At 43.2% G+C, this 241,517-nt stretch overlaps 6 protein-coding genes across 13 annotated transcripts; 1 reads left to right on the forward strand and 5 right to left on the reverse strand.

Moving 5' to 3' along the window:
* Positions 1-13,637: 13,637 nt before the first annotated feature.
* Positions 13,638-33,039, reverse strand: EOGT (EGF domain specific O-linked N-acetylglucosamine transferase). Its single transcript, XM_069865519.1, has 16 exons — positions 32,840-33,039; positions 31,037-31,266; positions 29,991-30,091; positions 29,319-29,427; positions 29,133-29,227; positions 27,955-28,059; positions 26,492-26,598; positions 24,703-24,806; positions 22,754-22,846; positions 21,919-21,990; positions 21,295-21,381; positions 20,120-20,188; positions 18,781-18,842; positions 17,166-17,285; positions 16,186-16,288; positions 13,638-15,827 (listed from the first exon to the last, which is right to left on the reverse strand). Exons 2-16 carry the CDS (start codon positions 31,244-31,246, stop codon positions 15,681-15,683), a joined length of 1,584 nt encoding a protein of 527 aa, XP_069721620.1. The 5' UTR covers positions 31,247-31,266; positions 32,840-33,039; the 3' UTR covers positions 13,638-15,680.
* A 1,687-nt stretch (positions 33,040-34,726) lies between these two features.
* On the reverse strand, positions 34,727-53,354 carry TMF1 (TATA element modulatory factor 1). Its single transcript, XM_069866326.1, has 17 exons — positions 53,161-53,354; positions 48,868-50,108; positions 47,025-47,128; positions 46,042-46,168; positions 45,316-45,421; positions 44,767-44,909; positions 44,062-44,228; positions 43,751-43,907; positions 43,206-43,298; positions 42,448-42,604; positions 41,526-41,718; positions 41,139-41,208; positions 40,963-41,055; positions 39,841-39,951; positions 39,039-39,185; positions 38,463-38,588; positions 34,727-37,658 (listed from the first exon to the last, which is right to left on the reverse strand). Exons 1-17 carry the CDS (start codon positions 53,300-53,302, stop codon positions 37,515-37,517), a joined length of 3,321 nt encoding a protein of 1,106 aa, XP_069722427.1. The 5' UTR covers positions 53,303-53,354; the 3' UTR covers positions 34,727-37,514.
* Positions 53,355-54,544: 1,190 nt separating this feature from the next.
* Positions 54,545-69,639, reverse strand: UBA3 (ubiquitin like modifier activating enzyme 3). Of its 3 annotated transcripts, none has more exons than XM_069865431.1 (18): positions 69,543-69,639; positions 69,366-69,407; positions 66,491-66,611; positions 65,446-65,526; positions 63,251-63,333; positions 62,622-62,702; positions 61,942-61,985; positions 61,585-61,649; positions 60,588-60,743; positions 60,363-60,465; positions 59,235-59,348; positions 57,723-57,776; positions 57,223-57,259; positions 57,064-57,145; positions 56,092-56,192; positions 55,914-55,977; positions 55,763-55,817; positions 54,545-55,300 (listed from the first exon to the last, which is right to left on the reverse strand). In XM_069865431.1, the coding sequence occupies exons 1-18, from the start codon at positions 69,611-69,613 to the stop codon at positions 55,212-55,214; spliced, it is 1,443 nt and encodes a 480-aa protein (XP_069721532.1). In that variant the 5' UTR covers positions 69,614-69,639; the 3' UTR covers positions 54,545-55,211. The 3 variants fall into 3 exon arrangements, with proteins under 3 accessions (XP_069721532.1, XP_069721535.1, XP_069721534.1); XM_069865434.1 differs by having other exon boundaries at positions 69,532-69,567; XM_069865433.1 differs by lacking the exon at positions 69,366-69,407 and having other exon boundaries at positions 69,543-69,578.
* A 1,795-nt stretch (positions 69,640-71,434) lies between these two features.
* On the forward strand, positions 71,435-81,400 carry ARL6IP5 (ARF like GTPase 6 interacting protein 5). Its single transcript, XM_069866292.1, has 3 exons — positions 71,435-71,646; positions 79,119-79,336; positions 79,658-81,400. Exons 1-3 carry the CDS (start codon positions 71,471-71,473, stop codon positions 79,828-79,830), a joined length of 567 nt encoding a protein of 188 aa, XP_069722393.1. The 5' UTR covers positions 71,435-71,470; the 3' UTR covers positions 79,831-81,400.
* Positions 81,401-83,371: 1,971 nt separating this feature from the next.
* LMOD3 (leiomodin 3) lies at positions 83,372-89,371 on the reverse strand. 2 transcript variants are annotated; one of them, XM_069866290.1, is made up of 3 exons: positions 88,887-89,371; positions 85,712-87,094; positions 83,372-83,889 (listed from the first exon to the last, which is right to left on the reverse strand). In XM_069866290.1, the coding sequence occupies exons 1-3, from the start codon at positions 89,175-89,177 to the stop codon at positions 83,863-83,865; spliced, it is 1,701 nt and encodes a 566-aa protein (XP_069722391.1). In that variant the 5' UTR covers positions 89,178-89,371; the 3' UTR covers positions 83,372-83,862. The 2 variants fall into 2 exon arrangements, with proteins under 2 accessions (XP_069722391.1, XP_069722392.1); XM_069866291.1 differs by having other exon boundaries at positions 85,712-87,117; positions 88,887-89,014.
* Positions 89,372-99,844: 10,473 nt separating this feature from the next.
* Positions 99,845-232,947, reverse strand: FRMD4B (FERM domain containing 4B). 5 transcript variants are annotated; one of them, XM_069866315.1, is made up of 23 exons: positions 185,719-186,061; positions 164,041-164,106; positions 163,239-163,333; positions 160,985-161,077; positions 156,151-156,235; positions 143,785-143,841; positions 142,791-142,813; positions 128,770-128,853; positions 127,508-127,573; positions 126,385-126,442; positions 125,374-125,460; positions 115,067-115,143; positions 114,837-114,975; positions 114,178-114,319; positions 113,228-113,361; positions 113,018-113,137; positions 111,587-111,815; positions 108,366-108,422; positions 106,883-107,006; positions 105,547-105,672; positions 103,594-104,399; positions 102,906-103,038; positions 99,845-101,543 (listed from the first exon to the last, which is right to left on the reverse strand). In XM_069866315.1, exons 1-23 carry the CDS (start codon positions 185,878-185,880, stop codon positions 101,423-101,425), a joined length of 3,084 nt encoding a protein of 1,027 aa, XP_069722416.1. In that variant the 5' UTR covers positions 185,881-186,061; the 3' UTR covers positions 99,845-101,422. The 5 variants fall into 5 exon arrangements, with proteins under 5 accessions (XP_069722416.1, XP_069722415.1, XP_069722417.1 ...); XM_069866314.1 differs by having other exon boundaries at positions 99,846-101,543; positions 106,883-107,030; positions 185,719-186,060; XM_069866316.1 differs by lacking the exon at positions 185,719-186,061 and adding an exon at positions 232,929-232,947 and having other exon boundaries at positions 99,847-101,543; positions 106,883-107,030.
* Positions 232,948-241,517: the final 8,570 nt, after the last annotated feature.

Below are 241,517 nucleotides of genomic sequence, written 5' to 3' on the forward strand. Positions count from 1 at the left end.
AAAACCCCGGCCTCATCTTGTTACCTGTTGCAGAGTGACAGATACCCTTGGCCCTGAAACGCTGCTCGGTAACGCTCAGCCCGCTCAGCTTGCAGGGAGGGTGCTGGACACTGCACTGGTGCTGTGCTCCCCTCCTTAGAATCATAGAATCACCAGGTTGGAAGAGACCCACCAGATCATCGAGTCCAACCATTCCCATCAAACACTAAACCATGGCCCTTGGCACCTTGTCCACCCATGCCTTAAACACCTCCAGGGAAGGTGACTCAACCACCTCCCTGGGCAGCCTGTTCCAGTGCCCAATGACCCTTTCTGTGAAAAATGTTTTCCTAATGTTCAGCCTAAATCTCCCCGGGTGGAGCTTGAGGCCATTCCCTCTTGTCCTGTCCCCTGTCACTTGGGAGAAGAGCCCAGCTCCCTCCTCTCCACAACCTCCTTTCAGGTAGTTGTAGAGAGCAATGAGGTCTCCCCTCAGCCTCCTCTTCTCCAGGCTAAGCAACCCCAGCAATCTCAGCCGTTCCTCCTTGCACCACTTACCCCAACACAAACCTGTGCTTCCAACTTTCTCAAGCACAAGCAAGTGGAAAGCTGCACGGAACTCCTGCTCTAAGTAGCCTGATGTAGTCAGTACTGATCCGCCCAAGCTGCATTTGTCAGAGACAATTACTGAGCGGCTGCATCCTAGGTGGGTATCATATGGCGATGCAGAAGGTGCCATCCCTGCAGCCGGCTGGACTCGTGCACTTGTCACCGTGGGCGGGAAGGGCCACATGCCTGCAAAGGGGATCTCCTACCCACGGTGCGATGGGATGAAATGCACAGACACTACAGCCGACGGCAGGTCTGGAGCTCACAAACTCATCCCAGCATCAGTTTCCTGACCAGAAGATCAGCAGCACCACAAAGGCTCAGCCCACATCACCCTGTAGCTTTCAGTACAGTGGCAGGTGAAGCATCTTCTGCCCCGACAGCCACTTTGGAAGGGACCTCCCACAGACTGAGGCCAGGGCTGGCTTGGATGCCTTCACACCCCAGTGACGTGGTTGCTTCTCACCCTGCAGCCTCCTCAGCTGGAGATGGTGAATGTGATCAAATACAATTTGGCAGCTGTAAAGCTCAATTACAAACTGCCTGGGAAGAGATTACCTCAAGAACATTTCTTTTAATTTGAAGAGAAGCAGAGACCTCCCCTCTTTGAGAGAGCTGGGGTTGTTTAGCCTGGAGAAGAGGAGGCTGAGGGGAGACCTCATTGCTCTCTACAACTACCTGAAAGGAGGTTGTGGAGAGGAGGGAGCTGGGCTCTTCTCCCAAGTGACAGGAGACAGGATGAGAGGGAATGGCCTCAAGCTCCACCAGGGGAGGTTTAGGCTGGACATTAGGAAAACATTTTTCACAGAAAGGGTCATTGGGCACTGGCAGAGGCTGCCCAGGGAGGTGGTTGAGTCACCTTCCCTGGAGGTGTTTAAGGCACGGGTGGACGAGGTGCTAAGGGGCATGGTTTAGTGTTTGATAGGAATGGTTGGACTTGATGATCTGGTGGGTCTCTTCCAACCTGGTTATTCTATGATTCTCTCCTCCTCATGAAATCTCTGCTTTATGCACACAGCCACCATCATTCTCCAATACCAGAATTTGAACCATTATATTCCTCCTTATATTCCTTTATGTGATTTAACTCCTTGCACATGGAAAAAAAATATTTTAACCATCCTTCCTTCTGTTTCTTCTCAAAGAAGAAGGAGTCAGAGTGAGGCACAAACCTGAAAAATTATACCAAGGTTTTGCCAACTTCTTTGGTATCTCCTCCAAAAGCTCTCCAGCCACCATGACTCCTTGGAGGACAACGATAGGCAGCATCTTCAGGCAATTTTGTATAGAACTTGTGCCATTGCTTGTCTGTCCAACAGGGTTTCATTCTGCATTTATAAAAATGTAGAAAGCAGAAGAGGCTGTTTGCCATTTATAATCTCCAAGGAGTAAGGGATGTGCTCATACATAGTTATTCCACCTGTTTTGTTCTCTCTCTCAGACAGCAAGATTAATGAAAAAAAAAAAAAAGGCAAGTAAGACTGCATTTGTAGACACTGACTGCATTATTACTGAACTCAGAACTTAACATTGAATGTCTAGGTCACTTAAAAGGTGCTGTGCATTTGGGAGAAAATGCATTTAGTTTATTTATGGGCAGGGACACCCTGGATTCACTATATTATATGCTTTCCCAAACAAAATACTCCAGTCAAAGTAGAATAAGTAAAGATATGGCGCAACTTGGGAGGAAGCTTGTTCTTCAACAAATTGCTGGTTATATGGCATATTAGATATCATTAATGGACTAAACTGTTACTGAAACTTGACCTGCTACTTCCACAAACAAGTCTTTTACCTCTACCACATTTATTTCCTACAAACTTTGATTTTCATTTAATGTCTATCTAAAAGGCTAAACACTCAGGCACTCCACTCAGTTGCAGTGACATTATCTTTTAATTAGCAGAGGTCACTTAATGCTTTTAGAAAAATCAACAGTTGATTTCTTTCCATGATCAACTGCAAGAGCATCACAGTTAGTGCAGACTGATTAAAACTTAAAAATTATTTAGCATAAAAGTATCTCAGGACAAATATGACAAAGCCAGTGCACGTAGATCATTTTCCTTGACAGCTTTGATTGCCATTCCATTAACATGTGACTGATTATCATTGTGTAGTATCATTTTATAGATAACACCCTAATTCATGCAGCACAGACAGGTCACAGGGAAGACTGTTCAAGGTCTGTGGGTAAAAGGCCTCTTCTCATATCGTGGGTCTCCCGATAGAACAGACAAAGCTGTGGGTGGAGTTAATCCCAGAGCTATGTTGAGCTGCATAAGCTTGACAGCCTTTAAGTGCCTCCAATACGTTGTCTCAGAAGAAGGGAAACAAAAGTTAGGGTTCATACATGACTGGTAAGCAGTAAATAAAGCTCACACTGAAGAGAGATACACAACTCACTGCTCAGCTTTGCAGCTGAATGCCCATATTAAAAATGTAACCAACTTCATAGTGTCTTGCAAATATAAAATAGTTTCCTCATACATAGGTGAATAAAGGATCCTTGCCTATCCAATGGGGAAAAAAAAAAAACAAACTATCAGGTGTTCTGGTTGCGGGATATTTTGCCAAGATGAATGAGTTTTTTGGGAATGGGGACTATGTTCAATTAAAGAGAATGGCAAGCCTTTTCACTCCAGTCACCTGCCCTTTTAAGAGACAGATTTTAAATGCTGAAGGCAAACAGACAGGGCTGCTGTCTCCAATTCCTAATAGTTTTGTTAATCCTTGTCCTTTTGACCCATGCACAAAGAAAATTATTGCATGAAACCAATAGTAAGAACTCATTTTTAATCCCTGTATTATATTCTATCTGCTACTGAGTTTGCAAAGTCAGTGAAATGAGAAGAGCTCTTACTATGCCTGCTACAAATTAAGAAAGGCTTCTTAGCATTGGGAGCTTTCTATTGCTGGACAAGGAGCATATGTCAAAAAACATATGGCAAACAACAAAACCAGGATGAACCAGACCAAAAAAAAAAATAGAGCAAGCATTTCTATTTAAAAAACAATTACATAAAGCTCCCTTGGAATGGCCATATCCATCCACAAACCAGCAGTTTTTATCTCCTGTGCCACATGTAGGTTATGAAAGGATTTAGTTTCCCAAGAAAAGAATTTGAGACATAAGGAATGCAGGACAATTTTAAATTAAACAGCAAACAGCATGACTATGGTAACATCTGCAATAGATTGGCTGCCCTAAACCCAGTACAAAAGATAACGGTCGTCTTATCTACGGTTTGGTAAATAATTCCTCCTACCTCAAGGGTCATTACATCTTCAGCTCTTTCTGTCATTTGTGATTCCACTGAGGGGCTGAAGAATAAAGTCTCTACAGGTGCTTATGGTGCAAGTGAGTAGCTATAAATAACATCTCCGTGTTCAGCTGCACAGGACAAGAAACCTCATTTGCATCCTGACGTTCCTTCATTAGACACCAACTTTCAGCCCTAAAGATCTCAGTATCATCCGACATCAAATCTGGCAGGCGGTCACTAAGCAGCAAAATAAACCATTAGGAAAAAGGTTTTCTGCTTTTCTCCATTCCAAAAGCTCCATAAGCATCTCCTGAAAGAAATGAGTAGTTGGGATTGGGGGGAAATCCTACAAAGGGGCATTCCCAAACCCATGAATCGTCCTCTCCAACCTCAAAGTTTGAATTCAGCAGGTGGGAGATAACACCAGCCAAGAGCAGATCGCTACTGCGGGGTGATGTTCACACATCTTGCCCCATGCTGCCACGGGGTGTTCGCTCCCTCTGAATTGCCCAGCCATGAGCTGTTGGGAGCAGCAGCCTAGGGCAGACTGATGCGTGAAAAAATAAACCACAGGTCTGCGGCTGGAGACTGTGTTTCTATTACAGGGGAAAAAATTTAGGGCTGGGGCCAGTGCAGTAGAGTTTGGTGCCATCAGCCTAAAAAAAGAGATCAAGCACGAGGCCATGACTCATTGGTTGGACTCGATGATCCAGCGGGTCCTTTCCAACCTAGTAATTCTATGATTCTATGACAGAATTGTATTGTATGGGTGCTGGTTTTTGAAGGCTACCAAAGAGAAGGTCACCTTAACTGAAGGGAAGGCAGGTAAAAAACAAGGAGATTCAGCGTACAAAGGTATAAATCTAAAAAAGCCGAGAAGGCAAGGGGGCACTTAGATCAGGCAGGCAGAGCCAGACACGTAAGCAATTCACAGAGATCTTATGGGACAAGGTTAGGACAGAAGTGACAGCTGGTCTGAAGAAATAACATTTTAAGATCCAAAACCCTGTCAGGAAAACCCAACTGTGTGGCTTGTAGAGAAGTTCAATAAAAATGGGCAGGCAGAAAAAGGATACAAGGTACATAAATACATGCTTATTCAATAAAGCAAGAAATAGAACAGCAAAATTGAGCAAACAAGGCTGCCTGGTGATGGAGACAGCCTGATTTATTTGCCTTGCTGAGACAGTAGCGTTCAAAACACAGCGGGGAAACTGTGTTGTCTCGGTAAGAATTATTCAGCAAAGGAGGGTTAGGTCACTGCTAGAGCACCAGAAAGAGCCTCTGGAAGCCAAGTTTCCAAAGCACAAAAAATCACACAGATGATGCATAATTGATGCAGAAGTACCAGGAGTGTTGTATGCTCGGGGGACAGAGAGGAAGATTATTTTTGAAAAAAAGAAAAGAAAAAAATCAACAAACAGTAATAAAGCAGTAGTGACTTCTAATTACCTGTATACAACCAATTATAGTCCATGGCACAGCAACAAGCTGTTCCTTAGCAACTCGGAGTCAGCTTTTGGAAGGGCTCGTTCCAGGGAGAGAGGCTCCCATCTCCAGAGGGCCAAAGTTTAGCAATGAAGTCTGCCTGGACCATTAGGTTTTCGGGGCTGCGGTACATTGTAGTGATGTAATTTACCTTCCATAGGAAAAGATCACACTGGAAAAAAGAAGATATATATTTGGGAAGATGGAGAGGAATCCAGCAGTCTTGTAAATGAGGATATTCAAATTGTGGGTTTGGCATTGGGGGTGCCAATGTTTCTGGCAGAAGAGGGGTGCAGCATCACCCAAGCCCAAGCACAGAGGAAAGTGAAGATTACCAGGGCATGATGGCTTCATCCAAAAACTCTGGAAGAAGAGAACAACTGAGCCACTAATGTGGAGACCCCTTTTCACTAAAACCAGGTATCCCTCTTTTTCAAGAATTGCTCAAGACAAATCCATTTCCCAGCCATGATTTTCTTTTCTTCGCACAAAGTAGTCGATCATTTTGAGAGGTCATTAGAAGTTACATACATCCAGGTGAGCAATGTATTTCTGTAGAGGAAAACTGCACCTTTCTGCAAGCTAATCTTCTAATTATTAAGGGAAACTCGCATATAAATCATACGAACTTTGAAAACATCAGAGCAAAGATACTGGCAAGAGTCTGTTGATGAGCTGAAGTATCCAGGAGAGAGCAAGTATTGCCTTGGCTCAAGAACTGGTTAAGAGACAGGCATAGCTGCTTAATTTTTAAGAGAATCAAAGACCTGCATGATCATTCAGGTTTAATGAATCAATGAGCTAGAAAAGCACACGAAGAATAAATGCCAAATACTAGAGAGAAGCTGGAAAAACCCCAAGGGTTCAGGAAATCTGCATGAACAGACATATAGAAGCACGCCCAGAAAAGGCTGCAGCCCTACTCGTTGGTAGACGCGAGTCTTTCATTTTATTAGAAACCGCTTCCAATAATAATTAACAGTGAAAAAGAACAAAATTAAATGGAGCTCCCTACAACAGCCCTGCCAGAACTTTTCTCAGTGAAGCCCTGGCTGGGAGAGTAGGTGCCAGGAGAAGTGTCACTGTGTAAAAGGACATCAGCTCCCACCTCAGATGCAATCTTAGTGCCACCAAAGTCCCAGGAGGAGCGAGTTGTGGAATTTGGTTCAGGCAGTAAGGCAGCTCCATCCTCCATCGTGGACCAATGGCAAAAATCCAAAGTTTAACCAAAACAATCCCACCAAAAAGCAAAAGTCCCAATCTGTTTAACTCCAAAAACAGTAACAATATATGGGACATAAACTGACACCCATCCTCAGGCAGAGAAACTTGAGCATCTCTTCATAGTAAAGAGAAATAAAAAAAAAAGATGAGCTGAAAAAAGAACTTTGATAACAGGAGTTTAAAAACTGATGGAAAAGGGGGACAAAGCTGCAAGGTATGTGCTGTACTTGCATCATCAGACAAAGTGCAGCAGGATTTCACCCACAGTGGGATTTGCACAAGGATCTACACAGGATCTGCAATTACATCCTTTTTATCTTCCTTCATTTAAATGTCTCAAGCACAACATTCGATAAGCAAGGAACTGTACTACTGCATTCAGGAGAAGCCTCTCTCACACAGCACTGCTCTGATGCAGCATTGCAATGCATATATTCTCATGAAAGACTTTATTAAACTGCTCTATTAAAAATAATCTGCTAACAGATGAGTATAAACTGTGTAAATACGATATTGGAGAGTTGTTAGAAAGTAAATGCGAGAACAAGTAGACATTTTATTAGGAGGAGACAAAACCCAGAAAGCCTTAGAACTAAGGAAAATTGTTTAGTATTTACCAGTAAGGCAAAAATTTTTAGCTGAATACTGAGTCAGTGGGATCTGGGATGTCCTCAGCCAAATCTCTTCCACTGAAAACAAGCTTCTGCCACGCAGACATGGTTTGTACTTACCCCGCATTGTCCAAGTCACAAGGGCATCCTCAATTGAAGCTGTTGCATAAAGCTAATATTAAATGCTTTCAAATTGGATCAATAAAACAGAGTTTACGGTAAATGACCAGGAAGCTGTCAATTTTGATTTTTAATCCCAGACTTTATCAGTTCCTGACTTGAAAGGAAAACATTATGATTATTAAGTAAGGATTGAATTATTACATACTATTCAGAAATGTTTTCTTTGAAGCATGCATTAAAAGGTCAAATATTCCCAGCTTATTTGGGTGGAATGTTAAGAACACTGAATATCCAGGGCAGTTTTGCATCCAAGAGCATTAGAAGGTGATTTGGAGTATCAGTGTTCCTCTCAATTAAATTAACCTTTTTTCAAAAAAATGAAGCGTTTTAGTATTCTGTATTGAACCACCTACCTAGGTCTGTTTTGTCAGGGAAAAGCCGTGCCTCAAACAATATGATGCCTTCCAGACTCACCATTCCTGGACACAAACCCTCCTTGCAGACGTTACACACAAACTGAGGGGGAATGGCACATTTGGCAGTGACTCAAACACCACACTCGGGGAGCAAATCGATTGCTTTCAAGAATTCAAATCAAAGCATATCTCAGACTTCAAAACACGCAGATATATTTTTCAGCTGCAATTGTTCCTGTTGACAGTTACTCACCTTTGTCATCAGTAACAAGACATGGAATACTTCGCACTCCAAGTGCACTTCTGTCAAAGGAATCCCCTGCATCTCACCAAGGCCAACTTTGCCACTGCTACAGGACAGGAGGCACCAGGACTCTAGTCCCAGCAGGAACAGGGTTTTCACACAGCTGTCTCAGTACCAAGAGTCACAGTGCCCCATTCCCCCACCCTAAAGTGCCACAGAACCACTTTATCACCCAGAAAAGCTCCTAAACTTCAAAGCAACACCCGTTCAAGCATCACTTCGGCATATACTCAAGTGCTTTGCTGGAGCTGTAGCACTAGAGCTCTGGCTGCCCAACACCTTTTGCTGTTAAGTCCTCTGTTCCCTACACAGCAGGCAAGTCTGTGAGGGTGTAGGAGGTGAAGGCAGAGGATCCAGAGCATCCCACCTTGCCCCTTGCCTCCTGGAAAGCTGCTGACACAGATACACAAATAAGCAATAACATTAAGCTAACAGAGAGGAGAGAGTTTTGTAAAGCAGAATGCAGGCTGCTTAAATAATGAATTAAGAGGCATCAAAGAATGTGTATGTAAAAGGCCAGAGAGGGAAGGGCTGATATTTTAGACTATGCTAGACCACAATGAATAAATTATAAGAAAGGCTGAATACTAAGTATAAGGATGTCTAGCAAAAGAAAAGTTCCTACATTCTGGGTCCCAAATGAAGATCGAGCTGAGGGCTCAGTCAGCCTATGAGGTTTTTTTCCATGGTCATCTGAACCAAGGCATCTTTATTTAACAGCATCTATTCTGCCTTCGAGCTTTTTACACCAGAGATAAGCCTGCTTATTTTTCTGATGCCGCTGAAGTTCTCCCAGTCATAACAAACTAAGAACACCCCGACAGTTTGACAAAGATGAAGTGATAGGTAGGAGGCATATTTCATTACGCTATCAAGGCTTTCGCGTGGTAATTGGTGAAGAAACAATTCAGAGCTGTCAGCTCAATACACACGCCTTTTCACTGATGGATGTGCCGAGTCCTTGATGGGGTAATGAATGATGTCCAACAGCCCTCACTGCCGTGCTTGCACCCTCTTACCCAGCACCCTCACAAAGCCCTAGCCAGCGCGACCATCCCTCCCCATCACAGACAACCTCTCAGCTGCCTCCTGCACATCCCAATGGCCCAGGGCAGGTTCCTGCTCCTCACAACTCGCCACAATGAGTATTTTAAATATCTGGAAGATGCTAAAAATGTCATACAGGGATAACCCCTGCTGCAGCCTCTACTAGAGCTCCACACAAACTACCTTGCATACTCAGGGTCTGTCTGTGCTTTTCACCTGAGACAGACCCATGGATGGCAGCGGAAAGACACCAACATGTAGCAGTCAGTTATCAACCTTCACTGCCCAAGGCAGCATCTCTCTTTTCACAGGGTCTGCTTCACCCTTGCACTACTGAAAGAAAAAGATAGTTTCTAGGTTACATCACATAATGCCCATTGATGGACTCCAAAAGAGCTCCAGTTCAAACACTGGACTTAATGATGGATGTATTGCTCTTGCATTGCAGAAAGGGAGATCGTCTGCCTTCTTTCAATACTTCCATCGTATTACAAAACACACCTGCTTTCCATCCCTCTTGCACAGCAATTCAAACAATTACTACCCTGTATAAACATTTAACGCTTATTTTTATCTTGCTCAGCTGTTGAAAGCTGTGGGTCAGACGGCAGGCAGAGAAACCAGCTCCACCAGCTTTAACCAACGAGCAGGGGCAACGCAAGACCCTGAAAAGCCTATGGCCCAGGTCAAGTTTTCAAAGCTGCAAAGACAAGTCAATAAAGACCATTTTCAATGGTCTTTCACCAACTGTGGGATAAGTGGAAAAAAGGGGTAAACTACAAAGCACAATTATTTTTCTTCATAAACAAGAGTTCTCATGGTAATTAGTTTTGAAACAGAAGAACAACTCCACCATTTTCCAGTTTTTTCATACTAATTTGAGTGCCAGTGGTCCACATTCTCAACAACCAGATGCATGTGCACACACACTCTCTCCAGTGAGCTAAATGGGAGAAGTAATTAGGTAGTGGGAGGTGTACAGTACACTGCAGGACTGGGTTTTATGTCACCTAGGTGAAAATCAAGACCTTGATGCAATTCCTGTTCAGCTGCAACTCCTAAAAAGTGACAGTTTGGTACAAAATATTTTTACAAATAAAAAAGAAACAGCATTTAGCTACAAAAGTTTAACTGAAAATTATTTTTCAACACTTAAATTGCTTAAAGAAAAACTGAAGTATTCTGTACAGCATCTCAGTAATCCTACGCTAAAATCTAAAATCTTCCCTGGATTAACTTTTTTCAGGTATTTCCTTGTGCAAACAGGAAAGAGGGAAAGCAAATCATAATCTACAGGAGCAGTAGCTTTATTGTGCTCCTCTGTGAGCTGACTCCCTGCACTCGAGACGAGATGTCCTTTATTGAAACAGCCAAGAAGCATTGGAAAGGGCTCTAGTGCCACCTTGTGCACTCTGCTAAAACAGGCAGCAAGGGTGCTCAGCCTTGCCAGGACATTGTGTCCATCCCAAGAGATGTTCCCAGCAGCAGAGCGCACTGGGATGGCCACGGCCACCTTGGTTGGTGCTGCAACCCAACAGAATTGCCCCAGTGCCTGCAGGTTACTCTGAGAAGCTGGGCAACCCCACAAAACTCATGGAGACATAATGCACAACTCTGTTACTGACCACCAGCACCCAGCCAGACACCACAGACTGCAAGTTCTGTGCTGATAATACTCAGCAACCAATACAAAAACCAAATTCTCAGTGATGGGATAGCTGATCATTAGACAACTGATTTCTCACCCTGTACTCAAAGGATTTATACATCTTGTGTACCACATTGTCTCAAATACTCTAAGGGCCAAAATCAGATATGATTTAAAAAAAAAACAGAAAAAGAAAAATCAATGTTAGAGGTTATGCATATTCAAACAAATTCAAGTATTTTTTGCTACCTGTCCTTCTTTTGGTTTGCCACGGAAAGATAGGAAGGGGAAGGAAAACCCAAGAAAATATAAATTGAAGAGATACAGTCTGCTCTTTATTTTGGAGTGTATTTCCTTACCCAAAAGACAATGGTAATAATAGAACTTATAATGTATTACATATTTACATCCATTTATTATATTTTATTTATATAAAAACATACTTTACCAATATATCTTATTATAAAAATAGTTCACTTTTCTAAGAGAGGACAGCAGCCTTTAACTAACTGCATCTGAGTATGTGCTATCAGCTCTTTCCAGCTGTGGCAAAACACCCTGCACCCACCCACCCACCACTCTCTCTGGTTCCTGTCCCTAGCACAGCCTGGCAGCCACCATCCACAGATTTTCAGCCCTGGCCCTTCTACCCTGAGGCCCACACAGCCAGGGGTGCTGCTCCTCTCCTCGCCTGGCTCACACTCAGGGGAATTCAGGTCCTTTTGCTTCTCAGTCCTGCACCTCCTTGTAGTTTATGATAAAGTTTTCACAACCCTCATTATTTATCCCAGTGGGGTTTCCACACATGCTTCTCGATTTCCAGTTGCCTTCACAAAGGTCTTTTGAGCCTCAGGCTTGGGAATTACTTTACTCCCTTACAGCCTTTACACTTATTTCTCCCTCCTCACCCCTTCCCTCTGCACATCTCCCTCCCCAACTCCACAGAACACCTTCATCAGCTGCACTATTTTACACACCTCTACCATACATTGCTCAATGCCACCAACGCAGGAGTTACTAAAAAACTTAGGACTGGGCTCACTAAGACTGGCTCAGTCCTCTTCTTCCAGCTCCAGCTTTTTCTAGACAGGTTCCCCCGACCATAACCAAGACCTGTTTCCCTGCTTCAATGTACTGCCACACCAGATGAGCAGCTCGCACAACCACCCCTTGCAGCAAGAAGTTACCTGCAAGAGAAACAAGGCTCTGGCAACTGCAGGTCTTTGCTGAGCTGGCTGACTTGGGCTGAAACACATCCTCACACAGGCTGAGCGGCGCCATCCACAGCCAGGAGCTGAGCTCCCACTCAGAGCAGGTCAGAGGCTTCAGCAGCTGCAGGCTCAGCATCCTCATGCCCGTGCTGTGCAGTGAGAACTGAAATGCAAGAAGGACGATGAGAATTCATGAAGGAATAATGAAGAGCCACCCTACTTTGGCTGCTTCAAGGCCAAAGCCAGGAGAACATTTGGTAGCAGTTCTTTTATTTCAGACAAAAAGTCCGATCCATGCAAAACGCGTGTTCAGCAGAGCAGAAGTTAGAGCTCAACTTCAAGGCAAATACTGCAAATTGAAACAATTACTCAATGTTGAAATCTAAGAAAATTATCCCCTCACATCTTACCCTTCTGAGCACAGAAAAAGCTCTCAAGGAGAATGTTTCCTTCAGCTTTTCTCCTGCTTAAAAAAAAGTAAAAGTTTCAGAGATATACTAAACCCTCTCATTATTGGTATAACCAGAAAGATTAACAGCAAAACCTAAACAGTTTCATCATTATTTAATTGCTTTTAAAAACATATTGCCTTAATATTTATAATCGCACTCTTATGATTAATAATTGTGATTGGGTATCTCCCCATCACAAACCATTTCTCACACTTACCCATCCTCCACAGAACTTCACGAATTAAAAAACTGAAAACACATCTTGAAGACTTCTAACATAAAAAGGAAAGACACTGTGTGCAACCATAAGTTATTCTTTATTTCAAATCCAGCTCCCTGTTTACATTGTACATAAAACACAGGCAATCCTATAAACATTCAGGAGTGACAATGTTCATTAAGTCCAAAAACTAAATTCACCAAGCTGATGCCAATATGCCAGTTAGCACTGACTTCAAGCAAGAACAAAAACAAAAAAATCAGAAGTGGCAAGGAACAAGATTTCTATAGTCTGGTAGGAAAATACAATCCAGAGCTATATCATGACTAAAGAACAAATGGCCCAAAAGTCTCATGGATTCCCTTAAATTACAATTTCAAGGCAGACCAAGATGGCCCAGACTTACTTTCTCTTTTCGCTCTGCTGCCAAGATATTATAACTTTGCAACTTTTTGTAAAGCAAATCAACCAAAATAGTATTTTCATCCCAGTAATATGAAGCCATAAAGGCTGAAGAATATGTTGGCTATCAACTGCAAATGCCGCACTCAAATTTGCTGAAACTGGTGAATGTTGGCAGGGTATTTTGCCCTTGGATTAGGTCCTCCACACATTCAGGCATATGTTCAACCATTTGTTTTAGTGAGTCCTAAGAGAGCTTGAAAGAGGAGCTCTTCATTAGCTGCTTCAAGCAGATTCAAGTACATGCCTGCACTCACACATAGGCTTCAACAGAATCATCTGCACTGCAGAAAGCTGAACATATACAACTATTTTCCACAAATCAATTGTAAAATACCAGGCAACAAAGCCATCAGTGTGAGGTGATAGCATTATCTTGGAATGATCCCAGATAAATAAACCTGACCACCAGTTTGGACCTCAGAACATCAGGTTGTCATGGAAGGAGAAAGCAGAGACATGTGACTTTATGCAATTAATAGTATTTAAAACATTTGCCTCTAAAAACTCGACAAACAATGACCAAAAATTTCACACTAGGGTTTATGAATTAAAAAGTTTTTTTATTAAATCAAAAAAAAAATCAAGCATCTGCATAGTACATAGTTAAATGTCATCTTTATTTCAAGTTGGTTTCATTCGAACTCAGACATTTTACTGACTTAAGTTCATACTTTTTTTTCCTTTAAATATCCCACAAGGTAAAACACACACACACACACAAATATACAGGAAATAGTATTTCTCAAGGGATATATTTTTTTCCCCTTACGTCAAGAAGTGCAATTTTGCTTCGATGGTTCTTTAAAGTAAAACAGTTTTATTCATCAGTAAAACAATACACAATGCTAGGAATTGCACCAGATACCTTAATATATCTTGTGTTACCAGCTATATCTATCTTTTCTTATGCACTGCTTGAGGCCACCAGAGATCTATACGAAAACGATGCTTACAGTAACTCATCTTTACCAGTATAGGCAGGGCAGTAAATGTACCTACACTCTGTGAAATTGCCTATGACTGTTGGAGAATGGAAGTCAATAACAGTTACAATTATACCAGTGAAATGTTTACATTTACTGTAACTGTCTTGCTTTTGCATACAAATGTATGCTTTGCTCCAAGCCACCGAGACCATATGATTACACTGCAAGTCTACATTCCCAAAGAAATCCATAATTTAACACAGAACTCTGGTTTTTATCTCACTGAACTCAATTCTTCCACACATCCTTCTGGCCCCACTTAAAACAAAAGAACCACTCCCTTTTTCTTTCCCCACTAGCACCAACATGCTAGCTCTGCAGGAAATTTCCTAAAGAACTCTGCTTTGCTTTATACTTCCATCTCTGTAAATAGTGAAGTAAGCTACTAGCTTTGGAAGGATTTTCAGGTTTTCTACATTGACTCTTCAATATTTTGAGAAAGTAAGAATATGAATAAATTAGGTGTTGAATGACTCTAAGAACAATATTCCCCATGACTTAATTTCCTTTCAGCTTCAGCTATACATCTTATTAGTTCTCTTAAGGAAAAAAAAAAAAAAAAAAAAGCAAAGTCCATTCTCCCATTCCCTTTAGCACCCAGAAAAGGACACGAGTTTTATTCCAATTTCCTCAGGTTTCCCACTGCAGAGTGTCACTTTATGTGGAAAAGTTGGAAACCTCCATTAACTGAAGTTTTGTAGAAGATTTACAGGCTTTGAGACAGAAGACTGACTAAACCTACTTGAGCAGGCCTGTTGTATTTTAGCATTTAAAACTACAGGGAGAAGACTCACATTTTACATTCAAATGCAAAAACATAAGACACTGCTCTCTAACTTGAAATTTTGAAATAAAAAAAAAACAACTCTGCAGCATATATTGAATCAAACAACAGAAATTAAAGATTGCTTAACCACTTCATTCTTACAACCACTGTTTCACAAAGAAAGATCTTCAGACCTAGAAACAACACAGGGACAAGCATAGCAATTACATGGATGGTGACGGAAAGGAACTGACAAGTTACCCTGGAACCACCGTATTGTGTGAATCAACTGCAAATGACACACTGTGCAGTGTCTTACTATAGAGAGCAATTCCTACTCATGTTTTTTACTTACAGGAACAGGAATAAAAGTATAAAAGCATTCAGTATAAAAGCATCCAGCTTCTTAAAAAGAGGAACCAAGGAACACTGACAAACCTAGTTCATTCCCAGAGACTATTCCGAGAACCAAACCTGTAACACTCCCCACCTTCTAGGATGTCCTCATGACAATAGTAGGCATAAATTATCACAAAATTTATATCTACCACAGAAAATCTTACATGAAATGGATGGACATATCTTTGTATAAAGACAAGTATTTCAGAATTTAGAATGCAAAAACACAGTGCAAAAACCAATACAAGTTCTGAAAAAGTCCTTTTTATGTATCAAAAACGCCCAGAATTAAAGAGCAGTATTATAAAGATAAAGTATGGTGCTAAAAAATGGCTTGACAAGTTAATAATGGGTTCTTTCCCTCATAGAGGTTTATGTATTTCACACCAGCACTTTGCTTTATGTTGTTACAGTATTTTTACGGAGCATTATTTAAAAATAATATTTCAGTCAGAAGTCTAATTCAGAATTCATCATGTTTTACCCTAAACGGCCACTTGGAATGCTGTGAGACATGATTTGCAGCCAGAAGCACCAAGTACATAAATTCTTCCACATCAAAGGAGTAGTTCGTAAATTTTGGATGTTCTCCCAGTGTTGGGTGGTGTCCCTAGAAGAACGAAATGAAGCCTTTTAGAAATAAATATATATATATCCTCCATTCAAAAAGCAAGGAAAAAACCTAAGTATCTGCAATTTAATTTATAATTTCTAATTCACCGATCTGCTCTGAGACAAAAGAGTCAAAGTAACTGCACAACAGCAATGCTATGGATGGCTTGGATTAACAGCCAATTCATTTCATTTCTCTTCCTCCTCAGCTACTAATATCAAACAATTTCTTAATCCCAACAGGGAAGTTAATTAAAATGATAATTCAAATACCTGAACATAGATCAGTAAAGCAAGCCAACCTTTAAATGCTTCAAGTTACAGCACCCCACCTTTCCAGTAGTGGCCATCATTACCTGATCTTGAGGGAACACTTTATTCCTTTTCCGCCACGTGATGTAGTGGATGCCCCTCAGCCTTGCCAAATCCAGATAACATCGTTCATCTTCACAATTGTATCTAGGGACAAGCAGAAAAATCATGTTTACCTACAGAGACCATGTTCATGTTTACTGGTGTGAAAAGGGAAAACAAAAACTCCAGTCCAAGATGTTTGTTGTCCATGGACAAACTCTACTCCACTGTAAACAACAAGGGCTACCAGCTGTTCTTAAGATGTGGCCTAGGAGACAGTTTGAGGCATATCTGCATGCCAGACATGTTCCTGCCCAGCTGCAGTAGCTCTTGGACATGTAAAAACCCTTGAATTCTGAACTCGTCTGGTGAGTTTGAGATCTCCTGAGAAGCGCGCTGCATTTTTGTTGAATTCTATAAAACTGGAGTGTCCATTTACAACCCTACTTTGTGACAAAGTACATTCAAAAGGAAGTTTCTAGAGAAATTTCGGTAAAACAGAAAGACACACAGCTGAGCTCAGCCAGCAAACTGGTGCTTGTGTCCTAAGCACAGAAAGGAATATATAAATAACCTTCTGGGGAAACTTTAACACCCTGGACATGCATCTGCAACCAATTGCCTGGATAACCAAAACACCATTAGATCTCAAACTCACCAGGCAGAATCTGACCAGTGACATTTTCTCTTCTTATACCATTTTCCCCAAGCGATTGTTGACCAGGCTGTGTTTTATTTATACCACAGAATCTTATGAAATCACAGGCTAAACTTGTACGATACAGTTGCACTGTTTTATAATGAAAGCTTCCTCACTTTCAATTCCCAGAAGAAGAGACTGCCAGAAACAAAGTCTAGATGAGGATGCAAGACAAACACTCACAGTCAAACGCTAGCAAGGGAGAGTGTCTCATTAACACTCAAGACCAGACATTAGTAGTTGTGCATGTAAGAGAGAGGAAAGAATGAAATACAGACTTACAGTTCAAAAACAACAGCCCAGTCCGGTAGGAAGAGTAAATGGGTAAGTCCAGCTCCATGCATCCCAATGAATATATCAGAGTTGTGCGTAATTCTCAATTGCTCTGAAAATTCAAGTTCCCTGCAGACAACACAACAAAATCAGTGATCTGGCATGTCTATCCATCTCAGCAAGAATTAGTTACATGTAGAAAGCACAAAATTAACTTAAGGGAATACTGAAAGAGAGAATTGATTTTTCAAGGAACAATACTATGAATCACAAATGCTGCAGCCAGCAATAACTCAGCATGGAATTAAAAGAAATGGAGATAAATTTCAAAACTCCACAAGAGTCTGTTCAAAGAAAATCTGATTTTTTTTTAACAACTTTAACTTTCTGTAAGTTTGGGGTTTTTTCACTTGCATTTCACAAAAAACTTGTATCACCTCCTTTTTTTTAAAAAAATAAAAAACAAACCACCATATAAGACCTAAAATGTATTTAAGGTAATGCAGAAGTATATAATTCCTGCCTAGAGATGTGGATTTCCAACCTAAACATAGGGATAAGGAATCAGGTAGGAATAAGGAGACCAGGCTTTCTTCAGCTACTGGAACTGTCACTCTCTCCTTTTATTTGGAGCTTACAGTCAAAGGAAGTATTGTCTTTAAATAACCAGGTGTTCCCTGAGCACACAAGGCAAGAGTGGACTAAAGCTACTTAATTGAAGACAGACAACTGGAAAGGGAAATTACAACAGGCTTCATTTGTGTACAAACAGTTCACTCACGAAAAAGGAAGAGAATGCCCTCTCTGACCACTTGGAAGAGAACAGTAAGAAACTTACTTAAGCCACAACAAAAAAGCTTAAACTGCTGTGAGGGCAGACACCGGGGAAACCCTTCTAACTGATGACAGGGATGCTGCAGGATAGCTGTGGAAACTTGTAATGCTGAATGGTACTACACACAGTTTGGCCACGCTTTCAGTGGGATGGTCTGTAAGGCCTCTGAAGGGCAGCTACCCGCTTTTCTGTCACTGGACTGCTCAAGTGCTTTCATTGACAGGGGAACTGGAAGCAACTCTTGACTTCCTCACACTGTCTCTGCTTTGGCTAAAACACTGATCTCAGTGCTGCTTCAGTTTCTCACTTTTCCTGCATGATCCTTGACAGCACTGGAGCAGGTGGGAACTGCTGCCATTTGGCCCAGGCATATACCACTTGGGAACTTGTTCTTTAAGCCATTTCTTACTGCAACAATACCTTACCACTTCGGGGCACCACAGACTGATGCCAAGCAGTGTCTTCAGGGGCCACCAGAGCAGCAAATAAGCTGAGCAAATAAGTTCATTACTAAACAAAGGGTCAAGTAAAATAAGACACTAGGCATCATACAAGAGAAATCCTTGTTGACCCACAGTTACTGCAGAGCATCAACAAATCCTAAAGGGTGATAGGAACACAGCTGTGTTGCAGAGAGAGGAGGAAACAAAGAAAAGCGATTTCAAAACTTGCTCATCATACAGTAGCTTTAACCTGAGCCTGCTGACTCCATTCACAGCTGTGCCTGTACACAGCTTTCACCAATGACAGGCAGCATAAGATCACACTAGTTTCTTTTAACTTACGTACTTGTATTTGTAGTCTACCACTTTGACCTCCAACGCCGATACTGTTTTCAAAGCATTCACAAGCTAAGGAGGAGAGTAAAAAGACAATGATTCAGTATTCTCCTTCACTTAAATCATCTCCTGTGCTCCAGACCATTTTACACACTCCCCCACCAGGGAATTACGATGAGACTAAACTTAGTGCCACTGCCATATAAAGGAGCAGTTCCCCTCCTTTTGTGCCTTCCCACCTAAGATACACATGTTGTTTCTGGGCAGAGCAACCCTTCGAAGAAACTCAGCTCTTCTGCACTCTCACAGAGACTATTGTATGCATGCTCCAGGACCCAATCCTAAAATTCTCAAATGTTTTGTTAGGAAGGGGGGGAAAATGCGGTTCGACTTCCAAAAGATATGCCAACACCTAAAGAAGCAAATCAGTTCCTAGAAGGATTTTCAAGAGCACCTTTCTAGATCAGACTCTTACTGACATAATTGAAATACAGTTAGAGTCTGGGCTTCTAACTTAAAAGGGCTTTTTCTAGGGCCTCAATCCATAGTCAGGAGCAGGCAGAGAAAGAGTCAAGTATTTTCTTTTACAGAAGTATAGTAAAGATAAGATTAACACTTCCCTTTCTGCCATGCATTCATTAGCAGAAAACACAATACATGTGGCAGGGTAGGTGCACAGCCTAGCAGATAAGGTACAAATCTAGCCATCTGCGCTCTGTCAATTCTGGTATTGAGCTACTGCATCAGACAATCCTCAGTTTCCCCACACACAAGGTGGGGATGATAATGCCAACTCGTTTCTGTTAGGCGCTAACAGCTAAGAATGAAGTCAGGTATGAAAACATTAGATATTATCATTTTACCCCAAGAGAAGCTACACTGTAAGTCTACTAAGTTGCACGATTTGAAAATGTGAAAACGAAAATTCATTAAGTTTTGAATGCACACACTAAGACACAATAGCTTATGCATTTTAATCTGCAGGCACAACAAAGGTTTTTGTTAGAGTCTTCAACACTGGAGATACTAAAATAAAAGAGATAAAATTAAATCATTTTGCTTTCAGCAGATCAGAAGCTCTGTGTCTGTTAAGAGGAAATACTTTTAGTATTACATCTGTAGCATTCCATTGGATATTTAAAAAGGGCAGCAAGGCTCAGTGTCTGGTGTACAGAAATAGAGACTGGCTACAAGACATATTAGAAGACATTTATATTAGCACTGAACGTATTTGTCCAAGATTTGCTAGCAGATAGATGCCTTGGCTGCACTACAAAAAATAAAAATCAATTCAGTGAGAAAAACTGAACTTCTGATAAATTTGTTTTAGAAGTAAAAAAGGACCACACCTCATTCTGGTTTAATATTTTCCGGTAATCTGTACTGCGTGCAAGTATCGTGACTCGAATTTTCCCATCCTAAAAAGAAAGAAGCAGCAGTGTGTTAGCTATGAGGTAGACCTTACAAAAATATCCCAAACACTTCCATGTTTACTTTTGGCAATTAGAGCAACTAAACATGTTCCCTTCCCATGAAACAGATGATGTAACCACCTTAAAATTCACATCACATTTTCCAACAGATTAAAAGTGTCAAAAACTTGGTGGAAGTCTGACTATTAACAAAAAATAAAACATTTTCTGAAAGATTTATTTTATTCAGTACAAAAAAGCCTTTGTATTATGCAGTTTTTGAAAGCAGCTTTCAGGATGGCTCGTGCACAAGATCCTTGGAAAAAAATATTTTACTTCTATAACAGCTCCTCCTTTTACGTCTTTAAATTAATTGGACTCACAAGGGTAAGTGTTCCAAGTGAAATAAAGAGATTTAACTGCATGACTCCCATTAGTGTCAGCAGGAGGATCATAACTAAATGCTTGTGCAGTGCTTTGAATGTGTGCCCCTCAGCAACAATACGCAGGCTACTCTAGCAAGTACTTCAGAGCCCAGAACTGCTGTATCCGTCCATGCAGCTGTTGCAACCATCTGCAAAAACTACAACAAGTGTGTACAACAGAGAAGCCCAAGGCCAGACAGATGGTACCAGGCCACAACTGGAAGGACCAGACTAAATCATTTCCTCCTCCGGTCTGAGCTCAACAGAACAGATGAGGATCAATAAAACCAAGCTCACTGCATCACGCTGTGGGATCCCCTCTGCAGGACTCAAAGGCAGCACCTAGTCAGCATCCTCCAGGAGAGACCATACCCCATGTTTCTTGTTTAACTGAGGAAGGACACAAAGGCCTTAAGCACAGAGAATGGAGACGGGGACAAGATCCTAGGGTTGGAAGGAGGATGTTTCTAAAGTCTCTCCTATGGAAATAAGACACGACGGCAGCTTTTACAATCATACACAAAGGTTTGCTGAAGGCCTTTATAAAACAGGCTGATTTACTGGAATAAAATCCTGAACATCACAGAAAAGGACAATATGCCCTTATTTCCCACTGGGTCCAGCTTGCTAATAATGTTTCTCCATATTATAGCTCCATATTACAACTTTATTATTCAATTATCATACCTTGGGTCCTTCTTGTGTGATATTCAGTCTGTGTAATACATGCTGAGAAAATGCTCTAAACAGCCCTGTACCATGACAGCCAGAGATCTGAAATTAAGAAAGCAGTTGTTAACACAAAAAGTTATTTTGCTCAGAAAACCTCTCTTTGTGACCAGCCTTTTGCTGTTCTTGTAGAACAAAAGCCCAGTATCATGCACCACACAAAACATGTCACTATTCACTGCAACACAAGTGGTACTTTCATTTAGAAAGAAATACAACTCTCTCTACAGAGTTACAGCCTCCATGCATGAGCTAAAGCTTCCGGGAAGTCTGTCAGTGTACAAGCTCTTGTGCTCTGCAAAAATACCAGCAACTCCACAGTGCCCTCCTACTAAGGAGGGATAACAGGCATCTCATGAGCTGTGACAATGAAGACTGCACACAACCAGTTACTATAAACCAGATAAAGCAACTTCAAAAGTCTAATCTTTAGGGAAGCCTATTTCATTTGGAGTTGCAAAGCCCTTCAATTAAATACATTTAATGACAACTCAGCTAGATATTTAAGAGATTCATTAGCTCAGATTTTACACTGTCACACATGCATCTAGTTCACACAGTGGATGGATAAAAAGAACTCACCAATGGAGTGTTATAGAACAAGCCATATCGCATTCGAGGCAGTAATGAGAAGACTGCTTCTTTAAAGCATACCTGCAAAGAAAGATCACAAGAAGTTACACTGCACTGCTACCTTCCACTGGCACATCTTGTGCTCATTCAGCAGGATCATTGCTTATAATGAGCTAGCAATTACATGCCCCTGTCAAGAACATCCTCACTTCCTTGACTGTGCAAATGAATAGAACAAAGACAATCCTGATCCCAAAAGAGTCTCTCACTCGGGACATGCAGATGCAAGTGTAGGATGAGGTTTAAAAAAAAAAAAAATCCAGCCCAAACCAGAACAAACATGAGCTAAATAGAAGAAAACCTGTTAAAGAATAGAGAGTCTAAAACAGCCTTTAAAGAATCAAAGAGACTTAAATGAGCTCTGAACAAATGGGAACATTTTTGGTCAGAGGAAAACTCTTTTGAATGATAACTAGCAGGTATATTAATAGTTGCAAGGGAAGACAAACACCTCAGGAGCGAACAGGATACTTAAAAAGACAGTATCATTTGAAAACCCTTTAATTCAATAGTAGGTCCTGCAGAAGTGAAACCAATACATGCATATCGCCTTTCCTATTACACAGAAGTTAGGGCCACCTATATAAAGCATAGACATGCCACAGAATTAGGTTACAGCTCTGTCTCTTTTTGCAAGGTAGAAATACTCATATTACACAAATTAAACATAACCACAAAGCATTAATGTATTCCTCTGAAACACCTATATACACAAGTAGTTTGAGAAGATGTCGTATTTCCTACCTAGTAACTACAAATTAAAATGAAATATAAAGTCCCATACCCTTTTAGAGTCAAAAGTTTTCAGGTGTATGATTTCATAGTCAGTAAATGCCTTCCATGTCTCACTGAACAGGTCACCATAGCCATATGAGCTCTAGGAGTAAAGGAAAAAAGCACAAGGACATAAAGCTTACATAAATACACGTAAAAACTCTCATCATGATTTAAACTTATATATATGAGTTTTAACATGCAGTTTATGTGTGCATGACCACCATGGGACTTAAGAGAGGCCAGCACAGGATGCAGACATTACAGAACACAGAATCCTCTGTTTACAATGGCACTCAAATTATCTGTCAGATTGCTAATTTATAGAACTGTTCTATTAAAAATTAACTATCTAGACAAGTTCTTCAGTAACAATCATAATTTCTGAGTTAGAAGGAAACCTAACCTTCCTCAGAGACAACAGAAAACAGGTTAAATTTCAAGTACCAGAAACATAGGGATGGTAAAAGGCATGAACCACAACTCCTGAGACTAAAAAACCACCTGGGAATTCAAGCACACCAGTAGCGTTTGAAGTAAAAAGTCACACCAAGCCTGTTTCACGTTTGCCTCTGTTTTGGGATGGTCCCTCGTATCACAAATGGGAGGCAATGATCTGGTTTGATGGAAAAAAACAGCCAGGAAACTGGTTTGCATAAATTTGGCAACCTACTACAAAGTTTCTCCACAGGGCAGTATAAAACTTCCCTTTTGGCAGCAATGCTGTCAAACCTTTTAAGAACCATCTACCTGCTACAACACTGGCCTAGCAGCAGGGGCTCTCACCCTTAAATTTGTAACATTTCCTACACATCTCATGGCTAAAAGTCACAACCTCTTGCTGTCTGAATGCAATTAAATGTGACCTCAGTAGCCCTCGTACAGATTCTCGCTTAAAGCTTCCTTTCAACTCTGAAGCTTGTTCAGGCTGCTTGGAAAGTTATGTGGAAATAACAAGAAATTTGAGAATAAGACTACAAATGACTGTAGAAGAGAACAGGAATCTAGTGAAATGTAAAAGAACCTAAAGCGCATCAGATATCCTTCAGCTAAAGAGACGCTTCCTTCCCCTTCTTCTGCCATTAATCTTTAATGAATTTTACAATCCATATTACTTTCTGGCCATCTGTATTACAAAACCAGCTCTTCCAGATTAGAAGTAGAGAACCGATCTTCAAAGCTGTAAGTGCCACTTTCCAACCCTCTCTCTCGCCTTAAAAGTGCCTTATAAACATTGTTTTTCTACATTTGTAGACACAGCCTGCAAATCAACACCCAGTGGATTTCCTACTCATTTTCTGCTTTGTTTAACCTACATTTAAGGGCATTACTGTTAAATAAGAACAGTGCACTGATTCTACAGCAACTAGAAAGTATGGCCAAATCTAATTACATCAAGAAAAAAAAAAAAGAGAATGGATAATAAACTCAAGTTCATCTTTTGATCAGCATAGACAGTTCAGCAGCAGCTAGTTGGTGCCATCGTCTGGCTGTACGATGGCACTGAACTCAAGCAGCCTGAGCAGCTGACTTATTTAAAATGACAACACTGTGATAGTACTTACTTTGAATGATACATTTGAAAGATTCGTTTTATTCATTTGATTAATTTGATTCATTTAATTCATTTAATTCAATGATGTGATGTAAGAAAAAGAGCAGCTTTTCAAAGTAATTTACAGTGCTGTGTGACACACCTGATCCTTCCAGAAAGTCATCAGAGCCGGGTTAACAAGTCCCTGTATAACTTCTGAAGAACTTGCTACTGGCAGGCATGCTTATTTCAGCTTTCAAGCTGTAAGGTAACTAGAAAAAAAGGGTCTCCTTTTTTCCAAACCTGATCAGTTCTACATACCTAAGCCCACAAGAAAGCGAGGAATGGGCTACTAAAAGCTTCAGAGTCTCTATAAAGCAGAAATACAACCCATTATAAATAAGGTAAAAGCACAGCAGACTTACAGTGTCCCACATGACTATGTTGACATCGGTACTGAAGGAATTATTAATATGCTGGGTAATATAAAGATTGACAAAATCACAGAAGTGATGGTACATATTAACACCTGAGAAAGAAAGAATTGTTAGTAAATACCACATCGCTCGCTCCACTTCATTGATTCATACTTTTTTTTCCTTATACACCCTTAAAAAAGCAAACATTTAAAAGGGAAGGAATCAAAGTACGAAATCTTTAGTAAAGCATGTTTTGCAAAGTTCAGAGAAATTAGAAGAGCAGCTAAAAGTCAGCATAAGAAAGAGGTAAGTTTCACAAGCTATTTCTCATTACAATCCACAGCAGCTTTCTGAAGTACATGAAAGCAACCACTGCTTCAACAATAGCTAGTTAGACATAAAGGCAACACTGAAAACAGGCCTTTGGCACTGATCTTAATTTTACTTTATTAAAGTTAAGGGAAGCTCTGTCTGCAGGACTACAAGACAGAACTTGTACTTGTACATGAGCCAAAGCCCAAGTAATTCCTCAGGTGTTTTTTCTCAGAGAATTCTTGTTCATTCTTGGTTTCTTAAGTTAATACCTTAGGACATGGTGCATAAAAAAAACTATCATGAACAATGGAGGCAACGCAGTCCTGTTTTCTTGCTAGTGAAGGCCAGACCCCAGTTTTAGGACCAAATGCACTCAGCCCCGAGTTGCCAGGATAGCAAAGAGCTGCTGGGCTCCCTATGCTGCTCAAGTAGCAACGTTCACCTGCCTCCCCTAAAACAAAAGGGGCTGGATAACATCATCTCCCACAGCCAGGCTACCCTGCTCAAAGAAATAAACTGATAGCACAGCAATTCTTCCACAGTAGCTGTTCAGGTGCTTGCCACAACCCTGCTTAAAATATAAGACACTGGCCTGCAGGGGAAGAGGGGCAATCCAGTTTACAGCAGCAGTACCTCACAGTCTCAGAACACAGCGGGTAACTATCCAGTTCAAACCACTGCTTACCCCACAGCAGCTTGTTTGGGTCTACAATCTGAACACCCTCTGCCATTCACATTCCTCTGCAATATGCCACATGATCAAAAGTGTTGGTGAACTTCAAAAAGTGTCAGATACTACTGGCTTGATTCCTAAAGATGCTTGGGTGCTGCTTCTCTCATAGATTTTAGTATAGCGTTGCACAGCATTCACCACAGCCCTCTGTAAAGAGATAGCTAATTTCTTCCTGTAGTGGCTTTTCACCTAATTTGGAAACTTTAGCTTTCCGGGGGGGGAAGGGAAGCATTTTAATCAACTAACAAAACTTATTCCCTTGACCTTTGTCTTTGAATACTACTTCCTCTACTTCCCCTTCCATATCATTCAACATGCGTAGAACCCTCAGTTACCAAACACATACTGCGAGGCACATATATCCATATCTTGTGTTTCATGGTACGAAAACCATCATTCAGAAACACAGTCAAAATCAAAGACACTGTACAGAACAGTCTTTGGCATGAAGTCAAAGACTCTGTCAAAACACAGTCAAGAGCCAGTGACTGTGCAAAAGAAGTGGCAGGAATGGTTTTCCAATTTATTTACTATCAGTGGCAAAGCGTGAGGATTTAAAGCTAAGTTTCCAAGTTCATCAATTGAACTACAGGAAAAAGGAATTAAGAAATCATTTCATTTTTCAAAAATAAAAATGTGTTACAAGTAAGACGGACAATCACACAGTCACAACATGATGGGCAAATTGAACATGGGGTCTTTTTACTGCAGTACTGCAAGACAAAAGAAATTGAAGATACCAATTACCTGCATCTAATTTCATGAAGTATGTTGGCTTTTCAATAACAATGTCACACTTCTTATCTTCTAGGGGCCTGAAGTCTAACGCAGTAAATGTCTGGAGTTCTGCAAACCTACAAAGGTTCAATCACACAGAACACGCTTTGTCATTAACATACTTAAACAAATGTATTTCATACATCTAAAATGTAATAATTCTTCATCCAGTCCATTTGATTTAACAGGACTGATGAAAACTGATAGAATCTGACAATTAAAATTATTTGAAATCGTAATGGAAGGTTCCTCAGGTTATGAGCTTCAGGAGGTTAAACACTGCCTTTGATCTCCACAGTGAACAGCACCTTTGATCTACAAATCAAGGCAGTAGAGAAGTAACAAAGAGCCCTAGGGACTAGATCTGTGGGTCTATCCAACTTGATCTGCATTGCCCAAGACATTTCAGCAAAATCTTCATGCTTTGGTCAGAATAATGCAATATTTATTATTCCTGGATCTAAATAAGGATGAGCAGTTGAAATGACAATAGCAGGCAGGCAAGAAAAAGCCTTCTCCTTCTCTGCAGCCATTCTTAACTGAAACTGACCACCAATGCAAAATGAGGAAAAAAGGAAAACACGAGAGAAGCATAAAAATTAATCCTTATATGGACCATAATCACAGAATCACTAGGTTGGAAAAGAGCTACAGGATCATCAAGTCCAACCATTCCTATCAATCACTAAACCATGTCCCTCAGCACCTCATCCACCTGTCTCTTAAATACCTCCAGGGATGGTGATTCAGTCACCTCCCTGCGCAGCTTGTTCCAGTGCCCAATGACCCTTTCTGTGAAAAATTGTTTTCTGATGTCCAGCCTGAAATCTCCCCTGGCAGAGCTCAAATTCCTTCAAGTTTCATCAGTTAAGCGGCAATGCAGCTTTAAAGTGCTAACACGCAACCTGTGATGCTCAACCAACTACCACAAAGCATCCTCTGCAGTTCCTACTCAGCCTGCAGACTGTTTTCCATTTCACATTCCAAACAGGTTCCCTGAGAACATCACAACATTAATATATACCCAGATCAGGTACTGCATTGGCCCCAACATCACCAGGGACTGTGTGAACTAAGGCACAAATGCAAATTTCAAGGCATTTCACAACAAAACAATTGTCTCCTTCAACATGCAGATCAGGCATAGAACTAGCACCTTGTACAGAAAACACCTGAACATTAGAACTTCAAATTACAAGATGTTTTCAGATCTTTTGCTGCTGTAAATTGGGGAGGACAAATTGCACATAGCATAGTTCAGAATATTCTGCATAGATGTAATTACCAACGGTACCTAATATGAACTCTCAAATTGACCACAGAAAGTAAGAACTATTTCCCCAGTATGAAATCCCCTACAGACAGCTGCTAATGCCAATGAAAAAGTAAAAAAGAACTATAATTTGGAAGCAACCTTGACAAGTGATTCTTACCAAGACTGCAGAGGGCTCTTGCGCTGACCTTCAGCCAAAAATGCTTTAACATCAAGGGTGCAATGACCTCCAATTTCTCCCTTCTGGAAAAAGTCTTCTTTGAATCTGATGCAAATTAGTAAAAGTCCGTCAGCTTTTGTGTAACGGTGCTACAAGTGCTCTGCAATCGTGACTGCATACTCAAGCCAGTGCCAGTTAGTCTCAATGCAGCAAGGTACCTCATAGGTATAGAAAACCAGAGTATTTTCTTCAGCATAAATCACTTTTCCTACAATTCCCAAATAAAGATAAGGTATCCTTCAAGCTATACACATCAATTTAGGATACAGCAACAATCCACCTAGAAATGTTACTAGGAATAATTTTTGCATAGTCAAATGAGTAATTTAATTAGATTTTGCTTCATGATTACTTACAGTAGCAGCATTATTTGGCTGGTTTTGTTTTTTAATAGCAAGTTCTCACTGAAATCTCAGATTTCACAACCAAGTTACTTATCCTAGAATTTTATACAACATGTGAAGAGTCAGGTGCAAGAATGGGCTTAATTAAAAACTGTCAACTAAAAGAGCAGCCTAAATTAGCTTTCAGGATAGGCTGAGATGATGACAAAATTCATTCTGAAGGGTATCAGCACCACAGTCATGAACCAGTTCTTTTCAAGTCATGTGCCCAAGACATTGACTTCAAAGATAAGGCAGAAGGAAAAATGAGCAACACTAGCATCAGTGGTATGGGTTCTTCACCCAGTTTTCTAACAGGCAGCATTTTAATTTGGGATGTGGGTGGTCCTTCAGTCTTATTGTATCTAAAAACGCAATTCCTGCTTTTGACAAAGTCAGAAAACCTACCATAGGAAAGACCTTCTTGGTGCCTCATACAAAAACAACTCTACTTTGCACATCACCTGATCAAGAAAGACTGAAAACACAGAAAACTATTCCCTCAGAGAGAGGATTTCAATCACCCATTATCATTCCATAGAATTAAGAGCTTAGGTTTTTAAATAACCTGTACTGCTGACAGCAACAGACAGTAATCAAGGGGTGTAGACCTCAACAGGACTTCAGCAATAAAAACAGCCCATGGCAACAAGCCCTCCAGCTTTCTCAGACAAATTCTGAAGTCCTTTTCCCTGCCATCCCTTAGCTTTACCATAACATATGCAAATCAGAGACCTGTCATGGTTTCTCTTTACAGTTCGTAAATCGATGTACAAGTTTGTTGCTTTGCAATGCTGAAGGTACCGAGAACAGGTCAGAGAGGAATCCCCCTGTTGAGAAAAGAGCAAGTAGAATTTCATCAATAACAAAAACTATGCTTAAAAACAAGTGGAAAGCATCCTATCTATATGAAATACCTACCGCTGCTGCAGGCTTACAATGTGTTTTCATTTCATTGAGCCTCTCTCGAATGTAACCAAAATCAGCTTGTTTCCAGAATATCTGTTGTGCTGTCTCAATGTCATTTGCCCTGATGCAGGAAGGAGAAAGAACAACCAAAAAAAAAAAAAAAATCAAGGTCCATTGCTTACTTCTAGCAATAACATCAACAGATAACATCTTTTCCTCAAAGCAGAACAGAAGGGCTAGCCAGTTACTTCATCGACATTTAAGATGCAAAACAGGAAGCAACTTATCAGCTGCACATAAAGGAAAACATCAATGACAATTTAAAGCTATTCTCCCGTAAAAGGGTACACATTTTTTAAACATTTTTTCCTCTGTTTTTAAAGCTAAGAAAGGAAATCCAGAGTTATTTTAGGAATCTGAATTCAAGGCTAAATCAGAATAATGAAAACATTGTGGCAGGAAGTATTTCAAGTAGTATTTTCCTCTTTAAAAACTTGGGGTTTTTTAAATCATGTTGAAAGACATATGTTATCTATCAATACACACATTTATACATGTATCTTCATAAGGAATCAACATTATTGTATATTTAGAGTTTGAAGGATAATTTTACAGCTACATGAAAATGAACATTATGCTCTTTTTCTAATAAACTGTACTTTATACATTGAAAATGAAACTTACCATCCAGTTTCAACATAATCACACACAGGGTAACTGAATCTGTAATCTGATTTGCAAGTTTTCTCATAACCCCAGCAGGATTTTAGTTTCTTCAAGTATTTCTGTAACACAGAATAACTGAATCAGATTATGCAACAGCAAACTGGGAAATGACTTAAGTTAGTTGTCAGCTTATAAACTATCTCCGCTAATAAGTTTTGTGTTAAAGGCTTTCAGTTTGATCTACTTTCAAATGAAGTTTCAGAAAGAACACTCAGATTCTTTATGCATAACAGAGGCTCCAAAGATGACACACGTGCACAGCAACATTATCCTTGTCTTTAACGTGTCTGTTTTGGGACAATCACTTTTCCTGACCATACGAGAATTTTCACCTCACTGACAGATATGGATAACAAAGCTAAAGCACAGTGATCAGAGCTCTAGACAGAGTATATCACTGCTCCCCAGGCAAATCTAGAAATACTGGTTGCGCTGCAGAAAGGCAGAAGAGGGGCAGCACAGCTCCCAGCCCCCAGCTCTCCCAAGCAGCTCCAGCCTGAGACACTAGAATTGCTCCAGAGCCAGAAGGAGCCCAGATCCTCAGGTTCACTGTCCATGTTTCAGGAGAATTAATTACATGCAACCACAGGGTAAGATCAATTCAGGACTTCTGTGATTTGCCTATACTCTCGGCACTTCCACAAAAGTCCTACAGCAGACTAAAAATCACAGGCCTGGAAATTACAAACTGTAATTAGTTCTAACAGCTTTCACACAGGTGAAAAGTTAATACAATTAAGATCATGATTTCCTTTCTGTAACAATTAAAAGGGGGTGCAGTGTAAAAATCTTGCAAAACAGTGTATTAAAAATGCAGTATTGCGACACCATCAGATTCAGGAAGAGTCCTGTACAACTACTTCAAAAGCAACAATTCCAATTCCCAGTGAAACTCACTCACTGGCAAGGAGACCAACTCACCATCTCCTTGAACTGCTATGACTCCAAGGATAAACCACCCCAACGTTACATTTGAACAAATAAACAAACAAAAGCAAACCTACTTTATATGGGCAACGGGAGTCCTGCTTACAGATGCCAGCAATATGCTCGTTGTTGTGCAGAAAGTAGGGAATATGCTCATCTGGCAAGTTGATAGCTTTGTAGCTATATAATGGCTCTTCTGGAATGTTTATTAATTCAGAAAGATTTTCAGCTTGGGAATTAGCCAGAATTTCTTGCAGTAACAATCCAAATGCAACCAACATGAACATGGCAACCTGCAAGTTCCGTACTTACGGAATAAAAGAAAAAAAGGTACTTAACATTTCTGCAGCACAGCACACTTCAAGCACTCTAGAAAATACTCAGCCAAAGTCAGTCATACACTCAAAGAATTTGTACTTCTATTCCTGGATTGGGTCCATCTTCCTATAAAAAGTAAACTTTTACTAAGAGACTAGACTGTGCAACATCAGGATTATCTGCGAATCATTAGTCATTGAGGGTTATTACACACTTCCAACTCACAGTCAGACTGAAATGGGTGTGTTTACTTGAGGAAAATCCCAAGAGGTCCCAAGAGCTCAAATGTGGAAACTAAGTATAGCACACGTAACATCCAGAGAGTGGGAAGAAAATTTAGAAGTACTGGGGAGAGGGGGCAGGATGAATTTTCATTTAAAAGTAAGAATAAAAACAACACCTTCTCCACCTCAAAAGAAACTAATCATTAGCTGAGGGAAAACTGCAGTCATAAATAGTCGAGTCTGCTTCAAGACGCTTGTTTTTAGCGGTTAACAACATGTTAAAGAAACTTTGAACACTGAGTTACAGGCTCTCCAGGCACACGCATCCTACGCTCTCTACAGCAGGATGGATTCCCTTCTGGCAACACAACCTCACCAACCACCCCTGCTTTGAGACATTAAGCTTCTGAACGGGCAGAGGGGGAAACAGTCTGTATCTAAAACATCTTTTTTTCGGCATTATCATTTGGATGGGGCTCTGAGCAGCCTGCTCCAGCGGGAGGTGTCCCTGCCCACGGCTGCGGGGTTGGAACTGGATGAGCTTTAAGGTCCCTTAGAGCCCAAACCATTCTATAATTTTTGGATCTTTTACGTCCCTTAGAGCTCAAACCATTCTCTATTTTTTTGATCTTTTAGGTCCCTTCCAGTCCAAACCATTCCATAATTTTTGGATCTTTTAGATCCCTTACAGCCCAAACCATTCTCTATAATTTTGATCTTTTAGGTCCCTTAGAGCCCAAACCATTCTATATTTTTTTGATCTTTTAGGTCCCTTAGAGCCCAAACCATTCTATATTTTTTTTGATCTTTTAGGTCCCTTAGAGCCCAAACCATTCTCTATGTTTTTGATCTTTTAGGTCCCTTCCAGCCCAAACCGTTCTATAATTTTTGGATCTTTTAGGTCCCTTAGAGCCCAAACCATTCTCTATTTTTTTGATCTTTTAGGTCCCTTCCAGCCCAAACCGTTCTAAGATTCTACAATCTTTAAGGTCCCTTCCAGCCCAAACCATTCTATAATTTTTGGATCTTTTAGGTCCCTTAGAGCCCAAACCATTCTCTATTTTTTTTATCTTTTAGGTCCCTTCCAGCCCAAACTATTCTATGATCTTTTAGGTCCCTTCTAGGCCAAACCATTCTACGATTTTTGGATCTTTTAGGTTCCTTCCAGCCCCAACTATTCTATGACTCTTTAAGGTCCCTTCCAGCCCAAACCGTTCTAAGATTCTACAATCTTTTAGGTCCCTTCCAGCCCAAACCATTCTAGGATTCTATGAAAACCCGCAGAGCTGCTTGCAGGCGAAGCCCTCGGCAGTATTCCTACCACCCAAGCAGTTTTACCTGTTCAGCTTGAGCAGAACCGCTTCGGATTTCCCAGGCGAGCAAACCCGCTGAGGAGGGAGCGGGCGAGCGCGGAGGGAGCGGAGTTAAACCCCTCCTGCCCTGGGAGGCTCGCTCACAACCCAGCCCCGCTTGGCAGAAAGCTTCGAGCGCGACGAGCCCAGCCTCGCAGCATCCCCGGGGCGGCGCCGACCCCTCCGGGCACGGGCTCCGCGGCGCCGTCCCGGCCGCGCGGCAGCGCCCCAGCCCATGGCCCCGGCGGAGCCGGCCCCGCCCCGCGGGAGGAGCCGCGGCACCTGCCCGGGGCGCCGCTTCCTCCGGGCGCCGGAAGCGCCGGGAGCCGCGGGGAAAGGGGGAGGAAGCGGCTTTTCCTGCCGCCGCCCCGCACCGGCAGCGAGGCTGCCTCACGGCTCGTGGGAGGCTGCCCCGAGTTAAAGGCGTTCCCCGCGGCCTAGCGCGGCGAGAGAGGCCGGGGGTGTTCAGCCTGGAGAAGAGAAGGCGCCGAGGAGACCTTAGAGCGACCTTCCAGTACCTGAAGGGGCTACAAGAAACCTGGGGAGGGGCTGTTGACAAAGGCTTGCGGTGGTAGGATCAGGGGAATGGGTATAAAATGAGGAGGGGCAGGCTTAGACTAGACATAAGGAGGAATTTCTTAACGATGAGGGTGGTGAGACACTAGAACAGGTTGCCCAGAGAAGCTGTGGCCGCCTCATCCCTGAGGGTGTTCAAGGCCAGGTTGGATGGGCTTTAGGCAGCCTGATCCAGTGGGACGTGTCCCTGCCCATGGCAGGGGGGTTGGAACTGGATGATCTTTAAGGTCCCACTATTCTATGATTCTGTGCCCTTGTAAAAAGGCCCTCCGCAGCTTTCCTGTAGCCCTCTCAGTACTGGAAGCTGCTCTGAAGTCCCTTTGGAGCTTCCAGGTGGGGTCTCGAGAGGAAAGGGGGAGAGTCCCCGTACTCACCCTGCTGTTCACTTGTGCTCCAGACAGGACTTGTGCCCCCAGACGGTTAAGCAGCCTGAGGAAGCATTAAGCATCACAGAATGATAAAATGCTTTGAGTTGGAAGGGACCTTAAAGCCTATCCAGTTCTAGCCCCCTGCCGTGGGCAGGAACCTCTCCCACTGGGTCTGGTTGCTCCAATCCCCATCCAACCTGTGCTTGACAAAAGCTGGGGACAGATACGTTTCCCACTTACAGGCATATATTTCTCTCAGAAATCTTACTACTTTGCAGGGTTGAATTTTAATGTTGTTATGAAACTTCACAACAGTCAAAACTCTTCCTAATTTGGAGCTGGCTCCAGCTCTCTGCTTGACCTTGCCTTTGAGATAGGCAGAAAACTCCAAACTGGCGATTACAGGAGACATCTATTCAGCACAGATCATACTTCACAGATGATGTTATCATCTTCAATGCATGAACAGTATCTGGAAAAAACACTGGTTGAACAGAAACATGCTATCAGAGGGACATTCTGCCTAAATTTCAAAAAACACAATTGCTTAGATGACTCTACTTTAGCTTGAATCAAAACATTCCACTTTTTGTTATAGGAACTACTTCTTGTATCAGGACAAGCACCACAGGCACCTGTGCTGGAGAACAGTGAATCCATCTTCTCCCCTGTGCTGCGGGTGCTGCAGTGGGAAGGGTCCGAAGACCCCGCAGGATAGCAGCATCTTCCCTAGAGGCAGGGAACCAGGCTGAGCTGTGCCTTTTCTCCCTTTCCATCACTGCAGGCAGCTTCCAAATATAGCCCTTGCACTGAAATACCCCTGACATCACATCTTAGCATCTGCAGCTCTGAATTTCCCTTTCAGAGCATGAGCTGCACACCCACCCACCACAAAACTTGAAGTCTTTTCCCAGAGAACCACAGCACACTCTCAGAACAAAATTTTATTCCACCCTGACCCCTTGCTTTTTACAGTTTATACACATTTTACACCAAAGGCTTCCATTTCACCAATAACCCACTTTGTTCCCCATTCAGCATCATTATAGCCCTTAGTAAAACTTATGTACATGAGTTGCAACAAACTGTAGCAGGACTAAAAAAAAAAAAATCAATGGAACTAATCTTCAGTGTTGTCTACGGATACTGAGCTCTGTATCAAAGATGATCAAACCAGAATACTTTGATATCTGTTACCTCCCAACTGCCCCATTGTGTTTGAAGGCTTTGATGATTAAGACACAGCAGGTCATCTAACTCCCATGTAACAGTAAAGGTTGCATTACATGGGAACGCAGACTCCAAAAATAGTCAATACAAGTATTCACATCTACTTCTGTGAAATTAAAAAAATCTAATACTCCAGCAAACGCTTTTCTATCTAAAACAGTTAATGCTGACTGCATGTTAGAACTTCTTGTTTACCAAAGTACCACCTGAACAGCCAGCACAGTCCAAGACATGCTCAAAACAGGACCTGTGTCAGCCCCTAAGGAGGATCTGCTCAAACATCACACAGGAAATGTCACCTTCAAACCCACTGCCAGCAACAAGTCCACATAAAAGTTCAAAGGACTTTTTTTTTTTTTTAATGCCGTATTTGTCTACCAAGATTGTGAAAAAATGGTGAGAATCAGCAATTTATTCATTTGCTGCAACAGAAAAAAGCTGAACATTATTTCTTCTTTCTGACCATCATGGAAAGCTGTTTTCTTTTTTAAGAAAAGGCTGAAGTTGTAATACTTGCACATTGTAATTCTAACACACAGAACAAGTGCTTTTATATGGAGTATGGTTTGTTTGGGGGTAGGACTATTGCATTTTTATTTTTCAGAAGTTAAGGGCAACAAATCATGCTTCAATATGAAGGCAAAATGCTAAATTCCCTTGGTTTCCAAAACTGAAACTAAGAGCATACTTCCTTCCCACCTCCACATGAAAAAGAAAAGGGAAAAAAAAAAGAATAAAATTCTTTCATTTTATTAAAGCAGTTAAGGTTTTTATGACAGATTAGGATTTAAGACAGATTTTAGTGTTCTTGCTCTTTGGCAGTCCTCAGAATAACTGTCTGCATTTGAACCTGAACTAGGCTTTTCCCAAATAGGCCCTTGCCTGGGTAACTCCAGTGGCTAACTGTTCTGCCAATTAGGAATAAATCCCTAACACACGCCGAAAAGTCATATTACAGAGAGGCTTTTCTCCAGAAGGAATTTCTCATCATTCACATCCTTTGTTTCTTTCATTTCAGAGAGCGCACAAGCGGTAACAGAGTTCTCTAACAAAAATGATAATGTGCACTGACATGAAAAAAAAACAACTTCTCCCAACAGAGGCAATGGTACAATAAAGCAAAGAATTTAAATTGCCAACTATTTCACAGAGTGCCTCTCAAAGCTACAGTTCTGAGATATAGCAAAATATTTGCTCTCTGGAATGCAGAGAGGAAGACACAAGCTGCTTCCCCCATTCTCAGCATTCCCAAGGGTCCAATTAAAATATTTCCTCTGACATTACCAAAAATGCAGCAAAATGTCAAGTCACACAGATGCTATTTGACCAATACCTTTCTTAAGGAATGCCATGAGAAAAACTTTGCAGCCACTGGAGACTTGGTTGAAAACTATTTTAAGTCAGAGTACAACTTTGCTACTTGTATACAAGGAAGAGGCAGCAGCAATTAATCTAAAATAAAAATTCTTTTTCTTCATTCTTCTGAACTGCTTTAGGTACTGCTACAAATCAGCACCCAACCCTAGAACCAATATTGAATAGTGTAGCGTTCTGGTGTTTAACCTTAACACTTTTAGAATTACAAGCAGAGCTGCTATCTCTGCTCATGAGACGACACAAGCAATGTAAAAGATGAAGCTGTGTCTCATCCCAGGGTTGTTTAGCCTGGAGGAAGCTGAGGGAAAACCTTATCGCTGTCTACAGCTCCCTGAAAGGAGGGTGTAGTGAAGTGGGTGTTGGTCTCTTCACCCAAGTGACAGGCAATAGGATGAGAGGGAACAGCCTCAAGCTGCACCAGGGGAGGCTCAGACTGGTCATTAGGAAAAACTTCTTCACTGAAAGGGTTATCAAGCACTGGAATGGCTGCCCAGGGAGGCGATTCTAGTAATTCTATGATCTGAGTCTCTGCTGAAGAGGACACAGTGTAAAACAGACTAATTCTCTCTTCCTAGGTAAATCAGATTATTAACCTAGTGTATTCAGATGTTATGAGTACAAATATGAAATTTTCCTGTCATAAAAATTTCCACCAGTTCTGCAAGCCACTGCTATTTTGTTATTAAAAATGAACTGATGAGATTTTAGAAAAACTCATATTAAGAACACTTTAAAAAGACTTTCGGGTCAGTTCCATGGGTATACGGAGTTGATGAATCAAGGCTACTTTAGTAAAACTCATGCCTTCCAGTGCTGTCTCATTAGGTAACCAGCATCATTTTTGCTACTGTTTACAGGCAAAATGGTCCACTGTTTAGCAAAAACTTAAATAAAGGGATGACCAAAAAAATTAAATATTGCACAAATAATTTAACTGCAGACAGTACAAGACACTTAAAGCACTGATTTTTGTCAGCATAGGAACTCTATTATAGTCACATCTTCTATAATACAGTTATTCTTTTTTACAAGACATTTAAATTCAGCATTTACATAAACAATTATCTTTACAATCTGTTATCATATAATGTTAAGAGTTCCCAGCATGAATTAATTTTGTCTTTGTTTTAAAAGTTCATCTATCTGAGTCTTGTACATGTTTTTCACATCTTCAAGATCCAGCCGGAGTTCTTCAGCTTCCTCTGCTTTCTCTCCATACATCTGAAGAATTGTATTGTATCTTTGATCCAAATCCTGCAAGAACATGCGTACTGTTATTTAACTGTGTTTCAACTTAAAACTGTTGATGACAGGATTGTGTTTTACACTACTAGGGGGAAAATAGCATGGTTTTATCAAAGTATAACTGCTTTACAATAAAGCACATAGTAAACTCTTCAAAAATACTTAATGCTTTGACTCTCTGCATGTGGCCACATTTATGCATTGGATATAAAAGGAAGGAAGTCCACAGACAAAGATCCTTGACTGCAAGGAATTAGTGCTGGCTTCAAGAGTTGAACTGCCACAAACATTAAAAAACAGTTAGCAAACTGCCCTAAGTTTTACTACAGGAATAACTACAGTATGTGGGATGTTTCATTAGGAAATTTAACATTTTTTGTTTACAAAAAAAATTATCATTTACAAAATTATTTCCAAACTATTTCCAATATTCCAATTTAAGTTCTTAAACAGAGAATTAAAATATTTCTGTTATCTGTATCACTACTGCACACTCATCCAACTCATGCATCAAACTCTCATAAATCCATACTGTTTATCAAAACACCCTTTACTAAAAAGACTACAAGTGTCTTAAGTGAGAGAAACAAAAATTAATTCTCTCCCTGATTCAGCATGCACAGTGCTAATAGCCAGATTTTCAAGTGACTACCTAGTCATAGAGTGGTCATTTTCAGATTCTCCTGCATAAGAAACCAGACTCTTCAGCCTTGATTAGGAATAGATTTGAATGTAGTTTAAATTGACAGTGGTATTCCGAAAACCCCCAAATACATAAATTTTACATCAGATTTATAACAGAAATACACTTACCTTTAACTGTGCACGTAATTTTGGTATTTCCTTCACTTTTTCTTCAAGTTCATCATTTTGATTTGTTAGTTTAACCAGTTCTTCTGCCATTATTGATCGGGTTTTCTCAAGGTTTCCAATTTCCAGCTAAAATAAACACTTTTAACAATTAGGAGGAGGAGAAAAGAATTTACCATATTTACAAAACACCTTAAAAATACTTTGGTACAGTATTTAAGGCTTTTTCTTAAGCCAGACTATGGAACGGCACACCTTGGAAACACTCTCCTCTCAAATCTGATTTGGTTTGTTTTTTTCTTTTTTTAAACAGACAAGTTTTCTGAATAGTCCTTGTCAAAACAAAATAAAACAAAAAAAAAACCAAAAAAAAGGAAGGAACAAATCCTCTCACTTGACCCTACACATGCCTTCAGTGGCTATTCTGGTTAACAGAATCATCAAGAAAGGGGAAGAGTGAATGTACTCTGCTGTGAGGAGAGGGACCAAGCTTTTTTAATCTAAACCCTACAATATAATATTGATTGCATTGGTATTTACACTTACAAATGCTGTGTATAGTAAAAGTAACTACAGTACCTGTAGATGCGAAATCTCTCCTTCTCTTAATTTGAGCTGTGATTGAAGGTTTTCAATTATACTTGAACCTGCTCCCATCCTTATAGCATCATAAAGAGTGCTCCCACCAGTAGGTATTGGCCCAAATGAGTGATCATGAGTATCATCCTACAAAACAGAAGGGCAGAGAAGCTTAAAATTAGACAAAACGTGCACACTTTGGAATATTCCCTCTCCTAAGTATTATGTCATTTAAGATTTAAAATTATACTGTTATTAGGCAAACATTTCAATGCTAAAGGTGGTTTCTAAAACAAAAGCTTGAGGTGAATAGCTACAATCCGAGATAGCTCCTTAATGACAAGTTCTCATGTCACCTATATAAAACTGCAATTGAAATTGGACATCGACAACTGTCCATAGGAAAGCAGGAGAAGCAGGATACTTCACACATACCACAACAGTCAACAATAATCCTGAGAGAGCCAGGCTGTGCCCTAAACCAGATTGTTAGTAAAAATAAACCAATGGATTTGACTTCTACTAGGGTTATTCAGTTCTTCTAGATGAAATTAGACATGTAAACTCTGCAACAATGCACACATTTATCACTCTGCAACAAAACCTGCAGTTTCATAGTGAAGTATCTGTGAAAGACAGCATAATAGGCACCTTGTAAGCAAGTTTTAGAAGTTTCTGCATAGGAATTACCCTGTCTGAGCCCAATATACTCTTGGAAGAGTATTTTTCTACATTAATAAAGCTTCTTGAAGAGGAAAAAAAACAGTTTGCATAAAAAGCCTATATAACTCATATATGATACCTGTGAGAGGAAAGAGGTCTGAAGACCCGCCATGTCAACTCCACTTATGGAACTAGAGCGTGACATATTTGGAGTACTTGAAACAGTTTCAACTGTAAATGACTTCCGATCCTTAAAAACAAACAAACAAAAAATTACCACAACCACCACCAAACAGATAAACATTTACAAGATGGTGAAAGACAGATTCTGTAATATCCTCTTCCACCAACAACTACAGAACATAATGTGACAGATAACCCCTACCCTTCCCCTATCCCTGAAACATATGAAAGGAACAATGAAGAATTACTGTGGTACTAACACTTCTAGCCTATGTTCGAGTCCTCAAGACTTTTCAGGCAATGAAGACAGAAAGCATAATTTACACTTAAAAGAATTTCTCTTTCAAGTAACCAAGGGAGATTCAGAGACAGTTTTGTATGCACAAATGCATCACAGGATGTACCTAAACCCCAAAATGTGTCTCTTCTTCCAATGCACATTAATACTTTTTTAATAAAAGCATCTGAATTCAGAGATTTCTCACATGCTAACACCTTACTGGTGTACCTTCCAAACAGACTAAAGTCTTTTTACAGGCAGCATCTGAAAGTATGTCAGTCTCTGAAGGATAAAGCACTTAGATTTTAGAACTGGATATGGTAGAAAAACAGTAACAGAAAGTTTTACTTGAACATCAACTGCTAATCAGCAGTAACAAAATTACTGGCTAGTAAGGACTACTCTGTGGCTTAAGCTGGAAAGCATGTGGTACATAACACATAGTCACATGAAACACGAAACAGGAATTCAGCAGGAGCAATGCTAGTAGTCTGAGCAAAGAAAACAGAAGAAAAGAATCCAAGAGCATTCAGAAGATCAAAACGATCAGTATCCATAGTTTCTCTCTTCTCATATTAAACACACTATTTCTCCAGACTCATTTCAGTGAGTATCACAAAAGCACTTAATTCACTGGAAATAAAACGCAGTCACAAAACAGAATAAGCCAAGTCCATAATGCCTAGGCTGACGGTACGTACTGTATTGCTCTAATTGCTTGCGACAGTTTCAGGTTCTAGTATCTACTAAAATAATAATAGTATCAATGGATTGAACAGAAATGTTAGGTTTCAGTACCTTCTCCTTTGATGCTTCTTGCATGAAAATTGCCTTCTTCCTTTCCTGTTCAACTTTCATCTTCTCCATTTCTAACTGAGTAGCCAGCAGTGCCTACATAAATAAATACAGGTTGTTAAAAACTCCTGCCAGCTCAGACTTCAGTGAAGACAACTTAAAGCTGCAGTTGGCAATACCTTTTCTTTCTTTGCGTCTTCCAAGGTTTTTGCATACTCATCCTTGAGCTCTTCTAGTTCAACCTCATACCTACATTGAGGAAAGAGGCAAGGAAAGTAAGTGTTCCATGTTTACTTTACATTCATGCACTTTAAAACAAACATACCTCCAAGGCTTTAAAAAATTATGAAAGTAGAACATTTCAATTGTTAGAATGAAAAAAAATATCCTTAACAAGCTGGGCAACCTTATCAATAGCCGTCATCACCTTGCACAGTCTTATCTACGCTCAAAACCATCTTCCAACTTGCAGAGATCTGCTACAGACGGTTATAAGAGAGACAGGGCTCACTCCATTTCACTACAATTTTTTTAAAGAGCGACTGTTGACCAAAAACACAACTCACCTACTGTTTTCATTTTCCACTTTCTTCAATCTGTTCTTCTCTACTTCAAGCTGAGCCTGAAGGCGTGTATTTTCTTGCCTTAAAAGACTATTCTGAGATTCAGTAGAAGACATCTGAACTTTATTAGAAAGAAGTTCTTCTGTAGCAGCCCGTTCTCTCTCAGCAGCTGCTGCTAGAAGAGTTTGTGACTCGCCTAATATTAAGTAAAGAAAAGCAAGGAATTCAAACTTTTTGATCAAACATCTATAATATTGGCCATTTAGTTATGCATCAAAATGCAACTTGAGATTTTTTTTTTTTATACACAACTGATTTTTTTATAAAAGTCCCTGTTTTGTATTGTAAAGGAAATGAAATATTTTTCATCATACAGTCAGAGGAACAATCAATGGAGAACAAGGAGACTTCGTACTCTTTCAGAATGCAATATGCAACTACAGACTGTCTTCAGAAAGGAAGCAACTCCTCTGGGTCCATCTCTGGGCATTTTTTCATTTAAAATAACAGATTACTACCGTATCAACAAATTCGCGTCTCACTACCTATACAGTTCCCCAAGTAAATTATTCCAACCTTTACAATTCGAAATCTAAGCACAAGGCCTGACAATTGAAAACGCTGGTGTACTTTCAGTGTCTCCATGTCCATACTACCTTCAGACGCTGTAAGGTCACGTATGCCTTAACAATGCTATCTTCCAATCTCACGTTACACTGTGTTTTAAAAAGAATCAGTGAATTACTTGTCCAAGAAGCTTGGCAGAATATCCCACATAGCATTTCCTCACAGGAAAGCATTTTATGATCCTCCCTCCTGACCCACAATCTATGCTTTGGGCAAGCATCAAGCTCTTCTCATCTACTTTTGGCTATCTTGCATCTTCACCAAGAGCCTCACAGCTCAGCAAAACAAAACATCTTACCAAGTCTGTCAGAAAGGTTCTTTTCCAATTTTTCCCAAGCAGAAGTCTGTGCTCCCAGGGTGGCTTGCAGATTTTCTATCTGCCGGAGAAGCGGACGTGTAGCAGACGTAACACTTTGACTTAGTTCTTGGTTCCTGCTCTCAGCTTCCTGTAGTCTCTGAAACCACAAATGTAATGTAATAAAGCTTTAAAAAAATCACATGATGGACTAAAAGATTAACACATAATTCAACTAGCTTCACATGCTAAAATCACTGTGAGCCTGAACTTAGGACAGTGTGAAATTTCAAGATAGAAGCCTAATGTTTTTAGATACATGACAGAGCAACAGACCAGGAACTTATATTTCAAGAGCCCTCCAGACGTCACCTGAAACATTTTGACAACAACAGCTCTATCTTCTGGACCTTGAGAACAAGAAAATTATTCCTCAGAAGCAACTAGAGTAGTTTAAAATGCACTTCTTAACAATTTTAGAGGTCTATCACAAGCTTGATGGCTGTACTTTGTCTTATGCTAAAATGACAGCATTCAATTTAAGAGGCATCATAAAAAGTATGACTTTATTTTCAATAAGTGATTTAAAAAAACCATTTCCTTTAATATTTTATTATTGTTCTACACAGGACAAATACCACAGGTAACCAGGAATATAAAGCCTCTTTTTCAGGCTACTAGTGCCATTCTAGCACTTAATTTTCAGATTTTAGGAGCCCTCCTCGCAGATACAAGTTGGCATCATCTATTTGCTGTAGTACCTGTTGTAGTTCACCTATTTCCTGGCGTAAATAGTCTTCTTTTCTTGCTGCCTGCTGTTCTGCACGTTGCAGTGCTAGCCTCAGGTCAGCCACCTAAACAAATTAAAAATTGTCACTAGTATCTTGCCAAAAGTTAGAGTTTCACCTATTCATTGATACAGAACTATGCCATTTTTAACCACTGCTGGACAGGGCACATCAGCTTACAAGTTAAAGGCTTGAGATTTGCATGCACACAAATATTTACAGTCATTTATCTATCATTAAAATTTTGCCCAACTATATTTCTTGAACTATGCATATGGTAAGAGCGCTACAACAAAGAGCCTTTCAAAATCACTTCATTTAGACAGGCAAAATTATAAGTATTTTTTTAATAAAATTACATTCTTAAAGCTTAGCACAAATACCATTAAAGCACAACTTCACAGGGAAGAAAACCACTGAGTATTTGCTAAATACACAAAAATGAGTTCTACCTCACATCATCGTGGTGCATTCAATTTTTCAATACAAAAGTTTCATTCACAGCATTTAAGAACCACCTGAATTGCCAAGGCTTCTTGTTGCTGCCGTGCCTCATCCTGGGCCTTCTCCAGAGCTAACCCAAGCTCTTCCTTTGCCTTCATTTCCCGACTTAGGGCTGCTTCTTGTGCCTCACTGTCCTTTGTAGCATTAGCTTTATGAAGATCTGCAAGTTCCCTGCGGAGGGAAAAAAAGCAAGGCATTTTATACAATTTCAACAGTGACTTCACAAATAACTTTATTATATATTAACATTTCACAGGCACTGCAGGAGAAACAGACACAGAAGCTGAATGAACAGTTAAAGACACATACACAAATATCTGCTTACTTATATGCACTGTCAAGTGCTGCCTGGACACTTCTGTTTTGTTCTTCAAGGTCTTCCACTTCCACCTGAAGTTTAGCAAGATCCTTTTCTTGTCGCTCTACAACACTGTTCAGTTGTTTAATGCTGTCTCGATGCTGCTTCTCAAGGTCCTCCTTGCCATCAAGCACCTATTGAAGTGCAAAAAAGAAGCACCAAACTAATCCCAGCACATGGGGTAGAGGAGCCATCTGAGGACAATGACAACTATGGCAACCAATTCAGAATGAAGTTATACAAACCAAGTGAACCAATCTAACACTCTGCCAAAAGAGAAAGTTTTTGGTCCCCCAAGTCCCCCAGAGGAGGAGGCTCTGCACCACAGTTTTGAATACTTCTTTGCACTGCGTCTGCCACCTCTAAGGTCTTGATTCGACCACTAACTTAAAATTTACAAAAGCCCAGATTTTGCTGGTACAAGCCTCCTGACTGAAATTCAGTGAAGTGAATTTGCTCAGCCACCTGATAACCAGCAGTCCAAACAAGCAGCTAGAGACACACCTGACTGCAATTTTAAACTGTGCTGAGAACATGACAAAAACTCACATCTCAGTGTTCCAATAATACAAAACACAGAAGTGTCCTAGAAAAGAAGTATCAGTCTATCTACAGCCACCCCAAAAATCTACTCTGTGGCCAATACAAAAAGCTTAGCCCCCCTCCCCTCACCTGTTTTAAATGCTGCAACTCCTCTTCCAATTCCTTAATCTTTTTGTTCTGTTTTGTGTTAATATTTTCTCTCTCTTTCTCCTTGGATCTTAATTTCTTAATTATGTTGGAATTATGCAGCTGCTGTTTGGAAAGCTTTTCTCCTGTGAAGAAAATGAACATAAAGCTAGCGCACACTGTTGTTACTATGAACTGTCTCTATTCACACACACCCCTGCTCTCCAGTCCTATGAAAATAATAATCAAATATATATTGAAATGCTTAACTTTTTTTTTCATGCAAGTTCTTAAGTTTTAAGTCTACCTTATCCTGAGGTGACCTTACTACACCAAGCTACAGTGAGATATGACAGGCAGTGAAAGGCTTTATAAGTAAAGCAAATGAACTATTGCTCGTTGCTATTAACTAAACGGTGTATATGTTCAGGAACACCTAACATGCCTCAAATCACGTATTTTTCCCCAAATAAAGAAGGGTCACATGTGAAAGGAGTACCTTCCAAACTGTTCTACGAATTTTTACTATTAAAAAAGCATTTAAATTCTCACCTTCCTCCATTAATCCTTTGATTTGCTCTTCTTTTTCTTTCAGTAATTCAGCAGTTTCATTTGTATTAAGTCGAGTAGCCAATTCTTCTTTAACAGTCTTAACTTCCTAAATAATAGCAAAAAAACCTTAGGATCATTTATTAAAATATATTTAGGGAAAAATACACAGTACATTATACTGGTCACCTTTTTCTTCTCCCTTACCTTTCAAAAATCTTTTCTTTGAAAACAAATTAGGTTTGGAAGGGAACTCTGGAGACATCTGAGCAAAACAGATCCCTTATTCAATCAACTTTTAAAAACCTCCAAGGACTGAGACTCCATAAATTCTCTGTACAATTTGTTCCAACTCCTTATTCCATCTCCAGATATCAGACAATTCCCATTTTTCACTACTCCCCGACAACCCCAGGCCACTCTTCTCTCTCACACCAATGCAAATGCACATATGGGTACAAATGACAGCAGACGTTAAAACCCTTTTTTCCCCATATCAGAACAACTTTTAAGTTAAATGAGTTCCCCAACTTTGTTCACAACACAGCTACAAGAACACGTGTCAACACAAGGAGATAGCAAGCACTGTGGGAGGCTAGACTCAGCTTGTTACTAACTCCACAATAGCACCTGTCAGTCTCATGCTTTTCCCTAGCTTAATTTTTATCAATCTACCCCAAGAAATTTATTTTTCTTCAAAACTTTAAACATTAATTTCACAAGAATTACCTTTTTAGCTGCATCTCTTTCTTTGCAGGCTAGCTGAAGCTTCTTTTCAGCATCTGCAATTCGCTGAGCAAACTCTTCTTTAAGAGATGAAAGGCTACTGCTCTCTTCTTTCATTCTAAACATCTCACTACATTTAAAAGTAACATTTCTGAACAGTTACATGGTTATGTGACATTCCAAGCAGTTTGCAACAGGTTGTCTTAAATGCTTTTAAAATGTGTTTGTTTGGTTTATTTTATGCTCATTAATCTGAAGCCAAAAAAACACACCCACATTAGAACCACTAATCAAAGATCTTTCTTAATGCAGTAGTTTACCCATTAAAACAATGAAATGCTTGATTCACCTTTCATGCGTTGCCCCTTAATCAAGTTCTTTCTAATTAACCACAGTCTGCATTATACACAGGACAAATTATTACAGGTATTTTCAAGTTACTATCAATTTAGTCATTAAGTAATACCTTCACATATCATGTGGTATTTCGTCAGTAAGCCGGTAAATCCAACTTTTCTTTTTTCTCCTTTTAATTTTAACTGAATTAAACAATGAATTCAGGTTTTTCCCTACAACCAACCCTTCTACCACAGTCACTGCCTACATTTTAGTCAACAAATTACTTAGTAAATCAGGTTCATCCATCTGCATCAGAAAAGTCAGATTCCCTTAACAGCTGAATCCAGTCTTCTAACAAAGATATTTATTAATAACCAAGTCTGACTCTACAGATCTGCGTGCATTCCTACTGCTTGCTTACTTCACTAGCCTCTTCACAAAAAAGATTCTGGCCCCAAGAAATAATATGTCTTTAAAAAAATACCATCAGAGCACATGCAATCATTATTTCCACCTTTCCCAAATGGTGCACATTCCTCACAATCTCTGTTCTAGCTATAAAGCAACTTGTTTTACGATACTGTCTACTGATTACATTACAGTAAAGTTATAGTTACACCCACTACTGTGTATATTTTCATACTTACTCTTTTAGGTTATCACAAGCTTCTTCTAGGCGCGCCTTTTCTTTACTAGTACTTAATAACTGCATTTCCCTCTTCTCCAGTTTCTCAGTTAATGAATCAATCATCTGGACAATGTTTTTACAGATAAAGATCAGATGAATGGGACAATTAAAAAACAAGAGGGGCAGGCTTCCCCTTTCCCCCCACCATTCCCTCCCAACACTACTTAAAGCTGAACTTTTCAACATTTTTACGAATTTGAAGTAGAAGTAAGTGAAGATTACCATGTCTCTGTCACTTTAATTTAGAACTAAGCAATATCTGAACACAAGACACCTGTTTTCTACAGGTACGCACATGCGGCTCAGCTAAGTTCCTCAACAAAATCATCAACAGCTACATTTAATTATAAATGAAGTTTTTAAACAGAGCCAATAGCCTATAAGAATATAGCTCATATTAAGCTTTAGGACTGCTGGTGCTCCTTATACCACTCTATAGAATCACAGGATAATTTACATTTAAAGGTCTCTTCTGTGAAACGTTAGCAAAAAGCAGCAAAACAGCATCAGGTGAGGGAAGCAAACTTCCAAGCAAGATCAAGGGCTCTTAGCTCACATCATCAATATAGTATCTTAATACTAGATTTTTGGAAAGCTAAATACAGAGAAATCACAGAAACATACAGGCAAATATACAAATATAAACAAATGAAACAGATTCCATAAACGTAGCTCAATATGGCCAGTGAAGACAAATTTGCTGTGGTCCATTATTTTCCACAATATACAATCATCTAAGTTAGGAAAAATTATAGATAACAGTACATGGCTATAAAGTTCCCTAAGGAATTTCTGCTGGCATTCCGCATAATTTAAACAAATCTTTTCCTTAAAACACATTGATTGGGGTTTTATGAACTTCCATAAGCAACTACTTTTCAAATATTACTATCAGCTACAGCGTCAATATTGTAAGCACACCTACAGGGCAAGGCCATGAGCAGAGCCCATCTACACCACATATTAGACTATGAGCAAAGCAAAATGCAAAGAAATGGAGAAAAACACAAGTCAAAGGAGCACAGAAATTAAAAACAAGAACAGAGGGACAGAAAGTGACAAAGGAAAGAGAAAAAAGATACACAATGCAGTGGCAGAACTGGACAGAACACACCACTACAAACCAAACACTTCAACATTCTTGGGTATCCTACTTCCCCACACTTCTAGTCATTTCATCTACTTAAACTAGCCATTCAGATTTCTTTTCTAAGCTTATCTTCTTCGTTAAAACCCCTTCTTTTTAAAAGTAAAGATTATTCCTGCTACAAATAGACACTAATTATCTAGAAAAAAGTACTTATTTACACTAATTACTACTATCCTCAAAGAATATGAATAACACTCCTGGAATGTAAACAAGTTTTGACAGTTTGTAACTCTGTGGGAAAAAAAGCTTGCAAAATATTATCTTAATTATTGCTGAAATACTAGTGGCTTGTGGTTCCATAACTCAAATCAAAATGCTTCAAGTAATCTCTTCCACCATCCACCGGAAATAAAAACACACTAAAGAATTAAAATAAAACCTCTGATCTATCAAGGCTTCCTGTTTGCTAGCACTACTCACAATTCACAACAACAATAACTAGATTAATTAGGTGAGGCCCAAAACTATTTGACCAGAAATTTCACCAGTATTTCTTCTACTGCAAAATACCAAGGACAGTTTTCTACAAGGCAAGGTAGTTCAGCATCAATTAATTCACTTAAATAAGGTGAAGCTAATACCTGTATAAGGAGATGATAGGAGTTTCAGTTGTAATTAAAGGGTGTGTTTGCAGAAAATGTTTTACAGTTACCTTTTTAAGCTCCTGCTTTTCAGTGTCCTCTTCTAACAACTTTTCAACAGCATCCTGCTGTGGCTCAGCCTCCTCTTTCAGAGCCTGTTCTTTAACAGTTTGCACAGTAGCAACCAAAATGTCTGGCTGCTCAGAATTAACAGGGGTTGCGCTTCTCCCACTCTCTTCCATCTCAGCTTCCTCAGCACGTAAAACAGGAGTGTCATTCAAGTTTTCGGATTCATTTTTTAGGGCATCAGCTGTTACTGGTTTTGGTGCGGACGGACTGACAGCAACAGATGCTGAGGCAGAAGCCCTGCCCGATAACTCATCATCTGAATTTATTTCGCTTACACTTCTACTATCTAAAGACTGTACACTGAATGAATCGATTCTTTCAAATGCATCAGAGGAGCAGCAGCTCTCAGTCATTTTCTGGAAGTCATCCAAACGATTATAATCTGTACAGGCAGATGTAGATAAAAGCTGAAATGATGTTTGCATTAGATGAAGACTGGATTTTGAATCTGCAGTTTCTTGTCTTGAACTTACTGAGCTCTCACTTATTACACTTTCATGGTCCAGAACTTCAATGTCACTAGTTGTGGATGTCCCCGAGGAGAAAGTGCTAACTGGAGGTGATGGTGTATTGCTTTGCCTGTCCTCAGTCTTTCGCTCCTTCGTTTCCAAACCTGTATCTTTTGTACCTGCATTATGAGGCTGGGAAGTGCTACCTGGTGCACCTTCTGTTCCATCCTCTCCTACGGTGGATTTTTCATTAAGAGCATCTTCAGTTACTTCCAAATTTAGAGCAGACACCTTTTTGTCAGTAACTTCATTTGTGCTTTCTTCATGCTTGGCATTAGATTTAAGCACAGAATCCTCTTCTACTTTCTCGTTGGGAATATCAATGTTTTTCAGGTCAACTAGACCAGACACAGAGGAATCCTTCACTTCTGCCTCTGTTGTCACTTGTACCTCCGGCTGACTGGGGTGCTGAGACTCCTTTAAAGTGCTTTTCACCTCCTCTTTGGGTCGCTGTGATTTGGCTGGAGGTTTGGATACCACTGGATTTTTCTGTATACTCTGAACATCTGTCGGAGAGAGAAAGGCACTGAAAAAGTTTTCAGATTCATCTACTACTGTCCTCCTCACTGGCTTAGTGATTGCTGTTGGCGATATTGGCTGATTCTGTGGTTCTGTATTTGAAGTTATGCCCCAGGAAGATGTATCCCATCCACCACTTATGAGAGAATTTGATCCTAGAACAATAAAAAAGGAGATAGGCCAAGAACATTTAAAACATATTATTTTTCAGTATTTGGTTTTTTTAGCTCAGGAAAATACATTTTCAATACCATAAAACTTAAAGTGAACATTATGCATTACCACAAACAGCATCATGGTCATTACTATTTTCTTACAAAGCTTGGGACCAATTTTTAGACAAAACAAAATAAGCCTAAGGGAAACACAAAGTACTTCTAAGCATTAAGGTGGACACAAGACACCTCTGGAAAATAGGAGTACCTGAACAGATCCAACTTACGCCTTCCCTGTTAAACAGTAACTTAAGCAAAGGCAGAAAGAAACCACATACAAATTACACCAGTAAATCCAAGAGTGAGAATTTCAGAAACAAGATGGAGAGAAGTGGCTGGGAAGGGGAAACAAGCCTACACAGCATTCTGAAAGTTATAAGGGTAAGTCTGAAGCCTACTTGGGCACAAAAACCCAAAACATTTCCTTTGGGACAGGAATAAGGCAAAGGGAACATGGTCTCCTGCTTCCTATAGTGAGAGTGTTGTTCCAAATCTTTGGGACAAGAGGAGGCTAAGCAAAATGATCTGAAATGCTGTAGTTCAAAAGCAGAGAATTATGAAGATTACAAAAGGAGAGAACAACTACAAAGTCTTAAAAAAGTTACCTGCCAGCAGCACACAGACAAACACTTCATCATTTCAGAAAACAGTGGAAAAAAAGCTTTAAATATTTGTAGAGTTTACCCTGTAAGAAGGGTTCTCACTCTTTTAGTTTGTGACAGGCTTCCTATTTTCTTCACCCACCAACTAACAGGATGAAGCTGACAGCACACACTGTCAGCAGCTCGGCTAAGACATTACTTTTCTTCTCCTCTGGAGAAATGCTGAATTAATTAGTTCTGAAGCTGCCCTGAAACAAAATCAACAGTTCCTATTATTGTGGCTTTTGCAGGTTTTTCCTTGTCAACAGCAAGGACAGTAAGAATTTCAGTATCAAATTTCAGTAGCATCCCAAGAAAGATAATCCAAAAATAATACTTGATTTTAGTTGTACCTACAAATGTAATCTGGGTACCGTAACTATTTCAGGCTACTTAAAAACAAGTTCACTTCGTACAGCATCTATTCAAAAATGCCAAGTTCTAATATTTAAAGCAGGCTACTACTTTCAGAAACTGTTGACAGATATTGGCCTCAGATCTCAAATTCGGACAATTACTGCTCTCACTGCCAAAATACTGCAAATGCCTTATTTATTACTACCTTGACCATGATTCAATATCTTCAGGAAAAGCCCAGTGAGTGAATTGTTAATATTTTGACTTCTTTTAAAAACAAACATGTTTCCCCTGAAAAACAGGTACAGGCTGATCTTTGCTGCTTTCCTTTTAAATTACATAAGTATTGTAAGTACCAAGACATAAATTAAAAACAGTCTGGACACAGCTGAAGTTTTAACAAAATAAGCACAACACACTCTTCTATAAACAACTCCTGTAATTTAAGATGACACTGGACTACATAAGTCACTGCTGAGACCTTGCTCCCACAAAGGGAGGAATTCATCCAGAACTGACCTTAAGCTTTGCTGAGTGACCCACCTAGAAAACACTGCCAATGCTTACAGCTTTCCATTTTCAGAAACTTAAGTCTGCTGGAGCTACACCTGGAAATAACCTCGTCCTACAAACACAACCATTTCTTCTAGATTGAGTTACAATAATGACTCTTCCCATCCTTCTTTTCATTAATTCTTATCTTTTAGGTATTATTTATGAGAAAGAATTTCTAGCAAGAGGGCTCCTTTTTAGTCTCTCGTTTCCAAACAGTGGCACAGGGCTGATCATTCTTTCAGGTTCTACATTAGCACACTGACCAGGGAGACACTTCCTCATAACCAAGCCATGACAGTTTTTCCAACAATGCATTCCTTTCAGCAGATGTTGGAATGGCATGAAATTAACACCACAAAGAATCATAGAATGGTTTGGCTTGGAAAGGAGCTATCTTAAAGATCATCCAGTTCCAACCTCCTTGCCATGGGCAGGGACACTTCCTACTAGACCAGGCTGCTCAAGGCCCATCCAACCTGGCCCTGATCACCTCCAGGGATGGGGCAGCCACAACTGGGCAACCTGTGCCAGTGCATCACCATCCTCATCGTGAAAATGTCTTCCTAATGTAATCTATGCTTCCCCTCCAGTTTAAAGTCATTCCCTCTCATCTTATCACTCCAGGCCGCTGTAAAAAGTCCCTCCCCAGCTTTCCTGTAGCCCCTTTCAGTACTGGAAGCTGCTCTGTGGTCTCCCAGAGCCTTCTCTTCTCGAGGGTGAACAACCCCAACTCTCCAAAAAGTGCAGTCTTCACTTAGTTTATGCAAACCAGACCTTCTGCTCCTACCCCACTCTTTCTGGTGCAAAGAGAAAACCCACGCACACCTCAAAGGACACGACTGAGCGATGAAGCTGATGAGGAGGCTGGAGAACAGGCCTTATGAGGAACAGCTGAGAGAGCTGGGGGTGTTTAGCCTGGAGAAGAGGAGGCTGAGGGGAGACCTCATTGCTCTCTAGAACTACCTGAAAGGACGTTGTAGAGAGGAGGGTGCTGGGCTCCTCTCCCAAGTGACAGGACGAGAGGGAATGGCCTCAAGCTCCGCCAGGGGAGGTTTAGGCTGAACATTAGAAAAACATTTTTCACAGAAAGGGTCATTGGGCACTGGAACAGGCTGCCCAGGGAGGGGGTTGATTCACCTTCCCTGGAGGTGTTTAAGGCACGGGTGGACGAGGTGCTGAGGGGCATGGTTTAGTGTTTGATAGGAATGGTTGGACTCGATGATCCGGTGGGTCTTTTCCAACCTGGTGATTCTATGATTCCTCCCTTTTCATAAGCTGAACGGGGTTTATCACCTATTAGTCTCTCAGCAAAGAAACAACGCCTCGAGAAAGAGAGAGGTGCAGCAGAGATGAGGGCGAAGGGGGGAAGGAGGGGGGCAAGGACGGGGGAGAAGGGGGGAAAGACGAGGGAGAGTGGAGCGGCTGGGGCCCCCCTTTACCGTCGCCGTAGTCGGGGATGACGGCGTCAGGCCAGGCGCTCTCCTCGGCCTGGATGTCCAGCACCCTGTCGATGGATTTCTGTGCCTGCGACAGCGCCTGCTTGGCGAAGCTGGAGAGCTGCGAGGCGTTGAACCAGCTCATGGCGGGCCGCAGGGCGCCCCCCGCTCGGCGGGGCCGCGGCTCGGGCAGCTCCCGGGGCGGGCCGGGGCCGCTCTGCGCATGCGCCGCGCGGCAGCCACGTCCGCAGGCGCCCGCGCAGCCGCACGGAGGGCCCCGCCGCTACCTGAAGGGGCTACAGGGAAGTGGGGGAGGGAGCGCTTACAGGGCGTGTAGTGATGGGATTAAGGGGGAACGGCTTTAAACTGGAGGGGGAGGATTTAGATTAGGCATTAGGAAGAAATTTTCACAATGAGGGGAGTGAGGCACTAGCACAGGTTGCCCAGGGAAGGTGTGGCTGCCCCGTCCCTGGAGCCGCCTGGTCGGGTGGGAGGTGTCTCTGCCCAGGGCAGGGGGGTTGGAACTGGCTGGGCTTTACGGTTCCTTCCAACCCCAACCGTTCTGATTCTGCGACGAAGTGTTGGGAGGAGACTCAAGGGAGACCTTATTGCTCTTTGCAGGTCTCTGAAAGGAAGTTGGAGCAAGACAGTTGTTGGTCTTTTCTCCCAGGTAACAAGGGACAGGACAAAAGGAAAGGACCTCCCGTTGTGTCGGGCTGGCTTAGTCTGGGTATTGGGAAACATTACTTCACTGGAAGGGTTTGTAGCACTGTAACAGGCTGCCCAGGGAAGTGGTGGAATCACCTTCCCTGGAGATGTTTAAAGGGACAGGTGGACAAGGTGCTGAGGGGCATGGTTTAGTCGTTTCCAACCTGGTGATTCTATGACTCTATCTTTGGGAAGACATAAAATATGCAGATGTAGTGCCTAAGGGTATGGTTCAGTGGTGGGCTTGGCAGCGTTAGGTTTACAGTTGGACTTGATGATCTTTAAGGTCTTTTCCAACCTCTACCATTCTATGATTCTGTGATCAACATCAAATAACAAAACAAGGATTGCAAACCTAAGCACCTAAGCTTCTTGGTCTTTCACACTTCCAAACATGCAGCTGTTCAAAATTATCTGGTTAAAAATGACAGTAACATGGCCCCCTTTACTACCTGAGTTCAAGTGCATAGCTGGAAGATGGGAAGTTAAAACACCATTCATGGTTTAAAAGATGGGAAATTTAAGCACAGTTGAGAGGCAACAAGCAAAACTGGAGTAGCTGTTAAGGTGACCAGCACTGCCCAATGAACAGCCTCTGACTAAAGCTGCCAAGTGATGCCCTAGATTTTCCAATCGAGGCAATAAACACTCCTGAAAGTCCACTGATAAGCCACAAAAGTAAGGTGTCTTTATGATATTTTATTAATAAATACCTTAACAGCACCAATGATACTTGAACATAATCCTGCAATACCGTGCAATGCCACTGTAGACATGTCCTTGTTTTCATGTACAGTGGACCATTTTCTCCTTTCTTCTTTGCTTACACACGCAGCAATCTCTTCCATACATTCCTATCAAATCCATCAAACTGATACCAAATAAGAGGAAAAGGCTCATTTTACCCTACTGCCCACTCTTAGTTTTAAGGTGACTCAGCAAGTGTACAGGAGTGCTACAATTTAAAAGGTAATCTCTGTGGTTCCTTTTAAAGGCTCTTCTCTTTGCATATCTGTGTGCGCACATGTTGAAAACAAAGACTTTTGGCCACCTTAAAGTTTCCATGTCTGAAAGTACTTTAACATTTTGACAACAAAAACTGGGGAAAAAATGTATTCCTCTACATCAGAGTTCTGTACATTAATAAGCATTTATACAAATATAATCCACCAAATATTGGCTTCTACATACAATTCTGAGATACAGTGATTCATTTGTATTACTTAACCTTCAACGCTAGTACTAACATGAACATTTCAGGCTGCTTTAACACCCACAGAGTACTATTGTTTCACAAGGTGGGTACAGATTTCTCTTGCTGTATACGCAGTTTACTTGTGAATAAATTAGGTGGTAAAGTGAAGCTTGAACAACATCGTCTGTGGTGTAGTAATATCAGCAACTGCAAGTTCCTGGCCATCCACAAGCCCCAGTTCTGAAACAGAAAGAGAAGTTTAAGTACAGCAAACCTATTGTAGTTTGTCTTTTTTTAAATTAAAAAAAAAGTTATGAATGCCATTCCCACAAACCATAAATACAATGAAATAAAGCTGCAAACAGCTTACTAGCTAAACTAATATTAATCTAATTAAACTAACAGACTGTGTCGAGAAATAAATAAAACACCGCTGAAGTGTGTTTAATCTACATCAGCAATCATTGCTTTCTTGCAATGTTTTCCTTCACCAGGTAACATCTGCCCACATTTCACATTTAAGCAATTCAAAGCTCATCCCTGAGCAGCCTGGGAAAGGTACACTGCACAGAAAAGGATAATGAAGCTCATTTTTTTGTGTAGTGCAAAAGAAAGCTGAATGTGCCATACAGGCGGATGAATAGGATTGACTCTTTGTTTAGAGCAGTTATCTTGAAAATCTACACAACAACTGCATGATACCTTTTAGTGTCTTGGAAAGATTTGGCCTTGTTCGTTCTTCAATTGAAGCTACTGTCTGGAAAAAAAAAGCAAAACAATTTCCTTTCAAATTAATGAAAGTCAATTTAAATAAACTAACATTATTAAAGACAATTACGTATGTTGAGATTACCTGTAAATAGAGCGTTTTATTTCTCCCATACATAGTAGCAGTGATTGCAGGGGATTTCATCTGCCTATGTATAAAACATTTTAAAACACAATCAGGTAAAAATACATTCAGAAATTACCTTTCTGAAACACTGAACCACCAAAAATTATCAAGTAAGTCAGAATAGTTGCACACTCACAATGAAGCATTATTTGTCAAGTAATCCAAGATCTCCTGCAATTTAGCTGATGGGGAAATCTCTATGTTTTGGGGAAGCTGGCTGCAGGCTGGACAGTTCTCCTACAATAAAGCATGCAGATGAATATTATGTTAAATATGAATCTGCAAATGGTGCTAGTAAAGTCTCAAAAGTATTTGTTTATGGTTTTCTAAAAAATGTTTCACCTCGAGAAGTATTAATAATGTTGCACATATTAATGACAAAACCAATTCCTCATGAAATTTGTCACTGTTCAACTGGCCCCCAGCAGCAGCTAAGTATTTATATGACCTGCAAGTTTCATCTGATGTAAAATTTACTACTACGAACTTTCAAATCAGTTGTTGTCTTAACCTCTTTTTGAGAAGATTTGCTCATGAGTCTTCTTAAGCTTGGTGTTTCTCATTTTGTAAACCACATTCCTTGTATTACAGGGGAAATTACTGTTTCCTTCTGCAGGTAGCATAGCAGAAACAGCCGAGATACCAATGTTGCCCCAGCAAACACCACAGAAATAGCTGTCTCAAGAACCACCTTATACCAGAAGCTAGTTTTTCAAATATTAAGAAACTTTGGCTAAACAGGCAAAAATTAAATATGCCATTGCATATAATATGCGATAGCTTTAGGTAAAGTGATGAGTAGAAGAAAAGGTTCAATTATCAGGACATCAAATAAAACATCCATTCATCTGGAGGTAAATAATCCTGCTACTCCACATGGACAGACCACCAGTATCATCACTATTAGATTCCAAAACCACAGAAGTTTAAAAATAAGACTCCTACATGCTGAACACAACTAAAATTGTAGTTTCTCCTTTTAAAATTTCAAAAATATTACTTCAGAGCTGAGGCCAAGGAATTCAGTACTGGGTTTCAGAAATAAACAAACTGTGTAAGTTCAATAAAAATCAAAGAAACAACCCTGCAAGCCTTTAACAGCACTAACCTTTCTTTCAGCTTCAAACGTGTACGTGTACAATCCATCCACATCATTAAACACCAAGTAGTTGTTAAGAGGAATGTATGCACTATAATGACAAATGTGAGTATTAATACATATCATTACATTGGAAATTGTGTATGATGTTAATAAGAAATTAAATACCTTGTGGCTAGTTTAAAAACTTCAGTGGCACAAACAGCTGGAATGAGAAAAAAAAGAACTTCACTTTCTAGCTCTATCTCAGAACATGCAGACATTAGTGCACAAAGTGGTACCAAAGAAGTAGTGACAAACAAAAAAAAAATCAAGTATAATAATTTGTAAGGAGAAAAAGTAACATCAGAAGGCAGCTGGCAGTTCTATGCATTAACACCATAGTGTTGGCACTAATCTGAGCCTATGTTAAGCTTAGATACTGTGTTTTCCAGTTACTGTCTTCTTCCACTCTCTAATGTTTCTCCTCACTCCCAGATTCATACACGAGCTTAAAATGTATACAGTCACATGCAGTTTCTCTATGGAAAACAGAAACAAGACTGTAACAATAAATTAGACGCAGTTAAAAACTACCATTATCCTCCCTGAGTTCTCTACTTCAAACTGTTGCCTTACAAAACTCTGAAATCTGTAAAGCAGAAGTGAAATGAGTTCTTTTAGCATACCTGCAATTACTGCATTTGTAGAAGCTACTGCTGGAATAATTCGTTTAACCACCCCTGTAAAAACAAACATACAGCTGCATCTTTTCCAAAAACTATACCGAGAGACAACTTTTAGCCAGAACAATTACAGAATGGTGTACCCAAAGGTACTTCAAACAGTTTCCAGGAACTTCCATAGGAGTAAAGTGTAATGGCAAGCTGCTCAAGGACTTGGGCATATTTTTTATTTTAGAAATGGATCAATCATGCTGAGAAAAAGAAGGTATCACACAAAGAGAACTAGTGAACACGTTCTGAAAACAAGTATTCTGTATTTAGTGACACTGAAAATTTTAAATTCAGTTCTATTCCTATTTAACTGGAGAAATGCATAAAGGACAGATATCTGGTTTTGGTATTCCTTCTGCAAGAACAGGCTTGCCAAACTGTCTTGGCATCTTCATTCAACTAAGCCCATCCAGAAAAACAGCACGTTACATACACTGATATAAGGCAAGATTTCCTATGCACACAAGTTTGTACATAGGGAACGAGGAGGCTCACTCTTTTTTCAGGCCTGCCAAAAAGACCGCAAATTCCTAAAGCAGTCTGAAGCTTCTCTGGCTTCTCAATATTGATTTGTGTCCCTTCATACCTGAGAAAACATGCAAAACACTTATCTTTGCCTTCTTTCTTCTATGTACTTTATAAAGAAGCCATCTTCAATTGTGGAAAACTGTGCAGCCACTTGCATGTACATAACTATTTCACAAGTAGAGTTCATATTTATCTGAATCAAAACCCTACTACTGGAAAAGCCAGGAAAAACTGCTGCAAAGGAAACTACTATCTCCAATACACTTAGTGGAATCTGAGTAAGGAAGATACACAAACAATCAGTTAACCCTTTTTTGATAGAAAGACACACACTGAGGTTCAAGCGTGGCATGCCAAGCCCAGCATTTCCAATTCATTCTCAGTATTACAGAGCAACAAATAGAAGTTAACAAAAGTTCTGGAGATTCTGTATGAGATTCTCCACTTCTTTTCTATTTGGTTAGTGTTTAAAATGCCAATTAAATGAATGGCAGCATTCTGCACTTGCATGTGAACAGAGGCACGCACAGCAGTAAAGAACAGATCCTATTGCCTTAACCACCCTGAACTGGTATAAAGTGTTGCTGTTGCTAAAGAGGCAATCACGTTCTTTTGTCCCTACTCTTTGACCCAGCAACAGTGGCGACAGTGCAATGAAAACTGTGGAGCTACTCCAGGTTAAAAATAAAATAGGAAAAAGAATGTTCTGTTTTGTCCCAGATAAGTGCCTCTGATTCATCATGAATGCCTAAACATCTGATTCACCATAAAATATTTGTGCTGGCACAGGAAACAAGCTGCTTGTTTCTGTTTTAAGATGCTAAGGGAGAAAAGAACAATTTGTTTCCCAGCAGAGCTGTCAGTCATAACAAATACAAAGAACACCAATCCAGCCTAGGTGCAAGCGTCATGAACAGTGAAATGCCATACCCTTACCTTGGGTGAGTCTGTATGTAACACCTTTAATATTAAATTGCGCTGCCCTTTCTAAAGACTTCTGGTAAATCCACTGTATATGTTCAGGGTCATCTCCATCCAATGCAACACCTTCTACAAGAAAATTAAGAATTTACAGGTAAGTTCATCTAAAAACTGGGTTAAAACGAATACCCCATTGAGATATTGAAATTTGACACTTTAAATAATCAAAATATCATTTCTACGAACATTGAAAGATCTAAGACATTCTATATATAAATTATCCTAACTTCACAGATTTACAGAACTGCTACAGGTTATATTTTGAGTCAGGAAAGACACTGTGCTGTATTAAGAGACACATGAACAATACTGAAACTGGAGAGCAAGTCTGAGAAGAGAAAATCACTCACCAGCTCAGTGGAGGCTTAGATTCAATACAACGAGCAAGTTTAAAAGGTAGGATTACAGAATCACAGAATCACAGAATCACAGAATAACCAGGTTGGAAGAGACCCACCGGATCACCGAGTCCAACCGTTCCTACCAAACACTAAACCATATCCCTCAGCACCTCGTCCACCCGTGCCTTAAACACCTCCAGGGAAGGTGACTCAACCACCTCCCTGGGCAGCCTGTTCCAGTGCCCAATGACCCTTTCTGTAAAGAATTTTTTCCTAACGTCTAGCCTAAACCTCCCCTGTCGGAGCTTGAGGCCATTCCCTCTTGTCCTGTCCCCTGTCACTTGGGAGAAGAGGCCAGCACCCTCCTCTCTACAACATCCTTTCAGGTAGTTGTAGAGAGCAATGAGGTCACCCCTCAGCCTCCTCTTCTCCAGGCTAAACAACCCCAGCTCTCTCAGCCGCTCCTCATAAGGCCTGTTCTCCAGCCCTTTCACCAGCTTAGTTGCTCTTCTCTGTACTCTCTCCAGAGCCTCAACATCCTTCTTGTGGTGAGGGGCCCAGAACTGAACACAGTATTCGAGGAGCGGTCTCACCAGTGCCGAGTACAGAGGGAGGATAACCTCCCTGGACCTGCCGGTCACGCCGTTTCTTTTTTATCAAAAGCAGCTGTTTATACCTGACACAAAACAAACTAGTTAATATGAGAAATATCAGTTTAGCACCAGTGCAATATCCTAATTACCTCCAAAAGGCTGCTCCTTTGGCCACTGCAATATCCTGGCAAACTCAATACAATGCTCTGGTAGCCTGGGCATGGATGCAATAGTGCACATGGGAAAATTGACCTGGGGTGAGTAGGGCAAAAAAAACCAGAAGTAAGCATGTAACGTGTTACATACAGTACTGCAGAAAGAAACAAGCAAATCAGAGGAATATTAAAAAAGGAAATATCACTGGTAGCAATTACCTGTGGTGGATAAAGCTCAAGTGTGCATTCAACACATGCTGTCATACCAGGAATAATCACACGAACATTTCCTTTAAAACCTTCTGTCCCACCATCTATTAAAGGTATGATGGAACTTGGATCCAGTACACCGTCTTCATAATGTAAAAATGACATCTAACAAATAAAGGTGGGAAGGGTTGTTGGCTTTTGTTTGACTGGTTGGTTTTTTAAACAAGTTGCAGGAAGAAAAAAAAAATCCTACAAATTTTATTTTTAATAGTACACCCCAAGAACGAATGCTTAATATAGTTTATCTTAATATACATTTTATTTACATAGCATATAAAACACTACAAATTTGTTAGCGTGCAGAACTGCACCAACCACCTTCACTCTCCTCCTCCCTTTACCCCTCAATAAATGCAATTATTTCCTTACAGTACACCAGAACAAGCGGCTGAAGGATCTAAGGTTTGATTCTTGGTTTGGCCTTTTTTTTTCCTTTATAATACTGATAAATACCCAAGATCATTATTTTATCAACAAATTTACAATGACAGAACTACCTAGTCCAATGGTCAGCTTTCTACTACTTTGTAGCAGTGAGGCTCCAGAAGATGACATTTACAATTTCCAGCTAAGCACTGTTTAGCTAATTTAAAAAAAAAAAAAATTTCACAATGGGAGCACCCAGAGATGCTGTGGAGCTTCCCTTCTTACAGTTTTCAAAAGCTGACTACATAAGGCCACAGATAATATAATCTAAGTTCAAATTACCCCTGCAGGCACTGCACAAATGATGCCTAACACTCCTCAAGAAAAAGGTGGGTGAGAGAGCATGCATTTTATTCTGGTCCATAAGAAGAAAACAGAAAGAAAACAGAAATACATACAGAAAGCTGTGAGTTTCAACAGCCCTCATTTCATTTTAATGACACATTCTACACAAATCTGTTCAATTTTAGTTACCTATACTCAAGCAACAACCAGGCTTTAAAAAGATTGAAGACTTTACCAGCATGCCATTTATCCATCTCCTTGCAATTATAGAGTCCAGCCCACAAACAATAATATGAAACTCTACAGAGGAAAAAAAGTATGTTATTTAACATCTATACTAATGCATACATCTTAAGACAAGTAAAGCATTCTGTCCACAACAGTCCAGGGGAACTGACTGGAGTTTAACTATCTCCCCTAGATCACCTATACAACAGATAGATTGAATTTTTCTCTATTCGTTACCTCTACTTCCAGGACGCTGCAGAAGGCTAAAATAATTAGCAATCTAACTACCAGGAAAAGCAGCAACAACTGCAATGTTCCCCTAAAACACCAGTGGGCATTTGGCAGGCAAACAAATACCACTTACGTCGATAGAAGCTTTCATCCATGTCTTGAATCTTTTTAAAATATCTGCATGTAAGCCCAGTAAAGGAACATATTTACAAAGCAGTTGACTTTACTGTTTTCTATTTGCTAACCTGAAGCCAAAACATTGTATGATGTACTACTATCACTTTATATGACACTTTTTGAAAAAAATAGGTGACTGAGAGATTCATAATACCCACAGCAGAAACTGTGGCATCTGACAAAACAAGTAAAGGACACGATGTAACAGCCACTCACACAGAGGAGAAAGCTCAAAAGGCAAGCTATTTAGGAAGCTCAAACCATGCTCCTTCACCAAGTCCTCGACCTGCTCAATGTGTATAACAAACATGTCCCACCAGTACATACTCAAAGCACTCTGGTGAACAAACCTGTAGTTCTAATATCTCAGTGAGTGTTCAAATATCACATTTGAATAAAAAGACTCAGTGAAAACATACAGAGTAGTTCCTTACAGCTTAGCCTCCTTTCCTCACGTGTATTTCCTGTACACTAATGCCACTGAGAAAGGAGAAAGAATTCTCTATCACCAGCTGAATGAATCTGTTCTTTATTATACAAAAAAAAGAGAGGGTGGCAGCAAAATATTTTACCACCTACAAAGTTTTCTAGGTTTTGTGAAGCCTTCAGGGCTACTACTCCTCCCTAAAAGGATACGGTACAACAGCACAGTTGGGAACACGGCTGTTCAGGAATTCTGCTGCAACTTCTGCTTTTGGTCGCCCAACATCCTTTGGTCTGGGAAAAAAATAAAGCCATTTCAAATGCATTATTTAGTACATTCAATCTTTCCAGACTCCATGCACCACAATACAGAATTAGGCGACTCATTATTACTGTAGGACAATCAATACAGATAATATTAAAGTATCCCTGTAAAGCATCAGATAGCAGAGCCCTACTTAAATATGTCCATGTAACTACAGTTAACAGCACCAAAAAAAATCCAACAATTTTTCATTTTCCTTGGAAGAAAAGGACACTAGAAAAATCGACTTCTCATTCTGCATGCATTATTCTTCGGTGCCACCTTTTCCATTAGTCATTAGCTACATTTAACTGGTAAGGAATGTCTGTTAACTTTCTTCGTGCTCAAACTGTGACACCACAGAACTCAAAACACAAAGGAATCACACACAATATTTATTTAATTATGAGTACTACTGTGATAGGAAAGTTCAGTAATCTTTAAAGACATCTTGTACAACCAAAATAATAATCATACTCACATGTTTTGTTTAGATACATTCAAAAATAAAAAGTCAAATCATGAAAATATCACTTACCGAAACAGAAACTGTCGGTTAAGATTAGAAACATCTATAGTATCCATGTCAATAACATGGATCTGTCTAAACCCAGACAGTGCCTGTGAAAAGAGATAGGCAACTTCATTTAATAGGAAATTAAATGCTTATAGAACTCCAAAATTCATTCCACATGCCAAAAAAACAAACATATTTGCTCTTCATCCCCTGTGTAGGTAGACATCTGGTCATTCTTTGTTAAAGAAATGTTCTTTAGCAACTTTTCAGTAGTTAAAGACAATGTTCTACTGATGCAATCCTGCTTTACCCTACCTAATCATAACCCAGGGAAGTCAAAGCTAATTATCAAAGTACAGTGGGAGAGTCTGCTAAAGAAGAGCGACCCTGGGACATCACGAACATACAGACTGCAGTCTTTATCAAATTTATATTCCTTGTCCCAAAGACATGAGCACACGTGAACCGAATCTAGATTTACTTACAAGCTTATCTTGCTGAAAACAATGAAAATATATCATGATAACTTATAATCTTTTTGAATAGATGAGAACTGAGTGCAGATTTACGAAGTCCCTTACCCCTCATAAATCCTCCCTCTCAATGAGCTATCAACGGATTTTAATTTGTTATGTCCCAATAAATCCATAAAACAGTTTGAGGCAGAGGTCAAATTCACCAGCACTAGTATCCCAAAGAAAGAAAACTGTCTTGAAGTTGTCACAGTCTCTTAAGAGTAAAATCCTGCTTAAACATTGCAGCAACAAAATAGCAACCAGAACAAGAGTATATACAAGTCTTTGAACAGTAAAAGCCCCAAGTTAAGGAGTCTGGAATGCTTCGCTTTAAATGAGGCTATTGATTGATCGATCTTCTCAAGCTTGGAGGTAATTTGTGGAAATCCTGAAATAGCAGTACATTAACCCTACAGTGAAGTACAGTAATGCTTAAGTCTTGGTATAAATTAAGGAAAAAAGTTATTTCATATTAAGTTATTATATCAGTCAACACATTTTCCATATAATCCATGAGGACAGAAATTCTTATTATTAAAAAGGGGTATGGAAAAGTACAGTATTAGTTCTAAATTACCAAACTCAAACAGGATGCTATCAGCAAGACACTATGATAAATATGAGCATCTATGAGGGTAAAACCCACATTAATAGGATAATTTAATTTATACATATTTATTTGGTTAATCTCTGATCATTCATGATCCCATGACTGCATTTTAAACACTTAAAAATTGGTTTTCAGAACAGGGACTCTATTATAAGCTAACACTGTATCAACAAAACTACAGAATACCTCCTGGCAATCTGTATACCACGGAACTACTGCCATATTCCTTCCCTATTCTGACACAATTACCTACACCTTCTCAGCCATTTCCATAAAGAATAGCGTGTGCTGGCCTGACTCAAAAAGCTGCCGTTACATAGGCTGAATTCAGCAACAGAGATGCAGCTGAAGGAGTGTTTGGGCTCTGCTGACAACCTCCAACTTACTGATCTTGAGGAACCAGAAAACATGAGAATCTCTGCTTGGGAAAACCAGATTCCACAAGCATGAAGGTCACCATAGGCACAGTAAGTCTGGCTCTACTAATTTCACTATGAAAGAACAGAAATTATTCCAGCAATTCTAACCTCCCTTCAAATTAATCCAAAGACATAAAATAAACTGAAATTAAACTCAACTGTGACTATCAATACTAAACTTTGTACCAGCTACTTACAGCAGTTTACAGTATCAGTTTTCATCTGAAAAGATACAGTTTAGTCATTGTATTCCAAACAATGCTTCCTTGTATCATCATGAGCATCATAATGTTCTTAGTTTACTTGCACTTTCCCAGATCTGGTAATTAGGGAAAAATACCAACATCAGACCATATCGAAGGCTGCCAGTGAACTTTTGCCTGCACTTTTCAGAAACAGCACCATGCTGCCCCTTCTCACAAGTTTTGAGATGGTGAAGTAAATAATACATGACATATTAGGCCACCATCTTTCAAGCTTATTAATAAAATGCATTCAAGTTTGTTGTTTGTATCATAATGTATTTTATACATTTTTATTACAACTTAGGAATTTAGTAGCTAGATAGAACCAAAACAACAAATTAGCAAAGCAGAAGGAGCAGAAAATATAATTTTCTCAAGGAAAAAAAAGAGGATTATGAGAAGCAAAAGATGAAAACTGAGTAATTACCAGATTTTTCAGGAGTTCGCATCCTAATCCTCCTGCTCCAATCACCAGTACTTTACATGTGCTTAACAAAAACTCAAGAGCCTGGGGAAACATAAAACAAAAAAGTTAATACGCTAGGATCAGAAAAAGGATAATTTGTCCTTTGCTTCATAACTGTTATAAATGCATTATCATAAATTTTCAATGCCTCATAAGTTTCACATTAAAAAAATTAAATCAATAACATAGTTTGTGCTTGCAAGAGTAAATTACATATCGGACTTTAATTCATTGTTGAGTTCACACAATTCCCATATCCCAGCTTACTGAAAAGCAAAACCTTTGCTGATATCAGTATTCTCTTTATATTATTTTTTACCATGAAAAAAGCAAGATCCACCTTTATTAGCACTCAGTTTAAGGAGATAATGTTTTCTTCCTCCAAATATTTTATTGATATATAATGCAAAATAAAGAGACAGAAAACATTTCTAGCCAAAAAGAATTAAGATTTTTAACTACAGAAACGCTTTCTGTGAACTGTTCTAGAAGACCCTGGTCTCAAATTAGAAATAATGGAACAGGGCACTAAGAAACTAACAGTAAAATACATTGAACTGAAACATGTACCAAAAAAGGAAAACAGAAGAAATAATTAAGACTCTAAATTTTGCTTTTTAGTAAACTTTCCCAATTCTCACATTATACATATTAACCTCAATTCCTTATTTGAATACAAGAAATTCCTTACTCTAATTACCTAAAAATGGAGAGACACGAGCTGCTATTTTTCACATGGAACTCAAAGACAGAGTATAATTCATATTATGTTGTTATATATTTAAATATAGGACAGCAAGCTTGTAGTTGACAGTGTACAATTTCAAAACATAAGCTTATAAAAAGAATACAATATGTTCTAGAATCGTAATGTTCAATTGCTTAAAATATAAGCTTTTCATGCAGTTTTACTATTCATACGCCACTGGGAGTCAGTTAATGAAACTGTTTACATCAGTTTGCAACACACACTACCAATTTTTTATTTAAAGTAAGTGTTTCTCACTTGAGTGCCTGGCTCGAAATCAGGATGTGTGAATGGTCCAGATCGCTCGAGGAACTTCTTTACATGGTTCCAGCGACCTTCCCAGTCTCCAGTGTCCCCACACCCACCATCAACAGCCATTCTGCATAGAACACAGTAAATTCAGCTGCAAAACCATACAGAAAAAGCCACACCTCTAAAATATATTTTTCTTTATATATCTTAAAAATACCTAAATTATTGACAAACGTATCTGCATATTCTTTATGCACGTAAGTCACATGCATGAACATTTGCATGAGCAGGTTTTATTTGTAGAACTAGAAAACAATAGTACAAATATACCCAGAAGGGGAAAAACCCCAAGCATTCCAATAAATGCCATCGATTTAGCTGTTACTAATAAAAGTTGACCTGAAGTGAAAAAGGGTTGTCTTTTTGCTTTTATTTTCTTCATATTTAAAGGGGGCACAGAAAAAGATGTTGTCCCTTTAGATTCTGAGGGGGATGTTTCTTTCATCAGAGTCAAGTCTTATGACTTAAAAGTTTTTCAGACTTTTTAAGTTCACAAATCATATTTAGAATTATCAATACGTAACTGTAATTGTGAGGCACTGAACAAAATAACAGTAACCTGCCCCAACAATGTCTCCTCTGAATCTTCATAGCACCTTATTTAAACAAGTGTTTAAATGGAATTTTAACTGGAATGCTCTTCACCCTCAACTGGTACCATGTAATTCAGAAGACCCCCTTTTTCCATCATCTCCTGAGCCCAGCATCAGCACCAGTTTCACTTGAAAAAAAAGAATGCTTACAGTTATCTTTTTTTATGCTTCAAGACAGGATTTTACATCAAATACTCCACTACCCTTTTTCCACATTTCCAGGTCACTTTTAGTAGTACATAACTCTAAATTTAAACTGTGAAGAGACTTACTGGAATAGTTCAAAATCAGCTCTCTTAAGTAACTTTTTACTCATAGTAAGATCCTCGCTACTCAGAAGCTCCTCCTTAACAAAGTGTATTTCCCTTTTAAAATAGGAGCTCCGCTCAATATATACAAATTATTATGTTCTATTTTAATAGAAAACTAAGCTCATTATGGAAGAGCTTCGCCAATCCTAAGTACGAAAGGTTTTGTCACCATTGATAAGGAGCATTATTTGCTTCCTCCTATGCAGTAATATGAAGAACACTCGTATCAACAGCTGTTGGATAATCTTTAGAATTTATCATTACTTGCTGCAACTCATGTCAAAATAAAAGGAAAATGTAGTGAAAACATCTGGACAGCAAATACTTTTATCCTCACTGAATTCACAAGACCAACAACACAGTACATCCCTAGTTGCTTTAACTTACAGATAATTAATCCTACACAGGATTTTCACTCTTGGAGAAGAAGTGCAGGAATAAATACATCATAATTTGCCTACATTTTGACTGCAGACTGAACTCTCTCCTGGTTAACTGTCGGCTTTAGGCAAGTTACTGCATTAGCAGTTAAACAAGAGTGACAAAATTTATTTGAATTCAGACGGGTCTTTTGACCTCTGACTTGCACTTCAGTTTCCCTATTCCACCAGTTTCCACATTCACATAAAAAAATAGTTTTTAGGAAGCCGTGGACAGATATAATGTTCCTTCTGCTAAACCCTAGACTGATCTGTTCTTTACTAGTTTTCAGTATGTGCGTTAAGCACTGACATAAGCAACTAAAGTGGTTCAATAAACAGCACAATTGTTTCTATGGATGATATCATAATTTCTGACCTTTCTGGAAACAAGTCTAGAAACTCTGCTTGGCCACATTAAAACATAGGAGTTTTATCACTTTATACAGTCTACACATTAATAGCCATCAAGCAGCCCTACTCTTTCTGTTTAGTAGTGTATTTTCCTTTGTAAGTGATAAAATAGTAAGATCTAGTTTTGGTTTTGAGATTACACTACAGTTTCATTTTTACAGGGTTGGACGTTGTGGAAATCCGAAAAACATCAATAACTCGAGTTTTATGGTTAACCTCAGAGGCAGTTTTTTAAAGCATTTATTTTTGTGTTATTACAGCATTACCATGTATCTGTATTGTTACAGTTTATCAAAATCAAATTATTCCAATTTTAAATCTTGTTTAAAGTATCAGAGCACCACCGTCCTTACATTGCTTTAAGCCCAGGCTTTTCCCTGCCACCTTCACATCTCCAAAGCTCCATGCTTCTGAGGGGCTTGTCATGCATCCCCCATCCAACATGCCCCAGGATTTTTGTGACCCTCACCCCAAGACACACAGGCACCGCCTGCATGTCTACTGCTCAGGCAGGCGGGTCTGCTCTGTAGTCTTTGAAAAGAGGGCCACAAGCAGATGGAAGGGAAGAGTTAAAGGGTGGAAGCAGATGATGTTAAAGACTTCCAAGAGTTAGTTTTCAAGGCCGTTAAAACAGATGAATAGAATTTAGGGGTTTAATAAGCAGAGGCAACTGAATTTTTAATTTTCAGCCAAAATTTAGTCACCTGCTTCTAGTCTAGCAGCCCTCGCCCGGTCCCTGACCGGCAGCGCAGCTTTTCCACGCCCATCACAAAGCTCTCCAGCACACCAGCCTTTACTCATGCCAAGCTCCAAGCCCGCAACTCCCTTCCCTACTCCGGGTGAGCCCCTTGGTCCTCTCCCCAGGAGATCCCTCTCCCCAGTCCGTGCTACTCCAGCGCCCTATCGCACTCCCCCTGCACCGCCTGCCTCCTCTCGTCCCTCCCGGGCCCGCAGCCCTGCACTAAACCCGCTCCCACCCCCTCCTGCGGGGCTGCGGCTCGCCCTGACCTACCAGGCGCCCCCCAGCAAGCGCTGCCTGCCCCTGCCCGGGCCCGGAGCCCGCTCCCCGCAGCCCCACACTAACCCATCCGCCAGCAGCTCCTCTAGCCTCCTTCTTTTCTTCTCCCTAAAAGAGAGAGAATAAAAGAAGGGTCAGTATCGCGCTACAGAGACCGGGGAGAAGGGAGAGGGGACCCGGGGCCCACCCGTCTCCGGGGAGCGGGGGAAGGGGCGGCCGAGCGCGCACATACAGGGCACTTACGGTTCCTCACCATCCGCCATATTTTCCTCTGCTTCCCACAGTGCCCCGCGGCGCGGCGGCGGCGGGACCATAGAGACGGAGGCGGCGGGGATAGAGCGTCATCGCGTCCGGTTCCTTCCCCTGCCATGGCGCCTCCTTCCGGCCTCTCCGCAGCAGCCGAGGGTCCGGCTCCCTCAGGGCTGGGCCGTGTGGTGATCGCGGCCCCGTAAAGCCAGCAGGATTCGCTCCAGCCGGAGGGCCGCTCCACCCGCACTGTGTGTTGCCCTGGGAACACGCGTAAAGCAGCCCTTGCACGCTAAAGCCTTCGCTCTGCAACGCAAACCCAGGGCACGGGGCCCGAGCGCGGGGTGGGAAACAAAGGAGCTGGGCTCAGCCCTCGGCCTCCTGAGCACTAGGGATCCCCGGCCTGAGGGAGCTGTGGGAAACAGCTGCCCGCCTGTGGCACCACGATCGCTCTTGATGAATCTCTTCCTTCAGACCGCTGCCCTCTGTTTTGAGAAGGTTCCCACCCAACGCAGTGACACAGGAGGGACACACAGGGACAGCACGGGCTCCAGCCGTGGGGATCGGGGATTCATAGAATCCTTTGGTTCAAAAGGACCTTTGAGATCATCTGTAAGAATCCCATTGTACCTGCCCACTCTTAAAACCATGTCCCCAAGCACCTTATCTACCCCAGCTTTTAAATCCCTCCAAGGATGGAGAGTCCACCACTTCCCTGGGCTGCTGTTCCAGTGCCTGAGAATCTTTTCGCTGAAAAAAATTTTCCTGACACCTAATCTGAACCTCCCTTGGCACAACTTGAGGCTGTTTCCCAGGAAAGGTCAGGGAACACTGGGGATGCAGTGAGAGATCTCAGGGAGCATTGGGAGAGCTCTGGGATCCTCAGGGCTGGAGCAGGGAGAGCTTAGGGAACAACAGGGGAACTCAGGGACCCCCGGCAGAGGTCGGGGAGCACTGAGGGTGGAGTTGTAGAGCACGGGGAGCACTGGGAGAGCTCACATACCCCAGGGCTGGAGCAGGGAGAGCTTAGGGAACACCAGGGGAACTCAGGGACCCCCTGCAGAGGTCGGGGGGCATTGGGAGAACTTGGGGACCCCTGGGAGAGCTCAGGGAATACTGGGGATGGAAGGGGAGATCTCAGGAACCCCCAGGGCTGGAGCTCAGTGGGAGAGCTTAGGGAACACCAGGGGAACTCAGGGATCCCCAGCAGAGCTTGGGGCACACTGGGGATGGAGTGGCAGAGGTCAGAGAGCATTAGGAGAGCTCAGGGATCCCCAAGGCTGGAGCGAGAGAGCTTAGGGAACACCAGGAGAACACTGGGACCCCCATGAGAATTCAGGGAGCACTGGGGATGGAGTGAGAGATCTCGGGGAGCATTGGGAGAGCTCAGGGACCCCCAGAGCTGGAGCGGGGAGAGCTTAGGGAACACCAGGGGAACTTAAGGACCGCCGGCAGAGGTTGGGGAGCACTAGGGATGGAGCGGTAGAGCTCAGGGAGCACTGGGAGAGCTCATGTACCCCCAGGGGTAGAGTGGGAGAGTTTAGGAAACACTAAGACAACTAGGGACCCCCGGCAGAGCTCGGTGAGCACCGGGAGAACTCGGGGACCCCCGGCAGAGCTCAGGGAACACTGGGAATGGAGTGGGAGAGCTCGGGAACCCCCAGGGCTGTAGCGGGAGAGCTTAGGGAACCCCAGCAGAGCTCGGGGAGCATTGTGAAAACTCGAGGACCCCAGCAGAGCTTGGGGAGCACCGGGAGAGCTCATATACCCTCAGGGCTAGAGCGGGAGAGCTTAAGGAACACCCCGAGAGCGCGGTGATCCCCGGCAGAGCTGCAAGAGCCCCAGGGCCCCGGGGCCGCCCCGCCCGGGCCTGGCGCCGCCCGCGGGGGCAGCGAGCGAGCGGCGGGGCGGGGCGCGCGGCAGCCATGGAGGTGCAGGTGGCGCCGCTGCGGGCCTGGGACGATTTCTTCCCCGGCTCGGATCGCTTCGCCCGGCCCGACTTCAAGGACATTTCGAAATGGAACAACCGCGTGGTCAGCAACCTGCTCTACTACCAGACCAACTACCTGATGGTGGCCGCCGCCGTCGTCTCCATCGTGGGGTCGGTGCCGGGGACGGGACGATCGCGCCCCGCGGGGGAGGGAGGGAGGGCCCGGCGGCGCTGGGGAGCTGTTCCCTTCCTCTCCTTATCCCCGGGTTCACCTTTAAGGGGCCTTTCCCTTCCCCTTAAACCCCGCGTTCCCCTGGCGGCCCTTCTCTTTTTCGCTTTAAACCTTAGGCTCATCTGGCAGCCTTTCCCTCCTTCCCTGCCTCCCCTCACACCTTGGGTTCACCTGCTGGCCCTTCCCTGCCTCCCCTCAAACCTTGGGTTTGCCTGCTGGCACTAAAAAATAGGGTTACAGCCCCCTTTAATGGACAGGGGGTGGTTGGATTAGGAGTGTTTAGGGTTGATTTACTTATTGGTGGGGGTTGTCTAACAGATCTGGGGACCTCTCTTCCCTAGGCTGCTTCTTCAAGGTCTTTTGTGCAAAAGGTGTTGGTGGGGCCACAAGCAGTGAAGGGAAAAAAACCCAGCTGCATCCTGCACAGTGATGTGTGCTTCCTTGCTAAATCTGTCTAGTGTTGCTGCTCAAGCGGAGATAAGCATTACTGAATTGAAAACAAAACAAAAAGAAAAAAAAAAAAAGGAGGTGAATCCTGCTGTCTGTTACAGTTCTAAGCTTCTGTTCAGGAGCTCAAGCAGGCTTCTCTTTTTTTTGCTGAGCTAGGTCATACTGAAAAACCTTTAATATAAAACAAATAAAATACCCACTCCTTTCATTTTGGTGGGCAGGAGTGACACCTTTGCGGCAGGACCACCTGCTGGTGTGATGATCTGTCAGGCCCAGCTTTTCTGAAGAGAATCAGGAAGTAACCTTATAATCATCTGCTGAATCAAAGCTTAGGTGGCACTTCTTCAAGTATTGCTCTATGGTCTTTGGTTAGAAAGCTCTTAAGCAAGACGTGGGCAGAGGGTGATGATTAAGCTTTTAATATGGAAACTGGAATACTCTGCTCTTCACAACAAAAAATGCGTATATGTGAATGCCTAAATTGGAGAATTGCCCAGCCACTAGGCCAGAGTGATTTTAGCTGCAGTGTATCTTATCTTGTATGTTGCAGAGCTCCAAAAATCTTCCTCTAAGTCTGTGTGCTTTTATTTTGTTAAGCAGTCTGCAGCTTGTTAGGGCTTCTGAAGTGCTGATGAAGATTCAATGGGTTGCAGGGAGCTTTGTCCCGTACTCTGTGAAAGGAGGGGCTGAGAACCCTGCATATTCTGCATTTTCTTCTCAGTGCATGTGCTGGTTAAAGGTTTAGCATGGTAATGAAGGCTTTTTTAATGCAGTCAGCTCACTAGTCTACTATGCTGGTAAAATGAGACATCTGTGGTCTTGCTGTTCTTATACTAGTTTGGTCTAAACTTCTGTGTTCACCTACCCGTGTTTAGTGCGATGCTGTAGCCAGCACTGTAAATCACAGTGGTCTTGGAAAGCGTGGGCACAGCTCTTCTCTGCAAGAAGGTGGAGGTAAAAAATGTAAACAGTTTTAATATCTCTGGTTAGAAAACTGAGATAGCAGCACCTTTTACTCAGTCTCCTAAATGCCTTCGTCCTTTTGAACTCTGATCTCTATTTTTTTTTTTCTTCAGATTAAGGGTGATGTATCTCCCACTTTTCCCCCCCTATTTTGCTGAGGTAGGAGGTGGAGAATGAAGAGAGCTACAGAAGATAGAGATTAATTTCAGACCAGCAATTCTAATATCTTAATACTGAGTGGTAACCCTCTGACTTGAAAATTTAAGGATGAGGAATAACTGGAGTGGGATCTAGGTCTCAAATGTGGGGTTTTTATTGCAGGTCTTAGAGCTTTTGGTATATCTGGTTCTTCTAACACTGAAGTAAAAAAGGCTGAGAGAACTCCTCTAAAGGAAATAGGATGACGCTTCAGTAGAGAGACAACTGTCCATTTCTTTAGTTAAAAAGATATTTTTTTTCCTTGGCCAGACCGTGGCTTTGGGAGAAAGGTAAAGAAAGTTCTCCCAATACATTTAAATTGATGACTAAGTAGTCTTGCAGTTCCTTCTGTAATGGGCAAGAATCCCTGACTGATAACAGATGAATCATGGCTTTTTAGGAACTCCACTGTACACAGGCCTAAGGGCAGGATTATTGAAACAGCTAATGCAGTGGTCTTCCTGTGACCAAGGCTAAACTTAGTCCATGACCAACTCTACTTGTTCTTAAACCGTCTAATTATATAGATGGACTTGAAGTGCAGAGATGATGCTTTCAGCTATTGTGGTACACGGTAGCTCAGGCAATGCTGGGCTGATGTGGAAATTGTAGCCTAGAGCTTTCTTGATAGTGGAAGTACAGTGCTTATTGCCACAGCTCTAATTTACTGCCTCTCATGCAACGCAGTTGACCTCTCAAACCTTTTAACATGTCTCTGCAAGGTATGGAATAATCTTACTCTGAGTGTAATGGAATTGTAATAGTTCCTACTGCATCATTTCCCTGCCTCTCCTCTTCCATTTGCCTTCTCTGATAGCTGCTGTTACATGTAAATTATGTTCGTGCTTTGCAGCAATGTAAATTTTACTTTCAGTGTACAGGACTAGGTAGACATTACTTCATAGGTGGACAAGAAACTAAAACTAGTGAATTAGTGCCATTTACTAGTATAGGCTGGTGGTAGCAGCCTTGTCTCTTCTACCCACCATGCCCTGCAAATTCCTTTAAGAATGAAACTGAACTAATATGCTTTTATTTTCCCTCGCTACAATTCTGTTGCAGTGGACCGCTGATAAAAATGGAGATCTTTACTAAATCAAATTGTACCCTTTCTGCCAGTTGTGCAGAAGCTGGACTGCCTGTTCTTACTCTGAGGCAGGATGCGGTCAGTGTGAGTGCAGCACAGATATTTATTAAAATCAATGCCTCCCACAATAGCTTGTAACTCTTCTCAGTCGGTCTTGCTAATAAGTAGTGTTTGTCTGTGCTTTCACATACTCTGACAAAGCTTCTCTGTCTTGCACTTCAAGCTTAACTACTTAAATTGATGTAATTTCTTCTAGGCTTTTGTTGCCATGTAGGTGCTACAAATCAGTTTCTAAGACTAAAAGAATTAATAAGCGTACTGGACTTCAGAGTGCTGCATCCAAGAGAATCCTTATTCTGTCATAATGTCTTCCCTGCAGCCTGAAGCTCCATGTCCCTTTCCATTGCCACTTCTCTAAACAATCTACTTGCCATCCGCACAACCCGTAGCAATCAGCCAGTGTGTGCCTCTTCTTTTTTTCCTGCCCCAGACCACTCACTACGTTAGGTATAACAATTCCCCTGCCAAAACAAAGACTCTAGAGCAGCAAAGTGCTTAGTTTTTCTAGTGCTTAATGAAAGATTAAGAATGAGCAAGCAACACACATGGTTCTAAAACATGTTGCGTGATAATATGGGTAGATAAATTCACAAAGGTCTGGCAGTTCTGCAGAAGTGAATCTATCTCCTCTTCACGAAGCAATGTAAGTGAGCAAGTAAATCTGTGGATGCTAAGGGTTTTGGCTGGGACAACATGCAATATGCATTTTTCTGCGCTGCCTCTAGTTGCAGCCATATAACTTCACTGAAGCTGTAAGTAGGGGGAGAGGGGAGGCAGAACTTTAATGTTTGAATTAACACAAATGAAGCAGTAAGCATTTAACTGCTCTCACCTGCCCACCATTTGGAACATGGAGCAAAAGGTCTTAAAAAGGAGTTTTATGCTTATTTGCTGTAATGACTTAACTGAGGTGCTGAAAGTAAAAAGATCTTTTTCTGGAAGTCTCCTGCTGAGTGCCTTTGTTCAGACTTGCCTTGTCACATACAAAAGAAACAGAAGTGACAGGAATTGCTGAATAATCACCCAGAGACAGTCATCCAAAATGGAGAAGATTTAAGGATGGAGCTACCTTGCTTTTCTTAGTGTGACCTCTCCGATTTCTGGGCTCATGCTGCTGAAGGCTTCTTGTCTTGCCTGGCTCTTTCTTCCCTACAGTGTAACCATATATCCTCCAAGTAATGGCTCACCTCTCCTGCTGTAAGGAGGCCTTCCCCACACTTGCATGGGAAATCCAGCCTGTCTTGTAATGCATGTAGGGCAGAGACTAGAAACATGAATCCAATAAAAAAACCGTATCTCAGTCTAGTTTTGCTGGCCAGAGGTGGTTGCTTTGCTGTCAGTGCTGCTTCCTGCACAACCACACCCCCAGCCGCTAGCATCTCTGCTGTCTTCTGGTACTACTGCCACAAATACAAAGTATCCCTCGGTGCACCTTGATACCAGGCAGGATATTTATTTAGTTTGTTATTTAGTTTGTTTTTCACATCTCTTTACATAGTGTCAAAGCAGATGCTGAAGGAATCCTCCTCTCCAGGGGGCAGCAGGAATGTAACTGCACTGCTAGAACTGGATCTAAGTGACAGCTTTTCCTTGCCAGTTTGTGCCAGCTGTACAGAGGTCACAGAATCCTACCAGGGCTGCACATTATCCACCACAGAGAGCAATGCAGAAAGTGATCCAGCTAGAGTGCTTTTGAGCTCTGGCTCTTAGTACCCCCAAATGCTATTTAGTCTTGCCATACTGATTCCTTTTGGGTTAGGGAAAGTTAGTGGCTTTTTTCTCCAACCCCCCAAATTTTTCTTCCTCTAAGTCATCTGAGCAGGGTAAACTCAAGTTACCCCAGAACTGCCATGCTAATAGTTCCATGCATTACATTTTTAGGTATTTGGGAGATCTCATAAATCCCTGCTAAAGAGAATTATATTTAGAAAGTATCTTATAACATACCTAATGGGTAGTCACTCACCTTGTTTCTGCAGCTTTGAAAGACTTCCAGCCTTCTTGCCTGAGCATGAATTTGGCATATTGCATTCTGGTCTACCTAGAAATAAGCCCAGTATCAATGTTGGTGGTTTGGCTATAAGGTGACTTCAAGGGCTGTTATACAGCTCTATTCCCCCCGAGACACATTTTTTCTAAAAGGATGTATCCATGTTTTCCTTTCCCTGTTGTGTTACTGAGAGCAGTGTGCAAACAGATCGAAGTGGCAGTGGATAATGGGGGTCTGCCTTCCCCCCAAAATACCATTGCTGGAGGAGAAGCTTCTACATATTAATTTCTAGGAGAATCTTAGTGCTGTGAATTATGCTACGGGCGACTCAAGCAATAACAGGGAGCTTGACATGTGACACCCTATCCAGCACTGTAATCACCAGTACTGGTCTGTGGACAAATGGCTGATAACTTGAATACCATTTTTTAGTGGCAACTGCTGTCCCCATCTGTTTTTATGTGGCTCTGAATGACTTCATTTGATACTTATGTTCACTGTTTCCTTGTACGCGTTGGAATGCAGCCTACTTCAGAAAACATGTAATTCGAATGATTTTCCCCAGGAAAGTGGGATCTTTTGAATGCGTTCTTGTTTTTTTCTAAACATCCCTTACAACTAGTCAGTTATACAGAATGTGTGTGATAGCAGAAAGAGGAGTAGAGTGCAGAAGTCTTTGGTTTCTTCCTTATAAATATGGAGGGATTGCTCTTCTTAAGTTGTAACAAGAGTAGAGGTAAGGGTAGGGAAGACAAAGCTTTGAGAGTATGCATATGGAAAATGTAGAGTGGAGCTGTGCCTGCCCCCTTGGTTGATTCCAGGATTGTCTTGTCTGTAGATTTTTGGGAACAAAAAATTGGCTGCTCTGATTTGTCTGAGTAAGTTTGGCCGTTTGTGCCCCAAGCTAGCTGTGATGTAGAGGTCACTTCTACTTTAGGAATCTGGTGTGGACAGTAGTACATTTGTAAACCAGGTGCTAGTGTGGTCCAGTCACGGGCCACCCTCCTTTTCCAGCTGCAGAGGAGCACAAGTGAAACTGATTTCTTTCCTGAGCAATGGTGTTCATTTTTTCCAGCCTGGAAACTTAGTAGTGGCTGTTCAGAGCTAAATATAATCTGGCTGGCTACAGGGAGTGACTCAGATGAAACAAGCAAGTCTGCTCTATTGCCACTTGAAAAAGCCCTGTTGGCTTTCAGTATGAGTAGCAGAAGCAGGTGGGGAACTAGTCTGAATTTTAATCTCTGTCCACCCCCTTGTCCTGTCAGTACAACTGACTTAAAGAATGAAGAGCCAATCTCTGAAAGAATTCTTAGGGTTCTTCCTTCTCTAGCAAAATGCTCTCTGGCTTTACAGGTACAGCGTTGGCATACCAGTCCAGGAACAAATTTCTTGTGCTTGTGCCGGATATGAAGCACAGACCACAAATCATAGCATCCTCTTCAGCAGTAGGGTGGAGTGGTGAGTCATTGTGCCTGTTAGCTTTGGAACAGGAAGGCGGACTGCAAATTCTACAAGAGGAAATCTTGACCGTGTCTGGCTTAATCAGGGCAGTGTTATGCTGCTGTCATAGTTGCAGCAGCTCAGAGCCCTCAGCTGCTGTGTAATTGGATAAGCGCACATAGAAGCAGGTAAATCAGAATGCACCTGGAATTACATAACTTATTACTACAGAAGTGAAATATAATAGAGCCTGGACTTTGTACGAGTAGAGAAATGAGCTAGGCAAAGTCGTTGCTGAAAGCTTGACTCTAGACAAGCTCTAAATACTTGGGAAAGTGGTTTGAGCAGGTGATGTTCTTGCCCTGGTCCAAGAAAGGGACTTGCTGTTTATAGTCCAAAGTTGATCTACTCTGTGGCTTGGTTTGCTTGGTAACTGACAACAATAATAGAACACAAACCTCAGCAGTCACCCTCATGCCTGGCCTGTCTCTCCTCCCTGTAAGACCTTTATCTCATACTCCAGCTCCTTCCAACTCTCAGGGATGCTTGCTGGGGCCTGGGTTTCCATCTGTTCTGCTGATGGTAGTAAGCTCCTTCTGCAGGTTGATAAAGTTCTTTTGTTTGGATGTAAACCAATAAGAAGGTTTAATCAGAAATAAGAAATAGGGAAGTAACTTCCTTTACTCAATGTTCTCCTACTTTTTCCCTGTTGCAAACCTAGACAAGATAATAAGAAGAGCTGGTTCATCTGAAGGTCTAGGCTGAGGCTGGGTTTGGTCATGTGCATGGAAAAGATCAGTCTGTTGGGCTACTGATTGTTGCCTCCTTCTGCTCTTGGGTTTTGCTAACTTTGGTTCAGACATCAAGTGAATGTGTTCCTTGCACAAGTTGGAGGGAGAGGTCCTGCCGGTAAGTGCTGCTGTCAATGAGGTGCTGCAGAAACTCTCATTATACTGAGCTGTGCTCAGGAAGAGAACATAATGACAAAGATTATTAAATTCACTGTTAAGGCTTGCTTGTTCAGTTGTACTTGTTGTTTTATTTAGCTTCTGCCTAAAAATCAGAGGTTGATAATGTTCTTGACAGCAACAACTCATTTCTCAATGCCTTCTCCCCCTAGTAACAAGTTACCCAAGGGTTATGTTTACTTTATAGACACAAGTCATGCCGGCTTTTAAATAGGACACTCTGCTTTTATTTTTTTTTTTCCCTTTCCTCTCCAGGTTTCTGAGTCCCCTGAATATGCTTATTGGCGGTACTGTGGTGGTGCTGGTGTTCATGGGGTTTGTGTGGGTATCGCACAACAAGGATATACTTCGCAGGCTGAAGAAGCAGTACCCAACCACATTTGTGGTGGCCATAATGCTGTCTAGCTACTTCTTGATCTCCTATCTGGGAGATGTCATGGTGTTTATGTTTGGGATCACGCTTCCGCTCCTCTGTAAGTATTTTTCCTCTTCTCTGGGGTGCTAGGGGCACTTGGCTTGACCTTTCTCAAATAAGTCTGCGGAGTCCAAACTGGCTGTTGCCATTACTGTCTCTATTTAAATGATCCCAAAACAAAATTGGGGGGAGGGGACACAAAGCAGCACAAGCCATCTTTAAAGTTGTTATTAAATGGGTACCTGTGGTTACTTAAGCAGCCACTGAGACTGCATCTTCTTCCAGTGGTGTCACAGCATTGGGGTGTTTTTTAAGATGAACACTGCAAAAACTATGATTTCCTTGGGCATTAATTAATAACTATGTTTCTGTCACGCAGTGATGTTTGTCCATGCTTCTCTGAGGCTCCGGAACATAAAGAACAAGCTGGAGAACAAGATGGAAGGAATAGGCTTGAAGAAGACCCCAATGGGCATCATACTGGATGCTCTAGAACAGCAAGAGGATAGTATCAACAAACTGGCTGATTACATATCTAAAGTGAAGGAGTAATCAGCTGCAATATGGCACTTTTACCTGTTGCAGGAGTGTAGTTACTATTTACTATTGTTTAAGCTTGCTTTTGGTTGGTGTACAAAGCGGGAAATGTATGTGGTACAGATTAATAGTTGCAGGATACAGGTATTGCAAGATCTTCAGGGCTCCTCTAAGATTATAAGAGCAGCAACTTTTTTCTATTGTATTGCAAAATATTCTGGTGTTTACACATATGCATACTAACTTAAACATGTTTGCTTGTCTCTTCTTCCGGGGGTAGAGGAGGAAGAGACTGAAATCTATGGAATGCAGTCTCTCAAACTGTCTTGTAGCAAATTTGTCTATTAAAAGTAAGATCTCTACAAGATGGCAGTTTAGCCTGTTTATGCTGGGTAGCACCTTCAGGCTGGCAGTGTTCAAGGTGAGCTGGAATGTATAAAAAATCAATATCTCTTGCATCCTTCAGATCCCTCCCTTGAGTGGTCTGTGCGGAGACCATGTTGCTAGCTTAACTGGCAAGTAGTAAAATTGTGCAACACTTATAATGAATATGGGTTCCTATCCTCACCTCACATTCCTCCCTTAGCAGCTGGGAAACAGTCTAAATAGATGTAAGCATGAAGAATATCTATGGCACTGTGCCTCTGTCAGTTCCAGTAACATACACCTTTGTTCTCTCTGAAGTCTTGATCTATAGAAGCAGCTCCTCTCTGCAGGAGATCCAAACTTCCTTGCATACCAGCTAAACTGTGGCCAAGCATGGGAGGAAAAAAGTTTTTGGAGATGTTCAATGAGCTAGGTTTCTATCTTATTGATGTTTTAAAATACTGCTGCTTTAGGACTTACCTTGTTCTGCTTTAGTCTGTATAGGCTGTTTTGTAGATGGAGGTGTATGTGTGTTCTTGAACATGGGTCATCTTTTTCTTTCTTCACAACCAGAATGCAAAGATCTAAGTAAAACATGCATCTCGCTGACTCTAAACTTCTGACACTCTTCAGAGGAATAAACTGGATTTCAGGTTTACAATTAAAAGCAATAAATGTCAAGATACAGTTTTTGAAAACCCATTCTAAATTCATGAAAATGTTTGCCTGTAACACTCCTGAAAGTGGTGTGTGAGATTCTTTTATATATATTTTAACTTAACTGCCAGCTCTGATGGAATAATCTTGATAACAGGAGCTCACCAACCATAGGTGGGGGGTGGGGGGAAAGTAGCCCAGGTGACACTCCATGTCAAATATTCTTGCATTTCCCTTTTCTAACAAAGTAATTAATTTAAGAAAAAAGTAAGGATCCTTAAAGTTGAAGCTTTTATGTAACTTACCATGCTGTTTTCATAGTGGACTGTGTAGAAACCTGAACATGTCATTCCATTTAAGTGTTGAAATGATCAGTATTTATTGACAATGTCTATATTCCAGCTGAAGAGTCAATGGCCTGTTCCTCACTTGTAGCGCATGGTCTTTGTTTTTTGAAAACTGTTTCCACACTTAAAGAACGTAGTAGCCTATGACTTCATAATTACTGTAGAATTTTAAAAACTGCACAGTTATGAAGAAAAATAAACTCTAATGGTGATTAGTGAGTGTGTTTATTTCAGGTTGGGAAAAGGGCCTGGATATTTGAGCTTGTCTCTGTTTCTGCTGTTGATGGAGCTCCTGAGAGTGGTGGTGGAAGGTGTGGTGTCAATCCTGCAGCTTATGATGAGCTCCTGGGTTTGAATGGGCTGTATCTGTGTTAATTTTGTTGAAGCGTGAGGGAACTCTGAGCTGCAGGAATGTTAAGGCTTTGGTCTTGCATCCTTACAAAGGCTTCTCTGCAGAGGTGGAGTACTTAAGCATGCGTTCATGCTGTTTCAGTCCCTTATGTAACTACTTTACTTAACTGGGATTTTAAATTTCTTTTAATTACCTGGGAAGGATTTCTGCTTCTAAGATTACTGGGCTCTGTGCCTTCAGCAGGGCTGGGAAGCCAACTCTGCTTCAGTCAAATTAGTAGTGCAGTTTCTATCTCATTGTCTCCCTTTTCCTGGGGTCACACAAGAGGCTGCTCTGTGGGAGAACGCGGATCAGAGCAGAGCTTCCCAAGTCCTGCTGTATATACCCTGGGGGTGTTCGCTGCTTGTGGTTGTAGCAGCAATTTGCACCTGGCAGCTTGAGTTGAAGACTGTAAACAATGTTACTTTAGTTCCCTTGTCTTAACTGCTGCAGTCTGAGCTGCCCTGGCCTGGCCTTGGAGGCAGTATAGAGAGCAGCGTGCTCGATCAGCTTTTTGGGGAGGTGCTTCCTTGCACTTGTCACTTGCTATCATGCTTCCATGTCGGGGCTTGGTTCGAAGTACCAAGTTCCTTCCCTTTCCTACATTTGTCCTTTACAAAAAGAGATGGCCGTGTGAAAACTGCAATGAAAATATTGCTTGCTTTTTTATGTCTCTGTCCCCACTTCCCTACATGATAATTAAACGCTTTACTATGCCTTAGGCAATACATCAACCAGTTTCCCAAGTCTGCAGGCATTGCAGCTGCAGGCAGCAGCAGAACTGAGAGGGAGAGTTACAAGTTTGGAAGATGGGGATTTGAAAGAGACCAGGTGAGAGATAGAAAAAGGACAAGGATAAATGAAAGCTTTAACTAATGATGGTGGAGACCACCTTGGATTCAAAGAGGTCCTGAACATCACTGATGCTACAGGACTATTAAAATAAATGTGGGAAGGGGAGCAGGTTGGCACCAGGATTTAGCTGCCAGGGGAAGGTTGCTATGAGTTACAGGCAGAAGCAAGGAGAGTCTCAGCTGAAGGAAATCCTGCCAGGAGCTGCAAAGTTGTGCCTTCTGAGTAAGTGTGTCAGTCACAAGAAGGCAGAGGAAAAGCTTTTTCTTTCCCTGTGCCTCATAGATTTAAAGGGCTTGCTTAAAAAAAAAAAAAAAAAAAAAAAAAAACCAAACCAAAAAACCTACAACAAAAGAACCAAAACCAACCACAAAAACCAGCTGGTCTCTCGTGAATGTGTTCCACAAGAGCGTGACTTACCTGTATCTGCTTTACAAAAAAGACTTACAGAGAAAAGAAATAAGTAATGTGATTAAAAAAATGAGGAGAAGAAGAAAAAAATTCACAAAAATAGTTTTTCCTTAATAAGTTGTCTATATGCAGGTTGAACCCGATCATATCCAGTCCTGCCAGGAGAGACATGCTATTCATACCCCATAGAGGGAGGAATGATGGGTTTCTTGAACCCCTGGCAAAGAGGGTTAAGGATCTTCCTTCTGCCACCGAAGTAGTGAGGAGAGAGACCTTAAATGGCATTTCAGTGAGCTCCAAGGAGGCAATAATTAAGGATTACTTCATGGACAGAGATGAATCGTGGGGAATGAAGATTAAAGCTCTAAAGCAGAGCATGGCATCATCTTTTACATGTTGATCTGGTACAGTACCAACTAAACTATGTTCTTCAATAGAGGTAGCTTGAAACCATCAAGCCGAGGTGGTTGATACACCAGAGCAGTTGTTCTGTTCTGTGAGTGTCTCATAAGCCATGGGAGTGCTGCACACATCTTACGGAGAGAGCTTTATTTCATTTCTGTATCCTTAGCCTAAAAAATGAAACTGTATACATGGAAACTAAGTACATTTCTCATGGACAAGAGAGTAATAAAGGAGCATGTTTGTGAAAAGAAAGATAAGATAAAGCACAGCATGTTCCTGCAGAATCTGGCAGCAGCAGGACAATGTGGAAGCAAAATAGTTTGCTGACAAACTAGAAAGACAAGGTTATTGATGCCTCTGAGAAAAATACTCCCACAACAAACTGGAGCTTCAAATCCACTGGGCAGTCGGATAGCACTGGGATTGTTTGATACCTGATGGAGATGCTTTTCCCATACCAGCCGTTTTCACCACCCTTGTAAAAGTGAGTATCGCAAGCTTTGTTCCCAAAGTCTTATATGCCACCTGGGTTCTGCAGAAAACAGCTGCTGAAACAGTTGTAAGCAAAACTTGAAGAGTCTTTATTCCAAGTTGTTTTCTCCAGGTCCATCTGGTTTCTCACTCCAGCTGCTTTGGCAATGGCACCTGGACAAGGACAGTAAGTATTAGGAGGAGGAAATTTCTCAATCTTATTTGCAAAACCAGTTTCATTTAATACAAACCTTCAGAAACTGCAAGAAGTTTAAACAAGCTGGGAGCTCCGAGGAGCTCTGTTTGGGAATTTCTTTTGTTTGCAATTCTCCTTGCCCAGGAAATCAATTTGCAAGCAATAAGTCCCACCACAGAGCAAACAAACACACAGCTCGGCTCAAGCTGTAAAACTCAGTTTTAGAGATGATGCTAAGGATATCAAAGCAAGTAAGGAGTTAACAAGTTCACATAGGCAGATGAGAATAAAACAAATCCAAGGCTTGGCCCAGTGACACAGGGGAAAAAAACAAACAAACCAACCCAAACCCACCAAACAGAAAACAACCCAGAACCCCCAACACATGTCCATGGCTTCACCTTTCTGTGAGCTGTGATAGAAGCTGTTATCTGGCTCACCTAGGATAGACGGTGAATTGATCCTTCTGCCCTAAACCTCACAGCCCTCATTTATAAAACCTCCTGAAGATTTTTGGGGCAGTGGTTGGGGTTCATTATAGCTCCCTCACACACGTTTTTCTTAATTATCACCGTGCAAAGTGATGCCTGGCAGAGTACCAGCATCATTATCTTCATTCTGGAGAGGAGGGAAGGCAGCGGCTCCTACAGTAGCGACAGACCAACCTCCCACCACAAGCACTGGCTTGATGTGCACAGAATTGTGACCTTCACAACCTCAGGTTTTGTTGTCACAGACATGGCACTGAATTGCAAAACCTAGACTGAGATCTAGAAAGTCCAGAAATTCCCTGAGGAGAGGCCCCAGCCGAAGCCAAGTCCGACTGGTCAACAGAAACCAGACTTGATCTGGGGGCAAAACAGTCACGTTAAACCTTGACCGAGGTTCTTGCAGGACCTGCCCGTGCCAAATTTTCAGGACAATTGCTCTCTCTGGAAGTACTGAAAGAATAATTATTTCAGTGTAGGTATAAATGAAAGCATCATGTGGCCCACTAGATGAAAATGTCAATACTACACAAAATATGAATTACTAAATACTACTTGACCATTTTTAATTGTAAAGGGTTTCTATCCTCTTTCTCTAGCCTTAGTAATACAAACAGATATATCAACGTCACTAGCTACAGATAGATCAGTCAGCTTTATTATTTCTTGAATAATGGTGCAAAGCAAAGAAATATAACATGTCAGGAAAGCAAAAGGTTAAATCTAATGGCCAGCATTTTGAGGAGTGGCTGGTGAATTTGGTGCCCTAGTAAGAGCATCACCAAGAGATAGTCATCGCAGCTTGGGGCTTTCCCCCTCGCACTAAAGCTTTTAATTTCATTTCAACCAGCCCAACTGAAGGCAGTCCTGGACCACAACTACACCACAGACACTTCTTCCCACAGCCTTGGCCTGGGGTGGATGCAGCAGTGCTGAAGGGATGTGGTTACCTGCCGTGGAGCAGGCAGACGCAGGGGAGTGCAGCCAGCGCCTTACTGGAAACCCATTGCCTGCCTCTGGGCAGTTTCTTAAATGACCTTGGGTTAGGTTATGTTGCTGCCAGTATTTCAGTTTACCCTCTACCAAATGGGTCAAGTGGCTGTGCTTTCTTGTAATTTCTCTGTGTGAGCTGTATTTTAGTGGTTACAGAGGAAACAGCCACCAGCATCCCAGGAATGGCAGCTTGCTGCAAAACGACAATGTGTGGGTGCATTTGCAAGCCCCACTGAAGGGTCTATGTTTCCAACAACAGCTCTGGAGCACACTGGGTGAGCACAATTCCCTCCCAGCATGGCCATCGCTAAGTACTTACTGGTTTAAGATAAGCGACGTTACTCTGACGAATGTCGTTTAGTAGTTGATCTCTAGGGGTTATTTCGACAAGGGGAGGGGGTCTTCTCCTGGGAACTGGTTTAAGTGTTTTGATGACGTCTCTGAGGTTGGTTTTCTCGGTGGGTTCCACATACTCTGGCACAGCAGGTTTGCGTTGAACCTTCTTCAGCTTGATCACTTCGAAGCTGATGGACTTCTCTCTGCGTGGCTGCTCAGGGGGTGGCTGCCTCATGCTCTCCTGCCTTTTGCTCAGAGACACAGCTGTGGGGATGGGTGGTTTGGGGGCTTGTGGGGGTTCACACATCCTTGGCTGGGGCAGCGGTCCCCCCAGCATTTCCCACATCCCGGGGGGTAACCCCAGTCCATTTTCTAGCATCGCTATCAATTCCTTCTGCTCTTTCATTTGCTGCTGCTTTTGCTCCTCTTGCCTCTTTTGCCTCTGCTTGTCCAGGTTTCTGCTGAGCAAGTTGGTCACCACCATCCTGGGCCCTGGCAGTTCAAAATGATACCCCATTTTCAGGAGAGTGGCGTTGGCTTTTAGCAGCCTGGCAATCTCCATTTCTGCCTGGTGGCCCAGCATGCTCCTCTGGTTGTGAAAGCGGAGCTCTGTCAGTGTTTCGTTGTACTGTAGGCATCTCACGATAGCAACAATCCCTTTGCCAGAGATGAAATTGGAATCAATGTTCAACGTGGTGATGCTCCTGTTCTCCCGCAGCATGTTGGCCAGTGCAAATGCCACATTGTCATCAGCCCCCACATTGGCCAAGCTGAACGTTTTTATATTCTTATTCTTTTTCATGGCATTGACAAAGTCTATCAGCATTTCTTTGGGGACATTTTCTATGTTGTTCAGGTTGAGCTCTTTCATGTCCGGGTTGTTTTTTCGGACTTTCTCCAAACTCTCTTCTAAATTGGTTTGATTTCCTGAAGGCCTGGCACTTAATTTCATGAAGCTGGTATCCAGTGCTAACTTTTTGGGGATGTTTAATTTTGATATTTTCTTCTCATTTTCATTTGGCTTTTCTGTGGTTTCTCCTGATTCTGTACCTGGTTTCCTACTTATCTGATCACTGGGACAGTTCTCATTGGCGATATTCTCCTTTGTTTCCAATTCAGTCTCATTTTCCTCTTCATCCTCCTCTCCCTCTTTATCTTCCTCTTCATCCTCTGTTTCTTCCTTCTCCTCCTCCTCCTCCCTCCCTTTATTACTTCCATCTTTGTTTGTCTCCCCAGATTGTATTCTTGAGTTGGACAAGTGCTCGTTTTTGTAATGTCTCTCTTTTTCCTCTCCTCCTGGCAACCTCCCGCTGGCTGCCTCACTGCTGCCACCAGCCTTTCCTTCCATCTCCTCTGCAGCGCTTCTCTGAGGAAGACAAAACCTCACAGCTGAAATAATCGAACACAGCTTTGTTACATTAACTTTCTGCTCAAATAAACACGTAGAAGCTGGATTTAAATACCCCTGTGCACATACATTATGGAATAATCCTCAAACGCGTCATTGCCTGTAAGTCAGGGCTGCGCTGGCTTGCTTGGGAGCACAGGAATGATTGCTCTTAAAGAAGCTGCAAATTGGTTTCTCATCTTTGCCTATTAAATTAAATCCTGACAATTAAATCCTATATGTATTTAATGCCGTGTTCAGGTGGTCCTTGAACACTTCTGGGGGTTAGCAGTCTCTGATCCAGAGTCTGTTTCTGGATTTAGGGTAATTTTTATCATTTCCCTCACAAGAGAGAAAGTTTGTCAAGTGTGTCGCAAAACATTGAAAATCAGTCCTAGCTGATGGCTGTTTGCTCAGTCCGAGGAGGAATAAAGAAGGCACAGAGCTGAATCACCCAGCACATGAGACAACAAATCCACCTGCTCTGGTACCTACTGCTAAGGAAGCATGTGCTGAAGATCAAGCAAGACATTAGCTCTGTTTTACTTTTAGCACAGAGTTAGGAAACTGAACTCTGCACACAGCTGCCACAAGGCAGCGGGGCTTCTAGCACCAAAATAAAACTTTTACCACCTCTAAAGATCCTCCTAGCTGAAGTGTTTGGGGTTTTTTTTTTCAAGCTTTTCTTTTTTTTTTTTTTGCAGTGGATCCACAATCACTGAGAAATGCTAATAAACATAGAGATATTTTCTAGGCAGGACAGAGTCATGGCTTGTGCCTCACCAAAACTCAGACAAAATGGTCACAAAGTCACTTCTGTCCTCAGGGCTGTGGTTCCTATTTGCTATGGGAGTGAATGGGCTTAGTACCGGCACTTCTTGACCAGTTATGAATGCTGAAATGCTCAAATTCCAGACTTAACCTCCGAAACATTAAAACCAATTGTTTCTTTGAAATGAAAAGCGTTGCAGGAAGGAAAAAAACCCACAGATTTCCCCTCCTCTCAAGAGGCAGCCCACAAAACCCGCCCAAGCAAGTCCATGACGTACTATGTTCTTGTGTGTTACCCAAACGGCTAATGTTGAAAAACAAATAAAAATCAGTTCCCTCAGATTCACTTGGTTTAAGGTATGGATGCGTTTTTCCTGGCCAAGTTTCCATTCCATTAACCTATTTTTAAGTGTGGCCCTCATCCTGAAAAATATCTAACTACAACAACTTTATTTCAAAGTCATAGGGATAGTAGAATAAATTTAAGTACTATGTGGAAAAGGGTTGGACTAGTTTGTATTGTTTGCATGCTTGGTCATAAGTGAATATTTCACATGGTTATAATACAGCAGCAGGGTTTTTTTGTCCCCAGTAAGACATTAAATTCTGTAAATTGTTACATGAACCATATGTATTAAGCTAAGTCTTTCATGGGAAAGCAATATGGTGATGTTCCAAATATGAAGACAAATTTAAGGTTCATCTTTTAAACTGATTATATGATAGTTTCTCAGTGATCTGCTTTACTGTAACAGAAGTAGGATTTTCTTATATTAAAAAGCTTAGGTAAATATTTAGGAATAGCAATTAAAAAATTAGCACACCTGACATCAGTCCAAGCTGGATCCTGACATTGCTGAGGTTTTTAGGATGAATTTAAATTTGTTTGTACCGTATCTTAGGCAAGGGATGGAAGCAGAGGCAGGTTAAGCTTTTAAAGCCATAAAACAGATCCCACAGCAGATACATAATAAATACTTGTGATTTTTTTGCTTGTTACCTCAGAGGGCAAGAGGGTGACGGGAACTCTCTCATCCTCGAGCATGCGTCTGGATGCCTTCTGCCAGTACAGGTAGTCAACCAGGGACCTGTGGTCGAAGTTCCCTGTGGGGGGTTTCTCCGTCTGATCCTTCTGTATCATCCCAGTTGGGACTTCAGGGTCTGGGGCCATGACTTCCATCTCACTCTGCAGCTCCTTTAGTTCCTCGGGGGACAGGTTTGCCAGGATTTCATCTTCATCAATGTCCTCAGGACACACTTCTTCATCAGAGTTTTGGCTGAGTTCAGACATTCTTTCTTCTCTCCTTCCTCTGTTACTTTTTAAACCTAAAGAAAAAGGTAAATTTTAAAGGACTTATTCCCTCCCGCCTCACTAGCAGTAGTTCATTTGGTTAAATCGACAACTTCATATTTTGGTCATGAGCTGGGACAGCTCTCAGTCTCAGTGTGGGAGACAGACCGTACGGCTAAGTCTATATTAAGCTGCACTTGGCTGGATAAAGAGAATTTATGGCGATGCTGCCATGCTCCATTTTCAGCAACCTGTCAGCTGTGCAAGCCCTTCTGACATTTCAGTGCAGCTGGTGCATCCCCCATTGAGGAAGGGAGGAGCCGGGCATTTTCCAGAGGATTCCCAGAGCACTACGCCTCTCCACGCGGCACCTCCTGTGTGGATGGAGTGATGTTAATGGTACCTGTGAGGTGTGCTGGTGGAATTCTGCACTGTAGGTGGAGCTTGTATCAGAAACGTCATGACCAGCAGGTCCAGGGAGGTTATTCTCCCTCTGTACTCGGCACTGGTGAGACCGCTCCTCGAATCCTGTGTTCAGTTCTGGGCCCCTCACCACAAGAAGGATGTTGAGGCTCTGGAACGAGTCCAGAGAAGAGCAACAAAGCTGGTGAAGGGGCTGGAGAACAGGCCTTATGAGGAACGGCTGAGAGAGCTGGGGTTGTTTAGCCTTGAGAAGAGGAGGCTGAGGGGAGACCTCATTGCTCTCTATAACTACCTGAAAGGAGGTTGTAGAGAGGAGGGTGCTGGCCTCTTCTCCCAAGTGACAGGAGACAAGACGAGAGGGAATGGCCTCAAGCTCCACCAGGGGAGGTTTAGGCTGGACATTAGGAAAAAATTTTTCACAGAAAGGGTCATTGGGCACTGGCAGAGGCTGCCCAGGGAGGTGGTTGATTCACCTTCCCTGGAGGTGTTTAAGGCACGGGTGGATGAGGCACTGGGGGACACGGTTTAGTGTTTGACAGGAATGATTGGACTCAATGATCCGGTGGGTCTCTTCCAACTTGGTGATTCTATGAAGGTCTCTGAATCTGTAGTGCCTTGGGTATCTCAAAAGGGCCAGGCGCTCCAGGCTTTTCACTGCCTTGAGCCAGGTTTAAAACCAGGCTGAATGTTGCACATGGATTTAGTGGGAGTGTAGCCATCGCACAACTGATGAGCTCTCCCAAACGCCAGATCCTGGTTAAGGTAAAATCCTCCAAGATGAAAAAGGCAGGTGAACAGTCAGTACAACACACAGCCTGTGCGGACCCCTTTAAACAGAATAAACAACTACAAAGATTCACTTTGCTAGTTCTCGTGGAACTGCTGTAACTATACAAGATTCCCTGAAATATTTTTCCATTACATGTCCATTTCAGATAAGTACCTCCTTCTTTGGAAAATTTTATAGACTTCTAAATTTCCATGGCAAACCAGGAAGCCGCATCTCCAACACCACTGCACTCAAAGCTGCTCTGTAAAAGCAGGGTGATGTTGATGGCTAATTTTTCCACTACAGTCCAATTTGCAGTTTGGACTGTTCATTTGGTTAGTATAATTTCAAATATTCCTTGCAGGGAGCATTGAATCAAATCCTCACCTCGCAACTGCAAATGCATCTTTCATAGGAAAGAAACCACAGACAGGCGGGCTGTGAAACCAAACTCACCAATTTTTAAGCCATATTTCTCATTACAGTCTCAACCACGCGCCGCTGGAGTCTGCCAGCACCAAAATAGTCTCTGCATGATGATGGTCTCTCTTTGCTGTGTTTTGTAATAAGAAACGTGGTATTCAAATCCTGTTAACCTCTATTAAAAAGCTATTAGACAAAGGTCCTTATTTAATTAATGATGTTACACAGGCAGGGAAGAGGGCAAAAATGAATAATTAAATAATTGATAAAGGAAAAACTAACAAAAACCCAAGTCAAGAATATAATGGTTCTGTTTGCTCTGTTTGGTATTTCAGGGAACATCCTTATTTTATATTATGCAGTAGCAAGCACAACAGCAGACCCACACATCAATCTAGCTGGTCAAGCAGTTTAACTCCCAGCCATTGCTGTCCATAATAGAATCCATAAATGGTTTCCTGGTGTTATCAAATAAATCAATGTTCGTTGGTAGCTGGTATGTTATTCTCCCAAACGATGCTGTTTGGGTCTCAGAAGCTGTCTATTCAGTGGTTTTTGCCACTTGCTAATTTCTTGACTGTAAATAAAGCCCCTGGCCACCTTCTTATATTTCCATGATCTTTAGCCAGGCCATCTTGGCCATGTCTTGTCAGACCTGCTAAGCTGAGTAGGGTCAAACCCATGAAGTCCTCTCAAGAAGGAAATAGGGATATCAAGAACACTATCAAGTATTTGAAAAGCAATCTTTCTTCTAAGTAGAAATATATCACTTGTCAATACCATGATAAGGGAAACCACTATACTTCTGGAAGCAATGCCTTCTCATCAGATGCAGAGTGAACGGCTGCTTGGTGACACTCTCTGGTGACATGGGTGCTAATCCCACAGGTTTCCAAGGTGGGTATCACATTTTGCCTACTTTAGGTCTCCTCCATAAATTACCGCGAGTACTTGATTTACTTCCTTTTCTAACACATTGCTTAGTGGTTTAGTGCACTGGAAACAGCACGTTAAGGCAACAAATGACACCCTCCAGGCAAGGGGACATGCTCATGGCCAAATCTAGAAGCCCTTTCAAGGCCAAACTACCCATCTTCTTACCAACATTTGTGGGAATTCACCTTGGAGCCTCCAAAATAATCACTCATTCCTCAAACCTTCATTAAAACAGGAAAGACACTTCCATTGGTAGCACTTGCTATTTTTGCACTAATTTGACACTTGTTTAGGGATCCCCCTACTAATAAGCTGCTACACGAGGTGCTCTGTTACCAACAGCAGAGAGCTGTGCCAGCAGCTACGCTCAAAGCATAAGCAGAAGACAAGAGGGTACCTGCAGCGATCACAAAGCAATCCTACAGGTAGAAGTTCAAAATTCATGCTAAATAAGTACCTAACAAGCATTCAATAAAAGCACTTTAGGAGCAAACTGATAGAAGAAAATCTTTGCCTTGGTGATGAACAATTCATGCTTATTGCTTACTGCTCCTAAGGCAGGTAGGTATTCATGTATGGATGAACTCTTGCATGAAGCGCCAGCAGGCTCTCACGCAGGATGGTTTCACTTCATTGATTTGTTCTCATTTGTGCATTTTCTTCACAATTTCAATCTTTGAAAGCAAGAGGGTTGGCAAGTTTTTAACTCAAATATCAAGAGAGCTGACCCTTGTTACTATCTGACACAAAGCAGCAATCAGCTATGCTTCAAGTGCCTAAAATATGTACTATTTTAAGGAAATTGATAGGAAACATGCTGATGCCAAATGCTTGAGAACAATTCAATAATGCTTGCTTTCATATTTATTTTTTTTCCTTATAAACCCCACACTTTTATCTTCTCTGTTACCAATCCATGGCATTTCCAAGTGCCAAAACATCAACTGGAATGATTTGGAGAATGTGCCTGTGTAACATAAGCTTGCTTATGAAGCTTTTAAGAAACTCGTAGGCTTGAAGGGGCAGTCTAAAATTTGACAAACAGTAGCTACACCAAGTATGTCCAGCAATGCCATGTAACTCAATATGAGGATTATAAAGGGTCAGATGACGGGATCTTAACAATAACAACCACTCGGTAACGAAAGCAATCATAGAGGGACACCCTGTGGGAAAAACACCAGGGATCATCTTGGGGAGAAAAAAAAAAAGCCACCACACCTCCAAAGCATTACAGATATAAATATATCAGATTAAGCTTGTTGCTTAAATAGAGTAAGGACATCTGACTTTTGAAGTATTTGCCCCAGTCACATGACAGGGAACTGCAAAACCAAGTCCCCATGTAAAGAGTAGATGTAGCAGTGGCTGGGACAGGATGGAGTCGCAGGGATGGGGCCACGAGCCCCTCACCCTGTCCTGGCTGTCCTGAATCATCACATCTCACTGCGTCGAGGTCTGGCGTTCGTTGGGCTCCAAGAGGAGCAAGTGGGGCTATGGGACCTGGATTGCTCTAATTTGGTCCCAAAAAGAATATAGTGAGTCTGGGGCTTGGGGTTTATTTATAGCTTCTATTCTCAGAGAAGCCTGTGAGAGCTAGGTGGGACTTCCCTATGCAGTAGGAAACTGCCTCTTCATCATCCACATTCTTATTACAGGGAAAAGAAAACATTGAAATATGTACAGAGAAAGGGAGAGCATGGAGGAGACTTTGGTCCAACAGAAACTAAGGAGGGAAAATTTCAGCCTGGAGCAGGGTACTGACACCCCTCTACTAGTGTGTCCAAATCAATCCCGCATGGAAAAAGCATGGGTGAGTCAGATGTGTACATCATCTTTTGCAACAAGAAGTGTTAAATAATTAGCTGATGGATTTCTAAACTATTTCAATTGTTTTAAACCATTTAAAAAGTTCACTCAGCCCCCAAGAATTTGGGGCAGGAGACAGCTCCACACAGGAGCATTGACATTTCAATGCGGGGGGCTGGGCATGACATCAAGTGGGATGGAGCTGGTCCTGGGATTCTGGGTGACCCAGAGGCAACCTTCGCCCCTTTCGGAGCCAAAACATGATCCAAATCTCATCCCCTGAAGCCCAAGTTTCTGTGCTTGCCAATGAACAACGCTACACCTCACCCACCATACCCCCTGGCCATACCTATAGGCTCTTTTTTTTTCCTGACTATGTTTTTTAAGTGCCTCGAACAGCCCTTGGCACAGCCAGAGGACACACAACACCTCCTCCACCTGTGCTAGTTTAGCTGAAGCAGGGCTGAAGCTACAGGAAGGAGTTTCTACTCCAGACATCATTTATAGTACAAACACAGGCAAACATTAAACCACTTGGTGCTAGTTAAGTCCCCGCTAACTCAGTATTTCACTTTCCCAGCCTGTGTTGTTACCTTGGTAAAAAACTTCCAATACCTGAACATTTTCATCCCTGGGCAGTGGCTCATTGCTTCATCTTCCCAAAGCACAGAGGTAACAGCTACGAAACAAATGGAAACAGGCCTGTGGTAAATGAAAAGGGGTCTGTGAGCAGCTTTGTTATTTTATGTGGAACAGGTGGTTTGTGAGAGGATGTTGAATGTCAGACCATGACTTCAGGGGCTGAAGTACAGCTCTGCCTGGGACTTCTCCATGGAAAGGTGCCCTGAGCTGCCCAGTGTGGCTTCCCATGTTTTGGCACCGAGCTGAGGCTGGCTATGGCCATCGAAGGGGGACGCTGACCTCCTGGCAGCTGGGACCACTCAGGGACAGAAATCTGCTGCTGCCCCGAGGCTGCACTGGCTCCTGTGCGATGGCCAGAGATTGCCTGGAGTACAAGGCAGTGCAGGCAGCCACAACGCTGAAGTGCTGTCTACCTGTGCACATCACATGGGGCATTTACCCAATTATTTACTATTATCAATCGAGGGCTCTTTATGCCAAATCCATGTGCAAGACAGGCCCAGGCTCTGTCTCAAAGATCAATACTTTGCAACAGAAATGCAAGTTCAGGCTCTGAGGAGACAGTCATTCTCTGTGCAGTTTGAGTAAGAACTTACCTGTAGCAACACATGCAATGAAGCAATTATCTACTATTTACTCTACCTTTAGTCTTAGGATTTATCTGTGCTCTGTGTTTGCTTGGTAGAGCCTCAGGAGTGACAAAAGCCTCACACTAAAACAAATATCTAGAATTAAACTTTAAAATATCCCTTCCCCTTTTCAGCCAAATTTACATTTTCCATCCATGTGTTGCATGACAAGACTATTAAATCAGAACTGTAATAAGACAATGATTCTTCAAGGAGCAATAGCCATCATCACAACCATTTGAATGATCAACCACCTCCACTTTTACATGAAATACTGAATTCAGCACAAGCCACGTCAGATAAGAGTTCAGGAAACAATGTCACCCTTCACATTAAACATAGCGTGTATCTTTATTTTATAGCATCCAAGCCTATCACAGCCCCATACCTTGTATCATCCTGCCACTAAAACGTGTCCGTGGGCAATGATGCTTGCAAGGCCACGTGGTGATTTTGTTATGTATGTACAGGGCACGTCCTTCCCTAACCTCAGCCCAGGAACAGGTGGAAGGGTTTCTTCTAGAATTACTCCAGCTGAGCCTTGGCTGGCTGCAAACTCTTCTTCATCTGTAGCTCTTCGATGACATTCTAATGATTAAATATAAATTGAGACCCATGCCTGCTGCGCCCGAGATGTACAGGAGATGCCCTAGGAGACAGAGCACATCCCTCTGCAGTCAAGGACCTGCTGAAGGATTTGTGATTACCTTTAAGAGGAACAGACACGCGTAACAAAGCTGGATGGATAGCAAACAGCTTCTTGGTTAGAAGTCCTGTTGCTCTTTCATGAAGGCCTTGACATCTGTGTCCTCCTGGGCTACCAGCACTGATCATGACTCACCATTCCTTCTTCCGAGGAGGAAACATCACACCAGGTTTGACTGGCTGCATCAGGACATGGGGTAATGGTCTCCAATGGTAAATTCTGCCCTGGCAGATGATCCATATGGTCCTGGATCTGTGTCTAACAGTTGTGATGGGAAGGGGAAGGTCCTGCTAGACAAGGCAGGGGGTTGTGCATCAGGCAGGGTGTTAACCATCCTTATCTGCTGGTAGTGTGGGCATCACAGTAATACTGGGAAGAGGAGAAGTGTCTTCTTTAAAATTAAAAGCTCAGCCAGGCATTATGGACATGCTGTCCTGGCATGCAAGGGCACTTATGACAGGACAGGGCAGGTGGAGGATAGAGTTAAACGGGAGGGAAAGAGGGTGGATGACAAAATAGCATATGTACAATTTTTCTCTTCTTTGTCTCTCCAGACCTACAGTGGGATCAGTCCTGTAGGTCCTAATGCTGGGGTCAGGTTCAGAGAGAGACCAATCTCCAAAGCACCAACCATGCATCTAGCAAGGGACGTTTTTGGGAATACCAGCCACAAAATACATCTTACAAAGATTATACCTGAAAATAGGAACAGATGCCACTTGCAGCCTCAGCCCTTCCCCCGGCAACAGCCTCTATACCAGGCTGAAGATCTGTTTTCTCACTGCTTGGTGAAACAGCAAACATCCATATATGCAGAATTACCCAAATTATATAAATCCGAATTCTAATTGATTCTAACAAAGGGTGCATTATGTGGGAAAACATGGGCTGTCCCTAGATTAGATCTACAGGTCCTTTTCCACTACCCTACACAAATAACATGTTCCTTGCTTGGCTTGATTGGAAATCAGGATTATACCTGACGGATCCAACAAACACTGCTGGACTCTTCGATGCCAGCAGCCTGGTGCCTTCAGCATAAGAACAAGGGCGAGAGCAGAGGACGTGGCAGGGAGAGAGGTGACACACAGCATAGTGTGATGAGAAAAGGCACACAGAACTGTTTATGTCTTCACACCTTTGCAAAACAAAATAAGATCCCCCCCCCCCCGTGTTTATCTAAAAGAGCTGCAAAAGGTGACAGAAGTAATCTGGAAACCACTCCAGGAAGTTTATTACCAGCAAGATAAAACATTCTTAAGGACATAGAGTTTTTCCCCTAGCATAAGATCCCTAGGAAAAAAAAAAAACCCTAACATGGAAACAAGAAAACCAGACTTAAATTAATAACCACTAAATAAAGCAATTAAAAGTTTGCTTCCATTTGCTTTAGGTTTATGGATTCCAATATTTGCGTGAGGCCTAGCTATAGCTGAAACTCGCAGAAATATATTAAGTATGATAGAAAAAGCACAAAGAACATTGAAGAACAGTGGAAAAATCAGAAACCTTCCCATGAGAGGAGTTAAATTACCAGTAAAGTGGCAGGCAAGTGCCAGGGAGTTTTTCCCCAGGCTCAGAAGCTGCTTGAAGCAGCTCTCCTGCATTAATCTCCAAAGACCAGGAGATGGAGCAAATCTTCAGCATTTATAGCATTTCCTGCAAACATTTCAGTACTGGCTGAGCCACGGTGGAAGGTTCTCACACACGCAGGAACCACACAACATTGTTGTTTACAAAACGTTGCTGCAACGTTGCTCACATTTAAGGTGACCAAGTCCAAGATCATAAATGAAAAGTCAGCAGAAACCTGCAAGAGTCACATCAGACACACTGAGTCACCTTGGCTAACAAGATTCACACAAGTATCCTTAGGGGAATTCTAAAGGTTCATGATATTTAAAGATTTCCCTGTGCTTGGGGAGGGGTCACCTGGTCTGAGCCTCATCCCTCCTGGGTCTCTGCATGAATGTCAGACACCAGCCTCCCACCAGGCTTGCAGCATCTCCCACGGGAGTTTGCTCTCCCCATCTCAGAGTTATTTCTGTTCAAAACAGCAGAGAAAAAACAGGCAGCAATTAAAAACATCAGCAAGACTTTTTTTTAGCACAGTGCCCTAATGCCTTTTCAAGGACTCCTGCCAAGTATTGCTTTTCCTTCTTCATCCATCAAATAAAAAGCTCTCAGAAATGCACCATTATGTAGGGGGTTTGTATTTCCCCTCCATCCTCTCATCACCGTCATCTTTTCCTGTCTAAAGAGATAATGGCTGTGACAATGTAAGATTGAACCCTGTGGGTCAGTGGGTGTTTCACATTGTTCACCTCTTGGCTTTGTTCTTGGATCATACTAAATAACAATTTCTAAATATTTCTTCAAACCAGGAGGGGGAGAGGAAGAATTTCAGAGGGGTTCAAGAAGCAGGAAGGCTCTTGTCTCCAATGCTTCTGTTCAGTCACTAAATGACTTCACTAATCTGGTGAGCAGAAAAAAATGAGGTAGGAATTCAAACAAAGTATAGGTAATGTGTATTTCAGCTGCAAACAAATATGCTAAGTGTGTCTTTATTACCCTCTTGAGCTGCACTATACAGACCTGGTCTCTGTGGACAGTTGTACACATTCCCCGAAACATCACTCCAGAAATGCAATGCAACCAAGGAAGAAGCCGGAGGTCTGACAAAAGCAACATTAAGGTTCCTGGGGAACAACATGCAAAAATCAGGTCTTGCACAAGCTGGGCAGCATCGCCAGCTCCCTTGCTGATGATGCACAAGGGGTCCCACGGGGATGCTGTGCCCTCCCTTCTCCTCCCCCTTTTTGCCATCCCAGCCCTTTGCTACCTTTGCAGCATTTGAAAAAAGAGAAGTAGGATCTCCTTATTGTCTCCTCTCTGGGCCACCTCCTCCACTCATACTTTCACACCTCTTGCAGGGCCAGGCATGCAAAGAATGACAAGAGGAGTTACAGGTGCTGCACCTGCAACACTTAAATTTCTAGCTCCTTCACAGCTTAGCTCTTGTTTACTGGAAGGTGCAGCCAGGCCCTAGAGGTTTTATGCCCAATATCCCCAAACACAGCAAACCATCCTCAATTCAAACCCATCTCAAACTCCCGTCTTCAACATCACTGTCCAAAATTGTCCTGGTCCACTCTGTGCATGCCAGGAAGCCAGGCCAAGTGCCAGCATTGTGCCAACACGGATGTGTTCAACAGAGCTAAATCCTGAATGCTAACAGAAAAGCCAATACAAAGCTCGATGACTACAGCATTAAAATAAAGGAATGCAAACAACACTTTAAATGGGGCACAGACCTTGTCTCACAGCTCATTTCCTTTTTTAAATGAAAAGTTTTAAGATTGCTGATAAATAACTGCCAGCCTGCACTGATACCATTAGTTCTGGGTAAGTTATTGGACTTCATACCACCCAGCTTCCTGCTCAAAACACCAACGTTTTATAACAGCAGAAAGCATGACTCAGTAAATGAAAAACCTGTGAACAGACAAACCTCAAAAACTCCTTGAGAAAATTGAAAACTGTGACAACATCAGGGTATTTTTAGTGGGCATGTCTGCCAGTTCTTGTTAAGACCCATTTTAACCAGCAACCTGGAAATAAGCATAAAATTCAGTGATGGTGGTGAAGCTTATGGAAGCCACAAAATTAGATAATGACAAATAACTCAGTTATGGAGCGAAGAGTGAGACTGAATAACCTCAACTGCTTGGTGACCAGAGTGCCAAAGTCATCGTACCTCTAGAAGCCAAGTCACTTCCAGAAAAGTGGGTATCCCAGAGGGTACTAAACCAAAATAGGACCCTACAGATGAGCAATATAAGCCCCAAAAGCCATGCTCCACATGGGAAAGGCTGAAACAATTTTTAGATCCAAGTAGAGATGAGCAAGAAGTATTTCCCTAAACATGAGGCCACCTCTGCCTGTGCATCATTGCTGAGACGACGCTGGGCAGCAGCCTCCAGCGATAACAACCCTCCCACAGGGATGCTGCATAAGCCTAGTTCAGCTCCCATGGGGCAGCTGTGCTGGAGGGGACCCTGCAAAGGCACTGAGCACCACTCCTCCCTCCCCTTGTATGATCAGGAATTCAGACTTACAGACATGTTTCAGGAGGGTCTGCACTGCCTCAACCCAAGCTTCTACCAGCCAAGACCACTGACCCTCTGCATCCAACCCAACGCCACAGCCAAAAGAAATCAGACCAGTGATTTACTTGCTCTTATTTAAAGCCCTGAAATAACACACACTGCACTTCTCCAAGCACTCAAGTAGAAATAGGAGGAATGCTGAAGTGGTTTTGGTAGCATACTTTTTAGTTTATTGACCTATACAAAATAATAGGTCTAAAAAATTCAGAAGTAGTAAAAGAATAAGCAAAAAGAGCTTTCGCATTTCTAGAAGGCTATACAAATATTCAAAACAAAGAAATAAGTTATTTTTTCTTTTGTTTTTGTTTGTTTAATTCCAAATCGCGACTAATAATACAAACGACTAAGTACCAGCTTAACAAGTGTGTCCTTCTGTATATATTACATGCTCTGGAACATTGGTAAAAAAGGTCAAAAAAGTTTATCAGAAACTCTTCTATTCACAATATGAACAAGGAGTAACTAACCCTTTGTATAAAAGAAAAAAAGAGCACCATTTACAGAATCCTGAAGCACAGTACAGCTGAGCAACGAGAGAGATTTCAAATGAGTTGTTGGAAACCACACATGACAACCCACACCAATTTGTTCCTACAGATGGATGATGTGAGGTAGGTTTATCCCTCTTAGATCAAGACTGCAGTCGCGCTTTTTTTCCTACACAAATGGTTTCATGAAAATGCTGTTCCGTCACTCAGTGACTTTGCAATGCACCTGGCAGTTCAGATGACTCGTGGTACAATCCTAATGCCCCTCATTGTAAGGCACCCACTCGGCTGTTTGTGTTTGCATCCACCTTAAAATACTGGCCATTACAATCAAATGGTTCGCTGTGTGATCACTGGAGCTGCCCACCGTGGAAACTCTATCTCCTGTAGCAGAGCAAAACGTAATCATCACCCCATGAACGGGGTTCACTGTGCAGCCACTGTGAAAATTTGCCTACTCCTCCGCACGGTGAAGTTGTACCATGGAAAGGTCCTTAAATGGGAGGTTATCAATTACACTTTATCATGGGCAAGAGTTAAAAGTTTACTGCTTCTGTTTCCAAAATCCACAACCATCTATAGTTTTCACATAACATTGTGTCAGCAAATATGTTTCCAGAACTTGCTCATGGTGCTAACAAGCTCTCTTAACACCCTAAAAAGTGGATAAACTCATTCAAACCTCCATAATAATAATAATAAAAAAAAATAATCCAGCCTTCCTTCAAGTAATGTTCCAATACTGATTAAGTCACCCTTTGCCTCATTCACACACACAGTATCTATCCTTCATAAGCTTATGAAAGTCCTTCCAGGTCATCATAAACTATGGCAGAATAAATTTTCATTTCTTCTTTCAGACATCAGAATTGTGCTCCTAGAAATCCCATTTTTTTTCCACAAGAGTCTCTTTTTCACATTTTTTTTCTGAGGTTTGCCTTCAACACCTTCCAATCTTCCAAAAAAGTGCTTGCTCAATATAAATACTTCAACCAAGTGCTGCATCTAGTCGTAGATTAAACTGCGGCTTGCCCTTGCTTGTGTAGGCTGTCTGGATTCAGAAAGAAATGCCATTCATGGGAAGACTTTTCATTTCGCTACAGTCCCTCTCAACGCTGAATTTAACCTTTCCCAGCGAAACAGCCTGCTTCCTTTTCTGGCTGGGTTCGGGAGTTCCACCCAAGATCTGCCTCGGAGTCACAGCATTTTGTGCAAGGCACACAAGGGTACAAACGCAGGGCTGCAGGCAGTCTACACGAGCGTCCCAGGCTTTGAATCCTCATGCCAGAATAACCTCTGCTCGTTGCTGTGCAAGTCGTCTTCCAGCCGGCTCTCATCATCGGCACCCAGCTGGCTCGTCTCTGCATATGCCCTGTAAGAGAGACACGGCATCAGGGATCAGCAAGAGCTAAGGGTCTTCCCCAGACCCCCAAGCACTGCACAACACCATTGGGCTTTATGTAATGCTGCTTCTTGTGAGTTCACCCCACTGTCATCTACATCCAAACAAAACCCCAGTTTTCGTGGCTGTAATTAGCCAAATTGTGTGCAACAGCATCTCAGCTGCTCACAATTGTCAAGACTATACAGCATATTGATTGCTTATTTGCCATAATCACATTCAAATAAAAAATAAAACAGATGAGCAATTAGACAAGTGATACAGAATATTCAGAATTCAGAAAATTAATAGCTAATAAACCTCACTTAGATACAGCTGCCAAAATGAACAGAGTTTTCAAAGCCCCATTATAGGAAGTTAAGCAATTAATAGAAACTGTATTTTTAAACATTTGCTGTAGACCTTTTTAATCACTCCAGTAAAAAAGCCCATGGCATTTAGCTGAGAAACAAGGATCTAGCAGAAGCTTTTATGTATTTTCTTACACCTTCATTTATTTTAAAACAAACAGAATTAAAAATTCATCAATGTCACGTAAATCTGCCTGGCAGCAAGCACCAACTGCAACTCACAACACAGGAGGCACAAACTTGGGGTACTTGCTATAGCTAGCATAACCACACTTAAATGCGATGGTGTTTGTGGGGGCTGAGCCATTCTCCTGGGCAGGAGGTCTCTATGCTCGCTGACAACAGTTGGCTTATGGTAGTGATGGGAGGAGACTGAATAAATGAAGTAGAAGCAGTGAGAGTTGCAAGAATTTCTGCAAGAATAGAGCAGATCTTGGGCTCCCCGCAGTCCTTGGGAGAGCCCCACAAGCAGCGCAACTCCTTGAGCAGCAGCACATCCCACCAGGTTCCTGGATCAAGCTCTGCCAAATGAGATTAATTTGGTTTATAAACAGGACTGCTGATGTCTGTATCACGTTTGAATGCCGGCACACAGATGTGAGATTAAAGAAAGGTGTTTCCTTTCCTTGTTTCTCCAAAAGTTTACCAGCACAGGTGCTACAGCATCAGAAACACAATGTGATGGAGTGCAGCAGAGACCTCCTTCCACAGGGGTTGAGAGGGACTGGGTGCTCTGCCTGCAGTATTGCTTTGAGAATCACAGCTACTGATGAACACAAGAGCTTTGAGGATCCAGCATCAGCTGGAGGAAAAGGCTGTGCTACAGATGAGCTCATCCTTCACTATCCTTGCTTCCCCCTCCACTGAATGCGGGCTGTACAGTACGGTTGATCTACTTGAAATCAATCTGGTTTTCTTAGAAGTTGTAACAGCCTGTGAAATACAGGAGGAAGGGGAGAAAATCTTGATATAATCCACTCACTTGCTTTGCAGAGGAAAGTTACCATAAACATTCCCATAACAGCTGGCATAAGAGGAATGAGACAAAGTATCATAGTCTGAAAGTCCTACTGCAAGTGGGTTTCGCCAGTTCCCAGCAGCGTTTGCAGAAGATGCTAGAATGAGAAAAATATTACAGCAAATTAGATTTTTCTCCAGTTAAATCAGCCGAGACAAATGACAATTCTCATTAGTGCTCTTTATGGGTTTCAAGCAGACAATGCCAGCAAAATATGATTTACAAGCCCTATAGGCAGGAAAGCGCTGTGTGGGTGGTGGTTTGCAGCTTCAGAGTCTTCAAAAAGACTTTTTGACCCAGTCAGCGATGCTTGCTGTACTGATATTTGGACGCCATCGTGGCAGCTGCATTTATACGGCAAAGTTTTGCGCATTGCTTCTATCTGATAATCCCTATAGTTCTTTGAGCTTCTTCAGACTGCTGTGCTTACACAGAGTAAAAAGCAGTTCTACCCACAGGAGAAGGCAACAAGTCTTTCTTCCCTAGCATGGAACAACAAGATCCTACTCAGTTCCTTGTCTACCTTTCAGGCAGACAGAACTCTACCCTTGCTTCTGCTCTGCTGACTTCACTGAGGCAGTGGAGGAGGGCAGAATTTGATGCACAGCAGGGAATTACAAAAACACTTAGCATAGAAGAAATCAGGCATTACCTGAAGAGAAAGATGACACTCGACTGGTGGGAGAGCATGGCACCTGCAGACCTGCAAAGCCCAAACTCCTTTGAGATCCTCTGTCAGACTCAAAGCCTGCCTGCAGGCCATGACCCTGTTCCTTTTGACTGGAGGCACGCTGGTACCAACCACGGAGATGCTCTGCTACTAAGGCCTTATGAATGTTTTTGGTTATATGCTCCGTTTTAGCAACTTGCTTCCTTGGAAGCCTTAGGGTTGCATATGGGTTGTGCGGTACTCTGTCCACTTCGTCCTCATGGTAAGACCTGAATTCCCTGTAACGGTCGTATCCATAATGTGCTGATGAGTGATAGGAAGGATTGACACTGTACTGTCCCTCTGTATCACTCTCATAAACATATCCTCCGTTGTAATAAACGTCAGATTCAGTGTACGGGGAATATCCCGAAATATAGTAACTAGAGGAAGGCTGCTCCTGACTTTTGTGGTAGACACCATTGCGGACATCCTTCTGGGCAAGATTTGGCATACTTCCTGAACTTGCAGCAGAAATGTTTTGTTTCTTTGACCGTCTTCGGCCCCTGGTCCTGTTGTCAAGTGTCTGAGTAGCATAATATGGATTGGGAGTAGGTGTCACGCAGTAATATTCTGCACTTGACTGGCTAGTGTAGGATGAGCCATCATCAAGGATCTCTGTGCTGCTGCTTCGCTGGGACTTGGAGAGGGTGAAGGCTGCCTTTTCAGCAGGAGTCTCGGAGAGCAGGTGCGTTTGGGATTCCAGACTTCCACTGCGCTGCCGGCAATGGTGCGGGGAGACATCTGGCCTGAAACAACACAGATGTCTGTTGGTTAAAGGCAGTCATACACAATACAGAGAGCTGGAGAGTGCACGCATGGGCAAGTCAGGCATGCTGCCTCCCCCAACAAAGCACAACACAAACCCAGCCTTTTCTTTCCACATGGGATCTCTGCCCTGCAAGAAATTCAGCTTGGCTAGATTTTAGATTGGCTGCAACAGTAGGAGATCTCTCAAAAAATATGTCATGGTGAGCAAGGTTAATCTGTGACAGAGATAAATGCAGCAAAGCTCACAAACTCAGATTTTGTAGTGATTTACGGGAGGGCTCTCACAGTTTTTGAGTAGGTAAAATCTACACACGTAACTGAGCTAAGAGGAGAAGATGGGTTTCCTGTGACTGTCTCTCAAGGCTGCAATACCACAGCCAAATAAACCATGAGCTCTCGATAACATAAGATTTATAGCATGTCTCCTTCCCCAGCATGCATTCTCAGCTGTCTAATAATATAGGCGAGCTCATGTTGCAGCTCTGTTCCCATAGTAAGGATACTAACTGGGATTGCTCTCCTCTATCTGGCCACTCACTTTTTCAGGAGGCTCGTAGAAACATAATCCACAGAAGATATCTGTCAGCTCCTGAACAAGTTTTCACAAGGAGATCACTAGCTGACAGACAACACAATTTCATAAGCCTCACTTTGTTAGAAAATAAGGCTACAAAAGGAATGTGAAATACATTCTGGCTACCTTACAAGTATTTTACAGAAACTTTTTGAATAAGCACTACTTGTTAAAACTCCCTACAGGTGCCTGTCTGGAAATGGCCCTTCTCTTAGTCTTTCCTGATCAGATATGCAGTTCTTTTGCGCCAGCTTCCATCTCACTCCTAATTTTGCAGACAGCCACTTATGTGTCCTGCTGTTTTTCCAGAGAGAGTTTGTGCTTGCATAAATGCTCTCACTTGCGTGTCACAAAGCTGGTGCAGGAACGTGTGAGAAGATGGTGGCTGATATTAACCTTGCGCCTCCAATATCCAGAGAAGACATTTTGAGAACTTGATCCTGCTGTGAGGAAAGCTGCGTGGCAAAGGACCCTTTGCTCTCTTAACACCATTGGCTTTTCTTTTGCTGCTGCCTAAGATGGACATAGCACTTAAAATATAGTCTCCTTACTGTAAGTGGCTGCTGCTGTAGGCATTGCGAGTGAGCACTGGGGTTGTGGGCATGCTTCTTCCCCCATGGGGCTGCAGGGGCCGGTCCAGGGTTCGGTAAGGACTGCTGTGAGTCGAAAGCGGATCCCTATAATGAAGGAGACAATCCCAGTTAGGTTAAACATCATGCAAGTTGCAGCACACAGAACATATGCATCCTAAGTCTTAAATTAAAAAAATATAAAGGGCAGAAAAAGCAAATAAGGTCATAACTAGATGTGCTTTCCCAGAACTGTTAAACAGGAAAAAAAAGTCAACCCCTTCTTGTGGTTCAAAAGAGGTCCTCACAAGAAGGCTGGTAGGAAAAGCTGCTGCCACAGGACAGAAGCACGAAGCAGAAGAGACAGAGTAGGTAACAGAGAAGCAAAGAAATTGGATTTTAAAATTAAGTACATCACAGCTAAATGGTTACACATGGCTATAATTCAACTTCTGAACTCCATGTGGAGGACTGTTCTGCTTATCTTGAGAGACAGATGAGAAAAACTCTAAGGCATGACATTGCCCAAAACTTTAAAACATTTTTAAGCATGCCTTTAACAGCCTGGTCATGCAAGACAGTCCAAGAAATACCAAGACCAGTGGCAATCCTTACATTGAGAACAACTAGTACTGGATCTGACCCACATAACATGATCATACAACCATCAGCAGAGCTACTGCTATTGATGCGCTCCATGGAACTATTGTTCTGTCTCAGAAAGTGCCCAGATCTCACAGATACATACAGGAACCTAAGCCAGTCTTGATAGCTATCACTCATGACAGTAACCAGTTGAATCCCAGTAACGCTGTTTTGACCTGGAGAACTACCCATTAGGACTTATATGAATTCTGTATGCTTTAACAATACACCTGCTGAAATACTGATACCAACAGGTGGGATGGGTATGGTTTGGTGTTATCTGAAGCCATTAAGCACAGTCACCAGAAAAACAAGTGTTTTAATACTGAAAACAAACCACAGGAATGGAGACAAAGGGTGACAGTACTGGGGGGCACAAGCAATTCCTTAAACACAGCCCTTGTTATTAAATTTCTCACCCGTTTTGAGCCTCTTCCCAAGGACTACACTAACTTACAATTTCGAAGACCACAACATCTACTTATACACCTTAGCCACACTTTTCTAACTGAATAGGAAATCTAGCTCCTGCCACCAAATCCTGCAATTGCAGAGGAGTGTGGAAGCAGCAGGCTCAGCTGGAGTACCTGGAGTAACAGCACTTCTGGCAGGGGGCAAGATGAACCTCATGGCAGCAAGGCAGAGAGCACAGTGGCAGTGAGACATGTCCTACCTGGAGTGTCTGGTTTCCAACAGCTGTTCATTTATGGACGACTTTCTGAGATGAATTCTCTCTACACCAAGGGACTTTGGTGGAGGAAGCCTTGGAGAAAGCTGTGCAGAGCTGGGTCTCTGTGCTGGCACAGGAAGCGATTCACTGACTGTTGGAAAGGAATATGTATTTTGTTACCAAAACCATTGTTATTTTTTACCGTACACGCAAATCTGTGGCCCCTAAGCAGAAACACTTTTCACCACACACACAAGGACAGAAACTGTGAATCTAGAAAGGCTCTTGCCTGCACTAAGCTCTCTTCCACACTGACAGGACATCGTGGAGGCTGGTACAGATCTCGGCAGCATCGACTCCTACAGGGACTACACACAGCTTGGGGCTGTGCCAAGTCACAAAGTGGAACTTCCTTGGGAAAACACCTGTTAGTAGCACAATCCTTCCCAGAGCCAAGCAGGCAAGCTCAGCCTCTGCAAAGACCAGTTCCCCTCCCTCACCTTCCAGCTCTTTACTTGAAAATGACATTTTAAGAACTAGTTTTTAAATACAACCTGAAAGGAACTGACTTCAAAAGCAACTGAATGAGCAAAGACATCTGACAGACAAATTTGGCTGAAGGCAACTGGGAAGACACTGGTTTGATCCTTCTTCTCATTTTCCTTAGGGCACAACTTACGTCCCATCAGAGCCAACAGGAAACTCCAGCTAATACATATAAATGTAGGATGAGATGAGAGAACATATTCACAAGCAAAAGTCCTGGCTCTGCTTCCACTCGTACAAGCAGGTATCAGGTGTAACTCCATTCTAAAGCACCAGATGGGTTGTACAAGTCTAAAACTGGGACAACGTAAGATCAGAATCAGGCCCTAACTGAAAAGTGAGTAATAATTTAGATAATGTTTGTCCCCAGATGATGATTATCCAGTTTAAGGGAGAGGCAAGCCAAGTCCTTTCCACCTTGTGGAACAGGGCGTGAATGTATGTGTCTGGGTGTGTGCGTGAAATGAGTAAGCTGAGCAAACACCGTACCCATGCAAGACTCAAGCTCACTAGGTAACAGAAACGTAAATAGATCATTAATACCTGTGCCTATTCTACTTTTTTGTAAGTTTTATAGCAGCTGTGAAGACACAAGGGTTGGGCAAATCCTCCCAGCTCCTAACTCCTCCAGCCACTCATCCACCTCTGGCCAAGTTCTAAGGATGAAGTATTTGTTTGAAATTCAAAGCCTTCAGCTCACAGCTTGGTGATGTTAAAACCAATTGCCTTCTCTAAAGACAATTCAGATCAGCTCACAGAGCAGACACTTTCAATAACCAACTCATTATGAAGACAGATATTCCTGATTAAACACTTTTTTCCTGTGCTATAAAGTAATTTGTTATTGAAAGACACCAAAGTAGCAGGTTAAAGGACATTAAGTCAAAGAAGCGTCTCTGAACAAGTAGACTTCATAGGAAGAAAAGCATAAGCAACATACCATCATCATAGGTTGTTGTGTCGGACAAAGAGCTGCTCTCGGATGGAATTATATCATCTGTGAATGAAAACAAAGGACGGGAGAACCAACATTAATTTCCAAATATCACATACAATTTATTTTCCACAACTTCAGAGCCAGCTTCTACTTCTAACTCTCCAATCTATGCTTTAGCCCTCAACAGCCTGAAGACAGTCCTGCTTTGGAGTATATCATGACCTAGTTGTGTTCCCTGCAGTTCTGCAAGCTACCTATGTAATTATCAAAGGAGATTTTTTCAACTGCAGTGGGAATCAGGCCAAGATTTACAAAGGTGTTTTCCACCCAACTTTCAACAGATCTCACAGGGTGTTTTGGTGCTTCACAGACATGTAGATCTTGGCTGCTAGCATCTAATCTCCCCTAGGTACACCTGAAATCCCACCAGATAGGTATGACATGCCTCTTGAAATTTGGCACTCACTTCAGAATCTTTCACCAGAATACAAATTCTGTTTCAATTGAATTAACATCCATCGAAAATAATCCCACTGATTTCATTCAAGTCATTGCAAATTCCAACAATATAGAGAGCAGTAACTGTTGCATGGATATTGAATAAATAACAAAATGTAAAAGAAACAGTAACAGATACAAAGCGCTTTACTACACCTGCCTGTCCCCTCACCTTGATACTGTACACTACCACGTGCTCAGAAACAGCCTGTCCCTGCTAAGGTTTAGAACAGAAATCAGAAATTAGGCTGGTAATAAAAAGCAGCACAAGACATAATTAACCCACAGAAAAATCACTTCTTTGGTCGTTTTTTGTAAAACATAGTGCTGGTGGGGTAAAATTCTACATGAACCTCCACGGAAGAGGAAGAAGCAACAACTAAAGAAGATGGTAGCAGCCACTTGGTGTATGACACCTGCTTCTTCCTCCATCACTCACCATGAGCACGTGCAACATACATTGCTGTCCCACTTAGCTGTGAAGGTCTGGTTACAATAATTCAGTAAAAAGAACAGCTTTTCAAGAACAGCAAAACATCAGGGTTAGCCCGTGCCCTGAGGGAACTTGTCAGACCACCGAGGATGGGTTGCAGCTCTGCCTGCAACCTGACACTGAGAAAAAGCTTCAGGGGAGCTTAGACGCACGAATTTGACCACATGGTGGTGAAATCTGAACTGGGCCCAACACAAGGAGGAAATAAAAAAAACCCAGTCCAAAGCTACATTGCTGGATTCATGTGAGGTCTGCAGCGCTGGCATATGGGGGAGCTCTGAATTTAAATCCTAATCTATGCAATTCCCTGCAAAAGTGGAAGAAACTCTGGGCTACAGAGGAAGCAAAGCAAAGGGAGATTGGAATGTGGGGAGCAGGAGACAGTTCACTATGTCCTTCACCTCTCATCCCTCGAGGGCTGGGATGAAAATAGCCATGGTTTGATTCAATAAATCAATGTTTCTATTGAACATGTTATTCCCAACAAGTCATTTCCCAAATTCATAGACACAAGTGACTCATCACTGTTAAGCCTTCTGAAACCCTGTACTTTGAGCTTGAGAATACCCCAAACAATGGTGAAAAGGTTACACATAAAATCAATTACTGAAGCAGATGACAGCTTTGCTTCAGATAAATACAAACTACAGTGCAAGAGTCAGGAACTGGAAGGCAATGCAGCTAAATTATTGCTGGCTAAGTGTTCAGTGTATGGCAGTTCCTACCTGCAGGGAGACCCTCTGAGACATGGAGCCTATTCCCCTCTGGCTGTGTCCACCTTCCCAGCTAGCAAACAAGGATTTCATCTATCAAATGCTGAAAATGATGGACTAAATGTAGAAGGACCAACTCTTAAGTTGCTTGTTTGCACAACAGGACAAAAAAACTACCTGCAACAAACAACAGTGACTCTGCACAGATGCTGCCTCACAGGGCTCTCGATGCTCACTGGCCTTCAGTAGCTTCCTGGTCATTACTACACCTCGTGTCCCAGGTAAACACAGCACCTCCCACAATTAATATCCAGATTGGTGAGCAAGAGACTGAAAAAACAGATGTTTTCCTCATCTCTGTCAATCAGAAACTAGCTGGACCACATTAAATAGCAATCATCAACCTCTCAGAATAAGCACTTTGTGATGATGGATAACCCAGTGCTGCCACAGTTTGTGCTGGGTGACAATCCAAACCGAGCTCTCAACGTGAATGGGGCACAGCAAAGGTTTTGCCAACAGACACCTGGCAGTAGACAGAAGAGTCTCCTCCAGGGAAAGCACGTGTTGGAAAGAGGTCTCACATCAAGGGTCAGGTAGAGGGTATCAACATAAACAGAAAAATCTTGCATTTTCTTTCCCACTTTGCAACTGCCAGGAAAAGCCCCACTAACCTCACAAAATTGCATTTCCTCTGGGACAAAAGGAAAAAAAAAATTGAATATAGATTAACAATTATCCCTATATATTTTCCACAGATGGGAGAACTAAAACACACCCTAAAACTGTTAATCACTGTGGAAACTAGAAGACATTGCAATACTTATGAGCTTTTACTGTTCCCAAGCTTCTTCAGTTGGCTTGGATACTAGCAAGTTTCCATGCTTCATCCGATGAAGCAGTGAGAATCTCACCTCCTATACAAAAACTACTTTCAGAACAGAGGGGCCAAGGGTATCTGCTTTCATTGTGCTCATCAATGGCAAATGCATTTAGTCAAAAATCTGTTTGTATCCATAAACTCTTGAACTTTCCTTACGTTTTCCTGGAACACAGTAATTTTTAAATCAAGAAATAAAGTCTTTGTACCTTATTTCTTTGTTCTTGTAGAAAAACTCACATGATCTATTTTTGCTAGAACTGCAGCACTGGGGAAGGAAAGGGAGGGAGATCGTGCATGTGGCAGCTTAGATGCGCAATTGCACTCAACACACTAAGAATTAAGACACCACATCAGTTTCGGCTGAGATGCTCATGCCAGCCTTTCTAAGTATAGCACCGTTGGTCTGAACCTGGTGTTAGAGCATGTCTCCACTTGCGCCTAAAGCTGCAGCTTATTCTGTCCTCACCCTATAAGCAGTGCACTTATCAGATGCAGCAATTGCACCTGTTTTTTTCTTACTTAACTGCCTTGGTGAAGATAAAAGTCATATAAAGAAGATGTAAACAAAACTTGTAAGCAAGCCAAATTACTGCCCCCCCCAAGTTTTCACCAGAATTTGGGGAATTCTCATGTTTACCTGGTAGAGCAAGAGTTGATTTCGGGGTTGGTTTTTTGCCACACTTGATCCGATACTCATTTATGGAATTTTCGATCTCTTGCAGCTTTTTTACAGCATCAGCATATTCTTGCTTTCTTTTCTTCTTCACATTTTTGCACAGGTCTGGCTCACTGGCAAGTTTCTTTGCAGCTTCCATCAGCTTTTGCTGTATGATAAAATTGCTCTCCAAGTCCTGCAAAGCAGGATCCTGCAAATTCATGAGACGAGTTATTTGCCCATATTCTGGGTAGAAACTATCAAAGAAGGTTACTGAATAGAAGATCTATTTTTGTGGTAATAAAGTGCAATCTTGAGCACAAAATAGAAAAGTACCAAGGTTTATATATAAGACAATCTCAGCATATAGAACTCTTAGGTCATATTTCTATAACTTGTGTAAGATCTCTTAAGAAAGGTCCAAAGTTCTTGAGCCCAGGTGACCTAAGATAGACTCCTAAACTCCATTAGAGTGGTCTAAGCCTGAAAACATCTGTTCAAAATCTCTCTCTGCTTTGGAGAAAACAAAAATGGAAATTGATACCACCATACTTACAGAACAGAGAGTCAGAGGCTTTAATTAATTGTTTGTAAACAACTTTGAGATGCTCAGATGAAAGGCACTGAAGCACTGCTAAGCAACACACTATTAAATCTGGTCAGCAGGATTTTGTTTCAATAGGATTTAAGCATTCTATATAAAATCAGTTTGCTGCAGACACAGACTAGATCAGCCCTGTAAACCAGGGCTGCAAGTTTCTGATAAAAGACAGATGCCAAGTGCCCAAAGCCTATCAACTACTTGGATGATGGCTTGTTAACAGGAATGAGGGGGAATGCTATGCAACCAGAAACTGCATATATCTGGATTACCATATCTCCAGAGTCAGTCTCTGCCCATAAAGTTCATATCGGCTTCTTGAGCAATAGAGAGAGCTTTTACTTAAGTGGAACTTGCATTGAGCCACAAATACATCTCCTCCTGCTGTCACCTGTCACACAACTACGCTCACGGACAGATGATTTTGCAAGGGGACAGTGCACACCCTTGCCACGTTCTGCATTCAAATACAATTTCAATGTGATGCAAACCAATGCTTGAGAAAAGCTCATAGCCATGGGTTGCTAAACAGTGCTTGAACCTGCTCTTCTCTAATTAGCAGGAAAACATCCATTAAAATTCAAACAGCATGGCCAAATCAGGGGTTTAGGTCAAGGGATTTCAAGGCCCTTTGAAGCAGCCAATTTCCTGGTCATTTCAAAGGTAGCACGGCCGAAATGAGGGTGGGAGCCACCATAGTCTATGCAAGTGATGGTCCCAGGTGCCCCCTCTCAAACAATCAGAGAAAAGATGGATTGTTTCCAAGTCTGTTCCACCCCACCTCTGCTGTGAAAACAAACTGCAGCACTCACCTCTTCACTTGGGAGCAGGTTGTCATCCAGTTTGAATGCTGTGCCAACACGTCTCCTGACCTGGGGAGGCTCCTCTCCAGCACTCAGAGGATACTCTTTGGGCATCTTGCCTGTCAGCTCCTGAGGAACAGAGAGGGCTCTGTGTGAAGGTCCAAAGGGAGAGAAGGGCTCTTGCCCACCTCCAACCCCAGCATAAAGTGCAGTTCTCACCGCCTCTCGCAGGCAGATTTTTTTCAACTCCTCGACTTTCTGAAGCAGTTTTTCCTGCAGGAGTTTCTCTTTCTTCTTTAATTCCATAATTTTCTCCTTCTTTTGTTCTTCACTGACCTCTGAATCCTGAGAGCCTGAAAAACACTCTTCTGTATCAGAGGATTTGCAGGTAAAAACTTTTTTCTTCCTGGTCAAGTAAGCAGATATCTCTCCAAAGCAGTCCAGCTCAGCAAAACAGCACATTATTCAAAGTGCAACGTTTGGCTCTCTTGTTATGCAGCAAGCAGGATTTTATGTAACATACACTTTTTCAAACTCCCAACATACGTACTTGCATGATAAGTCACATGGTAAGTACACACCCCAAAACCCCACCACCCAAAATTAAAATCAGTGGTATCTAGAATATACTTCGTATTTTGGCTTTGACTTTGAAACAGATACAAGGCTCCTTGCACAAGGCACCTACATGTGGCAGCCAGGCTTTTACCTTCCCACCTTGGTTCCTCCCTCCATAGTCAAGGGAGAAATCTGAAGTTCCCTTCAGAGCTGGGCTTTATTTGGAAGCATTTATTTTCTCTGCTCATTTTTGAGGAAGCTTGGGGCAATTCAGTTCCTAGAACAGGTGCTTAAAGTCAGCTGGGATCAAATTACCCTCAGATTTCGGTGAGACTTAAAATCATTCAAGGATTGACTGACTGGTAAACTGATATCAAATTATTCATGAACCAAGAGCACACAGGTGCTTATCCATCTAGCATATTTTATTTACTTACATTGTCATGGGGGGTGGAAAGCAGATTATGTCATCGACGTTACTGTTTCAGACTCATGGCTAGAACATGCCTTCACACGTGTCACTGTATTTATATTCAGCCAGCCTGATTTTCCCTTTTACCATACACAAGCCCTACCATATTTCACTACCTTGTATTTACACAAAGTATTACCTGATGAGATCAAACTGCCATTGCTTGCCATAATGAGCTGGTTCTTTGCCTCCAAAGTCACTAGCTTTGAAACTTTTGGTGTTCCCATCTCTGTCAGATCCATGGCGATATCATCCAAACTTCTGGCTGAAGGAATTTTTGCCTGAGGGAGTTAAAAAAAAAAAAAAATTTCAGCCTGATTGAGTTACCTGTGTGTGATTAACTTCAGAACACAGGGTCACAGAAGGTGGCATTTCACTCCTCATCCCCCACAAAATTAAGGGCTAAAGCAACAGCATCACCCAAGAGCCCTCAGTGCATAGGGCTGTGCTGGCATTTCTGATTCCCCCTGCTCCCAAAGCCTCAATTATCCCCCAACTAAAAATCTTTCTGCTCTTTGCACCGTGTTCAAAATGAACATGAGAAGGAGACAAAAGAAAAGGCAGATTAAACACTGAGACATGGGAATTCCCTCTTCTGTGATTACAATCCCATAGCCCTTCATTGCAGGAAGGCTAAAACTGATCAAATACTGTTACTAATAGCCTGCTCAAAAAGCTGACAAAAACAATTTGTAGTTTTTCTCTGGAGAATAGTTTAGCGATGGAAAAACATACACCAAAGGATATGCTGGAAAGGTGCTGAAACTTATGCCTACAGTAAAATGCCTTATAACTTACTTTGCTTTGCTTTCTGTCCAAGTAAAACTGATGTTGACTGATTGCCATCACCCAGATGGATTTGATCAGGGAAGTGTTTGCATACCAGGTTTGCACTACCAGTCCACTCTGACCAAAGGTCCTTCTTGACACTGAAATTCTGAGAAGGTGAAAAGAAATGAAGTCTCAAGGCATACCCCAGTCTGAGTAAAGAGTTACCCTGCTGCTACAACTGCCTCCTCCAGCCTCACCTGCGGGGATCGTGTACTTCCACAGCAAACTTCTTTTCACGGAAATAGAGATTTTCCAGCTGTTTCCATTGAAACAGCTAAGAGAAATGGGAGAGAGAAACAGAACACTGTTACTACAGGAATCATCAGTCTTCTACCCCCAAGGTTATGTAATTTCAGCAAATTACAATTCCTGTGTATCTTCATCTATGGCATGGACTCAGTAATAACAACAGTCACAACATCAATTAAAATAAGCACATAAATATAAATATATACCCCTCGAGTAATTTCACACTCTTGCAGATAATGCATTGCAGATTAAGGACTTTACCTGTAACAGCATCTGTTTCCATAAAGAGCACATTTAATTTCACTGCTCTGTTGACAGAGATCTTGGGAGGCCAGTTGAATTTCTTTTCCCTCTGATTAATAGCAAAAAAACTCTATACAAAGTAATTGTATAGACACCCGTGGTCTCTTCTCTCAGTTAGAACATCCCCATGGAATGGCAACTTGCAGAAAACTCTTTGGAAAACGTTTGGTGAGAGACCCAGCATGACAACTTGGAGCAGGGGTACAACATGTACAGAGAAAGGGCAGCTACAGTGGGAAGCGACCCCATGATGAATACTTCTGCAAGGAAACCACAGATTTCCTGAAAACTGCCAGCTGGCAGGAGAGATCAAAGTCAACCAGGGCTTGGCAGCTGCATCCGTGAAATCAGAATTTCATACAAACCCACTGCCCTTTTGCACCAGCATTAGCCATCCTCTGCGGATGATCCATCAGGGATTGCATCTTCTCAGCCCAGCTCTGGCTGAACTGTTTCCAGCCCCGTGGTGGAACTTTCTGCAGCACCACCTCCTGCACCTCTCCAGCAGTGCCAGAGCGTGTGGGCGCACATGAAGACATGTATGGGTGTCCCCATAGACGTCACCTGAAGATGCTGGGGTGCACAAGTGCAGCAGCAGATGCTGGTTTACAGTCAGTGACCTTCCAGAGGTACAGCCCACACAGAGGTACGTAAGGTACTTCCACCCAGTCTGGGCAGGCAGGACCAGTGTTAAGTGGGAGAGATCAGCTTGCAACATCAGTGATCCAGTGGAGGCATCCAGGACATTAGTAACCTCCTCCTTCCCTACAGAAGCTTTTCAAAAGCCTTCAACGTGCAGCCACCACATCAGAAGTCTGCAGGACACGGCACATCCCTGCTGCCCTCCTACTATGGAAGAACTTAAAAGCATAAAACTCTGTTTTACACCATGCTGCATTTGAAACGTTATTAACACAGATTATAAATGAAACAAAGAACACGGTTTAGTGGTAAACTTGGCAGTGTTAGGTTAAGGGTTTGACTTGATGATCCTCAAGTTCTTTTCCAACCTAAACAATTCTGTAAGTCTATAACTCAGTGCTCTTGTTTGTAGGGAAAACTCTGGCTCTTTCAGTGATCCTTCCCTCTGTTTAGTTAAAGCTTTCCTTTCTAGTATTACAATTTATTATTAGATCCTGCTACATGAAAAATGCAGCAAGGGGAAATGTCATTTACTTAAAGTAATAAGTCATTTTCTAGATGATGGTGAAAGTTTTACTCTGCTGCTTAAGGAAGTTTAGCTTTGTATTAAAGGCACCTCATCCAATCACACTGCTTTCAGAAGTGCTCTCTATAACTTCTCATTGAACTTTTAAATAAATACATTAAAGAAAAAATTAGAAAGCAAGCAGCTCATGCTTAGGATGTTGAGTAACAGCACCCACAGGTGCTCCAGCGCTCTGGGATCCCCAACCCAAGCTGCCCCCCTTCACCACAGAGCCCACCGTGCAAGCTCCCATCCCCGCACTCACCTCCCTGCAGCACTGGCCCCTTCTCCCTGCCGCCCCCGGCCACTCCGCAAAGCATCAGTCAAGGGTGACATGAGGAGAGCATGGGAAGAAGCGGCTGCCATGCCATCCCTCCCCGCCGCCAGCAGCCTGTTGTGCTGCTCTGCTTTCAGCAGCTTCGCCTCCCACTGCTGACACATGCCTGACATCACCACCTCTCCCGGCAGCAACGCCTCCCTGACGCACCCTTTCCCTCAGATCAAGGGGAAACTGAACCCAGGAGAGAAGAGAAGAGAAGAAGGTTTCTACTGAAGGGCTGCACCCACCCAGAGCACCCCAAAGCCTGGCAGGGGGCTGAAGTGGGAGCGGGCATGGCAAGGGGGGCTGCAGCAGACAGCCAGTGCCCTGCTGTGGCCGAGTCTCAGCCCTTGTTGGCATTGACTCATGGCAAAGAGGCAACAGGTTCCACCAGAAACATCGCACCCTGCTCCCACGCTCATAAAAAAAACGATGGGCGTGCTTCAAACATGACCTCTGGAAAATAAAACTGCCTTGCTGCCTCTTATCGGTTGCAGGTGATGACTCTCCGTATCCTTTATCACTTCCTCTGGGTTTTTCCCCTCCGGACGCGCTCAGCATTCCTGAGGGCTACGAGGCATTCCCAAGGGCTGCAGGAGATGGGGTCACCTGTCCTGGGGGTAAAGAGGGTACCCATCTGGCAAGTGGACAAAATGCAGCTGCCTCACAAGCTCAAGCAGCCTCCTGTCCAGGCAGGGGGATACACCAGCACTCCAAGGGTTGGGGTGGACCCTTCATGAGAAGCTGCCTGTGCGCCAGCCCCAGGTGAGCATCCCTGATCATCTGTGGTGCCAAGAACAAAAAAAAAAAAAAAAAATATCCTTTGCATTTGTAAGTAAACCCATGGGGAATTGCCTCAGGATGTGGGCAGAGCTTCACCCTATTTCCTTCCCACCCTGCGAGATCCAACCCAGCCCAAAAAGTAGCTGATAGTGCCTGAAGCGTTTGCAGCTGGTACACCCAGCACAAAGATGGTTGCCTCCTTGCCCAAAGACATGCAGGACTGGGTGGACTCCAGTTCTCCTCTCTACTGCTCCACTGCAGAAGACATGGGGAAGCATTGTTTGAAATTCTGCACACAGAACACATTTTTTGCTCTTAAGGACTGAAAGGTGCCCTGTCCTTAGGTTATCTCACTTCAGAACAATATAAGCTCTTGGCAATCAACTCCCCTGACAAACCCTCCTGCAGTGAGGTCCTTAAAAAAAAAAGAAGGGAGCAATAATCATATGAGAAACTTCAGCCTCATGAGGTCCAAAACAAGGCCAAGTGCAAGGTCCTACACCTGGGTCAGGGCAATCCACAGTTTCAATAAAGGATGGGGGGATAATGTGGTCGAGATCAGCCCTGCAGAGAAGGACTTGCTGGTGCCAATTGATGAGAAGCTCAACATGTGTGCTCACAGCCCAGAAGGCCAACTGAATCCTGAGCTGCATCAAAAGAAGTGTGGCCAGCAGGTCAAGAGGGGCAATTCTGCCCTTTACTCTGCTCTCATGAAACCCCACCTGGAGTATTGTGTCCAGTTCTGGAAACCACAATATAAGAAGAATATGGAACTGTTGGAATGGTGTCCAGAGGAGGCCACGGAGATGATCAGAGAGCCGGAGCACCTCTGCTATGAGGACAGGTTGGGAGAGTTGAGGTTGTTCAACCTGGAAAAGAGAAGGCTCTGGGGGGACCTTATAGTGACCTTCCAGTACCAGTACCTACAATAAACCTGAGGAGGGACTTCTTACAAGGTCATGTAGTGATAGGACTAGGCAGAATGGCTTTAAATTGTAAGGGGGAATATTTAGACTAGATGTTAGGAAGAAATTCTTCACGATGAAGGTGGTGAGTCCCTGGCCCTGGTTGCCCAGAAAAGTTGTGGCTGCTCCATTTCTGGAAGTGCTCAAAGACAGGTTGGATGGGGCCTTGGGAAGCCTGATCTGGTGGGAGCTGTCCCTGCCTATGGCAGGGGGTTGGAATTAGATGATCTTTAAGGTCCCTTCCAACCCAAACCATTCTGTGATTCTAAGTAGCAGACTAATAATATAGGTGCACTTAAAAATAATCACAAATTAACATAGTAACAAGTTTGTCTATTATGTCTGGATTCATGAAGAGGAAAAAAGACCTCAATACAAACAAGGATTAAAAAATATAATAAAGAACTTAATTTCTACAAACTCCTTCAAATAATATTTTTCTAAATTGTGGTCAAAAGGCAATACTTGGGAAACTGCACTAGAATTTACCTGCTCCCTCCAAATAAACCATAACCCTGTACAGACATGCTTCGAAACAATTCCTAATTTCAATCTTACCTAAACTACATGCATATTAAAAGGCAAAGGAGTTGTACTAAGAAAAAAATCTGGAAATCTGAAACTGGTTGTGGAAGGCAGGAAGAACAATTAAGAATAATTAAAATGTTTTTGTGGCAGTTTTGCAATGTATGTTCCTTTAACCAGATGATTAGGTCCACCTGAGCTAACGAAGGCTTTCTTCATAGCCTTCTCATCCATTTAGACTGCCAGATGCTTAAAGCTCCCAAAAACTCCCACTGGGCATAGCAGGGGTTGTGTCCAACTCTACAAGCAGAATTTGGCCTGGTCAAGGTTTGTTTTCCGGGTGTTTTTTGAGAAGGTGGAGCTGCAAAGCTTCCTCATCACACCTCATTAATCAGGCACCTCTGTGCACCAGCCAGACTTCTACCACCCAGCTGCTGCTTTTGCAAGCCCAGGAATTTAAGCTTCCTGTATTTGTACTGGGGATTCTCTTTCAGATACTACGAAACACTGAACAAAACCATCACCCTCCTAATCCTCTTTTTCCATACTGAAAGAGCTGTAAGTGCAGTCTAAGGAGACACAAAGTAGATGCAGGCTGCTTAAGCGAGTGAGACACCTTCATAAAAGAAACAGCTGGGTTTTTACCTGGCTGATCTTGCACCTAGTTTTGAATAGAATGCAAATTTGGACCTGAGAGCAGGAGCTTGTTGGCACAGAAAACTGGCCCCATCAGGAGGGCAGGTAGGAGCTAGCAGAGCCCCCACCTTGAAAAAGGTGTAAGAGTTTCTCGGGGCCCTTTGCCTAGCATTTCTATCAACCTAATGCATTTTGTTTTAAAAAAATCTTTTTTTTTTTTTTTTTTTTACAAGGACGTGAAAATCTGGAAAGAAGCTGTCTCAGGGGCTGCACAGCCAAGCTCTGCTGCGCCAACCCTGGCACAGCAAGGGCCAAGGTTGCACCCAGGATGTTTCCAAGGTTGATGGCAAATTCTGACCAAGAGCTAAATTAACCAGATCTGAATTTCTACTCAAGGGATCACTAGGTAAGGTCAGCACGGAACTGCAAACCCTACTGCAACCTTCCAAAGCACATCACAGTACATGCGGTGCCTGTAAGGAGGTTTGGCAGCCAGTATCCCAGGAACAGCAATCTCCCGACAAATCTTGCAATTCAGACCAAAGAAACAAAGTATTTCTGCCCACAGGAATGCACCCCACCCTGATGAAGGAAATTACCACCCTGCCAGCAATGGTGGAAAAAAGGGCCGCGTTTCAGCCCCTCTGCTCCAGTTTTGCTGCTTGGCATGCTACCTTCAGCTGAAATATTTCTGTTTTAAATTGTAGTGCCTGGCCACAGAGGGAGGCATTTGAGGAGATGGGTGGAGAACCAAACAGCCCCACCTGCAGCTACTTCTGAGAAAAGGAGGCAGACAGCTCCCACCTGTACCAGCAGAGCTCACCTGCAGGCATCCTTCATCTCTTACATATTAAGCCATTCCTCTAAAAACCTCTTCCAACACATTTTTTTCTAATGCATTACATTCCATCCTTGCTAGATTCTTACCAGCATTAACAAGAATCAGAGATGTCTGGGCACCAAACTGTCCGAAAATGCATGTGTTTTGGGGCAGGTGACACTCGGGCAACTTGCCACGTATCTGTTAGGAACCGAATTTCCAACCAGTCTTGTAAACGTATGTTTATTTTAAATAATGATGCAAGCTTAGTATCTTGTGTCTAAATCAATGGTTTCTACTCAGTGAGAAATAAACACCATAAAAGAAATCTCTGCCTAATGAGATCTGCCTGCTGAGAAGACTGTCTGAATGTTGTTGTGTTCTCAGCCATTCAGCAAAGCAGGACAGCAAATTTACATTAAGTTAGTTCTGCAAGTGAAAACTTTCAGCATCAAGTCTTAGTATATGTTGAATCAAAAGGAAAATATCATAAATATTACCCACTTCAAAACTAGTATACTCTAAGAAAAACTTCTGAACATAACTTATTCAAGACAACCAGCATTAGAATCCAAATCCTCCTAGCTTTGAAACAATACCATATCATGATTAGTTCTTCTCTTCAGACTTTATAGTTCATTTATCACCAGGGAGTCGCCCACAGAAACACAATGAAGTGGGAGAACAAGTCAAAAAGCCAGAAAGCTGCCTTCTCAAATTCCCATCCCTCAGAGGATCACCACATGTTGGCTGAACGCAGAATAAACTGAACTCATACCCTAATGCACGCTCCATAAACAAGACAATGTATTGTTTATCTCGACAGTGAGAAGCATAGGGGTAGAGATAAAAGGGAGATCTATTCTGTTTTGAAACAGCATATGAAGTCCTGGGACCCATTTTATGCTTTTCCTAATTGATTCAGAGGAGACTGGGGACAGGATCTTGGCATGCCACCCTATAGCAAGCAGGAGGTATCTCTCAGTATTAAGCTGCAGCTGAAGGGAGAATGTTTGCAAAGCAGCAGGACTGCAGAGTTAATCCCAGGTCTGAGCTGAAATCTGAACAAACACTGCCAAAGCCAGTCTTTTTATGCCTTGTGAGACTTGAAGATTATAAGCAACTCAGCCCAGTGTAACCTCCAGCCCGTGTGGAGCCACCACTTTTATCTACAAAGAAAAAGATAATTTTCATAAATGGCACAAAAAAATAATTCTCCATTTTCAGTCTATCACAGCACCGAAGCACAGTGCTCCCCCTTGGCTCCCATCAAGCTTGCTGTCCCAGGCAAGCAGTAAAACATGGGCTCACTTCACTAGAAATGGCTTCCAAAGCAATACAGGCTTTCAAGAGTGACTTACAGCAACAAAACTTCATTCTCCAAACCATCCTGGGTCAACCAGCAAAACACTAATAGCCGGACATAAATCTCGTGAGCCAGCCTTACGCAGACAGACACGGCAGGTTCTCCTGGTCCAGCCCTGAGTTACACACCGTCCTCTCCAAAAACACGTTTCCCTCACAGATGATTGACTTTACGTGTGCAAGCTTTGGCAAGGCTGGGCGGTACAGATCTGGAGATTGCTTCATGCAAGTCTGTCATGCAAGCTGCTTCCTGTGAAAAGTTCTCAACCTTGGGCTTCATGCAACAGTGTTGATCCAAAAACAAAATCTTGAGATAACCACTGCGCTCCAAGGCTCATATTTAGGTCTCTGATTAAAAAACTACTTGGATAAAGCCAAAAGATATCATTTTTAGAGAAGGATGGCTATATTTGTTGGGATTTAATTGACATTGCTTTAATAGGTGCAATTAAGTTTGTATATATATTATTATTGGTTTAAAAATTTTATTCTTAATATGGACTTGGCTCTTACCAGGTGCCTATAATGAACACATTAAACAAATGCAGCTACATCTGACAGGAGCCATTTGCATTGCAGAAAAGACATGATGAGCAGAATAAAACTCCTTGGTGTGAATTCAGCTGGAGCACAGGCATGAATTCCTGTTCAAAGCCTCCAACCTGAAACTAAGCAACTTTCCCACAGCAGCTTGTATCAGAGAGGGTTGTACACCTAGAGATCACTTGTATCTTTAAAATTAGGAAAGGCCAGCTTGGTCTTCATTAGAGTTGAACTAAGACTTTCCCTTTTATTGAGTCAATCAGCTGCATGTATATTTAAACACCAATAACTAGAGAAGTGGAGCACAATAAGGATGCTCCTTCCCAGAAAGCTAGGGATAAACACAACAGCGCTTTCAATCCACAGTATAAACAGCAGCATAACACCATAACAGGGTAGTTGTGAGCTTGGCTCCATCCCGAAAAGCAAGGCAAGGAATTCTGCTAATTCCAGCAAAACCAGCACCTCTGCTTCAAAACACAGGCATAGTTTACACGCCTACTCTACTCTTGCCTGCTGCTTCAGAAAAGACTGTGCTTGCTGACTCCTCTGAGATTCAGGTAAGCTATACTGACTCTTTTCTCTCTGAAGTACATTAATACATTCATAAATATGAATAAACAACAATACTCGTTAAAAGGAAACTTTTGCCTGCTGTACCACAGGCAGCAAGGCTGAAATAAACAACAGTCCAAACATTTTTTACTCCAAACCCAAGTCTGGATGTGAGTGCCTCTCTAGATTCTGTGCCTGTGTTCTCCCTCAGAAACAATCCTATTCCAAATACTTCCATGCATCACATCGGAAGTGCACTCTGTATTTCAAACCCTAAACCACCTTTTATTTTTTTTCTATAAAGAAACTGTTCACCTATTTAGCCAAATGCTAAGAGTGGTCACGACTCAGGACAAGCTGTGTCTTCAGTCATTTTTAACACCAGACAAATCCATAAGGATACTACAGCCATATCCATCCCCTCTTTTTCAATCAGCTTACTGGCATTAAACCTTGCCTCTGCATTTAGGCTCCTCTCCCTTTTAATCTCTGTCCTCTGTTGTATAATTATAATTACAGTCAAGCCGACAACTGTCATAATTCCTATTGTAACACTTCCACTGCAGAGGTGACCTTTGGTTTTTATTTCATTTTATTTCTGTTGAACACAACTCCCACTGCCTTCAAAGGCAATGCCTTGTAACTAACTGTAGCAGGGTGTGACTTGGTATCTGGGCGCTGCTGACCTTAGAAAGTTTTCTTTATCTGCCTGGTTGATGTTGTAAACTGAAATCCCACAAGATAAAAACTGCTTGGCGAAGCAATGCTTCTAGCCAAGCAAGCTGCATTTTCTTGGACAGCATTGCTGGCCACAGCTGGACAGCTTGGCTAGAGAATGATCAGTGCTTGACCTGACTGGAAAAATATTGTAGGTGTTTCCTAAAAACAGGGAAGTGCTGAAGAGCAATAAGTGCTCCTTGATGTCTTCTTTTGATGATCAGTAGCTGCATTGACTTGATTTTCTAGGGTACCTCTCATGTCACTGTCATTTGGAACAGGCAAGGAAAGAGAGATGCAGGGCTAAACCAAGTGCTTTACTAAACAAAGCAAAGAAAGGACTTAAGACTTCAACCTTGGGCACACAGGCATATAAATATACCAAAAGAAACCAAGTCATAACCTGCTCTGGAAAGAGAGAAGATCAAGTTGGAAGCTTGAAGGGGAATTACTCTTAAAAGGAAGTTTTGTTACGCTGTGTTTTTTGGCACAAATACACTAAACAGTATCACTTTGCAAATGTAAAATTCCCTGGCAGGAAGCACACACTTCATGCGAACTCCTGCCCAGATCATTCCCGGGGAAAGAGAACAGTAAAACCCCAGGTCTCCATCTCCTCATGGCTTAGATGTTCCAGTGAAGACATGAACCAGAAAGAAACCGCACACATCCCGCCCAACAGTGCGGCTCCTGCACGTGTGGTCCTGGCTCTTCCCCCAGCCAAGCACATTAAATAACTCTTTGAAGACTGACAAGGCTTAGTCCTGTCACAGGGAGACGTATGCAGCTACAGGACTGGGCGAGCTCCCAGCGCATCGTGTGCCTGAGCTGCACGATGGGTTTCCAGGGCCACCAGCAGAAGAGCCTGTTCTGGCTCGCTGATGGGGGCTATCAAGCAGCCAGCAGTGTGATACGGGACCCTTTGCCCTGTTTAAACAACACGGGAGGCTGTTGGCACAGCTCACTCTACAGGAGACACACAAAGGAGAAAGGGGGTGGAAAAAAAGAAGAATAACAGTATTTGGCATTTCCCCTCAATTCCTCCTTATAATTCATTGCACCATGAAAACACAGAGTTGCCTAAACAGGCCTGCAGTTGCACTGACTTCCCCTTGTCTTTCATGGATATCAGTGGATCCGTTTATCAGTCCGCACACCTATGAAAGCCAAGTGAAAACACTGCTCAAGTACAATGTTTGGGACTTGCAAAAACCCAGTTGCTTCATGCTTCTGCAGTTACCCCTGGAGGCTGCCAGAATTCCTGTCCAGACTATCCTGAGACCACCAAACTCAAGATGACACATCAGCCAAAGCTTCCAAAGGAAGTTTCCACTTTACTGCTTCAGTGAGAGCTTTACTGCTTCAATGCCAGCAGAACTCTCCTTCTGCCTCCAAACCTTGGTCTCTTGCTCAGTAGTCTAATAAACAACAACTTAAAAAAGTATATTCTGACACACATCACCACCCTGCCCCACCCACTCTCCCAAATGAAAAAAGATCAGATGCAAAAAACTTACTTTTCTGGGCTTAACTTTGTCTTGTAAGTCGTACTGGCCTATTCCTTTGTAACTTATTCCAAGCCACCAAGGGATTCCTTGTTTATCCTGAAAAATTGGCATGTACATGAACCAAGAGCTACTCAAGAATTAAGCAATTCCAAGATTAGAGCCCATTTCATTCTGTGACGAGTACAAGTAGGTACGGAACAAGGACATTTTTGCAAACAAATTGATGTGAAGTGGATTGCTGGGGTGAATGTTGAAACTTTCTCCCCCTGCCTTCTCAGCCAGAGCCAAGAAACTGCGTGGTGGTTGTGCAAAGTAGACAAAAAAGCGACAGTGCTGCTGACACAATATGGGGTGTCACTCATTGTAGGAGTGGCTGTGAGAGGGGATGGAGATGGGACAGAAAAAACTGTGGCCAATGACTACATCCACTAAATTCAGGCATGGACCGCCGCAGGAAAACAGCACAAAACATCAGCTTCTCAGATACCACAGTTATGGCCATGACTCAAAGTAAGGAGACATCATCTCTGCTGAGCTCTTCTGCACAAAACACATTGGCCCAGGCTCTGCTCTACAAATGGGAATAAACGGCGTGTTTCCATCACTCTCCAAAAATATTTCTCAGCATTTCCCCATTCCACATACGCACCCCACTAATCACCTGCCCTTTAGTCTATTCTACATTGTATCGCTATCTAATATTGCTTAGAAATGTCTCTGTGGAAACTATTAACTGCTTCAGATCTAGAAGTGATATCCAGTTTAATTAAATTGATATGAATTTAGCTTACGATAGGACCACAGATGGCTTTACAATGATTCCTTTCTGTCTTCTGTACCACAAAATGCTTTGCTGCCCTCTGAAAACTGTTTTTAAAGAATATGGAAGGGGGGAAATTACAGAGGTTGAAAAATGGGAGGTTTAGTTCTGACAGAAGAGCACTGAATCAAACTACTCCTATAAGAATGCAATCACATGTAATAACTAAGCAATCGCAGTATCTATAGGCATTTACTAACCTTCACTCCATAATAATGAACTCCATATGTTGGCAAAGCTTCTACCACTTTCATGTACCTGTAGACAGATTTATAGTGCATCAGATGATTTTCTCTAGAGGGAATAATGTCTATTAACATATTTTTTCACATATACATTCAAGACCTGTCATTTGTTCTTAGCATTTTTTTTAAAGTCTTAATAATTGAAGGCCCATGTTTTCAGAAGAAAATTAGCATCCTAGCTTGGAGAAAGATGTGATATTTTGGCCCAGCTAAAGCAAATGGAAAATCTCTTATACAACAAAACATTTGCTCTCTTATGAGAAGGTCAGAGAACTGAAAGTAAAAATTCTGAACTGAACATGTGAGCCTTTTGGGACATGTTAATGGTAAAAGACCTGCCTATAATTATTCCATTATGGTGTTTTGGTTACAACAGTTCAGCTACAAATGACTACATGTGGTTGTACTACTGTTTCATGCAGCAATTCAGACAACCAGTGAACAATTTTTCCCCCTGTTCCTATTGAAAAAAACCCCTTGAACTATTGAGACAGAGTTACAGGCATTAAGGTACATGAAGAAAACTACAAGTTGTCTGCATTGTGTAACCATGGTAATCACCTCCAACTTCTTGGTTTGTAACACATCCCACTGTGTTTGCTTGTAGCAAATACAGCAACATTAACGGTAAATTAAGAAAAAGATTCCACAGGCTCTCCATGCACCTTGGAAGATCTCATTCTTTTGAAAGCTAGATTCTGAACATTTCAATAAACATAAATCTGAGGTTTTTTACAGAACCCAAGGTAATACTCGCTCCCTTAAGAGTCTGGTGTGAAAACTAATTCCACACAAGCAGGGTATAGAGAGTCTTCTAATAAAGTAAGGCCCATATAATTTATTTTATATTTGAAATATCTGTATGAGGAAACACAATTTTAACCTGGAATCTGTGAAATCTTAAAGCTGAGATAATTTAACTTTGAAATAACTCCATTAAAAAAAACAAAAAACCCAAAAAAACCTGACAGATACAAATGGTAAAGTCTACAGGCAATAATGACCAAACCAGAACCAGCCTGGAGGGAAAAAAACCATAAAAATACCATCTTCACAAATTAACAACTGTCATACTCACTGAACAATGGCTTGTCCCCTGGTCAGACCTTTAATTTGTATATAATGCTCAATTACTCTGTCCTCACTGCAAAACAAGCACAAATCCCAATTTAGAGGCTCAGTGACTTTTTTTCAAGCGTGACAGCATCTGTTGAAATTCATACACCAGCTCAGCATGCAGAGAAGTGTCCCTCTGTACATTTCGTGCTCTGGTTTACATTCTGTTTCTCACTGATTTCTTTCCCACCCTTCATTAAGCGGCGTGGAGCTGCCTGGCTGATCCCCATCATCGCATGACACGTTCCAGACTAATTAATGAATTGTTTCAGATCAGCCTGCTCTGCTGCAGATGCTGCTATAGAATAATGGTACTAAGGGTATAAATTCATTTCCACATTCTAAAACACCAAAACTTCAAAGAATGGTTGATGATCCAGATGTAAAAGAGAAAGTTAAATGAGAAATGTTTTCATTCCAATGTATTTTTTTTCCTGACATCTCATCAGCAAAGCATAATAAATATTTGTCAGCAATGATTTTTTTGCATTTCCCCTGTTATATACTTCAACGTTTATTTTTAGTGGAACGTGAAATGAAATATGCATTTAAATATCAGACACTTGAAAGCAGAGAAAAACCCAGCAGTGTTCATTCTGAAAGAAGACCAAACCATAAGCAAGTACTGGTATACCTCAAAATCCATCAAGCGCACACACACACACAAAAAAAAAGGAACAAATGAGAGTCAAACTCACACTAAGGGTATAAATTCCAAGGAAACAATATCATTGATTCTTCTGAAACATTGTGTTCCTTTAAAGCAGATTCAGGCCAAAAAACTGGACCTGCCTTTCTGTTTCCATCTTTTCCATCTTATTTTCCATTGAGGGGAGCAGCTGGATGGGCATCTGGCAGCCAGCCAGTGTCAGCCCACCCGAGAGGCTCTACTGTGTGACGGTTTCAGAGTAAAGTGCCTTTGCAAACGCAGGCTTGGCTGGAGTTCAGATTTCAGCTCTTTCTAAGGCATAGTCCCCACGTATTCCAATTGAGCAGTTTCTGATCCAGCAATTTAATTTAAGTGAACTTCCAATGAGGGATTTGCATGGGATCTCATAGAATTTATAACCTTCTAAAACCTGGAAATGATTGTACCTGAGCAATTAACTCCAAGTCCTATATCATACGGGTTGAAAACTTTTAACAGTTTGCAAAACTGTTTAAAAGGGATCTTGTAAGTTAATGTTCATAGCAATGATTTACATTTTAAAGTAAATATCTCACCAGTAAGCAAGTGACGGATGCTCCTGCAGTGTCTTGGTAGGAAAGACAGGCAGTGTCTTCAAGTCTTTTCTGGTATTTTCATCACTAAAACCAAAAATGGCACAGAGTCACTGCTACTGAATCAGAGATGAAATCTTTAGTTTCAGCAGAAAGAAAGGGCTGTATATTCTACCCAAGAACATGGAGCAGTGCCCCACATCAGGCTGTCATAGCAATGTAACTCTGTAAGCCCTCTCACATGACAGTGATGTATATGGTGTCATGTAGACTCATGCTGTAACTCATACAGACACACGATTCTCAGGCCACTGTAGTGGGCGCACAGTACCGATATTTACATTCCACACGCTCACTCTATTTGCTGAGTGCAGAACAAGCCCTGAAACAGCTGCAGAAGGAAAGCCCCCACCCCAAAGTGAGGCTCGTAGTGCTAATTTTTGCTCCATCTTTAGCTAAAATCCTACCTCCAAAAAACATATTTCATGAAGCAGCACAGTGCTTGTCAAATCTCAGAGTTTAACACTGATCTGATTTAAAACAAAAGATTTCACTTAAGAGTTTTCCTGAATTGCTCATTCTACAGCACGTTCAAATATTTTGGACTCTAAGCACAGCTTGGAATGAAATAAAGGGGGCTGAAGTATATGTATGCAGTTTGACACAACCTCCCCTAGCAGAATATTTAAAAAACGATTTACAAGCATCAGTAAAATAGTTACTATTTTCTCCCTCTATGCTCCACTAATTAATCAGCTGAAACTTGCACGCCTCATTTCTGCAGGATTTCTGTATGCCTACGCAGCGGCACCAACAAGCACCAACACGACTTTTCTATGTGAAGAATGCATCAGTCACGTCCACCAGCATCTGCCTCAACTTCCGCATCCAGGCTTTCCTTGAAGGCTTCCTTCCCCACTCCTGACCTCTGTTTTCATCAGCTTCCACTATTAGAGATTTCATCTGAGCTATATTCCCCCTCTTCCCTCAAAACCAGCACCCTGTGCAGCAGTAGAATGGCCCAGAGTACAGAAATCTGCTCCGTGGGTACCACGGATCAATCTCCTGCCATGCTTCCATCCCGCATGGCAGATGTCACATGGAAGGCGCAGTAAATTAGAGCTTTTTGTTCCTTGGCTAGCACAGGCTAATTGCTCTGCAAGCTTCTTCCCCGGCCCCAACAATGTGCCTCAACCCTGACTAAGAGAGACCACCTCTGGGGATGAGGAAACAGTTCAATCAACAGCCTGTTTATTCTTTCGCGTCTTTGATGAAGTTGCCAAGAAGGGGGTCAATTATGCCGAGGAGCTGTTGCCGTCAAGCTTTGCTGGGCCAGCGCTCTTCTGCCAGGAATATGCACTTTTCTGTGCAAGCTGGACGTCACCCAAGTGCCACAAACAGGGACAGCTGGGTACAGAATCAGGATCTCTCCTCTCGACATGCAAATACAGCCAGTGCTCACAAAAGCTGAGGGTTTTATATTCAACCCTTAGAAGCCCATTCTGATGGGATCAAAAGGCTGCAGGACACCTCAGCTTGCAGTGAGAAGGTAGATTGCCAGGGGTTTGTAGGGACACATGAAAATTCAGAGAAAGCACATTCTCCTTAGGCCTCAGAAATTAGAGTGAAAAATAAAAAAAACACAAACCAAAAAAAAAAGCCCTAAGCAACCTGGTTTAATCTCACAGATGACTTCTATTAGAGCAGGAGATTGGGCCAGACAACCTCCTGAGCTCCCTTCCAACTATAAATTATAGACTTACAGGATAAATTTATTACTAAAATTAAAATTTCTTCCTATTTTTAAGCCTGACTCATAACTGCAAGGGCCACTGGAGCAGTCAAGGTTGGCAGGGAAATGCAGTGAAGTAGGAGAGGTTTTGGAAGAAAGCAGTAACAAAATAGCTCATTTTTACCAAACAAAAGGGCTTTTCCTCTAAATACAGATACAAGACCCACAATATTCACAATTAGGTTTAATGGCTGCTCTCTAAACCCCTATTTTTAAAAACCTTGTTGCCAGCGAACAACAAAACACCCAAAGCAAGGGCTCAAGTACTAAGCATGGTTGATGCTGGGAGGCCAGAGCTGAGCTTCGACAAAGGCAGCCCCCTCCCTCCCGCCAAGCAGAAGGGACAGGTGACATCCCAGCTGTCACCACCGCAGCCAAGTGGAGAGGTCTCAAGCTCTTCTTTGGCAACCGTCACAGTGCCATTAGCCTCCCCATCAGCGAGACACTGCAAAAATGCCATGAATCCAGTCAGCTGCATCCATTCTCTGAAATCACCACCTTTTACACAACCCATGGCCTCCAGCAGGGCAACTCCCCTTCCCATTTCGTTGTTGGGCCTCTCACCTCTCCACCTGCTCAAGCAGGTACTTAGTTAATCCCCACCAAATTCCAGAACCAGCACATGAGTTAAGCTTGAGTGATGAGTAGCAGCTCATCAATATGGAAATGTCTATCACTGAATTCAAACCAAACGCCAACACACCCACTGCCCTGACAAGGTTTGTGGAGTCTAAGCTGGGACATGAAGTCATTAAAGTGCTGCAGTCATGCCTGGGCCACGACACAGGGCACGTTCCTCCGGTACTGACCCAGAGCCACCGGCCCTGGTGTAGTTTGTTAGCAGACTGAGTCCAAAGAACAGTGACAACTTACAGTGGAGCTGGACCCTCTGTGTTCTTCTGCCAACCTACAAACCCATCTAACTTCCTGCAATACCAGAGAACACACGTCTTTGATGAGGCAAAGTTGGCCCTTGGGGTTCATCTTCCTGAAGGGACCCAACCTCATACCCTGGGGTTCAGACACATCATACCACCCATGTGCAGCTGGAGAGAGTCTAACTAAATGGATTTATAAGACCTGAAATCCTCCAAGAAGCTACCATGAGGATTTTTTTTCCTGCATAATTGTGCAATAAAGCATGGAACAATCCTAAACAAATCTAAAAGTCCTGGAGAAACAAGGCACAGCTCCTTGCATGCTGGATGCCTTCAGACAGTGCAGGCTGGCACGCAGCAGCCCAGATCTGCTGACTGCACGCCTGGGGATTAGCATTTGGGATGATTCACGGCTTCAGGGATAATAAAAGCCTCAAATGGTCCTCCCCCTCCTTCCACAGAGCTCATTATCACTTCATCTGCACCGAGGAGCCCAAGCACATCTCCCCTTGACCTTCAAGAACACTTTCCCAAGCCCTCTGAGACCCAGCCATTCCCCAGACGTGACAACTCCAGACAGCAGGAGCGACAGTTTGAATTATTACTTGTACCTGTTTGCTTTCACAATGACCGCAAGACGATATAGAAATCACAGGGCAGACAGCTCTGGCTCCAGATGTCCAACCATCTTCACTATCTACCAACCAAACACACTAGTGTTGTATCTGGCATGTCCATGGTTGGTTCTTGTCAGGGCAGGACGACTCAGCCACTGGGATGGAGAGGCTCACTTGCCTCTCTTATCTGACCTCTGTTACAGAGGGTGCTTCTTGACTGACAGTTCTTGGCAAAATTTCAATGCATAAACTTAAACCGCCCAGAGTTAATACAACAGAATATTTTTTGGCAAAAGGTATGTTTAATTCCTAGGAGGGAAATATAGGAAACTCATATGGAGAAGAATTAAACAAAAGCAGCATATAGACCCTTTCCTTCCCATTCCACCCTCTAAATGGGAGATTTCCCTCTGGCCTATATTGAGAAGAACTTGAATTGACCTGGGCAATGTAAATGAAGTCTACATCAGATCTCCCTCATGCTGAATCTCAGCTTGCATTCTTGGTACTGCCCATATTAAATTTTCTGTTTTAATGTGAACAAGCATTGAGCAAGATGTTGTTCCCAGCAGCACATCCTGCTCATCAGTGCCAGCTCTATGGAGATGGAAGGGCAGCGTGTCTTCAAAATAATCAACAGCAATATTTAATCACGTACCATAGTACAGACATTCCCACACTCACACTATCTCTAGCAGCAAACCAGGACCAAATCCCACATGCTTCCTGCAGCCTGCTGATGTTTCAGTGAAATTTTAGGCATCTTGCTAAAAACCCCATCAAAAATCTGGGATGGAACCAAACCAGACTATCAAGACACGCTCTGTGTAAAGCACATTACTGAAAATTTAACAAGACACACACTCCCAGAAAGTGCATCCTCACAGCTTGTAACTGAGTGATACAACATTCCCTGCTAGGCAAAGGTTTACTCAACTGTGCTAATTAGGACCATTTGTCAATGGCTGCCCAGGCTTTTCCCTGCACCCACTGTTAAAATCAACTTATGCCTGTTGCTAATGCAGGTAAAAGCTTAGATGTAATAAGAAGTGGTTAGTGAGATTAACGAAGTGTGAGGAGCAATAGACACACCTAGAGCAGCAAAAGCAATATACTGGACTACAACATAAAGCTTATAAGCCCGTATCATCTTTGTAAATATTAACAACTTGATAGGGATAGGACTTCAGATAACTTTTAACTGACTAAAGTGATGGTAGGTGTGTCCGCCTGTGCTGAACCATAGTGATAATGCTTTATATAAAGCACGAACTTATCAGTGGGGAAGTTCATTGTACAGATATTTTCCTCTATTCTCAAAGCCTCTTGACCTCACAGAAACACTTATTCTTATGTGGCTATGGGGTCATGAGAATAAATCACTCCTGAGTCCTTCTGAATGTCACTATCATATCATTAATGAATTCTTAAAATGAATTTTAGGCACACCACAGGTAGAATTCAGAGTGGCCTTGTTTTATAAAAATGGCAACCAACCTCTCCAGTTAACCTGAAAGGTATTTCATGGACACAAAATCAACCAACACTTCTGACAACTGCATGTGACATACAAGGGAACATGAAACTTCACAGCTAAAGGACGAAACAATATTATCCTGCATCATGAAGATGCTTCAAATCTTTCCCATTACAATTTTTCTTCTTACTCTGTTGAAGATATTTAGAGCTAGCAAAAAACAGCACACAAATCAATACTTGGAAGCTGACGACCTAAGCTTTCAGGGGGCTGATCAGGTTACTCTAGATGCTGTTACTAACTGTCTGGTTTCTTGACCACTGAATTTGTGCTATTTTACGATTAGAAGCAATGCCATAACAATACAAGAACAACAGGTGTTGCTGCCCACACCTCAGTCTGGTTCTAAGGTGACTTTCTAAAGTGAACCAGACTTAGAGTAGCATCACCAAGGTCTCCAAGACACTCCACTCCATACGTTCACATCTGAGAGCCAGCAACATGGACCATCACAGTGCAGCTGGACTGCTTCAGCAACAGGTGCCTTTTCTGTAGGCTTCTGTTTTGTTTTAAAATAAATGAAAGGGCAGAGCACAGCAGCCTCACTCTTGTGGAGGCGCATCTGCTTTTCAAGGTACCACAACAAACAGGTGTGAGGAGGAAGCAGCGGAGTAATGGAGGAGAAAAACTGAGCAGGGTTGAAAGTGCAAGAAAAAAAAAAAAAGACAGGTTAGGGAGGAACACAGAGGAGGGAAGGTATGGGGAGAGCAGATTGATTTAGCAGCTTTTGAGAATGTCAGAGCAACAGGATCTTGGCAGCAGGATTTTGAAATGTGCTCTCTGACAAATCCTCTTTTGTGATAACTGCCAGACGTCTCCCATCATTTCCCAACCTTTCAGTTTATGGTCTGCTGGCACACTCAGAGAAGTTATTTTTCTACTGAAAGAAGACCAGGATCCAGAAAAGCCAAGAACAAGGGGCTCCCATTGGCACAGGACAGACAGAGCTGAACCTTTACCCCTGTAGCCAACAGGGAGCTTTGCCTGGGGCAGGGCAGCAAAGTCTGCCACTTGAACACTAGATAGGAACTGCCTGCTCAGAAAGGTACGTGAAGGAGCATTTTTAAGAGCCCTCCAAATGCTATACGTGAAAGGGAACACGATAAGCAGATGGTTTTTTCAAGGCCAGGCTTGTACATTTATGCTGCAGCCATGGATTCCCACATTATGCTGCAACATCAGCTTCTTTTTCTCAGCTTGAGAGGGACTTGCAACCAACACAAAGCATGGCTGGGGCTGGGCAGTCCTTCCCCGCACAGCCAGGACCATGGCCTTGGATCTCTGGGCCTCACCTCCAGTTCCAACCTTGCTCCTTGAGGCTAATTTCTTCGCTTCCTGAACCTGGCTTAACTCTCTGAAGGAGCAGCAGCAATGCCCATTGATCCCACGGGGATTTTGGTGATCCTACTCATTGGCTTTTGGAAGATGGATCAAGAACACCACAGAAAAAGCAGCATTTCACTTACCAGCTATATGCATGCACTGCTCTATCCAACAACATGAAGACTAGAAAAATGAGGGCATGAGCTGCTGCCAGAGCCACCTTGGCAGATGAGGCACCATTCATATTTCCACTTTGCAGACAAGGATCAGGATGCTGAGGAAGCAGTTCTCCATGGCTGGAGAAAATCTGCAGCTTGAGCCTGCCCTAAATTCTCAGTTGTTCTTTCATAGCTCTTGATGTGAAATATAAATATTCTGAGGTCAAAACCATTTGGTCACCACCTATCACTGGTGACGGCTTACAGTTCCACGATCTGGCATGGTACATCCACATTTTTTGATAGGAGAGGTTGGACTCGATAATCTGACGGGTCTTTTCCAACCTGGTGATTCTATGATTTACAGAGCTTCTCAGCCACACCAACAGTGCGCATAAGCATTGCTTCCCTGTCAGACCAGACAGGAAGCAGAATGGCTCTGCTTTACCTGGGGATTTACTGCAGACCGAAAAAAAAAGACTATTAACTATTCACAGTTGATACAAGGCTTGAAGGATCCCAAACCCTTCCTCGCAACAACAGACTGTTATTTCTAACATTCATGCTTTCTTCCTGTTCACACAAAAGTCAGATTAGCCATATTAGTTGTGAGTTTTTAGCAAGTCTGAGAACAGCAGCAATGTTTAAAGCTTGTTATCACAGCCCTACATGCTGATACAGAGATACATGAAACCACAAGAAAAATAAAGTACCCAAATAATGATGAAGACCCAACAAATCTGCAAGCACAAAAAAGCTGAGGCTGAAAAGCTGTCATACCACTTCCTCAAAGCACAAAATGCATCCCGTGAGACAGATCCCAATCATCACAGGAAGGAAAAGCAAGAAAGATTTAGTCTTGCTTTTTTTAAAGTGAGGATGTTGTTCAGAGTCAGACCAGAGCCCAAACTCCTGCTTGCAGCTGATGGCGCAAGACTGGAAAAACTCTCTGTAGACAAAGTTTTCCAGATACTCAACAGACAGGAGGTGAATACATTACAATGCAAAAGCTGTGACATCTAATTTTACAAAAGGAAAAGGCAATGTATTTTAGGGCTGAACCTGTACTTATGGGAATTTCTAGGGACAAGGGAGAGAGCATCTTTTACATAAGGCTGTGGATGCCATGATGCTGCTCCAACCCTAACTGCTACAACAGCAACATGTCTCCGACTTGAGCCCTGCACAGGAGACAGACTGGGAGATGATTCATTTTGTGGCACCATGTTTGCCTTGTCTCTTGTCATCTGCTTCGGATGCAGAGCACACACACAGGCCCTCCCTAGATGGCTGGGTTGTACGCACTATAGAACTGCCTCTCTGAGTTAGAAGTACCTTAAAGGAAAATAAAACAAAGAAAGAAAAAAAAAGGACTGTGGAAGGACATTTGAAAAGAACAAAACACGACGACTCCTTTGCTCTCTCTCAGGAATCTGTATGAACATGATGCATATGAAATCTAAAAACGTGTGTTCCTTACCAAACTGCAATAATTATGTGTAAATATTAAAAGTTAGTGCCACATGCAAGTAAGAAATCCCACGAGATCAGATTATTAAATTTCTCAAAACACCCTTCTTCATCTAATTCTTTTTGCTCATTTCACCCACAGTGATTCCACCTAATTCAGTCTAATTAAACTCCTGCATAATGATCATTCTATGTGAATTCCTTGAGAGCCCTTTCAGAACTGCTTGAAAATAGGAAATTGTATAAAACATCAAAATCACATCACTGAAGAGACTATGTATGCTTTGGTCTGCTCAGAACTATATGAATCTACAAGTAGCACCAGCAGAAAAAAACCCTTTTGCTGTTAAAAGTCTTGCAGAAAACTAGGGTTTTAACTATACCATTTTTTGTAACTACAGTTAGTTTACACAGAGAACTTTCACTTTATATTGGAAAACAAAAAGCCACCAGGAGAGAGCAACGTTTTCATCTCACTACTGCTGCCTATGTGCTCAGAAATATGAAGTCTAGGGGCTCCCTGCCCAGCTTCCCACTGTGTGCCACCTTCCTTCAGCTACCTGTTCCTTGTAGTAGAAGGGGGTGCAGGACCCCGAAAACAAATTGCAATGACCCATCAACAAAAGCAAGAGACTTGCACGCTACTATAGAAAGATTGCTGCAGTTTTCAGCCAGCTTTTCTTTGAAGGGGGTAAACAATTCAATGAAGCAGAGAGCTCTTTGGGGAAGTAGGTATCCAATACCTGTCAAGTAGGGGAATCATTATCATTACGTGCAATAAATACCAAAAATAGCTTTCTCTAAACTTGCTTATTTGCTGCATCAGTTCACTAGATGTCTGAAATAAATAATCAACTCGCTCAGCAAACAAGTTTCAGGTTAATAAATCTTTCCTCATCTTGTTTCAAATTAGTTCTTTATTGCAAAAGAGCAAGCTCAGGAAAGCACACGGTTGGGTCTGACCGAGACAGAGTTAATGGTTCACGAGCAAGTGCCTAGCAAATTATTTAAAGAAAAAGTGTGTGAGTTGCAGCTGAAAGGCAAAATACACAGTGACTCACTCAGCAAACAAGAAGCATAAGGAGCACCAGAGCAAAGCAGTGATTTACAGCAAGGCATGCACAGCCCACAGGGAGCAGTGGGTCACGCCAGAGAAAGCCTCAGTAAATATCAGCACATTTAAAAAGTGCACTTGCCCGGAAAAGAAAATCCAAAACTAAACCACAGCGCTGCTCATAACAGGCATCAGGTGGATGACTTGAGAGTGAATCCCGTGGTGATCTACCAGCCCTCTTGTGCCACCCACTGAAACACGTGGAAGGAAACTCTCACACACTGAAGGAAGCACCCAGACTGTCCTCAGGCCCTTAGCCTCCACATGAGGCCAGCACGATGCCCCTTTGTAACTCATCTCCAATTCCAGTGGTCCTAGAAAAGAGCTTCCAATGAATGGTTCACAACAGGCCTCCTTCCCAACAACACAGCCTAGGAGAAGCAGGTCTGTGGAGCAACAATGTTGGTGCTAGGCACATGACACGAGTGCTGTACCCATTTCAGGGCTTTCTTTAGGTCACTAGACTAGCTCCACAGCCTGAGTACCTGTTAGTGGCTGGTACGCATGAGGTGGGCTCCATTCATGCCACACTAATCCACTTGGAGCTCTCTGAGACCTCTCCAGGATGCAAACTTGAGAAAGGGGTGTAGGAACAACTGGAAGGTTTGGTCCAAATTTATGTTCCTTCTCCAACCGCAGTCCTGGACATGGCCACACCTGGAGTTTTGGTCATATGAACCTATTGAGATTTCCAAAAACAGGCTGAACGAGCTGCCTCCGACAAGTTTCAGGTGTGTCCTGTTTCTGAAGCTATCTTAATCTTGGGGTAAGCCCTACAGTGAACAGGTGCTTTACTATCAGCCAATTATTAACTTCTTTCAAGCAGCTATTTTCTAGCACTGCCCACATTATCGTTTCCACATTCTTCTCTAACAAGAATTTTTACAGTGTGTCTGGCAATAGTCATCTTCCCAAGCAAACGCTACTCAAAAATCTAATAGCAAGCACCCACTCTTATTTAGGAGCAAGTTGTTAATAGCAATTTTCTGCACCTAAACTAAGCACTTGATTTTTTCCCTCAGCAAAGTTTTTAAACTCAGGAGTTTCTGAACCAATTACTCCACAGCCACAGTTCGCACAGCTATCTTTCACACAAACCTTTTCCTTTTACAAACTGCATTTATCAACCGTGTAACGATAAACCCTGGTGCCTCACACATGTCAGCTATCAGGAATTCATTATTTTGTCTGTGTTATGTTATACCAGTCAGGAGTTATCTTTGCAGCCCACAGGCCAGAATCAAAATCAAATACGTCAGCTATTTAAAGAAAATGGAAGCCCTCCTCCAGCAATTTAATTAACTTTCAGGGAGCACAGCTGGGTTTCAGTCCTGGAAATGTTACTAGGGAAAATATGATCCAAGATTATCAGTCAGAAAAACTTTTTTAACAAAAGTTACTTTTCTTATACAGTCCCTGTGGCTAATCTGATTTTAATAAGTCTTTTTCTAATGCTAGAAGGACAGAATTTAGGACTGTCAGTCTTCATCTCGGTTATAAACACTCTCCTTCATCAAGCTACAAAGAAAAATAATACTATAAACTGTTGTACAAAATTTTTGAGGGCAGATGATTAGTCTGCCAACTAAAAACAGCTGAAACCTCTATTTCCCAAGGAGGCAAGACTTTATACATTGCATTTATTTATGTGACAAATAATTATAAGACTGATCTATTATTTTGCTTTCCTGCCAAGCCATTAGGCTTCTTTAAGATTTAAATAAAAAGTCAAAAATAAATGCCTTTTTTCCCCAAAAAAAATAGAACCATGCCAGAACCTACAACTTCAATCCAATTTTCTTTTTCAAATCCTTGTATACTGCTTGAAAACCTAGATTTTGTAAAGCCAGGGATGATGTTTTTTTTTTTATTCCTCCATTTGCAAATATGAGACTGGATGAGTATAATTGACTAATAGCAGTTATGAAACTCTGCATTAATGACTAATACTATGCTTCAGGTTCTTATTACAGGAGCTGGCAAGAACAGATAGGAATTCAATTTAAACAGAGAAGCAGTCAACTGGAAGCCATAGATGAACCGTGAAAAGTGAACATGAGCAAAACGTTACATCCTTCCTCTCAAGCAAAACATGCCCAGCCACTGCACAGGAAGGCAGAGGACCAGGGATCTGCAGCATCTGGGACTTGCTGAGAACATCACAGCTGCAGGACTCTTGGCAGGAACTGCTCTGCCCATGAGAGCTCGACACTGCCCCGTGTAAGGGGAACAGCTCACAGAACATCCCTGTGGCGTGCTCTTCATCACACACAGCGCTAATTATCTTGGCTGGGATCACCAGTTTGGGAAATAGGAAAAGGAACTGGGTGTGCAGTGTGCTACACAGACCGTGGTCCGCTGTCACCTTTGTTAATCATTCCTTCTGCAGCCTGCAGTTATTTCAGACTGCCTTGGAGAAACCAGAGCTATCCAAAACAGGCACGCAAGCCATGGACTGGCTGTGGGTGAAATTTTGAAGCATGTACTTATGTTTTATCAAGATGCCTTAAAAGCCAGGGTCCTCTTAGGCGCACTTGGGTGGTTTATCTTGCATAAAGCTGCTCTGAATGATAAGGCGCATACCCTAGTCCTAACAGCCCAGCCTGGGGGCATATTGCAAACCACCTGCAATGGCCAAACCCCAAAGATCATGATACTTTCATGCTGTCAGTGCTACCAGACTGCGCAGTCCCCCAAGAGCGACCTTTAGGATGGAGAAATAAATCCTTACTTTCTCCAAGTGCCTGCACATCAAGTTTGTTTCCTGAAAATAAACAGATTTCTAAAGAATGTGCTCACCCACTCAGCACAGGGTAAGGGAGGGTGTTTCTTGGGAGACTGCTGTTCTCTGCCATCAAGACGTTATCTGAGAACGAGCAGTGGATTGGGAAAGAGGTTACCACAGGAGTTCACAGCACTCGGATCCTGGTACTGAGCTGCTTGTTCCCAGCTAAAGTCACTGGGAATGCTGCACAGTGACTCCACCATGGGGTGTGTTCCCATGGAAAAGCTCCCTCTGGGATGCGTAAAAAAGCAGCTGGGCAGAGATCAGCAGTGTTGTCTGGACTGGCCCATTTTTCACTTCCATAAAGCTAATGTCTAGGACTTCAGGCAACTCCTGTATTTACCCACGTTCATTCAGTACTAATCCTATAAAAAAATTAACCCATGTGTTCTCACATAGACATAAATGGTGCAAGAGTCACATTCCAGAAAGTGATTCAAAGGGGAATTGCCAAATGACAGCAAACATCGAACACGCCAAATGCAAGACACCACAAACAGAGGCAACCACACTGCACAAAGAGCACTGCTGCAAGGATGTATTCTTTGTATCACAGGCGAGTGAGGCAGGGGAGCCCAGTCCCTCAGTACCGTTGTTAAGATATCCTGGTAATTAAGCTAGTGTGTTATCAGCAGTGGTTAAGCAACCACTTGTGATATGTAAACCAGAATTCCTTCACTTCTGGTGTGCTCAGTGGGCCTGGGACAGCTGGGCACGCTCATTTGCTATGAGGCATAACATATGTTTTGTTTAACAGAGTAAAAAAATTGCTGCAGCTATTTTCACGCAACTGTTAGGTAAAGAGCTGCACTTGGAAACCATTCTTGTGGCAGAGTATTCTTCCCTATTTTCTTAGGGCCTCGCAACATGTCTATGGAGGCTTGGAAAATAACCACAGGTGCAGTACTTGAGCACGTGAAGCAATACTTACAAACCTATTTACGGCAAACGATAAGGCTACATTTAACCACAGAAGGAGGTTTTCACCACTAAGGTAGTATTTAACCCCAACCCCTTTTCTTGAGAATTGAGAGAACACGCCACCAGTTTCTACAGCTTAATAAGTTACTTCTTGTCAAGTGAACAGTGGTTCTCTGGTTATCTGTGCCCAAACTGAGTTAAGCTTTGTGTGTATTTGTGAGATCAGGCAAGACAAGAAGTTTTTAGCCTAGAGAAAAATGCAGCACACTGCAGCTATAAGAAAAAGTACTATGGGTAATCAAGCAGGTCTACAGCATGGATCATGTATGTAACCAGCCCAGCCAGATGACCTGTCACAAGGTGTGACAGCCCAGCCAGATGACCTGTCACAAGGTGATCTCACAGGTGTGAGATAATGCTAACAAAAAGGAGGAGGTTGTGATGGACTTCACAGAGCACATGCTTTAGCAGAAGAGTAGGCGGCACCTGGAGAAGAAGGTGACTGGGGCAGCAGCACTGGCACTTACTTGACAACTGAGGGCTGAAGGAAAAACAGAGTATGTCACCACTGCAGGCTTTGGCAGTCAGACTTGACTTGCTTCCCGCATTTTAGCAGAGAGCTCTACTAAGTGTTTTCAAAGCATGGTTCTTGCAAGCTACTGTAGCTAAGGCATGAACACACCTCTCTTCTCATATGGAAACTCAGCAAGTAGTAAAAGATTAATGCGACCAAAGACAACCTCCTGAGTTTCTGTTTGCTTAGTGAGCTGTTTCTAATTGAAGGTCTTTCCCCTTGGCTCTAACAGGTCCAAGCGTGACCCCACCTCCTCCCTGCAGTCCCCTGCGGCCAGTTATCGTAACCAGTGCAGAGTAAAAAGTGATTTCAAGGGCAAGCACAGTGTGATGATACAGCTTCAGACAGCTAAGGCCCGCAACTGGGTCGCACACCAGCTACAACACAACTGTTGGGTCAAGCGTAGGAAGGGGGAGGCCCCACGGGGCAGCTGCAGAAGAAAGCGGCTCATTGATCTGCAGCCCAGGCAGCTGACAGGCTCCGCGTCCCTCCACACGTGCTACTGCTGTATGGGCAGCGTTGCAGGCAAGGTCATCCAGATGGACCTGAGCCGCAGTGCAAAGCATGGGCTTTTTGGTAGGAATAACTGGGAGCTCTCTCCCTGTCCCATTTCAGCCCTCTCATTTTGGGAGGGGAGCAAAGCGGGATGGCCTGAACTGTTTTGACTCAGAGCCTGCTCACAAAAGGCATTACTCACCCTGCAGAGACAGATTTTATCCAGCCCAGCAGCACATTTCACTTTCTTGAGCTTGCGGGTGGACTTCTCCCCCATTTTTTGATTGTTTGCAATACAATGCCAACACAGCAAAACACATCTATCAAGCACGCTAATATTAAAAAGGAAAATGTTATTACCTGGAATAGTCCCCTTTAGCTTCCTACAATTGAAAAACAGTGACAGAATTAAAACATGATCTCTTCAAAACCGCTCGATTTTCCCAGCATTGTTCACTTCCCCACTCCCACAGCTCTGTGGCCAGATCCTGACCCCAGTTACACTCAATGCAAACCACGGAGGTTGCTGGCATGTATTTTGGAACAGAACTTGGCCCTTTCCACTTGCAGCTATAGATTATCCACCCACATCATAAATAAAACCATTTCCAAAATGGGGGTGAATTTCACGTAGCAAATCAAATGTCGCTTTTACTGCACAAGAAGTGAAATACAATTCTCACTCTGGATGATCCCATCCAGCTAAAGGTTGGCTTTACAAGCAAGTCAGCACTTAAGAGGAATTGTGCTCACTCAGTTAAGGCAGATCGAGCCACTGCAGCTTCACTGTGACACTTTGTCACTGAGAACACAGTGGGGGAGAAAACCCCAACATTTTAAAGGCAGAACTTTATTTCTTAGAAAACTGTAAATAACCAGAGTTTAAGTCTGAGAACAACAAAACCTTATTAGAGAAAGGAAAAGCTTGACATAATATATTGAAACATTACAGAGGTATCAAAAACACAGGCTCTGAAAGACTTACAGGCATAATACAGCAAATTCAGCTATACTATTATGCTGTTTTCTTCCCAGATCTCCAGAACATATTTAAATTAGAATAAGTGATGAACTGGATGCAAACCTGCCCAAATTTGTGCCTTTATGAGTTCTTTTCTCTTTCCTTTCTTCTTTCAATTTAAGATTCCTTGGCTACTTCTCTCACTTGTCTATAAGGAAAAACACCTCTCTACTTTATCTTCCTCCTTCCAGCTGCAGAGATTATAAACTACTCTGCAAGGTTTTGTCTTTCTAAGAGGGGGGAACCCAGAAGGGTAGCAGACAGCTGGGCTAAAGCAAGTCAAAGCGACCAGTATCAGAAAGCTTACCAGATACAGGAGGAAAAAGCGCTTACCTGCAATATCAGGGCTGCCAACTTGAAGACCGTCTCACTTTCCACTTCGATCTGCCCCTGTGCAGGGAGAAAGCAGAACATGAAGCGTGGGCGCTCCTCCCCGCACTGCCCTGTGGAGGCGGCTCTCGGACCCAGACCAGCTGCGGGACAAGAGTCCCCTCCCCGCAACCCCTTCTCTCCCTCCCCCTCGTCTGTACCGATAGTTCCTTTATTGCACTGGACTGTGCACGCCCACCCAGGGACCCAATGCTGCACACTGCTCCACAGAACTGTTTTAGTGTGTTTTTAAAGGAAGCAGGGCTGAACCAGAGGTGTTTCTATGACTTGAAGCACAGTTCTTCATTGTGATGGTGGATATGTGCATCCCCTAATGCTAGATAACTAATATTATCCTTGTGATGAATAAGCATAACTAAGCCTCCTTTGCCCCACACATCCCAGACCTCACAGCCTCTGGTTCTTCCAAGTACGCTGGAAATGCAGCACAATGTTTGGTAAAACTGTACGGACCCTCACACTGGCAACGTCCTGTATCTTGACCCCACTCCAACTGGTTAGTTCTGTCCTAACAGCACTATGCATGCAGTCCCTTCAGAGGTGTGCAGCCAATAAATGCCTATCATTCAGTTCTGGAATCCTCAATGTAAGAAGGATATGAAACTGTTGGAATGGGTCCAGAGGAGGGCTGGAGCATCTCCCATACAAGGACAGGCCGAGAGAGTTGGGGCTATTCAGCCTGGAGAAGAGAAGGCGCCGAGGAGACCTTAGAGCAACCTACCACTACCTGAAGGGGCTACAGGAAAGCTGGGGAGGGACTGTTCACAAAGGCTTGTGGTGAAAGGACGAGGGGCAATGAGTATAAACTGGAGAGGGGCAGATTTAGACTACACGTAAGGAGGAATTGCTTCACGATTAGGGTGGTGAGGCACTGGCACAGGTTGCCCAAGGAAGCTGTGGCTGTCCCATCCCTGGAGGTGTTCAAGGCCAGGTTAGATGGGGCCTTGAGCAGCCTGATCCAGTAGGAGGTGTCCCTGCCTGTGGCAGGGGGGTTGGGACTGGATGATCTTTAAGGTCCCTTCCAACCCAAATTATTCTATGATTCTATGATCAAAACTCCACAAGGGTCCTTTTTTCTTTTTTTACTTGCAAGCTTAAGCACAAACTTTCAAAGTTAATTTCTTACAAGCAAAACCCCTGGTCTTGATCCTGTATTGGAACTAGCAGTAACACTGGAAGAGTAAAGGAGAGATACTTCCAGCTCAACACCTGTGTTGTCAAAACTACCCCTTGCACCTACTGCATCCTGCAAACTCCACATCAAGGACAAAACTGACCCCATGAACCAGCCCACAAATACAGAGGTTTGGGGTTTTTTTCTTATTGACCATCTGCAAGTAAAGGCAGTAGATGCAATGCCCCTCTCCCCAGGATGTGTTGGCTGAGTGACGGGTCAAAGCACACCGAATGCTGAAACAATGCCAAAACCAAGGTAGCAGGAAGACCTACAGAATTACATACAGATACAGGGAAATGACATCTCAAAATATATAGGGCACATCTGGAGCTGAGCTAATTTACCACAGCTGCAGGTCCAGCCCACAGAGACCAAATTCAGAAGTGAACAAACAAATAATTCAATTTCCATGGAAAGGAAGGTTTTTGCCAGCTTTGTCAATAAAACATTCCAGCAGCAGCACTCCCCCGGACTGCTCCACAACAGCAGACCAAGAGGAATTTCCCCTTCCCAACAGGTGTGGCAACAGCTATGCAGAAGTAGCCTCCAAAGCATTCCCAGACATATTTTACTAGAAGAGGAGGGGCATATCACAAATTAGGAGGAAAAAAAATAGCTTTGAGTTCATCCTTCCTTCAGATCTCTTTCATGTTGATGCTTCATAGAAAGGGCAAAGACTGCAGCCCAGAAACTCTTCACATAAGTGCAATTTTAAAGGTACTTTGTTACTTCCAGATCCGTATCAGGTTAGTCTTTGTCATGCACATCTGAGATGCTTTTTTTTTTTTTTAGCTTAAATTGCATCTGCTCAAACAGCCTCCGAGGTCAGTGGTGACAGTGGGATGATAACAGGAGATCAGATCATCCCAGCACTGCGTTCTCCTGCACTGGCAGGCAGGGAACCCAGACACGAGAAAATGCCATTGCAGGGTACCTCTACTCATCAGGAAAAATAGGCTGTAGTTCAGTAAAGCTGCCCCCTGGCCCACAAAATCAGGGAAAACAGGGCCAGAAGGGACCTTAAAATCTTGTCAAGACCACGTCCCTGCACCAAGGTGGGATGGGCTACATGCAGCTCATCACCTTTTAAGCATACAAAAAACTCACTGATATTTAACTATCCAAATGCAATTCTCACATCAAAGGCCCTCTTCTCTTTGTTGCTGGCTCCAGGAAAACTCTGAAGCACTCCACGAGCTACTGCAGCAGCAAGTCTCTGCTGACCCACAGGAATAGCTGCTGCTGGCATCACAGGGGTGTTTGGGACTTAATAACCAGACACCTCTTTACTTTTCATCTTCAAAGCACCTCACAACCATTAAATAATTAGCAATAATAGTTACAAGCCTGCTGTATCATGTTTATTTACTTGGTACTAAACGCAAACATAAAGAAACTCTGGTCACTTTACTAGGCTACTATAGCATTGCCACAAATATTAAAAGTGATCCCACAAACCACTTCATTTAGGGTTTTAGGAGACCAAACAGGCTGAAGGGGAGCTGCCTTCTTCAAGTGATGAAGTCTCCATCTCTGATTTGGTGGTGAGGATTTTGCTGTGCCGACATCCTCAGTTTTGAACACATTTGCTTAGAAGCTGCATTGAGGAGCAAACAGGTAAGAGGTCCTCCCTAAGCTGATTTCTCTCAAAACAATGAAGGTGTCTTGACCAGAGCAAAGGGGACAAACACGACCTCAGGCCCAGGGCTGCCACTACAGCTCTCCAGCTGTTGCAAACCTGAGAACAGGATGGACCAGCTGTAATTATCATCACATACTGCCATACAATAACACTCTGAGGAAGGCTCTGCACCAAACAAAAAGAACCCAAAGAGTTATCAGGAGAACCCCTACCAAAAAATCAAAGAAGAGAGACAAGGAGGTAAAGGGACTACCCTGAGGCCACACAGCAGCTCAGTAGCAGAGGGAGGATTTGAAACAAAGGATCCTAAACACCAGATCAGTCTTTGTACAACAGACTAAGGCAACACAAGTGACAGTCTCTTGGACAATTCCCTCTGAGCCTGGAATTATTTCTGTCATAATATAACGTTATTTGCCATCTAGTTCTCCAATTGGTCATTGCTATAATGTAATCCAGCCCTTGGCTTGACACTAATCCATATAGTGATACGTGTCCCTCAGACAGGATACGTATCCTGCTCACTCAGGCAATATTTGGATTTTATAACCATCCTTCTGCCCCCCGAGGCTGGCAGACAGGGGTCTCTGTTTTAGCACTGCTTTAACAGCAAGGTCAGATTTCAAAAATAGATGGGGGAAAACTGCTGCAAGAAGATTCATTTATAATGCCTGCATTTGCTGGGGTAATTTAAACACAGACTTCAGGGAGCAGGCAGGGGGCCCTGGGAGTCAGAGCAGCAAGTGCTCTGATGGCTGTGCTGAAGATGGAAAGTTTTCCTAGATTTATCCCAAGTGGGAACAAGGTCACTAGCATGAGGTTAAATAGATGCATGTAATTCAGATAATGGAATCTGAGTCTTCCACATTTTAGATGTAAATAAGTTTAAACAGACTAGGGTACAGCTCCAGGGAGGGGATGAAACTGCTATTTTTCAATTAGAGTTTGTATAGAGACCAATCATTTTAACAAGTGAGACAGATTCAGCCCCTCATGTAGCTCTTAAGAAGCCCACTGGCTTATCAAAACACTGCATTTGGTTCCGTGGATTCAGGTGGTGGCTTTTGTCATACCAACAAACATCAGAATAATAAAAGATTGTAGCAGGTGTACAAACCAGGTGGCAATTACTGTAGAGCAGGAATAGGTCAATATCTCAGCAGCTAAAGACCTGTCTTCAGTGCCCGTGGGCAGAATTTAGCCCCTGACTTACGAATGCGATAAAAATCACTAGCTTGATCATGAATAGAGCAGTGAACCCTCATTAGGCACAGCAACAACACTAGAATTTACTGTCATAAAGATACAAGTCTGCAATCCTGATGAAAACACAGATCAAGAATGTTGATAGTCAGATGACTATTAACTGTGCTAAACAGATCTTTACACTGTAAACTTGGATTAAAAAAATAAGCAACAGACAGGAACTTAACTCCTTAGAGCCACAGCATGCTCAAACCACACGTAAACTCCAGAGGTTAAAGACTGACAACAAAAACTTTTCACCTGAAGATGTGAGATACCAACCCACCTCTTCCCTCAAACCAACCCCTTTAAAATACATATTAATCAAAAACATCCCCAAATACACTCATATGACTGAATAGCCTCCAGACAGCCACAATATTGAATATGATTACCTACGATTACTAAAAGGTGATTAAAAAAAGCTGAGAGAACCGAGGGTGCAATTAGGCAGAGGGAAAGGAAGGACCAAAACATTTATAAAGAGGTGTTCAAACTGAGTGAGGCAATTAGCGGGGTGTGGACCCAGCACAAGTGAAGAAAGCTATGTCAGTACCCGCACCCATGACCTTACCCAGCATCACTGCCACTTCCTACAAAGGATCCAAGTATCCGCATGGTGTGTCCCCGCAGCCAGGGGATGCAGAAGGTCCCTGCAGCACAGAAAGCTTAGCAGCTTTTCAACGTTTAAGGCTTCTTTAGGAGCAGAGACTGCAGCAAGGCAGCCTGAACTCCTGGGATGGGTTGGGGATGGGTTGTTGGCCACAAGCTGTTACATGACACAAGTTGAGCAGCCCAGGAGGAACTAGGTCAGGCAAATTCAGCAAGTTGCTCTGTCGGTGTGGCTGTTCTGGGTAATTACACCACGGAGGCCAACAAAGGCAGCAAACAGAATAACCCTCCAACTTTAAAGTGTCTGTCCTCAATACCAGCATTCACACCTACATCTCAATCCTGGTGGTGTCACCTACTGTTCACGCTGCCTGCCCTATGATACACCAGACTCCCAATCTCCATCCTGCTTCCTTCTATATTGAAATCTCTGAACTTTGCTAAGCACCTCAACTGAGACCCTCTTCCCAAAGACAGAAGCCCTGGGCCAAGAAAAAGCACAACAGAGCAAGTGTCCACCTCCAGCACATTAAGAAGGAAAAATAAAGCACTAAACTAGCAGCAGATACAGATTTTGAGCCATTATAGGAGCAAACTAAAGACAGGTTCTTCTCACGGCACTTCAGACTTGCACTTGTTCTGTACCTACCCCACAGGGGAGCACAACCTGGACAGCTCAGGAGGCCTCACAGATGCTTCACAGCATTTTGAAGGTCTGTGACATCTTTCATTTCATGCAGAGCCCCACAGTCCTTCCTACTCACATAAGAAAGCACACGACCCCGAGACCAAACACAGCTCGGTGCACATGCAGCAGCCACCATAAATCTCCCCTGGCAGGACTGGCTGCTTCCCACTTCAGCAGTTCAGGCCAACCCAGCAAAAAAAAAAAAAAAAGCTTAAAGTGCCTCGTGGTGTGCAAAAGCTTCAGGTTTCTCTGTTACACCCTTTATTTTGCTGTCTCGGCCAGCCTCCCTCATCCAACTCCCTTGTTTGTTTTCTGTGGCTCAGCCAATGCTTAGATGAAACTCCAGGGACAGCAGCAGTTACTCCAAGACTTGTCTACATAGTTCAGTGCAGCAAGAACACATTTAGTGCTGTTTTTTTGCATTAATATAAAGAGTAAAAGGAGAGAATGGGGGAAGGGCATAAAGCTTTCTCTGTTTGCAAGCCAGGTATATGGTAAGTGCCATTAGACTTAACGCATAATGACAACCTTTCACTTTCCTACTGTACCACCCCAGTAAGACACCCAACACACACCCAGAAGAGAACCGGCTGAGCTGTCACAGCCGTCTTTACCCTGTGGCCAGGAGATCAAAGGTGCAAAATTCTCCATTGCAATTAACACCGGTTAGACCCAAGAGGAGGTGACAGCATCAAGAGGTGTAAGGTATAAAACTTTGGCTGCAAACCAACTAAGCCTTCAAATGCAATGGGCCAGCCCAGCTGAGACAGCCTATACCTCCACCTGCATGAAGCTCAGCAGGTCCCTGGGGCACCATCACCCTTTACAGCAGGCAGTCTTAGACCAACTTCAACTGCTCTCAGAGTTGCTGCGTGGAATCCCTTGACTATACCCACACCGTGGCCAGGTGCCTCCCCAAGCCACCAGCACAGCTCCATGTGAGATCTCATGGGGCAACAAGAAGGGAGGCCCCGCAGAGACCTGCCAGCTTACATCAGCATAGAGGTCCTGCCTCCTCCTCCTGTCACATTATGTTTACAGGCATTTCCATGCTCCATCCTTCTGACCTGCTGACACACTGCTGGGGGATTTGGCCAGAGAGGTAGCTGCCAGCACCCATGAGCAACAACAGTCCTGAAGACACAGAAGTTCCGCTGGTCCTGCTGAGCCTCATCCCAGATGACATGCTGTCTTTGGGAGCAGAGCAGCAAATACAGGCAACGGTTAGAGCATAGTTTAACAGCCTTGGCTAGGATCAGACTACAACATTACGAGGCTGCATGGGAATGATCCCCTCTCCCTAGAGATGAGGGAAAATTAGGAAATATGTGTTATAAAGCTTTCGAGAGCTCTCTGATATATGGCCACTTCACTCTCCACAAACTGGAAGCCAGCCAGGCTTTATGTTCACAGAAGGGGTCCGTTTCAACAGCTCTTCTTGGTAAGCACTAGTCTTCTGGCAGCCAGGTGCTCACAAGCATTGCTATTCATGAAGCTAGCACTGTTAGAGACTCCTCTAAAAACTTCCATTTCCTTTAACTTTTTTCTTTTTCTTTCTTTACAGCAATTCTTACAAGTCCCTAAGAAAAATGGGAAATTAAATAAATAACCCCCCCAACACCCAAATATAGAGAAGAAAAGGGGAGCACAGCCAATTTAACCAAGATCATAGATTATAGAACATATTTTAAGGACTGGCTAAGAGTCAACTGTGCGGCTGCAGAGCTATATGGAAGTTAGCTCTAATGCAGAATAAACTTTACAGTGCTTCACAAGCCAAGTAGGGTGTTATTTTTCCAAACTTGGCTCTTTTGAATGAAGAAAAGACTAATTTATCTTTTCAAACTTATCAACATGTGCATGACCAGTTCTGACCCACCCCCTTAAAAGTATCCCAGCTATGGTCATGGGCTGTGCAATAACACAGTGAACACGGTACAAAGCTCCCCTATCCCTGTGCAAACACATCAATGCCAAGATACCCATTTCACCTGAAACCAAGTGCTAGGCTTACACTCATTTAAATTCCAGCCGAGCAGTAGATTTGAGAGATCACTATAAATCTAAGTCTAGCTTCTTAGTTAGTGACAGGAGAGAAAGCTTTTAAATTGAAGTTGTCACCACTGAAGGTTTTTAGGCAGTAGTTCTCAAAGCATTGGAAAAGAGACACAGGTAGGAAAACAAAGCTCAGGCATACACAAAGCATCCTTCCAGCCACTGTATTCTCTCAAAACACACATGGATAAATAAGCTTGTAACTAAGTCACTGGGAGGCCCTTCCATGGACCTGCAAGTCTAAGTTTTACCAGCTCCCTCCCACCTCTTGCTCCGTGGCCCAAGCTGTTCCTGGCAGTGGTTTCAGCTTCTCCCAGATCCAACCCACCCAAAGAACGTAGACACTGGAGAGCAGGAGCCAGGCAGCTGGCTGGACCACAAAGGACTAAGATGGTCTGGGAATCACAGCATCAGACCAGGGGGAAAAATGGGCAGCTCGACATGAAAGGAGAGTAGGGCGAGAGCGCTGGCAGCATTTGTTATATGGGCTGGAGGCCAAGGTTATGCACGCACCAGTGGTGAGGAAACAGAAAATGTTGCATCCAGTTTATATGTAAGGAAACGTGGGGAGGGCAAGGCCAGCAAACAGCAAATGGGTTGTGTTGGCAAGTCCAGTAGAGAGGGGAAGTTTATTCTCCAGGTGTGTAAAGCAATACATTGTGCAGAAGGAAGATGCCGGTGCAGTGGGTTAAGGCAGGGGTGCAGTGGAAAGGAGCAACCATGGACACTTCACCCTTGGAGCACAGTGATTCTTTGCTCCAGGTGCAGAACTGAACTGCTGCTAAAACACGATGTGCAAAAGTAAAAGTGAGGCCTTAGCTCTCCTATGCTTGGGGCAAAGGAGTCTCCTCTGGCTCCCCAGCTGCTCGCAAGGGCTCAGGGCAAGGCAGAGGGGCACTGCAGAGAGAATGCCACAGGCTATAGAGGATGCACAAGTCTGCTGCATGGCAGCAAAGGTCCAAGTAGCACAAAAGGGCTTTCACTGTATAAAAGAGCACAGAGGTGGGGGAGTGGGCAGAGAGAATAAAGAAATACATTTTTGGCAGCAGAGATTTTATTGTCTATCTTGTCTTTTCCTTGCCAAAATAACTACATAGATTGCAAAATGCACAAGCCCCAGATTCCTCCAACCCCTGGAAGGGGAAACTTGTACCAAATATGCAGAAAAGAGCAGAGAGATTTACAGGAAGGAATGTGTAGTTGAAAGGTGAGGAAGAGCAGCATGGCTGTGCACTACAGAGCACCAAGCCAGCCTTGACCCTTTTCAGAACTGTTACACAGGGGTTTATTCCATTATTTATTATTCATAGAATCACCAGGTTGGAAAAGACCCACTGGATCATCGAGTCCAACCATTCTTATCAAATACTAAACCATACTCCTCAGCACCTCATCCACCCATCCCTTAAACACCTCCAGGGAAGGTGACTCAACCACCTCCCTGGGCAGCCTGTTCCAGTGCCCAATGACCCTTTCTGTGAACAATTTTTTCCTAATGTTCAGCCTAAAGCTCCCCTGGTGGAGCTTGACACCATTCCCTCTTGTCCTGTCCCCTGTCACTTGGGAGAAGCGGACAGCACCCTCCTCTCAGAATCTCCATTTAGGTAGTTTTAGAGAGCAATGAGGTCTCCCCTCAGCCTCCTCTTCTCCAGGCTAAACGACCCCAGAATCCATATTTTGTGATGTTAAATAATTAATATATTTAATGTACTCTATTATTTATTCTGAACTTTTATCCAGCTGGAAGGAAAAATTCTCTGGAGTCATCTGGGAAAAGACAGCCAACACACGCTGCCGGACTTCATTAAGGAGATACGATGCTCTTTCACTAGATACAGCCACTTAACAGGATTTCACACATAGGGTTGCTCGCAGATCTCTCAAAGAATACTGTAAATCCATTTCTGATGCAGCTTCTGAACGTCAGAAGCTACGGACAAATCCCCACAGGGGTGACTGGCACTAAGCTTTGCCAATGCACCAGCTGTATTTGCCCACGCTTTTGGCTGCCTCTCACGGTTGCATCCTATGCGCTGGCCAGAGAACCAAGACACACCATCTTGCATGCAGGGCAACATCACCCTCTCACCCTCTGTTCAGGAAACTGTTTTCCTTTAAGGCACACAAACCATGGAAGCATGAGTACCCACACACTGCTGTGTGGTCAATGCATGCCAGTGCTCAGGAATGTGTAAAAGACAAATACACACTCTTTCAATCATCAAGGCTCTGTACCACTCTGGATTTGGGCTCTTCCGTGCACCATGTCCCCCGTGGGGAAAAACCTACTGTGAAAGCTTTGGAAATAGCTTTGTGAAAGCCAAAACCATGACTGGCTTAGCAATCGATAAGCAATCTTATCCATGTAGGTCTGCTCACACCCCAGTATTGCAGCATTTATCCTCTGAGACACATTCCTGTCCCACACACAGCAGAAGGTTCACACAAAGATTGAGGTCAGGGTATGGCCCCAGCTGAGCATCCTCCAGCACATCTCACGCGTTGAGGAGCACCCCAGGCACAGATGCTGGGCGTAGGGTGCCGCTTTTTGAGATACTGAGGTTTCTTCACTCCATGAATGCAGCAAGGAAAGGAGAGGGGGAGGAAAAAAAAAAAAAACAAAAAAACCCAAGCTAAGTTGAGGCACGTCTAGCCTCCCGGAGCTGGATTAACGACTGAGAAATGCCAGGGAACATTCCTCACTGTCATCAGTGAGCATCAACCCCTTGCTTCACTGGAGCTGGGGATCTGCTCATATTCAGAGGCAGACACCGCTCATCCTGCAGCCTGTGTCTCCTTCCCCACAGTTCAGTGGAGCTTGGCAGCACCATGGAAGCAGACATGCTGTGCAAGTCCATCTGATGTACCTTTGTGCATCCTCTTGTCCAATTCCCGTGGGCTTAACTATGAGAATTGGTCCCACGTGCACTTCAAGCACTACTTGAAACCTAGTGACTGATTATAGCTTCACCAAGAAGGATAAAATATTTTTAGAGGACCTAAATTTGAAGATTAAAAGCCACAAGACCAGATGCATCTTGAAAGTAAATAAACTGACTTCTGCTGAAGCTGGACCAAGGAGCCACCCAGCACAGAAAGTGCTGCAGGCAGAGCAGAGGCTTTGGGCTTTCCTTACATGTTGAATTGCTTGGTGCTGCCCACAGAGATCCTTCTCTTGGGAGGAGACAATGCACCCATCCCTCCACTGCCCACAGAAACTGGACATGACAGAAAAACCTCTCCGCTTCTGGCAGTTTTGCTTGCAGGAGCAGGGAAGCCAGCACTTCAGGTTGTTGCCAATTAAAGAGTACACTTTGAAAGCCATGGGGGGAAAATAGGAACCAGCCTTCATTCAAACCTCTCCCAGCTCCTGAAGCCCTGAACTTAACTGGATGATGCACAGTCTGCTTATTGCAGCACTCCATGCGTTATCAGCACTTCATTTCAGTAATATGAAGTTCTGCTCCTTGAATAATAATAATAATACTTATCCAGGCCAGAAGTGGCTCCTTATTGGTTTGATGACTTGTGTGTCTATGATCAGCGAGGAAAGGTTTTTTCATGCTTTTCCCCTATGCTTTCTCTGGTGGCTTATACATACACAAACACATATACTTGTATCAAATGTTTTGATCCTGACAGCAGTTATTTCAATAGTAGTGGCATTTTTCACATTCTATCCTAAAACTAGATCCATTTTCCAAAATTTGTGGCTTCTGTTTAAAGTGTTCCAGTTTTCCCTGAAAAGACAATTACAAGTTGCCAAGACCCTCCCTTTAAAATGGCAGATATGTCAAATGGAGATTCACTTCAGCATTTTGTAAAAAAGCCCCAGTTTCCTCCACTATTCCAGAAAGTGATCCTTGAGCAAAGCACAGTCCCAGCTTTGCCATTAACAACTTCCACATCGTGTTTCTGATCCCACCATAAAATAATGAGTATTGGATACTGAATTAGAATCCTCTAAAATATGAAGCATGTTAGAAGATGAAAACTTTGGTCTGCTACACTGAGCACCACCACCAGCTAATGATGCACGATTGTTCTCCAAGAAAAGGTTATAAGAACTGAGTGGCCCTTTTAAACTGATTGAACCACGACTGGAAAAAAGTAAAGCCAGAAGCCCAAGTTTGACATTAACTGGAAAATCCCAGAAACATCAGGCATTGCTAGGGTAAAGTTCATTGAAATGCAGCTGCTATTGCCCCACTGATTACTAGGGGCACACGAAAAGCAGCTGCCACGCTGCCCTTTTTTCAAACCAGGATGCATCTGCAGCAAATCAACTTCATTTTTTTGAGTTTTTAGCTACTATATTGTTAAGTAACTTGAAAAAATATGTTCTAGCACTTCAAACATTTTAAGAAAACTGTGGAAGCTTCTTAACCAGAAAGTTAATATGCACAGTATTTTACTAACTAGCTTTGATTACTACTTTATAGGCTTTATTACTTTATTACTTCACTGAATTAAGGAAAAAAAGTTCACAGAACAGGACTTTTGTTCTTGAGACAAATATGACTTGAGATCAGTACAGAGATGCTCGCCTTGATCATGCAGCGTATAGAAGGATATGCCACTGAGAGAGAGCCTATCTGCAAAGTTATAACCGAGATTTCAAACAACTTAAAAGCTTTTGAGTATTCACGACTCATTCTAGGGCAGTGAGCACACAGCGAGGCTGTGAAAACAAAACTAGGAAACCATCACCATCCTTTATCCATTTGCTTGGAGCATCAGCATTTAAGTGAAGGGGGACAGAAAGCACGCTGAGATTCTAACACTTCAATAAGACCTAGAAATTAGACACAGCTCCTAGTGAGTTGCGGGACTATGTAACGTAATAAATGGGAAATGCACAAAGAACTTGAAAAGAACGCTGGAGCTTACCTGATGCACACAGGACTTGGCATTCAGAAAGAACAGCTCGACCGTAGTTTTGTCCTTGAGAAAGGAAATGCTTTCAATATAGAACCTGAAAAATGAAACAGAACCCCAAACCGTTACTTTCTTGAATAGGTTTTATCTTCCTCCTAAATAATTTCATTTCCTCAGTGTTTTGTTCTCTAGTAATAAAATGGCACAGAAGAAGTATGAGCTACTGCACTTAATATCCTGTCTATTAAGAGGAAACAAGCAGAAAAATCAGGCTTACAGCACCCAGGGAATGACAAACTCCTTGTTCAACAGATCATAGATGTCTGATGACTTTTCATCTCATTTGAAAGCTCTGTCAAATGCTAAAGGAGTGAAGCGCATCCTTCCCATGCAGATAAAGACACAGAAGTGGAAAAAGTAATTCTAAGCAGCGTGTTGCAGGTCGGGAAGCCAGCCCAGCACAGCTATGGGCTGTGAGCCATTAACTGTGCTCCAAGCAAAAAGGACAAGCAAAAAAAAAAAAAAAAAAAGCACATGAACACCTCCATGTCAGCTCTATCTCATTGGGTACATCCACCCTAACAATGACAGGAGCCCCAAATCCAGAGGTCTCCATGGAAGGGCTTCAACTGGCTCAGCCTTGCAGGCACCACAGTGCACAATGCTCACTGCCTTCCTCCAGGGCCTGTCTCCAGCTTCGTCCTTCCCGAGCGCACCACAGGGGCACTACCAGCTAAAGGAATCTCATGGCTGGTTTCTCTGGCCCAGTCAAGGTCAGCAGATGGGTCCCAGTTTGTTACAGAGCTACACCAAGCATCATCTATGCCACTGGCATCCTGCAAAATTGTACATAACCTGTCTGTGTGTTTCTCTGACTCACTTGGGGCACCAAATCAAGCAGTGCTGAGATCTATTACACGGTGTAGAGAAAACAAATCTATAATTGGAGAAGCATGGAACTGCTGACTCAGTTTAAAGAGACAAATTTGTGTGAACACGGTCCTGTCGATCCTCTTGTATCTGGGTCTGACAGCAGGATATCTGCAGTCCTTATGAAGAAGGAATGCATTGGGTCCACCCCTCTCCCACCTAATGCTAGTGAGAAGATACACTTTTGGTCCTGGCCAAGCAAAGACTTGGGCTACCACCACTGCCTGAGCAGTGCAGACCACACCAGGGCTTAATGTCTTATTTTTGATAGCAGAAGGGTTGGATGGTCAACACAGTGCATGCAACCCACTGTTTATCAGAACTAAGCCAACCCCTGTCCCACAGTGCTCCTAAGGCTCCTCACACCCTCAGGCTCTGGCCATTGATCTCTTGGTGTAGATGATTTGCAAGACATTGGAAGAAGCCCACACCAGCAGCACAGAGCGTGTAGTAGGAAGCAGTAAAACTAGCAACTGCTAGCTTTAGAAACATCTTTAGAAACTTGTTAGGAACGTATGCAATATTTATGCTGTGTCTTGAGACAAGCCATACGTTAAATACTAATTGTTTTAATATTTCTCATTCCTACAGCATGTTCCATCAAATTAATTTTAAAGCACTCCCCAGCATGCCTCTGCAGGACAAGGAGATAATTTATCCATTTTACAAGCCAGTCCAAGGTGCAGACTCAAGCCTAGCAGCCTGCCCCAGATAGTTGAAAGGCTATTTATTTTCATGACTCACCTTTCACCAAGATCTGTAGGAACCACAGGTATTTCCACTCTCTCTTTATCACACCCAGTATAATTTTATTTTTTTCCCAATGACTTTGCTAAACGTCACTTTAAATACACTTGAGTGTTTCTCTGCAAAAATGCAGAGCATCAGAGGGCAGGAGCCTCACTCTTCGTCCTTTCCCAACCATTTCCAGAACAGCCCTTGATGGCACAGACCTTCCTTAGCCTTCTAAAGCCTTCCTCCCTCTGCTGCACCAAAAAGGTGATTTTCCTCAACTGACCTCATTTGCACTAGCAGTTTCTTTCAGCTGAGAATCAGACAGAGACAGAAGCAGGATAGCACCCCTGGTTCTGAAAAGAGGTAGTTCCCAGTTACTGCTGGTACAGATCAGGAGACTGTAGTATCTACAGATTTAGGGAGAGGGCACCGAGGTGTTGCCCCCACTCCTGCCAAGTCTGTGTGTTCTATTATTTCCATGGTACAAGCTGCATCATGGTCTTGACACCACAGTACAGACAGGAAACACTGGACCACAGAGATAAGGATGTTCAGGGGATGACAGGCATGTTTGGGAACACCATAAAGTGTATTTTCTGCTTTTATTTTGATGCTGTCAACATCCTTGAAACTAAAAAAAAAAAAAAAAAACCAGCCGCTCCTCGAATCCTGTGTTCAGTTCTGGGCCCCTCACCACAAGAAGGATGTTGAGGCTCTGGAGCGAGTCCAGAGAAGAGCAACAAAGCTGGTGAAGGGGCTGGAGAACAGGCCTTATGAGGAACGGCTGAGAGAGCTGGGGGTGTTTAGCCTGGAGAAGAGGAGGCTGAGGGGAGACCTCATTGCTCTCTACAACTACCTGAAAGGAGGTTGTAGAAAGGAGGGTGCTGGCCTCTTCTCCCAAGTGACAGGGGACAGGACAAGAGGGAATGACCTCAAGCTCTGCCAGGAGAGGTTTAGGCTGGACATTCTTCACAGAAAGGGTCATTAGGCACTGGAACAGGCTGCCCAGGGAGGTGGTTGAGTCACCTTCCCTGGAGGTGTTTAAAGGATGGGTGGATGAGGTGCTAAGGGGAATGGTTTAGTGTTTGATAGGAATGGTTGGACTTTCATAGGAATGATCTGGTGGGTCTCTTCCAACCTGGTTATTCTATGATTCTATGAAAATGACACTTTCTAAGTCATAAATCTACATTATAGAGCCCTTCACCAGCTGCATGTGCCATATGAAAACTTTGACTGGTGTGAGTTTATACCAGCCGAAGAAAATTAAAATCTGAAAGGATTCTCATGTGTTTCATCACTGAACACAAAATATCAAGGCTGATGAGTTATGAATGAAAGGACAGTCATAACCAGGTATCTTGGGATCTCCCCCACTTCCAAGTATTGCCATTGGAGACTGCCCAGCACAGTGCTGAAGGATACTGAGAAATGATGCTGTTGCACATTTTCTACTTGTCATAAGACAAGCTCAGAGTACTAACTCATTATATTTGCATTTCAAACACACAGAAGGCATATCCAGTGAAGGAAGGCTCACCCAGTCCAAGGGACATCCTGCTCCTGCAGCAGCATCCACTGCTGTCACATCATGCACGGCTGCTGTCTGGCCTAGGGGAATGAGAGCCAAGCGCTGGGGCACTCTGCCCATCCCCTCCATGCCACTTGTCCCACACCCAACTTAGCTTTCCGTTCAAGCCACATCCACACCTCTATTTTGGCTGCTCTCATAGGATTTTAATTAAGGAATAGGCTATAACAAAACAGATGTGTTCACCTGAGGTAAATATATGAATTAACCAGCCAAGGCATATGCCATGGAGCAAACACCTGGACTCAGGTATTTATCTAGAACATTGTAACAAAGTAGAGCACTGCAGGTTTTGAAGTGGTTTTTTTTTTTTCTATACTGCTAATTATTTCCCTATCCTCTTCCTCCTATGCTACTCATTGACCGCCCACCTCCTTGGCTGCCAAATGCTTGTTTTGGATCTTATGACCCTGGAGTAGTTTGGCTTAAAATCAGCTTCTAGATGTTGATTTTCCCAAGTCCACTCCTCACATATTAACTCATTCCCGAGCCTCTGCACACCTTATTCTGTAGAGGACCATCTTGCAACAAAGAGGGCCCAAACGAACAGCACAAGCCAACAGTACTAATCCAAACCAAAGAAATGTTAGTCATATAACTGCCTTCAAGGCTTTCTTGGGTGGTCATAAATTTTAGCATCCCAGATCCTCAAACACAGTGAATATATAGAAGACCCCATCACTCCTTTTTAAATGGACTTTTGTCTTTCTGTTGGAAGTCAGGGAAGGGAAGATAAGCTCTGAACTCCACTACAAATAAGCACATATTCAGCAAAAACAGTGTGCTGCTTGTTTGAACGGTTCCCTCAATGACGAGGGTGTGGAGGACGTGGTGAGTCTTCAGTGCCAACTGACCCAGCTACACAAGAGCCTCTGCCTTGGAAGTGCTTCAAATAATTAAGCACACAAGGCATAAATTTATTGAGATATGAAAAGTGAATGAGGTCAGTCTGCTCTCATTTTCATCATAGACTGTAAGGAAAACAAAAACTCCAGCAATATTAAGAATATGATGCTTGGCCTTGTCTGCCAGCACAGCTCTGTCTCGTAGGATGTCTTTTTTTTTTAGGCCTTTAACCAGGAGAATTTTGCCAGAAAAAGCCCAAAGTAATGCAATTACATTGGCCAAAATCATCATTTTGCCAAGGATTTTACTCTCTCCTGAGGATTGGCTTAAGCTATGTGAGCAAAGAAGCCATTAGCAATCCCTTTCAAGTTCAGATAACCCTTAAGTAAATACAATAAGGAGAAGTATGATTTTTTTAAACAAACTGTATTATTTTAAACAAGCTTAACACTATTAAAGACAAGTCAGACAAAGCAGATATCTCAAATACAAGGTTTTAAATGAAAGGAACTAGGAACAATGTCCTAGTCAACAGTTTAAAAAGTAGCAGGTTCCAAACTACTTTATTTCGTAGTTAAATACAAAAGACAAAGGCACTTACCCAGGACCTTATCTCCTTCTAAAAATAATGTAGCACTTTGACATTTATTTCCTTTATCAAATCCACAATCAGTTCTTTTAAACAAACCCCCCCCAGTGATAAACTCAAGTGGTAATGTTTTCTTGGTGGAAACAATTACTCACCTAACGGCAAAGTACAAAGTTGCAGGGCCTGGTTTCTTGGGCAAGTCATGATCCAGGACTCTGTGATCCAGCTGCAGCCAAACGCTTTGACCTCTATGGAAAGAGATTGGGGAGGTGATTAAAAACTGAAACAGGAAATACAGAAATGAGTTATTTTCAGCACTTGTGTATACTCCAAGTGTTACTTTAACAAGCGTGAGGTTCGGCTCAGAGACAGACAAACTAGTAATCACAATTTCCTTTTTTCCTTAACTTCTACATTTTGGTGCAATTCACTTTTGGATAGTAGATAACGCTCTCTGCACATATTCTCAGCTGCAGCACACCACCTATAGCATGGCACCCAGAAAAAAAATATTACTGAATTACTCTCCTTTTCCACAGATGGGGACACTTCCATTGACTTCTCCTGTACAGCAGGGGGATCTGATCTGTAGCAGAGGATGGATGTTTGCCTACAGCAGAAATAGGTCTCATGCTGCACAGGGACCACAGAGCTCCGTGGTTGTAAACCCCACTGGGGCTGCTCGATGCCATCCCCAGTCCCAGCATGACAAACTCCCGTTTCAGAGCAGAGAGGTTTACTGCAGGCACAGTCATTTAATGCAGCAGCTGTATAAAACAGTTCTCTGTGCTGTGACTGCCCTGACTGAAATTGGAAAGAAGCCAGAATGAAACCAGAAATGTTCCCAAAGCCCAACAACCTCCCTGAGGAGCCAAGGCTGAGGAGAAGCACAGTCTGTGGCTGCCCCAAAGGCTGGGGCATGGGTGCCCTCCAGAGGCCACATGCTCACTCCAAGCACCCAGCCGAGTCCCTTACACCCAAGGAAGCCTCTAGACTCCCAGCGGTGTTCCTAGGGAAGCCAAAAATCTTTTAGGTATTCACCTGGCAGCGCTTTAAAGCTCATCATGAAGTAGTAGTAGCAACAAAAAACCTCCAGAATTTCACAGCAGCATTTCTTGGGGAAAAAATAAACCAAGTGCAAACAGCATCCTCAAGGGATTTACAGAAGAGCTGGAAGAAAGTGTTTTCTAACACTTGAAAGGACAAGGATGTGGTAAATATATTCTAGGGAGAGCCCCAGATGAGAGTGGCTGGCAAAAATAACAGTGCTGTGGCAAGGATCTCAGAGCGAGCGGCTCCTACCAGCTCCATCAGCTAGCCCTGCACCTGCAGATGGGAACTGCCTTGGTAGGGTGGACCCAAACACAGCTCTGACATGATTTGCAGGTGAAGTCTTCCACCCAGGACACCATAAAAAGCAGCAACAGAGAGCAGCACAGAAAAGAGGTGGTTTATCTCAGTGCTGTGTTAGTGCACAACTCCATTCCCACACCGCTCAAAGCAACTCTGCTCCAGCTTTTCAGGGAAGCTGAAGGTAACTCTCCTGAAGACAGTGGCCCTGGGGAGCAATGCCCTGCACCCAGCAGTCCGGGGAGTCCAGGGAAGCACTTCAATGCAATGCTGATAGATTAGTCTAAGCACAAGCTGCAATTTCAATTAATCCAGCCAACTCTGGATTCATCTCCCATGTGCTCCAGAGCCCAGCCACAGCACCCCACCCAGCCCAGCAGCGCCACTAGGAAAGGGCAGCAGTGGCTGCCTGAGCTGCCCCACTCACATCAGCAGCGATGACAAAGTACAAACACCTCCATGTGCTTACCATACTTCAGCTACCAGAAAGCATATTGAGCACATTTGAGCATATTCTGCTTTCGCAGCTCTTTCTGGTAGTCTACAGAATAGTTTAGATAGATAGAAGTAACAGAGAAGCCAGAGGGAAGTTTTCTATGGCAAGGAAGAACCTCTTATTTCACTGGTACTAGGGAAGTTTAGGTTTAAAAAAGATAGTAATACATTTGAGATTGAAATGCAAAGCAATAGGTGCAATTCATTTTGAAAATAAATGCAAAACCTTTTCTTTGTTACTGAAATAGAGTAGGAAAGCTAAGGGTTTTCACATGGGAAATTATTGCTGAATCATTTTTTTCCACCTTGACAGACAAACATGAAAAGTCAAAGCATCAGGAAGGTATTTTAAAAGTATTCCCTGGTTTGTGCACAGCAGATATACTCAAAATATTTTCTGGTTTGTGCCTTCCCCTTTCCTCTGTCAAAAAGCACAGGGTAGAAGAAACTATCTTCTTCAAATTAAGAAGTTATTTTTCCATCAGGCTGAGCTGCCACGGTGCCAGGGGTACGTTTCACATTTCAATAATCACACAGCTGTTTAAAATAAATGAGCATACTTACGTATCATCTATAAAAGTTATTCCAAAATACTCCTTTTCTTTCAAGTTGAAGTGTGAAGCCACCAGATCCAGTAATTCCCGAGACAACAGTTTGGGCTATTGAAATAATAAAAATAATTTATTATATATGAAAAGCCTGGACTGAAATGAATTAAAACTTTTCTCTGCAAATATTGATATTTAAGTACACACAGCCAAGTTAAAACCCTGTTGTACAACTCAATACACAAGGTGCCTCCATCAGACTTGAGGGAGTCTGAGAGACAATTATGTACTTAACCCGCAACATCAAGCTGAAGTGCACGGACTGACTGCTGTGTTCCTCTTTCCAGGGGAGAAATGGAACAGCTCAGGCTTTCCTGCTCTTGCAGCAGGAGGGACTTTCCAATTAAGGAAATAGCGTACTAAAGGATCTCATGCTTTAAGTTCTGTTATGGGAATAAAACACATCCCCCCAAACAGACTTTTCTTCCCTTCTAAATGACAGGAAAACACTGCCATAAGGGGTTCAATTCATAAACTTTGGTGAAAGCAGATGAGAAGCTACATGTGGAACTGATGGCAGATATTTTGCCCATCAGGCACTAATGCCTAAGGGAAATCCTCCTGCTAATTTGGGTCTAAGGAGGAGCACGCACACCTTAAAGCATGCCTGTTTATTCCACTTCTATGAGTTACTCTAGTAAGAGATAATTTTTCTTCAAATATCACTTCTGCACCACCCCCCAACATCACTCCTAAAGAAAATAAGCAGAGAAATCTGGCCCTGTGCTACTGGTGCCCAAAAACAGAGGAGTTTGTACCTGAACCAGCAGCTCCAAGTTCCTGTCATCAAGGAGATGCACCTGGCAGTGCCGGCCCTCTGTCATCTGCAAAGACAACAACACAGCCCTGTAAAGAAGGGCAGGATCTATGGCTTTTCTGGCTTGCACAGGCCCACACGTGGCTCAGCGGCAAGTACAGAGCGTAGCAAGTGTTTAACCTGCACTGATAAGCACATCGACTCCATACTGAAGCTGAGAATCCTTCTCCAAGGTCTCAGTCTGGAGAGCTGCCTCAGCACTCTTGGCTCCCATCACCCTCAAATCCGCATTAAGGGTGCTTAGCAGCACTCAGGATCAGATAGAAGTGACATAAATGCTGTGAGAATTTAATCTGAGGATGTGCCAGTGCAACTAGTACCATAGCCACAAGCAGCAGCAATAGCCTTGTGCTCTGGTGAGGAGGGGACCTGTGAAACTGCCATCCATCCAACCATCCCTGCACATGAGTCAGCCCAAATTTGGTCCCCGGTCTCTAGATGGAGTCTCTACCAGTACATTAATGCTTTCACCAGCATTAGAACCCATTGCCTCCATAGGATTCTTCTACAGGTGTTTGCACACGTCAAGACAGGCGATTGAACTGAATGATTAAGAACAGGATGAGCTTCACAACTTCTAACATTACAACTGGATCACCTTGGTTCCCGCTCTGTGTCACATTGATTTCTTGCATACAACATGTCTTTCTCTCTTTTTAAGAGGAGAGAAATTCTCAAATAGCTGCCCATTAAGCCATTAGGCCCTTTTAATATCTGCCCTTTTGAAATCTAATACATTTCCATGAAAGCTTTTACATTATTTAAAATTTGTTCTATTTCTGGACCTCTTGTCTGCTTTGGTGAGGACTGACTTTACAATGCTCTATGGGTGACAGCTGGGGAAGGAAATCTGACTTTTATATTTCTTCTCTCAGCCTCAGAGTAACTCATTTTCCTGACAGCACAAGCTTCTCTCAGACTATAAATTCCTATCTGTGAGCAGAGGCTGAGGGTGGTTTGCTTAGATAGGGGGTCCCAGAGGGATTAAAGATCAACACAGTGCCGCCTTCTTTCACATCCCTCTGGCTCCACAGGGACAGGGATAAGGACAGGTCTGAGCTCTGTTGCCACCAGCATCCCCTCATCACCTCCTGGCCCCAAGATGCTGCACATCCAAACCTTATAAAAGACTTAAAAATAAATATAGCTTATATTCAATAGCAATATAACTGAAAAAAAGACCTCTGGCCTTCCCCCAGCACTGCCTCCCTTTCAACACGTGGCTGTTTGCACAGTGAGGGCCATCAAAACACAGCCTCTTCTGTCACCAGCCAGCCCATTTCAGCCGCATGAAGCCAAATTAACAAAGCATTATTGTTTCAACTAATTGAGCTCATTTTGACTAAAAGCTGTGAGGGAGCCCCCTCCCGTGGAGCTCTGCAAACTGGGCAGATATGAGCATCTAGTGTCCAGGAAAATAGGGCTACAGCACCTGTGGTACCAGTACTGGCAATTTCTGGCACTGCTAAACATCTATCATCGCATTGCTCACTAAAATAACAATACTGGTAAAAGGATCATTTGCAGAGCGTGTCTAGCTGAAAGACAGACTTTCCTTTTCACGTATCCTGCTGCTGTAGACATGAAGTTGTACAGAAGCACCAGATGAAGAGCAACCTGTTGTGTGTGCAAGGGATCAGAGCAGAGGCTGCACCATCACAGAGACAGCGTCCATGTCCTCCGTGCAAACCACAGCTGCACCCCTCGGTACTGCACCAGCCCCATGCTCTGCACTCCTGGCAAGACACGGCTTCCAGCATTTTCTCCTTTGGGTTCTGGGAGCAAAGCTGCACCATTCCAATTTCAGCTTCCAGCACACTCCCTGCGATTTATCCACTCAAACACGCTGCCTGGAACCCTTAAATCTATTACAATCTGATCAGGGGTCCAATTTGTTCCAGAAAGCTGAAGATCTGCCATTATGCACTCATAAAGAAATCACATGTTACCATCAATTAATCATTTCATCAGCACACCCTTCGAGGTGATGCATATTTCTGGCTCTGCCACACTGTTACCGATCTGCTCCTGTTGCAAAGTGACCCAACAGTGTTTTTAAATCATACCCCATCTGTTGCTTTGAGATAGCACAAGGGTTGCCATTATTTAATTGCTAGGTGCTTTAGCTTTCACCCAGTGAAATCACATTAATCACTGCTGACTATTTTAATTGCTTCGGTTGTCTATTGTTAAGTAAAAAGGGTTTCTATTATAGCAAACACATCCACAAAGCCTTGTGCTGAGGAGAAAGGAAGGTTGCCAGGAAGATTAAAACATAAAAGAAATACCAACCATAACCTGTGAATCTATTCAGCTATCCAAGATAATTGTAAAACACCTTAAAAGTAATTAAGTTTCATGACACCCCTGAAGATAGGCAACAAGTAATTAGCCCTGATTTTATTGATGTGAGAAAATAAGGACACAAACTTAAAAGCCTGATTTACACATATAGATACAGATAATGTTTAGATACCTGAATCTCCAGGAAATTGATCTCAGAAGAAATAGAGCTGTTTCCCAGAGTACTGGAAAGCTCAGTCAAGACACTGCAGAAGATGCTAGAGTACTTGGCAAGAAAGAATCATGAAACACCATTACTGTGACAAACCTATCAGCTCCGACGTGCATCCCCAGAGCTCTGTGTAGCGATGGGCTTGTGTCACCCCAGGAATGCTCTGTTGCATGGTGGGACACAAAGGCAATGTCCCAAGCTGATAGCTCAAGGAAGAAGAGAGGGTTTCTGAAGCCCTTTCTATTTGCTGCTTGCAGCCCTCTGCCCCCCTAGCCCATGCATGCACATCTGAGGGCTCCATCCCTGCTAAGATGCTTTCTCTACCTGGATTAAGAGGTACAACACGGATACTCACTGCGTGGCACCACAGCCCAGTTGAGGAATGCAAAGCTCCCAGGTTGACTACCAGCTTTGCATTTGGAAGGCTCTGATCCCTGAACAAAGTAGTGTTAACTAGGATAGTTCAAACACCAGCCCCAAACCTCCCCTTGCAAACACAGGGTTTCAGTGACCAGCACCCAGGTTTCTGCAGCTGTGTGAGAGCTCACTCCAAGTACTCCCACCCCATTCCTGATGGGACAAAGCGCACTTCACTTGGCTTACTCACACTTACAAACAAATGACTCCCAATTACTTTCACAGAACAACACCAGCCCATCCTGCATCAGGAATGTGGCCCACTAGAGAGGTCACCTCCAGCAGACAACTCCCTCCTCCATTGTGCGGACAGGGCTTCTCTATTCAAGGCAGTACTCACATTCGACAAGTCTCATTCATACAGGGGTAGAACTACAAGTTTCAGAGGCTATTGCTTCCACAAGACCAACTCACAAGCTTCGGATTATCAATGACCTTCCACTCACCCTGTATTGCCCCAGTGCAATGAGGCAGAGGTGCAACGCTGCTTCGGTGCAGCAACACCACACGCTCCAGCACAGTCACAGATGTCAATGTCCTGGTCCTCTACTTTTTCCTGAAGAAAAGCTGGAGAGCTCCGTGAAGAGGACTTCACAACCACAGTATCACTAAATACATAAGGGATTTTGGCCATGGAAAAATGCCTTCAGCTCAGCAGCCAGAGACCCTGAGCATTTCCAGCTGAAGCAGTAAAGGATTTGTTTTTAACGCCCCCAATAAGACCAGCATGATTTATTTCCCTGCAGCATATCTGCTCACAGGCCTGTTTCCTCTCGCTCTGGGAAGAGACTCGTACTTGGCTCCCCATCTCTCAGGGTGCTGGGCTCCTCAAAGACCCAACACCCTCGGGAGCCCCTTGCGGATACATTTTCTTTCATCTTTTATTCAGTATGCCTTGCTAATCTGAACAATATAACTGATTTTCAATGTACTTGAACCAATCCATCATGAGATGAGCACAGCTGGCTGGCTCAATTAAGAGGTGGCATGAGCAGTCTTGAGACATATACACACACATCTGTTTTCAGCTTATTCTTATTGATTTTACATTGTCTATACAAATAAACAATTCCACTATATTTTTGCAACATGCCCCAAGTTGGTCTTTTTCACAGTTAGCTTTTAAAGCCTAATATTTAAGCTCTTATCCAGTAAAAGAAGTATCAGCATAAAATTCATGAAGTATCCTTGTATCTCATCTCACTCCCAAAAGGGAAATTAATGGAGTGACGTAATGCACAGACCTATTTTTTGCAAAATCATACTGAGATACCGGATTCTTATTGTTTCCCCAAAGTCACTCATTATGCTTTGCACACAAGTAATAAAATCTCAAACACACGTAATGAAAAAGAGACAAACCCTGTCCAATGCAGAAATACAATAATATCAAAACATTGCAGCTTTCCTAACTTACAGGCAGGTACTGGCTTTGGGCCTTTTAGCAAAAATGCTGCTTACCCAGATCTTGAGTAAAAAAATGCAAATAATGGAGAAAAAACACACAATTCTCAGAATCTCCATGTGTGGAAATTAAAACCATAGGGTGAGACTGTGATTCTATGTAGCAGGTTAACAAGTTCAGAAAAGTTTCATCTAGCCAGAAAATAAAGAATCCTCCTTTTTTTTCCTCCATCTCACTTATGACACAAAAATTACAAGTTCTCTACCTAAAATCATTGAAGCAGATTTCCCAAAACATGAGACCCTTAAAAAGAAAAAAAACAGCAACACAGAAAAAAAACCCTACTACTTGGCTACTTAAAGTAATTCCCTGTGACATCCTGAGCCTGAATGTTTATTTGGGAAAACAAAACATATGCAGGATATTTATACTATTTCTCTTCAGCAGAAACGTCCTCCCTGTTTGAAGCTGGTCATTACATACAATATTTTTAGACAACCATGTGTGTCATCCAGTTAGAAAAAAACAAGTAAAAGAAAAAAGTAATTAGGGTGTAAACAGGAAACCTCAAAAAAACTTAAGCAAAAAAAAAAAAAGCTGATAGAATAACTTATCTCCTGAACTGTAACTTAGGAATGAGAAATCATGAGTCATGAAGGGTTTGTGTCAGAAGCAAACCTGAATGTGGTGCACTCCCTCCAGACCAGATTTCACCTCCCAGAACTCAACAAATTACAGAAACATCACTTGGCATAGCTGGCACCGTCTCTCACCAATTCCTATTTTTAAGCCTTTTTGGTTTTCAGGTCTGGAGTCTTTACTACTAGAGAGTGCAGAAACAAAACAAAACAAAACCAAAAAAAAAAACCCCAAACAAACAAAAAAACCAGCCCTGGAACAGTTTCTACCACTGAAATGGTTGGAGGTCTGTATATGCATCCCAGCTGCTCTCTTTTGGGACGTGCCATGGTCTGGGCTTCAGCACACACTTCTGGCACAACTGCATCCCTGCCCGGGGACAAGAAGGCTGTGCCAGGATCCTGCATGCATGTAAACAAATTCCTGTAAGCTTTATCCTCTCCTCCACCCTCCATCCGGTGAGGCTTCAGGTCTCTAACAGCCCAAACTCCAAGTGAAACGTTTTAGAAGTGGCAAACCTCTTCCCTTCCTCCCAAGACAAACCCCTTTTCTCCAGGTATGGCTGATACTGAGCATCCTCAGGGGCTTTGCCTGGCAAACACTCAAATGTGACACCAGGAATTTGGTCCCATCTGTGCAGAACTGTGCATCTTACTTCCACAAGCTCCTTGCAAGATAACCACGTGAAATTAAATTCCAATGCCAGGTGAGTAAGCCCCAGAAGAGATTTTACAGGTACAAAAAACCTGCACTGATTTTCACTAAATAAATGGCCAAACGAAGCCTTTAGCCTGCTGTTTAAAAGCAAGAAATTGGGCTGTGGTGCATCATTACAAATGGATTGTAAAGATTGGATCATTTTTTCCTGAAACAAGCAGGTGGCTCAAGCAGTCACAGCAGGGGAGAAAATCATATGGATAACAAATTAAAAAAAGAGCAATATTCCTCACCCGCTTACAAGAGGCACACGGTTAGTTCAGAAAAGCTGTCCCTTTGCCACACCAACACAGCCCCCACAAAGCCTGCAGCAAGGGGCCTCCAAAATCATGCCTCCTGGCTTTTGACCAGTGGCTCCAAGGCAGCAGCACCGCTTTGCAAGCGTAAGAGCCCAGAGAATCAGACTTGCACTTAAGAGAATTTCATCCCTACCTGAGCTGCAGTTAACCAGCTATAAAACATCACCAGTAATTTCCTGTAAGGGTTGGTTGGTTTTTTCTTTTCCCAAGCCTCTCTTCCGTAACTCGTAAGCCTGTGAGAGATTTCAAAGCTTAAGATTGAAGCCCCTACACTGACCTCAGATTTTCATCAGCATTTCAGTATTTTTTTTTCCCCCCTTCCTTCCTGAAGGCATTTAGGATCAGATCCTCAGCTGCCTTAGATCAGCATCGCTTCATTGACTTTGATACAACTGGCTGGCTTACGTCTGGCCTGTAAACGTGCACGGCCTGATAAAAATATGAAATTAGATGCAAGAATGTATTGCAATACGGAGCTGCCCTAAGTAGGCACATCTCAGGAAAATAAAAGCCTTTGCCTGTCCTGGAAGGAAGGGGCCTGCATACAGCTGAAGGGGAAGAAGGAAAAAAGTTATAATCCTTGAAATGACCTCAGAGTTTCCGAGTGTCTGTTGGGAGAGCAAAGCATCACAGTGTTCCAGCACTCAAAATTGCTCAGAGCTTTAAAGAATAAGAAAAATAAACAAGAGTTTGGTTTCATACCAGCATTTCTATAGAAGCTTTTTAAAGGATCCACATAGATCTCCAAAAATGCCTTGATGCATGCTTCTCGTCAGCCTGTTTGCTGTCCACGGGCCCTCCCCAACCCAGCAGAGGTCCCCATCACAGAAGGTCCCACGGTTGAAAGTGCTCAGTGGGAAACAGATAGGTAGAGGTTGGAGATGCTCCACCCTCCCACCAGTTAAGATCTGGGGAAGAGAAACATTCCCCCATTCCACTGCCACATCACATCCCTCTAAGCACCTCTCCATCATCTCCTTTGCCAGCAAGGGGTGCAATACAAAAAGCCCCAAATGATGCCTCATCTGCATGGTCACACTCCCCTTAAAGTCTTCTAGACTCACTGATAACTCCTGCAAAACACAAAGGCTTGGCTCTGTATTCAAAAACTCGGGTTTCCCTCCAGTCTCTGTACATGCCAGCCCCGCATGCCAGTGGGTTCCGTGCTGCAGTGCTGCAGCCTAGCTCATGAAGGCACTATAAAACTTGACATGATCCCTTTGAAGGCAGTGGCAGAGCTCCCACCAGCTTTACAGGGGTCAAACCACGTCTCCAGACATACTGCCTCTCCTTCTTAATCTTCAAGACATAAAGAAACCCTTGGCTGAAGTCCTGACTCCAAGGTAGTCAATGAATTTTGCCATTAACTTTAATAGGGCCGGTATTTTGCCTTAAATCATTTGTTATCTTGCTATTAACATTAACAGAAGCCAGTATCTGCTTAATGTTAAATAGCCAGAGATGTACTGAAGTGGCTGGCTGCATTTCTCACCCGCTGTGCTACGGCAAGCCAAGTTGTAGGACCCATCTCACCTCATCAGGGTGACTCCAAGCGCCAGCCCCATCCGTCCCAAGTGCTGCAGAGCCCACCCTGGCTCTGAACACTCTCATCCCCAGACTCCTGGGATATTTACCCACAGCAATCGCAAGAACTGTACACAGCCATTCCCAACCTCAGGGTGTTCCTGTGCTGCTCTCAGGAGCAGCCAGGCAGGGACAGACACTTGAAGACCAGACTGAATATGAAACACACAGAAATAATGTTTTAAGATGAGACAGGCTGGAGAAAACTTACTTATAAGCACAAGCTTGTACAAATGCCCCTTTGATGATGCTTTCCATGGAAAAGTTGGCTCTGCTGAAGTTTGGCAAAGATTTAAGAGATGAAATACACTGCCTGGAACGGGTGGGGTGAGCGGCTCTCTGGGTTGTATGGCACCTCCCTAAAATAGCCACATGAACTGAAGATACAATGAAAAAAGCTGGCTCCTGCAGAGTATCAACTGACTTCTATGTACACCCAACTAGCTGAGCCACTAAAAAAATCTGGCAAAGTAACAACCCAAGTGCTCTCCCTCACTGCACACATTGTGGCTTTTCAGGGCCAAGAGCCAGCTTCTCCCCATTTACTCTACTATGTCTCATTGCAAGGGACTCTCGCTTGCTTTACAGATAGCTTGCTAATTTGTACAAGACAACAGGCTCAGCCTCCTATGGTCAAGACATCCCACTCACTGGGGCAGGATGTTGGGGTCTAAATCTCATCCTCCTCTCCCAAAACGCTCTAAATGCAATGCTCAGAAATAACGATGAGCACACTGCAATTAAACAAATAATAATAATAAAAAACCCATAACCCCCAAAACCAGTGATAAATGAAAAACCTGGGAACAAATCTCCTGCAAAATGATAAATACAGTATCCCAACCACAAGATAAAGCCCTTTGCCAAGAGCAAAATAAAAACAGAGAAGATACTGCCTTTTGGTCTCTACCAGGAATGTGCAAGGTAAAAAGCTAACCCCTTTTCCCCACAAGGCAGTTTTGCAGTGTGGTTCCCTTCTCTGAAGCTATTCAGTATGTGGTTTCACATACTTTCTGCTGCTCCCTCCCACACTGGGGTGGGCAGAAGGTGTTCACCCATGCACAAGCTCTGCACCAGCAGGTGAATGAGCATTCTACAAGTGTGCAGACAGAATTGCTTCCCACAGCAAGAGGTAGAAATGTACTGCTGCAAAAGAGCCTTGGCTGATTCAGCTGTGCCCCCCCACCTCCAGTTTTCAGCTGACAAGAGACATCCAGATAACATCTCACCTCTACCATCGCTGCCAAAGGCCAGGAGATCTTGCCAGTAGTGTTATCAGTAGACACTTCATCCCTCTGACAAAGGGAGAGAGGTTAGCCATCTCATTGAAGGAACAGCCCTCTCATTGCATCAATATTCTCCTTATATTAAATAAAGGTACACCACACTCAAAACCAAACTGTTTCTCAAATTGTTCACATCATTCCATGGGTGCTGATGTCACCATTCCTACCGCTTTTCATTATATTTAAAATAACAACAAGAAAAGAATAGACACGGAACTCAACAGCTAATCCTAAAAATCAGGAAAATTAACAGGAAACAATCAGTGCAAATCTGCCACAACTATCAAGACAATGAAATACTTCATCCAACATCTGCTCTCCTTGACAGAACACAGCTAACAAATTAGTGTCTGGTGGAAAAATGCTTATCACTGACAGCACTGAGGCACTGTAGTTAGGTCATTACTGTGCACAAGCCCACGGTGATATTTTGTTCCAGTGCAATCTCCTGGGAACTTCAGGCAGGGAGGGGGAAGATCTTGTGGGATTGGAGATCTTTTCCAACACTACCAAATAGAGCAAATGCAGTGTTGGCCCCAGAAGGAGCACTGGGAGGAGGCAGCAGCATCCTCTGTCCTACTACAAGTAGTAGAATCATAGAATAACCAGGTTGGAAGAGACCCACCAGATCATCGAGTCCAACCATTCCCATCAAACACTAAACCATGTCCCTCAGCACCTCATCCACCCACGCCTTAAACACCTCCAGGGAAGGTGAATCAACCACCTCCCTGGGCAGCCTCTGCCAGTGCCCAATGACCCTTTCTGTGAAACACTTTTTCCTAATGTCCAGCCTAAACCTCCCCCGGCAGAGCTTGAGGCCATTCCCTCTTGTCCTGTCCCCTGTCACTTGGGAGAAGAGGCCAGCTCCCTCCTCTCTACAACCTCCTTTCAGGTAGTTATAGAGAGCAATGAGGTCTCCCCTCAGCCTCCTCTTCTCCAGGCTAAACACCCCCAGATCTCTCAGCCGCTCCTCATCAGGCCTGTTCTCCAGCCCCTTCACCAGCTTTGTTGCTCTTCTCTGCACTCGCTCTGGACTGGACATGGTACCCACCAAGGGGCAGGCAACCTGTTCTGGCCTTCGGTCCTCAGCACAAAGTTGGAGGCAAATCAGTTAAGCTCCTGCTACTTTGCTTAAGCCTCTGCAACAGGAGTCTCAAGAAATACTCTGTGAAGCACTTCTGGTAACGTTCCCTGTCTTTTATTTCATCCTAGAAGCCACTCCTGACCTGCTTGAAACAAACTCAGCCACCCTTGTTACAGGAATAGCTACAGAAGACTTAAAAACCGTTAGCAAGGGGTTCCCCATCCACAGAGACTCACACCCTGCCACCCTGTGATGACTCTTTGATTCTTTCCAGCCGTGAAATTCTCCATCTCTTCGACAGCTTCTCACAGGCTGCTCCTCTGTCCCGTCCACCACACTTGTTGCTTCTCCACCACCTCCCTGCTCACCCCAGGATGGGTTTTGGAGGGAAGACACCTGAGACAGGAGACACAGGTGAAGCAAGCCCTGACCAAATATCTGCCATCTTCTCCGGGCAGCACCACATCTTCTGAGGGTATCTTCTATCTCCTCCTGCACTTCCCCACCGGGGTCCTTTCACCAAGGTCATCCCCTACGCTGTCCCCATGATCCCCCTGGACTTTTCCAGCTGCTCTCACGCTTGGCAGCAGCCCCTGAGGAAACCCAGACACCAGCACTGAACAGACATTAGGTAAGCAGACGATGAAAAATAATTTAAAAAAAAGAAAGGGCTATATCACAATCCCTCTGAATTCCCTTTAACTTCTGTAACTCTTAAAAAAATATAAACAGCAAGCAAATAAACCAAGCCAAGCCTGAAATCCCAAGATCTTTGGAAAAAGTCAAAATAGTGGATATTGGCTGCAACAGGCACTGAGCAGTGTTTCTGCAGCAAGGAGCCAGCCTGCCCAGCCATGAATGCCTGGCAGCCAGCACCTTGCCAGGCACTCGAAGGGGAGTTAATGGATTTGGACTGTTCCACACTTCACTTTTAAATCAAAACAAGCACTTCGGATCAAAGGCTCTTTCTCAACAGCTGTTAACAAGCTCCATGTGCACTGCTGCATCTTCAGTGCCAACCTCTTCTTGACGGTTTTTTTTTGGGGGGAGAAGGGGGCAAGAGCAATGGGGACCTTACTGATGAGACATTTAATAGATGCTGAAAGGGGCTACTGTACCAGGCACTGACTGCCTTTTTTCTGGACTTATGAATCTGTGCTTTGTTTGGCATAAATCATATCTCAGAGTAGCCTATAAGGGTAATCTCTGAAAATATATTTTCTCCGCAGTCAAAAATTACAGTCCTGCTCTCCAGCTGCAGCAAAGTTAGCAGAATCAAGCCTACATTTAGCACTTTGCTAAGGCAGCACTTAAAACAAAGGCAGGAAAAAGCAGCTGTAAATGCTGGGAGTAAACAAACAGACCCTTATCTCCACAATGGAGTGCAAGAGATGCAAAGAAATTTCTATAGACTGATGTCTCTCAGGGCAAAGTAACCTACAAGCAAAAACGTTTCAGCCTGCAATTCTGATGTACCCCAAAGATAATTCACTTTGCTCCATGCTGCTTTCTGTCTGCCTTCTCTCCTGCACTCACAGCTCCGAGGTTTGCACGACGTTTATGTTGAGGCACAATGTAACAACACTAAACAATATTATCTGCCCCTGATAAGCATCAGAAATCAAAACACAGTCTCTTACCTCCAAATCACACACCCTGCTTGCTTAAGAGGACTGGAGAAACCCAAGAAGTACTCAACAGCGTGCATATACTAAGCCTTCATGTTTTCTGTACATTGAAGTCAGGGGAAGAAGGGAGGCACGATCCCAGACTTCTTCCGTTGCCATATAATCTCAAGGAAGTAACCTTCACATTTGTTGCTTTGATTACAGATTCAGAAACAAAAGCCCTTCCAGTATGAGTCAAGGGACACAAGAGGTTGAAACGTGATTGTTAAAAATGAAGGCGAGCTGGGAGAGCATTACAATTACTACTTTTTCCTTTGTAATATTAACCCCATTATTATGAAACGGAACCAAGTAAAAAACCAGCAGTTACCAACCAAAAGCACAGCACAAGATGCCAGCCCTAGGCAGTGACAGCTCGCTGTGAGAACAGCCCCCTGTGCTGCACCAGGCAGGCAGAGACCCCTGCACCAACAACTCTGTGCTTGCTGGGAGCTGCTGTCGCCCCTCCGGCTCTTCGTCCCTGCATATCCCTGCCCAGGAGACAGAAGGGGCCCCCATGCTAAGACCTGGCATAGCACTAAAACTTAGTTGCCTCCACTTGACCATTCAACCCCTGGGATTGCAATATTAGTCCTGCAGCAGCCGGGATGCTTAGCTACCAGTCAGAAGGTATTTGGGTAAATGAAGATAGCCAGAGCTGGTCATCGCAGCATGCCTATCCTAGTTTCATACATTCACATCTCCATATGTCCCTGCTGAGACAAGTACCCTCAGATACAGTGGATTCCACTGGCTCCTTTCCAAAAAACACTTTGATCCACTGTCTCCAATGCGGGCCACCACGTCAGGGAAGGAACCGGAGTGTGGACAGAGTTTACACCCTTGGCTGTCAATCTGAATTTGTTCTGGGGTCAGGGATGGTCTCCAGGAGTGCAGTTTGCTGCTGAGAGAGATGTGCAGAAGTAAAGCATCTACCTGCTGCTTCCTTTGCAGGATTCTTTTCTATATGCAAAACATCAAGTTACACCTTAAAAGGACATCCAGCTCCACTCCCCGATTTCTCCTGCTCTGTTGCATCAACCTAGAAGGCTTCACATTCATTCGGGCTTTGATACATGAATTCTAATTGTCAGGAGGGGCACAAAACCTGAGCTCCTCTCCAAAAGAAACATCAGATAACTTAATAACATTGCTTTCACCAAAAACAGAAAATAAAAAATGGAGGCTGTAATATCCAGTTCTCAAACATGCAGTTACTTCAAATTCTAAAATACAAGCCTCTTCCTCCTCCACAACACAGCTCAGTATTATTAATCTCCTTTACGTGATGCGAGTACAGCAAGCTCTTCAATCCCACCACTGACTCACATCCTCTGGCTGCATAAATTATGGTAGGAAGACTGATACTAAGGGAACAACACAGCCCAGGACCAACATGGGCTGGAAGATACAGGCCAGGTGGAATATCATGAAATGCTACCAGAACAGGGAGGAGCTCTGGACATGCACCAAGACCACATCACCTGGGAGCAAGAACAACTTCTTTGCCTTTAGCTGGATGCTCTCCTTTGATTATTTATGCTCCCAACCGAGCACCCACTGCACAGAGAGAGGACAAACCGTGAAGACCTTACCACCCCAATTTTTATAATCCCAGGATCTATTTTAATAGAAAAATTAAATCTAACACCTGGAACAAACTAACTTGCTTTTATTAGAATGGAAAACAAGAACCTTAGGATCAAACTTTTCAAAGCAACACCCGATCAGAGACACATAGTTGGTTCCTGCCTCTTAAACATACCAAGCCCCCTTGGTCCAGCTAAACTCCCCTAAAGAGGAGACTCCATGTACTGACCATTTGAGGCCAACAACAGGCTCCAGGAAGCTATAGAGCAAAAGCCTTACTGACGCTGCTAGGAAGAGAAGCAGGGCTGCCAGGTCCGCATGACCAGACAGATGAGTCAGCCCTGCTGCCCTTGGCTGGGACTGCCTCCAAAAACTACCATCCATCCAGACACCTCCACAGGGCAACTCATGCCAGCTGCCCCAGACACCTGGTATGCAGTGAGGTGCTAGAGATGTCTTGCCCTCCTTGTTTAATGCAGAAGAAGTAACTTTGATCAGCTCTATACCTTTTAAGTAACAGGAGATGAAGTTGCCTCTTGCCCCTCCCAAGTTACTTTGTAAAAGCTAACACTCTTACAGTCATGAGACCACAAAAGCTCTCCACACAATGCTCAATATCACAGGTTTCATGAAAAAAACATAAGCTGGCCCTGCATCAGGCAGGAGGATGCCAGGTCAGGTCCAGCCAGCTGGTCCAGACTGCACCAGCAACCTAAGGGGCAGTAGCTAAGACAGTTCTGGAAGAGTATTTCAGACTAAAAAACTTGCACTTGTCTCCAAAACACAGACTCCAAAGCCCCAAAATAAGACGGAAAATAAACAGTGAGTCATTGTAGCCTTAGAGAAATTACATGAAGGTTACCTGGGTGGTGCCAACTTCTGCCCTGCTGGGATAACCACAGGGACAGGAATAGCTGGAGGAGGGGAAGAGTGCAGCTCCTTGGAGGATCCAGGGCTTCCAAACAAATATGGACACGAGATGTGCAATTCAGCTGTACTCTGGGCCACTTAAGTTTCCTAAGCAAGCAAAATCTGAGTTTAAAAGAAATCTAGCCTGCCTGTAAGAGGTTCCAGCAGTAGGAAGCTGTTGGACCAGCAAGAGTTGAGCAAGGGAAAGTGTCTGCAACTTGGAAGCTACCAGGAGAAGAGCTCCCAGCTGGGGTTGGTGGATGGTAGCTCTGTGACTCCTCGGCAAAGGGTATGGAAACCTACAGCAAATATAGCACCCTCCAGCCTCCCTGAGTAAGTTGAACAGATACAATGTACTTGAAACTGGAAAGGAATTACTTACTCCGACTTTCACTACAGCTTAGCAAATCCCAGCCTGAATGCCTGCTAAGTGCACCTGCCAACCAGATTCCCAATAGGCTTCACCTATACCAACATACTTGCTCTCCCAGGTTTTGTGGGTTTGTGCCCCTCCTCTGTCAGCCAGACATATCCAGTCCGGCATTAGCCAGACAATTCTACACTCAGCATTATAGTGACCTCTTCACCTAGGACAGCCACTTTTCTGGAGGGATTGGTTCCTCCCACCCCCCACCCGCCTTTTTTTTCCCCTGTCTATTTATCTACCACCTCAGTTTTTCTCTTCTATTGCAACATCTGTTGCTTCCCCCCCCCTCCCCCCCGCACCTGCTTGTTTTCCTACACCTTATTACAAGTTTGTGTTCAATTTGGAGTACTGAAGGTTTTGACACACAACTGAAGAGGGTCAGAACGCCTATTTTCATTCCCTGGTCTCTCCCCTCTCTCCTTGCTTGCACAGCAGATACATTTCATGCTATGTAACTCTTCAGCTGCCCTCTCCTGCTCTTCCAGCTTCTTCAGTCCCCTCCACCAGTCCTTTGGCTTCCTGGTCCATGCACAAGCTAGTAACCAGCCTGCATGAGATACCAACGAGCATGCCCTTCTCCGTGCTGTACACTTTGCCCAGTCCATATCACTCTACCTAGAAAACACTGGACCAAAGAAAGGTAAAAACCAGGATGCTCACAAAACACCACATAATTAGCAGTGCCACATGGTATAAGTGCTGCGTGCAGTAACTTCTCCATTGGCACTCTCTGCTGGCACCAGACACTTACACTTGAGGGCAAACAAGACAACGAACACTAGGGGACCCATCACTGAGACAGCACCTATTCCATTTCAACTAGAAAAATCAATCACAGAAACACAGTCTTCAATCCAATGTTGATCGGACTGTCAATGACAGCTTTTAATGGGTAAACAGCAACACATTCAGGCTATTGCCAGGATTGTGATCACCCTTATTCTTCTCACCTCTCCTTCCCCAGCATCAAGGGTTGATGCATGCTTAAAGAAATGACAGACCAATTAGCAGGCAAAAGTGTACATGCGTATTTGTGTGTGGGAGGGTATTTAAGCTAATATATTCCTGTGCCTATAGCTTTATCCTCTTTACTGTCTCTGAGAATGAACTGGCCTCCATCTGTACAGAAGATTAGTAGAACCACTAATCACTAATTATGACTCAGAGGTTTTAAGAGCAACGCAGACCGTGCAAGGGTGGCCTGATTTTCAGAAAAGAAGGAGACAAAGATAGTGTGGTGTTATTTTAAGCACATGGACAGCCCATCCAAGATTGCAAAGAACTGCAGTGACAGCACAAGCGAAAGGAGTGACAGAAAGTTAAACATTCAGAAAGACAAAAAATGAAGCATGGAAAAACCAGCATATGCCTGAAACACTTAATTTGCTTTTTCATAAGCCTCTTGTCCAGTCAGAGCAAGTTAGACTGCCTCTCTGCACAAGACTGAAATGGAGATTTATCCAGGCAAGTTCACGCAGTGATACCTTTGTAGAGGAGTCTGCTTCTGAAAAGTGGCGCCAGCAACATTTGAAATCTAACGTATTTTGTGAACTGCGTCAGATCGAAAAAAAATAATATTTATACAGGCCAAAGCAGTTAGTGAATAGAAGGCACTGTTTGAAACTGGCACTGTAACACCCTGAAGGAAATGAAGTGAAGTTCACAGGCTGTTTGTGAAGTTTGTCTGTTAGGGAAGAGGGAGGAGCAGTAAAAAAATCTTATTTCAGTTTGAATAAATTCTCTCAAACAGAAAACACTATATCACGAACTCAAATGGAAATATGTCTGGCAGAGAGCTTTGGAAAGCTGCTGTTGGAAGCATGTAAAACCAAATTCAATTCTAAGCTGTCAGGAGGCAGTGCCTGGATTCGGCCCTTGTTCTTAGCTCTGCAAGAGGCGCCCCCAAAGCCCCAGCCCCAGGGAAGCCTCCAATGTGCCATGCTTGGACATGACAGGGGTTTCAGGCAAAGCCAAAGCTCTGCAGGTGATGTATGAGCAGTGTCACAGCATTAGATCAGATCCCTTCAAACAGAAAAACATCTAGATGAAAGCAGTCAGAGTAAAGCTTTTCTAGAGCAACTGGTAATTCCCAATGCTGAAGTTTAAATCTTTGAAGGCGCACACACTCAGCATCCTCTGAAGTCTTCAAGCTCCCTTTGTGGAAAGCCCTAGCCCATAAGGACTCCTGAGATGCTTCCTTTGCACATCACTCCTGGGATCTGTCCCGTTTGGAGGAAGGAAAGCTCTGCCCTGACAATGCAGCTTTCCCTCTTCGTGCTTCCTCTCACTGCTCCAGCAACACTTTTCATCATTGTGCAAAGAGAAGGAAAAAGCCATCTCCAATGCCATGGTCAGCATTTTTTGTAATAAAAAGTTAAGGTGTGGTAGCAGAGGAAACATGGTCCTCACTATCCAAACCAACTACGTTAGCACCATAGGAAACAGACGTCAAATGCTTCCTCTATCTCTCCTCCACCCCATCTACGTACGGGATAGGCACATGTACACTGCTTATTTATTGTGCTCTGTCAGCTAAGTTTTTTCACTTCACACAGAGGAAATGACCTTTCAGAGGCTAAAAAGCACTTTGTTCAAAAACCCCACATGAATTTAATTTACACTTTTACAACAGAAATTGTTATCCCTATTACCAGTGTAACTGAATAGCTTAATCGCAGAGCTGCTCCCATTCCTGGTTTCAAGTCCAGCAGATATTAATGACAACACATCATCATATTCTGCAGGGAGCTTGGGGACAGTTTGCCTGGTTTCTCTTATCTACTTTGCATTGAGCAGACTGATGTGCATTTTAAACCTAACACTAATGCATTCACTTGACCAGTTTTTAATTTATAAAAGTTAGTTGCACTACCAAATAGACTTTGATGCAATGCTTCTTTCATACTTAAAGCACAGATTCTAATGCGGAATGACTGCGCTGTGAGATATATAGGTGAAGGGGAAGACATGCACCAGAATATGGTAGCATTGACATCCCAATGAAGGACAGGCCAGTGGTAACGTAAGTAACTGAACATGAGATAGATGTTGATCCTGAAAGTTTTTGGCTTTGCTGCTGCTTATTAACTCATCTCTATAAAAATTTCACTTTCCCTTTTACTGCTTTATAATTAAATCTAAGACATATGGCCTATAAAACCAGAATGAGGAGAACCTTGCCAAAAGCTTTGTTTTGGAATAGCATCGGTACACCCAGAAGTGTCCCGTTGTCCCATTGTGGGCATCGGGAAGGGATCTGGAAAGACTCTCTAAAGCCAAGCTGGGAGGCCACACCACTACATGCCAGATCTCCACCACAAAACACAATCTTCATACCTGTTCCTCATAGGAAACAGGTACTTTTGTTCAAAGGCTTCTACGCAGAATTTTCACCTAGAATATTTTCCAAGCCTTAATACCTGCAATAACTCATATTGACCTGCTGCAATCAAAGATCTGTGCCAGCTATCTCAGCAAGTCTGTCTTTTTCTAGGATAGGCATTCAGATGCTCTTTGCCACGGACAAGACAACACTCCCCGGCACACAGTCCAAGCGCTGAAAGGATAAATTCACATACTGTACAACCCCCCTGCTCTGGCATGGGTTCAGAGGTTATTCCAGAGTGAAGCAGGACACCCCATCAACACTTTGGCTCACAAAATCCTCCAAATGAATGGGCTCTGGGCAAACAGGACATCCCTTCTTTGGCAGATGAAATAGATGATGGCAAGCACCCTGGGGCAGAGACCAGCTTGGGGAAGTGCCCGAGCTTGGTTTGTTGGGCTGGGGCTGCAACCCCTGCACTGGGTGAAAAAACAGCCATAAGACCTTGGATGGTGTTTCCTACACACACATGCTAGAAACAAGAAGGCTAAAGAGAAGGTGACTGACAAAGCCTAGTTTGTTCTTGCTGGATTTTTGGGTTTGTTTTTTTTTTTGTACTTAAAGCTGCTAAGGCAGGTAAAGGCTTTATGCTGGCAGAGAGGATTTCAGCTTCCCCAGGCCAGACAATCTACCCGCATGACAATCTCTGCACCTGCTGACTTCAAAAGGCGTAGGTGAGAGCCCTGTGCAGAAGCACGAAGGCATTAGCAGCTTCTCTGTACTGGGCTTCAAGCTCAGGTCTCTCATGAGGCTAGCAAGCATTAAAAAAAAACCAACCCCAAAACTACATGCAAAAAAAGAAAAACAAAAGAATCCTCAACAGTTACCAGCCCAAGAAGAAGGAATCCTACTGACTTTCCTTTTACCACAATTATGTACTGATGATAAAACAAAAGAGAGACCTGCTAGCAGTGTCCAGCTCTCCCCAAAATAGCCACTGACCCACACAACAACGTAAACCCCAAATATGGATCAAAGCAAACCAAAGCCTCCAGAGCTAAGCAGCAGCACAAGTGCCTGTCACCTCACCCTTCCCTGCATGTCCCTTGCACGTAGCTCAGTGACAAGGTTCTGACTTGTTTCCTGATTTGTTATACCATGCACAGCCCAGGGAGTCCTCATATGGGGGAAATGTATATGTTTAGTCCAAAGAGCCTTTATATACAACCCATTGTATATTTCACATCTGGAACATGAACGTGAAAGAGTTAGACATGAACACTCTTGATGAAGCCAAGGTGGGAAAGGACTTTAGTTAGGCACCTGTCTAGGTGCTGATATTAATAAGAACACAAAGCAGAAAGGTGCTTTCATGTGGTTGCACTAATTACTGAACTAGTGAAAACTTGAGATGACATATAGGATCCCTGGAAGATAGGAGAGTGGTGTTACGTTCACTTTACAAAGAATGGGGGCACAGAAAAGGAAGACAATTTGCCCAGGATAATGAAGGATTTATGGTAGCGATGAGACAAAACCTCACCTCCAGGATTAAAGCCTATTCTCTTAGACACTGCAACACCCACCTCTGCTGACAAATAACCCTGCGGGAGCTCTGCACTACAGGTCCCACTCTTGTACTGCTCCTCTGAGCCTGAGGTGAACAAAAGTAACACAGCGTGGCTCAGTGTACATTTCTGTATGGAGGGGTCATCCAGCATCTTGTCCCTAGATACTTCCATAGCTAGGGGAAAACCCCAATTTGATCCAACCTCTTACAGGGCTCCAACACCCCAACAGACCAGTGACATTTAAGGCTGTGTGCTCAGTCTTGTGCCCACTGGACTCAGTCAGGATACTAACTGCCAGTGGTTTTAACAGCAAAGAGCACAGATCTCTCACAAAGAGCAACATGTTATACAACCCAAGGAAGAGCTGCAGAGCATTCTTTCAGCCATTTAATACACCCCAAATTACCACTAGGAAATACCAGACATTAAAATATGACAGTTTCCTTGGTTCTGCCCAGTTTCATCTCCCAGAAATGACACAGCGCGACCCAACCCTTGGAGTGGTAAGCATAGAGCAACAGGTAACTATTTCCCTGGGGGTCTGGCTGTGACAAGCTGTGGGCTATAGAGAAGGGGGGAAGGGTCATTCTCCATCCACCCCCTGGCACACAGGCCACCTGGATGGACCAGTTGCCCCTTTTTACCCATTTTCACATCTCTGTGTTAGGACATAGGCACAAGTAAGCAGTGCTTTTCATAAAGAGAACACAACAGATCAATCCACCAACCGACAAAGTAAGTTTGGCCAGAGAGACAGGCACGCTTTGTTTTGGAAAAAAACTCTTTTCACTTTGAGCCAACCATCAGAGAATTGCAGCAGAACAGGCTGAATACAGCTGCTGTCAGAGTCAGTCCTTACTGCACCATTATTCCAGCCCTAGAGGGATACAATTTGCCTCTGCAGGGACACAACAGGGAATAAAGGCTATCCAATCTCCATACTTTACATGAACAGACTCCAAAAATAATACCCATACAACACAGGTGTAGCTGGATTTTATTTATAGAGAATGAAGACAGCCAGGGTTGCAGCCTACATTTCTTCAGGTCAGTAAAGGTGGGGGCAATGATACCTGTACTCTTGTATTGCCTAACTATACACAATCCATGTCCCTCACGTGGCACACAAGCAACTTTTTTCACTCGTACAAGATGCCAAAATATATTCAAGTACTTGGAAGAACTTCTGTCACCACAAAGCCGTTCCCCCACTCCTGGGCATACCTTAAAGCTAAATAGCAACAGATCCCTCTGGGATTAAACAAGCACAGATGTCCTTTTGGCATGACTTTCCCATGAAAGTTATATTCCAATGGTTTGGGAGAGCTGTTTGTTACAAGCTGTATCGTTCTCTGTATTGCAACACACCAGGGAAAGGGGAGAAGCAGCTTTGGAATATCCCACATAATCTAGCAAACACTCACACTGACACTGTGACCAGGCACACATCACAGGTTTACACGTGAGACAAAAATAAATACAGACATACCGAAAATAATAACTGCCAGCAAAGACAGACTCCAAAAAGAATGACACCACCCTAACTGCAACTGGATACCACAGTCACTGCCAGTACAGTGCTGTGGGTTTTGCCTGGAGGAAAGGGAGCCTCCCAATTGTTGGTTCAGAAATTATTGCAGCCCCCTCAAGTATCAGTCCCTGGGCAATGCAAAATACTATTACATTACAATCTGCCACTACTCAGCAACACAAACACAGACAGTAGAAAAAGCTACAGCCAGTCTCTCCCACAGCAGCATTGTGCCCTGAGGACTTGACGGCAGCACAGGCTGAGAGGTGAGCTCCATCACCCAGACCCCAAGCACAAGGATGAGGCTGTGATACAGGGGGCAGTCAGCTGCTGAAACACTTGTAGATAAACTGGCCGATAACACACATTTAGCATAGAAAATACCTTCCGCCAAACCCCGAATTTAAGGTAGATGCATAGCACTGGCTATTTCAAAGTAGTATGGGACGTCAGCTCAGACCTCAATTATAAACCCACTGAGCATCTTCACAGCTGAGGCTCCAGCTTGATGCTCTTCTACTAGCCCTGTCCCAGCCACCTCACTCAGACTAGGTGTGCTGAGGCACCAGACAGGTGAGTGCACACGTGCCTGTCAGGTGTCACAATGCTTTTCTTAACAAAATCTGGGGCAATGAGGGGGGAGACTTTACCTGGTAGACATCCCGGAGGCCACACCATGCTCTCAGGGCTTGCCGGCAAGCCCGCAGGCGGGCAGCGTACCACCTCCTCAGCGCTGCCACTGTCACCGTCCAGACGAAGCGGCTCCCGCTGAAGAGCAGATCCTCCACACCGCACATGAACACCGAAGCCATGAGCTGCTCGGCTGGCAAAACAAAATCCCCGTCCCAGCTGGCTGCCACTGGCTCTCAGTCCCTCGTTCAGACGCCTGGCATGACGGCAGCCCGGCTTTATACGGCGGGTAGCGGACAGGGGTGTTGCACAGAGCCAGGGTCAAGCCTTAAAACAAACTCCTCTTTCACAGCGCTTCCTGGGCAGATTCCCAGGCATAACCCCGGCCAACGGTGCCTGAAGCGGAGCCAGTGGCTGCAGTAGCTCAGCCCCACCAGCAGCTCACACAGCAGCCTTGTCCTTCTTAGCAGCTTATATAAATCTCCGTTAAGCTTCAGTAGCTACCACTATGTTTTCTAATTAAATTTTAACCCTTTTGCCATATGCCCCGACAACAACCCCACGTAGATGCTGGAGGAGAAGGAAACCGCTCGCCACAGTTAATCGCCGCTGCACTTCACTAAGCAGGGCAGGCGTTTCACACACAGCTCCTGCCTAACACCGGGTGCTATCTGCCACCAACACTGCATTATCTGCTACACAGGGCACAAAGCAGTCATCATTTCCTCCCATCTGACCCCATGCTCAAATTATACACTAGAAATCCTATATTTAAAAAGCACCTCTGGGAGCCAGCAAGTGGAGGAGAGGAAAAAAATTGGGGGGTGAGAGGTGGTGTCAGAAGGCTCCTGTAGAAATAAATGAACTAACTTCTCTTCCAGCTCAGACCGCAGCAGGTACTCACAGCACAGAGCCATCTCCCTGCTCTGTGCCTCACACTTGCTTGTTGCATCGTATCAGTTAAACACTCAACACCTGCTAAAGAGGCAATTTTGCTCTACACAAACTAACATAACTTGCTGCATGAGAAAAACAAAGCTGCTTATGCTAGCTGAGCTCTTCACTAACAGCCCACAGCAAATAAACACTGAAATAATAGCCCACAGGAGATCCCAGCCTTGCCTCAATCCGATCGTGAGTTTAAAATTAAGCAGCACCTTGCCCTTATGGGGCTTAAACTGTTAATGCTGCCAAGCTGCACCTTTCATTTGTGAGCTCTTTCCTATTAAAAGCTAAGGGAGGATGGAAGTGAAAGGACAACTGACCTTTTTAACAACCCCTTCAAAGGATTTGACATTTCCTAAGCGTTTTGGGAAAGAAGCTGCAGGGAGCCCCACGTGCCACCATCAGCACCTTGCTGAAGAAACTACTCAAAGAGCAAATTTTTGGCTAAAACCAACAGCAAGATAGACCTGTAAAAGTAAGCTCTCTTGTCCAATGAAATGAATGGAAAGGGGTCAGGAACAGCTTGCACAAAGGTTGCATAGGAGAGCTAAATCCTGTGGCATTGCTGGTACTCTTTCCCCAAGGGCACTGCCTGTAAACAGCTTCTCCCTGTCCCAAATGCTCTTTGTGGGAGGAAGACACCTTGCACACTTGTAGCACACTGCAAATATTCACAAAACCCATTTCTTTCTACAATAATCAACCCTCTTCATACTGCAAGAGCCAATGCCCATGCACAGTGAGCTCCCATGTTGCAGTCAGGGTGATGTGATCCTGCAGACAGGTGACTGCCTGTTTAAGACAGGATTTGGACCTCTGTGTCTCCAAGCACCACAATTTTTGCTTTTATCCATATTAAAGCAAAAGCAGCTCCGCTCCTTGTGGTGCTGGTATCTATTGGCTATGCTGCTGCCAGGGAGTTTAAATGTCTGTGCTTTGCTTTCACATGGGGAAAACAACAGCTGCATTTCAAATCTTATCAGAAGCTGTTACAAAGTGAGCCATTGCAGAGAGAGAGATGGCTTGCTATAACAAGGGACAAGTAAAGACTTGGATTCTACATTGAAATTCAGTATCCATATACCCACTCCATCATTTTTTATTGCCCCTTTGAATGCTGCCTTAGAGCCTGTAGCCACAAGGAAGGCTTCCTCCTCCTCCAACATTGCCCATCACCACTGCTCCTTGTTTATAGGACTTGCAAATCAACTAATGTACAAAATGGAGAAAGCTTTCATCTTCCACTGGGAGTGAGAAGTGACAGAGTAGCATCTACACAGAGTTATTCCAATAACATAAGCCAGTGCCAGCACCAGGCTCAGCAGTAGGTAATTGCCATTCCCTCAGATAACACTGTTTCGGAGAAGAACAGCCAGGAAAATCTCCAAGGGCATCTGTGCGTTATGGTCAAGTCATACCCAAATTTAAACACTGAATGACCAAAAAAAAAAAATTAATTTCAAGTTCCATTTCTAAAAGAAAAGAAAAGGAGCTTTGTCATTAAAGAAACACTGCAGGGAACAGCCCTGTCCTGTGCCAGGAAAATCCAAGCAAGCTACTATGAAAAGACTGAATGCTTCTGCTCTGTTCCTGCAGTCCTCAGTGCCTTTTTGTTTTCCCTATCACCTAATTAGTGAAATATTAAAGGAGGATTTTCTCCTTTAAAACCCTACAAGGGATTTCTTTTTTTCAAGTTGGTGTATGATCCATGGTATCTTTAAATCAATATTAAACACTTTGAACAGTCACTCCTCATACTTTGCAAGTTACTGTGTACCTGAGCAATGGCCTCACCTCAGAATGGAGAGCTATATGTACTCAGAGACTCCCTCCTCACTGCTCCCAACTGCTTTAACTATCAATATTTCCCTTGCCAAGCACATGATTGATGCTCTTATAGTAAGGTTATAGCTCCGCACACAGGCAAGAACCTCTTCCCCCACTCTGAGGGTACATGGACTTCAAGTCCAGCCTCATGAATAAAAAACTCCACATACATCTTGTCATCCCTTCGGCAGATGAAGCAGGTGATAAAATAAGAAGCAATATCATTGATGTTTCTGAAGATTTCACAAATCCTTTGGTTTCTGGGGTCTGAAGATGATGAAGATGAGGAACGGCTGAGAGAGCTGGGGTTGTTTAGCCTGAAGAAGAGGAGGCTGATGGGAGACCTCATTGCTCTCTACAACTACCTGAAAGGAGGTTGTGGAGAGGAGGGAGCTGGCCTCTTCTCCCAAGTGACAGGGGACAGGACAAGAGGAAATGGCCTCAAGCTCCGCCAGGGGAGGTTTAGGCTGAACATTAGGGAAAAATTTTTCACAGAAAGGGTCATTGGGCACTGGTAGAGGCTGCCCAGGGAGGTGGTTGATTCACCTTCCCTGGAGGTGTTTAAGGCGTGGGTGGATGAGGCGCTGAGGGGCATGGTTTACTGTTTGATAGGAATGACTGGACTCCATGATCCGGTGGGTCTCTTCCAACCTGGTTATTCTATGATTCTAAGTGCCATCTGGACCTCACCTTCTCAGTTGACCCAAGTATCCAAGGCAGTAATCACACCACGGTGCACTGTGCTTTGGACCTGATGCACAGCATAGAACGCAGTCACAGAACAATAAAAAGGGTTATGATGCAAAGAGTAGCTAAATGTAATTTAAAATAACTTTGGTGTTTCAATATGCAGCTAATAAATTACCCATTCAAATCAGTCTTCTATTGACTTCCACTTTCAGAACCTGATTGCAAGTGGGTTAATTTGAAATATCTAAATAACATCAAGAGAGTCAGAATGGAAATCACAGAACATTTCGCAAAAAACAGCCAGCAGGATATCCAGATAGTTTCCAAAGGCTGCCGTTCCTAGATCTCTATTGTATGAGAAGGGGGAAGAAGACAGAAAGCTCAGGAAAGAACTTTGTAGATGTACGTACCACTGTCAAGGGAGCACAAGAGACAGCTACTGTAAATCTTTTTGATGTACAATCATATGAGCAACAGGGCATTCATTTCTGGTAAGGAATAAGCCTACACAACAGGAATCTAAGGAGATCATCACTGAAAAAGATGACAAAATTTGATGTGTCACAGATTCTTTTTTTTACGTTATTGATCATAGTTCCAGAATAAAGAGTTTCAAGAGAACAAGGGTTTGCTACCAACATAATAGGAAATGACGATCCCAAGTGGATTCTCAGGCTTCCTTGCATGTTCTCTTCTATGCCAGAATGAATGGAATTAGTTGAATTGCTGCTTTCCTTTTCAAAGTAACTCATATGGAAGTTCACATGAATAGAGAATTCATCTACCTGCGAGACCACAGGACAAGAGCATCAATCTTCCTTTATATCTACAAAGCAGTACTGTGCCTAGATACGACTTTTGATTAGACATATAGGAAAAAGGACACAAACACAAAGTCCGAGTGGCAGCTAATGAAATCAAAGCTTTGATCACTTTTGGTCTCTGAACTTTGAACAGTAAAAAGTGAATTATTGTCCAGAGGCAGAAAATGCCTATTACATGGGCTAGAAGATACCTGTCATAACCAGTGCTTTAAAATACACTTTAATCCATAATTTGTCCTCATATTGACTACACATGATTCCAACCCATATTCATAACATTCTGTACAGCGAGCAATAAAAGACAAAAAAGGAAAAAGAAAAAGAGAAAGCTCTCATAAGGTTATTAGAAACTGTTCTGTTCCATGGCATACATCCCTGTTTTGAATTCTGCTTGTTATCTCAGCTCCCAGGGTTCAAACTCTCCAGCACTGATACCCTGGCATGGTCTCAGGACAATAATAAGCATCATTGAGGTCTGTGCTAGGCCTCAAAGGGCTATGATATCATTGCCCCCCGAATTCCCACCAGAAACCAGCTAGAGTCTCACCTCGTCCTGCTATGCCAAGACATGTTTTTCCTTTCTGCACAAACCCACGTTTAATCTCTGAAATTTTCCCCTTTTGCTCCAGTTACAAACCAGAAGTGCATGATTATGCTGCTTTTAAAGATATAGGTAAAAATGCCCAAAGGTGCTGATTTATAGGAGCTTTCATGAGCATGAACAACCAGATTACTTGGGAATTAGGACTTCCTCAGACAACACTGACACTGCATTTCCCCTTAACATTATTTTAAAAATTCCTGTCATGAAACAAGCCTGTCAAGCACTGAGCATTAATGCAATTAACCCCAAATAAAGATGAAGTGACATTTCAAAAATCGTTTTTGCTATGCTCTGGCCCTTAATTACCTACTTAATAAAGATAAAGTAAAATAGTCATCGTGCACCCTGTCTTTGATGCTGTAACCTCTCAGTACTCAAGATGTTTAAAAAGCAGCACCAGTGCACAGGATAAGTCTGTAATCAAACCTGCCCTGATCAGGAACCTTCAAAGTAAGATTAGACTTCTGGTAAAAGGTGTTTGTGAACCAATGTTGTTTTTTGAGATTATTAAAATGAAAAAAAAACCAAAACCAAAACACAAACACAAGATGTTCCTAACTAACCTTCTTTAAGCCTTTATATTAACTGAATGTTGAGGACCCCTAAGAAATCCTTTAAGTCCACGGTTCCACAAAGATTTGTCTACCACCATTCACATGATCAAACCTTAGTTTAGAAAGCAAATTAAATCAGCAGGAAAGGAAGATGTCACTTTGCTTTAAGGCTAATAACAGCATCTGGTATAGATGTTAGGACTCCTCCCCAAGTGCTACACAAGGAACTGATTCCCTGCTTTTTCCCCACTGAACTGCACCTAAGTAACCCATGTAGGTGAAAGTCACAGTTATGTCTAAAACAATCCACAGCAGTAGAGGGAGGGTTTGGTACCTAGTGGTCTCCTCTCTGGGGGAGGCACAGCCTCTAACAAGTTCCTTTAACAGCAGCCTTACCTATTTCTAAATGAGGTACTGCTTTTTTTCCTTTTCTGAGAGCGCTCGACTTGTATATATGTTGCTCGACACTAACAATATAAACATAGTACTGTGAAAAAGAAAGATTCTTAAAGATAAACAGACACTGTGCGAGAAACATGAATTTTCAGCAGTAAACTAATTAGCACTTCACATCAGAAATCAAGTGCCACTGCCTTTTAACTTTATAAATTATTAAACAGCTTGCAATCCGATTCCTCAAACAGCAAACTTTCCTACTCTCTATACCCAGAACTACAAAATCGGGTCACATACAAAACAAGTAGCATGTGCTCCAGTTTCACAAGTCAGGGTTTATCAGGTTTTGCTACCACACTAACACCAGCAGAACACGTCATCCAGTTTTTGTAAGACAGATCTAGCTCCTCTAGCAGCTCACAGCCAGATCATCAGGGGTATAATTCGGCATAGCTCCACTGACTTCAGTGACGCCTCATGCAACCATATACACAATCAGGTGAGGATGTAGCCCAAGAAGTTTACGTGCAATGTGGCAGCAGTGAGCATGACTTCTAATGCATGTCGCTCTTTAATATGTACATATAAACAAATTGTATTTAAATTTTTATACATACATGTTTCTAAGTCAATAGATACCTCCAGCCCCGTAAAGTCAGTTTGCACAGAGAAGAAATGTAATAAGGGGAAACAACACCCCAGATTTCTGGGGAAAAAAAAAAACAAAACTTGAGAGAGAAAAAAAAAGTGTGATTTCCAGCTGAAATAGGATGTTTATCAAACTGTTTGTGAATGCTTTCAGACTAACTGCATCCTTATGTCCTTTCTTTGTGGTGGGAGTGCAAGCTGAGCAGGCTGTGGACCCACAGTAAGGTTGCCATCTACACAAGGACCAGCTCTCTCTCTTACTCCAGGAGAGACCTGCCCCAGGAACACAGTACAGTGCACTGGGAGGGCCATGGGATTAATGTGACCGTTCTCAAGCATGAGACAAGAGCCTGGAGGATCCATCCTCCACTTCTCCGCTTCATGGGAAGGGCTTCCTTATCAAGGAAAGCTTCTTTGAGAGAGGAGAGTCACCACCAGTGACACGGGAAATCCATCCTGCACTCAGTGCTACTCTAAAGTCACATCTGGAGGAAACCAAGAGAGCAAATGAGCACAGGGTGGAAACCTGGAGTTTCCTCAAAGCTGCAGGACTGCAGAGAACATGACAGCATCGCTGCCTTAGCCAGAGAAGGCTTCACCCAGAGCCACCCTGTGACCAGGGCGGTGGTAGAGCTGCTGAAGGAAATGATTATCAGTGCCAGCCTACTGCTGGGACAGCCCCTTATGAGAGGGAGGCACCTCTCCAGGGAGCACCCATGGGAAGTGATGGCATAGGGGAGAGACGGTGGCTGCCTTTGGAAGCTGCAGCAGGAAGACTTATTTCTCTCCAAGCTGCTGATTTTGCCTACCTAGTATCCAGCGCCACAGCACGTGCAGACTGTGCCCATGCCTCCTACCCCCAATAACCAGCCCACAGAGATAGTCCCTAAGCCTGAGAGGGCACAAGGAGCCTTTGCAGAACAGACAGGCAGCTGTCATACACCACAAAAATAATAGGAAGGGACAAAACCACTTATTCCTTCTACACTTGTAGCTTCACCTCAGCAGTCTCATACCTCTACCTCTCCCCCAGACTGGTAAGGGAGTAACAAAGCGCACAAAATACTTTTAGCGTCCTAGTTTTGGCAGCAAAATTATAACAGCTTCTGAGCACAGACACACCATTCTGGCAAAATATCCACCTTGTGTGCCCAAGTATTCAGGTGGGGCAGCACAGTCCCCTCTACTTCCCATTAAGATCTGCTGCAGCAGCTTCCCAGCTGCTCAGAGCAATACCACACACTTCTGTGATCTGCATTTAGTAAAGGGTTTCGCTCTTCCTCTCTATCGCCTTCCTGGAGCCATGAAACACTTCAGGGTCTTACCAGAATGGCAAGTTCAAAGTCTAGAGGACCAAGGGGCTGGAGTTCCAGGCAGGGTGACACATCCAGCTCCACCAGTTTGTCCAGTGCTTCCCACAACCCTGGCAGCAAAAGGGTTTCTTCCCCAGCTCTGTTGACCAGTCAACTCAAATGGGCACCACACCCCCTAACCAGTATCAAACCTGCTCAGCTTCCCTCAGGCACTGGTCCACTATGGATGGCAGCACCACCCTGCTACTGTTCCAACCAAAAATGAGGCAGCATCTCCCACATTTTGACTTGGCAAGGAGTATTAAACAATGCCTGAAGAAGTCAGATAATTACTTTTGGATGAAGTATTTCATGGTAGATATAAATACGTGAGGAGTGTGAAAATCTAGGGCTGCCCTAGCTTTATGAGTATTTTATAGCCTCCTTAATCTATGCCAAATGGGGTAGAATTACTACATAACCTAAATAGTGAGCAGAGATCTACAACGCTGCAAGAGGAAGCATAAATGAGGTAGTAAAGTTCCAGCATCTCACATGTTATATATGGCCACAAAGACAAAACTAACAAGCCAAACCTATCACTCTCCTGACAAGAATCTTTTAAACAGTGAGAATAAATGATGTCTAACTATTATAATTATATCCTCAGTGCATTCATTCTCTAAGGATGAGTAACTCGGGATGCTGTAGCCCGCAGAAAAATCATGACTCAGAGCAATGCTCTGCCCTTGATTAGACTTTATGGTTCATGCCTAGCACAGGAAAAGTGTACACCCAGGAAAGGGTGTACACCCACCTTGGGCGCCTTTGTGCTTCTTCTCCCTACCCCCAGTTTCAGACCATAAACCCAGTAAAGCAGGATTCATTTGTGTCCTTTTAGCATTTGGCACACCACAGCACCAATGTAAGTTTTTCATCAAAATCCACATTTAAAGTAACCAAGACCCATCCTCATTGTCACTGGTTAGCAGAGGTCAGCAAATACGAGGGCAGCAGCACGGCACAGGCAGACAATGCTTTCCCAGGGCCACACTATTCACCTCATCTCCCCAAGTCCAGACCATCAGCATCCCACCTCACTGCTCTGACATGCTGGCCCCGTTGCCATTTTTATTTGGGGCTTGATCCAGCACAACCTGAGGTCAACAGGTCTTGTTCCATCTGCCATGGAAGAGTTCAGTTCAGAGCCTTTTGAGGCAGAGCAGTGCACTTTCCCAGCCAATTTTTGCAGAGGGCAATTCACAAACCAGTGGAAAGAGACAGCTCTGGTAAACAGAAGAGGCCAAAAAAAAAAAAAAAATAAAGGTACTGTAAATCTATATAATGAGTTGCCATCTCTCTCAGTACTAGAGAGTGATGTTTCCTGAGAATGCAGGTCTGCTGCATTGAGTCTGGAGCTAGGAAGCAAAAAACATCATTTCACAATGTATCATCTCCTGCTATAGCAATTAGTGTCTCATTTTACTAACAAAGTACCTGCACAGTGCTCATTTGTCAACTCTGAGCAAATAAATGGTGATAGCCATCTAGAATTTAAAAGGAGGCAAATCAGTATGTTTTGCTATTAGAGCAGATGAGCTCTGGCATTAGTTGAGTATCTCTTGAAGGGGAGTCCTGGTCCTGAGTACTTGACCACAGAGAAGGAAACAAGTCAAGCAGCTCATGGCATTTCCCCACAGAGGAACAACATGGTTTATACAGAGCACTAAACATTGCTACAGTAAGACTAAAGCAAGCCTTCCAAAGCAGGCAAGCTGCTGGACGTTCAGAAAGTAGATGTGCATCCAACAGCATGGTACCAGGGAGCAAAAGGAGCAACGGAAGGAAAAGAGGAGAAAGAGCAGCCATTGAAAAGGAGCTTTTATCCTCAAAAGGCTTCAAAACCAAATAAACAGCACAGCACGGGCTTGATTCAAAGCCCATTGAAATCAATGGAAAGCCTCCAGCTGCCCCCCAGTAGACTCCAGCAAGGTCAGGCACACCACAGGAGCTCCATGTGCTGCCCCATCAATGTGCTGACCCCAATCACTGACTCTTCATCACCACATCCTGCAGCTCCTCCTGTCATTTCTTCCTTCTTCTCTCCTTGGCCTGAGCAGGCATTTTGCAATCATTAGCTATTCAAGCCATGCAAAAATATTTATGTTACATTAAAAAAATAACTTTTAAAATAGATTTTTTTTTTCCCCTGGCCAACGCCAGGAATGTGGGAATCACCCAAGTAGCTGGGCCCACATGATCTGTCTCTGCACAAGCCTGAACCATAACTCTGCTCTTCCTGAGGCACCTTCTGGAGCCACCACACAAGTCAGTGCTCCCCCAACTGTCACCCTTGTATTTGCCCTGAAGCCTTAAGTATTTGAGAAGAAACCTGCACTCATACTGCAAAAATTCAAAGTTCCTCTCATTAAGAAAGACAGGTCAAGTTGAGTTAATAGGTATTTCTCATGTCCAAGCTGAGCAAAGCCCCGCCAAGAATGAAAGTAAGGAGTCCTGGTCCAATTTTCCCCTCTCTTAAAAAAAAAAGAAAAAAAAAAAGCCACCAAACGAAAGGCCTAAGCAGCGGCTGTATCAGATGCCTCTAGGGTGGCAGCAGACATCAGAGGTCCCAGAAATGCAATCAAAGAGAAAGGAAGCAAGGACGAAAAGGTGGAGAAGACAAATGAGATGGTGGGATGGCCATGGTGGCTGTGGACCCTGCCACTGAGTCAGCCCGTTCAGGTCAGGTCTTGATAGCATGGACTGTTAAAACTCCTCTTCAGCAAAGAAATCTTAAATAAATATAGCTCAGATCTAGTGTTTTGTTCTGTTTTATCCCTTTAAACTTTCCCCTAGTCATCTTGGCAGAGAGGGAAGCTGAGCAGACACACTGGGAGCAGGGCTTTACCTCAGCCAGGCTCCCCACAGTTTCCTCATCTCTCTTCTGGCCATCCTGCAACTATATAAACTCCCCAGTGGGGGTCAATTGGAGACCATTTGTATGCTTAAAAAAGTTATTCCTGCTACAATGGGCACAAATGAGAATTCAGCATTTGTTAACAATTATTCCAGGCAATAACTTAAGTCTCCCCCTCGTACTTCAAATGGAAACAATGCAGTAACTGAGCAGTACCTGTTGGCAGATAAATTTTTAAATAGATGGATAGAAGTGCCTGAAATGGCTTGCTAAAAGAAAAATTCCTATTTCTTATTTTTCCCCCCACCTCTCTTTGGAATATAAAGCACTTGCAAACTGCCCTTGCCATTACCAGAGCTGTGATTCAATCAGCATCTCATGGTCCTAATTAATGGGTATTTGCTTTCACGGGTGTGATTCTTCATTTGCCAAGATTGCAAAATTATAATGCATTTTTCCTTATCCTCCTTGGAGAGGACCTTGAGAGCTTAGCCAGGAAAAGAAGCCATTTGGAGCAGCAAAAGGATGCTTGAAAACAGAGCTAGTGTGCTCATATTAGGCCCTTTCTGAGGTGAAAGGATCAAATTGACATTTAAAAAAAACCCAACCTGTTGCTCTCATTCAGGTTAATAGGCAGAACTGTAGCACAAGAAGCCCTTTACCAGCCTGTCTCATCAGGTAGCACCATCCTGTCAGGTTGCTCCTGGAGGATGCTTCCCAAGAGCTCAGCCCCATCCTGCACACACAGTTGGAGAAAGGGGATGGGGCACATCAAGCCCAGGGAAACCAGAGCACCTGATTCTCCTTTTCCTCTAGTCCTACATCAAGAGGAAAGAAGCATTCCAGCTACTGATGTTTGGGCCCTGCCACATCCAGTGTCATTACCTCTTGTCCCACGTACCTATTACTCAAGCCTTGAAAATTCATACAAGGAACTGAAGGACCAAACATCCTTCCCCTTACATGCACCTGTCTTTCTCAGTATGGGACACTGCAATCAACACCAGGTGTCTCACCAAGTCCTGACCCATCTTCAAGACCCACCAAAGCTGAGGTTGCTGTGTGCCTCTTGCCCACTGCATCCCTAAGCATATTTTTCATTGTTCAGGGAGGCAAGAAGGATATTTGAGCCCCAGCAGGGAAAAAAAGATTAGACAAACTCTCAGGAGAAAAGCAGTAGCTTTAGGATGGGGAAAAGCTCTGGAACCAGCATCTTGGGAGTAGTGAAGGCACAGCTGTAGGCTAAAAAGAGTTTCAATGTACAATAGGCTGCTTGTAGAGAGAATAACTTCTCATGAGGGGCACAGATAGAGGGCATCTACCCCTTCCACAGAGAGGCAGCAAGCTCCTTCAGCACACACCTCATACCTAGGAAATGACAAGCGGGATTCAAAAAGCACATCTAGTGGATGCTACACTTCCAGTTCCTCTGGGAATTAAAAAAAAAAAGTCGTATAATATCCTTTACCCCTTTTTCCTACTGATTGTTGAATGAAATAAAAGCCTCATAAGAACACAGCAGTGACTGGAATACAATTCATGTTTCTGTTTTGCTAAATCATGCGTTGATACAGCAGGTAAATTTGTGGCACAGCACCATCTGTTTCTCAATATGCTTCCTGCCAGCTACCGTAACAGGGATTTACTCACATATCCCTTTTGAAACATGGGCGAGTTGGTAGGCATAACGTCTGTCACCTGTCAACTGCATATTTGGGATATACCCTACTGAAAGGTGGGGATTGATCTTTTATTTTCTGACATACTGGGTAGGCTCACAGTGCCAGCTCTAGTGAACAGCGCTTGATGATGCTACACATCCTTAAAATACTGCAGGAGGAAGCACGTATTCCAGCTGTTTGTGCCTCATGCCAAGGCACATTTATTTCAGCAATTGCATTTCTAAATATTCTGAGGGTTGCTGCGAGCTCACAAATTATGATACATGAATGGGAAGGAGAAACACAGCCAATATTTCCACATCTTTAGATGGAAATTTAAGGGACTTGTACACAAGCATTCATGAAGGTCTCAATCACTAATCAGGGAGCTTCCAAGTTCTTGTGTCTATCAGCTCAGGGCAGACCTCACAGTAACCAAAGCACCGGGAAGCTCAGTACAGAGCAGGCTCTGAAGGTGAGCATCCCCAGGGCAGTCTGGGGGTGCAGAGCCCTGCCAGGACTCAGCTGAGGATGGGCTGTCCTATCCAGCTGCTCCCTCGGCTGGGTACAGAGCTATTGCTAAAGGACAGACCTGGCAGGTGACAGAGCAAAACCCAACCCCCTCAACTCATCCAAATTTCTGCTCTCCTGCCTGCAGGACAGCTGGTAAGGGTCTCTGTTCTCAGAACAAGGACAGCAAAGCCCACCACAGCCTGGAATAGCATTGGCTCCTGCTGCAATAGCAAATGCTTTCAGTCCTCAAGGTCCTCAGTATGGGCACCAAAACCCAGCCCAAGGCAGGACAGCCTGGTCAAGCCTCCATTCCCTCAGTGTCCACAGTAGACACTACTTTCAAACACATACTTGACCCACCAGCTAGCACCCAGCATCAGGAACCACACCAGAGGAGAGTCTGCCACTAGCAACACCCATGCTAGTGGAAAATAACCCTGGGAGAAGCTTTCTAATACCTCTCATGCTCAAGTACTTCTGAAGCAAGTTCCCAGGAGCACCTCCACCAACCACAGGAATACACATCCCCAGCTCAAAAGCCAGTAAGGGTCTCCCAGCCTCAGGTAATTCAACATGTCAATTCAAGCAACAAGATTCTCTCACCTGCGACTCAGGAGACAGGTACTCTCTGGAAGTGAAAGCTGCTTGCACACACCTTACCCTCTGCCACACGCCATAAAAAGCTCTTAACTCTGTACTGGATACTCCACTCACACAAACTCAGCTCAGGTCTTCTGCAAAGCCTCCTCTGTGGGGGCTGCTTGCCACACACTGCAGCGCTGGAGCTGGTGGCTGGAGGCAGGGGAATTCCTGCAGCACTTGGAGAAGAGGCCAAGCACCTCCCAGGGTGCCCAGGACAAGAGAATGCCTGTCAGGAGACAAAGCAATGAGCAAACTGGTTCAGCCTGTTGCTGCATATGCTGAAGGCCAGCCCGGCACAGAAGGTGTTTAAGTCATGTTTGCTCCTGCCCAAGCTTGAGAGAGAAGAAAAAAAAAAAAAAGGAAAAGAAAAGAAAAGAAAGTGGCTTTTCAGACTTTCACCTAAGCATTTTCAAAGGGAGTATTTGGTGACTGTAAAGATAAAGAGTTAGAACTTCAATGCCAAACTTAGAACAAAACAAGCTCTTCGTTCTCCCAGATTTTATTTTACATGTGCATCTCCTCTTCTGCAGCCATCATTTTACAGTTCAGAGTCCAGAATACGGAGTTTCATTTCCACTTCTCTCCCCTCCAGCCTCATTTACAGAATCATAGAATCACCAGGTTGGCAAAGGGCCACCGAATCATCGAGCCCAACCATTCCTATCAAACACTAACCAGGCCCCTCAGCCCCTCGTCCACCCGTGCCTTAAACACCTCCAGGGAAGGTGACTCAACCACCTCCCTGGGCAGCCTGTTCCAGTGCCCAGTGACCCTTTCCATGAAAAATTTTTTCCTAATGTCCAGCCTAAACCTCCCCTGGCGGAGCTTGAGGCCATTCCCCCTTGTCCTGTCCCCTGTCACTTGGGAGAAGAGGCCAGGTGGCTATAAGGCTATAAGGAATCAAAACAACCAGCAGAACTTTACAAAGAACCAGCCCCGATATTCTAACTTTGCATGGAAGGAAAGGAGAGGATCCATAAAAGCCTCAGTAAGTTTCATCTGATTTAGAAGTACAACCGATGATATCTCTCTCATGTCTTAAATATCTCAGTTGCAGGTTTGAGTAGCTGTTTTGCTGCATACAGGTTGCCCCATACAAATGCATCAAAACACACAGCAACTGGCTGCTGCAGGTCTGAGCCAGCACTGTGCCAAGGGAAAGGATGATCCTGAGCTGTGTTAGCCTGGCTGCAGTCACTCTCGGTAAGTGCAGGAGGAACCAGCCTGTCCACGGCTGCATGACACTCAGACTACATATCTTCAGCTCAGCTCAAGCAGCTCAGACCTCAAGTCACTTTTCCTCACTTCTCCATGGGAATTAGCTTTATTGGGAGAAATTAAGGTATTAGATGTCATCACTGCAGTTCTGATAGTGTCTGTGCCTTGCTGCATTTCAGCTACCACCACCTCCCAGCAGAGAACTGGGACTATTTAAGGAGAGATTCTCCTACCTAGAGGACGCGAATAAAATCAGTATTCCCAAAGGACCCACTGGCTTGCCTACAGCATCCAGAATACTCAACTCTGAGAATGTGACATTCAACACTGAAAACATCTTAAAGCATATCTACATGAGTGCACCTCTGGCACATTATTGGACTGCTTTTCTAAGAGAAGCCTTATCAACTCACACCTGAAGTTCTCCTGCAATTGTTCATCCTCACTTTTCCACATCATATACAATTTCATCCTTCTCACTATTTCAGTCTTCTTCCTTTTATCCAGTCTCTTCGTGGGACATTACAAGGAAAGTATCTATTCTCCTTTACAAAAATCTCATGCATCCTGCACAGGCACATTTCCCCAAATGTTTACTCACAGTAGCACAGAACAATCTCCCTGTCCAAGCCTGCTAATAGCAGATGTTGTCTACAGAATACGCCAGCTACACAGCCAAGACACTGGTGTACAGATTGAACTGCAGCACAGCTCCCTGGTAATGTTTCCAGAGCCCACCTTTCCAGCTGCTATGACTTCTGCATGTTTTGGTTCATTCCAGATGCAAATTCAGCCTTGCTTAACATCTTTAAGTCCATCTCTGCATAATCCTTCCTCCCATTAACGAATGAAGCGTTTCCAAGGAATAGAAATATACATTACCTTATTACAAGAGTCAGGCCAAAGCAGATCTTTAAACAAAACATCCTGACTAAGCTCTCCTAACCCCGCTTACCCCATCCTTTCCCCCCTGCACCCTCTAGGTATCCCCGACAGGCAGTTCCTCAAAGCAGCAGTCGCTGCTGCAGGACCGGTCTTTCAACAGCCCAGGGCACCGGTGCTTGTTTCAAGCCTGCTCTCATGCAGGGAATCCACCCAATTCACCTCCCAGGTGAAATCTGTAGCATCCACACACCTGCTCTTCAGAGAGAGCAGCTCTAGCACTAAAACCATCCAACACCTTTGAGGTCTCCGCTCTCTAGGTTTTCTCCTCTGCAGGCTGCAGCACACACTGCTTATAGTTTTGGTGACCCTCAAGCCTGGAGAAGCTCATCAGCACACTGCCTAGTAGCCCCCAAGGAATTTTAGTATTGCCAACCGCGCCTTAATGATTGTATTTTGAATCATCACAATCACAATGACAGTAGCTCATTAGACAAGGACCTGCACTGGTTTCAACCCTCCCCACATACACACCCACCAAGACCACCACAATACACAGGCAGCCAGAGAAACACAGGATAAAAAAGAGCCCACCCTGAAGTAGCTGTTCCTTACAGAACAGACAATGTGCGCAATTCAATCACCCTTCTGCCCAACACACAGTATTTAGTAAGCAATTGGATTTCTACCAGGAAGACTGAGCACCATCAGGCTGTGATTAAAAGGATTACACTGATGACAAGTTTTGAGAGGGTAGAGATGGAGAGCACATTGTGGACCACGGCTCACTAGAGGGCAGCCGGCATTCAGCTCTGCCACCCTGGACCTTGGCGAGGGAAAGGAGAGCCTCCTCGCACAGACTTAAGACTTGAAAGGCTCCAGTATCAACACATCAATCGCACCACTGAATTCGCACAAGTGATGGTGTGACCAGAAGCAGTAAAACCCTTATTAACCTTATACTATGCACATAGGGTGTCTCAGACAGAGACTTGGACTCCTAGGGGGGTAAAGTAACAAAAACAAACCCAACAAACAAAAAAACCCCACCCCATTAAACAGTTATTTAGAAAAAAAAATAGGTCATGCTTTTGTTTTCTAGCTTATGCAAGGCATACATAAATAAACCAATAAACCACCACATCTCCCTCCCCCCAACAAAGTCTCCCTCTCACATGGGAATACCCTTTACCTCACCTGCTAAGTTCCTTCACAGCAGCCAGAAACCGTGAGATCTGACCTCATTTCTGCAAGATTTACTCTGTATTCTCTTGGTAAACTCTTACCAGGGTGCAATTGCCTTTGTATGGCAACTATATATTATCCTATTACAGAACACCAAGGGAATAGAGATTTAAGGAAGACAACAAGTCTTCACCAGGCTTTAACCCTCCATCATGAGAGTGATTTGCTTATGTCAATAACCAGGTCAAATATTCCCAATGGACCCTTTTCCGATTGCAGACTATTTATATGAGGGGCCAGCAATGTGACCCAAAGCTTACTCCAAGTCACTTGGAGTCTGTCCATGCTAGACCGGTCCCTGCAAGGTCAACAGAAGGTTCTGCTGGGGCTTGAGCCCAGCACAACTCTACAGGCAACCCCAGCTCATCTCAGCAGTGTCTACCCTTCAAGTAGTTCTGCTCCATGTTTTAACTGACCCTTGTCAGTTTTATTATAGCTAAAAGTCTTCACAAACTGGTATCTAATAGATGATAACTGGTCTCAGACTAGACAAGAATGTAATTTAAAATACACCACAAAAAAAAGATTTATAAGAAAAGGACAATTTTCCTCCCTAATAAATAAGCTGCTCTCAGATCTTCAGGGCCATGATGGTCCCAATTCCACTCTTAGACCTAAGTTGCCTCCTAAATGCCTCCTTGTATCTAAGGAGTAAAACACCATAGCCAAGAAATACCATGAGAAATCATTCCTGTTCACAGTTACTACGTAACTGACATACTCATGCTTTGTTATTAACACTTTAAAAGCATGTAGGCAAGCTGGGATTTGTATTTGTTTCATACACATTTTTTCCAGCCTGTCCCTTAATTCACCTCAAGTCATAGCGAGGCCACAGGAAAGAGTCACTATTTACTGTTACTGGAAAGTGAGCCTGGAGCAATCATGCAGTGGGAAAGAGTTCGCAGAGAAGCCCATTTACTCACCACTTGAGACACCTGCAGTAGCTTAGATACTTGGAGAGAATGAAAAATTAACCTTTTTCCAGCATTGCCTATTATTACTTTACCTCTCCTTGAACAGGTATTTTCATTCAGAGACACTTATGTATAGATTAGAAACGAGAAAGCATGCCAGTTTGGATTCAAGATCATCCTATCACTTCTTATAAGCAACTTACATGCCAAAACCCTAGATTTTTTTTTTTATATCCAGTAATTTAGCAGCACATATTGATTTTGAAAGAATGGACAAAGCTAAGTAAGCAGGAGGCAGTGACAGCCAAGAATAACCACTGGGTGAAGACTAAGAAAGAAAATAAAATAACTTAATCACGGAAAGATCAGAGAAAGAGTCCACATATTCCCTACTCAAATGGCAAACTCTCAAAATCAAAATTTCTTCCACTGGAAATACAGGAAAGTATGGGTACAAAAGGAAAACCTGCTCATATTGTCCAGAAGCTCAAGGATTATTTTGGCTTATATAGCATTATCTTTTTAGGACAAAGCATAAGTGGTTTTGTTTGTTCATTTTCCACACTAAAACCATCACATGGCTGTGACTCCAGTGTTTTCACACCCAGTACAGGGCCACATGTGCTGCCAAGGCTGACACAGGGACCCTGGCACCTGCAGCACACTGGGGAGCCCAAGTCACTCCTAGCAGTTCCAGTGCCACACAGGATCACCCCCTTCACCCAGGTCTCAGGACAATCGCACCAGCAAGAAGCTGCAATACAACAGCTAAGGGTTAATGCAACCTTTCAGGTGAACTTCAGTTTCACAGGTTCTGGATAGGCTCTCTGGAAGACTCCTGACCAAAAAAAAAACAACCAGGAAAAGAAAGAAACAGTGTACAGGGAAGGGATTACTGTTAGAAATTAATTAACACATAATGCCCAAACAAATGAGTTTCATCCCAGTTCATTCACTCCATCCCAGAGGGAGAATATCCTTCTTATCACAGCAGCAGAGAAAGTGAGGATAAGTCTAATAAAAAGACAAGCTGGGCTTCTGAGAGTTGTTATTTTTAACTAGTTCTCCCTTTTTGTTCCATGTTATTTTAATTAAAAGGTTGAGACTGTATTAAGAGCCCAATCTTGCACCAGTATTAATCTGCAGCATCCTGCAAGGCAACAAGGATCTTGGCTCAGATTGCTGAGCCCAGTTGCTAAAGAGGCTGTTTTGATACATGGCACAATTTGAAGTCTTCGCCACATTACCTCAGGAGAGGAAAACCCCATGTTCCCCTAGAGCTGTGACTCTGCTGTATTTGTCATGTAGCATTATATTCTCCAAAGAACGTTTCCTAATTAGGCACAGAACAAACATGCAACAACAGTGAGGCTAACAAGGCAACTCTTGCTTTCTTCTGTTACAAGACACATCCGGAGTTAGGGTTGAGTTTGGGTATTTTGTTTGGGTTTTTCTTTTGTTGTTGTAGGCTTTTGAGAAAAATCAAACGGGGAAAAAAGTACTCAAGTTCGATCTGCTCAGGATGAGCATCCTGCATCAGCTGGGGAGAAGAGCAGGATCTACAGGACAGTGACAACAGCTCACATGTGCAGACTGACTTGACACCCTCAGAATATGCCACATGCCAGATGCTCCCAGCATGGGAGGCCTCAGCTGGTCTCCCTCCCAGCTGCACAAAAGAAAGCCTACAGGGACATGCTGGTGCCCAGTAAGAGGGTGGGTTGTCATTTCACCACAGACAGGAGAAAAAACAATCAGTGACCTGGGGTTGTCATCTCCAAGACAGGAGACAATGCCATTTCTGAGCAAAGACCACATCACACGGAAGACAAACATCCTCCATACATGCAACAAAGCACAGTGTTGGAGGAGACCCCTCCTTGGGGCAGCAAATCCCACATCAAGGGGGCATACAGGGGCAGTTATTGTGTTCAGGCTGTTCAGAGCTCTCCTTGTGTCTCATCAAGCAGGAAGGAAACAATGGGTTTGAAGTCCCAGCCTCCAGCAGTAGTAACCCACCAGCCAGGAACGGGCCACAAAAAGCTCCCAGTTAACACCAGTAGTGAAGAAATTATGTAAAGCAACCCCTGTCCTAAAAACTAAGGCAAGGGAAGGGCCTCAGGCTTTCACACTGCCAGCAGCAGCAGCTAAGAGTCCTGCAGCCAGGCATTTTCAAACGTTTATCTCCTCCCAGCACAGAAGACTTAATGTGGAGATCCAAAACAGTTGCCCGGGACAGCCTCCTGCCAAGAGGGGCAGCCTTGTATTTATGAGGTGTTACTTTCCATGCAGGCTGGGAGCTTATCTAGGTGAGTGCACGAACAGACCTGGGCTCAGCAGACGCAGAGCAGAAGGCTGAAGCAGCACTCCTAGCTCCCACCTAGGTCAACCAGCACCGACAAGTAAACAAGATTGCACTCAAGCAATTGCAGGTGATTTTACTGAGGCAGTCAGGGAGTCACTGTCTCCCCATGTGCCCTCCTTCCACATTTTTTTCTATCAAGCAGCTCCCTTCTAAACATACATTGCTCTGCTCTACATTACAGTTAAAAAAAGCTCACCACAAACCAAGATTTGGACTTGGCAAAGACTTTTTGATGACAAGCTGTGGCTAAAATCCACGCCGCAGTTCAGAGAAAGCATGTCCCTGCTGCAGGACTAGAGATTGTGTGAGGGTGGCAGTAGGGTCCCCTCCCCAACACAGCCATATGTACCCCTAAACGCATGGGCCAGTTTGCAGTACCAAGGTACCAGACACCCAAACTCACAGCTACTGTGGTGAAATGAGGGAAAAGATTTTGAAACAGGAGTGCAGAGGTTCAGCTGGCAGCATCTTCCAAATGTAGTTTCCCCTAACATCCAGCATTTTAGGAACAGAGATGCTCTTCTCTCCAACAAGAGTTCCACTTCTCCATCTCTGCACCAGCCAAATTACTCTCTGACGCAATCCCATGGGGTTCTTGGTGCTTATAGCTTTCCAACAAGCAGGGCTGACAAGTCTTCAGCCCCTAACTGCCCGCAGGGCCCTTCACAGCATGCTGAGGGTCTGCTCTGCTGGAGCAATGGCACAAGCAGTAGGAGGACCTCACTGGCAAGGTGAGATGACACCACAGAGCACCCTGCACCTTCGGTAAGGAGTATCCAGCTGGAAACTTCAATTTGGATTCTAGTAAGTTACCATATTCTTGAGCAATAATCACTAATCCTATACGAGAGATGCTTGATGATGACAACAGCAGTGAATCATCCTCCTTGCACATGAGCCCCCAATTCCTTTCACTCTCCCTTTCCAGGATTTGATTCAAAACAGTCCCTTCTGTTTTCAAAGCTTCTTATCTCTTTGCTTTAGCCTACAGCTTACAAGCTTGCTCTTTTCCCCCTTCCTTTGAGAAAGGCCACGTACCAGCTTGCACTGTGGGTTTAAAGCAGCAGCTATGAGGTATGAATGGACACAGTTTCTGTAATCACTGGTCTGACCCATCTCTGCACCCTGAATCCCATGCTGAGACATGCTTTGTAAGTGTTGTCCTACATGGCTACAGTCCAGTTTAGCTTGGAAAAAAACATCTATTCCTTCCACCACCTACTGATGTTTATTTGCTTTGAGTATGAACAAATAAGCGTAGTACAATCTAGAACACGACAAGCAAAAATAAAAACAGACACTAAAGTGTAAAATGCATATAAAGCACAAAATAGTTTCAAGATGAAATTAAATTTCAGCTATGGGTTCTGTGAGTTTTCTGGGAGATGTAGGAAAAGCTTAGCACTTTTTGAAAAAAAAGTAAAAAAGAACAGGATCTTTGAGAAATACACTGAAAACGGCTTAAGCCGAAGAGGGAGGTGGGAAGAGACAACAGCCCCCTCCAGCAGGATATCACTTAACAGTATCACTTACAAATGCAAATACAGACAATCCTGTAAAACAGGCTCAAAGCTAGTCTGATAACGCAGTTCACAAACTATAGGAATTTGCCCTCAAAACTTTCCTTCTAGTACCAAGGTCTATACTTGGTGATCACAAAAAGCATCTAACAGATAAAATGAAGTGAGCTTTCAAAAGTGTTGAAGTCGTTGATAGAGAATCACATAATTTTGAGATGAAAGATAAAGCTTTGACTGGAATAAAACCACATGAAATAGCGAGAAAAGCATTATAAAGTTATTACCATTTGGGCTTTTTTTCCATTTGCCTTCTAAGATTCATATCTCCAGCATCTCCTCAGCTACCCTGAAAGCTACAAATCTACCAAAAGGGAGAGCAGGTATTGCAATATCAAGACTGTAGGAATTTTCAATTTAAGATGCAAGAAGATAAAACAAAAACAAAGGGCCACAAGCCCTTAAGAGTTGCAGCATATGGAGATCATCATTTCCCATCAATACCAGGGAGGGCTGGAGCCACAGCAGCAACTAAAATCCCCACGCACAGGCACTAAGGGAACATAAAAACCTGTTCTTAGGACACAGACCAGCCACTAAATTACAGAGGTTAGGATAAAAACTTCCTCTAAGGAGTGGCTAGCCCATAGTCATTCTGTATCAAGATGCAAGTGTCAGCTGGCTCCTGACCCTTAAAATTACTTCCATCTGCCTTCAACCAGACAAATAGCCAGGCTTCTGGCATAAACAAAACCCTTAAAACCAAACCTCCCCTCTCTCTCTTCACCCCACAGTGCATTCCCTGCTGGGAAGAGCAGTTTCCATGCTGCTCTATAGCGCTGCAGGCAACCTTAAAGAATTCTGCCTCATGTTTTTGCAGCATGGAAGAGGGTGGGAGCAGTTGTCTCCAAACAATCTCCTCCTGTTATAGGGGGAGAAGTTAGAGGATGGCTCTTCTCTGAGTCCTACCAGCTTCACCAAGAGACAGAAGACACGCCCCACCAAAACCTGCAGAGCTAGCCAGCACCTAAGAAAGTCCCAGGCATTTTTCATCTAGGAGCTGCTTCCATCCCATCTGTTGCCATCTACTTGCAGAGGGGAGCTTTGCCCCCAAGACCTTCCAATACACATCAAGGACTCTCCCTGTGTGTTCCAAAGCACTTAGCCAGATTCAGAACAACAACAGAACCAGTTTTGCTCCAGGATGGTAATCCTGCAGTGCTGGATTTAACATATATGCGGCTGAATTACACAGCATTATTCAGTTTCAATGCACTTGTAAAGATGCTTCTCGGAAGACTGGGTTAGAGATGATACTCATTTTGGCACAGACTTGGCACCAAAAAAAAAAATAGGAAGAACTGTAATAAATGGTTAATCCTTTTAATAAAGTCCAAATCCAAACACTTTCCTACTTCAGTTACCAGTTAGATCATGGACTGTCCTGTCTAATTGGAGCAGTGTAACAGAGGGATGTAACCACCTGTTTCATTTGCAGCTGCAGTTCATATCCCAGTGTTCAGGTACTGGTTTGTTGATCGTCCATCTGCCATTCTTCCGCAGCAGATTCTGCAGTATTTAATCTACAGCCAAGCCAAGGCAGATATAACCCTTTCTATAAAGGCAGTTTTCCTTACCTTCAGCACACGCAAGTTGAACTGTATTTTCAACCCAATATACCAAGCCAAAACAGAAAATACTTCTGGCTTCAAAGATAGATCATAAATGCTCTACCAGCACTATAAAGACCTTCTCATGGACTCCACCCACTTCTCAGAGCAACTGAGGCACAGACCAGTGGCCTGACTCCACACAAAAAGCAAGTTTCGGAACTGCGGGCACAGCCACATTTCATCCCAGTGCCCTAGAGCTGCATCACCACCTTCAAAGAGCCTGTTGCACTGTAATAAAAAAGTATTTTTTAAAAGTCCTGTAGTAATCCTGCTTTTGCAGCTTTTTTGTTATCAGCAATCAGAGACTTCTAATGTAGGCTCTAGGTCCATTTAACAATTTAACTAATAATTGTATTTCATTTCTCAGACTATCAGTGTGTAATGGAGCAGCAACAGCCTCGTCTCCTGCTGTCTGGGAAGAAAGACAGTTCGTGCCAAGGGGTAAGCACATTGCCTTGGGTCATATGGTTCCTCTGAATCCTACAGCACATCTTGGGAGAGAGAATCACCCAGCTCTGCTCTCTATGCTCCCAGCAGAAACTGGAGATTCCACAGTTGCTTTTCAAAGGAAGAAGACAAAAAGAATTATCATTGTTTTCCAAGTACTTTCTCCCAGTCTGTCCCTTTTGTAGTTCTCCCAAATAACAAAGATGTTTAAATGAGATGTGCACACACATAGAACAATTTAATTAATGGTCTCTGCCTAAACTGGTGAAATCAGCATGCCTAAAGCAATGATTTAGCAGTTCAACACACTGCGCTGCCAGACTTTCACCTTCCAAGCAGTAGTTAATCTCCATTTATCTCCCTGCTGAGATGCTGTATCCAAATCCCAAGATTTTATGAATTTTGTTCTCAAGACAGAAGCATCCCAGAGTTCCCACTGACCTTAGGAGCTGAAGCACCTGTTGGCAGAGTACAGAGCTGAGCAGAAACCAGCAAAAAGATGAAGATCTGCATAGACCAAACAGGAGAGCATGTAAGAAACGAGCTCTCCAATCCCATTTAGACCAGAAAAGGGCCTTAGTTTTGAGGCCTCAGAGCTTCTACTGACAAGTTAAAAATTGAAATTCCTTCCCAGTAAAACCTATTTTGATTCAGCTTCATCCAGCTGTCACCATCATCATCATCTCCTGCAAGAAATATTTTCTCATATTAGATGAGGGAAGAGGGCAAAGAGGTGAGGGCTGAGAAAATATAAAACATTTCTCAGAGCTACACAGTTGTGTTTATCCAACATGCTTAGATTCTGATTTGATGCAATTACTGGATACAAGCATCAATCGTGCACACCAGAGCAGTCATCAGTCCGCTCTAAAGACCTTAAAGTCAATCACTGTCAGGGGGAGCATCACTTCTGCCTGAGACAGGCTCCACGTAGCAGAGGTGACAAAGACAACCAGAGAGGTCGATGAGCCACGCACAAATAACAAGGATCCTCTGTACGCTCCAGTCCTAGGAAGGTGTCACTGCAGACTTCAGAGGTCTTCCTCCTGCACAACCTGAGCCCAGCCTGGGCACGAGGCAGGGAGATTGAACTCTGGGAGCAGGGCGGAGCACTGGAGCTCAGCCTGGTCCTGTCCAGCCCATCAAGGGGTGAGCCCCTTCACCCCTGCTTCCACAAGACCTGGCTGGTTCCTGGAGATGCAAACCCCACTGCTTTTCACCAGATGGGGAGTAAGCACACCCATGCTCCTTCTACTCTTCTCCCCTCATACTCATCCCCACTTTTCCCACTCCAGGAAGAACAGTGTGGACAATACACATTTCTCTGTCCTGCTTCAGTGAAATCCATCTTTGCTGGGACACAGCCAGTTAAAGCACCAGGTCAAGCAGGGGACATCGAGACAGCAAACCCCCAAGCAACGTTACACAGCATTTTGGTACTCTCTGACTAAAAGAACTCATGTTACGTACAGAAAGCTGCTTCAGCTCTCACCCAGTTTATATCTGGTTAAGAGATTTCTTCCCCAAAAGGATTAAAGCAATGAGGGAGCACAAAGAGAGAGGCAGGAGGACTGCAGCAGCATGAAGCAGATGACAAACCAGGGGTTCTGCCTTTGATGTTTGGATGATCACGTCATTACAATTACTATGTTAAAGGCTCTGCTGTGTCACTAATAAATAAATCATCCAAGGAGATTAACTGTGCAGAAAGCTTGCACCACAAGTCACAGCAGGTAAAAGCAGATACAGAGAAGTCAAAGCACTCCAAGCAGAAGAAAAACTCCAAAATACTAGGAAAACAAATATATATTTCAAATAATTTCTCTAGCAAATACAAAAACTAGGTAGATGTCGGAACAGGGAGGGTATAAAGACTTCAGATTTACCCACTGTTCTTTGGGAAATGAACCCATCAGTTAACCACGTGTATTCTACTGGAGATACAAAGAGGATGAAAAAATGAAAAGTCTGTCTTCTATAAGGAAGAGTGTCTGACACTTGTTTTACTAGAGATACCTGTGCTGATACAACATTAAAAACTATGCAATATACTATATTATCTTCCTTAATCACAAAAAATGTTGGTCGTTCTCCCCCTCCCCTGTTATCACAATGAGGTCATCCATAACACATCATGATTATCCTGAACTTCATAACATTGTTTCACAGTGTGTTCACACTGTAAAACACCATCCCAAGTACTTAAGGATGATCAGTTTATTTGAATTCCTTAGTATAGCTGCTGCTCATTCCACAGATACATAAACAGATCCATACAGAAATTAAGACATTTGTCCTAGACCACTGAGGCTAAGAGCAGACAGGGCTTGCACCCACCCTACTCAGCCTCAGCAGCATACAGAAAACACCCTAAAGCTCATGGAGCAAACCAAACACAGGAAACATCACTGGCACAGGGAGCACCATGGGAGTGGACGGGATGCAGCAGCAGGTGAGGCACTGCTGACCCACAGAGCTTTGGCCATTCTTGGATCTGCAGTCTTAATTTGCTGTCCCTGTGGTCTTCTGCTCTCACTCAATCTCTGCAAGCTCAGCCAAATCTAATTTCCCCTTAGCTGCTTGCCCTAAGCACCACCTCCATCCCTCCCCTCCATGCACTTCCAGCCCATGCTTACTAAATGCCTGCTTTGCAATTCAGAACATCCTTAAACTCCTCCATCAGCTCAGCATTTGCCTATAATCCCCTTTGAATCTAAAGTGTTTATACAGTATTACTTGCAAGATTTAACTCCAAGATGATTAATTTGATTCTGTGATTTTTGGCTTCAGTTTGATTTCAAGGCAGCAACAGGAAGCCTAGCTTCCAGTATCTTACGGACTTTCTCAAATTCACAGGTGCTTTGATTCAAAGCAAACAGATTTACAGCCTTAAAGAGGACTATTTTTTTAACAAAATACAAACTAGTTCCACTTCTAGCCACCCTCTCTTCTACTTAAACCCACCCAGCATTGTTTGGAGCACAAATTCTATGATCACATTCATAGTAGATGCAGCCCATTCCACTTGCAAGTATTTAAAGCCCAGAGATGGCATAGGAGAGTAAATTAAAATGAGAAAACCAGCAAAAGTGAAGGTGCTGACCAACATGAGCAAGCACAGCACCTGCCACCACTCTGCAGCCAGCACGACCCCAGCAGAGGGACAGAAAGGGACATTTTAGACAGAGCATGGAGCAGGATTAGAGCAGCAGTGTGTGTCAAGGCTAGCTGTTGAAATGGCTAATAGAGATGCTGCAGCACATTCCTGGGAAGAATGAGCACACGGCAGCCAATATGGTGCTGCTCCAGTTCATATAAAGGAGCTGCCACCAAGGGAAGATGCACAGACCCCAGCCCAGTGCACAACCAATATCTATTGTTCCATACAATAACTCTGTTGGGTAAAAAAGCAAGAGGGCAGTTTATATAAAGTCATGCCTCTGCTTTGAGCAGAGCACATGTTTTGCCACTTGCATGTCAATGCCCAGAGTGTCATCCTCACTTCCAGGGAAGCTGAACCACAGCTGGTGGCAGGTCTGCCCCTTCCTGGCTCAGGAAATACCTACTAGGCAGGTCACCCCACTGCTGGCACTCCTCAGCACCCAGTGAGCTTACACTAGTAAAGATTCGCACTTCAAGGCATAAAGTAGTATTACAGGATGCAGTTATGGAGAAACGTTATCCCATGTACATGGTAGGCAGGTATCTTGCCTGTCTAAGCTGATTTACTGACACCAGCTGCCATCCAAGCTGGAACCACAGATGTTCTCTTGGTTCCCAGATCTCCTCAACAAAACAAGCAAGTAGGAACAACACTCACAGGGAGCTGTTCCAGTTTTGCACAGTAACTTTGATGTTCCTGTGCTCTCAAGCAGTTAACTCACATTTTGCAAGTTTTAATCAAAGACCATCAGTTTTGTTATTTACTGGCCAAGGCTGTTCACAACATACAAGACAAACAGCTCCTTCTCATTTGAATCTTGCTAAGCAGACATCTGATCATTCAAGCTGTTTTTCAGCTTTCAGCAGCATCAATGAAAGCAAAAAGTACTACAATTTTGAAAGCAGCCTTCCCTTACTTGAACACCGAAACACCTTTCACTGCATCTGCTGCATCCTCAGCCTTCACCAGTCCTCTGCTATTGTTTCACATGAAAACTTAGACTTAAATGAAATCTAAAGGACCTCAAGCTGCCTCTCAGCAAGACCCACTGGCTGATACCACATCTTCCCTGCAAGTACTGCGTTTAAAATTGCTGCACCTTTGAGCAGCTCCAATTTCTCAGAGTGATGCAGCACCAAAGTATTGAGACCTCCCACCCACATGACCCTGCATAACAGTGTACGCCTAAAAAGTAATTTATCCTCAGAATAAAGCCAAGAAAGCCTTCCCTGGCAGATGTTTTATTACATTCAAAGTCAACGCCAATTACATTTTCACAGCAAAAAGGAAACATGACTTCATCTTAGTAAGGCATCAGGTTGCTTTACAAACATCAATGAATCCTCACAGACCAAACTAACCAAATAATGATCCTTTTAAGAGTCTAAAAGAGCCAAGATACGCCTGATACAGGCAACACAATAGCATTTAAAATTACTGTACATGCCTATCCCACTAGAAGCAACATTAAAAGTGACAAGCATGAAGTTGCCCATGGATTTCTCCAGTCTTTAGCCCGAGATGTGGCACACAAACCAATTCCCTTAGAGCTTTACAGGGTGACCACCTCGCACTAGATTTGCATACTGACAGTACTATAGGACACCTTTAGTCCTTTGCAATCACCAGCCACGGCTTGAGGACCAGCACAACAGACAAAGCAGCCCAGCTGCAAAACACATTAAAAGCTCCAAGACCCTGGGAATGGCCTTGATCAGACTTCCCAAAGGGACCACTTCTGATGAAAAAATGGATTCATTATTTATAGCAGAAAATAAGGTTGCTCACTGCACCTGAGAAAGTCACTTTCAATTTATTATGTCTTTACACAGTGCATTATGTAAATGACTTGTACACACACTAAGGCTTATGTAACCACATTAAAAAAAATATCCTTGTTTGTAAATGGGAAGACAAGCTTTTCCATTAATTTTAACAGAATTAGGGTCTGAACTCTAAATCTGCTGTAAGCTTGACAGGTGACAGCCAAGTCTGCTTCTCTCCACCCGAAGTTCTCAAAGCTCTGGGGGCCACACTCCCATATCTGGCCACTTTCCAGTCACTGAACATGATTTGTTTTTTAAACATTAATCCTTCACACAAACTGAGCCATGGGATGGTTTATGCCCTCAGATCTGCACTCCCATACCATTTACAGTCAAGAGTCATGAATTCAGGCACACATAGGTGATAGTGACTGTTGATGTAGCACTTGGCACAACAGTTTAAAAAACTGGGCACCTATTAACCTCTTCACAACTAAACATGAAAGTCCAAGCTGTTTATTTTCCACAAACTTGGTGTGCACCAAGCCATGGCATTTCGCCTAGGCTAGCTTTATCGCCTCTTGTCATTAAGAGACAGGGAGATATAACACATTCTGGAGAATTCAGATCCTTCCACCAGCTTCTTCATCGCCCAAGAAATACAGCTTTGCTCAAGTCCACTAACTCTCCCCCAAAGACTGCTGGTTCCCATAGAGGACAGTTAATATGCCATTCCTTCTTTCTTTGGAATCCAAGACCAAACACAGCGCTTATTTGAAGGCATTGGATAATTTGAGTTACCTTAAAAAAAAATATCCAGAACTAAAACTGCATGTAGTCATTCTGTAACGGACAAGATAAGTTTGAGGAATTATTATTCCTCCCCTGGAAGTATTCTTTTCTAGGAAAAAGAACCTTAAAAACGTTTTGGGTTGTACAAAATTATCACTGAAATATAGTAAATAAAATGACGTTAAATCCAGAGATGTTCAAATGAGTTCAAGAACACATGAAGTCAGAAATGTAAATTTCTCATCATCCTGAATACAAGTCCAGCAGGTACAGACCTTTTCAGGATGCACTGTGCTAATTTGGGGGCAAGCAGTGATCAGAGATACTTGCTCTTTAGGCTTTAACTCCATCCTGCAGAGCCCTGGCTACACAGACCAGCCACATACATGCACAGTAGCTAATTTTGTAAGAATTTGTGCCACTGGCTCAAACCTAGTTCCGTTTTTCCTGCCATTACCTTGGCTCCTGCTACAAAGCTGGGAAATTGTGACTGCGTTTAGATGTTTCCAGCTCACATTTCTGGCTGGATGACCAGGAACAACTGACTGTTCCTGGTGGATGCCTGGCCTGATATTGCTATCCTTGCAACAACACAGCTCAAGGAAGTCTTTGCAAAGGTATTAACTGTACAAGGCCAGGCGAAAATATAAAACCAGAAACGAAAATGTAGCTTTAATTCATTGTTTTTGACTGTATGTCACAAACAGGCTAACATAACAAACGTGCACTGCAATATTGCGTTTGCTATGACCACAGCCTTAGGGAAGGTGATGCTCAAAGTTCACACTTGTTTTCAGTCCTGAGCACCTCTACAGAAATCAAAGCAGGTACTCTGCACAGGCAGAAGATAAACGCAGTCAGGGTCTATGCCTACTGATAGAAATGTTTAATATTTGTCCCAGTAAGAAATATGGCAGATGAACCCAAAATGGTTTTTATTCTATTCCTCCACGAGAAGAAGGGAAGCAACAAAGGAGCTCGCTTCCTGTAATGCTTTTCTGCATTACTGTCAGCAATTCCATGGTGAAATAAAGTCCCTTTTTAGAAAAAAAAAAAAAGCCAAATGTCTGTTTTGTTAAGTTCTCATCCATAACATAGCATTAGAGGTACTCAAAGGACTCAGCTTTGGCTTTACTGTGATATACATGGAGATCTGCCAGCCCCTCCTTACATCCCTTCCCCTCCCCTTTATTTTACAGTCTTGGGTGGCATTATGCTTTGAGGTTCATTAGCTCCAAAGACATGCAGATGCAATAAGCAAAAAAGTACAAATCCTACTGATTCTCCAGGTGTGACCCAGAAAAAGGCACCCTTTAAAGTTTAGGAATACAAAACATGGAGTTGGATTGGGGAAAGGAAAAATGAAAGCAAGATATTAAAAATCCACAGCTAACTTGCAAAGAAGCAGGGGGAAAGGGACAGGTATAATAATGGCACAGAGAGCAAAAAGATGGGAAATTCTTCAGTTTTGCTTACATAGTTAACACTAAAATACACACACATAATTACACACAACATTTTCCCATGGGAACCCCAAATTTATGCCTGGTCTGTACAAGAGAACAACACAGCTGTGACAGAGAGCAGGCCTGTAATTAGGTCTCTATTGTGCCATCAACAAATATGGCATTTATGAGCCTACATCTCCAGAGATGCAAATCCCATGCATACGCAACTGAAAGCCTATATATATCCTGTTTGCAGCCTTACCTTCCCATTTCATTTCGGGTTTGATTATTAGATGCCCACAAGCACCTATTAAGTAGACTGAAGAAACCACGGCAGAGCAAATCCCAGCTCTGCTGTTAGACAGGTCCAATAAACCAGGAACAAAGACAGCCTGCAGCAGCACACGGTAACCATGCCCCTGCCTGCACGGAGCAAGGACTGTGCCAATCCCTGCAAAAAATGGCACCAGGATGCTCCCTCCCCTTGACAGCGCCCCAAATGTCACATCCTTGCTTTAGTGGGACTCAGAGAAATAATTTGCCATTGCTTTTGCTACCTGGGCAAGGTATGAACGCCTATTATCAGTGCTGAAGAGGCAATATCTATTGCAATGTCTGTTACACAAGGGATGGTTATGGGACAGCCCAGGCAAACCAGCCACGGCTCCCTCAAAGGGCTCTTGGGGCTAAAAGACCACTCTCCAAATGGGAAAATGAAAGCTTATCCCTTTGCAAACCAGAAGTACGACTGCCACAAGGAACTGGGTGCAGGGTGCAGCAGCAAGTCCGTGTCACAACCCATCCAAAACAGGGAGATACCAGCTGTGCCAGGAGCTTGCGTGGGAGGAGTGGCCAACACCTAGTGCCTGGCAAGCTTCTCATCACTCCCAGCCAGGAGCTCATCCCCCAAATCAGAGAAAAGAACCTGTGCTGCAGTGTTATATCCCTAGTGCCAACAGCCATAGATGCTCAGGAAGACAAGGTGTGTGAACAAGGACAGTACTTTTTCTACAGCTGCAGCATGATTGTTCCCTACTACCATGACCCTCTTACCTGCCAGGGCAAAGAACCCCGATTATTAACAATTTGGAAGCATCAACAAGCTTTCTGTCACTACAAACACATCTAGCTCTTTTATAAAAAAACAGCTCCAAGATTTGCCTGGGGTGCATATTCCTTATCCTAAACTAAATGAAAGAAAGAGGTTTCTAAATGCTTTTTGGACACACCCTACAATTCCAGTACCCCTCTCCTCTCTCCAAAGCCTTCCCTGCACTGTCATGTGCACAGACACTGCTCCTGGGCCAGGGAAATCTCTGAGGAGAGCTGACCAGCTCTTCATATCCATTGACATAGACAGAATACATGCCACAAGCGTCCCCATAAAACAAAGTCCTTTTGGGAAAATCTGTGACCTCATTGCTCTTCCCTGCCAGCAGCCCAAGAAATTCAAGAAGAATATTGGTCTTCTTCCTGCCCTTGGTAGAGACCTCCCTGGGAATATATTGTACCTACCTGTGCTGGGTACCCATTGCATGGCTGTAAACTTTCACATTATGTTAATGCCCAGTTACATATGAAAATATCAAGTAATTTTGAGGATGTGTATGGTTTTGCTCTTCCCTTTATAGTCAGTGGCAGTGCAGTGGCAATTCAAACACTATGATTTAGTGTTTCTTTTTTTGAAAGTGCCCACACTGATTTCAAATAAAGCAGGCGTGGCCTGAAACCAGCCCTACAGAGGGTGGGTTTTCCTTTGTTTCAGCAATGTAGGAAGCACAACTCGGAGACTACACAGTGATGGTGCCAGGGAGGGTGCAGGAGGTGAAGAGGGGAAGATGAACCTGAAAATACCTTGTGACAGTTTCCAAAACAGAGAGCCTAAAACAAGGAGGGACAAGATGACACAAGAGCAAAGATTGTAAGCAACAACAAAAACAGATGGGAAGATTTCAAGTGAGTGGATCACTGCAGGAAAGCAAAGGTGCCAAAGAAGCTGTATTCCCACAGCTATACTTAACATGCTTGGGAGCATCTGCAGGAGCAGCATGCACACACTAGAATAACGTGGCCATAACTCAAACATCAGCAAACAACAGTTTTCCTGCTCACCACAATAGCTCCTTGTATAATTTAGCAGATACACTGGTCTATCACATTTCTCCTCTCACAAAGCAGCAACTTTTCTAACGTTATGCCTCGTTGTTTTGGAGCTGATTTGAGTTTTCTTTAACAAAGAGGGATGCACTCTTTAGTACTGCACGGCACAGTGCTATGGGTACATACAGCAGACTAAAAAGCCACATCTGAGCTATTAAAAACCATAAGATAAATATATATATAACTACCACTGCATAGCATTTCAGGCTTGAAAACTCTTAGTCTCAAAAATTAGATCCTAAATTCCAATTGAATCCACCAGATTTGTATGAACTTTGGATGCCGCAACATTTTTATGGAAGTAGCAGCCCAGGTTCATTAGTTCAGAGCAACTCTGAAAGCCAGATAGTGAAACCTGAAACTGCTTGGAGCCAAGCAGCTCAGATGAAAGTACCTTGGCATGCATCCCCATGTAACAGCATCAATGTGCCTAGACAGCCTCATGAATTCATATTCCATTTAAAACTATTGAGCATTCAACTATCAGCTTGCAGAAATACAAGGACATTGGAAGACAGTCTCGTTATACACAGGGCTATACAACCACCAACCGCCCCGTGCAGCTAGCTAGATTTACGGGAACTCTTGGAAAGCAGCTATACAGTTATCCCTGCACATACGCACACACCGACATGCAGTCCCCACAGAGTGGCAAACTGTGCATCTTCACCTCCAACACTCCAGCGGTGGGTGTTTGCCTGTTAAAACAAATTGCCTGTAATCTGAGGTAGTGAAAAACATTATCAGAAGGTCTGGGGCTTAATCGTGGCTCCTCATCTACATTTATACAACCCCTCTTGGAAAGGGGGGACCAAGACCACTAGGTCTTTTATTCAGACACAGGATCGACTGCAACTACAGAGCAGCATCAGACAAGTACCTGCCTGTTGATTCAATATCAACATGGGAATTCCTCCTCTATCTCCTTTGCTATTTGCATCTATTTCACGCAGCACCGACTCATACAAATCTCCTGCTTTATTGCACTCAGATCCAAGGAGCTGCACCCATCTCACAGGGCCACGTCCTCTCCCCGGGGCCCAGTAACCGACTGCCAACACGTCTCAGAGTGCTGGGATCCCCAAGCAAGCCATGGCTTGCCTGGCAGTTATTACAGCAGCTGCCTCCATGGCCACTGAACAAGGGGTCATATGCCATACCTCCCAGTAACACCTCTCCTCCAGGACTTCTCATCTTCCCACTTAATTCCAAACCATCAGGAAAGCAGAGCAAAAAGATCAAGCTCAAACACAGTACTCTGTCAAAAGTAATAGCTGTGAGAGGAATCCAGGTTTACGTGCAGAGACTGTCAAAACAAGGGACAAAAGTAGTAGTTTACACAGCAGAGCTGTGCATGCAATTTATGAGCACACAACTGGCTTGATGTTAGCAATAACTCTTCTTTAAATGAATCTTTACAGGATACATGGGGAGGGGTGGGTGGGTGTTCCTTCTCTCTGCCCAGCTGTTGTTTTAAACCAGACCCTCCCTGTTCCAAACATGTTTAATCCCAAATAACTTGCACAGCAAAAACCATGAGGAGCCCAGGGCTATTTCTAGAAGCCTCAAACCACTTTGCAGGCAGGCAGCTGTTTTCTGTACTGACATCTCAAGCACGCACATCTGTATTCACACAGAAGAGCTCTTCTTGCCTGCTCCTCTGTATGCACCATTTTCATCCTACTTGTGTACACAGATAGAAACCAAACTGGAACGATAAGAATACTCTGGCAGGAGTATTGCCTAGTTTGTTTTTTCAATATTTATGTGAGCCAACCAGGACTTTGCTTGCTAAGCAATAACAGAATATCTAAATGATGCTAATTAAAACCATTCAATCAAGACATCATGCCTTTAGAAATACTGGCTATGTTTAATTCATGCTGCAGCTTTTTTTTTTCCCCCTCCCTGAATACAGCAATTCAGACTGCATTACTCCAGCAAGCCAAATGTACATGTGATAAAGTTCGTGCACCTCTAAAGCATAAAGTTATGGCAATATTTGGCCCTTTTCAAAGCAAGGTCTAAGCAAATTGGAGTTTTACCAGGACTCAAAGCCACTTCCATACTTCTGGACATGACCAGTTTTGAACTGAGTGTCGAGAACGAAAACTTATTGGGAAAAATCTTCCCAACACACAAAACATCTAAAGCACCAGGCTCCTTCAGCTGGTGTTGGCTGCTGTTGGAGATAGGCTATTGAACTAGCCAAATAATTCAGATTTCTACAAGCTTCACTTGAGACTTCAAGTTTCATACAAAGTTTTCATCATCTTCACAGTGGCAAAGATGAAAGGGCATTTAATATAAGAAGCACATGAATTTCATGGTGCACCAATACAGCAGCATAAACCTCACTAAAGGATAAGCAATACAAACTCACTATGCCTTCCAGGCAATTGTCCTGAGTTACAGGTACTTATTGCCTCTCATTCAGATAGCCCCTTGTGGGTTTATGATCTGGGAAGTGAATTACTTTGCTTTGGGACAGTTATTTCTTGGGAAGCAAAGTCTCTCAGTAGTTCTGTCCCAGGTGTAAAGCCACCCAGATCCATTCTCAGCACATGGACAATACAGAGGAGCAGTTTAGGGCCCCAATGCTCTCTGCCTTTGCCCTTCCAAACTCGCCCTCAAAGCACCCCACACCTCATTTTGTGCAAACTAACACATGACATGGATGAAAATGCACCACTTAGTCCCATGGGGGCAATCTGCTTGCCCCTCCTAACCAGCAGTTAGCTCCACACCCACTTAGAGGACACACTTATCCATCTTCTTGACACAAAAAGACTCAACTAAAGCAACCCTTGCTGAACCATGGCATAGCCCTTACTAAGGGGACACCCCCCATTTCTAATTACTCCAGCAGCTGACAGAATGGTCTGTCAAGGCTTTTTCTTTGGGAACAACATGAATTTAGTCCCGAGACAGGTAATTATCTGCTGCTTTGCAATAACCTCCCATTTTCCATCACCCGAATACTTTTTAATAAGGAATCTGCAGCAATCCAAGACACAAGAGTTTGATGACAGTTTCACTGAGCATTGTTGGAGGAAGAAAATGCGTTCCTGCCACAACAGCAATTAGCAGTGACAGTCTCTGTGCTGAGCCCTCAGTACCAAGCAAGACAAGCTTAACACACTGCTACTTCCACTACTCTCAGTTTGATACCTCTACGTGCACAGATAGCCACTAAGCAGCCAGGTCACTTCCAAAGTTTTAGCTTCCAACTTCTGAAACACTGAAGGTTTCAAGCTCTTTCTGACTTGGGCCAGTTCCAGGACTTTAACTGGTCAGATAAAATATTCATGGAGTAACTGGCCTGGACTCATGCGACCATGTATACTATACATCACACCTGCACCAGAGCCTCTGACTGGCTTTGAGGTGTCTCATGCAGACAGGAGGCAGAAAAGCAAAACAGAAGCAGTGCAAAGAGCTTCTGGAATTGTTTTGACAACAACAGTTACAAGAGGCTTCACTCGTGTGTTACCCGAGCTTTAACAGGTTTCTCCAAGTCGGCTCCCTCATTTCAGCCCACAACAAATGTTACGGCTTTTTTCTTCTGTCTTCCTCCTTTAAACCCAGTATTTTTTACAGGCTAGGATCTACTTTATGGTAACTCATAAGGTTACTGTCATTCAGGCAACAACAACTCATGCTGTAACTTTCCAAAATGAATTTCACAAAAATACTACCCCATCCTTGCAAAAAGTTAATTAAGAATTCTTTTACCTGCTCTCAGAAGATCACAGGGCAGATACTGTCAGACAGGTTTGCTTTTTCTGTTATTACCAATTTCAGAAGCAATTCATCTCTCCTAATCCCATTCCGAATTTCAGGTACTCGACCAGACACATATTGAAATGAAATAAAGAGGTTTATTGTAATCACCAAGGCAGCAGTATTGGTTGGGAGGGAGCTTGCAGAGGACATAACAATGGAATACATGGGGACTACTTGCTTTTCCTTAAAAACTGGAGGACGTACTGTTCTTCTGCAGCCTCCCTGGCCCTCCAGATATTTGCTTGATGTTTACTTTATATGCACAGTTTTCCTAGCGGAATGGCGAGCATGCAGAGCACATTCTTCTGCTAAGTGTCTTCGTCAAAAATTGGGTAAATACCAGCACATTCTGGCCTGGCTCACACAAACAATTTGGATTCTAATTGCAGAAGCAGAGTCTGAAAGAATGGCTATCACCTTGCTGCCTGGTATTCACTAAAACCAAGCACACACCTTCACTGATTTTGTCCTCTGCTAATCAATATTATTAGACCCTCAAGAGTGGACATATTTAACTCAGTAAATAGTATTCTAAGCTGTATTATTTAGACAAAAAGGGTAGCTGTAGCCATGCCAGGAAGTTCTAGGAGGTAAAGAAAGTGTCCTTTATATAGAGACCTGTGCTTTATGACAATGAAGCCATTGCTAACGTTATATTATTGTCATTAGTACTGGTAAGTTACTGGATGGTGGTAAATTTGAATTTAATTTAGTTTTTCTTCCTACCTTGCCCCACCTTCCATTTGAACATGGGTGTCACACAGTTGCAGAGAAGCTGCTCGCTTGAAATAATTGCACACTGAAACGGTGAATGTGAAATTTTCAAAACCTTTTGTGCTGGAGAAGGGCACAAAGCACCATTGATAAACACCTCAGAAGTCTTCCTCCCACCAGAGTAAGGTGCTATGCCTTACCACACCACCCTTGTTAGGTACAATAGAGTGCAAACTGGAGGGGCCCAGGCAAGGCCAGCACAAGACCCAGTGATATCAGGGATGTGAAGCCTTAAAATAAAAGCTCCTCCAGCCTGAGGTGATGGGCATTGCTGCAGAAACCTGCTATTACACCCCTCATAGCCCCAGAGGAAAAAAGCAGGCTACGCTACAGATGTTGCGATTCATCTACTACAGACTTACTAGTCAGACATCATCTCCTCCCAAACCTTTTATTCTTTTCCAGAAGCATGAGAACAGCTGCTTTTGGCAAAGCACTATCTCAAGTGTTATCAGACATCTTTCTGTACAACAGGAGTTTCCACTCCCACCTGCCCCAGGAGGCAAAACTGCTTTGAACTCTCCTCCCCAGACCTGGGAGAGTCCCCAGGGTTTGGTGGCTCCAGGGTTCAGGATTGGGAAGTGCTGGGAGGAGTAGCCAGAGACAGCATCAGGCAGAGATCCCCCTCCTCTTCATCCAGCACTCATGCACGCACACACTCCTGCAGCACATCCAGAGACTCACACTAACATCACGCTGTACCCAGTCGGTACTTTTACTGAGACAAGTTTTGCAGAGTAAGACAACAGGCACAAACAATAGGTTCTCAGCAAAATCCCTTTTAAGAGAATCCCAAAGATGAATATGATCTTAGTGTCCTGGTGAAGCATCAGTGATAGCTCTTTAGTCCAAGCTGCAGTATACACATTGGCATATTTTATAACTGCATGCCACACAGTCCTATATGAAGCTGGGAGGGAGAAGCCCATTTTCCCCCTATTCTCTCCAGTTCGTTGTGCAAAACAGCCTACTTGCCTACTTGTTTTAGGAGGGTGAACACCCCACTGCAGGAACACCTCAGTAGCACAGCCAAAGGTACCACCAGCAGATATTGTGTTAGGTCCACCAATATGTTCTTCTAAATGGAAAGAACTGAATTCCGCCCTGAGGCTCCATCTTCTCCTCCCAATTTCAAGTAAGCAAATAAGACGACTTCTCTGATGAAGGAACCAGGATCTTAATTTTTGCCAACAGCTTCATTTCCCATTTCCTTGTTCCACTTGGCAGTTCTGTACAGCACCACTTTACAGCCCGAGGGTACAAAACCACGTGGATAGATTGAAGCTCATGCCTAAAATCCAGACGACAGGGCCAGATCCCATTGCACTGCAGTTGGACGGATGTGGAGAAGTACACAGCTAGGTCAGACCACAGCCTCCGACTTCCCTCCTCTCCCAGTAAGCTATTACCTGCCATGCACTGAAGGCACGTATGGCCACTGTTGTTTAAGCTCAGCTGTTACAACATAGGCCAACACACCTAAGCAATAGTCAGTCAGGGGCTTGGGATAGTTTGTGTTAAGATTTACAAGGCTGGATTGCAACTATAAAAATTACTAGCACATTAAAAAAAAAAACCAAAACATTAAATGCAATTTCTAGCACCACAAAGCAGAGGCTTGAGCTTGCAACTACTGCTCTTTCCTAAGGCACAGCTCTAAGACACATCATGAAGGCGTTGCACCACTAAACTTGAGACCCACGCTGCAGTCTCTTACCCTGCTCCCTTGCCCTGGGCAGCCGGCAACTCTCCCGGCAGTTTTCACAGTTCAGGTTTCAGCTGAGACAGACCACATCTCTCAAGCCTATTCCATGCTTTTGTACAGGGAAAGTAACTAGGGATATTTCTTTACTGAGGCAATATAACAGCAAAGGCAGTAAATGCGTTCCCCGCCTCTCCCTGGCCTTCAGCAGGAGTGTACATGCCCAGCACGGCGATGCTCTGCGAGTACCACTCTCAATCCGAGTTTCCACTTACCTGGGCTCACTGCGTGAAACTTTCTAAGGACGAATTGCCAGGCAGTTCATCCCCTACAGTGATTCCACACTTCTGCTCCTCACTGTACTCATTTAACATCACTCGCCTCTTCTCTTCTGGCTGCTCTTTCTAGCTCCGTCCCACCCATGGCAAGCTGCTCTTAGTGGGCTTTTTTTTTTTTCTTTCCTCCCCACATTTTATTTTAGGACAGGGCTACAGAACACACTATGTATTTTAGTATGTAAAAAACAAACCCAAGCAAGTACAACTTTGCAGAGGAAGTGCCAGACACACAGTCTGCCACAATCACAACCCGCCACCCTGTACTTAAACAACAGAGCTGGAGACAACAACTGTTAAAGCAAATTGGAAGTCTCATTCCTGGTGCCACTAAAATCCCACGCAGTTATGTTTTAGTCAAGAGCGAAGATGACACACTCAAATGTATCTGAATAAACATACGGTATCACAGCTTCTGCACGGCCCAGGTTCCATTTGAGTACTGGGGGGGATGAGGCTGATACAGGGAAAAGGATTTCTCTCATAAGGAAAAGAGGGGTGCAGCTTACTCCGAGGTTTAGGCTGGACATTAGGAAAAAATTTTTCACAGAAAGGGTCATTTGGCACTGGAACAGGCTGCCCAGGGAGGTGGTTGAATCACCTTTCCTGGAGGTGTTTAAGGGACCGGTGGATGAGGTGCTGAGGGGCATGGTTTAGTGACTGATAGGAATGGTTGGACTCCATAATCCAGTGGGTCTTCTCCAACCTAGTGATTCTATGACCCTGCAACAGGGCATGAATTCTGAAAGAAAAGATCTTAATACACTGCAAACAAGCCTTTCTAACATTAAACAACAAATAAAATCTTGCTGGATTATTAAAAAAAAAAATAAAGATTGAGCTTGAGAATGAGGGGGTTGAGATTACTGCTCAAAGTGAAAGGAACAAAGTTAGCAGCCAAGATAACTCCAGGTAGTAAAATACCTTCAGTGTACATCAAAACAGGGCTAAAAACAAAGCTTACTTCAGCCTGGCTGAATAGTTTCTCCTAAGATTTCTTCAGATACCTTTGTTATGAAACCTGTTTTCCAATAAACCGAGGTCCACGTAATACACCAGACACCACAGCAAGACCTTCTCCTTTTTTGCCATTCATGTTTCTTCTTCCTCCAGTGTGATTCTTTACATGCAGACCTCCATTATACACACATGTGCAGACTGAAGATCCTTTTCCCTTCTAAACCTACCATAGTCCCACATGGCTAGGGGTGGGCCATCAAGAAACCCCTGTCCCTAAAGATCTTGTAATCTGGCAATGTAGTCCATCACAACAGATCTTCCTGCAAGTCCACACAAGTATGATCTTCTATCATACCAGTAGCCCCCTGTATGCACACATACACTCCCCTTCCCCTACATCTGCTGTCAGGAAGATCTAAGAAAGCTCCTTGTTTCCCTCTCCTTCCCCCCAGGACAATCAGTTCATCTAAGTGACAAACTTGGAAAGCCTTGACACTACTGCGTTTATCAAGTTCACGCTATTGCTTACAGAAACAGCTGTACAAGTTTTCCCACTGCCCCCTGGATATCCCAAGATAATGGGGACATTTATTAGATTTCAACTTCAATTCACCTTCGTTTCACAGGAACTTGTAATTGGATGACTCTCCTCTTGTGTTTCCAGCAGATACTCGCATCCATTCCTTACAGTGATTTACTTGTAAGCACAGTAAAGGCTAAAACATGGAAAGGGAGTTATGCCGTTGCCAAGAGAGGCAGACTCACATGGTCAGCATTAGGAAATACTGACAGATAAGCACATAGCTGCTTACTCTGTGCCAGGTAATGCATCAGCCTCAAGGCTGCCAAACAGACACCTCCTGGAGCTTCCTTATTTCTGCCTCCCAAGTAAGCAAGATCAGGTGGGGCTGGAGAAGTGATTAGGAAAGGTTATTTCTCCAAACTTTCTCCTCTGCACAAGAACATAGACTATTAAATTACATAGAGATACAACTGATTTTCAAAATCATTGAGACAACAGCAAAGTTAAAAAAAAAAATCAGTTGCCTAGATAAAAAAATATTCATTTTTGGGTGACAGAAGGACAAAGCAAGTCCAGGCATTCAGAATCTCTAACACATTAGCGACACAATATATACAAATCTCTCCATCCCACTAACACAGTGCTTGCAATAAATGCCAATTGTATTCTACTTGCTAAAACATTAGATTCTATCAACTCTCTGCTAAGCTTTTTTGACACTGAAAGAGGAACAAGTGATTAGAAACACTTCTATTCTATTGTAAAACTGAGTAATACAGTATGAATTAGAACTGCTGCAGCACATCCTTTTGCATTTCCCACACTTCACTTTTCTGCTCTTTCTACAGCAATTACGTGTTGCAGTCTTTTTACTTTAAAAGTATAATTAAAATTTTGGTCATTTAAAATTTGCTTTTACCTAGACCCTGTCCTTAGGCAGCATCCCTGCCAACAAAGACATTTCAATCGTATTGTACACATGAGGAAACCTAGCGTCAGACTTATATATACTCAAATTGCTGATCTCCATCCAGAGAGTTTGTTTTCTAAACTAGGAACAAAAGCCTAAACTTAAAATAGAATTTCAGAGGAAAGTAAGGAGAAAAAGCCACAAATCATTAGACAACTACAGCCATTTCTGTGCACTAGGGACTGTTCAGAGATGCTTTCCAAGCTCCAGACACACATTTTCCATCATTATCGCCTCCAGGGACAAACAGCAGAACACACCATGTCAAGGGTTAATCTTACACACACCCTTTGTTTAAAAAAAAAAATCTTTTTATATTCCAGACATTTTACCTTTTATAAGAACTGCTCTCTTTACTGGTTTAATTCAGTCCCAGCTCTCTTGCACAATAGCTACTGAACATGCGCGCATCTGCTTTCCATAACACCCAAGCAGGACTGTCAAGACAGATGCAGTAACCACGTTCATGTAACCTGTACATTTAGCACTGCAGTACCTCAGGAGGTAATATGTCACATAAAATACATCAATACACTACAATCTCAGCCCAAGGCTGGGTTACAGATGGCAACCACCTTTTGTGCCGTGCCTAGCACTCTCCTTTTCCCTCCTGGGACTTCTGTCCCCCTTACCAACCAGACTTTGCTTCCTGCTCTAAAGCAACCCTACATCTTTCTACTACATCTACTACCCTCCACCTCTTCCCTCCTAGAACCTTAAACCAAAGGAGCGAGCACATCAAGCACTGCCACATCTAACTACTCTGTAAAGTCCGACTCTGCTGCATTCTCAAGGCCAGGGTAGGCTGACTCAAGTAAAAACACTCTCCAAAATATCCACTTATTATTTTTATTACTTCCAGATTTGTTTCCAAACTAGAGAAAGTGGTCTCTGCCCCAAGATACTTTTAATGTCTCTTTAAGTCCTTCTAGGACTTGTTGGGAAAGGAAAAGGATGCACAAGGATTGCTGATGCTGTTTAATACACTGTTTAAAAATAATTGAAATATTCCAGGAGCCTGTTTCCTAATATTTTAGGTCACTTCAGGGGGAGAGAGAGGGTGGGAAATCAGCTGGATCACTTATGAATAAGCCTGGAACACAAAGGAATTGGTATTTCAGTAAATTCTACAAATCCACAACTCTAAAAACAAAAATACTATGTTCCAGGGAGATAATTAAAACTCCAAGTGAAATTCTGGCTTTAAGATTCCCACTAACTTCTGGAGTGTCAAGATTTCATCACCTATTTTGCATCTTTTGTCACTTGATTTTCTATAAGATTTCTCAGGATTGAAAGTAAATCTCTTTAGTGGAAAGTCTGAGGATAGAATAATCCTCCGAATCTTTTATTTTAACACTACACAACAATAACCAAGAATGTGCAGAAAAATGCGTCTGTATTTTTGCTTTATTTCTGCTTTGAAGTAAAAGGGTTTTATTTTCAATACAACACAAGGTAAATGTATTCGCCTCTAAAACATCTCTCTTCTACAGTAGGATCTGAAAAAAAAATTAAAAAAAGGATTAATTGTATGAAAGAGATTTATATATGGGGAGATTAACCAGCCTATGGAACTCTCTTTCAAAGGGAATAAAGATAGATCAGACATTAGCATGAGAAAAACTGTAGGGCTACATTTTACACATCTTAGAAAGGGTTTTAGATACCCATTTCCCACTGCAAAGGCACAGCCACACAGCAGAGCATGACCAGGCTGGGACAAGTTTAACTCATCACTGGTGATCAGTAACCACACTAACTGATCACCTACATGCTCCAGGACCAATAAGCAGTGACTGAAATGATTAATTTGGCTCAGTAACTAAACCATACAATCTCAAACCAAAAAGGGAGTTGAAAAAATGCAGCTTTGAACTAGAGGAGTGTAGTAGTGACAAATCTTGCCCTTGCAGAGGAATGAAAGGACACAAGCAAATTGAGGATTCATACATTTGAGTTCTGGGGCATCTTTGCAAACATTCTCAAACAACAGTTTCATATTAGCTTGTTTAACTGACATAACTAAGAAGATAATCCCAGCAGAACTGCTTGTCTTCTCACCCTTCAGCATCCCCCTTCCCTTGCAACAAAGTTTTGACAACTGCTGAAGGTCTGAAGCTCGTCATCCCTACCTACAGCCAACCTCCTAAGAGAGTGGCACCTAAAAAAAGAGACCATTGCATAGAAGTATCTCCTTTCCTGACTTTGCCCTGTAAACAGGCTGCATAGAAAACAGACTGAAATTATGGTTTGTATGTTTTCAATGTGCAGTCCCATTTCACAAAAATTACTACAATTCTGAAGGAACCATGGTTTGATGGTTTGTTCTGCTGCTTTAAATACCAAAAGAAAACAAAAAAACCCTTCTTTCTAGAACCTGTGCCATTTAACCACAGAACTGTTAACCATTGCTGAAAGTACTGATGCATTAGGACTGTGGGCAAGAGGAAGGCTTAATGCTTTGAAATGGCTGCAACCAAACAATAGCAACTATGCTTGTGGCTTTTCACCGTTACATCGGATGCAAACTGCTTAGCCTGTAAAAATACAGGCTGTAAGCCAGCCAAGGAATTGTTCCTACAACTAAACACTGTCATACAATATTGCTGGTGATGTACACAAGATAAGGACACAGCTCATTTATCCATGATGTCCAACAACCTACTTACTGCACTTGGCTGTTGACTTAATGATATCTTAAGAAAATTGTTTTAAGTATTGAGCAATCTTGCAGCATATGGCATGTGCCGGTTTATGTGAAACCTAGTTACAAGCATAGAGGTGCCAGGCTCACGCCTCACATCCTACAATGATGTGGTGATCTAAGAACCTTGATCTTGGCTGGGATGCTGCCTGACAGCTTTAAGATCCAGAAATCACTTGATACAGTATTATAGCTCCTCCTCTACTCACCTTCATAGCTCAGCTTGTACGACACCACATCTAAATAAAAAGTTTCTATTAACACCAGGATTGTACAGCTCTGCGTAACAGCCAGGGCACACAGCTGTCTGCGGCTCAACCATTGACAACAGCCCATGGCACTGAGATTTAGAATACAGAGGGATGCAGAGTCCTAATTCAGAGCTACCTTACTGTGTCCGATATCACACATCAGCTCATCCTTAGGGAATATGACTGAAGTCTCCTAGCCATGTTTTCCAAATAACCAAGACTCCACTGTCACCACCACCCCTTTAAATTCATGTAACACAGCAACCCAGGGAGGGGAAAAAGGCAAACAAAAGACATTATAGCCAATTTGTATGGTGAATCAATTAAGTTCAGACATCTCATTAACCTTCTAACCCATTTATCCCCCAGCTTTAATTTATACTACCAGTTGCAAATGGATTTGACACATAGGCCCACTATTTCCCTGGAAAGGTATAACGAGCACAAACAGTCCTGGGGTCCTAGAATACTTCTTTTTTCCAAGTCCTTCACTCTCTCCCCTTGCCATTCAGTGGATGCTAGGAGCACTGAAAGAAGAAAATAGGATACAGAAAATACACAAGAGCTTTTTGAAAGTTATGTAAGCCACACAGTGGGCCTCCTTTTTACCCTCTGCTGCTTCAGTTATCAGAAACTAAGGGTTGACTTGCCTACACCAAGAATGCCCATCCACGTCCACTTCAGCTAAGTCCCACAGTGGTGACACAGCCACACTCATAGAAGTCTTTTCATGTCATTTTTCAGTTTCATATTCACAAGACTGAATGAAGTAACATGCACTGAAACTAAGTTTTAGGTGGTATGTGAGAGTTTGTTTTTAATGTTCTAGCAGAAAGCCTAGGGAACAGCCCCAATTTCTAAAGCTGAGATGCATTCACAACCTTTATGAGGAACCAGAGAGCAATTTCATTTCACTAGCCAGGAAACACACTAGATGCTGTGAATACAAACTCAGCATCCTCACAGTAAGCCACATTAAAAATGGTCACCTACATGTTAGACCTCAGGAATTCATTCACTCCTGACAACATTTTCAGGACTATGAAATTCTAAACCGTGTTAACACAAAGGTTTCTATACAATCCCCATCTTACGACCAAGATGACACGCATAGTTCCAGTGGACTGAAGGGTGCATTCTTAGTAAGAGGTTTTTGATGTGTTTAAATGCATCAGAATCAAAGCAAAAGAGTTCTGACTTATCTGTACCCAGACAAGTCCAAGGGAATCAGCAACATGACCCTCATTTAATATAGGCCAAACCTGGAAATCTGTGCAATTATAGGAAATATAAGTGTCTCCAAGCCAAGCATTGCTAACTTTTGCAGAATAAGCTCTTTAAAAAGAGGAATGTGGCAGCTTCAATAAAATTATTTTTAAAAAAGTAGAGAACACAAGTGAAAATACTTACATTTTTCTAAATCTATGCTCCTACCTCCGTGCAAATCAGGCATAACTAAAGCACTGCTGTCTTCCCCAGCTCTCCAGCCAGTGTCCCTGCAGCTGCTCAAAGATTTCCCAAGTTATAGCCAAGTAAAAATTGATTAAAGACTTGACTATTTCTCTGCAGCTATGAGAATCCTGCAAAAGTTACAAGAATGAGCTCAGCTGCTCTTTGCTTCCCATTAGGCAGAACTCTAAAGGCAGAGCATAAAGAACACCATGCCCTAAAAGAAAAATCAGTAAGCCCCACAGACAGCAGCTATGCACTGCCCTCTGTTTCAACAGAGACATGCAAACACTTTCAGATGAATCTAAGACTCAAACCAAATACGCAACAGAAGATGAGGACTGGACCCTTGTGGAGACAACTTTCTGACAAGATCCTAATGTGGCTTCTCCCTAGGTCTCATCTCCAGCCACTACTGGAACTCCAAAACTTTTTTCCCAGAAAAAGGGTATTCCGTGTAACAGTCTTAAGCTACATTCAACAAAGCTGTGTTTATTTAGCCTAGTCCCATGTATAAAATCAAGGAACATTGAGGTCAAAGGTAAAGCATAACATTATTTTACATCATATCAATGACTGGGTTCAAACGCTCAATCTACAAACACACCGTGCTTGGTATAATTTAAACTGATACAAAGTGGTGCACAGGCAAACAAATCATCCTTACCATGTGGCACGTTCCAAGTGATGTTTATTTCAATTGAGTTCAAACCCATTAAAGGAAAATTTAGGTCCAATTAAAACATGGATGCTACACTCACAAAACAGATAATTTCCTCAAAATAGGTAGGTCTGGACTTAAAAACTCCATAGATGGGAGGGAAAATGCATGTCAGTATGTCTGCAGGGAACCTGTGGCTAAGGAGGGGTGGAGGAAAAGAGGGGCGAAAGGAAACACGCTGAGAACAATACAGGGAAAAGGGACTATTCTCAGCGAGAGGGAGGATGTGAGGCCAGGCAGGGAAGGAAAACAAGCGTAACAAAGGCAAAGGAAGCACCCTGAGCTTCCTTTGTCGGGCCTTGGTCCGGCAGGGATGTATTTCTGTCCAAACAAGCTTGTTCATAGCCCTAAGGGGCTCCACGGCTTCTTTCTTGAAGGGGAAAAGCAAGATGACAGGGCCAGTGGATTCCCTCCTGCTCAGCAGACTAAGTTGCACGGGAACACTTCTCAGACCCCTGACTCCACAAACAGCATTCATTGTCTGCAAGCGAGCAAATATTTGTTATCTCCCGAGCCGAGAGCGGAATCGCAGCGTTGACACTCAATTCTTCATTGCGCTCCATGGGGAATTCAATACTCCCCAAGCGTTTCCAGGTTTGCTTTTCTTGGCCGTCCCCTGCTCCGCCGGACACTGAAAAACCAAGCAGGCTGGGGGGACGGAGCGTGCAGGCAGGGACACCAGTGGGTGCGTGGGGAGCACCCTGGTTCCCCACAGACACGTAGAGCCACGAGTGGGTGCAGGAGTGGGGGGGCACCCCAGTCCCCTCCAGATGCAGAGGCGGAGCCACAGGTGGGGATGGGGATGGGGAGCATCCCTGCTGGGTACGCAGGCAGAGTCATAGGCAGGTGCGTGGGGGGCACCCCAGGCCCGCATGGGAATGTAGGCAGAGTCACAGGGGGTTGCGTGGAGAGCACCCTGGTCCCCTGCAGGCACGCAGGCAGTCACCAGTGGGCACATAGGTTGGGGGCACCCAGGTCCTGCGAAGGCAGAGCCATGAGTGGGTGCACTGGGGGGCACGCCGGTCCCCTGTGGGCACGCAGGCAGAGTCACAGGTGGGTGCATGGGTGGGGAATAGCTCAGACACTCACGGGAGTGCAGGCAGAGTCCCCGTGGGTGCGTGTGTGGGGAGCACCCCAGTCCCCCGCGGGAGTGCAGGTAAAGCCGTGGGTGGGGAACACCTCGGACACTCGTGGGAGTGCAGGTAGAGACACAGGTGGGGAGCAGCTCAGACACTCGTGGGAGTGCAGGCAGAGTCAGCCGTGGGTGCGTGTGTGGGGAGCACCCCAGTCCCCCACAGGTGTGCAGGTAAAGCCATGGGTGGGGGGCAGCTCAGACACTCGTGGGAGTGCAGGCAGAGCCATGAGTGGGCGCAGGGAGTGGGGAGCAGCTCAGACACCCACGGGAGTGCAGGCAGAGCCATGGATGGAGAGCACCTCAGGCACTCACAGGAGTGCAGGCAGAGCCCTGGGTGGGGAGCCCCGATGCTCTGCTGGAGTGCAGGTAGAGACACGGGTGGGGAGCACCTTAGACACTCGTGGGAGTGCAGGGAGAGCCATGGGTGGGTTCATGGATGGGGAGCAGCTTGGACACCCACGGGGGTGCAGGCAGAGCCCCTGGTCGGAGCAGCTTGGACGCTCCCGGGAGCACGGGCAGAGCCGCGGGTGGGGAGCAGCTCGGACACCCGTGGGAGCGCAGGCGGAGCCGCGGGTGGGTGCATGGATGGGGAGCAGCTCGGGCACCCCCGGGAGCGCAGGCGGAGCCCCGGGCGGGTGCAGTGCGGGGCTCCCCGGCCCCGCTCCCCCAGCCCGGCCGCCGTCAGCCCCGCTCCGAGAACAATGCGCTGCCCTTACCTTGGCCGCGGAGCTGCCGGCCGAGCCCCTCGCATCCACGCCCGCGGCGAGGGGCAGCTCCGCCCCCGGCTGCGGGTCCCCCGGTCCCCGCAGCCGCTCCCAGCAGCGCCGGCCGCGATGGCGATGGATGCTCAGGTCATGTTTACATCGGCGGGTGGGTGGGTCGGTGGGTGTGCGGGCACGGGCAGACGCGATCTCGCCCCGACAGCGCCGCAGCTGCACGGCAGAGGGGCCGCGGGCGACTCAGAGCATCCTCCTCCTCCTCCTCCTCAACTTCAGGAGCAGCGCGGGGACGCGTCCAGCCCTACTCTCCGCAAACACCGGCGGTTCCCCCCGGGATCGGCTTCCCCGGAGCCGCCGGGGATCCTCCCCTTGCCTTTGATTTACTCCCAGCCGCAATTCACAACGTAAGCAGGAGCCGCGTGTCGGCTCCGCTCCGGTGATGGATGGAGATGGCTACAGGGCAACGGGAAAGCGGCTGGATTTGCCTAAATCCAGCGATCTCTAAGAGGCCCTTTGTCATCCGTGCAGCGGGGAACAGAACAATAAGATGAGTTCACGGATATCCCTGCTGGTATGCCACACATGCAGGCTTCTAATTGCCATAGAGAAACGGGCTGTCTAAAGTACAGTAATGATAGCAGCCTGGCTATTGTTCGGGGCTGCCAGACCCACTGGAGGTGCCAGCAAACCCTGTTAAAAACCAGGCTTGCACCTGCAAAGCGGCACCACAGCAAGTCCAATATATTCCACAAAAACTGGTGCTGCAAAAAAAAAAAATTACTCTAATACTTTGCTCTATGTTTTTATTTCTCAAGAAATTTCACAAATATCTGTTCATTCATCTAACCAAAAGGCTCACAAGATCCTCCTAGGGAAGTGTGGTTTTCTTCCCATAGAATTCTCATATCAAGTCACAGTTATTAACCCCAGCAACACCAGGTCTTCCTATTTATCACATCGACAGACCACAGTAGCAAACTACTTAGACCCTGTCTTAGAGCAGAGGAATAATCAGTGGGATTCACTTACATACACCTACGCTCATGCAGGATTCCTTGCTTCTATTGCACCCATGACATTTTAGGAGTCATCTATTCATACTCTGCTGGTACTTACTGCATCAATCATGCTAATACTTCACATCCAACTCCTTGTCCCACCTCTCCTCCCTCGATTTCTGCTTGCACCTGAGGGCCCCCCATCCCTGTATTTTGCCATCTGACCTCCTCAGGTATCTTCTTCTCAGAGGCTGTGGTTTGGGAATTGATAAGTGCTCTCAGATGTTTCTTGTTGCCAGGAAGGTGGCAACATTTGCCTCTCCTGCTCCAACTTGCCACAAGTCAGAAGCAATGCAATAAAAATTTCAGATCATCAAGTTTTGCACATGACCTCCAAAACTGTCTTCTGTATACTCTGCATCTTGCAGATCCTTTCTAACTGCTTTATCCACAGGACCTCAAGTTTCCTGGACATAGATGCAGTAGAGAGCTTATCTGCTCCCTAGAAATACTAAACAGATAATTCTAGGTACATGTATCGCTGTATCAGTAGTCTCATTCCTGCCTAATTTCCAGCTACCATTGACCACCATCCCTCAGAGGGCCCTGTACTGCAAAAGATGAAGCACCACTCTGCAGTCTCCCTAAAAAGATTGTTCTACATCACAACAAAGTCTAATGCTACCTATTATTTCAACCATTAAAATTCACCATACTCTCCTTCCTGCATATAGGACTTCATTAGGGGAAATTACACTGGCATATTTTGATGTGATGTATGCATCCATTTGCCTTCCACAAATAATGCTAAATCAAAGCCTGGAGACAGAGGAGTGAGCTTCCTTTGAACAGGAAAGGTCACACAATATTTATAATAGCTGAAATAAATGCACTTTATCTAGTTTATAGCTGTGTTATGATAAAATGAAAACCTGCAGAAAATAACACTGGTGCACCTGAACCACATAGGAGCAGAAAATAAATGATAGCCTTGAATGACAGCAGAAAGGACCTTCCAATGTGATTCATGAAGGGATGCAGGGCAAAATTCTTCAGCTGAGTAGCCCCTGATCGCTTTGCACTTGACCCCGTGATACCAGCCTACACCAGGTCTCCATTGTGGTAGGTGTCTCACAAACACTCAAGGTCTCTTGCCCTGAAGAGCAGACAAATGAAGCACTGTCAGGAAAGCGAAGATGCCATTTGCCTGGGGCACCATAGCAAGCCACAAAAGTATTTATTCACTTTCAACCAAGCTAGTTCTGCGTAAGTGTCCCATAAGATGCCTCAGTTTTGGTGAGAAATTCCACTCCTAGTCCTTGATAAGGAGGGGAACTTAAAGTGGAACTCAACAATAAAGTCCTTTTGCCTTCCTTGGCCAGCAGCTATTTACACAATTCAAAGCTCCAGAGATTAAATGCATTGCAGCACAATTAGTCTATTTCCCAAAGGTTTGGCAGTCAAAAATGTATGTTACATTCCTAGCCCTGAAACAATTTTTTGGCTGTCAGCTTCTTAAGGAAGTATCTAAAGTCTACAGACACGAGAATTGGGTTGGGTTATAGATAGCCAGGGAGTGGCTGGCTGAATTTACACTACTTTCCATATGTGAAAGGTAGATCCCAGCACTGACCATAGCTCTTTGCAAAATCCCTTTATTGCGATGGAGGAATATTAATGTTTAAAAAGGTACTCTGCCTCTCTGCTGAGACCTACCCACTGATGCTAACCTGTACAAACTGCCAAAGGAGGGATCTTTTATTATTTAGGATGAATAGTGCAGCGCCAGGCTAAATGTACTGCTAGACTAACCCATTGCAGCATTCTTCTGTCAGACCCCAAGAAAAACAAGGTTTTTTTATGTAGTTTGGCATTGACATGTAAAGATCCTAAGATGAGCATCACTTGATTGATGGTAGGGAACAGGCTTGCTCTATTTCATGTCCTCTGTAGATAATCTTCACACAGGTGTGCTGCGAGAAGGAATCCAGGGTTGGGAGAGCTTTGGGGTAAAGTTTCAGTTTAGGCTGATGCCAAGAATCCTCTTTCAGGTTCTCTTAGAGTTAGAAAACAGAACTCCCTCAGCCACTTCATGTAAACTCCAGAAATGCCACAAGTTACCTGTTGCGTTTCATATTTAAATCAGAATGTGGAGATTATAAAAGATGCTCAATCTTGCAAAAAACCCAATTCAGATGCTCCCATCTAAGTTATTTCCCAGTTAAGTGGGTTTTTTCCCCCTTTCAGAACAGGTCTACTGAGCTGGATAGAAAAGTCTGTACCACGCACGTTACTTTTGTTGTCATGCAAACCGATTTCCCTTATTTCTACCATGATGAGGGTGGAAGCCTCTGGAACAGGCAAGAGCTGTACCAAGTTCACAGCCTTGTCACTCTCTTGAGCACAACTCTTCTCCATAGGAAAAGGAAGTTGAAGCCCTTCCCCCCAATCCTTCCTCCTTTCCTTCTTCCTTCACTTCTCTGAAACATCCTGGGGTCTGTTCCTCATCACAACCTTTTGCAAGCATTGTCTATTTCTGTGTTTTAATGCAGACGATGTGGTTTAAATGAAATGGAATATGAGGGGTTGCTGGCTTTTCTCTGTTTTCAGATTCATATAGTGTGCCTTTTACATTGAATAGTCAACTTGTGTATTTTTAGAAAAGGAAATGAGGTAAATAAAATGCAGAATGATAGAGCGAAATGATGTCATTTACCTTACCTGCCAAAACACACGAACTGTTATTATAAAAATACAACAGCAGACCTAAGTCCTGAGAAACTGTTTGCAAAACCAACATCTAGATGCCAGGATTCAAATCCAAAGTCCAAATTCAGCAAATACATTCATACATGTTTAATCTCAGCTTTCAGTGGGGCTCCTGTGGTATTGCTGGGGCATCACTGCACTCCTGATGTGAGCAGCTTGTTTGCACCAGCTACTTTTACAAAGCTTGAAGTGTCTTCATCTCTGCACCATTACACAACTCCTGTCCTGTTTTCAGGTGTAGGTCCTTGTTTACTGTCCAGAACAGTCAACAATGATTTACTGGTTGCCTTGTTTCAAGCTGGTTCCCTTACACCACTTATCATAGAAAGGCTGTGGGATGCATTCAACATCAGTAACCACATGAAAGCAAAACCTTCCCTTATCAGCAGTCCTCTTACTCTTGCCTGACAGAGTCTTTCCTGCCTTGTTTGTAGCTGAAGCGAGATCTGACATGGAGATTCTCTAGCAGATGTTGGAATAAGGTTATTGTTGGCCTTTGTGATAACACCATAATTATTGGTATCCTGTCCAGTTTTAACACTGTGCCTTGTTATCAACACCAACCAAAAGGACTTTCAAGATACTGTTTAAAAAGTTAAAACTACAGCATTTCTGTAACAGCACCTTGGCTTGCACACTGGGTACTGAGGGACCTGAACTGCCCTACAGAGGAAGCTGTTGCTACTTTCCTTGGTTTGCAGAAGGGAACACAGGAAGATCAGAAATAGCACTGTCCGGTCTTATCATACTGGCAGCTAAGTAACTAAAATTTAAGTCCCAAGAGCCAGAAAGTTGGCTTATGGGGCTGTGCCCAACCTCAAACAGAAGTGAAACATATTACATCCTTGTTTTTTATTAGATGGCGTTGCCCATACACAGCTTCCTTATACCTGTGCTTTAAAAAACTCATTGATCAATCTTGCAGGTTTTTAAATTATTTGAGTTACCCCTTGCTTTAAATTTAGGTGCATTGATGCTATTCCGAGGCACTAAATTACATCAATAAGGTGTTACTTAAACACAGGGAAAAATAGAGTTGCTAATTATGCCCAGCAGTAAATAATCTCTTAAATATAGCTGCACAAACTTCAGTTTTCATTTAAATGTGGTTCTGTTAGCGGATACTCTTCTAAAATACTACAAGGCAACTAGAAAGGGTAATGACTAATCACTACTGATCTTGATAACAGGCTCTTTCATATATGCATAAGTGATGCTTATAACCCCTGTCCCCATGTTAAAAGAACACTTAGTGATAAAATCTCACTTTTCTTTCCTTCAAGGAGAATGACTGTGATGCCCAAACACAAGGGACTAAAATCAGATGAGTGAACCTGAGGTTTACTCATGGCATCTCTCTGCACATTCACTCTTTGAGCTTACCATGATCTATTCCATCTACCTATATAATTCATTTATATTGCAGGTGAGATACTGTCTCCTACACGCAGACTTGACGCAACAGCTGAGCTAGAGACTGCAGAGAAAGTCTGCAGAGGGAGCTGAACAATTTTCCAAATTGTTTTTGAAGTTTCTAGGCCTTTAATTTTTCTGGTTCCCAAGTGAAAGGTAGTTCTGCAGGCTAACTGAAAGACAAGAAACACACACCCAGGCCCTACACATGCTCTCACAGACCTTTTTCCCTTATCTATGCTCCATGATAACAAGAGAGAGCAAGCTGAAGGCATGACTGTTGCTCCTTTTATCAGTAAAGTCGTTCTCGGAGAAACAATAGTTATTCTGATGGCTGATAGCACTATCTCCTGGGCTTTTCTTGCTTCATTATCTATTGATCCTACTTTTATTTCCCTAGAATTAAAGGCAGATTACGAAGTGCAGAGTGGCTCGTTATGGTCATTCAACCTTGCACTCCACAGCCCAGGGTTCCACACAGCCATTACTGCAAGTCTCCCAACTGTTGTTGGGCAAGAATGAGTGTTTTCAGAAGACACATTCCTATGTCTGCAGCACAGTTCATGCTAGAAGGGATTCTGCTACTATTTCTCTGCACCCTCGTATATTTGTATCTAAACGGAAATGTAAGAAGTTTTACATTTGTATTCCTGACAGATTTGTGCATTCAGACTGAGCTGAATAGTCATTAGTTTTGAAAGACACTTATAAAACAATTTCCCAATTTGTTCCTGGAGTCATATTAGCCCCTAGAGATTCAAGTCAAGCCCTCACATGCCCATGTATTTCACAAGGTTATCCAAACTGTTCAAAATCTGGCCTTTTAGTGTCAGGGCGACCAAGAGTCCTTACCTTGCCATGTATTAATAAAAACCTTACTAATCTCATCATGACATCCAAAGGTATATCATTAAGATTATTATTAACAGCTTTCCTTATTTTTTATAAATGAAGAGAGCTGAGGATCAGAAGTGTGAACAGGCTGACCAGCAACAAATCTCCTCCTCACAAATCCATCCTCAGGCAGAAACACCTTCTGTGTATCTTTTGCTCAAAATGCCTCCAGAACTTTGCTTACTTTCCTTTTCAGATGTTTGGTTTTGGTTTGTTTGTTTTGGTTTTTTTTGGCTAAACTACAGACTGAACTCTGAGATGCAAACAATGCTATGGATTACTCCAATACATGAGGGTAATAGATAGAGGAGCTCTTTCATTAACCCTGAAGTGCTGGTTTGCTGGAGGCTCAACCCTCACGCTTGGGCAGGGCAAGCTGCAAGGACAGCCACTGCACACGTACCCAGACTTAGTGGCTGTAACTGCAGTGCTTCTGGGATGCAGGGGAAACCCTCTTTGTGAGATGCTGTTTAAGCTTCCATCCTACCATAAAATACTCTTAGAATTTGACCTATAAGTTTCTTTTCCTACAGAATGCTTATAAATGTGCCTAAGCGTGTTCTCCACACCACTTCGTCCTGTGGTTTTTTGTTTCCTTGCTACAGAA

This window comes from Phaenicophaeus curvirostris, chromosome 11, assembly GCF_032191515.1.
Source record: "Phaenicophaeus curvirostris isolate KB17595 chromosome 11, BPBGC_Pcur_1.0, whole genome shotgun sequence".
Taxonomy (NCBI): Eukaryota; Metazoa; Chordata; class Aves; order Cuculiformes; family Cuculidae; genus Phaenicophaeus; species Phaenicophaeus curvirostris.

Bases quoted from the DNA above. Each gene is read 5' to 3' on its own strand.
- EOGT (XM_069865519.1), bottom strand. From the start codon at position 31,246: ATGTTCATGTTGGTTGCATTTGGATTGTTACTGCAAGAAATTCTGGCT. The intron at 29,228-29,318 runs GTAGGTATTTCA...TTTTCTCAACAG, and splicing joins ATTGTAAGCCTGCAGCAGCG to GGGGATTCCTCTCTGACCTG. The intron at 22,847-24,702 runs GTAAGTCTGCTG...CTTTACTCCTAG, and splicing joins ACATAGTCATGTGGGACACT to AGCTCATATGGCTATGGTGA.
- TMF1 (XM_069866326.1), bottom strand. From the start codon at position 53,302: ATGAGCTGGTTCAACGCCTCGCAGCTCTCCAGCTTCGCCAAGCAGGCG. The intron at 47,129-48,867 runs GTAACTGTAAAA...AACATTGTCCAG, and splicing joins AAAAGCAGGAGCTTAAAAAG to ATGATTGATTCATTAACTGA. The intron at 44,229-44,766 runs GTGAGGGGAGGG...GCACTTCAATAG, and splicing joins AGTTGCAGCATTTAAAACAG to GTGCTTGATGGCAAGGAGGA.
- UBA3 (XM_069865431.1), bottom strand. From the start codon at position 69,613: ATGGTCCCGCCGCCGCCGCGCCGCGGGGCACTGTGGGAAGCAGAGGAA. The intron at 63,334-65,445 runs GTAATTACTCAG...CTCTTTTCACAG, and splicing joins GCGAACTCCTGAAAAATCTG to GCACTGTCTGGGTTTAGACA. The intron at 57,777-59,234 runs GTAAGGGTATGG...TTGTTTTTACAG, and splicing joins TACATACAGACTCACCCAAG to GGGTGGTTAAACGAATTATT.
- ARL6IP5 (XM_069866292.1), top strand. From the start codon at position 71,471: ATGGAGGTGCAGGTGGCGCCGCTGCGGGCCTGGGACGATTTCTTCCCC. The intron at 71,647-79,118 runs GTCGGTGCCGGG...TTTCCTCTCCAG, and splicing joins GCCGTCGTCTCCATCGTGGG to GTTTCTGAGTCCCCTGAATA. The intron at 79,337-79,657 runs GTAAGTATTTTT...TCTGTCACGCAG, and splicing joins GATCACGCTTCCGCTCCTCT to TGATGTTTGTCCATGCTTCT.
- LMOD3 (XM_069866290.1), bottom strand. From the start codon at position 89,177: ATGTCTGAACTCAGCCAAAACTCTGATGAAGAAGTGTGTCCTGAGGAC. The intron at 87,095-88,886 runs GTAACAAGCAAA...TGTCTTCCTCAG, and splicing joins TCACCCTCTTGCCCTCTGAG to AGAAGCGCTGCAGAGGAGAT. The intron at 83,890-85,711 runs GTAAGTACTTAG...GTCCTTGTCCAG, and splicing joins ACGTCGCTTATCTTAAACCA to GTGCCATTGCCAAAGCAGCT.
- FRMD4B (XM_069866314.1), bottom strand. From the start codon at position 185,880: ATGGCTTCGGTGTTCATGTGCGGTGTGGAGGATCTGCTCTTCAGCGGG. The intron at 115,144-125,373 runs GTAAGTTTTTTG...CATTTCTCTTAG, and splicing joins ACAAAGTTAAGCCCAGAAAA to CTGTTTCAATGGAAACAGCT. The intron at 103,039-103,593 runs GTAATGCCTGAT...TTCTCATTCTAG, and splicing joins AGTGTCATCTTTCTCTTCAG to CATCTTCTGCAAACGCTGCT.